General features: G+C 49.4%; 2 protein-coding genes and 1 pseudogene across 8 annotated transcripts; all 3 read left to right on the top strand.

The window, feature by feature from the left end:
* Positions 1-68,054: 68,054 nt before the first annotated feature.
* Positions 68,055-211,564, top strand: Dlgap4 (DLG associated protein 4). Of its 6 annotated transcripts, none has more exons than XM_045155899.1 (12): positions 68,055-68,196; positions 120,851-121,925; positions 124,537-124,781; positions 126,598-126,712; positions 129,298-129,348; positions 134,145-134,385; positions 183,223-183,584; positions 186,161-186,249; positions 186,780-187,192; positions 207,424-207,515; positions 208,748-208,974; positions 209,723-209,859. In XM_045155899.1, the coding sequence occupies exons 2-11, from the start codon at positions 120,924-120,926 to the stop codon at positions 208,958-208,960; spliced, it is 2,823 nt and encodes a 940-aa protein (XP_045011834.1). In that variant the 5' UTR covers positions 68,055-68,196; positions 120,851-120,923; the 3' UTR covers positions 208,961-208,974; positions 209,723-209,859. The 6 variants fall into 6 exon arrangements, with proteins under 6 accessions (XP_045011834.1, XP_004666716.2, XP_045011833.1 ...); XM_004666659.2 differs by lacking the exon at positions 186,161-186,249 and adding an exon at positions 185,851-185,930 and having other exon boundaries at positions 68,056-68,196; positions 208,748-208,903; positions 209,723-211,564; XM_045155898.1 differs by having other exon boundaries at positions 68,058-68,192; positions 208,748-208,903; positions 209,723-211,564.
* A 9,773-nt stretch (positions 211,565-221,337) lies between these two features.
* Positions 221,338-231,100, top strand: Myl9 (myosin light chain 9). Of its 2 annotated transcripts, none has more exons than XM_045156573.1 (4): positions 221,338-221,433; positions 224,944-225,153; positions 229,460-229,621; positions 230,355-231,100. In XM_045156573.1, exons 2-4 carry the CDS (start codon positions 224,970-224,972, stop codon positions 230,525-230,527), a joined length of 519 nt encoding a protein of 172 aa, XP_045012508.1. In that variant the 5' UTR covers positions 221,338-221,433; positions 224,944-224,969; the 3' UTR covers positions 230,528-231,100. The 2 variants fall into 2 exon arrangements, with proteins under 2 accessions (XP_045012508.1, XP_045012507.1); XM_045156572.1 differs by having other exon boundaries at positions 221,338-221,429.
* A 7,775-nt stretch (positions 231,101-238,875) lies between these two features.
* On the top strand, positions 238,876-239,459 carry LOC101597822 (annotated as a pseudogene).
* Positions 239,460-270,614: the final 31,155 nt, after the last annotated feature.

Consider the following 270,614-nt stretch of genomic DNA (forward strand, 5'->3'; position numbering starts at 1 on the left):
CAGAAATTCACTATGTAGTCTCAGCGTGGCCTCGAACTCACGGTGATCTTCCTACCTCTGCCTCCCAAGTGCTGGGATTAAGGGGTGCACCACCACACCCAGCTTCAGACTGCCATTTTTATGTGAGAGTGAGTGAGAAAGAGGGAGAGAGAGAGAGAGAGAGAGAGAGAGAGAGATATTGAGGGAGAGAGGGAGGAAGAGAATTGACACACCAGGGTCTCAGCCACTGCAATCCAATTCCAGATGAGTAAGCCTCCTTGTGCACACGTGTGACCTTGCACGCTTGTGTCACAGTGCATCTGGCTTACATGGGACCTGGGGAGTCAAACATGAGTCCTTAGGCTTCTCAGGCAAGCGCCTTAACTGCTTAGCCATACCTCCAGCCCTGTCTTAGTCATTTTTGTCAGTCACTGGGTGACAGGGGCATCTGGGCATGGTCTTGGTTTCTGGTTCCCTGACAACTGACAAGGCCAGGCACATTCTGTCCTCCCAGAAGCACCTTTCCCCTGCCTACCCCATGACACTTCCTCCAGGAAGCCCTTCCCGACACTGCTCTGCAGCCTCACAGACAGGAAACCTCGGTGCCAGTGCGCCTGCAGTCCATCTCTTAGAGGACTGACCTCACTGAGGACATCGCAGACCCGTGTGTCTTGGCCCCACAGAGGTAAAAGGATGGTATGTTTTGGGAAAGATTTTACGTTTTTTAAATATTTTAAATTTTGGGCTGGAGGGATGACTTAGCAGCTAAGGCGCTTGCTTGCAAAGCCAAGGACCCAGGTTTGGATCCCCAGGACCCATGTAAGCCAGATGCAGAAAGGGGTACACACCTCTGGAGTTCATTTGCAGTGGCTGGAGGTCCTGGCATGCCCATTCTCTCTCTACCTGCCTATTTCTATATCTTTCTCTCCCTCTCAAATAAATAAATAAAAATATTTTTAAATTTTCATTTATTTATTTATTTTTTGAGTACAGGGAGGAGAAGGAGAATGGGTGTGCCAGGACCTCCAGCCACTGCAAACGAACTCCAGACATACACACCACTTTGTGCAACTGGCTTTACGTGGTACCGGGGAATCAAACTCGAGTCATTGGGCTTTGCAGGCAAGTGCCTTAACCAGTGAGCGTTCTCTCCAGCCTAGATTTTACACTTTTTTCTTTTATTAACAACTTCCATGATTATAAAAAATATCCTATGGTAATGCCCTCCCTCCCTTTTCCCCTTTGAAACTCCATTCTCCATCATATTCCCTCCCCCTCTCAATCAGTCTCTCATTTTTTTTTTTTTTGATGTCATCATCTTTTCCTCCTATTATGATGGTCTTATGCAGGTAGTGTCAGGCACTGTGAGGTCATGGATATCCAGGCCATTTTGTGTCCAGAGAAGCACATTGTAAGGAGTCCTACCCTTCCTTTGGCTCTTACATTCTTTCTGCCACCTCTTCTGCAATAGACCCTGAGCCTTGGAAGGTGTGATAAAGATATTACAGTACTGAGCACTTCTTTCCAGCATAGATTTTACATTTTTAAATGCCTCTATTAGCTGGACATGGTGACACATGCCTTTAACCCCAGCACTTGGGAGGCCAAGGTAGGAGGATTGCTGTGAGTTTGAGGCCACCCTGAGACTACAGAGTGAATTCCAGGTCAGCCTGGGCTACAGCGAGCTTGAAAAACCAAACAAAACAAAAAGTCTGAATTTAGTCCCAGCATTTGGGAGGCTGAGGTAGAAGGATCCCTGTGAATTTGAGGCCAGCTTGGGCTACAGAGTGAGTTCAGGTTAGCCTGGGCTAAAGTGAGACCCTACCACAAAAAGAACAACAAAAGAGTCTGAATTGATGGATAGAGTAAATGTGGTCTATATACCCAATGGGGTTCTATTTAATGAAATTGTGTCCTCTGCAGGAAGATGGATCATGGAAATGAAAATAAGCTAGGCAAATATTTCATGTTTTCTATCATAAGCAGAATGTAGATTAAATGCATACATATATATGAGAATGAAAGAAGATGATTATTTGGAGGAAGGAAAGGGGCCAGAGAGGAGGAATGGGGTGAGGGAGAGCAGTGGGAGGGTGAACATGACCAGGTACAATGATATGTGCAAATCAAAAATGTCATAATGAGCTGGGCATGGTGACACACACCTTTTATCCCAGCACTCAGGAGGTTGAGGTAGGAGGATTGCTGTGAGTTTGAGGTCACCCTGAGACTACATAGTGAATTCCAGGTCAGCCTAGGCTAGAGCAAGACCCTACCTCAAAAAAAATGTCATAATGAGGTCTGGAGAGATGGCTTAGCAGTAAGGCACTTGCAGGCACAGCCAAAAGTCCCAAGTTTGATTCCCCTGTACCCACATAAAGCCAGATATACAAGGTGGTGTATATGTCTGGAGTTCGTTTGCAGTGGCAGGAGGTCCTGGCACACCTATTGTCTCTCTCTCTCTCTCAAATAAATAAATAAAATATTTTTGATGTCATAATAAAACCCATTGTTTGGATTTATCTTTTTCTTCACTCTAGCCCAGGCTGGCCTCGAACTCACTCTGTAGTCCAGGCTTGTCTCAAACTCAAGCCAATCCTCCTACCTCAGCCTCCTTAGTGCTGAGGTTAAAGGTGTGTACCACCATGCTCAGCTTGAAATCCATTATTTGGCATACTTAACAAAAATTTTAATTAAAAATTAATATGAAAGTCTGAATTGCCATTTTCTCTTGAATAAAATAAGCTATGGCCTTATTGGTCCTTTTCTCTATACTGAGAGTCAGCTGGCCAGTGTTGATCAGCACAATTCCCACTTATGCCCTGTCCAGGTCCTGTGGGCAGTAAGGTTTGTGACCCTTACCTAAGCATGCCCATGTCTTCTTTTTTTTTTTTTTTTTCGAGATAGGGTCTCACTCTGGTCCAGGCTGACCTGGAATTAACTCTGTAGTCTCAGGGTGGCCTTGAACTCACGGCGATCCTCCTACCTCTGCCTCCCGGGTGCTGGGATTAAAGGTGTGCGCCACCAACGCCCGGCATGTTTTCTTTTCCTCTCAATCTCTCCCTTCCTCCTTTCCTCCTCGTAACCCTGTCCTTGCTTCCACTCAAGCCTTCCCATCTCTTCCCACACTGTCCCACCAGCCTCCCTCACCCTTCCTGCCTCTTCCAGCCACTGATCGTGTTACACCTCTACCTTGCTAGGCAGTACTTGCCTTTTTAAAAGAAGTATCATTAAAATATAAATAGTCCCTAGTTACAAAAGTTTAGACAAACCCCTCTGCATCCACTCACCAGCTGAAGAATGAACCACTTCAAGTGCATTTGAAGCCCCTGCCACACTCCCTATCCTCTGTCCCTCAGGTCACTGCTCTCCTGAATTTGCTGGTTTGTCACTCCTGTACTTTTACACTCGTATTACATAATTACATATGTATGTGTCCCCAAATAATACAGAGCATTGTGTGCATGCCTTCATTCCTATGTGCACTAGCGAGCAGAGGCTATTTGGAAAGAAGGGGGTCAGTGAAAGGGGGATGACGAGGGTAGGGGAACAAGAGGAAGCAATGGGAGGGTGCTGTGATCAAAATACAGTATAAACATGTATGAAAATTGTCAATAAAATGTTTGAAAGTTTTGTATGGTTATTTTTGAGCAAGAGAGAATTGGCGTGTCAGGACTTCCAGCCACTGCAATCGAACTCCAGATGCATGCACCACCTTGTGTGCATGTCCATTCTTGTATCTTGTGTATCTGGTTTACATGGGATCTGGGAAATCAAACATGGGTCCTTAGGCTTTGTAGCCAAGTGCCTTAACCGCTAAGCCATCTCCTCAGCCCAATTTTTTTTTATTATTTTTAAAATTGCATTGAATTCAAAGTACACAAAATCGGGGCTGGAAAAATAGCTCAGCAATTAAGGCACTTGCCTGCAACGCCTAGTGACCTGGGTTCGATTTCCCCAGTGCCCATGTAAAGTCTGATGCAGACAGTGGCTCACGCATCTGGAGTTCATTTGCAACAGCTAGAGGTCCTGATGCTCCCATGTTGTCTCCTCTTCCTTCCCTCCCTCCCCCTCCACCCCCTCTCTTTGCACATATTAAAATAAAAAACATCCAAAGTACACAAATCGCAAGTGTAAAGCTGAGTTTTCATAAATGGAATCGACATGTGATTTTTCTATTAATCTTCATGGGTGCGTGTGGCTGATGTTCACCTGAGGAGTGGGAATGGTTTTCCCTGGTCTGAATTCATCGTTGTTTTCCCAGGCTCCAGATGACAGACCTTTAGGCTATGTCTAGCTTTTCACTTACAAGGGGAGCTGCTGAGTATGTCTCTGGGAGCCCCATTCCTGGGGGGACACCTGCTCACTACGCAGTGCCAGGCCACTGCCCAGCCTCTGGCTCCCCAGGCTCCCAGATCCATGCAGAAGGTCTTCCCAGCTGCCCCAGGGGCCCCTGCTTCTCTGTACTCACACCTGCCTGAACCCACAGCCAGCTTTTCACCTTCTTCCTCCAGGATCCAAATACAACCTGTTTCTTCTTTCAGGCCGTGCTGAAGTCCACCTCTGCCAGGAAGCCCTCCTGAGCATCATTGGTCACGGTTTGTCTCCTGAGCCAGAGGAGCCCAGGTAGCCAGAGACAAAGCCAGCGGAAAGCTTGGAAAGGGGGACAGGGTGTGTTCTGGAGAAGGGAGGTACTAGTGAACCCGTAGTGTGTGAGGCTGGGACACGACTCCTCTGTGTCTGAAGGGATGAGTGGGAGTTTGTCAGGTAGAGAAAGTGGGAGGGCTCTGCCGGGTCAGGGAACGCGGAGGCTAGTTTGGGGAGGTGAGCAGGGTGGGCTGCCAGGGGAGGAGACTAGAAAGACTTAGCGTTCTCCAGAGATGGCTATGTGTGGGAGCCAAGGAAGGTGGTGCATCCATTTGACACCTACTGAGCGCCAGGCTCCAGCAAGGAGAGCTTACCTACACCCATCACCTCCAGGGTTTATTTTTTAAGGAGACAGATACTGTCTTGTCACCACTGTGCCGGTGGGAAAACGGGGGCTCACCAAGATGCTCTCTGGTCTGAGATCACAGAGTCCCAGAAGAGGTAGGAGAGATACCCAGGTCCACGAACTGCACACTTTTTTGTAACCTAGTGCTGCCCAAGACAAGACAGCACCTGGGGAGAGGGTTCTGCCGGAAGCAGGTCACCAGGAGGGGGCACCCGCTCCCAGAGGCTGGAGCGCAGGGGGTGGGGTGGGGGGGGAGAAGTGAGGGATCCGAACTCCTGCGATGTGATCCAGGCCAGACCCATCCTTTCCGAGAGCTTCAGCTTCCCCTCCTCCCCACGGGCGCGGCGACTCGGGTCCACGCCGGTTCCCCGCTGGCCCGCTCCCCGGCCAGGGTTGGCAAGTTCCCGCGCCCCCCGCGGCCCGCGCTGTGTGACCTTGCCCCGGGAGCCGGCCCTCTCTGGACTCGCGGCCGCAGACTTCCAAGCGCCGCCGACAGCCACGGAGACCGTCCTCCACCCCGCGGCTGGGGGTGGGGCCGCCCCGCTTTGCCCCCCCCCAAACCCCGCAGCCCCGGGCCCCCGGCCGGATCCGCGCCTGGTTTTGGGCGCAGCCGCGCGGCCCCCTCCCCCGCGCGCGTCTCCCCGCCCCCCGCCCCCTCCCCGCCGCTCTCGGGGAGCCGGGGCCGCGCGGCTCCTCCTCCCGCAGCCGCATCTGGGGCGCCGCGCCGGCCGGAGGAGAGGCATGGGGCGCCCGCGGGCCGGGATCGGGACCGGGGCCGGGGCCTAGGCGGACGGACGTGCGAGCGGAGCCGGGCGGCGGCGACGGCGGCGGCGGCGGAGGCGCAACGCAGAGGCCGAGCGGGCCGGAGGCGACGGGCGCAGGTGAGCGCGGGGGTGGCGCGCGGCGGCCGCGACCCCCCGGATCCGGTCTCCCCCGGACTGATCCCTCCCCCGGAGCCGGCGAGCGGCGCTGGCGCAGAACAGCCCTCCGCTGCCGGCTCGCGCTCGAGCCCCGGAGAGCGGTGGCCGTGGCCGGGATGTCGCCCCGGGGCCAGGTCTCCTCCGACCCTCGCTCGCAATGGGGGGCGGCGGCAGGGCCTGGAGTCCCGTCCCGGACCCCCTCCCGGTTCGTGCCGCGACTCCTCTGCAACCGAGCGGAGGACCGCGTCCCCCCCCCCGCCCCCGCCACCATCCCCGGGTTCTCCATCCGCGGGCGGCCGAGGGTCGGGCCGCCCCCCCTTCCCCTGCTCGCGGTTCCGCCGGCCGGCCCGGGCTCGCTGTCTTCAGCTCGCCGCCTCGGTGCCCCGCGGGGCCCCCTGCCCAGGCTCTTCCCGGGACCTGGCATCTGGGCAGGGGGCGGGGGCGGCCCCCAGAGCCGCGTCGCCCCCTCCCTGTCCGCGTGCCCGGGAGCGGCCGGGCTGACCCGGGCACCTGAGCTGGGGGCGGTGGTGGGGGCGCTCACATGGCTATGGGAGGCCCCCACGTGCGGCGCCCCGCGGTAGAAGGGGTTCGCATTCTGAGCGGCTGGAGGCTGGACCAGGTGGCTGCGGAGACCAGCTGGGTCCAGATGTGCTGGGCCTGCTGGGAGGGGACATGTGCTACCTGGACAAGTGATGGATCCCGGGGCCTCTTTGGGCTGAACCTGCCGTCTCGAATCCCTCTCCATCCCTTCATCCCTCCATCCATCCATCATCTCCTTTCTCGCGTTTCTTCCACGCTGCCCGTGTTGCGGAGAGGGGGTTGCCAGACACTGTTGATGTTGGGGGAAAAAAGCGAAATGGGGGAGGGGCGGTGGGTTGGCGAAGGCCAGTTGTTGGGGTGGGGGAAGGTGCTCCGAGGATGGGAAGACCCAAGCTCTTGGAGGGCAGAGCTGGGGCGGGGTGGGGGGAGGGAGGGTTCCCAGCACTGGCACCTGCCTGGAAGTAGAAATGACGGAGGGCAAGGGGGCTGCAGCCCTCAACCCTAAGGGACGTTGGATTACCCCCGCCTCTACCCATTACACCTTATGCGGGGGTGGGGGGGAGGAGCCCGGTTCCTCTGTCTCTGCCTTCACTTGCGGTGGGGGGGGGGGCACCGTTTTCTATCAGGCTGGAGGTGCTAGCAAGAAGCTCTACAGGACCGTGTCAGAATGCCTGTTGGAGGAGTCAGTGGAATTCTGTCCCTCCTCAGGTGGCCACTTCTCCCTTCCCTTTAGGGAACTGTGGGCTGCCTGGTCCTAGTGTAGCATGCAGGGCTAGGCCACACTACCTCGGAAAGCAGGACTGGGTGGGGCCGCGGAGCGAGTGCTCTGGCCGATTGATTGGTGGATGGAGTGTTGGGAGCCACTGCCAGGCCTCAGTGCTGGCCTTCGTGGGTCACTCAGCAGCAGATGAAGTGTTCCCAATGGCTGCTGAAATACAGTCTGTGCACGTGGGGCGTGTGTGTGTGTGTGTGTGTGTGTGTGTGTGTGTGTATGTGTGTTGGGGCAGGAGTGGGCCAAGGCTTCTGGGTCCTCCTGGAGCTAGGGAATGGCTGGTGTAGCTATATGTGGTGACTGTGGTGCCCTCTCTCATCCAGTCAGAGCCCAGGTGGACTGAGCTGGGCACTGGAGAGGTGGGTAGGACTCAGACTAAAGAGAAAGTGTGAGGTAGATGGGACCTGATGGCTGAGTTACCCGGGACCCAGGAAGCATCTGGCAGGTGTCAGCCAGGGAGGTGCCGCAGGTTTGAGGGCTGTGCCCCAGGCAGGTGGTGTTTTGAAGGAAGGCTGCGCAGCACGGGGAGCTGAGGATGGCATGTGTACTCTGGAGCTTCCAGAGGACTCAGTGACGTATCTAGCGTGTCAGGGGCACCCACTGGCAGCTCATTAGGGTTTCGTGCAGTTTGTCGGCTGTTGGCTTCCAGAGATGCCAGTGCTGCTACAAACTGAGGGATGGTGCCCAGGGTACTTCGTGTGGCAGAGAGCAGTGGTCCCTACCCTCCCATATAGCTGATAGAGAGTTATTCATTCATTCATTCAAAACATGAAAAAAAAAACAGCATTTTCTGAGTCCAGTGCACCTAAGTGTTTCTTATTTAAATGTTCTGAAATACAAATTAATAAAATCTGAATTCAGATTTTCTTTCTTTTAAAGCACCTAGTTGGTACCCAGTAAATGCCCACGGTTTCCTAGAATAAAGTCCAGCCTCCTGGGAACTGCCTCTCAAGCTGTGTCCTGCTCCCCATCCCCTCTGACTCTCCCTGGCCCTGAGTTCAGTTCCTGAACAGGCTTCCTAGAGCCATCCTCTCTAGCCTCAGGGCCTTTGAACATGCTGGCTCCCCTGCCTCACACCCTTACCTCCCCTTCCTATTTAACTACTACTGCTCAGTGACCCAGCACCAGCCCAAGTATCACTTCTAGAAGTGAGCCTCCCTCCATGTCCAGGCCACCCTGTCACCTTCTCCACAGCCCCAAGGCCATCTTTATTAACCCTAGCCTCTGTTCCATATCACAATGGACTTGCTGTGATTGATGTGGGAGGGTCAGGACGGTGCCTTCATGCCTGCCTCTTGGTGCTGAGGGCTGGTGTTGGCTTGTGGCAGGATTGTGCCTTCATGCCTGTCTCTCCATGCTGAGGCCCGGTCTTGGCTTCTGGTTGTGAGCACTCAGTCCGTTCCTTTGTCTAGCATGAGCAGGGGAATGTTGAAGTGGGCCGTTCTGAGTGGAGGGGTGGGTGATAGCATGGGCGATGGGCATGGCCGAGGCTTAGCCAGGCCTTCACCTACACGAATGCCCCTGTGGGTTCCTGCCTCCAGCTGGCTGTGCATACCCAGAGGCATTTGGCAGATCTGTGGGAGTTATACCTTTGTGGCCTCTAAAATCCCAGTATGTCCGTGGGAGCCCAGAGGCTCTGCCAGAGGGCGGGGCCACACCTGGGTAGACCTTGCATATCCTGAATAGCGTTCGTGAGACTGCTGCTTGTCCCTTCATTTATTCATCTTCATGTCTTTGGGCCGCTAGCGCAGTTCTTTTACCAGCCTTCTGAAGTGCTGGGGCCCAGTGCTGCCCAGTGCTTAAAAGCGCATCGCAGGCATCACGTACTTGGGCACTTGTTCTGGGTTTGGAGGCCTTGGGGATGGGGGTGGAGAGGGGTGAAGGGGCAGGACCTCACTGGGCATTAGAAAGTTCAGCAAGGCACCTAGCTGAGCTTGGGGGTCTGTGTCCTGTGAGCTTGGGGGTCAGGTTGCCCTCCTGAGTGGACGTTGGTTTTGACAGTGAGCAGTGTGTGGTCTTGGGGCTGGGCACATGGTGCCAGGACCTTGTTGCTGATTTGCCTCACACCCTTGTACAGCCTTGGGCTTGGCGATCTCATGGACCTGATGTCTTCTACCATGTGGAGTCTGTGACCCTGCCGCCCCACAAGGGAGGCACAAAGTGCCCACTTCTGTGGGCACTTGGGGGCTGTCACAGGATGGGGCTTGCTTTGCTCGAATGGCTTTGGGGGCCCTGGGACGTAAGGACCCAGAGCTGCTGTCCCTAGAGCGATGGGGCTCAGCAGTTTCTTCTAACAGATAAATGGCCCTGGCCACTTAGTAGGGAGGTGAAGGGGCTTAGGCAGAGCACCCTGGTATACAGACTCTTCCTGGGCACCTTTTGGGAAAGGCTGTCACTGAGGAGGGACCTCTTGTGTGCAATCTCTCTTCATCAGACTCGTGGGTGGACCTTGAGAATCACATGACTACCTTTCTTTTGTTATGACCTATGGCGGGGGTTGGGGGGGGAGTGCTGCATGTTCCGTTCCTACATCCCCTTGGCAGTCTCTTGGCAATGACCCCAGGCCAAGATTGAAGCCTTGAGGGTGTGTTCGGCACTCCACGGGTTGCAGAGCACATGAAAAGCTCACATTTTCTAGCCATCCCCTGGAGTAGGAATGAAAAGGTTGGATCCACTTGACAGATGAGGAAACTGAGGTGCAGGGGTCACTCAGAGGCTGGACGGTGGTTCAGGAGCCCCAATCACTAGGTCCTGGGGGGTAGCCGTGGTGCCAGGGTCTCCGTCTTGCTGAAGGCACATTACTTCCTGAGCCGAGGAGCGGGGCCCGGATCCTTCTGTGCTGGGTTTCGCAATGCCGCCTCCTCCCCGCCGAGAGCTGTCTGACGTGGCCTTTTCAAAAACCCAAAATGAATGGAAGCACATTTTGTTTGGAGAATTTTGCTACACCCCTCACCAGGGCTGGTTGCAAAACCAGGCTTGGGGATTCCTGATGGTGGTGGTGGTGGTGGTGGTGATGATGATGATGATAACAGCCGTATTGATGGCTAGTAGTCTTTTAAATCCATTCGCTCAACACAGCATTATTGACCATCTCCCGGGACTAGGTCCAGTGCTGGACCCCCTGTTTACTGAGCACTGTGCTTAGCCTCTGCTTCAGTCCGTACCTTACTCTATTAATATTAATCCTGTTTTATAGATGGGAAACTGGGGCACAGAGAGCTTTGGTAGGTGGTACACAGCCTAGGCCAGGCTTTGGATCTCAGTCCATGAGTTTTGGAAATCTTGTCTTGGCTCCGTGTTCTGGGGATCCTGAAGGTCCCATTTGTTAACTAGCAAGTGATTGTGGGGGGGCACGTGAGGCCCATGGGAAATAACTTATGGTAGGCCCAGTTCCTTGCTTCCGGGATCCTGGGCATATATACACCGGAGGCAGGACCTGACCTGGTGTGATCAAGCCATCTTAAGCCACCCCTGTCATTCAGGGGCCACTGTCGGCAGCCAGACCTCCCCACACCAGAGGTCCCCTTCTCAGCTCTGGGGGCCAGGCTCCTCACAGCAAGGAGGTTAGTAGGGGAGAGCTGTGGCTTGTCTTCTAGCTTGGCTCCTGGGCAGACAGTTCTGGTAAGTGGTCCTAGAAGAGTGGGGAGGTGACAGGCTGTGATAAGAAGTGACAACTATCAGCCCACTGGAGAGAGGAAACAAGATGTTCAATTCCTGGGACCTTTCAGTGAAGGGCGGACCCCTTTCCTCTGGCACACAATGCAGCAGGCTCCCCAGGAACAATCAAAGGGTACAGAGGGAGACCCCCATCTCTGGGCGCTTGCTTCACACATGGTCAGAGGGCCATTTGGTGTTCTAAGGGGTCTTCTTGAGAAAGCCCCCTTTCTCAAGGATGAGATCAGATTCTGTCCAACGATGTATACATGGGGCAGGCACCTGGCTATGCATGGAGTAACAGACAGACTGAAATACAAATCGAGTGTCTACCGTGGACCTGGCACTGCGCAGACAGGGCTTGGAAGCCCCCTGGCTCTGGAGCTGGGGGATGAGCACTTGGCCTGTGGCCTCAGGAATTTTTCTTTCTGCAATGACATAAGCCCAAGATGACAGACCCTTGGGTGGCAGAGGGCTTTTCTTGGCAGCTGTCAAGAGTGGGTGCTGGGCATTTGAAGGCTTGTAGTAAGATAAGAATAATAGTGAGTTGCCCCCTGGTGTGTTTCTGACCGAATGCCTGCACCTCTCTGGGCCTCCATGCTCTCCGTCTCTTTGGGGGTGGGGGGACAGAGGTGGCCTACCAGGGTCTGCCAGCTCAGCCCTCTGGAGCTGCAGGGATGAACCAATCTGGGCTTCTTTCTGGGAGGTGGCAAGAGCCCTTGCTGTGGTCCCTTACCCTGACAACTGCCTGGCTTCCCTCTGTCATGTCTGCCCCCCCCCCCACCCCCCATCTCCTCCTGGAGGGAAGAAGCCTTTTCTTCCGCCCACTGCGGGCTGACTGGGCGCGGTGATGGTGACGTGGCCACTGAGGACTGTGGAACACTGCTTAGAAACGGGGATCAGGTTTGCTAAAGATGGGGGAAAAGATTCTTCCCACCACCACCCCAGCACCCCAGCTGCCTGCCTTCCTCCCCCGGCGGCCGCCAAGCCCAGCATTGGCTCGGCTCTGCCAGACTCGCCCGGGGCCTGGAGCTCGCTAGAGGCTCAGAGTGCCAGGGCTTTGGTGGTCCCCAGGCTCGGGTGCCCTCCTTTCCTGAGCAGCACGTGCTGCGTGTGACGAGCTGGTGCCCTGGCTTCTGCAGCTTTGCAGTGACCACTCGGGGGAGTCACCTGGCCAAATGCAGCCTGATTAGGCCCTTTGCCACCAGTGTTTTCTACACTGTGCAGCCTACAGTGAGGGATCGGGGGCCGTGCTCATCCATGTTTCACGGCTGAGGGAACCAAGGCTGCGTGGTGGGTGGCTGGTCAAGTAGGGTTTGAGCCCAAGTAGTCCAGGCAGTAAAGTGAGGGCCCAGCTAGTGGCTAGCTAGTGACTGTGGGCATCTCTCTCCTCTGCGGTCAGTTTCCTCTCTGTGTCTCTGGAATTGGGTTGGTTCTGACCATATAAAGGCCACACTTGGCACTGTTGGGATTTTCGGAGCTTCTCCGCAGACCTTCCTCTAGCTATCTTCAGAGCTGAGGTGTGGTAGCAGGCAAGGAGGTGTCAGCATCTTGTGCCTTCTTGAGGACCTGCCAGCTCTAGGGCGTGAGAGATTCCTGGAGGACTGGGCGCTTGTGAAGCCTTCCAGGGACAGCGTGGGAGTGGCAGAGGCAGGGTGATTCTGGGTGGCCTGGGGAGTCTTGCCCAGTCCTGGGCCAGGCCTACCTCTATCTGTGAGTGGCTTTCACCCTCCTACAGCTGGCTTGCTAGCAACTCTGGGAGAATGCAATGTGGAGAGGGAGATAGGGCCTCCCTGGCTCCTTCCTACCTCCTGCGTGTGTGGGCATATGTCCTGTGTGATGTGCATGTGCATGAGTGTGTGAGTGGTCATGTGTAGCGTGCGGCACCGCGTGGGCGGCGTGTGGAGAAGTGGATATATCTGTGGTATAGGTGGGGATATGTGTGGTGTATGAGGGTGTATGTTTGAGTAGGTGTGTGTGGATAGTGTTGTGGTGTGTCTGGTGGGTATGTGTGTGGGGAGGTGTGTGTGTGGTATATGTGATGCATATGTGTATGGTACATGGTGTGTGGGGGTGTGGATGGTATGCATGGTGTGTGTGGCATGTGGGGGGTGTGTATGTGTGACATGTGGAGGGGAGTGTGGGCATATGGGACATGCATGTGGGTCAGATGTGTAATATAAGAAACATTGCTTCCACTTGGGCCAGGTTTTTTTTGTTGTTGTTTTTTTTTTGTAAATTGTCCAGTCCTTTCAACACTGGAACATGGATGAGGTAGATGGACATTGTCATCCTTGGGCTAATCTTCTCTACCTCCCTTTCCTATTCCAAGTATTCATTCAGCAAACGCATGTCACATGTCAAATGCCTGCTCTGGGCCCTAGCGGCTGCTGGTGCACATGGTGACCAAGCGGCCGGTCCCTGCCCCGCCGAGCTCATGATCCCCTGGGGAGGCCTGCAGTCGTTACATAACCTCCCAGATGAATGGACACGCATGGCAGTCACAGGTGCTGCTACCACACAGAACGACAGGGAGGCCTTAGCTAGTGTTGGGGGTCAGGGAGGGCTGTCCCAGGAAGTGACCTGAGGGTAGAAAAGGTCTGAAGTGAAGAGCTATGGTGACAGCCTGGAGAGTTCCTCATGAGGCCGAGTTAGTGAAGGACCATGTAGGGTTGTTGGCCACAGGGCAGACTGCTGATACATGAGGAAACTGAGGCTGAGAGGAGAAGCAGCCTGCCCAGGTAGGACTGGAAATATTGCAGGGCATGGGTAGAGTCCCTGAGTATTGCACCATCTGCCTGGCTGTCGTTAGTGGGGTCCTTGGATGCTGCTGAGTCCATGCTGGGACATTTGAGCAGCTCTAGCAAGGTCCTGCAGAAAGTTGAGGTGGAGCCGGACCTCCTCCTCCAGCTTCAGCCTCCCCTGCATGAACGCTTTACATTGAAAGAAACTAGGGAGCCGCGGACAGCTCCAGAGCAGGGCAGGCCGGCGGGCCTCTCCTGGTGGCCACTTCAAGGCTTCGTAGCACTGACAAGGAGCGTTGGCCGCTTGCCTGCCTGCCTGCTGAGACTTAAGGCCAGAACAGACCGACCCCTGCTGACGCCAGCCAGGGTGGGGGCAAGGGCAGTGGGCAGCCTGGGAGAGGGCAATGTGGACAGGGTTCACCCTGACCCACCAAAGTTTCCAGGAAGCATTTGCCAGACTGGGTTTGACAAATGACAATACCATTCCCGGAGACCACTGGGGAGGCAGCCTTCTCCTGTCTGGAGCCTATGGTGTGGGCTTAGGGGTTCTGTAACAAAGCGGTCTCCTCCCATATCATCCCTTCTCTGGTCAGAATGCCTCATAGCCTCACACCAAGCCTCCTGCACACGTACACCCCCAGTGTCCTTGAGCCATACCCAACTGGCTAGGTCCACAGCCCTCAACAACTCAGTGGTCTCCATCACCTGCCTCTGTGCAGTCACTGGTGCCTCCCTCCTTCAGCTGCATAGAAGGACCTGGGTGTTCCAGAACATTCCATGTCCTCGGACCTCCCGCCCATGCCTTTGCTGTCCCTTCAGCCTGAGAAGGCCCTTCCACAGAGTCTTTGCTCCTATATACTCTCTGAGGCTGGGCTCAGACCTCCCTTTCTGCCCTACCCTCTGCCCATGTGGATTCCCTCGCCCTCAGCAGGCTGGACTGTGGGGGTCTCTCAGAAGGTGCTAGAGGGCACTTCATGACATCCCTGCCTGGCCTGAGCCTAGCTGTAACCACTGTGAGCCTAGCATGCCATGCAGGGTGCAGCAACAGAGAGCAGGGGAGAGGGAGTTGTCTCAGTGTGCTCCTAAGCCCGCTGAGTCCATCGCAGATGTCACACAGCTATCCAGGCCATCATGTCCCCTGGTAGGCCCCTGTCTTCTCCACCCTTCTCTGGAGGCCACCACTGTGGTGCCTGAGGCTGGTAGGCTGTTCTCTGTTGAGCTGGCCCAGGGCTCTTTCCAACCTGGGAAACACTCAGGAGTTTTTATTTATTTGTTTGTTTATTATTTACAAGGAGGTAAGAGGAGAAAGAGAGACAATGAATCTGAGCATGCCAGGGCATCCAGCTACTGCACATGAACTCCAAATGAACGTGCCATGTTGTGCACCTGGCTTTGCGTGGGAACTGGGGAATCGAACTGAGGCTGTTAGACTTTGTAGGCAAGCACCTTAATAGCTGAGCCATCTCTCCAGCCCCAAGGAATTCAGTTCTTCTTTCTGTCCCTTCTTGATAGAGTCCATACTGGCCTTGAACTTGCTATGTAACTCAGGCTGTCTTGGAACTCTAGTTTCTCCTTTGTGCTCCCAGTGCTGGGATTACAAGAGCGCACCACCACGCTGAGTTGTATTGCTTGGTTTTGTCCTTTAAACCCTAGAATTGTTTGGGATCTGTTCATTCTACAGTCTGGTGCACACTTACTGATGCAAGCACTCGCCGGGGGTTATTTCAGGCCTGGTGAGCATTCATCTTCAGCCCTGAAGGGTGACCATGGGCACTGTCTCAAGATGGGCAGGGGCCACCTGCAGCTTGGTGCTGGTGCAGAGTGAACTCAAGGGTCAGATATGTCCATAATCACAAGTAGCAGCTACCCAGGGGCGGCGAGCTTAGTAGGCATCCTCTTGTGGCAGAGGAGCAGTCAGAGAGGAAGGACATGTCCCCACCTATGTGCCCACTGCCCCCTTAGGAAGCTGATACCCTCAGGCTCCTCACTGCCCCCCGCACACTTCCCTGTCCATTAGCTCTGTTGCAGTGGAAGTTGGTGGCTGAAAGCAGTACTGCACAGTTGTTCCCTCTTCCATACAGGACAGACACCTCCAGGAACCACAGTGAAGGAGGCAGTGGAGACCCACCACTGGCCAGGCTAGGTCATGGCATGACTGGTTCCAGGGGGCAGCTGGGTCAGAGCTTGGCGTCAGTTGTTTCTCCAGAATGTCCAAATAACCCTGGGTAGGGAGGACCCAGGAATGTCCAGACAGGAAGGGAAACAAGGTCAAGAGGAGAAGGGTGACAATCCTGAGGTCACCAAGCTACAGCTGGTGGAGTCAACATTTGAACCTCAGAGCCCAGAAACTGCCCTGCCCAGGCTGAGTGTGGGTGAGGGTGGAGGCCAGTGAGGCTGCAGGCTTTTTCTAAAGCAATGTGCTAGCAGCAGGACATTCCTGTCCAACTGTTTTAATGAACAAATCTTTTTCTGCTGTTAAAAAAAATATTTATTTTTGCCTGGCATGGTGGCGCACGCCTTTAATCTCAGCAGTCGGGAGGCAGAGGTAGGAGGATTGCTATGAGTTCAAGGCCACCCTGAGACTACATAGTGAATTCCAGGTCAGCCTGGGCTAGAGCAAGATCCTACCTTGAAAAATATTTATGTTTATTTATTTGAGAGAGAGAGAGTGGGCTAGAGAGATTGCTTAGCGGAAAAGGCACTTGCCTGCAAAGTCAAAGGGCTTCAATTTGATTCTCCAGGACCCATGTAAGTCAGCTGCACAAGGTGGCACCTGCGTCTGGAGTTCTTTTACAGTGGCTGTCGGCCCCGGCATGCTCATTCTCCCTCTCTCTGTCTCTCTCTCTCTCTCTCAAATAAGTAAATGAATAAAAATATTTGAGAGAGAGGATGAATATTGGCACGCCAGAACCTCCAGCCACTGTGAACGAACTCCAGACACGTGCACCACCTTGTACTTTACGTGGGTCCTGGGGAATTGAACCTGGGTCCTTTGGCTTTGCAGACAAGCATCTTAGCCACTGAACCATCTCTCCATCCTGCTTTTTTTTTTTTTAATTGAAGGAGCAAGACTAAACATAAAGGGGACATGGGTCTCAGTCTTAAGGGTCCTGGGCAAACACAAGCGAGGCCTCCCTGGGGTGGCCACCAGGAAGCTTGTCCACCTTTGGGATGTGAGCTGAATAAATTAGGGGCTAGGGTGACCTCAGGGTCCAGCTATCCTTGACCTTGAGCAGATCACAGAAACATCTTAGCCTCAGTTTGTCTTCAGTACCTCAAGGTCAGTCAGTGTCACTGCTTGTCTTGGATGCCTGATGCGTGCTCAGGCGTCTAGGACAGGGCCTGGCACTTAAACAATGGCTAATGGTGTACTTTTGTGTCCCTCCTCAGCCGCTAGCTTGAGGAAGGTGGCCTGGGCCTCCCTGAGAGACCAGCTTGGTAAAGCAGCCCAAGGTGTGAACGTTCTGTATGCAGAGTGCTGGTATACAGGGGGAGACAAAAGGGGAAGATGAGGCAGGGCTGAGATGGCTCAGAACCACAGCTTCTTGATGCTGAATCCAGCGTTCTTTCCACCGTCCCTCGGTGTAGGTGGGGGTCCCTGGGAGAGCTTGACAAGACCGAAGAGGATTTATTGAAGCCATGGTGGTTCCTTGGCTTGGGAGCCAAGTGGCGCGTGTACCTTGGCTAAACGGGTCTCTCTGGGACCCGACTGGAATCGTTTCCCTTTTTGTGCCTCACCTCTGGCCCCTCCCTCCTTGGCTGGCCTGATTTGCACATGGCCCACATTTCAGGCAGCAGCTTTTGGGTGGGAGGGCAGGCTCTGGGACTCTGCCTCGAGGGTCCTTGCCAGACCCAGCCCTGACCCTCAGCGGTGGTCAGCTCCCTCCACTGGGGAAGGCTGTGGGCAGGTGGTCTGGTTCTCCCAGTGCTCAGGCATGCTCTGAGCCCCCCCACTCCCTCGCTGCACATCCTGCTTTGGGGAGTAGATATATTTAGACCAAGTGCTCTGTTCTGTACAGATTCCACATCAACTGTACTTGTCAGGGCGGGGGAGGCGGGCTGTAAGCAGCCACACCTGGTACCTGGAGTCCCAGCCTCCCTGAGCCAGAAGCCAGGCTGCTTGGGGGTCTCCAGGGCTACTGGCTGTGTGAGGGGACACCATGGAATATGCACAAGTGAGGGTAGTTCTCTGCTGACACTGGGTAGACCTCCTCAACATTCTCCTTGTCCTGAGGACCCTATTTCTCTGACGCGTTACCTCCAAGTCATAGCCGTACCCAACCATTTGCTCCTTGTCTGCAACCCACTTTCTCTGAAGCTCCCCAGTCCTCCACTGTCCAGAAGAAAACTTGCACACCTCTGTCATGCCCTCAGGATACCTACTGTGATAACAGGAAGCCCTAGGACAAGGGGTCACCAGGCTGGGGTGGTGATCGCGGCTGGTTTCTTGGCACGATGGTGCATGCTGAGACCAGTGAGTTAAGCTGGAGCGAGCCAACACATGCAGATGGCACGCGTCGTGGTTGAGATCACAGCAGGTACAAAGGCTCAGGGTAGAAGGAGGACCAGGCTTCACTCGGGAAAAGTGGAGAACCAGAGACCGGGTCATCCACAGCCTTGAATGGCAGGCCGAAGGCCTTGGCAGTAGCTCCTGGCTCTTGAGAACTGTAGGTGAGTTCTCAGCGGGAACATGGCCAAGTCAGGTGCAGGCATGGCTGGGTGGGGGGGGGGGGGCGGCGGTCACTGGTTTTACCCACCGCTTGCCAGGCTGCACAGGCCCCCACGGCAGATGCGCTGCGCTGCGCCGGGCCGGCCGGCTGGGAATCAGAAATAGCTTGCACGTGCTCAGTGCCCAATGAAGCGCTCCCCCTCCTCAGTGGGTTTCAGCGGTGCCCGCCCCAGTCAAGGACGGCTCGGCACTTGCGAGCTGGTGACCTTCTCTCTCCGGTTTATTAATACACCACCCTCTGGGGCTCAGGTAGAGCAGGGAAAGTGTGTGCAGGGAGGGGACAGAATGACAAGGGAGACACAGAAGCTCAGAAAATGCTACCTGCCCACAAGAACCATACTCAGCCCGAGGATGGAAATGGTATACAACAGCCCCTACGTCCGCCTCTCTAGTGACCACATATGGATGACAGCCTTCTAGATGTTTTTCCATCAGCCTACCTGGCAGATGCATTCGTTTGCTCAACAGATGCTTCATGAGTGTCCTCCCCAGGTCCTATGGTGGGTAGAGGGAAGAGGGACACAAACTGGCCCTCGGAGAACTCAAAAACATAAAACAAAGCCGGGTGTGGTGGCGCACGCCTTTAATCTCAGCACTCAGGAGGCAGAAGTAGGCGAATCGTCATGAGTTCAAGGCCACCCTGAGACTACATAGTGAATTCCAGGTCAGCCTGGGCTAGAGTGAGACTCTACCTCAAAAACCAACCAAACAAACAAACAACACCATGAAACAGTGATGAGGCTCATGGGGCAGGAGAGAGCAGCAGAAACTACAGTCGTAAGCTGGAGAGCATAGAGGCTTAGTGCAGCAGGTGACCCTCGGGCTGAGGCCTAAAGGACTGGGAGGCACCCCCATCGGCACAGGAAGAGCACTTCTGCCGAGGGGCCAAAGATGTGCAGTTGAGAGCCAAGGAGTCTGCGTTTTCAGGGCAGCAGAATGGAGATGGCAAGGAGGTGGCAAGGTGTCTAAGGTGGCATGTAGCCTCATGGACTGTCATCAGGGCTTTGAAATTTACATAAGGGCCAGAGGGCAGTATTCAGATCCCACTGTTGGACTCAGTAGCTGGCTGACTGCCTCAGTCTCTTCATCTGTGAAGTGGGTCAGCAGTGGTCCCTACTTATGAGGGTGGAAGGATATGAGGAGGTGTCTAGGCTATCCCTGAGCTTCTAGCAAGTTCCACGAATGGTGGTGCGGATGGTCTGAGGTCAGCTGTGGATGAGGTGCAAATGATTTTGCATAAATGGGGTCATATTAGTTCAGCTTGTCTGCAGCTCCCTGTGCCCCGATGCTGGTCGCATTTCCGAGCCAGTGGCTCCAGAGACTGTTTTACTTGAACTTGTGAATTGAGGCATTGCGTGTGTGTCGTGGCCAGTGATCCTAAGTGAGTTGTCCACGTTGATGTGCCTCCCCAACTCTCATCTAGCTCTCTGAGCAGGCTCCCTCTGGCCTCTTGCGGCTATCACCCAGCCCCAGGGCCAACTAAGATTCTGACTTCTGTAGTCAAAGCTGAGTCTTCTCTGTTCTGGACCCTCCTAGGCATGGAATCCTGCAGAACGGCGCTTTCTGGGTCTGTTTCTTTTCCTCAGCCTTTCGTCAGGAAGCTTCACCACCGTGGCGTGGGTTGGTCATGACTTCCCTGACATCACTGTTGGTATTGCACTCAATGGATATTTCAGCCTCACACTCACGTCTGTCGACAGGACATTGGCTGATTTCCAGCACTATGGCCGGACCCTCAGCCAGGTCCTGAACGGTGGACGTAGAGTTAGTTGCTCCCAACATTTTCACAATTATTTTTAAAAATTTTGGTGGACAGGGAACTTGCCAATGAACTCTGAGAGGCCACAGGTGGGCAAGACACAGCCGTCAAGCTATAAGTCGACACATTAGCAAGCTTGGACATCCTCAAAGGAGTGACCTTACCTGTCTGTAGTCTCTGTCCATTTTCACAATTTTAAAAACTAAGAACTTGGGCTGGAGAGAGGGATTAGCAGTTAAAGCGCTTGTCTGCGAAGCCTAAGGACCCAGGTTCGATTCCCCAGGACCCATCTAAGACAGACACACAAGGTGGCTCATGTGTCTCGAGTTTGTTTGTGGTGGCTGGAGGCCTGGTGAGCACATTCTCTCTGTCTCTTTCTCTCTCTCTCCAATAAATAAATAAGTAAATGAAATATTAAAACTTTTTTAAAGCCATGTGTGGTGCACACCTTTAGTCCCAGCACTTAGGAGGCAGAGGTAGGAGAATCACCATGAGTTCAAGGCCACCCTGAGACTACACAGTGAATTCCAGGTCAGCCTTAGCTAGAACGAGACTCTACCTTGAAAAAACAACAACAACAACAAAAACCTTTTTTTAAAATTAGAAAATGAAGAAATAACCCAAAAAATAAACATTTAAAAATAAAACAATAATACCAGGCATGGTGGCACACACCTTTGATTCCAGAACTCAGGTTGCAGAGGTAGGAGGATCACTGTGAGTTCAAGGCTAGCCTGGGACTACAGAGTGAGTGCCAGGTCAGCCTGGGCTACATTGAGACCTTATCTTGAAAAAGTTTAAAAAAAAAAAGATAAAACAATGACAGTAACCAGGATACCTCTCAATAGGTGAATGGATAAGCAATCTGTGGTGTATCGACACAATGGAATATTGTTTGATAATGAAAAAGGTAAGTTACCAAAAGACATGGAGAAGCCCTTTAACACAGTTACTAAGTGAAAGACATCCAACTACCCGCCTGCAACATACTAGAAAAGGCAAAGCTTTAATGGCAATAAAAAGGTTAGTGGTTGCCAGAGGTGGAGAGGTGGGAGGGAAGGTGTCTAGGTGAAGCCCAGCAGTTTTTTTTAGGGCAGTGAAGCTATTCTGTATGATACCATAGTGATGGATACATGCCGTCACTCCTTTGTCAAAACCCTCAGGGCGCTCAGCACAGAGGAAGACCACTGATGGGAAGTGCAGACTCCGGCTAATGGGCTGTAACAATTGCTATGCCGATGTAAGCTGTTCAGAACAGCGGCTCCTGTAAGGGGAGGTGAGATACGTGAGAACACTGGGATTTCTGCTCAGCTTCCCTTCTCTTTTATCCTTTTAAAAATATTCATTTGAGAGAGCATGAGTGTGCCAGGTCTTGCCACTGCAAATGACCTCCAGATGTGTGTGTCACCTTGTGCGTCTGGTTTTACATGGGTATTGAGGAATCAAACCCAGGCCATCAGGCTTTGTAAACAAGCACCTTTAACCATGGAGCCATCTCTCCAGCCCCAATCAGTTTTTCTATAAACTCAGAATTGCTCTGAAGTTGTCTTATCATTTAAGGATAAATTTTTAAAAATAAATGTTGAAACATGAAAAACTAAGGCTGGGGAGATGGCTCAGTCAGTCAAGGGCTTGCCACATAGGCACGTAGACCTGAGTTCAGATCCCCGGCACCCACGTAAAAGCTGGCTGGTGGCGCACATCTGTAATCCCAGCACTAGAGAGGTGAAAACAGGAGAATCCCTGGGAGATTACTAGTCAGCTAGTGTAGCTAAATCTGAGCTCCAGGTTCAATGAGAGACATCATCTCAAAAAAAAAAAACAAAAAACAGTAAGGTAAAGAGCTGGAGAGATGGCTTAGTGGTTAAGGCACTTGCCTGCAGAGCCTAAGAACCCATGTTTGACTCTCCAGATCCCATGTTAGCCAGATGCGCAAAGGTGAGGCGAGCGCAAGGTCGCACATGCCCACTAGGTGGCGCAAGAGTCTGGAGTTCAATTGTACTGGCTGAGGCCCTGCTGCACCAATTCTCTCTCTAACTTCCTTCCTCCCTCTCTCCCTAAAATAAAATTAAAAAATAAGGTGAAGAGTGATTGGGCAGGACACCCAATGTCAACCTCCGGCCTCCGCATGAGTGCACACACATCCGTGAATACACACACATACAAACAACACTCATGCCCACGCACTACAACATACATGCAAAAAAGATTAAAAAGGAAAAAGACCAAACCAGAAATCACTAGACGTGCTTGCTGTAACTTGGGAGATACTTCCTGTGGGTTGCTCTCTGTGGCAATTTCTTTTTTCTTTTTCTTTTTTTGTGGGTGGTGGTACTCTGGGAGCACGGTGTCCCCTCCCTCCCTCCCTGCCGTGTTTTAGGGTAGAAGCATGTCCCTCTTACTGAATAATCCTGTTGAGTGGCTCCCTCGAGGGGGGAGGTGATTCCGTTCTGATGATGGACAGGGAGTTGTTGTTTGGGAACCAGCCTGGAGGTTGATAAAATGATGGAGTGGAGGGAGCTCAGATCTGGGCGGTACATTGAAGCCGAAATGATTTAAAATCATCTTATGTGGTGCAAATGCATCTCAGCATCCTGGTGTAGTTATCTCCAAATGACAGCGTGAGGTGTGCCACATTCTGGAAATAAATGCTTATGGATCTGTGAACAGATGAGTCTTAAAATTTCAAGGCAATTTTAGAACCTAAGTTAAAAGAGCTAGTGAAGGCATGCCAGTTTAATTTTTTTTTCCCCTCCTAGTATAACCTTGATTTATTTGCCTTTTTAAAGCACGGTTTTATTGAAGTATAATTGATGTATAATCAATCACGTATATTTGAAGTATTCAAATCGTTAAGTTTTGACAAATGTGCTTACCCACAAAACCCTCACCACCAACAACATAAAGAGCACAACAACCCTCCTGGAAGTTTCCTAACGGCCTTTGCTTATCTTTTCCTCCCCCTCTTCCTCCCTTACGCCCCTTCTGCCACTCCATGACCCCAGGATTCATTTGTATTTCCTATGATTCTGTAGAAATGGGGTCATAAGCTATTATGCTTCTTTTGTCTGGCTTCTTTTACACAACGTTATTAGTTGGAAATTCCTCCATGTTGGAGTGTCTACAATGGTTTATTTTTTGTGTGTGCCTGAGTTATAGTCCATCATGTGGACATATTACAACTTTATTTATTTATGAGAGAGGCAGATAGAGAGAATGGGCATGCCAGGGCCTCCAGCCACTGCAAATGAACTCCAGATGCATGCGCCATCTTGTACATCTGGCTTACGTGGGTCCTGGGGAATTGAACCTGGGTCCTTAGGTTTCACAGGCAAGCGCCTTAACCACTAAGCCATCTCTCTAGCCCTGTTACTATGTCATTACCCAACATATTTGCTGATGAACATTTGGTTTTTTTTCCAGTTTGGGGGTTGTGATGACTAAAGCTTCTATGAGCATATTTGGACAATTCTTTGTATCAATACATGTTTCATTTCTTTGGAGTAAATACGGAACAGAGTGGCTGGACCGTGCGGCAGGTCACATTGAACTTTCTAAGAAATTACTGAACTTTCCCAGAGCGGCTATACCATTTGTTTCTCATCTCTATGTGTGAAGGTTCCAGTTTGGCAACGTCTTCCCCAATACTTGATATGGTCAGCCTTTCTGGGTGAAACACTCTTGTGGGTGCAGTACCTCCCTGTAGTGTTAACTTTGAATTCCTTAAAGACTATTGATAGTGAACCTCTTTGTGACCTTGTTCATCCTCTCTGCATCTGCTTGGGCAAAATATCTGTTCCAATCAGAACACACATGAAAAGCCACGACAGTTTATCGGGTGTGTGGATTTCACTGGATTTTCTCTCAAGAAGAACATGTCGCCTAGAAACCTCCTTCTTTCTCATCCGGATGCCTGTTTGTTCATTTTATTACTTTTTAATATTTATTTATTTATTAGAGACAGAGGGAGAGAAAGAGAGAGAGAGAGAATGGGCACACCAGGGCCTCTAGACATTGCAAGTGAACTCCAGATGTATGTGCCATCATGTGCATCTGGCTTACATGGGACCTGGAGAATCGAACCTGGGTCCTTAGGCTTTGCAGGCAAGTACCTTAACCGCTGAGCCATCCTTCCAGCCTCTTGTTCGCTTTCTTGTTTGACTGCTCTGTCCAGAACCTCCGAGGCAGTGCTGAACACAAGAACTGAGAGTGGTCATCGTTGCGCTGTGGTTTGACCGAGGGGAGCACCCACTCTTCGCCACTGACTAGGGTGGTGGCCGAGCTTCATGGTGCTGTTTGTAAAGGCTTCCTGTTTGTTTTTGTTTTTGTGGGACAGAGTCTCATTCTGTAGCTCTAGCTGGCCTGGAATGCGTGTTGATCCTCACGCCTCAGCCTCCCCCAGTGCTGGTGCTAAAGGACTGGGCTAACACACCTAACTTTATGTGCTCTTCATTGGCTAAGGAAGTTCCCTTCTCTACTGACTTGCTGGGTGTAGACAATTTTTTGTATTTTTTTGCACACACACACGTGCGTGTGTGCATGCATGTAGGTGTGTCAGGCCCTCTTGCTGTTAAAAATGAATACTGGACACTTGAGCCACTTTTTTTTTTGTTTATTTTATGTTTATATGTTTTTTGTTTTTTTTTTGAGGTAGGGTTTCACTCTAGTCCAGGCTGACCTGGAATTCACTTTGTATTCTCAGGGTGGCCTTGAACTCACAACGATCCTCCTACCTCTGCCTCCCGAGAGATGGAATTAAAGGTGTGCGCCACCACACCTGTTAAGCCATTTTACGCATCTGGCTTATGTGGGTACTGAGGAATTGAACCCCAGCCAGCAGACTCTGCAAGCAAGCACTTTTAATAACTCAACCATCCCCCCAGGCCCATGGATCTGTTTGTTTGTTTGTTGAGGTAGGGTCCCACTCTAGCCCAGGCTGACCTGGAATTCACTATGTAGTCTCAGGGTGGCCTCAAACTCATGGTGATCCTCCTACCTTTGCCTCTCAAGGCTGGGATTAAAGGTTTGTGCATCTGACTTTTGTGGGTTCTGGGGAGTCGAACCTGAGTCCTTAGGCTTTGTAGGCAAGCACTTTAACCGCTAAGCCATCTCTCCAGCCCAATTTAAAAAAAAAATTATTTATTCATTTATTTATATATTTGAGGGGGGAAGACACAGATACATACATACATAGAAGAATGAGCACATCAGGGCCTCCAGCCACTGCAAACGAACTCTAGACGCATGCACTACCTTGTGCATCTGGCTTATGTGGGTCCTGGGAAATCAAACCAGGCTCCTTAGTCTTGGTAGGGAAGAACCTTAACTGCTAAGCCATCTCTCCAGCCCCCGATTTTTTTTTTTAAGTCCTGAATTGCACTGGGTTTTGTCTAATACATTTTGTGTGTCTATTCAGATATCATGTGACTTTTCTTTTTAAGTCTGAAATACAATCAATTTTATTGATTGTTTCTCAAATGTGAAACTAACCCTGCTTTCTTAGCATGAATCCCATCTGATTGTGATATATTATTCTTTTAATAACTTGTTGAGTTAAATTTGCTAAAAGTTTGTTTAGAACTTTTGCATCTATGTTCATTAGGGATATTGATTTTAGTTTCCACTTATTGTATTGGTTTTGTTTGGTTTTGGTATCGGGGCTTTGTAAAATAAGGTGGGAAGGATTTCTTCTCTTTAATCTTTATGTATAATTAATATTACTTCTTCACAATTGGTGGGATCAAATGAGCTATGAGTTCTCTTTGTGGGAAAGTTTTTTCTTCAGTTTTCATTTGTATGTTACTTTAAAATGTTGGGGGGGGGGGCTGGAGAGATGGCTTAAGGAGCTTTCCAGCAAGGCAAAGGTCTCAGGTTCAATTCCCCAGTACCCATGTAAAGCCAGATGCACAAGGTGGAGCATGCATCTGGAGTTCGTTTGCAATGGCTAGAGGCCCTGGCACACCCATTCTGTTTATAAGTATATCTATCTGAGTCTTTTCTCTCTCTCTGAAATAAATAGGTAGATGAATAACTAACTAAATAAAATATTTTTTTTTGCCAGGCGTAGTGGTGCATACCTTTTATCCTAGCACTTGGGAGGCAGAGGTAGGAGGATTGCTGTGAATTTGAGGCTAGTCTGAGATTACATAGTGAATTCAAGGTCAGCCTGATCTAGAGAAAGGCTCTATTTTTTAAAAAAAATTATTTATTTATTTATTTACAAACAGTAAAAAAGAGTGAGAAGGAAAAAGGGAATTGGGCACACTAGGGCCTCTTGCCACTGCAAACAAACTCCAGATGCATGCACTACTTTGTGCATCTGGCTTTATGTGGATTCTGGGGAATTGAACTCAGGCTATAAGGCTTTGTAAGCAAGTGCTTTTAGCTGCTAAGCCATCATTGGGTATCATCTGTTTGTTTATTTTTCCTGACATTAATGATTCTTGTTTTTTAATTAAAATATTTTAATTTGTACATAAAATGTGCATATTAATGGAGTACAATGTGATATTTCAATGCATTTGCTATGTTCAAATCAAAGGAAACAGCTCTTTTTATAAGTATGTCCTTTATTTTACATCTGATAAATAAGACATTACTATAATGAAATGTCAGAATATACTAATTATTGTTATTAAAATTTTAAATTTATTTTAAAATACTTCATTTATTTATTTTGCAAACAGAGAGAGATAGAGAGAAGAGAGACAGAGAGAATAGGAGCACCAGGGCTTCTAGCTACTGCAAACGAACTCCAGATGCATCCTCCACTTTGTGCATTTGGCTTTACGTGGATACTGGGGGAATTGAACCATGGTCATTAGGCTTAGCAGGTAAGCGCCTTAACTGCTAAGCCATCTCTCCAGTCCTATTTATTACTTTTTTTAAACTGAGAACTTTATTGTATTGTGTGCACATATTGCCTAATGCGCTTATTCCCATTGGGTTATACTCTTATGTTCCCTCTCTCCTGTCCCTTTCCACTGAGGGCCTTCCTCAAGGTTATTGGCAATCCCTGTGGAGTGTGCTTGGGGCTCTGGGTTCAATAATCAGTGCTGGAGGTAGGGAGGGAACTTTGGTCATTATAAATTTGAACTATTTTTCCTTTTTATTATTGAGTGACATCTTGGTTCCTTTAGGCTGGTAAAAGAAAATACCTTAGACTGTGTGACTTACAGACAATAGAAATGTATTGCTTACAGTTCTGATGGCTGGAAAGTCCAAGGTCAAGGCGCCAATAAAGTCAGATCTGCTGAGGGCTCAGTCTCTGCTTGCAAGGTGATGACTTCTTGTGGTGTCCTCACATGGTAGAAGGGGGAAGCAGAATGCCTTTTAAAAATTTTATTTTAGTGAGAGAGAGACACACACATACACACACACACACACACACACACACACACACACACACACACACAAAGGGAGAGATAGAATTGGCGTGCCAGGACCTCTGCCATTGACATTGAACTCCAGATGCTTGTGCCATCTAATGGGCATGTGCAAGCTTGTGCTTGCTTCACTTTTGTGTGTCTGGCTTATGTGGGATCTGGACAGTAGAACATGGGTCCTTGGGCTTCGCAGGCCTTAACCGCTAAGTCATCTCTCCAGCCACCCATGCCTCTTTTATTTTAATTACAAAGCTCAAATGAATTACTCATTTGAGCTGAACCTCTATTTTATTTATTTATTTACTTATTTATTTGAGACACAAAGAGGGAGGGAGACAGAGAATGGGCACAGGGCATCCAGCTACTACAAACGAACTCCAGAGGCATGTGCCATGTGTATCTGGCTTACATGGGTCCTGGGGAATTGAACCTGGGCCCTTTAGCTTTGCAGGCAAGTGCCTTAACCATTAAGCCACCTCTCCAGCCCCTCGTGCCCTTTTTTTTTTTTTTTTAACAAGGGCATTAATCCCACTCATGAAGGTAGAGCACTCATGGCCTAATCACCTGCCAGCCCCCTCCCCCACATCCTCCTGCCTCAGCCTCTTGAGTGCTGAGATTATAGGCATGTTCCACCATGCCCAAAGACCCAACTTTAATTTTTTTTTTTTTGTTTTTATTTATTTGAGAATGACAGAGAGAGAGAGAGAGAGAATGGGCACATCAGGGCTTCCGGCCACTGCAAACAAACTCCAGACATGTGTCCCCCCTTGTGCATCTGGCTAACGTGGATCCTGGGGAATCGAGCCTTGAACCAGGGTCCTTAGGCTTCACAGGCAAGCGCTTAACCGCTAAGCCATCTCTCTAGCCCAAAGGACCAACTTTTTTTTTTTTTTTTGGTTTTTCGAGGTAGATAGTGTCTCACTCTGGTCCAGGCTGACCTGGAATTAACTCTGTCATTTCAGGGTGGCCTTGAACTCATGGAAATCCTCCTACTTCTGCCTTCCGAGTGCTGGGTTTAAAGGCGTGCGCCACCATGCCCGGCTAAGACCAACTTTTTAATACCAACACCTGGAGGATTGGATTTCAGTTTTGGGAGCTCACTAGTATCTCGGCCATAGCAGGTTGCAAAAGTTCTTTATGTAACTTGGATGCACATCCCATACCAGATAGGTGATTTGCAAATACTATCATGTGGCTCTCTCTTCACTTTACGGTACTGTTCTTTATAGCTCACAAGTTTTAAGTTCTGCCAAGGTCCAGTTTGTGTGTTTGGCTTGTACATATGCATGTGTGTGATCTGTGTGGGGTTTGTGTGTACATGTTCACACGTGTGAGTGTGAACGCTGTGCCACAGTGCACTTGCGGAGGTCAGAGGACAACCTTCACGTTTCAGTCCTAGCTTTCTGCCTCACCTGAGGCTGGGTCTCTCGTTCACTGCTCCATTGGCCGGGCTGGCTGGTCCCCAGCATCTGAGAAATTCTAATGTCTCTGCTTTCCATCTCACCCTTGGCATGCTGGGGTTAAAGAAATTTGCCACGGCTTCCAGCTTTTACGTGGGGCCTGGGGGATCCGAAATTAACAAGCGCTTTGTTCACCTGAGCCATCTCCCCAGCCCCCGAGTGTCCTATTTAAGAGATGGTTGTCTAACTCAAGGTCATGAAGACTTGTGCCTGTATTTTCTAACGAGAGCTCTTGCATGTAGCTCTTGGCGCCAACTTTTCTGCATGGAGTGAAGTCGGAATCCAATCGCATTGTTCCGTATGTGCATAATAAACTGTGCTGCCCTCGTTGGTTGGGAAACTTCTCTCCCCCATGGACTGGCCTTGGCACCTTCTTGGAAAAAATTAATTGACCATGAGTGTGAGGTTTGTTGTTTTTCCTAGACTCTCGGTTGTGTTCATCCATCTGTCCTCATGATAAGTGCAAGCTGACTTGCTCACTATAGTTCTGCAGTGAGTTCTAAACTCTATTATCCGCTTAATATCTGTAGATTTTGTAGGATGTCACCTGTTTCATTTCTCATATTGGTAATTTGTCTTTAATCTCTCTTTCTCATTTTTAATTTTTTTCCATCAGTCTGGCCATGTATTAATAAATTTTATTGATCTTCTCAAGGAACCATCTTTTGATGTCACTGACTTTTCACTATTGCTTTTTTATTTTATCTTTTATTGATTTTTATTCTGATGTTATTTCTTTTACTTAGTACAGGTTTAATTTGTTCTTCTTTTTCTATTATTTTAAGGTGAAAGCTGAAGTCATTGATTTCAAACCTTTTATTGTCACTAATGCTGGCATTTTGTGCTCTGAAGTACTGCTTGAGCACCCTACAAATTTAGACATGCTGGCTTTTTATTCAGCCCAAATCTCTCTAATTTCTTTTTTGGTCTCCTGGTTGGTTCATGGAGTTACTTAGAAATGTGTTAATTCCTAAATATTTCAGCATTTTCTAGGAATCTTTCTGTTACTATTTTTAATTTAATCCCATTATGATTATGTGATATTCTATATGACTTGGATCTGTAAAAAATATACTAAGAATTGTTTAATGGCCAGAATATGGTCTGTTTTTGCAAATGTTCCATGAAAGGAAGCTGCATTCTGCTGGTGGTGGGTAGAATGTTCTGGAGATGTCACTTAGGCCAAGTTGGTTGATGTGTTGTTCAAAGCTTCTGGGTCCTCAATTTCTGTCCACTTGTTCTATCAGTTATTGAAAACAAGGTTAGAACTTTCTGGTTGTAAATGGATTTGTCTCTTTTTCCTTACATTCCAGTCACTTTGGCTTTGTGGGGTTTTGTTGTTGTTGTTATTTGTTTGTTTGTTTGTTTTTTGTGTGTATTTGTGTTGGGGGGCCGTGTTTTTTTGAGTCAAAGTCTCATGCATTCCAGGCTGGCCTGGAACTCCAAGGATGACCTTGAACTTCTGGTCCTCCTGCCTCTCTTTGAGCACGGAGATTACAGCCACGTGTCCCTGCGTCCAGTTTATGAGGTGCTAGCCATCAAACCTAGGGCTTCGTACATGCTGAGCCAGCACCAACTGATCTACATCCCTGGGCCTTTATTTTTAACTGCATGACTATCTAGGATTATTACTGCTGTCCATAAATTGACTTGTTTGTCATTATGAAGAAACTTTTTTTTGAGGCAAGTCCAAAAGACTGGCTTTTTTTTTTTTTTTTAATGAGAGAGAGCATTTAAAAAAGTGGAAAAAACAGTGAGAAAAAGAATTGGGGGCTGGAGAGATGGCTTAGCAGTTAAGCGCTTGCCTGTGAAGCCTAAGGACCCCGGTTCGAGGCTCGGTTCCCCAGGTCCCACGTTAGCCAGATGCACAAGGGGGCGCACGCGTCTGGAGTTCGTTTGCAGAGGCTGGAAGCCTTGGCGTGCCCATTCTCTCTCTCTCCCTCTATCTGTCTTTCTCCCTGTGTCTGTCGCTCTCAAATAAATAAATAAATAAAAATTAAAAAAAAAAAAAAAGAATTGGCATGTCAGAACCTCCAGCCACTGTTGTCAAATTTCAGGCACATGCACCCTCTGTACGCACATGTGACCTTGCGTGCTTGTGTCACTTGGTGGGTCTGGCTTACGTGAGACTCGGAGTGTGGACCATGGCTCCTTAGGTGTCTCAGGCAAGCACCTTACCGCTAAACCACCTCTCCAGCCCTGAAATAACTTATTTACCCTTGAAATATACTTTTCCTGACTTTAATGTAGCTCTCAGGTTTTCTTTGGATTATGTTAACATGTGGTCTATGTTATTCTATCTTTTTACTTTTAACCTGTTTGTGTTTTAGTATTTAAAGTGTTTCTGTCTTTCTTTCTTTTTTGGAGATGGGATCTTATTTACTACATAGTCCAAGTTGGCCTAGAACTCTTTTTTTTTTTTTTTTTTCTTTTTGGGTTTTTGAGGTAGGGTTTCTCTCTAGCCCAGGCGGACCTGGAATTCACTATGTAGTCTCAGGGTGGCCTCGAACTCACAGCAATCCTTCTACCCCTGCCTCCCACATGCTGGGATTAAAGGCATGCACCACCACACTCAGCATAGAACTCTTTATTTAAACTTTTGTTTATTGACAACTTCCATAATTATAGATAATAACCATGATAATTCTCTCCCCTCCCTCACTTTCCCCTTCACAAATCCTCTCTGCATCATATCCCCTCCCCCTCTCAATTAGTCTCTCTCTTTTGGGGGGGGGCTGTTGATGGGTCTCACTGTAGTGCAGGCTAACCTGGAATTCACTGTATAGTCTCAGGGTGGCCTTGAACTCATGGCAATCCTCCTACCTCTGCCTCCCAAGTGCTGAGATTAAAAGCGTGTGCCACCACGCTCAGCTAGCTAGACTCTCTTTTATTTTGATGTCATCATCATCTTTTTCTCCTATTGTGAGGGTCTTGTGTTGGTAGTACTAGGTGCTGTGAGGTCATGAATATCCAGGCCATTTTGTGTCTGGAAGAGTGCATTGTAAGGAGTCCTACCCTTCCTTTGGCTCTTACATTCTTTCTGCCACCACTTCTGCAATATACCCTGAGCCTTGGATGGTGTGATAGAGACGTTTCAGTTCTGAACACTTCACTGTCACTTCTTCTCAGCACTATGGTGACTTTTGAGTCATCCCAGAGGTTACTGCCATCTGAAAAGAGAAGCTTCTCTAACCAAAAGTGAGAGTAGCATTAATATATAGGTATGAACGTTAAGAAAAGTGCTTACAGGGCAGTTTGGTGAGATAATATATGCATTTAGCTAGACACCAGCAGGTGTTACACCCCTAGGGCTCATGACCTCTCTTGTCATAGACTTTTGACTAGGTTTTCAGTACCAAACATGTATTCCCTCCCATGGAGCAGTCCTGCAGTCCAGTTAGAGAACAGTTGGTTTCCCCCAGAACAGACGTGCCACTATTGCATCCCATTGGTTCATTTGGCCTGGCTGGCCAGACTTAAGGCTTGCAGTGTCCACTATTATTTATCTCCACTGATAACTTCTCTCTTTCATAGGGCTCCATGATGCATAGCTTTTTAAAAAAATCTTTTTTGTTCATTTTTATTTATATAGTTGAGAGTGACAGATAAAGAGGCAGATAGAGAGAGAGAGAATGGGTGCACCAGGGCCTCCAGCCATTGCAAATGTACTCCAGACACATGCACCCCTTTGTGCATCTGCCTAATGTGGGTCCTGGGGAATCGAGCCTTGAACCAGGGTCCTTAGGCTTCACAGGCAAGTGCTTAACCATTAAGCCATCTCTCCAGTGTGACACATAGCTTTTTTCAGCTTTCTGTCAGCTGGTCCATAGGAAGGAGGTTTTCAACTTGGCTTCAGCTTGATTTCTCAGTGACCTTGCAGCCCAAGCATGTGGAGTCTTCAGCAACAGGGTCTTACCATCTATTCCTAGTAGCAAACCAAGAGCCTTGGCAATGGCATGTCATGTTTTGGGGGCATCAGAGACCTCCATGGCCAACAACTCACTGGAAGATATCCCATCCCTGGCACTGAAATTTTTCTAGCAACAGTCTATGGCTTCTGAGTGTTCCATTGTCCAAAAAAGTAGGTTTCCATATGTCTTCTTCATACCCTCTTAGATTTTGATTAGCCCTCCCCCACCCTTCCTTTACTCACTCTCTTCCTCTGACCTCACTTACGGCCTAGAACTCTTGATCCTTCTATTTCAGTCTCCTAAGTGCTGAGATGCCATCACACCCAGCTAAAATACCTGTCTTGTAATGGCATATAGTGGTAGTGTTTTGTTTTGTTTTGTTTTTGTTTTATTTCATTTTGTTTATCTGTTTTAATCCATTCTGAAAACCTTTCCCTTTTCATTGGGATATTTGAACTATTTACATTTCATGTGACTGTAGCTAGGCTTACGTCTTTTGTCTCGCTGTTTTCATTTTCTCCATCCGTCATGCCCCCTTTCCTATTTCTCCACCATCTTTAGAATGAATTAAATGTTTTTAGCATTCAATTTTTGTATCGTTTTTGTTGCTAGCTATAAGTCTTTTATTTTAGTAGTTGCTGTATAATTCATAGTAAACGTTTTAACTTACTATAGTCTATTCAAGTGGCATCACTTTTATACACTATGAGAATGTTAAAACAGTAAACTTCAACTTCTCTCTTGATCTTGTGCTATTTTTAGAGTTTTTAAAACATTTTTATGTGTTTATGACAGAGAGACAAAGAGAAAAATGCCAAGGGAAAGAGAGAATGAGTGAATGGTTGGGGCATACCAGGGCCTCCCTCCGCTGCAAGCGAACTCCAGACATAGGTTGGCTTGGGACTCCAGATCTTTCTGCCTCAGCCCCTGAGTGCTGGGGTTATAGGTGTGTGCCACCATGTTTGGCTGTTGCTATTATTTTTACATAAATGAACACATATCTTTTAAATAGGTTTAAATAAGAAAATAATCCTATATTTACCCATGTAGTTACTGTTTCTCTTTTTACTTTTTTATTTGCAAGCTGAGAATTAAAGAATGAAAGAGAGGGGAGTGGGTGTGCCAGGACCTCTTGCTACTATAAGTGAATTCCAGATGCTTGCACCACTTTGTACATCTGGCTTTACATGGGTATAGGGAAATTGAACCCAGGCCAGCAGGTTTTGCAAGCAAGTACCATAACCACTGAGCAATCGCTCAAGACCATGCAGTTACTATTTGTAATGCTTCACTCCTTTTCATAGATTCATATTTATTTCCGGTATCATATTCCTTCCGCCTGGAGGATACACTGTGGATCTGCTGATGAAGTCTCAATTTTTCTGTCTGGAAAAGCCACTATACTTTAAAAGAAATTTCATTTAATTTGTTTGAGTAAAAGAGATTACAGGTACACCAAGTCCTCTTCCAACTGTGAACAAACTCCAGACACATGCCACTTTGTACATCTGGTTTTATGTGGGTACTAGGGAACTGAACCCAGTCTAGCAGGCTTATAAGCAAGCACCTTCAATGGCTAAGCCATCTCCTTATCCCTGAAAACACACTATGTTTTTTTTCTTTGTTTATTTGTCTTTTTTTTTTTGTGGTAGGGTCTCATTCTAGCTCAGGCTGACCTGGAATTCACTATGTAGTCTCAGGGTGGCCTTGAACTCACGGCAATCCTCCTACCTCTGCCTCCCAAGTGCTGGGATTAAAGGTGTGTGCCACTATACCCGGCTTTCTGTGGGGTTTTTTTTTTTGGGAGGGGGGATTTTCAAGGTAGGGTCTTGGTTTAGCACAGGCTGACCTGGAATTCACTATGTAGTCTCGGGCTGAACTTGAACTCACAATGAGCCCTTTACCTCAGCCTCAGTGCTGGGATTAAAGGTGTGACCACCATGCCCAGTTTTTCTTTGTTTTTTAAGGTTATTTTTAATGCTCATAGAATTTTAACTGACAGTTTTTTTTCTCTCAGTACTTTCAAGATGTCATTCCACCATCATCTCACTTGCCTTATGTTTGACAAGAAAAATGCTGTTTTGTAGGGTTTTTTTCAAGGCAAGTTCTCTAGTCCAGGCTGACCTGGAACTCACTTTATAGTTCCAGGCTGGCCTTCAACTCACAGCAGTTCTCCTACCTTAACCTCCTGAGTGCTGGGATTAAAGGTATGCTCCACCACACTTGGCCTGGGTATGTAACATGTCTTTTTTCTGACTGCTAAGAAGTTTTTCTCTTGACCCCTGAACTTAAAGGATTATGATTTTACCTTGGTATAGTTTTTTCATGTTCTTTTTTTTGTATGAATCTGAAAGTTTAAAAAATATTCTTATTTATTTGAGGCAGAGCAAGATACATATGGGCCTTGGCAGTTAAAGGTGCCGGCTTGCAAAGCCTGACTGCCTGAGTTCAGTGCCTCAGTACCCGTGTAAAGTCAGATGCACATGGTGGTGCATGCATCTGGAATTCATTTGCAGTGGCAGGAGGCCCTGGTGTGCCCATTGATTCTCATCCCCCACCCCCACCCCCACCGCAAATAAATTAAAAAAATTGTGAGTCAGGTACAGAGAGGAAGTGTCAAGGCCAAAAGCCTGGTGAAGGTCCCTCCTGACTCAGTTTCTCCATCTACCAGAGAGAGCATTCTGTGTCCAGGGAAGACTTGTTTCAAAGGTCAGAGTGTACAGTAGCAGAGTGGCCAAGGTGTCAGGTGGCTAGGTGGGTCATTTAACTTGGTCACTCGGATTCTAGGTACCTCCTGTGCTGAGACACGGGGCAGCAGAGCCTCCAGCTGGCAGGAAATCAGACCCTGACAAATTGGGCCACAGATTCACACAGAGGGGAAAACACAGGGAAAAGAGAGAAATGCCATTGAAACAGCATTTGCAGTCTTGTTGGCATCCAGAATGCATGGGGCTTTTAATACAGCAAAGTCCAGCCTCGGTGAGTATGTGGGGAAATAGAGTTTCCTGATCCTGTTGGCAGGAGTGTGAATTGAGACCCACATCTACTTTGTGTGTGTGATCTGTGTGTATGCATGTGTGTGCAGATGCATGTGCCCCATTCCCATGTGTGCAGAGGCCAGAGGAAGAAGTTAGTTCTCTTCTGTCTTCCTTCCCTGAGAAAGAGTCGGTCACTGAACCTGGAGTTCCCTGGTTTTTGGTTAGACTGGCTGACCAGGAAGCCACGGAGATCTTTCTTCCTGTCTGTGCCCCACTCATTGCTGGGGTTACAGACATGTGCCAGGGGTCAAATTCAGGTCCTGGTGCTTGCACAGCAGGTGCTTTTACCCACTGAGCCATCTCCCCAGGTGCACTTTAAAATTTTTTTCAGTACTTAAGCCCAGTGTGGTGGCACATGCCTTTTAATCCCAGCGCTTGGGAGGCAAAGGTAGAAGAATTGCCATGAGTTCGAGGCCACCCTGAGACTACATAGTGAATTCCAGGTCAGCCTGGGCTAGAGTGAGACCCTACCTCAAAAAAAACAAAAAAAAAAAGGGGGGGAGAATTTTCAGTACTTAGAACTTTGCTGGATTGAGCTGGCAACTACAGTCCTAGGACCTTAGAAGAAAAATGTGATTACTGGGTCCAAACAGTTGTAACTTTTTCTTTAAATTTATTTATTTTATCTGAGAAAGAGAGAATGGGCACACTAGGTCCTTCAGCCATTGCAGATGAACTCCAGACTCATGTACCACCTTGTGCTTCTGTCTTAGGTGGGTTTTGGGGAGTCGAACCTGGGTCCTTTGGCTTTGCAGGCAAGCACCTTAACCACTAAGCCATCCCTCCAGCACCAGTTGTGAGTTTTAACTTAGCCAGGTCCTTCTCAGCAGAGTGACCCTGCAGTAGTTACTTTATCTCCCTGAAGCTGTTTTCTGTATGTGAGCTAGGAATGTTCATGTGTATTATCTGGTTGTAGCAAGGGTTCAGTGTGAGGCCATGTGTGAGACTCAGCCCAGGCCAGACACCCAGCAATGTACAGAAGCAGAAGTCATGTTGATGATTTGGGTCCAAAACAAAAAGGCTGAGAGAAGGGCTGGAGAAATGGTTCATTCATTAAGGTGCTTTCCTGCAAAGCCTAATGACCTGGGTTTGATTCCTCAGTACCTATAAAAGCAGGTGCATGTACCTGGAGTTTGTTTTTTTTCCAGTGACTGAAGATCTGGATGCGCCCATTGTCTTTTTATGTCTCTTCTCTCTATCTCTGCTTGAAAATGAATTAAAACAATATTTTTTTAAAAGGTTAAAAGGCTAGCCTCAAAAAAAGGGAGGGCTGGAAGAATGTATGTTATAATATCAAAAGTGCTCACCCCTGAGAGAACTATTTTATTTTTCAAGCACCTTTTGGTTTTCTTCCAGTTTTTACTGTGAATATATATTGCTTTTGCAATGAGAGGGTGTGTGTGGGGGGGCAGACAATGATAATTAAAGATGGGCCAGGAAAGGGGGTTTCGCTGCCAGCAGAGTCCCCCATGTGAACTAAACATGGCTGCAGGCATAGAAGCCCTGGCCCCTGCTCCCCTGCTCACCCATGGGCGTTCACCAAATGCCTACTGTGCGCCGCAGAGCCAGGCACGGTCCCTGTCTGCACACTAAGCGGGCAAATGAGGAAACTGCACAGTGAAGCCGTTGCTTCGAGGATAATTGCTGGGCAGAGAGGGAGAGAGCTGTCTGGGAGGCCCTGGAGCATCACAGGAGGGGTGTGGGGAGATGCTCAGCGGTTACAGGCACGTACTTGCAAAGCTTCCTGGCCTCCGTTCCATCCTCCAGCACCCTGCATGCACAGCCACTCATGGGCCAGGTTTTCAGTGACAGAGTGTCTCAAACAAGGGGAAGTACAGGCAACTCCTCGGACCCCTCTCTACATGTTTGTTCACGCACACATGTACACGTGCGCACGCACACACAGAGACACTAAAACTTAAAAAAAATTATAAAGAAACCAGCCCTTGACGACTTGGTGGAAAGTCCAGGCGGAGCAGCAGGGACAGCAGCTCTGAGGTGAGGTGGACCAGACTGCCTGGCAGACTCAGCAGTGGGAAGAGAGATGGGCCAGGAAGGGGTCTCGAGGGAGGACTTGAAGCCGGGCGCGGGGGCGCACGCCTTTAATCCCAACACCCGGGAGGCAGAAGTAGGAGGATCACTGTGAGTTCGAGGCCAGCCTGAGACTACATAGTGAATTCTAGGTCAGCTAGGACTAGAGTGAGATCCTGCCTTGAAAAACCAAAAAAAAAAAGGAGGACTTGGGCCCTGAGGCAATGTAATCACATTTGCTCTCCTGACACCCACATGGACCAGGCAGATGTCCTCGAGGGTCTGGCCCATCATCCCAGCACAGGTGACAAGGTATTGAGGACTGAGGCTGACTCGGTGGGACATCAGATCCTTCCAGGGAGACGGTCTCAGCCTTTGAGCCTTCACCACTGCCGAGGCCCTCTCACTGCCCAGTCACTCCATCTCCCCCATTCCACCCACTCAACTCAGGCTGTGTTCTTGTTCTTTCTTTCTCGTGGTGCTGAGGATGGAACCGACGGCCTTGATGTGCCACACAAGCATACTCCTGCTGGACTGCACCCCCAGCTCGGTCCACCCACTCGGGGCTCAGCTGCCACAAGGGCCATTCTCACCCTCGCCGCTCTCATGATTTGTACGCAGAAGTCCTCCTGTTTTGCGCATGGGGAAAGAGAAGCAGGGCGCATAGAAACCAGTGGCAGACAGGACAGAGACTTGCCAAACCCAGCTTTCCATACTATGTGAGTCCAGGGGTCCCCCTCACTGCCCCACTGCCCCTGAGGGTCTGTAAAATCCGCAGCAGCACGCATTGAGTACCCGCTGTGTATCCGGTGTTGGATGGCACTTTTGCATCATCTGTCTCTGATAGCCCCAGGTGAGAGTGTCCCCATTGTACAGGTGAGAAAGTGGAGGTCAGGAGGAGAAAGGGGGCATTGGGGTCGGAGTTCAGCTGGCCTGGACCTGGTCTCTCCAGAGATTGCTTCCCCAGCCAAGGTTCCCATAGCCAGTGACCCCAATTTCTCCAGGTGAGACAGCTTGTTAGCATCTCAAAGCTGTCTGCCCGACGCTATGTATATTCATGGGGCTTCAAAGAGAAGCTGCAGACAGGAACTTTCTTTGCTCAAGGAGCAAATCCTCACCCTCTCATAGGCAGGAAATGGAATCCAACTGGAAAAAGACTTTCCCTCCTCTCTCTTTCTCTCTCCTTCTCTCCCTTCTTCCCCTCCTCTCATTAGGAAAAGAGTGATGCCCTGGCTGGTGGTGGGGAGGAGGTGTGGGGACTCTAGAGGCCCTCTGGTCCATTTGGGGTCCCACCGCAGACAAGGGTGGCATGCCAGGGGTACCGGGGCATCAGAGCAGCCTGCTCACCTGGCTCGCAGTGCGCTCCACCCCTGCCCTGTGCATGCCTGGACTGTTCGTGCTGAGCAGTTAATGAAGGGCTTGGGGGGGGGGGGGGTTGTGCAGTGTGGAGCTGGAATGCCGGACCTCACACATGTCAGACAAGCCCTCTGTTGCTGAGCCACATCCCAGGCTAAAGGAATTTTTAAAAACCCCGAAAACAAAAGCCCATCCACAAGCTGGCATCTCGTCTACAAGCGGGGCTCAGGTGGTGAGTGCCCTCTGCTCCCCTGTCCCCCCCCTCAGACTCTGGCCCGCCATGCCGCCTCACGGCCCCTGCGCGCTGTGCTCCAGCGTGGTGTCCTGGCTGGGGAAGTCACGCTTTGCCCTTGTCCCGCTTCTCTCACCAGCAACGCCAGCCCTGCGCCCACTGTGCAACCAGGTCTGCCCGTGGGGGAAGGGCTTCCCGTTGTGTGTTCGAGGCCGGGTCCTCTCACTGTTCATGAGGAAGCTAAGGTTGGCAAAGGTGGAAGCGCTCGGCCCCGGTCACCCAGCAGGCGAGCGTTAGAGCGAAGACTTGGGTTCATGGGTGGCTCATGTCATTTACTCCCTAAACCGCTCTTCTCCTGATCATCCCGTTACAAATTCCTGCCTGGGTCTCCACTGCTGGCCCAGAAGCCCCCCCCACCGAGGATAGGGGGGGGTTCCTGTGGGTCTGGATCCTGTCTACTGATGTCAGAGCCGAGGAAGCGGGGGCAGATGTTTGCCAAATGGCTGAGGACGTAGGTATGAAATCTTAACTACTGTCTTGCCCGGTTCCCGTAAGAGTGCAGGTGAGGCTCGGAAGAGTTCATGGGACTTGCCTTTAGGGACCTACCTTTAAAGATGTGAACAGCAGACCCAGGAGGTTAGAATGCCACTGCCACACCCGCTACTACAGGGCCAGCGGTTGCGCCACACGTGACTAGACGCGTTGGGGGGTGGTGACTACAGGAGTAGGTGGCAAGGAGGTCCTTTAGCTTGGTTGCTCGACAAGCATTGATTAAGTTCTTAGTGTGCGCCAGGCACTGAGGCTGCAGTGGAGCACAAGCCAAGCGGGGTCTTACAGGCTTTCTGATGAGGGATGGGGGCCTGACAAAAATACTACAGCGTGGAAAAGAGCAGTTTTGGGGGGGGCTGAGAGATGGCTTAGCGGTTAAGGCACTTGCCTGCAAAGCCCAAGGACCCAGGTTTGACTCCCCAGGACCCACATAAGCCAGATACCCAAGGGGGCACACACATCTGGAGTTCAATTGCAGTGGCCCAAGCGTGCACATTCTCTCTCTCTCTCTACGTGCCTATTTCTGTATCTCTCTCTCAAATAAATAAATAAAAATAAAATATTTTTTAAAAAGAGCAGTTGGGGGTTGGGGAGTTCTCTGAGACTTTTGGGGAGGTGTTAGTGAGGCTGAGCAAGGGAAGCGTAGGCTGCAGGTCTTTTGCACTTTGCTGTGCAAAGGCCCTGAGGCAGGAAGGGCTTTGCTTACTCAGGCAACTAAAGGGAGAGTAGTGGGAGCTAGAGGAGGGGGCCGTGCTGGAGGTGGTGAAGAGCCGTTGGTGGGATCTTGTGGTAGCATGGGTACAGTGGGCAGCTACAGGGACCCAGGTGGACGTGGAGACCCCTACCAGGCAGATAACAGTGACCTAAATTAGAATCCCGATGAGGATGTGGGAGCCGGGCTGGGTGAAGGCACAGGAAGGAGGTCCTTGATCCTTGGTGAGTGTGTGTGCGGGGGGGGGGGGGAGGGTTGCGGGTTAATGAGATGAGGAGGGAGCTAGACACTTAGCAGTCACAGTTGTCCACCAGCCAAGGATCCTTCGAAACTCCCAAGCTGGGGACAGGGCAGTCCCTCCCATCTCCCCCAGCTCGCCGCTCCCAGCAGTGTCTGAGACTGACAAGTCTACTGGAGGTAAAAATCATGCCTCCCTCAGAGCCAATCGCCCCCTGGGGGCGGCAGAACACCAGGTGCCCATTTTAATTCTCCTGCAGTCTACTGCGTTATTATTCCTATTTGGGGTTTTATTATTATTGCCGCTAATGGTTTGAAAGGGCCTTTTAATTAAAGCTGCAGGTTGGAGCTGGCGCCTGAGCCCCCAGGGTGGGTGGGAGGAAGTCTTGCCAAGTCTGCCTCACCCCTGACAAAGCTGGAGGCTTCTAAGCCAAGGCCTGTGGCTTCTTCCTAGGGGAGACTGAGGCAGGGGTTCCCCCTACCATGGAGTCTGGGCTTCCACCCTTCTCCCTGGGTAACTGGATATTTCAGGGGCACAGTACTTTGTTTCCTGCCCAAAACCCTTCCCCTCTGCCTCCTGGGTGCACTGTCCTGTTGATACGTGATGGGGTTGGGGTGCAGGGGTGAACTTGAGTGCTCGGACGGCATAACTGGGCCCCAGTCTTGCTTCTGACACTCACTGCCTACAGGACTTCAGGCAGTTTTCTCACCTGCAAAATGGGAGCGCTGAGTTCCTGCCTCGTGGGGCTGTTACGAGGAATAAAGAGATGACCCAAGCTCCTGGTCCAGGCTGAGCACCCCGTGAATGCCTGTTATATGACTGCCATCAGCAAGCCACGCTGTGTATTTTAATCCAGCAGATGGAAAGTGCTCTGTAACCGTTAGCTGCTTATCACCAATGCCGTCACTGGCTCCTCCTCCCCCTCCTCCCTCTTCTCCTAGCCCCCAACCTTTGCAGTGCTGCACCCCCATCCGAGAAACTCCTCTTCACCTCTAACACCTGGACAGCCTCCCAGACCCAGGTTGCAGCTGCCTGTGCATCCCACTGAGGTGCCAGATCTGCTTTGCATGACCGCCTCACTATGGAACTGGGGGAGGGGCAATAACCTAGGCCTTTGGGACCTGACAGGGGAGGTCAGAAGGGTGGGTGGAGAAGAGGACAGGAGCCCATTTGCAAGGTTCTTCTGATGTTCTGCCCCTGCCCTGTGGCCGGCACCCTCCCCCCTCCATCCCCTTACAGAGCTTAGGGATCCCATCATCCATCTTTATAGACCAGAGCACTTCCACTACCTCCTTCCCTCTCTGCCCTTGTGTATCTGTGGTATCTTTCCGGAGCCAAGACTCTGGAGCTGAGATCTGTGACCTCCAGGGTCACCCAGCTGACAGCTGTTGGCACCCTATCCTGGGGGGGCACTTCCTTTCACCTGAACTGGCAACTTGGTCAACATCAGGTGTCTACCCCAGAACACTTCATTCCCTATTCCCCGTGCCTTGGACTGTCTGCCCTCCCTGTCGGGCAGGATCCTCTCACCCCACACAGGCCTGAGTGCCACAGTCCCCATCTCGTCCTTTTTTTTTTTTTAATTTTTTTTTGTTCATTTTTATTTATTTATTTGAGAGTGACACACAGAGAGAGAGAGGCAGAGAGAGAATGGGCACACCAGGGCCTCCAGCCACTGCAGACAAACTCCAGACACGTGCGCCCCCTTGTGCATCTGGCTAACGTGGGTCCTGGGGAATCGAGCCTCGAACCGGGGTCCTCAGGCTTCACAGAGGAGCGCTTAAACCGCTAAGCCATCTCTCCAGCCCGACCCCATCTCGTCTTTTATCCAGTGAGCCCATCGTACGTATCGCCCTCAGTTAGAGCAGAAGCACGCGTGTTTTGCTCCCATCTCATCTCCAGTGCCTAGAAGGGTGGCTGGCATGTAGGTGTTTGGGGACAAGGAATCCTGGCACGTGACTGGGACTGAGGGGTACAAGGCAACATCACTCTCGCAGTGGCAGGGGAACCAGGACCCCTGCCCTGCTTTAAGGAAGACCCCTCCGCCATGCTGCCCTGCTCCCCTGGCTTCTGTGACTCATGGGCTGTGCCCCGAGTTGAGCAAGGCTCTGTGACCACCCAGAGTGGACTTTCAGCCCATTTGCCCTTCCCTGCTGCAGAGACACCCTCTTCCTCCTGGGGCCCCGGAGTATGGTCACCTCACAGGCTGCCTGCCACTGGCCTCCCATGTCTTGTGTTCTCACACCCCTGCCTCCTTCCAGCAGCTCCGACAGCGACCGGGGGGGGGGGCGCTTTTGAACTTCGGGGTACGAAAGGAGGAGGAATCCGGGGGATGGATGAGGCTCAGCACAGCAACTTTCCCCCATGCTGGACAGGATCCCTAAGCCATTTCACACACTGGAAGGCAGTTCTCAATGTCGTGATGTCACTGCAAAGGGCAAAGCCCAGACTGAGCCCCCGCCTGGCCCACGTGCCCCCTGGAGGCGTGGCCGGATCCAGCACCCAGGCAGAGCTAGTACCGTCCGAGGTTCCCAACAGGGCGCACACATGGAAGAATTCCTTCAAATGGTCTGTCTGCCCCGGCACCACAGTGGTGGGTGTAAGACCACCTCTAGCCAGTGGGGGGGGTAAGGGGGAATGGACCACTCGGGCAGAGAAGTCAGACAGACTTACCCATGTAGTGGGGAAGGAGAAAAGGGTGGTCCCGGTAAAGAGGGAGGCCAGGGCTGGGGAGATGGCTCACGGGTTAAAGGCGCTTGCTTGTAAAGCCTGCTGCTCCTGGTTTGATTCCCCAGTACCCTCATAAAGGCAGAGGAACAAAGCGGGGCATGCATCTGAAGGTGAGGGGTCGGCAGCCTTAGATGTGGGGAGGGCGCAGCTCCACTGCAGGGCTACGTGATGCTGCCTGTGGCCCTCAGGGCAGCAGGCAGCCTGATCCCAACTCCAGGCCCACGCTGCATGTTGCCTGGTTCCTGGGCTGGGGGGAAGCCATGACTCCATTCCATGGATTCCAGCCAACAGGCCCGCCCCCATCTCCCTTCATCCTTATTACTATGCCAAGAGGGCATGAGGCTTGGCCTACCCAAGGAGGAGGATGCTGAGGCCCTTACAGGGGAGATGGGTTGAGAAGTGGACTGGGCTCTGGGTGTCCACAAGGTATGTGGGTCAGCAGCTTATGTCCCTGAGCCTCATGGTCCCTGGCTGCCCAGAAAGCTGGGAGAGTGGGAGCAGGGAGGGAAGCTCCTTAAGCGTGTGTGGCACACTGATGCTGGACATGTGTGGGGAGCGTTGTTTGCTGAGAGCTGGGTGCTGGCGGGGACCCAGCCACGAGTCCAAGGGGGCGGCAGGAAGGCCCATCTGGAAGCTGCTAGAACTATAGTAAAAGCCGCGAGTCATTCATTTAAGTAAACATCTATTGAGCACCACCTGTGTGCAGGGACCTGGGTAGGCTAGCTTCTGCACTCTGAGAAAGACCCCCCCAGTCCAGTGGGGGAGTTATCAAATGACCGCAAACATAATAAATGCCACCAGGCATTGAAGTGGATGGTCCCTCCGCCCCAGTCAAGGGTTGGGAGGACATCCTTGGGAAGAGTTACTTGAGCCAAACTCTGAAGAAAAGTGACAGCTGTCCAGGTGAAGAGAAACGAAGGCCATTCCGGGCAGGGCGGTAGGATGGCAAAGGCACTGAGGCAGAGGGACAGCCATGTGTGGCGACGGGAGTGCACTGGGCACCAGGGAAAGCCCATACCCGAGAGCGGTGGGTATACATCATGATGTGCTCTGGCTGGCTGCTGGGCTACGCGTGGTGGCAGTTAATATGTTGGGCACAAATTCCAGATGGGGCATCTGTAAGGACCACATGAAGTGCTTGAGGTGGGCTGCAAAGAGGCATGGCTGAGGAGCTGTGGGGCCCAGGGATGGTTTTTTTCACAGCGTCCACGGCACTGGCAAAGGTGCCATTCAGATGTCAGGACGGGAATGTCCTAGAGGCCCCAGAGTGTCAGGCCACAGGAAGATGTGGATTCTAGTAGAAGAAGCAAGTCAGTGACCAGAGCTGGACCGAAGGGGAACCTGGAGTAGTCAAAGGTGTCCAATTAGCATATTCATGAATGGCAGTTTGTCATGAATATGCTAATCGATTCTGCCCGTTCCTTCTCACACCCGAAGTAAGCTCCTGGAAACAAAACCTCTAGTAGACGTGGGGTCAGTATTCCCAATGTCAGCTTTGCCCTCTTAGCTACATACTTTCCCTGCCTTAGGAAATCCAGCCTGTTCTGGAAGTGAGAGTGGAACTGAAAGGGGGTGTCCCTGGACACCCACGCACACACTAAGGATTAGACCAGGGCTGCCCAGCCCTGTCCTGTGATTCACCTGCACACGGCTGTTCCCAGGGAACAGAAGTGCCGTGCCTGCGTGCCTGGCTGGGCTCGGTGACTCACCCTCACCGTGGCACATGGTAGTGGGAGTAAGGCAGCTACGGGGCTCAGGGGGAAGCCACCAAAGGTTCCGTACAATCACAGCCATGCTCTGTGTCACTGCACCTGGTCCCTGTGACCAAAGAAATAAATGGTCACATCAGATCAGTGGTTGGTGTGAGTCCCTGGATAGAGGACTGCTTCCCAAACAGGGTCGCCCTCCAGCCTCCCAGCAGAGACCCCAGTGGTCCCCCAGCAATGTCAGAAGGTTGACGTAGTGAGGGGGCTTGAGTGTGAGCCCGAGTTTTGTTACAGGTGCTGCAATTGGGAGTGGATGGGGGGGCGCTGCATAGGTAGCTGTCACTGGCGTGGTGAGTCAGGCACCACTGGTAGCTTTGAGTCAGCCCCAGGGGATAAAGGAGAAGGGGTCATGGCCAAGGTCGCATGCCGGTCGGTTAGGCCAGGTCTCCCTGAGTACCTCCCACCCTTCCCCAGAACCCCTGCAGTAAACAGGGCCTGCTCTACCCGGCAGTAGCTTGAAAGAGAGTGGGCCGCTCCTTTGCCCTGGCTCTGAGAGGGAAACCGAGGCCCAGCTCACTGCTTTCAGGCTGCCAGACTCTTAAAATCCTTGGATACTTATCAAGATACCCCCCCCCGCAACAACGCAGGGCCTTTGCCCATCAAGAGTCTCACCCGTGTCCTTTTTAGAGGGGTCTTGTGGGGCCTTATCCCAGTATTATCCTTCGGCCAGCTTTGTCTCCCCTGTGTCAGGAGCTCAGACCCACATGTCTGGCTGATCGCCCTTACCCCTGGTCCCCAGCAGAGAGCCTGGCATGTGACTGCAACCACAGCAACACCCAGCACCTGTCAGTTGCCTGCTGTGGGCCAGGCACCACGCCACCACCCGCATAAGCCTTTTTGATCTACAGCCACCCTGATTCCAGGTCACACAGCTCCCGCGGGAGGAGGACATAGGTGTGATCTCAGGCAACCCACCTCACAGCCCACGTTGGCGTCAGCTGTCCCCAGTCCTTTTACTCCGGTGCGTCAGGAAGGTGCTTGATAAGTGCTGAGTAGGCGAAGATGGGAGAACAGCTTTCTTTCAGAGCCACCCAAACGATGGAGGAAGAGCTGGCCTGTCCTCCCTGTTTCCACCTTCTAGAACTTCCCCCGCATTGCCAGTGCATCGTCCTGGTCACCTCGCGGGCTCCAGGTGGCCTCTGCCATACTGCAGGTTCAGCTCCCCATGGTCACCTCACTGGATCTTCCTTGATCAGACTGGAGAGTGGGCACAGAGGCAGGCAGTTGGGTCAGGGCATCTGGCCAGAGGGTTATTCTCCAGGAGCTCTGGCTGGGGGCAGGGGGCGATCCTGGGTTTGGACAGTTTCCCCACACCCTCTTCCTGGGTCAGGGTCTCCCGAGAGAAAAGGCAAAGATCGGGAATCCCCACGTACTTGCCAGGTGGCCTTGGGCAAGTCATTTCTCCTCCTCTGTGCTTCAGACTTCTCTTTAACAAGGGGGAATGCAAGAGGGAGAGAAGCTGTGGGAGGGCCTCCACTGGGAGGAATGGGCTCATTTGTTCACCGAACTGAAGGGAAATGGATAGATGGGGTGGACAGCGGAGGGTGTCTGGCTAGGGAGGGACCTCTTGGGCAACAGTGCCTTGTTGGGGGCTGGAGGTCTTAACTTAACTTGGCAGCTTCCCAAGCCGTGAGGGCCAGGCCCAGCTCCTGCCAAAAGCCCAGTGACATCCTCAGCCCCACCAATACTGATTAATGACCATGGAGTGCATAGGCACCAGCAGCCATTCCTCTGAGTGGAAACAGCTGAGATTTATGGGATTGGGTCCCACAGGGAGCTGTCTGAACTCAGAGAAGCCTCCAAAAGTGAGTCAGCGCAGGGCGGAGCCTCGATGGAAGAGGCAATGGGAAGGGCAAGGTCCGGACTCTGTGCTGGTCCCGTTTGCCCTGGTGGGAGGAGCCGAGGCTCCCTGAAGCCAGGTGGCATGCCCAGGGCCACGGTGCTGTCACCGTGTCACACACGCCTCTCCCCGACTGGCAACCGAGGCCTAAGCCAGAGCTGGTTGTGGTGCTGGGTGCTGCCTTCAACTCAGGGTGTCCAGGGACGGTTTCTCGGGGCAAGTGACAGGATGAGAAGGAGCCAGGGGAGAGTGAGCCGGGGGTGGCACCAATGAGGGCAGGCGTGAGCCTGGAAGTGGGAGCAAGGAAATGGTTCTGGGAAGAGGGCAGAATGGCAAAGGGCCCTGAGGGGTGTTTGGGGGACTGCAGCCAGAAATTCGAGCCTTGTGCAAGAGGAAGCTTCTTGGGGGCAGTGGCCAGTTTGCACAAGCTCCTTGACCTTCACGTGAGAGAATTGGAGGAGCACTTAGGAAAACAACTTGGGAAGGCGGGTGACACCCTGACATGTGGCAGCTGTGGCCGGGGTGCAGGGTAGAAGAGGAGGACCCCTAGGACCTTCTGTTAAGCCGTTCATCCTCCTCTGTTCGGTGACCGATTCAACTGGCTCACGCCCACGCTCCCTCAATGCCCATGCCAGGGTCCAGGAGCCACATTTTGTAAAGGTGACTGAATGAGATGAACTTTCTGACCCAGTCAAGGTCACCCAGCTGGGGAGGAGCCATTTCTGGTTTCACCCCTTTCTAATAGCTCCCCGGGGCCTCGAGGCTGCATCTCGTCAGGGGGAGAACTGGGTTCTCCCAGGCTGCCGGGAATCACACCCCCATCAGTCAGATTTGAACTGTATTTGTGTATGCGTGCATGAGAGCGCACACTCCAATCTGACAGGAAATTGGGGATAGAAGCAGTCTGGGTGCATGCCTGCACCTTCTTGCTGGGAATCCAGGCCAGAGCTGGAGGGGCCCAGCCTCTCTGGATGCTCAGATGCCTGCTGGCAAGGGCACTGGCAGGCCCTGTGTGGCCTCCAACCTGTGCCACAGCTGATACACGCTCTCTGGGCCTTGACAGAAAACCCTCCAGCAAGGCCGAGAGACTCGTCCTGGAGGGGAGATGCTGGCCTGTAGCTCTGGCAGCATGGGTGGGAACCGCTGCTCACGGTGCTGGGAAAGCCTGGCTCAGAGCAGCTTGGAGAGCTCTGCTGTGCTGGGAGATGCCATCTTGAGCTTTCTGGGTGAATCATGGTAAGTCGGGCCCACTCTGGCCCTGGCCCTCAGTACTATCTGGACAGTGGAGGGCATAGACTTGGTAGTTTTGAAGGCCAGTGTCCAAATTTCTGTTCCCCACTTCACTAGCTGTGACATGTGGGGCAGCTTACTTCATCTCTGTGAACACCTGTGTTCTTATCACCTTTTTTCTCTTTCTTTTTCTTCCTGCCTTCCTCCCTCCCTCCCTCCCTCCCTGGCACTCACTCTTGAGTCCCAGGGTGGCCTTGAACTCACAGTGATCCTCCTACCTCTGTCTCCCAAGTGCTGGGATTAAAAGTCTGTGCCACTACACCTGACTTACCCACATTTTTCTATAAATATTTAGTGATTTACAAGAGAGAGACAGAGAATGAGAATGGGCACGCCAGGGCCTCTAGCCTCTGCAAATGAACTCCAGGTGCTTGTGACATCTTGTGCATCTGGCTTTACTTAGGTACTGGGGAATCAAGCCCAGATCCTTAGGCTTTGCAGGCAAGCACCTTAACCCCTGAGCCATCTCTCCAGCCCCTTATCGCCATTTTAATCCTTCACAGGACTGTTGGGAGTAGAAGCAGGTAAAACCCATGGAAGGCCAAGCACAAGAGCCAGCATCCCAAAGCAGCCTCCCAAGGTGATGTGCCCCCAACTCACAGTAAGAGCTGACATCCATTGGGGCCCCATCTAGCATGCATTGCCTCTGTCCTCATTTAATATATTTTATTTTTTAGTTAATTTATGTATTTATTTATTTGAGAGTGACAGACAGAGAGAGAAAGAGGCAGATAGAGAGAGAGGGAGAATGGGCATGCCAGGGCCTCCAGCCACTGCAAACAAACTCCAGACTCATGTGCCTCCTTGTGCATCTGGCTAATTTGGGTCCTGGGGAATCGAGCCTCGAACAGGGGTCCTTAGTCATAGGCAAGTGCTTAACCGCTAAGCCAACTCTCCAGCCTAATATATTTTATTTTTATTCATTTATTTATGGGAGACAGAGAAAGAGAGAAAATGGGCATACTATGTCCTCTTGCCACCGCAGACAAACTCCAGACCCATGTGCCACTTTGTGCATCTGGCTTTATGTAGGAACAGGGGAATCAAACCCAGTGCATCAGACTTTGCAAGCGTCTTTAACCACTGAAACGTCTCTCCACCCTTCTGTCCCCATTTTGAAGGAACTGAGACCCAGAGAAGAGCAGAGCTAGCCCTAAATTATACTGCTGGCTCCCTACATGTCCCTCAGCACCAATCTTCCTAATCCTAGCTCCCAGCTGTTTGGGGCAGAGCCTGCAATTGGGCTGGTCTTGGGTCCCCGACCCCATGGAGTTTCAGCACCGTGGACAGCAGCTGGTCCAGGCTGACCGGAGGGAAATGGGCCTTTCCTCCCTGCCATGTAAGGCTGCAGACTCTGGGAGACTTCCTGAAGCCAAGGGGGTCACTTTGCCTAGCACAGAGTCCACTGGACACAGAGGGCCTTCTTCCTGGGAGCAGAGCAGCCAGCATGCTACCTCCTGGGCCCCAGCACTCCCTAGCTAGGCCTTAGAATCACCACGGAAATGAGTGGCGGATGGACTCCCAAAGACCCAGCTTCAGGACGCCTGGGCCAGCATGGCCTTGGAATGCCTTGGTGGGGGTATCAGCTCTGCTTGCCCCGAAGCCTAAATAGGGAAATTGAGGCCCACTGTGGAAGGAGAAGAGTAAACTAGATTCCTGGGATGTCTCACCCATGATGCAAGGCTCCCAGGTATCAGTTGGCCTAACTGTTCCATTATGGAGATAGGAATTCTGAGACAAAGGGGCCATCCTCTGGAAAATGCACAAGTTGCTCCCCTAAACTGGTTTCTGAACAAATGGCTTCTCTCCCTTCTGTACTTTCGCCATCACTTTACCAGATGTGTGGGGTTTGTGTCAAGTTCCGCTCCCCGCCCTGAATGGTGGGCACACTCTGGAGCCTGCACAGGGAATGGGGTTCGCTGCTGTTGTACATCCTGCAGTGGGTAAGCATATGGACCAAGCTGGCCTGGGTTCAGATTCAGCCATGCCACTCTCGAGCTGTGAGATTTGGCATGTCACTTTCGCCCAAGCCTCAAGTGATTATCTGTGAAATGGGAGAAGACAGGGTTGCTCTGACAACCGACTCAGACAGACAGGCTTGTGCTCTGCCATGGGGAGCATGCACCATGTCAGCTGTGGTTAGTGACCACTTGGTAAGCGTGTGAGTGAACCAGCAGAATCCCCCGCCAGCCTGCCATAGGAGCTTTCCCCTGGCCCTCAGCATGAACTGATCCAGTTACATTTAAAAAAAAAAAAAAGTATTTTAGTTTTATTTATTTATTTGAGAGAGAGGGAGAGAAAGAGGCAGGTAGAGAGAAAGAATGGGCACTGTGGGGCCTTCAGCCACGGCAAACAAACTCCAGGTATGTGCGCCGCCTTGTGCATCTGGCTTACGTGGGTCCTGGGGAATCAAACCTGGGTTCTTTGACTTTGCAGGCAAGCGCCTTAACTGCTAAGCCATCTCTCCAGCCCCCAGTTTCATTTTTAATTCTGAAGATACTTGCTCCCCACATGTCTGGCTGGAGGTTCTTGGAGTTTAGCATGCATTGGAATCTCTGGAGGAGGTAGGTGGCGTTGGGATCTAGAGCTTCAGAAGAGCTCAGGGTATTGTGCAGGGCTAGCCCCTCGCTGGCCAGTACCAGGAGCCCAGAGAGAGAGGGCACAGGTTGAGACATCCGGCCCTGGGGCTGGCAAGGTGATGAGGCCACCCTGTATGGAACCTCAGTGGAGCCTGGTCCGGAGCAGAGCTGTAAGGAGCCTCCCAGAGGCTAGGAGATCCCACAGGGGTCTTGCCGAGTGGGACGGACGTTCATGGTTGAGATTGGCAGATGGCACTGTGGATGGGGGAGCAGAACCCACGACGTGGTACAGGCAGGAGAAACAGGTTGTGCCTGGTGTATGGAGTGGGCTGAGGAGCTGCCGATCTGGGCAGAGGAGGTGGCTCATCTGCATGGAGAGGCCTGGAGTGCTGCGTCTCACAGAAGCCCTCCCCTTTGTTCCCTTGCTGGCTTTTCCACCCTTGCCTTTGAGGTTTCAGACCCATTTATCCCACTCAGGCCTCAACTCCTGCCCTCCCTGCCCCAGACCTTTCCCACTCACCTTTCTACTCCAGAAACTGAGTCATAATCTGACCTTGACGTCTATAATCCGACCTTGACGCCTGTTCTGATAAAATGAGTCTGTGTTGAAGTCACGGACAAAAGTGAGTTGTGGAAGGCATGGTGAGAGAAAGGGGGCTCCTCCTAACAAGGCTTGGGGGTGCCAGAGACTCCAGGGCAGTAGCCAGCAGCAGCCAGTGGGGAAGTTCACGAGGACATCCCTGTCCCAAAGCCCTGAAGTCTGGTACCTGCACCCCAGCTTTTCCTTCATCAGGCCCTGCCTGGGTGGGTGCATGAGTGGCCTTGTCCTACCCCCACAAGGCTCTGTACTCACAGTACTCACAGATATCGGGCAGGAGCTTGGGAAGAACAAGGGGCCAGGGGGCAGCGAGCATGGTGTCTGCACCCGCTGACTGTGATGATTGGCTGGGGCGCTGGGGGAGGAGGAGAGATGGAGTCTGCAGAGGGGCTGTGAGAGGAGAGGGGCAGGTGAGTCAGATGGGGGCGGCACTGGGCATGACCAGGAAGATCTGCACTTTTCAGCTTGTTGGTCATTCATTCAGTAGGTATTTAGTGAGTAACTACCCCGTGCTGGCCCTAGGGAGCTGTGGGCAGTGAGACGGACAGAGGCCTGATGGTCAGAGCTTTAATCTTGGTACTTCTATGGAAAAGTTGTGGGTCTTTCTGTCTCTAGGTGACAAAAAAAAAAAAAAACCCACAAAATTAGGATAGCTTAAGCAGGATGGAATTGTATTTCTCTCCTACATACAAGCTTGGGTTCAGGGCCAGGATGGCTCTGTGATCACCAGGAACCTAGACCTCTTCTGTCCTGACCCTTTGTCTTCCATATAATGGGACTTGACCTCTGTGATTCATGATGGCTACTTGAGCTCCAGCCATCACATCCACTTCCCACTCAGCAGAAATCATACACATGACCTCCAACGTTGACATTCCTAGAAATTGCACATAGGACTTCTGTTGATATCATTTTACCAACAGTGTGGTCATATGGCCACACCTGGCTGCAGAGGAGGCAGCAAAACGTTGGCTGTACTCTGGATGGCCAAGTGCCCGTCCGACGTTGAGGAGTGCGGATACGGAAGAAGAGAGGTGAGCTGCTGAGGGTCCGCTAGCAGCGCCTGCTGTACTGTCTCCATCTGACTGGCCAGCCGTCCACTCATCCGTCTGACACGTATTTATTACGATCATTCTGCCCAGCTGGCTCACAGTTTCTCCAGAAAATCCCTCATGATCCAGGTGGGCACTAGAATGAATACCTACTCTGTGCCAGGATGAATGCCACATTCTTTTTTTTTGGGGGGGGGAGAAGATTTATTTTGGCTTACAGATTCGAGGAGAAGCTCCATGATGGCAGGGAAAACAATGGCTTGAGCAGAGGGTGGACATCACCCTGTGGATAACATAAGGTGGACAATAGCAACAGGAGTGTGTGCCGAACACTGGCAAGGGTGCACTTGCTATAACACCCATAAGCCGGCCCCCAACAGTACACTGCCTCCAGGAGGCATTAATTCCCAAATCCCCATCAGCTGGGAACCTAGCATTCAGAAGGTCCATGGGGGACACCTGACTCAAACCACCACATTCTGCTCCTTGCCTTTATAAACTGATAACCATCCATGATATAAAACTCAGTAATGCCACATTCTTGATATCCATATCTGCCTTTTGTCCTCTCAGTGACACATCACGGAACACCAGAGCCATGCTTGCCTTGTTCCTGTTCCTCCATCATGCCACAGACGTGTCTTTTTTAAGTAGCCCAGGCTGGCCTTGAACTAGAGATTCCTCCTGCCTCTGACTCCCAAGAGCTAGGATGATAGGTGTGCCACCATACTAGGCTTTTCTCTCTCTTTTTAAAAAATATTTTATTTATTTATTTATGTTAGAGACAGACAGAGAGAGAATGGGCATGCCAGGGCCTCTAGCCACTGCAAATGAACTCCAGATGCATGTGCCACCTTGTGCCTCTGGCTTACATAGGACCTGAAGAATTGAGCCTGAGTCCTTAGGCTTCTCAGGCAAGTGCCTTAATCGCTAATCCATCTCTCCAGCCCCAGGCATTTCTCCTTTTTGTTTCTCTTTTCTTTTTTTCTTTCTTCTTTAAAAAAAACTCACTCACTTATTTCAGAGACTGAAAGAGAGAAGCAGAGAGAGAGAATGGGCATGCTATGGCCTCCAGTCACTGCAAACAAATTCGACACATGCTCCACCTTGTGCATCTGACTTATGTGAATTCTGGGGAATCGAACCTGGGTCCTTAAGCTTCGCAGGCAAGCACCTTAACCACTGAGCCATCTCTCAGCTCCAGGGACATTTCTGCCTCAGGACCTTTGTATGCACTGCGCATTGGCTTCCAGCTTGCTTTTTACTAATGTCTTGCCCCTTATTTTGGTCAGGTCTCTGCTCAAACATGCTCTTCGCTGAAACAGAACATCATTACCTGGCATAACTTTCCAAGTCTTTTCCTTCTTGAAGGAGGTGCCATGACAGCTAGGACTTTGCCCATTTTGTCCCATAGCTGGTTCAGTATACAGAAGGGTGACCCCAGTGCATATTAAATGCATCATCCTTTGAAGGAGGCCCTGGTGGTATCTCTTGTGGAAAGTTTTGTGAAAGTACAGTGTACATGCCATAGAGTTTTCTTAGCATTCACTTCATGCCAAGTGCTCGTTCTGATGAGTTCTTGGGGATGTATGCAGTGCAGGACCAGCGCCACTGCCCGTTCGCTTTGTCCGTTTGCAGCCAGTTCCCACTTCCCACTCCAGGTCCCAGGCAGCCATTGATTTGCTTTCTTTTGTTGTTGTTATTTTGTTTTTCCAGGTAGAGTCTCACTCTGGTCCAGGCTGACCTGGAATTCACTATGTACTCTCAGGGTGGCCTCGAATTCACGGCGATCCTCCTACCTCTGCCTCCCCAGTGCTGGGATTAAAGGCGTGTGCCACCACGCCCGGCTCTTTCTGTCTCCCTAGTTTTTTCCTTTCTAGAAAGGCCATGTAAATATAAGCATGCATTAATATGTAGTCTTTGTGTCTCATGTTGTTGACAATCATCTACATTTATATATATTTTGAGGTAGGGTTTCACTCTAGCGCAGGCTGACCTGGAATTCACCATGTAGTGTCAGGGTGGTCTTGAACTCAAGGCAATCCTCCTACCTGTGCCTCCCAAGTACTGGGATTGAAGGCACGTGCCACCATGCCCAACCTATTTTTATCTTTTTTTTACATTTTTTGTTTATTTTTATTTATTTATTTATTTAAGAATGACCGAGAGAGAAAGAGGCAGAGAAAGAGAGAGAGAGTGGGCACACCAGGGCCTCCAGCCACTGCAAATGAACTCCAGACACGTGCATCCCCTTGTGCATCTGGCTAATGTGGTTCCTGGGGAATCGAGCCTTGAACAGGGGTCCTTAGGCTTCACAGGCAAGTGCTTAACTGCTAAGCCATCTCTCCAGCCCTATTTTTATTTATTTGTTTCAGAGAGAGAAAGAGCCAGGTAAAAAGAGAATGGGCATGCCAGGGCCTCTAGGAGCTGCAAACAAAACTCCAGATGCATGTAGCACCTCGTGCATCTGGCTTACATGGGTCATGGGGAGTTGAACTTGGGTCCTTTGGCTTTGTAGGCAAGCACCTTAACTGCTAAACCATCTCTCCAGCCCCATTTATATATATATTTGACATTGCTCCTTTAAGTGCTGAGTATCAGTCCACCTTGTAGATGCACCCCACTTTGGTGATCTGTACACTGGTTGGTACATTTAGATTGTGTCAGTTTAGGGCTTTTATGAGCAATGCTGCTATGAACATTTGCATGCCAAGCTTGTGAGGACATGTGTTTTCAGTTCTCTTGTATAACCCTTTTCCATACCCCCAGACTTTGATTTTGTTGGGGAGCTATGTGATTCTGTGAAAACAGATCCTGTCCCTCCCTCAGATAGAACTCACAGCCAGGCCGAGCCTATTGAAACATAGAACTCAAGCTGGGTGTGGCGATGCACACCTTTAATCCCAGCACTCGGGAGGCAGAAGGAAGGATATCACTGTGAGTTCAAGGCCAACCAGAGAGAACATAGTGAATTCCAGGTCAGCCTGAGCTAGAGTGAGACCCTACCTCGAGAAAACAAAAATAAGCAAAAAAGAAAGAAAGAAAGCTAGAACTCATGACCCAGGTTACTCTAATCCAGTGCGTGGCATCTCCCAATCACAATGACTGGTTCCCAGGTAGATATGCTGGGCATACCAGTCGTGACTGTCAGGGTTTGGGCTGGGATAGCTGGCCTTGTTCCTGCTATTGACCATGTGCTTTGGGTGGACATCCCTTCGAGAGCACAAGAGAAGTCTGCTGTGGGTACAACAGACACGGAGGAGCACAGGACTGAGAAGATAGATTCCACCGGACCTGAAGTTCACTACAACTCAGGCTTTTTCAAGTGTATAAATCAGTAATTTGACCACCCAAGCCAGTTTAAGATTACTTTTGCCATTGTTTGTAGTTCAGGAGTCAGCAAACTATAGCCCAATGGTAGCCTGTCTTGTTGGAACATGCTAGTTCATTTAAATTTGTGTGGCTACCTTGGAGGGCCACATGGCCTGCAAGCTTGATACATGTGCCATAAAGAAAAGTTTGCTGCTCTGGAGAGATAGCTCAGTGGTTAAGGTACTTGCCTGTGAAGCCTGTGAAGCCTAAGGACCCAGGTTTGATTCTTCAGTACTCACATAAGCCAGGTGCACATGGTAGCCCATGCATCTGGAGTTTGTTTGCAGAGGCTAGAGGCCCAGTGCATTTTCTCTCTCTCTCTGATAAATAAATAAATAGGGCTGGAGAGATGGCTTAGCGGTTAAGCGCTTGCCTGTGAAGTCCGAGGACTCCAGTTCAAGGCTTGATTCCCCAGGACCCACGTTAGCCAGATGCACGAGGGGACACACGCGTCTGGAGTTCGTTTGCAGTGGCTGAAAGCCCTGGCGCACCCATTCTCTCTCTCTCTCTCTCTCTCTCTCTCTCTCTCTCTCTCTCTCTCTCTTTCCCTCTTTCTCTGTCACTCTCAAGTAAATAAATAAAAGTAACAAGAAATTAAAAAATAAATAAATAAAAATAAAATATAAGCCAGGCATGGTGGTACATGCCTTTAATCCCACCACTTGGGAGGCAGAGGTAGGAAAATTGCCATGAGTTCAAGGCCACTGTGAGACTACATAGTAAATAGTAAATTCCAGGTCAGCCTGAGCTAGAGCAAGACCCTACCTTGAAAAAATATAGGTAGGTAGGTAGGTAGGTAGGTAGGTAGATAGATAGATAGATAGATAGATAGATAGATAGATAGATAGATGATAGATAATAGATAATAGCAACAGTCAGGACTTAGTACCTCACTCCCCTGTCATTGGAACAGAGAGCTGTCCCTATCTCCTCTCTATCTCTTGGGCCCACATCCATATAGCCTACCTCTGGTTGGCTTCTATGCCTATAGCCCAAGATGGCCTTGAACTTGCTATCTAGCCACAGGTGACTTTGAACCTCTGATCCTACTTCTACCTCCAAGGGCTGGGATTACTATAGTGTGCGCACCACGCCCAGCTCAGGCGGCCGTGGGGATTGTGCATGCTAGGCAAGTGCCGTCCAGATGAAACACAACCTTAGCCCACTGATTAGCTTACATAGGCCGGCATCCCCAGACTCATGCCCTGTTTCAGGTAGACCACAGTTAACTTCTGGGCCACACTGCCACCTCAAAACTGCCCCCACTGAACCGCAGGGTAGCCATTCTCCCTCGTGAAATTGACAAAGCTGTTGTGCTTTCCACTGCTCCCAAGTAAAAGGCCATCATCCCTGGACTGATAGGACAAGACGTGTTCTCAGGCCTCTCTGCCCCTCCCCCTCCCTGCTCCCTTCTTGCTTGGAGCGCACAGGTCTGGTCCCCCTTCTGCAAAATCCCTCAAGTTCCCCAAACATGGCAGCCGTTGTCTCTCCTCCTGGGTTTTGTGCTGATAGTTCCTTCCTCACCTTGCCTACCTGGTGGCTCCCCGGGCTCCCCTCCTCCCCAGCCCAGCCAGAACCCCTCTTCCTCATGTCCAAAACCACCCTCACCCTCAGACCGGCTGAGGAATGCCGCAGCCCTGGGCTTCTGCTGTCACTGTGGACGATGCTGTTTACGTATCTGCCACCCCCATTAGGTTGGGTGTTCTAGGGACACTGACTGACTCATCTCCTTGTCCTCGCGGTGGCCCAGTTTGGGGCCATATACAGAGTAGGAGCTCAAGTGCTTTTTTTTTTTTTTTTTTTTCTTAACAGGGCAGTGTGTTCTCTGCGTTTGCTCCAGAGCCCTGAGGAATTGGAGGAGGTTTTTGCAGGAGGTGGAGGGGGTGGCTGTGGGTTCCCAGGCTCAGAGTTAGAGAGGGCCTGAACACTACTCCAGCTCCAGATACCCAGTGGATGAGAACACTCTCAGGAAGTGCCCCCGGACACACAGAATGAAGCCACCCCATACCCTGAGCTGAGGGGGGGGGGGCGGGCAAAAGGGAAGTAAGGAGACAGACACAGAGAGGAGATTACAGGGACTGCCGTTAGCTTTTCTGGGGTCTCCAGGTATCGTCAGAGGCCAGCTGGTCAAAAGTGAGCACACGCTCATAAAGGAGCCCTGGGTTCATGAGAGCATCCAGGGGGCTAATGAAGGGCTCTACTGGCCCCCTGGAGGATGCACACAAGGGCCAATGGTCAGGCTCCTGCTGAGGGAAATTTGGCACCAGGTGCCTGAGTCCTGAGTGAACCTTCCCAGCAGAGGATCTTCAGAGGAGCCCTGGACTGGGAATCTGGGCTGCCTCAGCCCTGTCTGGCTGTGAGGTCTGGGGCCTCCATCTGTCTGGAAGTCTGTGCTTATGGGGGCCCCTGTGCACAGAACAGAGGCCAGAACAGGTGTCACCTACCCACAGGATGAGCAGGGACAGGAATGAGACAGGGTGGGGAGGTGCCACCAGCAGCTTTCCTTAGGGCTCACTGCTACCACTGTATTCTTTGAGAACAGGGACAAACAGGTCTGGCTCCTGCCCACAGCTGGACCAGAGCAGGAGCTTGCCAGCTGTTTCTTGAGTGACCTTGGGCTGTCGACAGTGGAGGGTCCCAGCAGTCTTGGATTTGAAACTGACACGCCAGAGTCCCACGGTACAGCTTTCTAACGAAGTGGCTGTACATTCCGTGAGCCGCGAGCACCCTGCAAATGGAACATGGTGCCAAAAGCCACCAAGTCCCAAGCTGTCAGAAAGGCGGCCACAAGCCACATGCCTCTGTCAGGCCTTAAAATTTTGGTTCTTTCCAGCACTTGAGAGGCAGAGATAGGAGGATCACCATGAGTTCAAGACCAGTGTGAAACTACAGAGTGAATTCCAGGTCAGCCTGGGCTAGAAAGAGAGCCTACCTCAAAAACAAACAAACAAAAAAAATTGTCTCTGTACTGGTCACATTTCCAGCACTCAATAGCCACATGCAACCAGTGGGTAAGAGCATTTCTATCCCATATCAAGTCCCCATGAAATGGTCATCTGTGACATGTCCTGAGAGTCTAATCATGGAAGAGGGGCACTTCGTGACTCGGGGTGGGGGTGCTCCAGCCATGTCCTGAGTTTATGTTCCTGTCCAGCTATTTGCTTGTTGTGCAGCCTGAGGCAGTAGTTCCTTTCAGAGGGTCAGCGTCCTTATCTGTAGTATGGGTGGCCAGGTGACCTGCCTGCCCATTGCTGAGAGGGTGGAGGAGGAAGCCAGGGCCTCTCGGATGGTGCTGTGTGGCAGGACCTGGCTGTGACTACTGACAGAACCTTGTTGTGGATTAGAGGCTGTCCAAGGGGAGCCTCCCTGCCGGGCCTCCATCTCCCAGACTGCCTGTTTCTTTAGACTTCAGTGCAGCTGGGAGCTCATGGACACCAAGGCTGGTCTAGAGCCGAGGTCAGTGGGTGAGACTGGCTCACAGCAGGAAGTAGATAAGGTCAAGGCCCAAGCAGGGGAGGCTAGGGGCTGGGGCTGGCCCAAGCCCGAGACTAGGCAGAGGGGATGGCTCACTGAGTCCCGTGCAGGAACAATGAAGCCCTTCCAACTGCCAGCCACAGAGCAGGGGTGTGGCAGCCAAAGCTAGATGGTACCTCCCCATGGCTCCACTGCCTGCCAGCTGACTGGAGGGGGTTGGTACTGCATGGTCAACCCAGCACAATAAGCGTGAGCCCTTTCCACAGATGCAGCCCCCCCCCCCTTCCCACAGCCTCACTTTCAGTAATTTCACTGGCCTGCCGTGAGAGGTAGGATGGTCTGAAAATGTTTAGTGGAAAATTTCTGAAATAAGAATTTATGTTTCGAGGCCAAGTGTGATGGCGCATGCCCTTAATCCCAGAACTCAGGAGGCAGAGGTAGGAGGATCATTGTAAATTTGAGGTCAGCCTGGGACTATAGAGTGAGTTCTAGGTCAGCCTGGGCTAGAGTGAGACCATACCTTGAAAAATCAAATCAAAACAAAACAAAACAAAAAACCTTGAATTTATGTTTTGGTGGGCTGGAGAGCTAGCTGAATAGTTAAAGGTGCTGGTTTGTAAAGCCTGCCAGCTTGGGTTCAAATCCCCAGTACCCATGTAAAGCCAGATGCATAAAGTGGTACATGCATCTGTAGTTCATTTGCCTTGGCAAGAGGCCCTGGTATGCCTATTCTGTCTCTCTCAAATAAATAAAATATATATATTTTTAAAGTGAAGTGAGGGCTGGAGAGATAGCTTATAAGGCGCTTTCCTGCAAAGTCAAAGGGCTCAGGTTCCATTCCTCAGGACCCACATAAGCCAGATGCACAAGGTAGTGCATGCCTCTCAAGTTCGTTTGCAGCAGCTAGAGGCCCTGGCATACCCATTCTTTCTCTCTCTATCTGCCCGTTTCTCTCTCTCTCTTTCTAGCTCTTTCAAATGAATAAAAGTTAAATTTTATTTTAATTTTTAATCAAATTTATGTTTTATGAGCTGGCAAGATGGCTCAGCAGTTAAGGGTACCTGCTTGGGAAGCCTGACAGCCTGGGTTCAATTCCCAAGCCATCTACGTAAGCCATGTACAAAATGTGCAATCCAGGCATGGTGGTACACGCCTTTAATCCCAGCACTCAGCAGAGGCAGAGGTAGGAGGATCGCTGTGAGTTCGAGGCCACCCTGAGACTACATAGTTAACTCTAGGTCAGCCTGGACCAGAGTGAGACCCTACCTCAAAAAAAAAAAAAAAAGTGGTTCAAATGTCTGGTGAATAGCAAGAGGCCCTAGCACACCCATACACATATTAAATAAATAAATTTTAGAAGAATGTACTTGTAGCCTCACTATCATAAAAAAATGTTTTATGCTTTCAAAGCTAGGGAGATGGCTTAGTGTAAAGCACTTGTACCAGCCTGAGTTCAGGTCCCCAGAACCCACTTAAATGTCAGGTGTGGTGGTGCATGCCTCTGATCCCAGGGCTGAGGAGTGAGAAATGGGGAATCCCTGGGGTTTATAGGTTAGCCATTCTACTCAAATTGGTGAGCATCAAGTTCAGTGAAAGATCCCACCCTAAAGAATAAGGTGGGGCCTGGAGAGATGGCTCAGTGGTTAAAGGGCTTGCCTGTAATACCTAATGACTTGGGTTCTATTCCCCAGGTCCCACGTAAAGCCAGATGCACAAAGTGGTACGTGTATCTGGAGTTAATTTGCAGTAGCTAGGGCCCTGGCATCCCCACCATGCAAATAAATAATTATTTTTTTACAAAAAGAATAAGGTGGACCTCTGGGCTCTATGCGCATGCACACAGGTGCACATGAGCCCCACATACAAGAACACGGACACCATAACATGCACATGCAAAAGAAGCATGTATGTTTTCAATCGCTTGCTGCTCCAAGTAGCATTCATGAACCTTGCGCTGTCCCGTCTTATCCCCCAAGGCGATGTCCTCCCTTTGCCCAACAGGTCTCCCCTGCACTTGCTGCCCACACGTTTGTCACTGTAGCCAGCTCAGGTATTAGACCGGCTGTGTCACAGGGCTCGTGTTCCAGTCACCCTCATCTAACTGTTCAGGAGCACAAAGAGCGGCCGTGCTGACAGTTTGGATTCACCACAGCTGGGAAGCCCTTCTTCGAGGCAAGAAGAACAGCTGTATGCTGAGGCTGCTAAGATCAGCAGCACAATAAGATATTTTGAGAGAGAGGGAACAACTACATTTGCATACCTTTCATAACAGCATATTGTTGTAATTTTGTTTTATTCTGTCATTGTTAGTAATCTCTGCTCCACCCACTCCGTAACTCAACCTTTTCACAGGTGTATGTGAACAGGACAAAGCTTGGTACGCATAGGATTCTTTGCTAGCTGAGATTGTAGGGGTGCACTGGGGACCTTGGGACATCTCCCCCAAAAAGGAAGGAGTAAAAGGAGCAGGCAGTACATTGAGGGGTAAACGGATGCCCCTTGACTTCCGTAACTCCTCACATCAACCCTGTAACAGGCGCTCTGTATTATTGTTCCCATCTCACGGGCACGGATCACTGAGGTCATCCAGCCACCAAGTGTGGCGCTGACATACACACACAGGCTGTGTGGCTCCAGGGTCCATGCCTGAGGTAGCCTCAACGCCCCCCTGGTCCTACAGGCCCCACCACAGCGGGTCTCTCCACTTTGGTCAAGCTCCCAGGGTTTCCTGCGTATGTTATGCCCGTGCCCTTGTGCCCTTGTCCCCCGCCCTCAGCAGCACCTTTCCTTCCCCTGCTCCTGTCATGACCCAGCTTTGAGGTAACCATCGTGAAGCCAGAGGGAGAATCTCTGTTATTTATCATGCCACGATGCCCAGCATGCGGCCAGAAGCACTGATAGACTTCGGGTGGCACCCTGGCAGGTGGATGGTGGGTGGCTGGGGGTGGGGGCATGGAGTTGAGGACTGGTAGGTCTTCTTTAAATATGTTGTTTTCCTTTTCCTTTTAAATATTTTTATTTTTGTTTATTTTTAGTTTTTTAATCTTTGGGTTTATTTTTTATTTACTTGTTTGAGAGTAACAGAGAGAGAGAATGGGTGTGCCAGGGCCTCCAGCCACTGTAAACAAACTCCAGACACGCACGCCCCCTTGTGCGTCTGGCTAACATGGGTCCTGGAGAATTGAGCCTTGAACAAGGATCCTTAGGCTTCACAGGCAAGCCATCTCTCCAGCCCTATTTTTGTTCATTTATTTGACAGAGAAAGAGGGAGTGAGAGAAAGAGAGAATGGGTGTGCCAGGGCCTCCAGCCACTGCAGATGAACTCCAGGCGTATGTGCCCCTTGTGCATCTGGCTAACATGGGTCCTGGGGAATTGAACCTGGGTCCTTTGGCTTTGCAGGTAAACACCTTAACTGCCAAGCCATCCCTGCAGCCCAGATCTTTTTTTTTTAATATGTTTTATTTATTTATTTATTTATTTCTTAAAGAGAGAGGTAGAGAGAATGAGAGAGAGAAAGAGAGAATGGGCACGCCAGGCCTCTAGCCACTGCAAAGATTTCCAGACGCATGCACCTCCTTGTGCATCTGGCTTACGTGGGTCCTGGGGAATTGAACCAGGGTCCTTTAGCTTTGCAGGTAAACATCTTAACCACTAAGCCATCTTCTCTAACCCTCTTTGTTTTTACTTAAAATTTTATTTGCTGGGCATGGTGGTGCACTTGGGAGGCAGAGGTAGGCAGATCACCATAAGTTCAAGGTCACCCTGAGACTACGTAGTGAATTCCAGGTCAGCCTGGGATAGAGAAATATCCTACCCTGAAAAAACAAATATATATATAATTTGAGAGAAACAGAAAAAGAGGCAGATATATGCATATACATCACATATATATATATATATATATATATATATATATATATATATACACATTATACACACACACACACACACAGAGAGAGAGAGAGAGAGAGAGAGAGAGAAAGAATGGGTGCACCAAGGCCTCTAGCCACTGCTAATGAACTCCAGATGTATGCTGTGCCTTGTGCATCTGGCTTATGTGGGTACTGGGGAATCGAACCTGGGTCCTTTGGCTTTGCTGGCAGTTACCTTAATCAGTAACTCATCTCTCCAGCCCAGGACTGATAGATCAATGGTAGAGGATGAGGAGAGTGGTGGATGGCCACTGGCCAGGTGGCTTGAGTTCCGGTGTGAATAGGAAAAGCTAAGTTTGAGAGACATTTGGGGCAGAAGGGGCAGTCTTGAGGAAGGAACTGAGCAAGGAGGGGTTTGGATGGCACCTGTGTCTCTGTCTCGGACTCCAGTGGATGGCGGTGGCATTGGAAAGAGTGACTGAAAAGAGTCCCTGCCAGACACAGGGTGCAGCCCCAAGGCAAGGAGGACCCTTGGGTCATTGCTTTGGGGGCATTGGGTAAAAGAGACTGGGGCCAGAAGAAGCCTCTTGGGGTGACAGAACAAGCTGGCAGAGGCAGGGAGGCCTCCAGGGGTCAAAGCCTGTGGAGACTCGGGACAGGAGAAAACTGTCAATGCTGTTTTTAGAAACTGCTTTTCCATATTAATTTGAGTCTACAAATATTTATTGAGCTAAAGGCTCCCGTGTAAATCCTTTTTTATAAATTGAAGTATTTTTTGTTTTGTTTCGTTTTATTTTGTTTTTTGAGGTAGGGTCTCCCTATAGCCTGGGCTGACCTGGAATTCACTTTATAGTCTCAGGGTGGCCTCTAATTCACAGTAATCCTCCTTCCTCTGCCTCCCAAGTTCTGGCATTAAAGGTGTGCGTCACCACACCTGGCTCCTAAATTAAAGTTTTGGATAAGCAACCATTTGAACTGGGCCTGGGTGGCAAGGACCTGGGAGTGGGGCAATGATGGTTTTGCAGGAACCCTGGGCAGAGTGCTTTGGGGTGGTCCCATTCCCTGTGATTTGGAATCACTGAGGCTTTGACTTTCTAGCATATGGAGTGAGCCTCTCTTTTGTTTAGCTCATGCCTGGGAAAGACCTTTGTAGCCACTGCAGAGGTAGGTGCACGGTGCCAGCAGGAGCTGTGGGAGATAGAGCGGGCATTGCTGGGAGACAGTGGTGTCCTGCCAGGGTGGTTCTGTGGGTAAGGGGATTTTTGAGAGACGCGTCTTAAAAACTAGGACAGACAGTGACCTTGGGATGACTCTGAAGGCATCATGGAGCAGGGAAGAAGTGACAGAGGAGTACTCAGCACTGAAATATCACTGTCACACCTTCCAAGGCTCAGGGTCCATTGTGGAAGAGGTGGCGGAAAGAATGTAAGAGCCAAAGGAAGGGTAGGACTCCTTACAACGTGCTCCTCCAGACACAAAATGGCCTGGACATCCATGACCTCACAGTGCCTGACACTACCTACACAAGACCATCATAAGAGGAGGAAAAGATCTTGACATCAAAATAAAAGAGACAGATTGAGAGGAGGGGATATGATGGAGAATGCAGTTTCAAAAGGGAAAGTGGAGGGAGGGAATTACCATGGGATATTATTGTTTATAATCATGGAAGTTGCTAATAAAAAAATTATATTAAAAAAAAATAAGGTCAGGGCTGGAGAGATGGCTTAGCGGTTAAGTGCTTGCCTGTGAAGCCCAAGGACCCCGGCTTCAGACTCGATTCCCCAAGACCCACGTTAGCCAGATGCACAAGGATGTGCACACCTCTGGAGTTCATTTGCAGTGGCTGGAGGCCGTGGCGTGCCCATTCTCTCTCTCTCTCTCTCTTCTTCTTTCTCTGTCTGTCGCTTTCAAATAAATAAATAAATATAAACAAAATATTAATAAAAGGTCATAGAAGCCTCCTGGCTGCTTGGTGGTCCAAAAGGACGACCAGATTAGAGAAGGGCATGAGAGGTCAGGGTCTCCAAGGAAGGTCACGCCCAGGGCCTGGCATGCACAGGGTGTGTGGTGAGCACAGGGCCAGTGAAGCCACTGGTAGGAACGTGGAGCTCTGGAGCAAGCTGAGCTGGACAGAGTATGAAATGGAAGCAGGGAAGAGCTGGAACTCCTAACAATAAGTTGATAGCTACTCACTCAGCACTGGAAGTATTTGCTGAGCATCTGAGTCCCTACTGTGCCACGTGGTACCAACCAGACAGAGTACTCTGCCACAAGGCCAGCCAGCGCATGGGATGCCCTGTCAGTGGTCAGCCGGTCTCTAGAGGCTCAGGTCCTGTGAGTGTTCAGTGAGTTGCCGGGAGTCACAGCACCTTGTGTTCATCGGAGCCTCTCATGCGCCCAGTGAAGCTGTCACTGGGAGCCAAATTCACCCGATGCCATGGCTGAAAGGAGAGATGGCAGCCGAGGGAAGCATCCTGAGTGTGGTAGAACTAGGGGCCAGATCCTGACCTGGGGCAGGGACGGGGTCCTAACCCTCTTTGGAGTCCCTACAGTTGCCTACTGAGGGACGGCAGCATGAGGCCCCAGTGTCCCGGTTGCCTTTTCCAGGATGGATGGATGGATGGATGGATGGATGGATGGACGGGGCAAGCCCACAGGCTTTTCAGCCCCTGCAGGCTATGATGCTTCTCAAAATTCTGCAACTCCTGGGCTGGAGTTATGACTTAGCAGTTAGGGCACTTGCCTGCAAAGCCTAAGGACCCAGGTTTGATTTCCCAGGACTCACGTAAGCCAGATGCACAAGGTGGCACAGGCATCTGGAGTTTGTAGTGGCTACAGGCCCTGGCGTGCCCATTCTTTCTCTCTTTTATTCATAAATAAATAAATAAATAAATAATATTTTTTAAATTCTGCCACTCTTGACGTGGGTTACCTCTGCATACAGTGCTAAGTGAAAGCAGTCAGGGAGTAAAGATGATGCCACATACATGAAATGCCCAGAACAGTTGTGTAGAAGCAGAGCTGTGGCTGCCAGGGGTTGTTTGTGGTGGGGACCAGAGCTGAGGGACAGAGGTCTTGAGGGAAGGACAGAGGTCTTGTCTGGCAATGGGAACGCTCTCAAGTGGATGGTGGTGAGCGACATGACACACTGCCCTGCTGCCCGCAAGCTGAAAGCCATTTAACTGGACATTCGCAGTGAGCAAACTGTGTGGGACATGGGTTACAGCTCAGTAAATCTGTTAACACATCCCAGTCAAAACTTTATCTATGATAAAGAGAGAGAGGAGCGAGACAGGCACATAGAGAGAGAGTGGGTATGCCAGGGCCTCTAGTTGCTGCAAACAAACTCCAGATGCATGTGCCATTTAAAAAATATATTAGAACAAATTTGGCAACTTCCCCATGGGTAGCCCTGTGGCCCACTTGGGGTTCTGCAAACTTTCTCCCTTAAAAAGCTCTTTTCACATTGAGACCCCCTCTGTCTCAGAGGTCTTTGTGCTTCACACTAGTTTCTTCCAGGATGCCCTGCTGACCCCCAGCTGGGCCGAACGCCACCCCTGTGGGTTATGGTTTCCAGCATTGTGGATGACATGGCGTAGAACCGGGGACACCCCTGCGAATCCAGCGAGGCTGTTGACTAAGTGTTGAGCCGGAATTCCAAACTGTAGCACGCACACTTGTCAATGACGGGTGCTTCCGGCTGCACAGCTGAGCATCCCTGGGCTCATTTCTTAACTGTCCTCTGTGACTGTGAGTCTTCCCAGCTCTGGATTTCCCACACTATTGATTTTCATGCCCCGTGGTGTGTCTGGAGACCTTTCATTGCATCTTTAAGAGTGTGTGTCATCTAGCTAAGAAAGCTCTAGAGTTTGGTGTTTTATTTTTCTGCTGCAGAAACCCCCGGACAGTTCTGTCTCTTTTTCTCGGCTGGGGATGTTTTTCCTAGGAGAGGTGAGCAGCGTTGTCTTAAGAGGTATTAAATATACCTCTAAAAACAACACCGGGGCCCCCACGAGCAGGGATACCAGGGTGCTCTACAACTCGGAACACCGATTCCAGCCCCTTTCCTAACTTCTCTTATGCAGTGAAAATTGGGGAGGAGCAAGCTGAGGAAGGATTTGGGTCTTGCAACGGCAGCTTCCAGTCTGCTGCAAGGATTCTGTGGGTGGTGGGAAAGGCATCGTAAATATGTATGACATGCAAATATACTTCTAAAAACAACATGGGGGCCTCCATAAGCAGGGATACCAGGGTGCTCTACAAAATGTAGTGTTGCACAAACACTTGGGTTTCTATGACAACTGTGCCAGGTAGGATCTCTCCCAAGGCCTGGCCCAAGAGTCTCAGGGTGCAGGACTTACGTGAACCCCTCCTAATTAGTATTCCTCCCGTGTTCCTGCAGGCACTGGTGCCTCCCTCTGCTGGGAGCTTGGTGGTCCCCTGTGTGACCAGGACCTGGCAGGGCCCCTGTCCCGCACCACTTCTTGCCAGTGCCTCTGATGGAGTGCCGGAGGGATGTGTGTGTCAGTCCTCAGTCCCGCACCTGCTCCTGAGGTGCCACCTGCTGCGTCCTGGCTGGCTCCCGTTGGCCCTGTCCATATCCTAGCTCCCAGGTTGGTAAGTAAACGTGGCCACAGCTCTGGGCTCCTCACCCACCGTTGCGCTTGCCACAGTCGGGAAATGCCCAGCCTTCCCACCCGCCAGCGCCTACATGCTGGCAGAGGGACCTGCGCAAGAGCTTTCCTGTCTGGGCAAACTTGTAGTTTAACCAGCTGGCAGGATCCTGTCCTCCTGACAACCCAGGAGGTGGGCACGATGAGCATGGCCATTTTCCAGGAAACCACCTCAGAGGGGGAAAACTCCTGCCTGGGAATGCACAGCAAACCCAGCTCTGTCTTCCTCAAAGCCAGCTCTCGCCGTACCCGAGGCTGTGGCAGGTGCTGAGCATAGGTGCCAGGGAGGAAGAGGAGCGAGGCACTGTCCTTGAGGCTGTGGCCTGACAAGACCCCAAGAGGGCAGTCTTCCTCTTGGAGCTCCCGCCTTCCCGGAATCCACACAGAGGAGGGGCTGAGCTTGGCCCCACCTCTGACCATCCATCTGAGGCTGTCAAAGCCTGTTCCCACCCACACTGTCTCCACTGAAGCCTGGTCCCCTCTGTCATTCTTCGCCGCCCCCCCCCCCAGGCCCTGCTAGTTCACAAATGAGGAAACCTGAGTCTCGCAAGGGCTCCCAGTCACCTCCAGCCTATGTGGGAGCCTCGCCTAAAGATTCACCTCCTAGCATGGCTTCAACTCCCCAGGGTCTTCTCCCTCTGATAGCTGCTATAGCTGGTCCTGGGCCTGGGACTCAGGAGTGTCCCCAGTGAGAGCTGTGGAAGGGAAGGAGGGAGGGAGGCAGTAAGCCCAGTGGGCCCCCACCTGGCCTTTAGGACCAACAAAGGACCCAGTCAGCCTTTGGGGTCCCAGAGAGCCGCTGTAGTGGCTTGGGCCCTCAACAAGGTGACTAGCCCCTCTCTGCTTCCCACTCTCTCATCTGTCAACAGCTGCCTGGCCTTCCCTCATGGGATGGTGATGAGAAGGAAAAAAAAAAAAACTTGTAAATATGCATAATATGCAAATATTGAGGCTAATATAAAAACCCATGAAGTTCATTGTGGATTATGTCTGTGCGAGCGCATCTTTGAGAACCAGAAGCTGCACATCCGTGCGGTGCCAGCCTTACTGTTAATAAGCATGAAAAGGTCCCCGTTAATTAGTGCCCCCCCCAAGCCCAGCTCCCCCCAGCCTGGCCTAGTCTGCTGTCACAAGCAAGGACAGCTGTTGCATTTGGCTGACAGTAAGCTGTCACAGCAGAAGCAACGAGGACACTGCGGTCTGAGAGCTGGGAGTGTCTGTGGGGTTCAAACATTGGCAAACACACCAGGTTTGCCCAAGGCAGGCCCGGGCCTCCCTGAGGACAGCGTGTGTCGTAGCAGGGCCAGGCTGCGTGACAGCCTGCGTTTCTCGGATAGTTACTGCGTGCCTGCCGTTGCGCTGAGCACTCCCGGCGCGTTCATCATCTCGGTTACAAACTCCCCGCGGCCCTGAGGGAGGTTGAGGCACCGAGCGGGAGAGCTCAGCCTTGCCTGCAGACCGAGGGCCGCTCGGGGCGGGCTTCGGAGGCACAGCTGAGCTGGCTGCCCCCGCGTGTGTGGCCCAGTGACAGTGAAGGGATTCCTTGGCACAAGCCGGGAGCATCCTTCGGTGTCACGTGGAAAGATGGAGGCCGGGCACGGCGCGAAGGAGGTGTTACTGCTGCAGTTTTGCTAACAACGCTGGTTACTTAAGGAACTGCCAAGCTGGGAAGCCACTGGGGGAGTCTTCTGTACCCAGGACAGGGAGTGGGGAGGGGGCTCCCAGGGAAGGGAGGTCAGGCAGAGCGGACTGATTGGGTTTTGGCCACTTATTAACGATAGTAACAGAACCAGAGAAGTCTAGAAAAAGATTCGCTTTGTGGGACAAAAAGTATTAAAAAAAAAAAAAAAGCAAACAAACAAAAACTTCAGCAGAAGGGAGGCTTCAGGGGCTGGCGGGGGTGTGGCAGTATCACTCCTTAGGCTTGGGGGTGGGCCCAGCCTTCTCTTTGTTTTGTTTTTTGTTTTTGGCTTTTCAAGGTAGAGTCCCTTGTAGTCCAGGCTGACCTGGAATTCACTATGCAGTCTCAGGGTGGCCTCGAACTCACAGTGATCCTCCCACCTCTGCCTCCTGAGTGCTGGGATTAAAGGGGTGCGCCACCACGCCCGGCTTCTCTTCTTGATGAGGTGTCACACTCAACATTGTTGTTTTGTGGGCTCCACCCTCTGCAGTGTGGCTCACATGGAAACATGACTCTCACAATAATAGCTAGTGTTTAGTGAGCACTTACTCAATGCTAAGCTCCTTGATAAGCATTTTCCCTCTTGTAGTTTGTTTTCCTGTGCCGGGGATGGAACCCAGGAGCTTACGTGTCAGGAAAGTGCCTCACTACCAAGCCGGACGCCGGCTCAGGACTCTACTTTTCATCTCATCAAATCTCCACGTGTTTTAAATTTTATTTTTATTTATTTATTTTGCAAGCAGACAGAGATAGAGAGAAGAGAGAAAGAGAGAGAATGGGCACGCCAGGGCATCCAGCCACGGCAGTCGAACTCCAGACATGTGGACCACTTGTGCATCTGGCTTTACGTAGGTCCTGAGGAATCAAATCCAGGTTGTTAGGCTTTGCAGGCAAGCGCCTTAACTACTGAGCCATCTCTCCAGCTCCTCCACATATTTTTTTTTTATTGTAACTATTTTAGAGAAGAAAAGTAAGGCTTATAGGGTAAAGCTATTTGGCATGTGGTCAAAGAATTGGGGGAGGGGCAAGAAGCCAGAGAGGTGACTCAAGTGTCAGCTATAAGAAGCTCCCCTGGAGATTACGGACCCCCCTGTTTGTCCCTCTGGTGTGCTTGGGCCTCTTTCACACGAAAGGCGCATGTTTCTGGTCACAGGTGGCTGACGGGCTAAGACAATGGGTCGAAGCTGGGTATGTAGCCATTTCAACAAGTGTTCAGGATAGGAACAGAACGTCCCGGGGAGGGGCCAAGGCAGACTCAGGCTTATTCAAGGTGAAAATAGGCCATAGGGGTGGGGGGGCAGACTCAGGCTCAAGCCCAACATCTGAGCTCACTGCATGTGAAGACAAAGCGCCGTTTCCTGCAGGCCTACTATGTGCTAAGCTCACCTGTTACCTTCTGTCACGTTCAGAACAACCCAGCGAGATGCCCCGCCGTGCAGATGAGGGGGGATGTCGTCAGTGGGGGAGCGACTGGCCTGAGGCTCCAGGGTCTCTGAGTGGTGGAGTGTGTGCCGCCAGGAGGCCCAGCGCCAAAGGTTCGGGCACGCTGGCTTCAGGACACCGGTTCAAGCTGCCGGTGGCTGGAATCGTGCTAGAGGGCTGGGCTCTAGGTTCCTGAACTGGGCCGGGGACAGAGCGAAAAGGGTGTCAGAGGTTCTTTAAGCTCTGAAATCGGGTAGCCTGCTCCACTCTCAAGGTACCAGCCCTGGAGGCATCCGTACATTCCAAGGACATTTATTGAGAACAGTGCCCACTCGTCAACACCTCTCCCAGAGGACACAGCCCTGGGGAGGGACAGATATTACACAATCGCCCACATAAATAAACAGTGAAAAGAAGCCGGAGCTGTGCAGCGAAGGAAATTAGCACAGTGATGTTATGAAGCTGAGCAGCTCACTGCGTGATGTAGGACTGCCCAAGGACACCTCCCTAAGGTGGTGGCCTTGGACCTGAGGCCTGAACGGTGACACGGAGCGGCCATGCTGGGAGCCCTCATGGGAGCCTCGCTTGCATTGGCAGGAACAATCCACTTGTCTATCACCAGGGGACCAGTTAACTCGGCCTCTATTCAACAGTACAGTGGCGTCTGCTGAAGCCATTAGAAATGGGGCCGTGGCTCTAAATTTACTGTTGCAGAAAGAACTTTGTAGTATGTTGTGGAGGGTTGTGTTTTTTTTTTTTTTTGTCTTTTTTTTAAAAAAGAGGTTATAAACCAGCATGGATAGCATGATACCATGTTTGTCAGAACTATGTGTGTTTCTGGAAACAGCTCCTCGTGCTCCCCTGGAGGTGGGGGTGCAGACGTGGAGTCTTTCCTGAGTGTCAGGACTTGCAGGGAAAGGACAGATGCAGAGGTTAGGGCTCCCACAGTACATTGCCTGAGGCAGGCCTGCTATCCTCCTGCTGACCCCAGTAAAAGGGGACAAGAAGTGGCCTTTGGGCTGGTCACTTGCTCTCTCTGAGGCTGTGTGGTTGTTTTCTGCAGAGCAAAGGTGAGCGCGCTAGGAGAGGGTGGTTGGTCGTAGGACGGCGGGGGGGAGGCAAGACAAGCTAGCGCACCTCAAGAGCGGCGTCACAAGTGGCTACAGCTGTGACCGCCGGGCGCCCGTCCTGTCCTGCCAGTCTGCCCCAGTTCTCCCCTCCCCTCAGTCACTGAGTCAGAAGTGATCTGAGAGACCAGGCCCAGGGAGGAGGACCGGGTAGCTGTGTGCACATGAACTGAATCCCAGATCGGTAGCAACTCCCCTCCAAAAGCCCCCTTCCCTGACACATTGCCTCACCTGTGAGCACCATCCCCAGACATGCTGTGGTGGGAAAGCCACTGAACCCAACTGCAGACACAGACGGTGCCTTACAGACACTCCGAACCTTAAATCTGAGGCAGAGAAACTTAAGCTCAGGAAGTCAAGACTCGCGGAGTCGCGGAATCTTTGTCGTGAATAACCCTCCAAGTGCAGACATCCACATTTATTTCACAAGTAGGTTGGTTGCGCCTCTCTTGATGACGGTGATAAATTAGAAACGACCCAATTATCTATCTGTGAGAGATGGTTAAATAAATTCCATCCAGCAGCCGATGGTGTTCTCCTCGTGGTGGAGACAGCGCTGTAGATTGGTCCTTGTTGACATGGAAACGTGCCCTGGGTGCAGTTGTTGAGGGGAAAACAGGAGGTTGAAAATGGCTCAAGTTGCAGGAGACCTGGATTTGGAGTTTCTTCTGAGGGCTTGGGCTTGAGGAGAGGAACAAGGTGGCTACTGAAATAGCCGCTGATTTATTTTTATCTGTTGTGTGTACATGGCGTGTACATTTTTTGTATTACATACGCATATGTGTGTGTGCATATGTACAAGCTGGGATTGACACCACATGTCTTTCCCAATTGATCTCCCACTATTAATTGAGACAGGCTGTCTTCCTTGAACCCAGAATTTAGTGGTTATCCCAGCCTATCCCAGGGATCCTGTCTCCGCCTCTAGAGCACTGGGGATGACAGGTGCCATGCTTGCCTGGCGTGTATGTGGCTGTGGAGATCTGAATTCAGGTCTTCATGCTTGCACAGCAAGGACTTTACCTACTCATCCATCACCCCAGCCCTGTGTTGTGTTTTTTTTTTCATTTTACATATAGAACTATATTGATGTTCCTGCCCAGGGCAATGCTCGGAAGAACAGTGATTAAGCCATTCATAGTGACTTCCTCTGGATGGGAAGACATGGGCAGGCTTTTATTTCATTTTATTTTATTTGTTTATTTATTTGCTCATACCATCCAGAATTTTTTAAACTACAAGCAGTAGAAAACCCATTTCAAACTGTCTTAAAAACCCTTGGAAGCCAGGCGTGGTGGTACACGCCCTTAATCCCAACACTCGGGATGCAGAGGTAGGAGGATCACAGTGAATTCGAGGCCATCCTGAGACTACATAGTGAATTCCAGGTCAGCCTGAGCTAGAGTGAGACCCTACCTCTAAATAAATTGGATTTGATTATAAAGTTCAGGCTCAAACAGTGTCAACAGGGCCGAATTTCTCAATTGTGCTTCATCTATGTGGTTCCCAGATCTCAGTGAGCTCTCCTGCATAGGCAATGAGATGTCCATCCAGAAGAGTAAGCAAGACTTCTTCCCAGGTAGCTCAAACCCATGTCCTAGAACCAAATCTTGGCTTTGATTGGTCAACTTGTGGAATGTGCCCGCATTTCAGCCACTTGCTGCTGCTAAGTGGAGGTCAGTGCTCTGACTGGCAACCTGGGCCTATGCACACCCCACCCCACAGAATAAGGCTGGCTCTCTCAAGTCAGTGGTAGGCTGTGACCTAAGGTAGCCAGATGTGGCCAGTGCCAGCAAGTCCTTCCTCTTGGAGCATCTCACTCTCCCCCCACGATATGTGATTTTGTCAGTGGCAGAATGGTTTTTTTGAGATAACGCTGATCTCAAACTCATCATCCTCTTGCCTCAGCCTCCCACATGCCAGGATACCACACACCCGGTCTGATGTATGAGGTTTTATTCTTTTATTTAGGAGAAAAAGAGAGAGAATTGGCATGCTGGGGCCTCTAGCCACCGCAGTCAAACTCCAGACATGTGCACGATCTTGTGCACATGTGTGACCTTGTGTGCATGTGTCACCTTGTGCATCTGGCTTACGTGGGTTCTGGGGAGCTGAACTTGGGTCTCTGGGCTTTGTAGGCAAGTGCCTTAACTGCTAAGCTGTCCCTCCAGCTCATGAGTTTTGTAATAATCAGAAACAGCATTGTCACCGCTAACACGCGTTCCCGGCCAGCCCTCACCGTCAGCGCCTGGAGAAGACCTTCAGCTCTCGGAATCAGAATGTGGGACCCCTTGAGGGACCACGGTGGCTCAGGAGATGCCAGTCCTGGGTCCTAGGAGGAAGCAGTTCTGCCCGTCTAGGGTCCGCAGTCTTTGGGAGTGAGAAGGGAACACACAGAAGACTCACCTAGATTGGGAGACTAAGAGGGAGTCATAAAAAGCTCCAGGAATGCAAAAGCCATCCCAGGAGCAAAGAAGGCTTCCTGGAAAAGGTGATGACGCCTGGGCTGGGGAGCCAAGCTAAGCAGTCAGGTCCTTGGACATAACATCTGTTGCTTCAGTTGTTTCTTCAAATTCTCTGCACTGCACAAGCAAGGACACAGAATCTCAGAGAGGCCAAACCACAGACCAAGTGAGAATCGGAGTTGGCACATGACCCAGCCTCTCCCACCCCTGGCCTGTCCATAGCTGTCCCCCCACTCACCCCCAGCCCTTCAGGCATTGGGGGTCTGGCCACTTCCTCCACTTACATGTAAACTCCAACAGTTCCAGACCATCTCTTGAAATCCCCATTAATCTGATGTTTTGATGGAAGAATTTGTTGTTTCTGATCAAAGCTGTGATACGGAAAACCATGTGTTTCAGGTCCTCTGTCATCTTCACTGTGCCCTGCAGCCTTTGCTGAGTCACCTACCCTCACATGCCACGTTGATCAGTGCCCACCACATGCCAGGCTGTGCGCCAGACACCAGGTACAAAGACGCACAGGAATGGCCGTGTCCTGGGGGAGTCCTCGCTCACCCAAGGAGAGTGGTGTCCCCCTCCACCACTGTTGACAGGAGACGAGAGAGATCCGAGGAAGGAGCCAGTTGCTCCGGGATCTCCACGGCCAGGGCAATTGATCAGGGCTCAGCCAGGCAGAGCCAGGCTCTGCAGAAAGCTCACCAATGTCCCACTGAGCAGTTGCTTAGAGGGTGGGAGGGAGACATGGCCTGAAGAACCAGGCTGAAAGTGGCCCTTTGGCCCTGGGGACTGGAGTCACTCTGGTTACCGTGGTAGAGGCAGGGGTCAGCCAGGGAGCTCACTGCCCCCTAGACACCCGGCTCCCAGTGAGGAGAGTGGGGAGCACAGAGGAGGGGCGACAAGAGGCCTCTAGGGACCTTGCCACCTGTCAGAGGGTCTGGTCTGACCCTGACATAAAAAGCTCCCGAGGAGGCTTCAGCTCTGCGAATGGGCTAGGGTAGAGTGGTAGTGAGACCCCTGTCCCTGGGAATATTGTTTTTAATTTTTTATTCACATTTATTTATTTTATATATATGGGGGAGCACAGAATCAGAATGGATGCACCAGGGCATCCAGCCACTGCAAGTGGATTCCAGATGCATGCGCCACCTTGTGTATCTGGTTTGTATGGATCCTAGGGAATCAAACCTGGGTCCTTATGCTTCATAAGCGAGTACCTCAACTGCTAAGCCATCTCCCCAGCTCCCCCACCCCACCCCCAGGAATATTTTAAGCAGCTGCTGCACGTCCACTTGGCAGAGAGTCTGGAAGGGCCTTTCCAAATCTGGAATGCCTCTGATTTTGTGTTCTTACTCCAGGCCTCAATTTCACTGTCTGTGATATGGGGAGAGGAGGAGTCCCCCTGAGTTGGTTGCAAAGTTTAGGTGCAATCTTCTAGGTTAAGTGTGCAAGCCAGAGCTCAGTGCTCAGTGAATGGTGGCAGTCAGTGCCATGGCTGTCAGGAGAATGTCGCTGCCCTCCTCCAGGAGCCTCCAGTTCTACCTGTGGGTGCTTCCCCACCTCCCTTCAGGATGGACCACTTTGTGCCTTGCTTGCTGCTGCTGTCTTGGTCTCTGGCTCTCCCTCCCAAAGCTGTGGTAGGGATTCCAGACCCTTCTGGGCCCCTTTTAGCTCCCACTTGAGCAAGAGTTGGCAGGTTGGGGTGTCGGGCGCCATCCGCCTCCCATATGCTTCCTGCTATTTAGGGGAAAACTCTCCTTGCGTTCCTCCAACCACACGGGCTGACATTTCCAGACAGACGCTGGAACCAGCTCTTCGGGGGATTGGCAGATAAATTTGGCCCAGACTGTTGGGAAAATCTTCAGCCTTGCCGGGGAAGCAGAGCCTGGGCTCGCCGACTTCCGTTCACCCAGTGACTCCCAAGCCTGGCCCTTTTTTTTTTGGCGGGGCGGGGGCTGCCGATGAGGGTAAGTGTACCCAGCCCAGCTTCTTCCAGGAGACTTCCTGGTGTGCCAGGAGGTAATGACTCCCTGGCCTTTCCTCTGAGGCAGCAGAAGGGCAGAGAAGAAGGCTTCTCTCTCTCCCGCCGAGCCACCAGGGTGTGGTCCAGCTCAGCCTGGCAGACAGGTGGGTTTAGGATTAGAGACCCGAGCTCCAGATACTTTCCGTCCACGCTGTCTCCCGGGGGTGGTTCCATCTCTCTGATCCTCTTTTAATTTCATCTGTAAAATGGGGTAACGATAGGTCCGTTTGAAAAAGCTCTGGGCTGGTGCTTGGCACAGAGTAGAGTGTTCCTTAAACACCACTCGTCGTCACCACTGTGACATGCCAGTGACTGACTCGGTAGAGACCAACGCCTTTCCTTCCTCCCTACAACTGTGACTGCCTGGGTCAACCTGGGGAGGGGGCTTACACTTAGATGGGGACACGGTGACAGCAATGCGGGAATAAGGACAAGTAGAGGTGCCACATCTAGGGCGGAGTGTGGATGATCATTCACCTTCAGGTATAAGACACAGGGAGACCCACACAGTGAAAGAGAGAGAGAGAGAGAGAGAGCGCTCGCTGATCTTCAGCCCAGGGTCTCGTTTACTCTGAAACTCCGTCATCCCCTGGCTCTGTTGCCTGTAAGGGAAGGGGAAGGCCAAGCCAGACCTAACGAGGCCCATGCAGGGAGACCAAGTGACAGCCAAGTAGGAGGCCTCGGGAAAGCGTGAGTAGTGATGTCTGGCTGGAGTAGAAGGTGGGTGATGGGAAGGTGTGGGCAACACATCCAAGAGCTTCATTCAGTGCCTCCCAGTGCAGCCTGACTCTGGGCCTTGTGCCAGGTGCTGCGGAGCTGATGGGAAGATGGGCAGGCCTCCTGCCCTCAGGAAGCTCCACGAGCCAGCAGTAAATCACACCGTCCCAGGCTGCTGCAATAGGCCAGAGACTGGCAGGGGTGACAGAGTCATGGCCGTGCACACCCACTGGAGTTAAAGTTATCAGAGAGCCTCTCCATGGCCTATGTTGAAGAACATGTGTTGAAGTTTGGTTAGGGACAAGGGGCAGAGGCTGAGATAGCAGGAGCTGCGAGAGTGAACACCAGAGAGAGGCGGCAGCCAGATCCAGTGGCATTGAATGCTAGCCCTGGCAAGTCACTCTGGTGGCAGGTGAGAGCAGCCAGGGAGCTGTCTTCAGGGAGGGCAGAGGATTGCTGTAATGCTGTTGCAGCAGCCAGTGGGACACCAGAGAGAGGGCATGACAAAGAGAAGGGGATGACACTGCCTGGATCGCGACCTGAGCAGCTGCGTTGGGCCAGGAGGATCTTCCTGCATGTGGCTAGGCAGAAGTCAGGTAAGCACGGAGCCGGAATTCATAGGGATCAGGATGACCCAGAGGAAAGCCAGCGGCTGGGTATGGGAGGAGCACCCAGGACCACAGGTGGCGATGGCATCAAGTTCGGACATGAGCAGTACAGTCTTCAGCATAGAGCTAGTGGCCAGTTTCAAGTTTTTTCAGTTGCTGTGTAACTTTGGGGAAGTCATTTCACCTCTCTAAACCTGGCCTGAATCCGTTGGAATTCCATTTGGTTGCATGTAGTGGCAGAAAATAAATATAATTCATATGTAAGCACCCAGGAGGTTATTCTCCTGTAACAAGAATCCAGATAAAGCCAGACATGGTGGCACATGCTTGTGATCCCAACACTTGGGAGGTGGAAACAGGAGGATTTTGAATTCAAGGGCATCCTGGGCTACATAAACAGTAAGTTCAAGGCCAGTTTAAACTACATAGGGAGACCCTGCCTTGAAACAAGCAACAGCAAAACGCATAAGGACTAAAGTGTAGCTCAGTGATAGAGCACTTGCCTAGCATGGCCAACGTCCTAGACACCCAGCACAAGGAAGTAGGGAGGAGGATGGAAGGGAGGAGGTAGACAAGCTGTGGGTGGTCTGTGCTGGGCCACTCGGTGGCAGAAGTGGTCATTGTGGTTGTCATAGGTATCCTGGAGGGAGAGCAGCCTGGAATTCAGTACTTGCTTGGTTTTGTGACCTTCTGCAACTTTCCTCGCCCATCTGAACCTTGGCTTTTTAAATTTCCTTCCCTCTTCCTTTTCTTTTGCTTATTTGAGAGAGAGAGAGAGAGAGAGAAAGAGGCATATAGAGAGACACACAGAGAGAGGGAGGGAGGGAGAGAATGGGCGCACCAGGGCCTCCAGCCAATGCAAATGAACTCCAGACACATGTGCCACCATGTGCATCTGGGTCCTGGGGAATCGAACCTGGGTCCTTGGGCTTCACAGGTAAGTGCCTTAACTGCTAAGCCCTCTCTGAGCCAACAAAATGACTGTCATAGCTCCACTCCCTTCCCCTTAGAGACCAGGTGGCGGCACAGTACATACGTTTAATCCTAGCACTCAGAAGGCTGAGGCAAGGAAGTCACAAGCTCCAGGCTAGTAAGAGCTTGCCTGTGATGTCAGCGGTCAGGGCAATAGGTAGCTCTAACCCTCGTCAAATGAGTGAGATCAGAGACAACCTTGGCAGTGCGTGCTAGATTGGCAGGCTAGGGGATCAGAAGTGCTCTCCTCCGCATTCAGTGTCTGAGGAACAGGGCAAGAAGCTCAATCCTTGAGTGTTGCAGGCCTGTTCCCTGCCGCTGTGGTACTCAGTCTGGGGCCAGCACTACGTGTGCCTGAGATGAGGCTGGAAGTTAAGAAAAGAAGCTTGGTGGGGCCTCTTCACCTAAGGAGGTGAGCCCACGAGCCATGTACCCCAGGAGCCTTCCTGAGCTCCCTCATCTAAGACTTAACTGGGCAAGAAAGACAAAAGATTTGTGTCTGGGAGTAGGGTATGTTGGTACACGCCTGGAATCCCAGCACAGGAGAGGTAGAGGCAGACGTTTCAGAATTTCAAGGTCATCCTTGGTCACTTAGTAAGAGTTCCAGGCCTGTCTCAAAAAAAAAAAAAAAATGAACAAATGCCTGGAGTGGTGGCACACACTTTTTAATCCCAGCACTCGGGAGACAGAGGTAGGAGGATCACTGAGAGTTCGAGGCCACCTTGAGACTACAGAGTGAATTCCAGGTCAGCCTGGGCTAGAGTGATGAGACTCTCCCCGTCCCCCCAAAAACAAAACAAAACAAAACAAAAATGGCCAGAGAGATACAAAATGTCAAGAGAACTGATAACAAAGCCCTTTGAGGTCTTCTGAACTGTAAGGCAAAGGGAACAGTGGTTCTCTGTGTCCCTTAGAAGGCTGCTTTGACTCTGTGACCTCAGCTTTCAGCTGTTTGGCCTTTTCGCTCCTGTCCATGGTGCTGACATGGCGGACGTTGTCCATGGTGCTGAAGCAGAGGGTCTGGCGCACCTGCCCTGGCATGGGGATGCTGTCTGTGGTTCTATCTTCAGGTTGCTATAATGAATCATTTCCAGAACTGTGGTTCCCTGGGGGCCAAGACATGACTCCAGACATAGTGCTGAACACCTTTAATCCCAGTACTCAGGAGGCAGAGGTAGGAGGATTGCTATGGGTTTGAGGCCACCCTGAGACTACATAGTGAATTCCAGGTCAGCCTGGGCTGGAGTGAGACCCTACCTCAAAAAAAAAAAAAAAAAAAAAAGACATGAGGTCACAATCTTTGACCTGGCATTGAGAAAATCTGAGAAATACCTTGAGTCGGATGAGATTACCCTTACCATTGACAAATGCCCTTTTAAAAATTGTTTTGTTTATTTTTATTTATTTATTTAAGAGTGGCAGGCAGAGAGAGAAAGAGGCAGAGAGAGAGAATGGGTGCTCCAGGGCCTCCAGCCACTGCAAACGAACTCCAGACGCATGTGCCCCCTTATGCATCTGGCTAACATGGGTCCTGGGGAATCGAGCCTTGAACCAGGGTCCTTAGGCTCCACAGGCAAGCGCTTAACCACTAAGCCATCTCTCTAGCCCCACAAATGCCCTGTTGTTTATTTTTTAAATACTTATTTATTTGAGGCAGAGAGGAAGAAAGAATGGATGGACCTGCCAAGGCTTTATGCCACTGAAAATGAACTGTAGACACGTGCCACTTTGTGCATCTGTCTTTACATGGGTCCTAGGGAATCGATCCTGGGCCATCAGGCCTTGCAAGCAAGTGCCTTGAACTCCTGAGCCATCTCCCTAGCTCCACAAATATACTCTGTCATTTGCTTCTGTCAGCCTGATTTTTTTCATTTTGAAAAAAATATTTTATTTTTATTTATTTATGTGAGAGAGAGAGATTGAGAAAGAAGCAGGTAGACAATGGGTGCACCAAGGCCTCCAGCCACTACAAACTCCAGAGGCATGCACCACCTAGTGCATCTGGCTTACCTGGATACTAGAGAAATGAATCTGGGTCCTTTGGCTTTGCAGGCAAGTGCCTTAACTGCTAAGCCATCTCTCCAACCCTGAGTTTTATATTTTTAATATTTATTTACCCTATTAAGGCTTTATGCAAATTATCTTTGTAAATTCTCACAATTTTTATTGACAACTTCTATAATTGTAAACAATATCCCATGGCAATTCTCCCCCACTTTCTCCTTTGAAACTCCACTCTCCATCATATCCCCTCCCCCCCTCAATCAGTCTCTCTTTTATTTTGATGTCATGATCTTTTCCTCCTATTATGATGGTCTTGTGTAGGTAGTGTAGGGCACTGTCAGGTCATGGATATCCATGTCAGCCTGATATTTAATCCCATTTCTGAGATGAGAGGACTGAAGCTTAGCAAACTAAAGGAACCCAAGGATTGTATCTCTGCTCAGTTTCCTCATCCATATCAGGAAAGTGGCTTGGGAGAACCCCACAAAGTAAGGACAGGGCAGAGCTTTGCACAGAGATGCCCGGGCATTGGGCACTGGAACACAGAGATGTTCTGGAAGAGTCATGGGATTCCCTGGAAAGTGTGAAATTTGGGCCCAATCTGAAGGCAGGTGTTAGGCTCAGGGGTTGTCTGGGAAAGATGGAAATGCCTGTGCCTCAGCATTTCCTTGTGGCAGACCCTGCACCAGATGCTTGACAACTCTGGACCCTCCACTCCACAAGCACCCAGGGGACACGTGACCGGTCTCCTCTCTCAGAGGTGAGAGGCTTCCCAAAGTTACTGTTGCATTCAGGTTTGCATTGCTGGTAGAAATCACCCACCAAGAGTGGCTTATGGGAAAAAAGAGGTTTATTTTAGCTAACAGACTCAAGGGGAAGCTCCACGATGGCAGAGGAAAATGACAACATGAGCAGAGGGTGGGATATCACGCCCTGGGCAACATAAGGTGGACCACAGCAACTGGAGAGTGTGCCAGACACTGGCATGGGGAAACTGGCTATCACACCCATAAGCCCATCCCCAACAATACACTCCCTCCAGGAGGCATTAATTCCCACATCTCCATCAGCTGGGAGTCCAGCATTCAGAACACCTATGTTTATGGGGGACGCCTGAATCAAACCACCACAGTTTTTACTTAGCTAGAAAAACTGTTAGTTGAGAAAGACCTTGAGACTAGAAGCCACAGGCATGAACATCAAGCAGAAAGGACACTGGGTGTCACCTGGTCCAGCCCAGAGGAGGAGTGTGACCTGCTGTGGTCACTGGACTCAGCTGCTGCCCTTGAGCTCCTTGAGCATCTTGCCCAGGACTTCTGGTCTCTACTCCCTCCCGCGTGGTCTATGCACCATGGAGATGAGAAAGTAATATTGATACCAAGCAGGCATCAATGAGCCTGTGATTCGAGTCCTGGATCTGTCTCGGCTTTGTGGCCTCAGACAAATCACTGTGTCCTCACCCTCAGCAGAACAGAAGAGTGGTCATCTCTGTCCCGCAGATGATTTAAGGTTCAGAAGAAGGCTGGAGAGATGGCTTAAGGCATTTTACGGCAAAGCCAAAGGACCTCGGTTCAAGTCACCATGACCTATGTAAGCCAGATGCACAAGGTGTAGTGCATGACTTTGGAGTTTGTATGTAGTGGCTGGAAGCACTGGCATGCCCATTCTCTCTCTCTCATAAATAAATAAAAAATAAACAGGGATCAGAAGAGACAACAAGTTGAAAAGGTCTGACAGGTTGGCCTCATTTGCGGTAATAAGGTCCAAGGAAGGGAGCGTCCCAGGTGGGAAAGTGAGTTTGAGAAGCATCAAAGGGCCCAGGACTACCTCTTTTGAGCCGTTGTTTCTCCTTCCCAGCACCAGCTGACAGGCATTGCTTTGGGCAGGCTGCCTTGAGCTGCGTAGACAATTGTTCCTGTGGGGGCTGGTAACCTAGCCAGCTCTGGCTGCCCCCACTCCAGTCCCCCTAATGGCTCCAAGCATAATATGCCTTGTGGGCTGTTGTCATGCCTAATTAGGCTGTCCTTGACCATCCTGTCTCCAGGGCCCAGTTGTGGCCATCTGAGGCCTTGAACGTGACCGTGACAGCTGCCCTTGGCAGTCATCTGACTTTCGCATGGAGGTGGCTGCCTGCTGTTATGATCCCCCTTAGCACAGGGGGACCCACTCAAGGTATGACTGCCCCTTGCCCCATGTCCCACCCTGACCCCAAGGCCTGGCAGTAAAGCAAAGGGAAAAAAGAAAGGAGAAAAGGAGGTAGAGTGACAGAGAACTAGAGGGGCAGGAAGGCAGGGACTTAACTAGCAGCCTTCTCCATGGGGTCAGGGTCACTTATGACACCAAGTCACCTTGTCCGCTCTCCTGTGGGACCAGGTGACACCCAGGGTCCTTTCCAATCTTGATTTCAAGTTTGTGTCTTCCAGTCCCAGTCTTTCTCGACTAATACTTTTTCCTGGCTAAGTAACCTCGGGAAGCCCCTCCCTTCTGATTTGGATCTGTGAGAGCCACCAATGGCTGTGTACCCAGCAGGACAGAGTCCAGAGAAGGGAGGTGGTACGTGGTTCAAGGGAGGGCTCAATGTGGGGCTGAGGCTGGAGGTGTTCTGGGGCCAGATTCATGGTGAAGGACTGTCTAGAGAAGGGAGATAGAGCTTGGGGCCTTGATTGCGTCTCCAGGACCCATCAGCACAGACCAGGGGGAGAAAGGGAGGAGGGGAGAGAGGAAGAAGAGAGGTAGAGAGGGGGGAGGAAGATGAAAAATACATGGGAACTTCCCTGAGCCCATGCTTGGTGGACTTTTATATATCTGTTGATCACAGTTAATTTATTCACTTTGCATTTTGCTGCATCGCCTTTACTGCTACGATCTACCCAAGTCTGTTCATTCCTCCTGCTAATTAGCACTCCCCTGCCTGGGTGCACACTCTACCTTTCCTGCTAGTGGACCATCAGCAGTCCAGACTGTCCACCATGGGCAGAGTCGCCATGGGCACCCTTGGGGCCATGCTCTGGGCTTTGTGTGCATGGGAAGTTTTCTGTTAACAAACACTACCAAATTTCCCTACAAGGTAATTACACCACTTTGCACTCGTGTGAGTGATAATACCCGAGTTCCCACATTCTCGGCTCCTCACCAGCAGTTGATATAACACTCCTTCATTTTGCCAGTCTGCTGGGAGAACATCTCTCCCTTTCATTAGTGTCACCGACTATCAGGGAAGCCGAGAGTCTCCTTAGGTGTTGAATGGGCTTCAGAAATCCCACTTCTGCGATATGACCACTTGTACACTTTGCTCAGTTCTTCTGTGGGTCATTTAGCTTCACACTATTAATTTGTAAGAGGTTCGTATGTGCACACGTGAACCCTTGTTATCTTGGTCGCTGGTATTTCCTCCTGTCGCAGTTGCTCCTTTTTGTATTGGCTTTATTCCGAATTCAAAAACAGAACTTTCACCTTTATTCACTTTTACTTCTCTGTAACTTGCTTTTGTTTGGTTGGTTGGTTGGTTTGGTTTGGCTTATCTAGGTCAAGTCCTGCTCTGGTCTAGGCTGACCTGGAATTCACTCTATAGTCTCAGGGTGGCCTTGAACTCACAGTGATCCTCCTATTTCTGCCTCACCGAGTGCTGGGGTTAAAGGTGTGCACCACCATGCCCAGCCTCTGCAACTTAAGAAGTCCTTCCCGGGGCTAAAGAGATGGCTGTCTGGTTAAGGCACTTGCTGGCAAGGCCAAATGACCCAGGTTCGATTCCCCAGTGCCCACAGAAAGCCTGATGCACAAGGTGGCACATGTGTCTGGAGTTCATTTGCAGTGGTTAGAGACCCTGGCATGCCCATTCTCTCTCTCTCATAAATAAATAAATATATAAAATTAAAAAAAGTCCTTCCCCCAGGCTAGGGAGAAGGCTCAATGGATGAGAGCACTGTGCATACACTAGGACCTGACTCACTCTGTGTTCAGTTCCTCAACACCCACAGAAGCAGCTGGGTGTGGCCACACATGCCTCTGACCCAGACTGGAGAATCACTGGGGCTCAGTGGTCAGCCAGACTGATGGAAAATGGTAGCTCCAGGCTCAGTAAGAGACTCAGTCTTAAGAAAATGTGTGGATAAGCAATATTGGAAGACTTCTTGTTCTCCTCTGGCCTCTATGCGCACGTACATGAGGCACATGCATCTACCAATGTGCATACCTCACGCACACACCACACATACACACATACACACACATTCACACGTGTGCACAAAAAAAAAAAAAAAAAAAAGGAGGCACCAGGTTCCAGAGCTAGTTAGCTTAGTTCCCATTTAGAACCTACAGAAGATCCCAGTCTGGGTCTCTAGGTGGGCTCTGTTCCACTCAGGCCTCCTCATGGGCAGGAGGTCTCTGTACTCTCTCCTCTTTCCTTCTCTTAAGTGCTTTAAATTCTATCTATAATCTAATAAAATCTCTCAAGTGTTAAAAAAAAAAAAGAAGACCTTCCCCCATCCGAGGTCCCAAGAATACTCTTGCTCCTTTCTGATAACTCCAAGCTTTGATTTTCCTCTTAGGTTTTATGTTAGTATTTTCAAGTTAATTAATCAATTAATTAATTGTGTGTATCTGTGTGTGTATATTGGCATGCATGCCACAGCACGTGTGGGGGGGGCGGGGGTGTCAAATTAGCTGACCCGTGAGCTTGAGGCTCTCCTGGCTATCCTCATGTCGCAATTAAGTGCAATGGGATTGCAGGTACATGTGCCACTTTGCAGCTGGCTTTATGTGGGTGCTTAGAAATTGCACATGGGCCAGCAGGCTTTTGTGAGCAAGCATCTTCAACTGTTGAGCCATCTCCCCAGCCCCCATATTTAGATCTTTGATCCAGGCCAGGCCCTTTGTGTTTGTATGTGGTGTGAAGAGAGACCTGTGGCTTCATTTTCCCTGGGCTCACTTGTGGTCCCAGCAGCGTTAAGTGAATGCTCTGCCCTCCTCCCACTCGTTGATATGCTAGCGCTTTTGTATGCTCAAGTGCCCGTGTCCTTAGGGACCAACCCTACCCTGTGTCTCTTGTTAAGCTCCTCCATCTATCCCTCTGCCTATTTCAGTCCAGCACTAATTACTAAATCTCATTGTTTCTGCAATGGGGACACATTGTCATGTGATAGAACAATTCTACCTGCTCATTACAGGTTCTTTCTTTGTGTGTGTGTGTGTGTGTGTGTGTGTGTGTGTGTGTGTGTGTGCACATGTGCACAAGTGTGTGGGAGCACGTGTATGTGGAGGCCAGAGGTTAATGTCAGGGTCTTCCTTAGTCAGTCTCCACCTGATTCTTTGAGACAGGGCTAGAGCTCATGGATTCAGCTAGATGAGCTGACAAATAAGCCCCAGGGTTTCCATCTCTGCCTCCCCAGTGCTGGGATTAAAGGCACACGTAGCCGTGCCAGGCATTTTAGGTGGGTGCTGGGTGTCTGAACTCAGATCCTTGTACTTTCATGATGAACATTTTATCAACTGAGCCCATTCGCCTACCCTTCCCTTACCCTGTCCTGGGCACTCTTGCTTCCACAGATGCCAAGGGGTAGCCTGCCGTTGGTGAAGACCACCACAGTGCCGTCCAGTGCAGGTTGGTGTCTGCTGATCTGACCTTCCCTCCTGGCTTTCCTGTCCCGGGTTCTTTCTGTCCATGCCAGTGCTTAGCCTAGACACGGTCCATAGCTTGGTGCTGTCAGGCAGCTGAGGAGGTCTGGTGGGTAGTAAGTCCTCCCCACACTGAGCCGACGCCAGCCTCCCTATGTCCCCCTTGCTCCCCTGAACACCGTTTCCTTCTCCTTGTCCCTCTCTCCGTGACCTCAGGAGCAGACACTCCCCCTCCACCTCTGCTCCACAGACTCCCAAATTTCATAACCCAGGTCCCTCTGATGTTTGCTAAGGCCTTTGCATTGATGGAAGGAGCATGGCCCGATGGAACAAGAGCTGGTCACAGTGGGTTCAAGTTCTTGCTCTCCTACTTTTTAGCTGTGTGACTCTGGGAAAGTCAGATAATCTTCCCGTGCCTTCTTCATTCCGCGGGTATACCAGGGAACAATGCCAGGTCAGGCTCAGCTAATGCGTATCACATTACTAAGTACTCTGTATATGAACTCTGGTGGATATCAGTTTAGCTGTGAGTGATTCATTCCTGAGTTCCTTTTCTTCCTCCTCTTTTGTAAAATTTCCTTACATAAGTTAGAAAAATAAACAAGAGATCAGGCAACGAGAAGATGGTGACAGAAATGAGATGATCCAAGGTTGTTTGCTGAAGGTAAGCAATAGATGTGAGGCCGAGCTTCACAGGAGACAAAGGAAAAGGCAAGCCCAAGAAATAGCATGGTTCCCCGTGCGCTCCAGAGGAAGAGAGGATGATCCATTGTTTATGTTGTAAGTCTGTGACCTCAGTAGCAACACTGACTGTGGAGGCTGCTATAGCTTTAGTCCTCAACAAGCCTGAGATTCCAAGTGGCCGTGATTCTAGGGCGCTGGAGGCCGTGATAATGAGGGGTGGGTGACGAAGCCTCCAGCTCTGATGGGGAAGACCATTGGGACCACGCCCACCCTGCTGTGTGGCCAAGTGAGCTCCAGGATGAAATGAGGGCTTAAGAGTGCAGGTCGAGGGCTGGAGAGATGGCTCAGCAGTTAAGGCGTTTGCTTGCAATGCCCAACAACCCTAGGTTTGGTTCCCCAGTACCCATATATAGCCAGACACACAAAGTGGTACATGCATCTGGAGTTCATTTGCAGTGGTTAAAGACCCTGGCGCACCCATACTCTCTCTCTCTCTCTCTCTCTCTCTCTCTCTCTCTCTCTCTCTCTCTCTCTTTGCAAATGCAGAAATCATTTTAAAATTTTTATTTATTTATTGGTTTTTCAAGGTAGTGTCTCACTCTAGCCCAGGCTGACCTGGAATTCACTATGTAGTCTCAGGGTGAGCTTGAACTCTTGACAATCCTCCTACCACTGGTATTTATTTATTTTTATTTGAGAAAGAGAGAAACAGAGAAAGAATGAATTGGCGTGCCAGGGCCTCAGCCACTGCAATCAATCTCCAGAGACTTGTGCCACCAAGTGGGCATGTGTGATCTTGCACTTGCTTCACCTTTTTGTGTGTCTGACTTATGTGGGATCTGGAGAGTCGAACACAGGTCTTTAGGCTTTGCAGGCAAGCATCTTAACCGCTAAGCCATCTCTCCAGCCCTATTTTTTTTTTTTTTTTTTTTTTGGTTTTTCAAGGCAGGGTCTCACTCTAGCCCAAGCTGACCTGGAATTCACCATGTAGTCTCACAGTGGCCTCAAATTCACAGCAATCCTCCTACCTCTGCCTCCCAAGTGCTGGGATTAAAGGCATGCACCACCACTCCCAGCTTAAATATTTTTAATATTTTATGTTTTATTTATTTGTGTGTGTGTGATTGAGAAAGAGGCAGGTAGAGAGAGAAATGGGCACACCAGGGCAATGAACTATAGATGCATGCGCCACCATGTGCATCTGGCTTTACATGGATATTGGAGAATTGAACCTGGGTCCTTTGGCAAATGCCTTAACTGCTAAGCCATCTCTTCAGCCCCAATAAAATATTTTCACTAAAAGTGCAGATGGTTACAAGAGCCCAGGCTGAACTTCAGCCAAGAGAGGAGAGGCAGCACAGGAGAAGGTCCTTGTCCTGGGCCTCAAGGATGGACATTAACAAACCCCGAGGATGCCGATGGAGGTCGTGACTCCCCGTCAGGCTGTGCATGGGATAGAAGCATCTGCCCATGGCCTTTTGGAGACGTAGGAGCTTTGAGACTTGCATCCAGCTGCATGCCCCAGACAGGCCAGTTGAGGCCCAGAGAAGGTGCAGATGAGCCTGAAGTCGCTGAGGGGCAGGAGCCGCGCAGGCTCAAGACCAAGCCTCTCTCACCCAAACTGCCTCTCTCCCTGCAGGCCCCCCAGCCTCATGCTCCTGCTCTGGGCTCTGACTTGCCTCCTGCAGGGTCATTAACCACCTACAGCATGCCACGTGGTGTCCCCCTATATTTAACTCCCACACTGTGACTTACAGGGACCCAGAATAGCAGCCCCGGGTGGGGGCAAGCCTTGATGCCCTCCCCTGTAGTCTCCTTGAAGTGGCACTCACAGCTTCCTTCCCATAGAGAACAGATCACAAGAGGGGTGCCGGCTCATCCCAAAGAAAGGCCTTCAACACACTTGAGACTAGACTGACCACAGACAAACCCCGACCTTGGCTCCACACTGAGCCCTGAGCTTTCTCCAGATAGAGCACTGAGCCTGTCCCAAACTGATTCCCTCTTGGGGTTGAGTCCTGACCCTGGGCCCAGACTGAGCCCTAGTCTTTTCTCTGGGTTGAACTCTGAGCCTAGCTCCAGCCTCAATTCTGGACTCTGTCCAGATGTTTGCAGTAAGGACATAAACAGTGAGGGTCAGCCCTTCTACCCATAACTGCTAGAAACTCAGCTCTCTGAACCCCTACCTGTGGGCAACTGGCTCCTGCCTCAGATTATACTCAAAGGGTCTGCCTGAAACAGGACACCCCCCCCCATCTATACCTACACATGCGCCCGCGTACGCGCACACACACGGTGGCCATGAGTTTCGCGAAACAGAGCCATTCCGTTCCGCCTGCCCTGACCGTGAACTCTTCTGCACCCCCACCGTCTGCCAGCACAGCCGAGCCCTGCCCCGCTCCTAATTGGCCTCCTATCTAATTCCCCAGGCCACGTGGTCCATGGTGAGGGCTGCGATATTTATAAAAATCTGTGTCCTTCGTGATAAAGCCAACCCTGGGGACCAGGTTCAGAACTGCTGTTCATCCTCTGAACCCAAAAACTTCAAACCACATCCGCCCCAGAGGGCCCCTCGGCACAGTGCACCTGTCCCCAATTGAAGTCACCGCTCTTGTACATGGACACTGCCCCCACTCTTATGCCCTATCAGACTCGGAAAGCTGTTCCCAGCAGCCAGGACCCCAGCTGAGTGGCAGGGGCAACCTGGGTGTCAGCGAGTGAGTCACTGCCACCTCTGAGCTCAGGCTGCTCTGTTCTGCGTGTGGAGCTGAGCGCACCCCCAATCCACAGCCCAGGGAGTGGAATACAGTGGGTGGCAGAGAGGGCTATTCCGAGGTACACTGTCCCCAGCATACCCAGTATCGATTAAGCAAGTGCTGGTCCCACTTGCATTATCTGGAAACCTCAGTTAAAATACGGGTCACTCTGGGGCTGGAGAGATGGCTTAGCGGTTAAGCACTGGCCTGTGAAGCCTAAGGACCCCTGTTCGAGGCTTGATTCTCCAGGACCCACATTAGCCAGATGCACAAGGGGCCGCACGCATCTGGAGTTCGTTTGCAGTGGCTGGAGGCCCTGGCGCACCCATTCTCTCTCTCTCTCTATCTGCCTGTTTCTCTCTCTGTCACTCTCAAATAAATAAATTTTTAAAAAAATACAGGTCATTCTGGGTGAAGGCCACTTATGGCTGCCATTTTGAAGAAGTCGCCAAGACTCTTGGGAGTGCCCTTAAACTCCCTGGTTTCATGCAGTGGCCTCAAGGTCTAGGTGATGTATGGCCATCCCCTTGGGCTGGTGGACAGCAGAGTGGAGACCTCAGTGGCTTTCTGAGATGACCCGTCCCCGAGTAGAGCCCCTCCTTACATTCCACCAACACCTCTGTGCCATTGTGCACATTCAAATTCACCCTCTCCCGGACAGTTCCTTGCACCCTTGGAGTTAGCTCTAGAGCATGCCAAAATCTTTCTCCCTGTAATTCTGCCTTGCCATCAAAGCCCTTCGGCTAAGAACCCTTACGGCCAAGTCCAGCCCTTATGTATTAGGTTCTCACGACCCATAAGGAAAAGTCCACCGTGGCCCCTGCTATCAGAGGCTCTTGAGCCATGATTTTAGCATAGGCTGGACCTGGATTTGAATCTTGAGTCCCCTGATTTCTTACTTTCTGTGACTTTGAACGGGTCAACCAAACTTTGTGTCTTTCTTACCCACTGTAAGGGTGGCCGTAGGGAGGCCATGTGGTCAAGCCCAGGTTGGGCTCCAAGGACTGGCTCAGACTTAGGATCTCTGTTTAGTTAACAGATGCAGGCTGAGGGTAATGGCCTGGGCTGGAAGAGCCACCTACATGGAGAAGGAGGATGCCCCCCCTTCATCAGACACACCCCTGGGAAGGTGACACCACACGGGGGGGGGGGTCAGCGAGGCAGACACAGGGAAGACCCTCCTGCAGTGGGGACGGCTATGGAGTCCCAGGGCAGGACACTCGCAGTGCAGGGGAGGCTGCAGGAACCTCCTGAGTCCTGTCACAGGGCACCTGTGGTCAGCTTAGAAGGCTGGCGTGGGAGGCATGGCCAAATGGAATGGCCAAGAAAGGGCCGGTGGACTCCTCCTGGCAAGTAACGGTGGCCAGGCTGCAGGGATAGAAAATCAGAGCTAGGCCAGCCAGCCTGGCCAATGGGCCGGAGGAGGTCAGGCACCTCTGAGTCCAGCTCCGCTGCTAGAGGCGACCACTGAGATGGGGACAAGAGCGGAGGTGAGTCCACCAGAGAGGGTCTGGGAAACCCTGGGGAAGCACTGCCGTCACCTGGCTACTTGTCAGACACCTTACGTGTCACCCAGGACACGGCAACAGGCTCCTTTCACAAGACTCAGTCTGGAGGGAAAGACAGACAGTGAGCAAAGTAAGTGAACAACGGACAGCCCTGAAGAAGGCAGAGCCGGGGCGTGGGAGCCCATAAGGGTCCTCTACCCAGATTCCGAGGGGGTCAGGGAGGCGTTTATGAAGAGGTGGCATTTGGAATGAGCCCTGATGGAAGCAGGGGTGCAGCCACATGAGGGTCCCTGGTTCAGCATTCCTGATAGAGGGAGCAGCAAATTCCCTGAGGCAGAAGAGAGCTCAACCTGTCTCGGGAAGGAAAGGGAGGCCATGGGGCTGACGGTTGTGAAGGCATGTTGAGGATGGTCAGGTGGGTCGTGTACCCTCTGTGGAGGGTGTGGTTTGGGTGAAAAGCACAGGAACAAGGTTGGGATGGGACTACGGAACTAGGAGCTGTCCGGGCAGAATGAATGCTTAAGTCTGCAGGGCATAAGATGCACCATGATTGATTGGAGATTGCAGGCCTGGTTAAGTCCCCAAAAAGGCCTTAGGAGGGCCTGGCTCAAACCCTGACAATACTCCCCAACATAATGGGGCCCGGGTGTGGTAATTAGCATGTCTTCAATCCTAGAACTTGGGAGGCTGAGGTAGCAGGATTGCTGTGAGTTCAAGGCCAGCCTGAGACTACATAGTAAATTCCAGGTCAGCCTGGGCTAGAACAAGATCCTGCCTTGAAAAACAAACAAAGAAACAAACAAACAAAATCAGGGAATGGACACTTTGGAGGAAAGGGCAGAGAATAGGCTTGCCGTGTTCCTGGTACTTGGGAGGCATTCTGCAGTGCTGGAGTCCAGCCCTCCTGGGGAGGAAAAGGCAAGGCTGGCCTGGATTCTGCCCTTGTTTCCCCTGAAGTCTCCAAGTGGAGCCCTGGGGAGCTCTGGGCAGGGAGCCAGCTGGGATGTGATAGTGGGGCGAGATTGCGTAGCCTGGTTGCTAAAGGGACTTCTGTGTGGCACAGGCTAGAACGTGCTCCAAACCTAGTCTAGAACATGAGACCACAACCTCCCCCTTAAAGCGTAGGCAACCAAGCTGAGAAACTGAGGCAGAAGCCTGCACATAACAGAAGGAAGCAGGAGGCTCCGGGCACCCCACAGCTGCCATGTGTCTGCACTCTTCAAAGGCAGCACTCACTACATGCTGTGTTGACATTGCCTTGGGCTCCCATGGACCAGGGGAGGAAAGGGGGCTCTGGGCGGAGATGGGCTGCTCAGAGTTGCCCAGTGACTGCGTGCCCTTCAGTCTGCTTCAGACAACCGTGCAGCAGCAGGGAGGGAGCCCGGGGTCTCATCCCCTCTCCAGCTATAACCTCTGCCATGCCCCCTCCCATCCCCACCAGGGTGGCTGACTCAGTAGGCTCCACCTTCCTCCTCCAGGCCAAACCGACCTTCTGTCGATGCATCTCTGAACCTGTGAATCTTTTTTCCAACCATAGGGCCTTTGCACACACTGTGCCCTCTACCTGGACCTTCCCTCCCTGCCAATTCCTGCTCATCCTTCAGACCCGGGATCAAAACTCACTTTCTGCAGAACGCTTTGTGTGACTTTCTACCCATCCAGCAGCCTCCTGACCCATCCAGTCCTCTCCAGGGCTCTGGCTCTGCTATCATTCTTAACCATTTGTATGGCTGAGTTTATGATATCTTTGTTTCCCCAAGAGACTGGTCCCCACAGAGTCAAGCAGGGTCTGGGGAGTTGTTGGAAGCTGGTGACTAGGGTGTTACTCTGTGCCCTGGTGGGACTGCAAGGCTCCAGCCCGATGGGGCTCCTGGATGTGTGCCCCTGCCTCCTAAAGTGGACCTCGTGTCCCCATCCCTGCCGGGGCATGACGTCAATCCTTAAGTGGCTTCTGGGCTGCTCGAGGCTTGCGTGGGTTCTGGACGCGTGTGTGCACATGGCCCTGGGCGCACGCACGTGTGCACACGGGCCTCTGTGAGTAATTCCAGTGGTGCTTGCAAACGCTGTCTCCATGGAGAGGCCGCCCCCACCCACCCAGCCCCAGGTGGCTGCCTCTGCCGCCCTTCCGGCTCCCTACCCACTTCTCCATGACCCAGATTCGACCTGGCTCACCACCCACATCTGTGGGCCTCTGACTTCTGCAAGCTCGGCGTTTGGGGGCCTCTCCCAAGACACACCTCCCATTCAGGATCGACTCTAGGTTCCAGCGATGTTTGTTGAGGCCGCGTGGAAAGAGAGTGGGAGCCGGCAGGTGCCTGGCTCAGAAAGCCTCTTCTGGGCCCTGAGGATATAGTAATGCTTCTCTGGGGGATGGGAAGTTTTGCTGTAGCCCTGAGAGCACCCCAGGAGCTGCACGTCCCCTCACATCCTCTCCTTTGCTCCCTCAGCTCCTCCACACGCACCTCCACCCAGCACACGCACGCACAGGTGGGTATGCACCTGCTGCACGTTTCTGCTCTGGCACCTCTACCTGGGACTCCCTTTACCTTGCAAGCCCCACCCACCCCTCACTTCTGTCCAGAAACACTTCCAGAAAGTCTTTCCTCATTTTCCCCTTCACTTGCTCCAATTTGCTCCCAAGGTGTTGCCTGGCATAATACTGGTTCTCTGTCTGCCTGTAGTGGAGTAGGATGGTGGCTCTGGGAAGCCCGGGGCTGAGTCTTCTAGGCTGCTGTGTTCCAAGCTTTGGAGATCTGGCAGGTATATGCCCAGCAAATCTCTGCTCCGTGAACACTGAGCAGGCGTAAGGCCAGAGCTGAGCCTGGCCCACAGGCCAGTCTGGTTGTGACCGCCATTCTGCCATGGTGGGATGAGCTTTGATCAGTTTGCTCTGGGCTGGAGAGTTCCGCACAGCAGTCAGGGCTGAGAGCAAGGTACAAGCCAGTGCTATATGCCTGTCCTCTTCTGGGGAACAGACTTCCAGAGGTGCAATGTCCCAGTCTCCAGGCCCAGCACCCACCTGCTAATGCAGCAATCTCAGGAGCCCCACTGAGGTGGCCTCGTGTCTGTGAGGATCCAAGCCTCTGAGGAAGGTGGCAGCTCTGTGCACAGGATGGAGGCAGGAGGGGACTTCAACCTGGATGACCTCAGGCTCCCCTCTGTCTCCTCTGCTCCTGAGCAGTGAGTTGAGTTACTCAGCCAGCTCCAGACCTCTTCCTAGGCTGTTTCCCTGGGCCTCAGAGCATGCCTGGACCCTGTCCCAGCGCCTGCACCTCACAGCTGGACCCCAGAGAAGCAAGGAGGAATTCTGCCCTACTCTGGTGAGTCCCAAGGGTTTTCCGAAGACTTGCCAGCCCACGGCAGCCTTCACCCTCAGTTTCTTTCTGTCAGACAGAAGCATAGCCAGTTATATTAGTTCCTTTCTTAGTATCGTGAGCAAATACCAGACTGGAAGCAATGGAAGAAAGGAATTTGTTTCGAGTTACTTTTTCGAGGGGGTTCATCAGCGCCAGGCAAGCGTGACGGCAGGAGCAAGAAGCTGGCTCTTCACATTGCATTCCAGGTCAGGAAGTAGAGAGCAAACAGGAGTGGAGCCAGACTGTAAAACCTTAAGACCCGCCCCAGTGACCCGCTTCCCCCAGCAGGAAACCCCCTCCCTAAAAGTTCCACAACCTTCCCAAACAGTGCCACCAGCTGGGTACCAAGTGTTCAAAAGCAGGTGCCTATGGGGGACATCTCACATTCAAACCACACCAGCCAGGCTGCGCCTGCACACAGCTGCATTGACGTGGCTCAGAAGAGGGGCTGGGTGGTCTGTGCTCCTCGAGAAAGTACCAAGCCCCACGACAGGAAGTCCAGGAAGCAGGTGCCCAACTGAGAGACGACACCTGGAGGCCCAGAGGAAATGGCCATCCTTATTCCCATATTAAAAGCAAGTAAAAAGCCGGGCGTAGTGGTGCACACCTTTACGAAAGAGGACCGCCACAAGTTCAAGGCCACCCTGAGACTACATAGTGAATTCCAGGGGTCAGCCTGGCCTAGAGTGAGACCGTACCTCAAAAAGAAAAATAAAAGGCAAGTAAATCTAGGCCTGAATTAGGACATTACTTCTTCAAAGTGCTTTGGAGTTAGTTCTAGAAGCATCAGTGGGGAGGAAGTACTCTAAGGAGGAGGTGGCTTCCCTTGACGGGCACGCCTGACCTCGTATCCCTATGGTAGTCTGTGGTCCTCACCATGGGCTTCAAGGTCAGTCCACATAACCGAAGAGCTTTCTAGAAAGCAGCATTTGTGGTCTCACTCTTTTTAGGTGTAGGGGGCCCAGGTGACCTGATTCCTGTGGTCTGAGCCCTCAGTCTGAGGAATATTGGCAAATAATAGAGACTAGGGAAAAAGTAGTCCCCCTTCCCCCCCACCCCGCACGCTTGCCTCTGGGACATGTGACAAGCAGTCCAGCTAATCCAGCTCTGAGCCCTGGGCTCCCCTGCTCTGGGGACCCAGCGATGCCCCCAGTGCATTGGAGGCACAGACATAGGCGTTGGCAAATCCTTGCTTCCTCTGCCTTCTTCCTTTGCATTGTCTGGTGTTCCGTTCTAGTTAGTTTTTGTTTTTTGAGGTTGGGTTTCACCCTAGGCCAGGCTGGCCTGGAATTCACTATGTAGTCTCAGGCTGGCCTCGAATGCACAGTGATCCCCGTACCTCTGCCTCCCCAGTGCTGGAGTTAAAGGCGTTAGTCACCACACGCAGCCCTTTCTGGTTTTTGAAGTTAGATGTTTATGATGGTACTTTTCAAACTTTTTCTCCCAGTATAAGCGCTTACAGCTCCAAATAGCTCTCTAGGTACTGCCTTAGCCACATCCCACAGGTTCTGATATCTTCTATTTTCATTATCATTCAGTTCTAAATATCTCCTTGTTCTCATTTCCTATTTGGCTTCTTCAACTGTGAGTTATTTTTAAGTTGTTAAGTGTATGAGTGAGTTTTGGTTATTTAGTTGCTAGCAGGCTATTCATTGTTTCTTTACCTCTTAAAACATTTATTTGTAGGCTGGAGAGATGGCTTAGTGGTTAAGGCACTTGCCTGCAAAGCCTGAAGACCCAGGTTTGACTCTCCAGTACCCATGTAGAGCTAAACGCACAAGATAGCACATGCATCTGGAGTTTGTTTGCAGCAGCTGTAGGCCCTGGTGCACCCATCCTCTCTCTCTCTCTTTCTCTCTCTCTCTCTGTCTCTCTGCCTCTGTCTCTTTCTCTCATTCATAAAATAAATAAATAAGATTATTTGTGCCGTAGGATGGAAAGCACCAGGACCTCTTGCTACTGCAAACACTAGACACTTCAGCCACGTTTTTGTGTCCAGTTTCCATGGGTGACTTGGAAATTGAACTGGGGCCAGCAGGCTTTGCAAGCAAGTGTTTTTAACCACTGAGCCATCTTCCTAGTCATTTTCTTTTGACACAAGCCCAAGGTGGCCTCAAACTGGAGTTTCCTATATAGCTGAGGGTGACCTTGAATTCCTGGTCCTTCTGTTTTCACCACCCACACTCAGCTCAAGTTATTTTGCTATTTATTGAGACTTGCTTTGTAGCTCAGAACATGGCCATTTTTTTTTTCCCAGTAAATGTCACGTAGGTATTTGAAAAGAACATGTATTTGAAAAGCCAAGGACTGTGGAAGCCAAGGGGAGACTCTTGGTCAGTTGGTGTGTCCTATGGAAGGCTGACTGCAGGACGTAATTCTTAAAAATGGAGACATTAGTCTAGAAGGAACCGTGGGAAGGAAGGCCATTCCCAGAGGGAACATGGGCCAAGGCATGAAGGTAGAGAGCAACCCTCTGCCAAACAGAAGCGCTGACAGAACTTCATAGAGACCCAGGGAAGGTAATTGTAATCTGGTGACTGGATCAAAGAAGTGATGTTTATTAGAGATCCCTAACGGCCACAGAAAAGGGCATGACAGGTGTCAGGAGCTGTGAGTGTCACAACACCGATGCCAGCTAAATCTACTGAGCCACTTGCTCAGCCCCATGCCACCCGCTCTCGTGATGGACTGATCCTGTCCCATCAGCAGATCTATTATAATAGATACCGTTATCATCTGCAGTTTGTAGGCAAGGGAATACAAGCCAGAGAGGGTCGAGTAATTTACCACAGGCCACGCGGCTCCACGCGGTGGAGCCAGCCAGAGGCAGTCTGAATTCTTAGCCATTGCTTTGCTGTTCGGGGTAGGATAGGGGGTTCTGGGGGGATAACCCGTAGCCCCTATGTCTGAAGCTTTGGTTTTCAGAAACAGGGCAAGGCACAGGCTAGACAAGATGTGGGCATTACACACAAGAAAACTAGGTTCTCGTGCCTACTGCTAACGAGCTCGAAAGCCTTGGGCAAGTCCATGTGAACAGCCGTCTGTCAAATGAAACTGGTCCTTTCCACCTGCCCGCCCTCCTGTGTGAGGATCAGGTCACCTCAGGTTACTTTGCAGTCTCTGATGGGCTCTGTTTAGGCCTGTTGTCACTGCGCCAACTCAGGGAGAGCTCAGAATGCCAGGCCAGGGAGCAGGGCTGCATTTGCCCAGCCCTGGTGGAACCATGGGAGGTCCTTGAGCTGGAGAGGGGCAGGGAAGCATGGAGCCTTTGAAATCAAAGCTCAAAGAACCTCACAGATCTTTCACTGAGCCCCCCTGCAAAAGAAACCTGCCGACTCGGAGCCAAGTTTCAGCTCAGGACCCAATTCCAACAGGTTGCACAGAGTGCAGATTCAAGAATTCGGGACCTTATCCCATCAGTGAGGAAGTCAGGTTTCCACTAGCCGTGCCTGCCTTGAGTGCTGGAATCTCGGGTGGTATATGTGCATCTGCTATTCAGGCTGTAGCGGGAAGACATCGCCCCCTAGGGGCCATTCCGTGTTACCTCAGTAACTAGGTTGGTCCTATTAGCCTGCAGAGCTGTGGCAGAGAACTAACTGGTAATGCCTGGGGCAGCCCCTCACATTGAAGACTCATCCCGCCTGCTCCCTGCGACGCTCAGTTGCCCAGCAAGCCCCTCCTGAAGACAACGAGACCTGTTTATGATTCCGTGAGCCCCAAGCATGGTGGGGAGGGTGTCCTGCCGGGTCCTGATACCCCCAGACGTACCTCCCACACGGACCCAGGAAAAGGTGCGGTGTGCCTATTGCTTGGGAACTTTGCCCAGAGTCCATTGCCACTTCAGGCAGGTCCCTCCCTCCCCCCCCCCTCGCCGTGCAGCTTGCATTTGTTGAGCTGATTCATCTTCGTCTGCGTTTGTGGTTGACACGGATTCTGCATGACGGTGCCCACACCTCATTCCCTCATCACGCCCGTGGGAGGGAGGAGGGGTGGTGGCCCAGCTCCCATGCCGTATGCGCGTCATTCTACAAATGGCTTTCCTCCATGCCTCCAGGGTGTCGTTATTCTAATGTGTGTAGGTGGTACAGGGAATGGGTCTGTGTGTCTCATTTCAGGAGAGTAAAGGGGACATTGCAGAGAGTCTCCTACCGAGATGTCACGGGGAGATCGAGAACCGCCCTGGCCCATCTGTACTCTTCGGATGGGGCAACGGAGGCTCGCCTTTGTGCAGTTGAAAAATAGGAGGCTGAGCTTGACGCTCGCACGGTCGGAAGGTTGTTTTACTTTGGGGTGAGTGGCGGGGGGTCATGGGGCAGTAGAAAGAGCAGAGGATAAGGACTATAGAAGTGGAGTGGGAAGGGGGTGCTGGCAGCTGCCATGGGTGGCCTGGGAAGGGAGGGAGCAATTAGGAGTACACACACACACACACACACACCCTTGCTGGGAACCTCAGAGAAAGTCAGGCCACCTCCCAGAGAAGCCAGACTGACTCCCGTCAGCACCCAGAGGTCCAGCTGGGTGGCCTGGCTCATCCGAGACCCAGTCAGCTCCCATCCAGCCCTGGGTTACAGAGGTGGCTGCTCCTTAAGAAAATGATGAGTCTGTTCCAAGGAACCAAATGCCCTACAATGGATCCAATTAGATTTCATAGGCACATGCAAACGCCATCCATCTTAAATGTGCTCTGCAAGCCTCCAGCCACAGATAAATATTTCATTCCCTCTCAGTGTCCCTAGGCTGAATTACAAGCAGCAGCCAGCGCCTCCCTGGGGGTGGCATTGATGTTCCTGTGCAGTGGGGGTTTGAGCCCAGCCTGTGACCTGACCCATGTGCCACTTAGCCCTAGTGTGACATCTGGAGGGGTGCTTTGTCCTTCATGAGCCTACGTGGCCTTGCTTAAAGTGGATTTGCCATAGATTCCGTTCTGTTCTGTGTCCCCTTCCTGCCTCCCAGTGCTGAGCATGGAGCATAGACATTCATGTTCACAGAGTCACTGAGTGGCTCTGGGCGCCAGCCTGAGGACACAGCCTTGAACAAGAGAAAAATTGAAGAGCCGGGTATGGTAGCACATGCCTTTAATCCCAGTACTTGGAAGGCAGAAGTGGGAGGATCGCTGTGAGTTCAGTGCCACCCTGAGACTACCTAGTGAATTCCAGGTCAGCCTGGGCTAGAGGGAGACCCTACCTCAAAAAAGAGAGGGGGGTGCTGGAGAAATGACTTAGCGGTTAAGCACTTGCCTGTGAAACCTAAGGACCCCGGTTTGAGGCTCAATTCCCCAGGACCCACTTTAGCCATATGCACAATGGGGCACACGCATCTGGAGTTCACTTGCAGCAGCCGGAGGCCCTGGCATGCCTATTCTCTCTATCTGCCTCTTTCTCTCTCTCTCTCTGCCTCTTTCTCTCTCTGTCCATCACTTTTAAATAAATAAATCAAAATAAACAAAAAATCTAAAAAGGAGAGAGGCGGAGGGCTGGATATATGGCTTAGCAGTTAAGGCACTTGCCTGTGAAGCCCAAGGACCCAGGTTCAACTTCCCAGTACCCACGTAAATCAAATGCACCAGTGGCACATGGAAATGAATCTGGAGTTCGTTTGCAGAGGCTTGAGGCCCTGGTTCACCCATTCTGTCTATATATTTGCCTCTCTCTCTCTTAAATAAATAAAATTATTTAAAAAGAGAGAGAGCAAGCAATTGAAGGGTACTTGCAGAGCTCAGACTTGGGGGGGGGTGGAAATAAACATGGAAATAAAGACTACTTTAGACATTGAGTTTTTCAAGGAACATGCATTCAGACTGCCGTGTGAGAGAAAAACAGAGGATGCCTCTGCAGTGTCAAGTCTCCCCAAGGATGGGATGTTTCTACCAAGCTCCGAATTAGAAAAAGTATTCCAGGAAACTGGCTCAGCATGTGCAAAGGTCCTGAGGTAGTCAAGTGCTTGTGAGTTTGACAATCAGAGTGAGTAGAGTGAACTACTAGAGAGAGATGGAAGGGGGTGTCCAAGAAGCCTCTTCACAAGTGCTGGAGACCGTGGGCAGAGACAGTGATCGGTACCAGTGGGGCTCTTGAATGGGGTTGGAGCCTTGGTCTCAGACAGGAAGTTGCTGTCAGAAGCTGGGACACCCCCCCCCCCATGAACTCTCAGCTCTGTGCTACCCATTCAGTGAAAAGTTCATCTTTGAGGTCACATTGGATGAGTCACTGTGGCTCTGCAAGACACCAATACCCTGCTTATCTCAGTCACAAGCCTCAAAGGTGACCCCACCTTGTGAGGGGGCCTGCCGCTTCTCAGCTCCCTCTAAGTGGGAGAGCAGCTCTTAGCAGCAGAGTATGGTTCTAAAATCCTGGAGCTTTGTGCTTTCCAAGTCCTGTATGGGAGCCCACTTCCTATCTCTGAGAAATAAGGGGACAGGCCCAAGTCCCTTTTGCCTACAACAGACCCCAGAATCTCTAGGAGCTGTGAGAGACCTGGAAGGGTTTGTTTTGTTTTTTTTTCATCCACCCAACCCACGTCATACAAATATATAGAAACTGAGACCCGAAGATTGGCAGGGGCTAGCCTGAGATCACATAACAGTTTAGGGTTTCAGCCAGGACCATCAGCAGCCTGCCCTTCTTTTCCCAAAGTGAGAATGAGAGAATAGAAGGAGGCCTGCTGGAGCCGACAAAGCCAGGTTCAAATCCTAGCTCTGCTACTTAGCAAATGGCTTCCTCGCCTCTGAGATAATAACACCTCCATCTCCGAGGTGTCAGGAGGTCAGGTGACATCCTGTACTAAAGGGTTTGTGCAGCACTGGAGACCTTCAGTGAGTGGTGACACACACCTTCAGTCCCAGCACTTCGGGCGGCAGAGGTAGGAGGATCTTTGTGAGTTCAAGGCCAGCCTGAGACTATGTAGTGAATTCCAGGTCAGCCTGGGCTAGAGTGAGACCCTACCTTAAAAACAAACAACAACAACAAAACAAAACAAAAAGTGAATCCAGATGTTTGTTCACACCTCCTATGTTGTTTCATTTGTTCATTCACCAGACTTTCATGAATCCCCTAATATAGACCAGGCTCTGACCTGCCACAGGCGTGACTCAGGAGTGACATTGTCCTCCAGGGGCTCACGGTGTAGGAGAGAAAATTCTAGAGCTACTGAGTGACTGAAGCACCATGGCCCTCTGAGAGTTGGGAAAATGCTGGCAGAGGTGGCATCTGAGCTGGGTCACTGGGATGCAACCAGGGAAGGGAGAACTTTCCAGACAGAGGAAATGGCACATGGGAATCTAGAACATAAGGTCGTGTTAGGGGCGGAGGAGTTAGTGTATATAGGGCCCCAGGTGGAAGGCTGAGGAGAAGGAAGCCTTCAGGAAGATTACCAGGGGGGCTAGCCTTCCCTGGGCGTCCTGATGTAAGGCCTATAAGAAATTCTTTTGGGAGGCACTCCCCAAACATGGACAGGGGAGTGGCAAAGAGACAGTCAGAAAAGGAGGGTGAGGGCTGGAGAGACGGCTTAGCGGTTAAGGCACTTGCCTACAAAGCTGAAGGACCTAGGTTCAATTCCCCAGGACCCACGTAAGCCAGATACACAAGGTGGTACACGCATCTGGAGTCTGCAGTGGCTGAAGGCCTTGGTGTGCCCATTCTCCCTCTATCTGCCTGTCTCTGTTCTGCTTCTTTCTCCCTCTCTCAAATAAATAAAATATTACAGAAGAAAAGGAGGGTGGCTCCACTTCCCCAGGGGAGCACGGAGGCTGCCCGTCTTTGGTTGAGGGCAGCTTCTGAAACCTGGGCTCCCCCAGCAGGCCTGTTCCCCGTGCACAGCCGAGCCCGCTTCGGGAAAAGAACCCCAGGTGTGGGCAAGAGGCTGCCTTTTAGCAGGAGTACCGGAGCACCATGGGGCATTGGTGGGGCACCCATAGCCTCTCTTGCCTGTTTCATCCTTCCACTGCCTTTTAGAGACGAGGAAGCAGCAAACTCCTGTGCAAGGGAGCCCTGGAGGTCTAGGATCCCGTGTGCTCCCTAGTCAGGCTACCAGCCCTGCGCTGCAGCGTCTGCCAGGTCTCCTGGATTGGGTCAGACCTGCTTGGGTGACTCCCAGAGCCACTAACTAGTGCACACTTTTCTCAAGTACATTTTTGCAATAAGCAATATACCGTCACAGATAGAAATTCTAAAGACTGAATACAATGTGGTATCCCGGATTGGATCCTGAATCAGAAAAAGGACTTTAATGAATCTGGTGAAATCCAAATAAAGTCTGGAATTGGGTTCATAGTAATGTAACCAACGTTAATTTCTTCCTTTCTGCAAAGGGTCCCATTGTTATGTAAAATGGTCACAGCAGGGGAAATACACTGAGGCTCCTACAGGAACTTTCTATAGTCTTTGTAACCAGAATAATCTAAAAGGATTCCAAAACAAAAGGCTAATTTTTTTTTTAATTCTAAAGAAATACAGGTTTTATTTAAAAAAAAAAAGTTCACCTCTCTTGCTCATTATTTCATACATCTGGTTCTAGCTTCTCAGACTCTCATCCACAGAGAAGCAGATAGCATCCTTTTGCCCCTTGTGTTGACCAGTGCATCATACCGTAGGGCACACTTGGTGCCAGGCTCACTGTTCTGCTCTGTGCCCCCTGCTTCCTTCTAGAACCTTCTTACCCCTCCAGCTCAGTGCTTTCTCTTAGCCTACATGGAGACAGGGAAGCGCTGGGGGTCACTTCCCCAGGAAGGAATGAGGAGATAAACACACACTGCCACCCTAACTCAAGATTCCGCTTCTGCTGGGTGGACCACGCACCCGGGAGCGGCACTGAGCCTTGGTGGCCGGGCTTGGGTGAAGCAGTCTCCCTTGTTTCTCCCTGTGCCCAGTAGACTCAAATTCTATTCCAAGGGCCTGGTCTGTTTTTTGGAGAACTTAGGCCAAGATTGTAACCCTATCCGTGGTCTGTCCCAACAGCTGATCGTGGAGACCTTGACATTTGGTGCTCAGCACTGTCTTTTTTTTTTTTTTTTTTTTCTTTTTCTTTTTCCCTAGAGCTGCATAGCGTTCCATAATGGGCAGAATTGCACTTTATTTGTTTGGGAGCTTGACGGAAAGACACTTTGGTCATTTTCAGGCTTCTGCCGTTACAAGCAGAGTTTTAAGGAAAAAAACTGCATTGTAGCCTGTCATTTCTTTCCTTTCCTCCTCTTTTTTTTTTTTTTTTTTTTTTTTTTTAAGAGAGAAAGTGTGTTAAGCAAGGCTACTAAGTGGAATTGCTGGTGTCATGGGCCACTGGGGTCCTGCTTATTTTGACAGCCTATAGTTTAAATGAACGCGCCACAAAGGGGGAAGTAAAGGTCCTGGAAGATCTGGCCCAAGTGTTTGTCCTCATCAAAGCCTACCCTCTCCACAGGGACGACCTGCTGTCCCTCAGCATTCCCTGCATTTCACGTCTTACAGGACAGATGTGGCCGCTCTATGATCCCAGTGTTCAGCAAGCTGGGGTAGGAGGACAGCAACTTCCAGGCCAACCTAGACTGCATAGTGAGAGCCTGCCTAAAAAAAGATAAAAGCTGGCTACCCAGTGCTCAGGAGCCTGAGGCAGACAGATTGTCACAAACTCGGGGCTGGGATAGCCTGGACTACAGATTGAGACCCTGTCTTCGAAAATAAAAAATGAAGATGGGGGTTGAGGAAATTGCTCAGTGAATAAAGCGCCTGCAGCTCAAGCATACGGACCTGAGGTCAGATCCCCAGCACCCTAGCACGCACCTGTAATCCACGTGCTGGGGAGGCTGACGCAGGAGGATTCCCTAGGACTTGTTGACTGGCCAGTCGAGCCAAATTGCTGAGCTGTAGGTTCAGATCAAGATCCTAAAAGAAAGCAAAGCCGAGAGCAGTTGAGGAAGACTCCCCGTGTCACGCTTAGGCCTCCATTGCTCGTGCTTGCACCGCACACACACCCTCCTGCGTGCACATGTGCGTGCACACCACACTTGCACACGCAGAAGAAGGAACGAAAGAAAAGGCAGCTCTTGGGCCGAAGCGAGAGGTCAGTGGTCAAAGGCATTTGCTCAAGAAGCCTTTTGGCTCAGGTTTGATTCTTTAGTGCTCACATAAAGCCAGATACACTAAGTGGCGCATGTGTCTGGAGTTTCTTTTCAGTGAGTGGCCAGAGGCCCTGGCATGCCCATTCAGACTCTCTGTTTCTCTGTTTCTCTCTCTCTCTCTCTCTCTCTCTACATACATACATACATACATACATACATACATACATACATACATACATATATATATATATATATATCCTTGCAAATAATTTTTTTTAAAAAAAGAAAGACAGATGGAAAGGAAGGAAGGGAGGGAAGGATAAAGGGAAGGAAGTAAGGAGAGGAAGGAAGGAAAAAGCAAAGGTAGCTCTTGGGGCTGGAGAGATGGCTTAGCAGTTAAGATGTTTGTCTGCAAAGCCAAAGGACCTAGGTTCAATTCCCCAGGACCCGTGTAAGTCAGATACACAAGGTGGCGCATGTGTCTAGAGTTCATTTGCAGTGCCTAGAGGCCCTGGTGCACCATTCTCTCTTTCTCTCAAATAACTAAATGAAAATAATTTTAAAAGAGCTGGGCATGGTGGCACACGTTTAATCCCAGCACTCGGGAGGCAGAGGTAGGAGGATCGCTGTGAGTTCGAGGCCACCCTGAGACTACAGAGTGAATTCCAGGTCAGCCTGGGCCAGAGTGAGACCCTACCTCAAAACAAACAAACAAACAAATTTAAAAATAAAAGAAAGAGAAAAAAAAAAGAAAGAAAAGGCACCTCCTCTGTGTCCCCATGTGTGTGAAATCATTCTTGCCCTCAGAGCTCTGGCTGACATGCACCCCTCTGGGGAGCCCTCCTCATGCCTGGTGAGCATTAACCTCTCCCCTCATCGGGCTGTGGCCCTGCCTTTGACACTTCCTGGGATTTATTTTTATGTGCTGCCTAATTGCCATGTGTGTCTCTGCCTCCTGTGCTGGGCCACAGGCTTGGCGGGCTGAGACCGTGTGAGTCACTGAGCAGGCCCCATAAAGGCTGAAGGAATTGAATTAAATGTGCTGGCAATTGCTGCATTCTGGCCGGCCTGTGCTGCCGTTTGTCGGGTTGACCTTCCAGGATGGTCTCCCAGCGAGGGCTGGGATGGAACTAGCTGGGGCAGGTGGCCTCCAAGATCCCCCCCAACCCCGCCTCCAGCCCAAGCTCTAGACCGGAAGGCAAGCCAGTGTGTCTCCTGCGCCTCCCGCCCTCCTAGCCTCTGGCCAGCCCGTGGAAGGCCCTGCAGATCAGGCAGTTAGAGGTGGTGCCTCTGAGCATGGCCCAAACCAGAGGCTTGGTGAGGTGGCCAATTGCCCAAACACTGAGCCGGTCATCTGCATGGACTCTGGGGCCAAAGTGCTTGCTTGTTCAAACCCCAGTCCTGCCCTGCATAACTTCATACAGATCATTTCTCTGGCTAGAGGCAGACCTCAAAGACCCCTCAGAGAGCTGCTTTGAGGGTCAACAGGACAATCCCCACCAAGTGAGATGGCCACACAGGAGACATGGGTGCCGAAGCTTCAGAGGTGCCAGGCGTGGCCTTCCTCTAGACATCCCAGCTCACTTTTATGAGGCTATCTGCACACACAATCTTCCTCAAGCTCGCAAGGAGAGAGAACCTTTAAAAAAACACTTATTTGAGATAGGAAGAGTGAGTATGGGTGTGCCAGGGTCTCTTGCCACTGCAAACAAATGACAGAAGCATGTGCCACTTTGTGCACCTGGCTTTACATGGGTACTGGGGAATCCAACCTGTGCCGTCAGGCTTTGCAAGCGAGCATCTCTAACTGCTGGGCCATCTCTCCAGCCCAGAACTATCGAACTTTTTCATGTGTGTGTATAGTGCTGGGGATTGAACCCAGGCCCTCACACATGTTAGGCAAGTGCTTTCTCATGAGCCATGTACTCAGCTCTATTTTTACTTTTTTATATGGAGACAAGGTCTCACTAAGTTACCCAGATAGGTCCTGAAATCACTCTGTAGCCCAGGTAGACTTTGCACTTGTAATCTTCCTGCCTCAGCCTCCTGAGTAGATGAGATTATAGGCATGGGCGGCCAGGCGGGGCTAGTCATTTTAACATTGAAATGGGGCAGCTTGGAGCATATTCCCAGTGCTGTTCAGCCATCAGCAGCCTCTATTCTAGAACTTACCACCAGCCCAGCAGAGACCTCACACCAATTAAAGAGTCACTCCCCCGGCCCCTTCCTGCAGCTCTAGGCAGCTCCTTCCTTTGGCTCCCGAGTTTGTCGGTTCTGATCATCTCATATGTACAGGATCACATTATGTGGCCACTGCATCTGGCTGCTTTCTCCTGTCAGGACTTTTTATGTTCCAGCATGTAGCATGAATCCATGCTTCACAGAGGAGGACACCATGGTCAAAGAGACACTGCCGCAGAAAGCCACATTGCTGGGAGGGGCAATGAGGTCTGTGTTCAAAACCTGTTCTTATCCACCTTTAATCTCACTGATCGACAAGTGTCTCCTGGTCCAGAGTTCCTCTTGCCTCTCATAGGGCCCATTTAGTTGGAGTCACTTCCATTCTCAGTTTTATTCTAATTTTTTTACATGTATTCCTATATGTAGTGGGGGGTTACTTGTGTGTGTGTGTGTGTGTGTGTGTGTGTGTGTGTGTGTGTGTGCGCGCGCGCGCGCATATGGAAGCCAAAGGTCGACATTTAGGTGTCTTTTAAAAAATATATTTTTAATTTTTATTTATTTATTTGAGAGATAAATAGAGAATAAGAGGCTGACAGAGAGAGAAAGAATGGGCACACCAGTTCCTCTAGCCTCTGCAAATGAACTCCAGATGCACGTGCCACCTTGTACATACAACTTTACATAGGTACTGGGGAACAGAACCTGGGTCCTTTGGCTTTGTAGGCAAATACCTTAATCACTAAGCCATCTCTCCAGCACAACATTGTGTATCTTCTTAGTCACTCAAGGTACTTTTTGAAACAGGGTCTCTTTAAAAAAAATTATTTAGGGCTGGAGAGATAGCTTAGCGGTTAAGGCACTTGCCTGCAAAGCCAAAGGACCCAGGTTTGATTCTCCAGTACCCACATTAGCCAGATGCACAAGGGGGCACACACATCTGGAGTTTGTTTGCAGTGGCTTGAGGCCCTGGCCCCAATCTCTCTCTCTCTCTATCTCTCTGTCTCTCTACTTGCCTATTTCTGCATCTCTCTCTCAAATGAATAAATATATTTTTAAAAAATTATTTATTTGGGGGCTGGAGAGATGGCTTAGTGGTTAAGCGCTTGCCTGTGAAGCCTAAGGACCCCAATTCGAGGCTCGGTTCCCCAGATCCGACGTTAGCCAGATGCACAAGGGGGCGCACGCGTCTGGAGTTCATTTGCAGAGGCTGGAAGCCCTGGCGCGCCCATTTTCTCTCTCTCCCTCTATCTTTCTCTGTGTCTGTTGCTCTCAAATAAATAAATAAATAACTTTTTTTTTAATTGTTTATTTGGAAAGAGAGAGAGAAAGTATATCTAGGCATACCAGGACTCCCTGCCATTGAAAATGAACTCCAGATGTGTCACTTTGTGCATGTGGCTTTTACCTGGACACCAAGGAATTGAATTCAGGCTGGCAGGCCTTGCAAGCAAGTGCCTTTAACTGCTGAGCCATCTCTGCATTCTCCTGCTGAACCTCAAGTGCACGAGCCGTCTAGACTCTGCAAGCAGTGAGCCCCAGGGATCCGCCTGTGTCCACCTCTCCAGTACTAGGGCTGTGGGTGAATGCTGCTACCCTCGGCTTTTTGGTGGGTTTTCAGGGTCTGAACTCAAGTTCTTAGGCTTGTGCAGCAGCCGCTACACCTTGCTGGGCCATCTCGCAGCTCCATCACTTTTACTCTCAAACTGAACAAAGTGAGATGAGGAGACGCCCTGCCTGAGGTCACAGCGAGTCAGCCTACACCAGTGTCCCAGCCTCCACTAGCATAACAAATACCTCATTACTGTCACAGCTGAGAGGTGACAGGCCAAGCCCTATTGACAAAGGAAGAAAATGAATCCCTGTCCAGCCCCCACAGCTGTCCCCACAGTGACCCTCAAGCTAATCACCCCACCAGCAGCAGCAGCCCTTCTGAAAGGCCTAGAAACATCCACCCCAGTGTGGGTTTTTAGCCTTTTCAGCACATAGTCATCTCTGTTGAGGAGCACGTCCGTGGCATGTGGCTGACTGCTGACTCCCCATGCTGAGAGCCACCCCGGCCTTCTGCAGCCTCCACCCGCTGTTGTGTGACCTTGGTTAGTTCCAGCCCCTGCCTGGGCTAATTTATAACATGAGAAATGATCGGTTTTGTGCTGAAGGCTTTAGAAGGCTTCTGCTGGGACCTCAGAGGACAGGAATCCCATCCCTGTCCCTTCCAGTTCCACGTGGACTTCATGGGAAACATGGATGCACGGTGACCAGTACTACCTGTGTCTGGGCTGGGTCTAACAATGGCCATTGAGCACATAAGGTGTGGCTGTTGGGATCGAGTTTAAATGTCTAACACAGGTCTCGAAACATTTGGGCCCTGGAAACAGGAAAGAACTCAGGGTGCCCAGAAGCTACAGCATAGCACACATCCACCTTGACTTAAGAGACCTCCAGAGGAAGCTGCAGCTGGCTCATCTAGGAAAGTGCTTGCCATGCAAGAATGAGGACCTGAGTTCAGATCCCCGGCACCCACACAAACACGCTGAGCATGGTGGCACACAGCTGGAATCCAGAATGGAAGAGGTGGAGGTGGGAGGATCCTTGAGGCTCACTGGCCAGCTAGTCCAGCCAAACTGATGAACTCCAAGATCAGTGAGAGACTGTCTCAGAAAAGTAAAATGGGGCTGGAGAGATGGTATAGTGGTTAAGGAGCTTGCACATGAAGTCAGAGCACCCAGGTTCAATTCCCCAGTACCCACGTAAGCCAGCTGCACAAAGTGGCACAGGCGTCTAGAGTTCATTTGCAGTGGTTAGAGGCCCTAGTGCACCCATTCTTTCTATCTACCTCTTTCTCTCTCTCTCTCTCAAATAAATTAATAAAATATAAAAAATAAAGTGAAGGGCAATTGAGGAAGACACCCACCATCTACCTATGGCCATTACATGCACAAACACACGCACACATTCTCACATGAAGACCTCTGAAGAGTCTTAGGAGTCCAGATAGCCACATCCCTGTCACCACCAGACTGGGCCAAATCCCATTCCCTTTCTGAACATCTTAGTGGCTAAAGAGACAGTACCCAGCCCTGTCCAACTCCAGAGCTCATTGTATACTGGCATTGTGCCAAGCTGTCTGGGTTAGCTTTTATTTCTCTCTCCCAGTGATCATTTGCAGACACTGAAGCTTGTGTCCTGTGTCTCCACGGTCCTTCAAATGTCCATTGTGAACACACAATCCATTGTCTATGCCACGCCCCTTTTGAGAGTGTGACCATGGGGGACATGCAGACCACAGTCGAATTGGGGTATACTGGTCACTGTTCATGTCTCTCTGACTAGTACCTGACAAAAGCAACTGGAGGTCAGCTTTATTTTGGCTCACAGTTTGGGGATGCAGTCCATCACGGCAGGGAAGGCGTGGCGGCAGGAGCTTGGGGCTGCCAGTCACGTTGTATCTGCGGTCAGGAAGCAGAGATGAATGCTGATGCTCAGCTCTTCACTCTTTGGGTCCAGTCTTAGACCCCAGCCCATGGAGTGGGGCCACCCACATTACGATGGGTCTTCCCTGCTCTGTTAAGCCTTTCTGGAAACACTCTCACAGGCGTGCTCGGAGGTGTGTTTCCATGGTGATCCCAAATCCAGTCAGACTAAATGAAGACTGAGCATCACTCAAGCAAGCATCTTTGGCAATGGACTTACAAAGCGCCCGCTCCGCGCAACGCCCTTGTTTCTGGTTTGGGGGACACTTGGGGCTGCCTGAGACTCCTTGGAGTGGTAGCCACCTTATGGGGAGCCCAGAGGAGATCTTGCTCCCACATCAATGCTGGGGAAGGCTTCTCGGGAGAGGGCTGTTTCCTCTGAACTTCAGGACTGTCAATCAATCAGAGAGGAGGCTCAGTGGAGACAGGTGGTTCTGGAAGGTTCTGGGGGACAAATGTCAGCACAACCCATCGGGACCCAGACAGGGAGGAGGGGTGGAGGAGCCACCATCAGTCCTTCCAGCAATGTCCCAGCCCCTCCTTTGAGGCTCTGTCTGTCTGACATCCTCTTGTACTTGACGGCTTTTCATTGTATACCTGCTATGTGCTTCGTACAAGGACACAAGGAAAAATGACACGGATGTGGCCCCACCCCCCTTAGAGCCTACAGAGCACAGGAGATAGTAAGTAAGCATGCAAGCTCCCAAGAGGATGCCAAGAGCTTCTTAGGGGTACTGTGAAGGAAATCAGTAGGGTATGGAGAAGAAATGGGGTAGAATGGAGGATCCTTCCTAGCCGTGGGTCCAGGAAGGTCTCTGAGGAGCTGACATCTGATCAGAAACTTGAATTGAGGGCTGGAAAGATGGCTTAGCGGTTGAGGCACTTGACTTTGAAGCCTAAGGACCCAGGTTTGATTCTCCAGAACCCACATAAGCCAGATGCATCGTAGTGCAGGTGTCTGGAGTTCGTTTGCAGTGGCTAGAGACCCTGGCATGCCCATTCTTCTCTGTCTCTCTCTCTCTCTCATCATTGAATAAGATTATTATATATTTTTTTTAATAGATACAAGTGACCAAATATGATAAAAGCTGGGGTAAAAATGGTGAGGCTGAAAGAATAGCATTGGGCAAAAGTTCCAAGGCACAAAGGGAACCCTGGAAAAATAACCAGTGAAAAGATAGCAGTGGCTAGGTCCCTGTGGGGAAGCCGGGATTAGGCCTGAGGATGAGGAAAGACCTGGAAGTGAGTTAGAGGCGCTAGACAAAGCAGTTCTGTCCAGGTCTCTTGAAGGATAACTGGTCCTGCCTGTTTGTCTTTGTTCAGTATGTCTAGAAGCTCACAGTGCTTGCTGCTGTTTCCTCCATTGTTATTGTTATTGTTAGTATTGTTGTTGTTGTTATTATTATTATTACTATTTTCACATGTGGGGGGTTGAGTTGCCAGGGCCTCTCGCCACTACAAACACTAGACTTTTGCACCACTTTTTGCATCCAGATTACATGGTGCCATGGGAACTGAACCTGGACGAGTAGGCTTTGCAAGCAAGTCCCTTTAACTGCTAAGCCATCTTTCCAACCTGTCCTATTTTTTTTTTAATTTTAGAGAGTGAGCAAGAGAAACAGAGAGGGAAAATTAGCAGGGCCTCAGCCACTGCAATCGTATTCCATACACTTGTACCACCTAGAGGGCGTGTGCGACCTTGTGCCTCACCTTTGTGCGTCTGGCTTACGTGGGATCGGGAGAATCAAACCCAGGTCCTTTGGCTTTTCAGGCACGTGCCTTAACTGCTAAGCCATCTCTGCAGCACCCTATTATGTACCACACAGAGATGGAGGCTGATCATGGCTCTATGACCTTCTACATCTTACTTGAGGCCAGATAGGGCTGAGCAGGATATGGTCACGCCAGGGTCCTGTCCTCACTGAGCCCCTCACTCATATGCACATGATGGGCCCTGTGCACAAAGTTTGCCCTCATGAAATCCTGAGGCTCCCTCTGTGAGTGGCTGTCTCAGAGTGACAAGGGCCTGCTTTAGAGCCAAAGTATGCCACCTGTCCTAGAAGCCCCTTACCAACAGTCTTGTCGACCAAACAACCAGTTGATTGAATGTCACACTTCTCAAACAGTTCCTATGGACAAGAACTCAGGCTAGAAACAAGTAGACCTGGCACTTGGCTGGCCAGGATCACAGAGCTGTCAGAGGGTACCCCAGCCTGGTGAGCAGGCCATGAATGCAAATGCAGAGTCACCCCCGGTTCGCTGACTCCGTGGACATCAGCGCCATCTCCTGCTTTCAACACCGTGCATTCATGTCGGTGTGACAGGCCACCCCAGAATTGGCAGTACAGCAACCAAAAACTATTTCATGCAGATTCTGAGGGTCAGGGTCCCTCAGGAAACTGCATCACGATGGCAGCAAGGCAGACCAGGTGGCCTAGGCCACTTCCAAAACGACCTCCTCAGGGCCACTTGAGCACATATAGCCCAGTGGCTGACTTGCCCAAGAGGACAAAATGGAAGCTGCCCTGCCTTTCCCAGCCTGACAAGTCACAAGTGGTCACTGCCACAATATCCTGTTGATGACACAGGCCGCTCTGGGCCTGGGTGCTCACAAGGAATGCAAGGAGGTGTGGTCATGGGGAGGCGAGTGATGAGGGCACACCATGGGAAGCAGGGTGGCGGGGACTAAATGAGGTTCTGTGAACACATCAGGTAGACAGGAGGTGCTCAGTCAAGGTCACTGTGAGTAGCTTCAGTGAAAGCCGATCCATGCCTGCCTTGTTTCCTGGCCTCCCAAGACAACACCGCTCTTTGCTTTAACAGCCTTCCATGGGCATTTGTGGTCTCAGGCCCTGTACAGTAGGCTAGTGACAAAGCAGTGATAAGGAAGACACACCCAGTCCCCGCTGTTCCAGGATGGGAACAGTGCGTCCAGCGGCACTGCAAAGAAAGATTCAGAATGATGTCATCAGGGATGGCTCCCTATGGAGGTACCCTGGGGACCACAGATTGCATGAAGACGCGTCGTTTGACAGATCGTGGTCCTAGCATTCCAGGCAGGGCAAGGGAAGGAACAGATGATCTGTATCCTGGACCAGAATGAAGACGTTGTAGGAAGGCAAAAATGAGCCCAAAAGACTGGGTAAGAAGGCTGGCTTTCCGTCCAGTGGCCATGGGAATCTTGGAAAGGATTTGAAGCCAGGCACAGGGGCTCACACTTATGATCCCAGCACTCAGGAGGCTGAGGCAGGAGAATTGCTGCAAGTTTGAGGCCAGCCCGGGCTAAATAGTAAGAAAAAGATTTCAATCACTATGCTGTCTGTCTGGTGGTGAGCTGGGTTGAGCAGGGCTATGGTAGAGAGACTGAAACCACGTTGGGGACCTGTTGCAGACAGAGCTGTTGGAAGCATTTGCATCCGGGCTTCTGATCTGGGCTGGAGAGAGAAGCAGGTGAGGTGGGCAGGGTCCCAGGTTCCATAGACATCTGTGGCGAGAGGCCAGGGTGAACCTGGGGCCTGAGGGCCGCATCATGTGGAGGATGTGAGTGGAGGAGTGGTCAGACATAAGTGGTGCTGGAGCCGGGCTTGGTGGCGCATGCCTTTAATCCCAGCACGCGGGAGGTGGAGGTAGGAGGATCTCCATGAGTTTGAGACACCCTGAGACTCCATAGTGAATTCCAGGTCACCCTGCACTAGAGTGAGACCCAACCTCCAAAAAAAAAAAAAAAAAAGCATTAGGCTATCCAACTCCACCTACTCCGAGCACTCACCTCCTTCAGCACTCCTGTGCTCCACTCAACTTGTGTCTCTCTCTCTTCCTGCCAGGACTTGGCACTGAGTAGGTCTGTTCCCCCTCTTTGTCTGGATTCTCTGTCTCTGGTCTTGCAACCTTAGAAACAGTCGTTCTGTGGCTGCGGAGATGGCTCAATTAGTGAGGCACTTGCCACGCAAGCGTGAGGACCTGAGATGGGACCCCTCACATAAATGCCCAGCATGATGGTGTGCTCCTGTAACCCCAGCACTTAAGAGGCAGAGACAGGCAGAACGTTGGGGCTAGCTGGCGAGACTGGCCGGATCAGCGAGCTCTGGATTCACTGAGAGAATCTCTCTCAATAAACTGAGGGAGATGCTTAACATTGGCTTCTGGCCTCCACAAGCCCACATGTGTGCACACACCGCCCACACACATGCCCCACGCACATGTGAACACATTGATGAACACACACATGCACACTCAAAAAGAAAAACGGGGCTGGAGAGATTTCTTAGTGGTTAATGTATTTGCCTGCAAAGCCCAAGGACCCATGTTCAATTCTCCAGGTCCCACATCAGCCTGACACACAAAGGTCACACATGTGCATAAGGTGGGGCACAAGTCTGGAGTTCAATTCAGTGGCTGTAGGTCCTGGTGCACCAATTCTCTCTCCCTCTCTCTCCCCCATCTGTCTCTCTCTCATTAAAACAACAACAAAAAAAAAACAGCCAAATTTTTAGGAGCTGCAGATATAAAAGATACGTGGGGAATGGGGAGGAGCGTGGGATGAGTAAGGGAAGAGCTTATAAGGAAGAGAAACAGAGTGAGGGACATCTAAAAATGGTCTGGGGTTAGTCTGCGTTGGTGCTGTTTGCCATGCCAGAGCTTGGGCTGTGGAGGGAAGCAGGATCCACAGAAGGTTCTAGATTAGGGTAGCACTGTAGTCGAGTGAGTTTTGCTTCCGGAGGAGCCAGTTTAGGTTCTGTTCCTGGCCTTATCCCTAATTACAGCTCCAAGATGCAGCTGGGCAGAGAGGTGTCCCCCCCCCCCCTTCTATGGCTGGTAGTGGGGAGCAGGTTGCGGTTGCAGACACAGAGGCACCTCAGAGTCAGAAGGCCCCCCGGGGCAGCAGCAGCTCTTTCCTCTGCATTTCCGTGCATGCAATGAGGCTTAGATTAATGAGAGGCAATTATGGGCACCCGGATGGGCCTAAGTATAGCTCATTGAGAAAGACAGCCCACGGCAGCAGCTGCCTCCCCTGCAAAGCCCTTGGCTGCCTATTTTAATACTTTCTAAAAGGTGAGGCTCCTGCCACCCGTGGGTGCTGGGTCACTGATGGGCTGGCACACAGCGAGCCAGAAGACCTGTCCAAGGAAGTCACTTTGACCAGACACTCAGACCATCCTCCCTCAAACCTCCTCTGCCCAGAGGAAGAAATTGAGGCCCAGAGTGGAGAAAGGACCAGCCCAGGGTCACAGCGACTAAACAGGGAGGGCAGCAGCTGCATGTAGCTCTATAGCTATACTGTGCACACTCCTGGACCAGGAGGCCCTGAGACTGTCAGAGAGCACAGTGGAGGGAGGGGAGAAGGGTGGTGTGACGTCACAGCTAGTCCCTCATGGTAATCTTACGAAGTAAGAGCTCTGCACCTGGACCGTGCAGGAGGAAGCCGAGGCTACCTTGCAGCAAAGTGGCATTCCTTAGGAACAAAGTGACTCAGGCCTTAGTACTGTGCATAGAACTTTCCTAGGAAATCTCTGGGGGAAGGCCTGCTGGAGGCCAGTTCAGACTTGGGTGGAGAGAGGGAGGGAGGTGTTGGATCCCCAGGGAGCTCTGAGTAGGACCCTGTAAGTGTATCTGGCACTGGGTCTCAAGCACCTCCCATTGTTGGATGCAGCTCTAGGAAAGATGTGGAGCCTTGTAAGGTTGTCTGCCCGAGAGCAGTTCCTCTCAGGAACTTGACTGTGAACCATGAGCAGCAGGTGATCTTGGCAGCTGGAGCCAGATAGCATCTGTTGTGGGGGAACCTGGAGTCCACTACCACTGCTCCCACACTTGCCCCGCCCCCACGCTCCTAGTGGGACAGGTATTCGCCTGCAAAGACAAAGGATCCTAATTCAATTCCCCAGGACCCACGTAAGCCAGATGTACAAGGGGGCGCATGCATCTGGAGTTTGTTTGCAGTGGCTAGAGGCCCTGGCACACCCATTCTCTCTCTTTTACAAATAAATAAATAAAAAAATTTTAAACAGAGTAAATGAACTAGCACATTCCTGCTCAGAATATGAACAAGGGCAGGTGTGGTGGCACGTGCCTGTGATCCCAGCACTTGTGAGGTGGAGGCAGGAGGGCAGGAGGATCATGAGTTTGAGACCATCCTCAGTTACCCCAGATCAGTCTGGGCCACATGAAACCCTATCTCAAAAAACAAAAACAAAGTCAAAGTCGAAAGGGGGATGAGGATGACTCTCATTTACTACGTGCTTGTCTTGTATGCACAAAGCTTGGGGTTGATCACCAGCACCACAGAAAGCAGATAGGGTGGCTGGTGCCAGTAATCCCAGCACACAGGAGGTGCAAGCAGGAGGATCAGGAGTTCAAGGCCAGCATCAGCTACATAACAAGTTTGAGACCAACCTTAGCTACATGTGACTTGGTCTCACTAAATGAAAAACAAAACAAGGTCTGGAGAGATGGCTTAGCGGTTGAGGCATTTGGCTGCAAAGCCAAAGGACCCAGGTTCGATTCCCCAGGACACATGTTATCCAGCTGCACAAGGTGGCACATGTGTCTGGAGTTTGTTTGCAGTGGCTGGAGACCCTAGCACATGCATTCTCTCTTTCTCTCTCACACTCTCCGTTTTTCTCTCTGTCAAATAAACAAACAAAATTAGAAAATTAATTTAAAAAAGAAAAACAAAACAAAAGAAATGTAAAGAAAGGTATTAGGGGTTGAAGAGATGGCTTAGTGGTTAAAGCGCTTGCCTGTGAAGCCTATGGACTCATGTTCAACTCTCCAGGTCCCATGTAAGCCAGATGCACAAGGTGACACAAGCACGCAAGGTCACACATGCACACAAGATGGCACACAAGTCTGGAGTTTCATTGCAGTGGCTGTAGGCCCTAGTGTGCCAATTCATTCTCCCTCTCTCTCTCCCTCCCTCTCTCTCTCTCTTTCTCTCTCTCACATAAAAAAAAGGTGGGCTGGAGAGATGGCTTAGTGGTTAAGGCATTTGCCTGCAAAGTCAAAGGATCCAGTTCAATTCTCCAGGACCCACATGAGCCAGATGCTTAAGGGGACGCATGCATCTGGAGTTCATTGGCAATGGCTGGAGTGACCATTCTCTCCCTCTCCCTCCCTTCTACCCACCCACCCCCCCCTCTCTTTCTCTCTCTCTCTCAAATAAATAAATAAGATACATTTTTTTAAAAGAAAAAATTAGGGGCTAGAGAGATGGCTTAGTGGTTAAGTGCTTGCCTGTGAAGTCTAAGGACCCTGGTTCAAGGCTATATTCCCCAGGACCCACGTTAGCCAGACGCACAAGAGGGCACACGTGTCTGGAGTTCGTTTGCAGTGGCTGAAAGTCCTGGTGCACCCATTCTCTCTTTCTCTCTCTCCCTCTCCCTCCCTCTCTCTCTCTCTCTCTGTGTGTGTGTGTGTGTGTGTGTGTCGCTCTCAAACAAATAAACAAAAAAAATTTTTTAAAGAAAAAATTAAATTTAAAAAGGTGCTGGAAAAGAAAAAGAGATGTTAGGAATGCTGGGCATGGCAGAGCTCACACCTTTAATCCCAACACTCAGGAGGCAGAGTTAGGAGGATCGCTGTGAGTTCGAGGCCAGCCTGGGACTACAGAGTGAGTTCCAGGTCAGTGAGCTCCTACCTGGCATGAGGGGGTAGGGGTTGTTAGGAGCCGTAGACTGTCCTGAACCCAGACTTGGCAGGGGTATTTCCCAGGAAGCAGTCAGAGTCTCTAGAACTGGACTATCCCATGATACACCGTATCAGCTCAGAAGGAAGAACGTGAGCCCTTCCAAGAGAGACCTACAGAGAAACCCCAGCAGGGCAGTGAGCTTGGTGGGCAGACAGTGAACACGAGAAGGTGTTGCCGTCGGGCTCGCAGTGCTGGCGGAGATCACCCAACCAAGAGCAGCTTGTGGGAAAGAAGGGTTTATTTTGGCTTACAGGCTCCATGCTGGCAGGGAAAAATGATGGCCAACATAAGGTACATAACAGTAACAGGAGAGTGTACCAAACACTGGCATGGGAACACTGGCTATGACACCCATAAGCCCGCCCCCAACAATACACTGCCTCCAGGAAGTGTTGATTTCCAAATCTCCATCAGCTGGGAACCTAGCATTCAGAACACCTAAATGGGGGACACCTGAATCAAACCACCACCAAAGGCTAGAGAACTGCCAAGAAACTAGATCATACTGGGCTTTATGCATATCCATTCAGCTAAGGCATCTCCTTATGCCCTCAAGCCCTGCCCACCCCATGGCTGGGGGACACAGCCCTAACACTGCCCCTTTCCTTTGCAGACCATCTAGGGGGATCAGGAGACCTGGGTTTCAGGCACGTGTGGCCATGTGCCGTCAGTTCCCTGGGCTGGTGCAACCTTACAGGAGGCCATGTGAACTGGATCCTCATGCAGGTCCAGTGGTAGAAAGTCTACAGTGGGTCACAGAACCTTCTAGAAGCTCAACAGGAGAACCCCGCTCCTGCTTCTTCCGGCTTCTAAAGGCTGTCTGCATTGCCTGGCCCATGCCCCAGCCTCACAGTTTCTCGGTTTCTTCATTGTTGTATCTCTGATCATTCATGGTTAGGTCCTGCCACTCAGAGAACTCATACAATCTCCCTATTGTGGGTCCTTAACTTCACCACATCTGTAGAGTGCCTTTGGACAGAGACGAACATGTTTAGGAACCCACCACCCATGGGTTCACACAGCCTGCTTGTTGCCCCAGCTCGCCAAGCAGAGGTGAGATCAAGCCTTGGGGCTTCTCTGAGCAGAGTTGGTGGAGCCCAGAACCAAAAAAAAAAAAAAAAAAATCACTAACTTATGTGGTACAGATGTGAAGAAGCCCAGAAAAGAAGGACTTGGCTCAGTTTGGGACTGGTGTTTAGGGCAAGCCTTGCTGGAAGAAGATCCTGAGAATCAGAGAGTCTAACTGTCCCATTTTATAGATGGAGAAAATGAGTCACAGACTCCACCTGAAGGCTACCCCCTTCTGAGGCTTTACCTTGTCCCCCTTCACCCCAGGGATGGGCCTCGCCAAACTCTGAGAACTCTGTCCCAGGCCATCATTGCTTAATTTGACAATGATGGACTTGTGACGTCAGTGACCTAGACACCCAGCCCAGAGGTAGCAGTCATTAGATGTCATTAGACATTTGGTGAGGAACACATTAGGAGTTTACAGAGGGCTTATAGAGACATAAGGTTTCTTTGGCTAAAATAAAGAGCTGGACCGCACTGCCCCGGTCACAGGTAAGATAAGACCCTTCCTGGCCCTGCTCCTTGGAGGCCTCTGCGGACCCAAAGTGTTCTAAGACAAAGGGTGCTCAGAGAACGAAGGGACAGGTCCAGCTTCCCCCTTGGCTACACCCTGGATACCGGGGATCCTGTGATTCCCTGGCTAGAGCAACCATACCTGCTTCCAGGACAGCCCAGACTCTCAGACCTAGATCCAAGGAGTAGCTGTTTGGGGACATGTGGTCTGAGAGTCTGGGCTGTGTGTGTGTGCATGTGGTGCCCGCGATGAGGTGGCATCAGAGATGGGAGAACATAGGCATGGGCAGCTCCCCTGCCTACATTCCACTCTGGAAGTGGAAGGCCAGGTTTTCGGAGTCCAAACCTGGCTTTCCAGGTTTCTGTGAGCAGCTGTCCCTCCTAGCGAGTGAGGAGAGTGTGCTTTGCTTAACACATGGCTGGCTTCAGTTGTTAACTTTCACCGCGTGTCCAGGAACAGTGGACAGCGAGGTGATGCTCTACTGTCCTCAGCGAGATGGACACCAAGTATGAAGGGCCAGCCAGGGCTAGCGCGCTCACAGCAGCGGGCACTTGAAGGCCACGTATGACAAGGCCAGCAAGCAGAAGACATGGCCTCCATCTCTGTTCTCGTCCTTGGCCCCATGACAACAGACTCCTTGCCTTCAGCCTTCCTGCCAACCCTGTGGCCTGACCTATCCTGGCTCCCGACCACCTAACCTCTGTCTGTCTTTTCTCTCCAGGACAGCTGCTGCCCGGGACAGGTGACCTGGGCGCCCTGCTAGGGCAACAGCTCCTGCCCCACGGGCCGGGATCATGAAAGGCCTTGGTGACAGTCGCCCCCGCCACCTCTCCGACAGCCTGGACCCACCACACGAGCCCCTGTTTGCAGGGCCTGACCGGAACCCCTACCTGCTGTCGCCCACGGAGGCCTTTGCCCGGGAGGCCCGCTTTCCTGGGCAGAACACACTGCCGGGGGATGGGCTCTTTCCACTCAACAACCAGCTGCCCCCGCCGAGCAGCACGTTCCCCCGCATCCATTACAACTCCCACTTCGAGGTGCCCGAGGAGAGTCCCTTTCCCAGCCATGCCCAAGCCACCAAGATCAACCGGCTGCCCGCCAACCTCTTGGACCAGTTTGAGAAGCAGCTGCCAATCCACCGGGATGGCTTCAGCACCCTCCAGTTCCCCCGGGGCGAGGCCAAGGCCCGGGGCGAGAGCCCTGGCCGCATCCGCCATCTGGTCCATTCTGTCCAGAGGCTCTTCTTCACTAAGGCCCCCTCACTGGAGGCCACCACCGCAGGCAAGGTCGGTGGCAATGGCAACAAGAAAGGTGGCCTGGAGGACGGCAAGGGCCGGAGGGCCAAAAGCAAGGATCGGGCCAAGGCTGGCGAGCCCAAACGGCGCAGCCGCTCCAATATCTCAGGCTGGTGGAGTTCTGACGACAATTTGGATGGCGAGGGCGGTGCCTTCCGCAGCACGGGCCCGGCCTCTGGGCTGATGACGCTGGGACGCCAGCAGGAGCGCAGCCAGCCCCGCTACTTCATGCACGCCTATAACACCATCAGCGGGCACATGCTCAAAGCCACCAAGAACACCACCACTGAGCTGACTGCCCCACCGCCCCCTCCTGCGCCCCCTGCCACCTGCCCCAGCCTGGGAGTGGGCACTGACACCAACTATGTCAAACGCGGCTCCTGGTCCACGCTGACCCTCAGCCATGCCCACGAGGTCTGCCAGAAAACCTCAGCCACCTTGGATAAGAGCCTGCTGACATCCAAGTCCTGTCACCAGGGTCTGGCCTACCACTACCTGCAGGTGCGTATGTGCCGGGGCCGGCGAGACGGTGGTGGGGGCAGGGCGGCGGCCACTCGGCAGCCCAGCCGGAGTATCGCTTCGCCGGGGAGGTCACTCCATGCTGAGCCTCACCTTGCCTGGCTGCAGGCGGAGAGGGGGCCTGTTGGCAATAAGAGGATCCCTTCCTCGGATCCTGATCCCGGCAGGAGCAGCGACGAGGCCCTTTGGGGTCCAGCTCTGATAAGGGACCAAGACATGCCCCTTCCTGCTAGAAGACAGATCTGGAAGCTGCCGCACCCTTGCCCCTCACGGGACCAGCACGTGGCATTCTAATGGCCAGCATGCTGGCTGCCACTCCCATGAGACTGGGTTCTCCTTAAGGACAGGCACTCCATCCGACGCAGCTGTGTGGACCCAAGGTCCAGGCCAGGGTCTAGCATGGATGTGGTCAGGAAAGAGGGAGGGGTCGACGGACAAGTGGGTGATGTAATGAACAGAGTTAGAAATAAGTTAAGGACCAGGGTGCCGAGAGAGAAGATTCAGGAATAGGTTGTCAGTGTGGGCAAGGGGCAGCCCAGGGATCCAGTATGCTTGAGGGAGTAATCTTCGTTCACATGCTCTGCTCGGGCTGAGTGAGGCCCCAAGGCCACGCAGCTTGAGCATTAGCAGAAGGCTTCGCGACGTCGCTGCACTGCTGCCTATGAATGGAGACTGTCTAGGCCAGAGCTAGCTAGCCACTGTGAATAAGGTGGCCTGGTGGGGAGACAGCCAGGTAGGTGGAAGTGACTGGAGCAGATTGTGTGTGGAAGGGACTGCTTCTGCAAACGGTGAGCGCCTCGCTCCAGGGTTGCAAGCGCAGCTCTAGTCCACCTGAAGAAGCCACGTCAGATGCGGCTCAAGGAGATGACTCCAGGGCGGGACGCAGTCCACGTTCTTGTCGTCCTGCACAAAATTCCGGGGACAGTGAGATTATAGCAGTGGGGAGAGCTGTGGCTTTGCAATAGGAGGAAGTTGAGACCTAGGAAGTCTTCTGTGGCTCTCCGTCTGCTTTCCTAGTGGTGATATTAAGGGAGTGTGTGTGACCCATGGGGAATGCCTCCAAGATGCCAAGGCAGGACCCCGATGTCCTCTCTTGGCATGTGGCCGTCTTACCCAGGCAAACCCTCTGTGGCTTGTGCAAGTCTGCTGGGTGACAGGTTGTGAGCAGGGGTGCCCAAGGCCCCATTCCATGGGGAAACTGAGATAGAGAGAGCAGAGGGGTCTGCTTGGATGAGGCAGCCATACTGCCAAGCTGGAAAGGGGGCTCGGTGGGTGGAAGGGATGGGCTAGCTAATGGCTGGGGAGGCAGAATTTGCAAGCCCTGGTGACTGGCCAGCTAGACAGTTATTGGAAGGCTGAGGGAGCTTCTGGGAGGGGGTTCCTCCTTACAAGGTGGCCACTGGTGTTGAGGGCATGAGACAGGTGTGGGATCTGTACAGGTATGCCAGTCAGGGAGTGTGTATTTGTGTCTGTGATGAAAAGTGGGTCTGCTGTGTGCTGCAATATGTGGCCCCGGTGCCCATGTCCATGTCCGTGGGGCAGCGTGTAGCCTTGGGGGTGTCTACTCTGCATGTCACAGCAGGTGCATCGACATGTGTGTGTCCAGGCACAGTAGCTGGCGATGGGAGTGTGAGGCGTACTTGCTCAGGGTGTGGGAGGTGAGTCTTCTCTGCGTAGACAACCTCTGTTGGAGGTTGTCTGCAGTGAGGTCGTCGCTGACGTGCATCCTTGTGTGGTGTGCTGTGGGTACTTGCTGAGGAGCATGGGGGACAGAGAGGTGTACCTGCTCTGTGTATCAACATCTATGTGTAAGCAACAAGACCCCAGGTTATGAACCATGTACGTGCAAAGATGTGGACATTAGTTCCTCCTGAAGTGACCGGAGCCCAACAGTGCGAGTCAAGTGACTGACTGGAGAGTGTGCACTGCCCCAGAGCAGTGTTGTGGAGGACAGCAGAAGCCCCCTCAGGTGGTTACTGCGGTCAGAACCACTGGCGATTAGGGTGACCCGGGCTGTCCTCACAACTGGGGCTGCACGTGCCTCTATTGAAGCCCTGTTCTGTGCATGGGATCCCTAAGGCTTACATGGGGAAACAGTCTTTTTTTCCAGCTTGTCATATGGCTGTCTCATCCAGGCAAAACCCTATGCTTGCTGTACCTCAGTTTCCCCAGATGGGAACAGGAATGTTCATTGGACTCTGAGATGTCACTCACTCACTTCCATCTGAGGTGCCAGGGATCTCTGACTCCTACCCAGGGACTTGTGACCCCCCACCTCTAGGATCAAGCCAGATCTGGTTCCAGGTCTGTGGTCTGCTCTGTGCAGGTGACATCCCTCCGTCAGGCCTGATGTCCTCGCCTGGGCAGAGAACTCATAAGGATTCCCTGAAAGGCACAAGTAAAGTGATAGGGCATTGTGGTCACAAGGCCTGGGACAGTTTTGCTGGGGCTCATTCAGCTGTGACCCCTAGAGCTATCTGAGGTTGAAGGGGAGCATGGAGTTGCTGCTCTTGACCGGGTGCTGGGAGATCCCAGGCCTCCATAGATACTGGTCCGTTGGGATACATCTAAGCCCTGCCTTGGACATCCTCAGGTGCCTGGAGGCGGTGGAGAGTGGAGTACGGCGTTGCTGTCTCCCCGCGAAGCTGATGCCACGGCGGAGGGCCCCATCCCTTGCCGGCGCATGCGCAGTGGCAGCTACATCAAGGCCATGGGTGACGAGGACAGCGACGAATCCGGAGGTGGCAGCCCCAAGCCCTCGCCCAAGACCGCTGCACGGCGCCAGAGCTACCTGAGGGCCACGCAGCAGTCCCTGGGAGAGCAGAGCAACCCCCGCAGGTGAGATGCATCCCCACCCTACTGCCCGAGAGCTGCTCCCTTTCACGGGAGTCACCCCCTCTTTAAGTTTTTTTGTTGTTGTTCGTTTTTATTTATTTATTTGAGAGTGACACAGAGAGAGAGAGAGAGAGAGAGAGAGGAGAGAGAGACAGAATGGGCGCGCCAGGGCCTCTAGCCACTGCAAACGAACTACAGACACGTGCGCCCCCTTGTGAATCTGGCTAACGTGGGTCCTGGGGAATCGAGCCTCGAACCGGGGTCCTTAGGCTTCTCAGACAAGCGCTTAACCACTAAGCCATCTCTCCAGCCCCACCCACCCCCCTCTTGTGAGACCTGGCACTTGTAAACTCAGCTCCCAGGCCAGCCTTGCCCCTTAGGCAAGCTTCCCACAGGTACACACCTCCCCTGTGGCCTTTGGCTACCCTTCCCCACCCCACCCCAGGAGAGAATCCAGCCTCAGATTCAGGTGAATCCAAGAATCTCAATGCTTAGGCCGGCCCTGCATGCTAACGGACTTGTCTTGGAAGAGCCACACCATGAACTGTCCGTGGGTCCCACCCGCAGTTAAGTCCTGAGCCTAGGTGACCTTCTTCCTTTGGGTTAGCCCTGCCCAGAATGAGAATCTCCTTTGGGCGAGTGGTCCGATTCCACAAGAGCCACATCCCCGGGTAAATTCACTCCCACAGAGGGGCCGCCACAGGGGACCCCTCCTTCCTGTGGGGGCACCCCACCCTTACTGAGCCCGTTGCCTGGAGAAGGCCAGTGTCCCTTTGTTCTTGCCCCTGAAACTGACCCCTGTGACAGAACGGACCCAGAAGTCACCGAGTCAGCCACCATTGTCCACCTGAGCCAGCAGCCTGCCTGGCATTCCTCCCCGGGCAGGAGCTCTGTGCTGCTGCAGGGAGAACCCGAAGAGATAAGATTCAGACCCGCTGCGTGAAGCCAGGCTTCTCAGAGGAGGTGGCCTGGGGAGGCTGAGACAGAGGGAGGGAGGACAGGCCAGGCCAGAAGCATGGCCCGGAGGCAGGAGCTGGCCATGTGCCCAACGCAGCCAGGAACCCAGTGGGCTGAGGCAGAGGGATCGGCCATGGAAACGGCTGCTGGCTGTTGGTCCTTGTCTTGCCGGCAGCACTGCCCTGGTACATTTGGGTACCCCTTGCTCCAGCCCCTGCAGACCCAGCACCACCCCTGTTCTGTGTGCCAGGGCTGACACTGGAGCGGGCAAGCGCTCACCAGGGGCTGAAGCACAGGCCAGGCCCTCTCTCCTGTCTGTCAGTAGCCTGAACTCTTGAATGCTTGGATGCCCCATTTCCAGCATAAGGGGCAGGGGAGGCTCAGGGTGAGATGTGAGAAAGATGGGTTAAGTGGTGAGTTGGCCTGGACAGCATAGCCGAACAGAAGCCCTTGGGGTCTCCACCGGCAAAGATTAAGGCTGTGGACCCCCATCCCGCCTGTTTCATGTCCCTGGAACTGCCCCAGATTTTCAGGGAGGAAGTACATCGGGGGAGTCAGGGGCAATAATCACCGCAGAACTGGGCTGGAGGAGGAAACAGTCAAATGCGGGTGTGTACTGCCACCTAGAGGCCACAGTGGACATGACAGGCGAGGTTGGCCTGATTGTTCTGGGTGGAGGCGGCCTCCCAAAGCTGGGAGCGCTCCCCTTGCTCAGTGGCCCCCACCCTGCCCAGGCTGGCGGTGGCTTCCATTTTCCCTCTGCTACCGGAGGACCTTGGACAGCTTTCTTCCCTCTGGACCTCAGTCTCCCGGGATGAACAATGGATGGACTGAGCCCTTTGTGCTCTCCACCCGCTTCTAGGAGTCTGGACCGTCTGGATTCGGTGGACATGCTGCTGCCTTCCAAGTGTCCCAGCTGGGAGGAGGACTACAACCCCATCAGCGACAGCCTCAATGACTCCAGCTGCATCAGCCAGGTACCGGTGGCCTGCAGGTCAGAGGGCTTGGGAGAGCCTCCACTCCCGCCTAGGGGAGGGCAGACATGCAGTGGTCTCCAGATGTCTGCACTGCGCTTCTCTTTGGGCTTTGTTCGCGAAGCCACCTGTGAACATCTGCTCTGCCAGCTGTCTTGTGACTAAGGAGCATCGTCATAGGGTCTGACACACATAGCCTTCGGAGCTGAGGACCTGAGGGAAGGGGGCCCACCCCTGTTGTAGGCACAGGCTGCCAGCAGAGGTTCTGGGCCTCGTCACTCCGTGTTGGGTTTAGAGTGCAAGGGCTGGGAACCGGATTCAAATCCCAGTCTTGTCACTGACAGTAGGATCCCAAGTCAATCCACCTCCCCCGCCTGACCTAGCAAACCTCCGTTCCCTGAGTTAGCACAGGAGAGCCACAGTTCCTACTTCAGAGTACCTCGGGAACAAAGATCGTGGACTTGATGTGTTCCACAAAAGGTTATAATGATCGTGTTGTGTGACTTTGAGCAAGTTACATCTCTGCTCTGGGTCCCTGTTTAGTGGGAAAATGAGCTTCCAGGGCTCCCAGCCGGCTCTGCCACAAACAGGGATGCGCTGTGTTCCCTGGCAGCCCTCTCAACCACCAGCTCCTTGAACCCTGGCAGCCAGCTCCACAGAGGGCCCCATTGTCCCTAGCCCTGTCTCTTAGATGAGAGACTGAAGCTCAGAGAGGTGACGGTTCAAGGCACGTGCAGGGAATGCAGGGGTCAGGGACGGGTCATCTCCGGCCCCTGCCATGTGTACAGTTTCTTAGGGTTTGCTGAGGGAGGAAAGCCAGGGCCTGGGGCCTCTACTCCCCAGGGTGTGGGTGGGGAGGAGATGAGACACAGAGGAGAGGGACACCCATGCGGGAAGGGCCCAGCAGGCTCTGTGTGCAGGCTCATGAGTAAGGCCGGGGATCTGCACAGAAGGCTTGGCGTGTGACTTGGTGGTAGAGTGTTTGCCCAGCATGCACGAGGCTTGCAGCCTGGCTCCCCACTGCTCCGTTAGTCCTGGTCTGGACAGATCTTTCAACCAGCTCTGGAGACACCCAGAAGTCTCACCTCATGCGTGAGGAGTGGTGCAGCCCCCCGGCCCATGGGACCCTCTGTCCCTGCCGTGGTCACCCAGGTTCCAGCAAGAGCCCCTGAGCAGCTGCTCTGGCTTGTAAGTCAGGCCTGCAAGCCTGTACGTTGTGTCCTGCTACGTGGGCTCCCGTCTCACCCCAAGGGAAGCTGGGGTCCTTACTTGGATTTAAGTGTCCCTGTCCCTGTAAGCTCAGGCCATGCTTCCTCCTGCACCCCCTGCTCCAGCTGCAAGGCTTCTTCCTGCTCCTTACAAACCTAGGCGACTTCCCGATCCAGGCGCCTCTGCTGCTCCCCAGCCCTGGAGGGCTCTGCTCTCAAATCTTTGCACACTGCTTCCTCGCAGTATTCCTGGCGAGACTCAGATGTCCCTTCCTCAGAAAGGCCTTTCCTGGCCACCCTTCCTGCAGAAGTCCCCTACCTCCTTGCCCCTTCCAACTGTCCTCAGACCCTGATGAACCTGTTGCTACCCAGAATTATGTTACTTTGTCAGTTTACATTTTGTCATTTTCCCTCCTGAGACTGGAGTCTCCCTGCAGGCAGAGGCCCTGTCGTCTTTTTTTCAAAAAAATATTTTATACTTATTTATGTATGTGAGTGAAAGACAGAAAGAGGCAGAGAGAGAGAAAGAATGGGTGCGCCAGGGCTCCCAGCGTCTGCACAGTGTGCCACCTTGTACATCTGTCTTATGTGGGTCCTAGGGAATCGAGCCTGGGTCCTTAGGCTTTGCAGGCAGGTGCCTTAACTGCTAAGCCATCTCTCCAGCTCTAGACCTCTCATCTTATTCCCAGTAGTGTCCCCAGCACTTGGTCCAGGGCAGACGTACAGTGAGCATGTGCTGCCCTGCCTCTCCCATCCCACTGTTTTGTTTTCCTCTGTCTTCCTATATCTGTCCCCATTTTTCTCTCGCTGCCTTTTCTCCCTCCTTTACATTTTTCTCTGGTTCTCTTATGTGTCTCTCACACATCCCACCTTCATTCCCACCTGAACCTGGCACCTGGAATACCTCTGCCCTTTGGTTACACAGAAGGCTCATGTAATCAGCCAGGCTGGGGATCCCCACAGATCTGAACCCCCACTCCCTGCCTACTCCCAGCTCACTCCTTCTTTGGGCTCTTCTGACTGTCCCCCGAGTCTCACCCCAAGAAGGTTAAGCTACTTAAGATGCACAGGTGGTCCCAAAGCCACACATGTCTAGGCCTGGGAAAGAGAAGACTCTGGGTGCTATCCCTGACCTGTATTCCCAGGTGGGCTTTCTGTCCAGGTGAGAGACAGCAGACAACATTGGTGGTCCCAGGGGCTAGATGAGCAAGCAGTAGATGACATGTCTTCGGTAATGCCCAGATCCGGGAACGAGTCTCCTATCCTCAAGGAAGACAAATGAGATGTCTTAGCAGCAGGACCCAGCCAGTCTGGGGAGGAGGCCTGAGGAGCCCCACCATGCTGGCCCTCTGCATAACCCCGGTCTTCTCTTTCCTGCAGGTTTTTGGACAGGCCTCCTTGATTCCTCAGTTGTTTGGCCATGACCAGCAGGTCAGTATATTTGCCATTCTCATGCACCCCAGAGCCCAGGCTGGGTCTAGTCCTGCAGCCGAGTGGTCCTGGCACCCAGCCCAGGCAGGCACGGCACGAACACAGCCACCCCCAGGAAAGCCACGACCATGAGGACGGAGGGGAGGCTCACTGTGCCTCAGTTTCTTCTGAAAACTGGAAAATCATAAGATAGATTCTTTTTTTTAATTTTTATTCATTTATTTGAGAGATAGAGAAAGGCAGATAAAGAGAATGGAAGCACCAGGGCCTCCAGCCACTGCAAATAAACTCCAGACACACGCACCACATTGTGCATATGGCTTCCATAGGTCTTGGGGAATCAAACCTAGGTCCTTTGGCTTTGTAGGCAAGTGCCTTAACTGCTGAGTCATCTCTCCAGCCTCTCGTAAACTAGATTCTATGGGTAAAGCAAGAAAGTACTGTAGGACAATGAGGTGTTCCCCTAAAGCCTCTTGCCTCTCTCCTTTAGTCTGAATCAGACAGAGGATGTGCAGATACTCCTGAGCTAGTGGGTGAGGAGGTAGCTAGTTAGTGCTGCACTGTCTCTCTGAGGTTCTCCCTCTGTCTCCTCGCAAAGACTACTTTGTTTCCATAGGTTAGGCACCGAGGATTGGTGGTATTAGCTGCCGGGTCCCAGTCCCCAAATTCTAAGGATTTGGAGACACTGAAGGGAATGTGGAGACTTTTCCTCTTTACAGGGGTTGGCAGAGGCAGTAAGTACCAGGCCAGGTGTAGCTCTGTTTGGCTGCCTGAAGGACACCTGCTCCCAAACATTCCCATCCTGCCCCTGGAAGGCAGCCATCCTCTCCCAGTCTCCAGACTAGAAAGTGAGGCAGGAAGGTACTCAGATCTCAACCCCTTATTGTAGTTAGGAGTGGCCAAGGGACTGCCCATAGACACACATGACACAGTTGTAAAGCTAGGACCGGGTGTCTCCCGATTCCAGCCACAGGTGCCTTTATGTGTCACTCTCCCTGAACCACAGGAACGATGTGTTCCTCCTTTAAGGAGCCCACTGTGACTTTCATGGGTGGCCAGTGAGCATCTCATATGTTAACATGTAAAGCCCCAGGGCTGGGTCCAGCATACACGGAGACCCATGAAGCACTAATGACCCACCTGCTTGGGAACATCCACACAAACATTGTGCAGGTGACCAGGCCCTCTTTGCCAGACTGTATTCTGAGCACATGAATTATCTCAACTAATCAGTTTTTATTTATTTATTTATTTAGGTTTTCCAAGGTAGAATTTCACTCTAGCCCAGGCTGACCTATAATTCACTATGTAGTCTCAGGGTGGCCTTGAACTCGTGGTGATCCTCCTACCTCTGCCTCCTGATTGCTGGGATTAAAAGGCATGCGCCACAGTGCCCAGCTCTTTTATTTTATTGGTTTTTGAGACAGGATCTTATGTAGCCCAGGCTGGCCTTGAAATCCTGGTCTTCCTGCATCTACCTCCCAAGTGCTGAGACTACAGGAGCCAGCAACCTTGCCCAATGCTCATTTAGGCTGGACAGTACTATGGAACTGAGATGGTAATCAGCACTGTTTTATAGATGGTAAACTGAGGCACCGAGCAAGTGAAGTGACTCAGCCACATTTATTTTGCAAAGAAATGATGGACCTAGGACTGAGATCCTGGAGGTCTGTTTCCAAAGCTCTGCTGTCAGGAAGCTGTCCCAAAGCAAGAATTCATTGCCCTGAGCAGCCAAAAAAGGGACTCTCAGGCTGGAGAAATGGCTTAGTGGTTAAGCACTTGCCTGTGAAGCCTAAGGACCTCGCTTCAAGGCTCGATTCTCCAGGACCCACGTTAGCCAGATGCACAAGGGGGCACATGCTTCTGGAGTTCATTTGCAGTGTCTGGAGGCCCTGGCGTGCCCATTCCCACCCCCACCCCCCCTTTCTGCATTTTTCTCTATCACTCTAAAATAAATAAATAAAAATAAACAAAAAAAATAAAAAAGAGAAAGGGACTCTCAAAATACTTAATTTTGCAACTTTGGAGGTTAAACACCAATTACTTTAACGTCTCCTCCGAGTGAATTTTGAGTATGCACGTGGCCGATATTTTAACTTATCAACACTATCCAATAGAACTTCTGCAATGAGGACATGGTGGCGCACGCCTTTAATCCCAGCACTCGGGAGGCAGAGGTAGGAGGACTGCCATGGGTTTGAGGCCGCCCTGAGACTACACAGTTAATTCCAGGTTGAAAACAACAACAACAAAAAAGAATTTCTGCGATGAATGCTGGGAAGTGTTCTGGAATTCATGCTTTCTTGTTCAAGGTAGCCGCTCATCACCAGTCACTTGTGTTTTTTAAGCAAATGAAGTGTGACTACCAAATAGCATAGCCACACGTGGCAAGTGGCTAACTACCATCTCAGCAGGGATTCAGAGCTTTCCAAGCACACTCCACAATGGGTGAGGATCCACCTACTCATCTGACCTGATGCATTTACAGATTCCCAGCGGTCTGTTCATGAAGATGAGACACGGCAGAGCCAGAGAGTCCAGGGCTGCCCGATGTCCCACAGCTGGTTCGGAGCTGGCCTCAGGCTCAGATCCATCTTCCTTCCACATGATGTGCAGTGCACTTGTGCCTGCCCTTCCTCTAGCTGAGCACCCCATCCCCAGACCTCTACCTAGTGTCCCTCTCTAGTCAGCTGACTCTTCAGCACGTGCTGCATGGTCCCAGGCTGCCGTCATAGCCGGAGGCTTCCAGAACCCTCAGAAGGTGTTATGTATGGTGTGGCCCCTTTGCACTCACACCATCAGCTTCCAGTTTGTAGGATCCTGGATGGTCATCTCTGAAAGGACACTTAGGAGCCATGTAAATGAAGTTGATCTAAATGTGAGATGGCAAATATACCAACCACCATTCTCTATACCACCCTGGCAGATATCACTAATTAATCCTCCCTCCTGCTATTCTCATTTCAGCCTTATCTTTTCTAACCAGGCTATTATGTCAGCCTCATCTCTAGTCTCTGCCTTGTTTTTTTTCTGGGGGGGGGGGTGTTGTCAAGGTAGGGTCTCACTGCAGCTCAGGCTGACCTGGAAATCACTATGTAATTTCCGGGTGGCCTCAAACTCACGGCGACCCTCTTACCTCTGCCTCCCGAGTACTGGGATTAAAGGCGTGCACCACCAAGCCCAGCTTCGTCTCTGCCTCTTCTCCCAACCCTTTCTCCATCCCCCAGCATCTATTCTGTGAACCAAGGCTCCATTACTCTAACTTAAATGTATATTTGGCATGTTGGTTCTTCCTCACCTGGGTATCCCTAACAAATATCTTCCCCTTACTGGCCTCTGGGGGAGTGTGGGATTTGCTTATAAAATGAAGGAATTGAGCCGGGCATGATGGCACATGCCTTTAATCCCAGCACTTGGGAGGCTGAGGTAGGAGCATCACTGTGAGTTCAAGGCCAGCCTAGGATTACATAGTGAATTCCAGGTCAGCCCAGACTACAGTGAGACACCACCTCCAAAAAAAAAAAAAAAAGAGGGCTGGAGAGATGGCTTAGCGGTTAAGGCACATGCCTGTGAAGCCTAAGGAACCAGGTTCAATTCTCCAGGTCCCACATAAGCCAGATGCACATGGTGGCACATGCTTCTGGAGTTTGTTTGCAGTGGCTAGAGGCCGTAGTAATCCATTCTTCCTCTCTCTTCATCTGTAATAAATAAATAAAAACAAAAATCTTTTCAAAAAATGAAAGGATTGGGGCTGGAGAGATGGCTTAGCAGTTAAGCGCCTGCCTGTGAATCCTAAGGACCCCAGTTCGAGGCTCGGTTCCCCAGGTCCCACGTTAGCCAGATGCACAAGGGGGCGCATGCATCTGGAGTTCGTTTGCAGAGGCTGGAAGCCCTGGCGCGCCCATTCTCTCTCTTTCCCTCTATCTGTCTTTCTCTCTGTGTCTGTCGCTCTCAAATAAATAAATAAATAATTTTTAAAAAAATGAAAGGATTGATGGACATGGTGGCACACACTTTTAATCACAGCACTTGGGAGGCAGAAGTAGGGGGATCGCTGTGAATTAGAGGCCACCCTGGGATTACAAAGTGAGTTCCAAATCAGCCTGGGCTAGAGTGAGACCCTGCCTTGAAATATACACACACACAATGAAGGGATTGGCCTATATTGCAAATATCCAGCACATATGCTGAAGCCCCCATTCTTAAATTTCAGGGCAAGCAATACTAATTGATCACAGACTTCTTTTCATGCTGAATTCACATGTGAACTCAAAATGTGTCAGTCAGTTCATGTGGACAACAAGATACAAGCTTGTTAATATTCCAGTTTTTTTTCTCATTGTAGAGATGGAGTGAGAGTTAAGAAGGGCTGTTTACTACTTTTTTTAAATTTAATTAATTTATTTATTTGCAAGCAGAGGGAGACAGAAGAGATTCAGAGAGGCGGGGGAGAGAATGAGTACAGTAGCGCCTCTAACTGTTGCAAACGAACCCCAGATGTATGTGCCACATTGCGCATCGGGCTTTACGTGGGTACTGGGGAATCGAACCACGGTGGTTAGGCTTTGTAGGCAAGTAAGTGCCTTAACCGCTGAGCCATCTCTCCAGTCAGCTGTTAACTTCTTAAGCCTGTATCTGCCCATCTGTGCCCCGAGGGAGATGCAAGGAGAGGTGAGTGAGGGTCAGTCATGCAGTCTCCCATTCCCCCACCCACTCCATAGCTGAGCAGACCACCACAGCGCCCCTTCCCCTGGGGCTGGAAAGCTGGCCTCTGATACCTGCCTCTGCCTGGACAGGTTCGGGAGGCAGATCTGAGTGACCAGTACGAGGCAGCCTGTGAGTCGGCCTGCAGCGAAGCCGAGTCCACGGCGGCGGAGGCGCTTGACTTGCCCCTGCCCAGCTACTTCCGCTCCCGCAGCCATAGCTACCTGCGCGCCATCCAGGCAGGCTGTTCGCAAGAGGAGGACAGTGTCTCCCTGCAGTCCCTCTCCCCGCCGCCCAGCACTGGCAGCCTCAGCAACAGCCGCACACTTCCAAGTAAGTAACCTAATGGGGGAGAGCTGGTGGTGTGTTGTGCTGTGTTCGCAAAGAGACCCCAGGAACTGTGCCTGGTGGGCTATTGGGATGTAGTCTAGTGTGCTGGCCACCACTGGAAGGACAATAGGAAGCAAAGGCAGGTAGCCTTGGGGCTAGATTTCCTACCAAACTGGAGACCAAACCAGGAGATGGTCCAGTGGGCAGGTGATGCAGAGGAAAGGACTGGAGCCCACAGGATCGTTGTTAAGATTTCTGGCATAGAGCAGCCTCCTGCTGGTAGGTGAGGCTTACTACAAGGGATGGGCTTTGGGGGGTTCGTTTTGTAAACAAACCTGTAGAAAGACTGTGAACCTTCAGGGAGGGCGGAGTGGCAATGAGTGGGTACCATCTGCCCGACAGCCTTCTTCCCAAAGGGATGAGTTTGCTGGTATGGCCCAGACTTCCTGCTGTAGGCTCTGACCCTTCTGAAGAAGAATGGGGGAGGAGGGCAAAGTGAGCAAGCTGTCAGAGCCAAGGAAGCGCATGCCATAAGTTCTGGTTTGGTCAAGACAGCCTTGACTTGACTCTAACTAGCTCCTTCCTGAGCCTCAGTTCTCCCATCTGTAAAGCCAGACTCCAGAGAGCTCCTGGGGAGCTGAAGACTGTGCAGGAAGCTCACCCACCACATTCTCACCATGCACGGACCCTGTATGGTAAGGCAGTGACAATTAGTAGCTGTGATCACTTATCTCGGTCCTGAGTGAGCTACTCACAAGGGCAAAAGGGGGTGCTGGATGGTTGTAGGAAGAAATAACTGCTTTAAGCGTGCGACTGGTGTATGATGTCACTAAATGAACCTGAGTCCCACAGATACTCCACACACAGGTAACCAGTGTGCTGACTAAATGAGCCGGTCTCTGGAGGCAGAGCAGAAACTGCAGTCCCACTTCCACCTAGCACACTGTCTCTGGTCTTCCTGTCCCACCCCTGGGGGATATGTGGAACCAGATCCCTAGACCTCTCTAGCCACTTTTGTAATTGAAGGAGCAGTCTGAGTTTTAGATACTAAATAGAGTCCAGCCCAAGCCAGGCGTGGTGGTGCACGCCTTTAATCCCAGCACTTGGGAGGCAGAGGTTAGGAGGATCACTGTGAGTTCGAGGCTACCCTCAGACCACATAGTGAATTCCAGGTCAGCCTGGAGTGGAGTGAAACCCTACCTTGAAGAAAAAAAAAAAATAGGTCCAGCCCAGCCTAATTTCAAATTCGCCCACTTCAAATTTTTCCCATCAGCTAGGGCCTGCCAAGGCTATGAAGCCCCCACTGAGACACAGGGTGTGGTGGGCAATGTCTTTTCTAGGTCTTGTTCACCAGTTGCTATTTCTGGTTCCTCTATTTCTGGTGTTGGGACAGTGAATGGATGACACTATCTGCTGGCTGGCTGTCCCACCCTGAAGGGCTTTCCCGGTGACTTCTCTCCTGACATAAGCAAAGCGCCTTCACCCCACTGCTACTTATCCCCCCTCAGCTTCTCCACATAGTGAACCCCTCACTCCCACTCAGCCTTTCTGCTACAAAGAGACACCTGGAGCAGGGGCAGGGTCCTCTGACGACAACTCCAACCCTACTTTCTCCCTTGGTAACAACCTGTTTGTAAAGTGTCATTGCCTTATGGAATATTGAAAGTATGGCCGGGCGTGGTGGCGCACGCCTTTCATACCAGCACTAGGGAGGCAGAGGTAGGAGGATCGCCGTGAGTTCAAGGCTACCCTGAGACTACATAGTGAATTCCAGGTCAACCTGGACCAGAGTGAGACCCTACCTTGAAAAACCAAAAAAAAAAAAAGAAAAGAAAAGAAAAGGAAGTATGGACTGGTTTTCAGTAGCTTTCATCCTATTGTGCAGGCGGCCAGCCTTTCCACTTTAGAAGTCTCCGGGCTGCAGTGCAGGCTGCCATTCTATAGCCTCCAATGCAGCGGGGCCCTGCCAGGCTGTCCCAGCACAGGGCTGCGGTCTCATGGGAGCTCTGGGTAAAGATGACATTCACATTCTCACGCCCCTGAAAAGTTCAGAAAGGATGAGGTAGGCCTAGAAAGACAGACAGCATCCTCAGAAATTCACTGCCAAATTAGACCCTTATTCGCCAGTGCCCTCCAGCTGCCATTACCCGTGAATGAACTGCCGGCGCATAAAGGCCGCAGTGCCCCAGAAGCAGGCGGGCGGCCCCTCTGTCCTCCAGCCATTCCTCCAGTGACTGCGTGACGTGAAATGAACACTCGCTTCCTGGCCCCAAGTTTGTCAATCTCTCAGCTCCTCCTGGGACCAAGGGCCCGCGTGGGATCAGTGGTCTAGTCAGAGTGTGTTTGCCTCACGGGGAGGGCGGAAGGTAAGTGAGAGAGCCTAATCAGCTGCATTCAAAGTCCACCATGTTTAGACACCTGCTTCCATCTCTTTGGCTAAAGCAGGTGGTGTGACTAGCTCAAAGTCAAGGGTGAATGCCCTCTCATTTTTGCATCAGAAACTGTTCATATGGGAAAAGACATGAACACAGAGAGGGATGACAGTCAGGGACAGTAATTCAGTCTGCTGTAGTCCACTCCTCCATTCATGTCTCTCCCACATAGTAGAAAACACTGTCCATAAGATCCCCCAAAATTTTGTTTAGTCACACATCTTTTTTAAAAAAAATTTATTTGCCAGGCATGGTGACGCATGCCTTTAATCCCAGCACTCAGCAGGCAGAGGTAGGTGGATCACCATGAATTCGAGGCCACCCTGAGACTACATACTGAATTCCAGGTCAGCCTGAGCTAGAGTGAAGCCCTACCTTGAAAAACAAAATAAATAAATAATTAATTAAATAATTAAATAAATAATTAAATAAGCATATATATATATATACATATATATATGCATATTTATGTATTTATTTCAAAGAGATAGAGAAAGGATGTGTGAGGGCCTCTAGCCACTGCAAACAAATTGAAGACACATGTGCCACCATGTGTATCTGGCTTACATGAGTACTGGGGAATCAAACCTGGGCCCTTAGGCTTCACAAGCAACACCTTAACTGCTAAGCCATCTCTCCAGCCCCAGTCACATCAATATCTTAGGGTATATATTAGGTCTAATTATAGTTCCTCTTTTTTGTTGATTTTTTCAAGGTAGGGTCTTACTTTAGCCCAGGCTGACCTAGAATTCACTATGTAGTCTCAGGCTGGCCTCAAACTCATAGTAATCCTCCTACCTCTCTGCCTCCCAAGTGCTGGGATTAAAGGCATGTGCCACCACACTGGGCTACAGTTCCTCTTCATCAGTCAGCCTATGACCTAAAAACCCGAATCACCCACCCTGTAGCTCAACTCCCCACCTCAGCATACTTTGGTAAAATAGGGATAGGTTAACTGTCATTTAAGAAAGGGGATTCAGAGACTTACTGACCTATGGAAATTATAAAGTCATTCTTGGCAAATTGTTGGGCAAATTATTCTGTGATAGGGAATATTCTTAGACTTTTTCTTCCATTGAGAATGGCTAGCTAAAGTCCACTCCTTAGCCTGTTCCTCACTGAGAAAGTTAGGAAAACAGATACGATTCATCTTGAATGATCTCTCTTTAGCCTCAGCTGATCAGTGTTTCCCATGTGTTCCTCAAATGCTTCGTGTTTCTGTGTATTTGATTTTGTGTCACTCCATGTGTCAAAGCCACACCCATAGCTACTTTTTAAAATATTTTATTTGTTTTATTTGAGAGAGATATATATAAATAAGCCGGTAGAGAGAGAGAATGGACACGCCAGGGCCTCCAGGCACTGCAGACAAACTCCAGACGCATGCGCCCCCTGTATAGTTGGCTTATGTGGGTCCTGGGGAGTTGAACCTGGGTCCTTTGGCTTTGCAGGCAAGCACCTTAACCACTAAGCCATCTCTCCAGCCCCCACCGCTACTTTGAGTCATGCCTCTTGACTTCATTATACCTACTTTGGGCAAATCGGGCTTCTGTGGGACCATGTAGTTAGGTTTTCTGACAGCCCCTTTGACCACCCAAGACCTTCATCAGATAGCCTTTAGAGCATCAATGAAAAGTCATAACCATACCTTTGATCTGATCTGGTTCCTGTGTGGTATCTTAATGGGCAATGACCTTGGTTTGATCTTTACCTCCAGGCTATATCTTAATTTGAGAATGATCTACTTGCTGGATAAATAGGAGTTGACAGATTTATTTTAACAGTTTAGCAACTGAATTCTATTTCCCCTAAATACTCCTGACATATTGTCTATTTGTTTTGTGAATTCCAGTCTTTAAGTTTTTATCAAAAGGAGCCAGTTCTTACCCAAATCCACCAGCACTGTCCAAGTTACTGTAGGTGATGGTTTTCCCTAGAGTTCTGACCTACACATAATCCCAGGCTTCTATAATGGTTCACTCATCATTTCTGCACCACTTGGTCCTACAGCCAATGTGACATTTTCAGTTATTACTGCTGTCACACTCCACTTTTGATACCAATATGTCAACTATTATGACATTACTACTGTGCAACAAGTGGCAAATAATAATAAGCATGTATTCTAATTGATGAGTTTTCAGGTCAACTGGTTCTGTTACATGTGTCCTACATCCTGAAACTAGAGGGTGCTGAGAAGTCAGTCAGTGGTCGAGGGCATGTTCTCCCCATGATCCTTGCAGAAGGATGAGGACAGCCTCATTTAGTAATACATTTCAAGTCCCTTGTTTCACATCTGCTAATAACCAAGTGACCAAAGCAAATCACAGTTCCTAAGTTGATGTCCAGAAAAATGTAATAGTGAAGGGCATGAATACAAAGAGAGGTTAGAACTGAGGTCAGTATTATCTCTCTCTTTTTCTCTACTTAAATCTATTGTTAAAACCTTGGTTTGCCGTGTGTGTTTGTGAGATATGATATGTCGGGGGAGGGTATATGCAGGCGCATGTACGCTTGTGGTGCCCCCATGTGTTCATCTGCAAGGGGTCCCTTGCCTGAGGTGGCTGATGGCTTGGCTGGAGTGAACACCAAGTGTCCTGTTCCTTCGCTCTGCCATATGGTCTTGTTTGGGGGCTGAAGTCTCTTTTTACTGTTCCCAGGGTTTGCAGGACTCTCTGCTCCCCTGTGGGACTGGGGTTACTGGCACATGTGCCCGCACCCAGCTGTTTATGTAGGATCTGGAAATTTGAACCCCGAGAGTCTCAGGCCCCCTCAGGCCCTCCTGCTTGCTCAAGAAGAGCACCTAATTTGGCTGAAGAAGATGGCTTAGTGGTTAAGGCATTTTCCTGCAAAGCCAAAGGACCCCAGTTCAATTCCCCAGGTCCCACGTAAGCCAGCAGCTACACAAGGTAGCACATGTGTCTGGAGTTCGTTTGCAGTGGCTGGAGGCCCTGGTGTGCTCGCTCTCGCTCTCTCTCTCTCTCTCTCTCTATCTCTATCTCTCTCTCTCTCTGTAATAAATAAATAAAATGTATAAAAAAAGAAGAACACCTAACTTCTGAGCCATCTCTCTAGCCTAAAACCTTTTTAAAAATAAGCTCCAACTTTGCTTCATAAAAAAGAATAGAGTATAAGCCAGATGGGGTAGCACATACCTATAATCCCAGCACTCAAGAGGCAGAAGTAGGAAGATCACTGTGAGTTCAAGGCCAGCCTGAGACTACATAGTGAATTCCAAATCAGCCTGGGCTAGAGCAAGACTCTACCTCAAAAAAAACAAATACAAGCCAGGCATGGTGGTGCATGCCTTTAATCCCAGCACTCAGGAGGCAGAGGTAGGAGGCTTGCCATGAGTTCAAGGCCACCCTGAGACTCCATAGCAAATTCCAGGTCAGCCTGGGCTGGAGTGAGACCCTACCTCGAAAAACAAAAAAATAAAATAAATGTTGCTGAGCGTGGTGGCACACGCCTTTAATCCCAGCACTTGGGAGGAAGAATTAGGAGGATCACCATGAGTTCGAGGCCACCCTGAGAATACAGAGTGAATTCCAGGTCAGCCTGGGCTAGAGTGAGAACCTACCTCTAAAAACAAACAAACAAAAATGTCATAATAAGGGCTGGAGGATGGCTTAGCATTAAGGTACTTGCAGGCAAAGCCAAAGGACTCAGGTTTGATTCCCCAGTACCCACATAAAGCCAGATATACAAGGTGGCACATGTGTCTGGAATTTGTTTGCTGTGGCTGGAGGCCCTGGCATACCTATTCTCTCTCCCTCTCTCTCTCAGAAAGAAAGAAAGAATTCAATCAGCCACAACACCTCCCTACACAGGGAGTTGGGACTCCATTATTCTATTTGGGGTCTTTTGCCCAAACAAAGATAGTCAAGAAAGGATTTCATGGCTGGAGAGATGGGTTAGTGGTTAAGGTACTTGTCTGTAAAGCCAAAGGACCCAGGTTTGATTCCTCAGTATCCACATAAAGCCAGATGCACAAGGTGATGCATTCACTTGGAGTTGGTTTGCAGTGGCTACAGGCCCCGGTATGCCCATTCTCTCTACCTGCCTCTGTCTCTCTCAAATAAATTATAGCTTTAAAAAATATTTTTTTAAAAAAAGAATTTCATAGTAACATCTCATGCATGCCTAGACACGTACTCACCTAGAAAACATACAGGAGGTCCTGAGCCCCTAGACCTTGTATAGTATGAAAACATAACATATTAATACTCTCCGATGTACACATATACATCTAATATGAACATACACCCACACATATGTATCTGTGCGACTCCCTCAAGGTCATGCCCCCCACACCTCGGAGAAAAGCATGCCTTAGTAGATTCCCTGTCCCCTCCACTTTCCCCATCGACCCTGGCTGTGGTCTCCACAGGGACCACCACATACCCGCTCTTCTTCCTCCCCCCACCCCCATGCGCAGCAGGCAAACTCACCTGTCTCCCAGGAACACCAAAGCCACCAGATTTTTCACATCTGTGACCAGAGCTGGAGCTTGTCCATATGACAGTTTTGTGCTAAATTATGAAAGGGTTCTGCTCCTTTAAACACTTCCCTGCTGTCTGCTAAAGGTCATCATGATGTGTAGTTTCTATTAGAATACGTTCCTTCTATCTGCCAGAAATTTGTCATAGTAATGATGTAATTTGATTATGTCTCTGTTGTGAATGGCACCCCTACACACACACACACACACACACACACACACACACACACACACACACACACAGCATCCTTTATCAGTATAAAACTTGTACAACCATACATAGTATTCCTACCTGTAATCACTTCCCTCAACACAGACACACACCAGCCCACACACAGTCGGCCACCACCTCCCGGCAGGCGTCATCCCACTCAGAAGAGCCCCCTCCTCAATATCTGTCTCCAGGAAGTGAGCATCCTGTCCCCCAGGGCTTTTTTTTTTTAATTTATTTATTTGAGAGCGACAGACACAGAGAGAAAGACAGATAGAGGAGAGAGAGAGAGAATGGGCGCGCCAGGGCTTCCAGCCTCTGCAAACGAACTCCAGATGCGTGCGCCCCCTTGTGCATCTGGCTAACGTGGGACCTGGGGAACCGAGCCTCGAACCGGGGTCCTTAGGCTTCACAGGCAAGCGCTTAACCGCTAAGCCATCTCTCCAGCCCCCCCAGGGCTTTTTTGAGCCCCTGCGTTGCTGAGGGGCATGGGAGGTCTTTGTCTCTCCGCCCTGGGTCCATGTGCTTGCAGAGCAGATGTAGGCAGTGGGAAGAGGAAGGTGAAGGGTGCATAGTGAGGCAGTGGGAGCCTGGCAGTGCAGACAGCTCCAGCATGGCTATGACAGGGTGTGTAGCTACCCACCAGCCACTCAGAAGAACTGGCAGCTTCCCAGCTCCATGCCTGCCACTGCCATCCTCCCTCCCCCTTTCTGACCCAGATTCCACATTCCAGAAATAACTCCAGCAGGTGACTGGCAGGGTCAGTTCCAGCTGGGACACTGGAGGAGCCACAGCTCAGCTGCTGAACGAACACATCCCTCCCCGGCCATAGGACACCTGGGAGGAAACATGGGTGCCCTGACCCTTCAGTCTGCCTCTGAAAGAGAGAGGGACAAGCCTCCCTCCAGCTTCCTTCCTCCCCCCCCCTTCCCGCAGCACCCCCATCTTTGCCTTCTGTTCTTTCTCAGCCCTCCGTTCCTCCTCTCTTCCCTCCCTCTCAGTTCCCAGCCCTCCCCTCCTCCCTGCTGTGTCTTTGCCACTCTCTCTGAGTCACACAGGAGGCTGGGACATTACGCTGGGGGCCTCGGGAAGCATTGGCATGGGGGGATGAGGGGAGGGCTGGGTGGTACCCTGGCTCCTGTCAACTACATTTCCTGTACTTGAGTATATGGACACGTTATTCTGTGGCTATATTGGAGGCTTCAGGCTGGGCTGGATGTGTTCTAGCCCAGAAAATACCCTTGTTCCTTCCTCAAGGAACCCCAGTTCTCATTTCTGCTTTGCTGTGTCTAGATTTTTGAGGCTCGGGTGTCACACACTGCCCTCTTTTCTTTGTCCTTTCTCTCATACTTCGGAACCCTTCTGGTTTTGCTCTGATTCACCTCTTCCCCTACCCATGTACGCAGGAAGGGAGGTAGACAAAATCCCTGCAGTCAGCCGTGGTCCCGAAGATAAGCCCGTCCCCACCTCTGGTTATTACACTGTAGGTTTGCCAGCTCAGCTCATACAGTCCCCAGAGTTTCAGGGCTAAGAGGAATCTCAAAGATCAAAGATTACAGATAGCTTTCAACTCATGTGTCATCTCTGATCCCTGGTGCTCAGGACCAAGATTTAGTTAAGCAGATTAAGTGTGCCACCATTGATTAGTAATGTCTGCCGTGGCCAGATTTACACATATCTGCCATTCCTGTACACACACACACACACACACACACACACACACACACACACTTCACAAAGAATCTGTAGCCTACAGGAGGTGGCATACACCCAGCAAGTAGGTAAATGAACTGTTCCCATCTGAGTCTACCTGACTTCAAAGTCTTGAGTTTTTCATTGTCCTGTGTGTGTGTGTGTGTGTGTGTGTGTGTGTGTGTGTATGGGGGGAGGGGATGTGCAGGACTTAAGAAGTGGCAAAGAATGGGAGAATATCTGGCAGCATGGGCAGGATAGATTAGAGGCTGCTACAGAGGTCCAGGTAAGGCCTGGCAAGGGACATAGTTTCTGAGAGTGACAAAAGAATTTAGGCATCTCTTCACAGACAGCATTAGACACAAGGCAAACTTACTTCCTGGACTCCATCAAGCCCTTGGGCCAGTTTGTGCCCTACTATGTGCTGAATGCATAAGGTTTAATATTTTTTACATGTATGTGTGGGGTGTGTACACATGTGCATGTGTATGTATGCATAGATCCACATGTGCATGGAGGCCAGAGGTTGATGTCAAGTGTCTTCCTTAACCACACTCCTTATTTTTTTTTTGTTTATTTTTATTTATTTATTTGAGATCGACAGACAGAAAAAGGGGCAGAGAGAATGAGCGCACCAGGGCCTCCAGCCACTGCAAAGGAACTCCAGATGCGTGCACCCCCTTGTGCATCTGGCTAGTGTGGGTTCTGGGGAATCAAGCCTCGAACCGGGGTCCTTAGGCTTCACAGGCAAGCACTTAACCGCTAAGCCGTCTCTCCAGCCCCCTCACCTTATTTTTTGAGACAGAGTCTTTCGCTGAACCTGGAGTTCACCAATCTGGCTAGACTAGCTGGTTGGCAAACCCTTGGGATCCTCCTATTTCTACCTTCCCAGCTCTGGGATTACGGGAACACATGTCTGGCTTTTTACATGTGTGTTTGGGGATCTGAACATAGATCCTCATGCTTGCATGGCAAACACTCTATTGACTGAGCTATTTCCCTAGTTCCCATTCTTTTTTCTTTTTTTAAGAGAGAAAGAGAGAATTGGTATGCCAGGGCCTCAGTCACTGAAATTGAATTCCAGACACTTGCACCACCTAGTGGGCATGTGAGACCTTGCACTTGCCTCACCTTTGTGCATCTGGCTTACATGGGATCTGGACAGTAGAACAGGGGTCCTTAGGCTTCACAGGCAAGCACTTAACCACTAAGCTATCTCTCCAGTCCCCCGTTCTTCTAATTTTTTTTTTTAATTTTGCTTTCTGACCTGTCCTAATCAAAGCTTATCTCTGCTTTGCTGGAGGCCTGTCCATCTGCCCACTGCTTCATTCCCTGAAGCTACCCCAGGCCTTGGTCTCCATTCTATTAGATCTTTTCTAGGCCTCTCCTCCTCTATTGACTACTTTTCTTTCTTTTTTAATATTTTATTTATTTGAGAGAATGATAAAGAGGCAGGTGGGGGGGGGAGAGAACGGGCATACCAGGGCCTCCAGCCACTGCAAACAAACTCTAGACCTAGCATGTGCCACCTTGTGTATCTGCCTCATGTGGGTTCTGGGGAATTGAACCTGGGTCCTTTGACTTTGCAGGCAAGTGCATTAACCACTAAGCCATCTCTCCAGTCCCCCATTCTTCTAATTTTTAAACAATTTGGAGAAACAGTGATCAGGACAAGTGGACTGGTAGGCAGGCATCCAAAACAAGCATGCCTGGCATCCTCAAGAGGTAGAACAGTCAGCCGAAAGAGACATAAAGGAGCTTAAATAGAAATTGGGGTCCAGCACATGATGAGGAGCAACGTAAGCCTTGCAGCCAGGGATCCCTTTCACATATAGATGTTTATTGGTCAATTACTATGGAACAGACTGGGCAGCACTCGGGAGGCAGAGGTAGGAGGATTGCCATGAGTTCAAGGCCACCCTGAGACTCCATAGTGAATTCCAGGTCAGCCTGGACAAGAGTGAGACCCTACCTCGAGAAAAAAAAAAAAAAAAAAAAAAAAAAAGGGAGGGGAGGACTTGGGCCTAGCCACAGGCATAGCAAAGATTGGCTGTGGCTCCGAGTAATATGGAGAAATAGTTAAGTAATACTCTGGCTGCAGTGTTAAGCCTTGATTGAGAGGCAAGAAGTGGGTAATACAGTAATGTTGGGCAAGGGTGAGGACTTCTTCACGGAAGCAGTGAAGGTCACGGATGGATTCTGAAAGCCCAGGCAAGATTCCTGGCTGGGTTGGACCCAGAGTATAAGGGGCTGACAGCCAGAAGGGGGATAAGAAGGGAGTGTGGGAGACCCTTCGCTTTCCTAGCTACCAGTTCTAGCCAATTGGAATAGGATGGTTACTCTGAAAAGAGAGGTAAGACTTACGAGTCTCTACATCTCCCCTCAGGAAGGAATTCCAAGCCTACACTGGAGATTGCAATACAAGAGGGCCTGAGTCCTGCCAGCCCCCCTTGTCAGGCAGGGGTCCAGATAATTCAGCTTTGCAGGGAGTCAGCTCCCCATTGGAGGCTCTGGGGTCAGGACCGAATACACAAGTATCTCCCATAAATATCTTCTAGGACCCTAAAACCTCATCACCATCATCATAAGAGCACTGAGATTGCCCCAGCCCAGGGTCTCAAACTTGGCAAAGTGCAAACTGAGCCAGCCTGTTTCAATCTAGTGAGCTGGATGGAGGGAGGGGATAGGCAATCAAGGACCCGTGAAGTGAAATCCTGCTTCTGTCCAGTTTCTCCCCAGGGAACATGGGGAGAAGGACGGAGAGGGGAGGGAGTTGGCAAGTCCCAAAGAAAGGAGACTTGCCCAAGGTCACACGAGGGACTGTGTTATTGAATTGAGAGGGTGGAGGTGCTGGGCTGAGGTGTCATGACCCATGCTAAATTTACCTTGCCTTTTCCTAAGCAATCCAGTTTAAACAGTAAGTGGATAGGTGCCCGCCAAAGGAATGAAGCAGACTACTAGTACGAAAGTGCTTAGCACAGAGCCTGGCAACCAAGGAGGTCTATAGCCCTCCATCTCTTTATTGTACCTTTGTGCAAAAATAACAACTGCTTACTGGAAACACTGGAGGGGGGGAGGTTGGCGGGAACCGGTTTGGTCGGGCACTTTGTCCTCTCCGACACCACAGGTGTGCTTTCTGTCTCGTTTTACCCAGGATAGGAAGGCGTGGAGCGGTAGAGCATCTCCTCCAAGGTCACCCACGGGTGCTGTTAGAACCCATCTCTAGAACCCCCCGGGGGATGGGCTGGAGGGGACCACGGGGAGGCTGAGGGCTAATCTGTCAGGGGCGAGAAGGCCACCAGGGGCTGCTTGCTCAGTCTCCCGCTTCCAGGGTTTTGGGGAGGTGGTGCGGCCGGAGCAACCTACCCAATTCCAGCCTCGCGCACAGAGCATGCGTTGCGTTCCAGCTGGAACCGGTTTGGCTGGGCGTCCCGGGGAGGCGGAGTCTCCTGGCCCGGGCACGCGCGTGCCATCGTGGGCGCGCGCTCCGCTTCGGAGCCGGCTGGGCCAGGGCGTGGGCCGCGCCGCGCGCCTGCGCGCCTGCGCGCCGGGGCCACGTGCCGAGCCGGCTGCGCGCGCCCCCGCCCTCCGCCCGGCGGGGCTGGGAGTCCCGGGAGGCGCGCACGCGCGTGCGCGCGCGGCTGACGCGCGGGGGGCGGGGCGGGGGCGGGGCCGGCGCGGGGCTTTAACCCAGAGGCCACGCCCCTCGGGCGTACAAAACCGGAGCCTCGGGCCGGGCCGCGTGAGGGAGGAGGGTGAGTGCCCGCCGCTGGCCGCAGCTGCCGCCAGTCCGTCCGTCACTCCGTCCGTCTGTCCGATCCACATCGTCGCCGCCGCCGCCGCCGCCGCCACCGCCTCCTCAGCCCGGACGCCCGGGGCCCGCCCAGCGCCGCCCGGAGCAGCCGCGGCCCTGCGAGGAGACGGGCGCCGCCCCCGCCCGGCCCTGCCCTGCCCTGGTCCTCCTCCCGTCTGTCCGTCCGTCCGTCCGACCGCCCGCCCGCCGCTCGCCTGCGCTTCCGTCCTTCTGTCCGGCCGCCAGCCCCTGTGGCCCGTGTCCCCGTGGCGCCTGCTTTGTCTCTCCCTGGCTCGCTGTCTCTTTGTCTCTGCCCTCGCGCTCCCGGCCCCTCCCTCGCTCCGGGATCTTGGGTGTCCCCCCACCCCCATCAAAGCGCTCCTGTCCTCCCCCAGAGCCACCGGGGTTCTGACGCTCCCGTTCTTCTGGACTGCCCGTTCAGAGCCACCCCAGATCTTTCGGGGGGTTCACCTTCCGAACACTCTCCGGTCCCCCGAAGCTTCCCGCACATCCACGGGTTGGGGGGGGGCTCCTCCCTGATCCCTGTGGGTTTTGCCTCTACCCAATCCCTATTCCCCCAGGGGGTTCCCTCTTTTGGGTGACCCCCCCATCTCTCTCGAGATCCCTTACATCCCTGAGGAGGTCTCCTTCAACCCTCAGTCATCTTTCCAGCTCCCTAACTTCAGAGTCCCTCTCTGCCTTCCCCGGGTTCGTCCGCTGTCGCTGTCTCTCCTTGTCCTCCGAGCACCCCGGCCTCGCTGGACCCGCCCCCCCACCCTTGCTGTCCCTGTCTGTGCCGCGCATCTATGTCGGTGGTCTCACCAACTCTGGCGCTGAACGCCTTCCTTTGAGCCTGCTCCTCCTCTGCCCAGGGCTCGTGCTTCTCCACCCCGGCTCCCTGTCGCCCCTTCTCTTCTTTTCCTTGTCTCTCCCTCTCCCTTTTTTCTTTCTCTGCCGGGTCTCTGGGTCTCTGACCCCCCCCCCATCCGGCCCTCATGGCTTTGTGTCTGGAGCTCTTGAAGCAATGTGAGTGGTGGGGTGTCCGGGTCGGGCCGGGCGGAGTCGACCCGCAGGCTGGCCGCGGCCGAGGCTCCATGGGGTTGGCGCTGGGGCAGGGGCTGGCGCTGGGGCATGGAGGCTGTGGGGCCTCCGGGCCAAGGGGGGGAACAGGGAGGGAGGGGCCAGGCTGTCTGGCAGAGGAGGGACAGAGTTGGGGGCGCCTTCCTGCTCCGAGGCTTCTGCTTTAGTTGCTTGAGTGTGTGGTGGGCACCCCGGGCTGGGCATTCCTGCCGGTTTGGCCCTGCATGGCCTGGCACTTTGTGATCGCTTGTGGGCAGGCCTGGGCTATTTTGGAGCCCACAGCAGGATGTGATATCACTTGGGCGTTTATTTAGACTCGGCTGGGAGTGGGGGCTGCGTTCTTGCCAACTTGAGTAATGAAATTTTGTAGGGGGGTGCGGCCTCTTAGGCAGCTGTGAGGTTTGTGGCCAGAAGTTTGCAGGCCACCAGAGTGGGCAGGGTGGTCAGTGAAACTTGGTCTTGCTGAGACTCATTCAAGTTAAGTCAGGAGAGGAATTGATCTCACTGTGACCACCTTTGATTATTGGGTTTGGTGGCCTTGGAACTCTGGAGCCTTGGTTCTGCCAATTTCAAAGGGGTATGACCTTGTGTGAGAATCTTGACCTCTCTAAACCTCAATTTTCCTGGATCTGTAATAAATCATTGTGTTTGGCGGGGCTCGAGCTTGTCGTGAAGATCCGTTGAAACCTCTATAGGCATGCTTTGTTAACTGTCAACCTCCCTTTAAACATACTAGAGAGGGAGAATAGCTTTCCTGAGAGGGGTCACAGCTTAGTTTCTGCAGAGCTGGGAGAGAGAACGAGACCCAGGAGTCTACTTCCCTCTCAGCTGTTGTTCAGAAGTACACTTCCATGAAACCAGACATGGCTGTCCATTATAGTCCCTGGTTCTGGGTTGCTCTTCAGTTCTCTTTGAAGATAAGTGTGTGCCCAGCTAGGTGTCTGCTCGGTGGGAGTTGGGTTCTCTCTGTTAATCCTGTGTTGTTTAAGGGTGGCTCCTGATGCTTAGACAGTGGCACTTGGGAACAAAGTCAGTCAGTTTGTAGTTGTGAGCCAGTTTTTCCATAGAGTGAGAGACAAAGGCCCCGATTGAGAAAGGCTCTCCAGAGAGCTAGGGTCTGCTGTCCAGGACCCTAGGACGTCCTTAACTTTGGAACGGAATGAGACTAGCTATTATAGTGCCTTACTCTTTTTTCTTTTCTTTCTTTCTTTTTTTTTTTTTTTTAAATGAAAGAGAGAGCAAGAGTGAGCGAGCAAAGAGAATTGGTGTGCCAGGGCCTCTAGCCACTGCACTGGAACTCCAGACACATGCACCACCTTGTGTGCATGTGTCCACCTTGTGCTTCTGGCTTAAGTGGGTTCTGAGGAGTCAGACCTGGGTCCTTAGGCTTTGCAGACAAGCACCTTAACTGCTAAGCCATCCCTCCAGCCCCCTGCAGTCCCTTACTCTTACACATGAGAAGATAAAGCTTGGAAGAGCCAAGGATCCACAGAGGTCTGGGCCAGGTTCCGCTCCGAGGCCCTACTTCTAAAACATTTTTTTTTAATTTTTATTTATTTATTTGAGAGCAACAGACACAGAGAGAAAGACAGATAGAGGGAGAGAGAGAGAATGGGCGCACCAGGGCTTCCAGCCTCTGCAAATGAACTCCAGACGCACGAACTCCAGACGCGTGCACCCCCTTGTGCATTTGGCTAACGTGAGACCTGGGGAACTGAGCCTCAAACCAGAGTCCTTAGGCTTCATAGGCAAGCACTTAACCGCTAAGCCATCTCTCCAGCCCAAGGCCCTGCTTCAAAAGAAGCCACTTGCCATGGTCTCACCTTCCCCCGGTGCTCAGCAACAGTCTCTACCAGCCGTGGGTCTTTTCTCTGTATGCTCAGTGCTGGGCACATTACACAGGTTACTTACAGTTGGGAGGAAGAAAGGCTTGGTTCATGGCCTGCAAGTAAAGGTTCTGAATTGAAATCTCCACCTTTCAACCATTAAGGGTGATCAACTCTCCTTGGAGTCAGTCTCCTAGTCTATGAAATGCAAGTAACAAGCTTTGGCCTAGGACTGCTTCTGACACTACAGAATCCTTACATTGTGAGGCAGAGTGGCAACGTTCTCTTCCCAGTTCTGAAGCTATAATACTGTGTGATTCCAGACAGTTCTTTTAACATTGGATCTCCTCTTTTTGTTGTTGTTTGTTTGTTTCTATAGAATGAGGGAGCTGATCGGCATGCTGTCTTAGGTCTGTCCAGCTCTGACATTCGAGGATCCTTGGGTAACTCAAAGGGACACCCTAGTGCCTTAACTTTGACAAGTGTCCCTGATCACAGAGTGAGGCAGGAGAATGTGTGGAGTACTGCCAGCTGTGTGCTAATGACAGCTGTGAGGCTTCATAGGCGAGGTCTTGTGTGGGCAAAGAGATGAGAACGGCTTCTAGGAGGAGGTAATGTAGCAGCCGAGTCTCTATACTAGGGATAGTCAGCCTTGTAATGTCCCAGGGTGGAAGCAGTATGGGTCTTAAAACCAGAGACACTTGGTTTTGATCCGTTTCCATCATTTGCTGACTGTAATCCTGGGCAGGCTTCTTTCTTTGAGCTTCTGTTTTCTCATCTGGACTTAAAAGAGTCAATGAAATTTCATACATATATTGATACACATAAATTTTAAAAGTTAGTATACAGTAGGTACTTAATAAATGTGTCCTTAGGCTGGGAATAGAGCTCAGTTGGTGGAGTGTTTGCCTAGCTTGCACAGAACCCTGCGTTCCATCTCCAGCACTACATAAAGGAGCTGTGTTGGTACATACCTGTAATCTCAGCACTCGGGAGGTAGAGACCGGAGAATCAGAAGTTCAAAGTCATCCTTGACTACAAATTGAGTTTTAGGCCAGCCTGGGTTACATAAGACCTAGTCTATATAGGTGATAGGTGGGTGGATAGATGGATGGATGTGAGCTTTTCTGGTCTTCCTATCGTTGTTTGTTTGTGCAGGCTGACCTGGAATTCACTGTATAGTCTCAGGCTGGCCTTGAACACAACAGCAATCCTCCTACCTCCGTCTCCCAAGTGCTGGAATTAAAGGTGTGCGCCACCACGCCTGGCGGATGTGGGTTTCTCTCTCAAAGGAAATGGGTCACATTTTTTCTGTGGGAACAAGACAGAGACTGGTAGGTGGGGGGTTTAGGTAACAAGGAAAGTACCTCTGAAGTCCCAGTAGTAATAGAGGCGACCCTCTCGTTTCCAGGGCTTTGGGGGGCATTGTATCCATCCAGTGGCTCTTTCCTGACCATTGTTCCTCACAACAATCCCGGGAGGTGTTCAGAAGCCTGCCTGGCTGCTCTCCCGGTTTCACAAGTGAATGAAGAGTAGCAGATCCAGAGAGGGATGCTGACCTGTCAAGGGACCAGCAGCTCTGCAGTGCCTTGACCAGCCGGGAGCCTAGGCCTCCTCACTGTCTTTCCGCAGCCCAAGGCCTTGCTTCAGATTCGCTGCTTCCCCCCGTGGCCCGTCCCTTCAGCCAGCCGCCTGCCCTGACACCTGTTCTGCTAGAAGGGTTGGCTTGACATTTCCCCAGTCTCTGAGCTCATCGCACATTTAAAGGAGGCTAGCTTGAGGCAGGACAGGGTCTGAGTCATTATCCCCTGGCTTGTCATCCTGAGCAGTAGCCACACACACCCTGAGGGACACTGTCCAGTGTAGGTGCCACATACCCACAGCTTTCCTCCCAGAGCCTCAGTGAGCTTGGGAAGGTGTCTCCCTGTCTCTTGGGTAAGGCTGTTGTGGTGGTTCTCTATATATGTATATATGTAGTTCTGCATATGTGTATATGTACTTCTGACAGTCTTCTATGTAGTTCTTTACCCCCCAAGGTTCTGTACGCTGCGCTAGAAGGTACTGACTGGCTGAACCTTGGCTTGTGACATGCCCTCCCCTTAGGCGCCTCTTTTCTCTTAGAGGCCCACACTGGCAAATGCAACTCTTCAAGGAAGTCCTATCTGGCCACAGGGTCCCAACTATTAACTCATACACTTTCATAAAGTGTGATGTGTAGCAGATGGCTTCATCCCTCTGTGCCTCAGTTTCCTCATATGTAATTTTTTAGTTGTTTTTTTTTTTAATAGATTTTATGTTCCTGAGCTCTGTCCATAGAGATCTTCATTTGGCAGGTGTGGGGCAGGAGTTCTTTGGGGTTCTGATGTGAAAAGCCTGTCAGCAGCACCCAGAAGAAAAGCTGAACTTGAGTATCCAGGGCCTGTATGGTAGCCAGCTTGTTCCTGCTGTCTGACCTCGGAGTGATCAGTTTTCTGGGCATTGGTTTTATTCTGGGAGATTAGGGTGCTGTGAGGTTGGAGCTGGTGTAGTAGTTACCACCACGCTGCTTCATTTTAGTCAGGACTGGTTGGTTGTAGCAGCAAGTCACCCTTCCCGGCTGAGCCCTCCTGGCAGCAGATGCTGTCAGAGCTGGCCGGGGTGAGGACTGTGGAATGGAATACCCGGACAGCAATGAAATCCAGTTATCATCAGCAGTTTAATGAGGCCGATGAGGTGTATGTGTGTGAATGCCACTCAGGTTCCCAGGTTTCCCACTGCTGACTGTGGCTACTTTTCCTGACTCAGCCTGAACTGGAATCTGCTGCTTTCTTCCCCAAGCTGTTCTGGAAACTGAAGCTGCTTTAAAGACAATAAACTCTGATTCTAGAGCTGAAGATGAATGTTTCTTGATTCATAGTAAGGAAGAAAGCCTGACTAGGGGGTAGGGATGAACCTAGGATCCCAGAACAAGACCATGCAGGGCCGGTCTAGGTCTAGTGGACCAGAAAAGTTCCAGAGGGTTAGAGCGAGGACAAGCTCAGCTAACTGGAGCTTGGGAAAGCCACTCTTACCAGGGGTCTGCCCTTGCGTCCTAGGCGGGCCTTCTCAGAGAGAAAGGGGAAGAACAGACAAACCAAGCCTCTGCCCCTGGGAACTTATGGTCTGATGAGGGAGACAAGGCCTACAATTATGAGAGACTGTGTGACAGTCTGTAATTAAGTGTCTGCTGAGGAAAGGCATTGTTGAGAAGGAAGAAGTGAGCGTGAGCCAGAGGAACAAGAGCCCTTTGAGGGGGTTGGATTGGCAGAGGCAGAGGGTGGGGCTGGCACTCTCAAGAATAGCTTGTTCAAGGCAGAGGGGAGGGGTTGTAAGGTAAGTGTGTGTTTGGAGAGCTGGAGTATGCTTGCTAGTTTTGCTGATGCCTCAAGGCTCTGGCTGGAAAGTCTAGGGACCAAGGAGTTGTAGACAGCACTGAACATCAGCAGAATAGCAAAGCCTTTGAGGAGTCATGGAAGGTGTTGCAATCAGGTTCAGCATGGCTGGTAGAAATCACCCAACCAAGAGCAGCTTGTGGGGAAAAGGAGGTTTATTTTGGCTAACAGGCTCAAGGGGGAAGCTCCATGATGGCAGGGAAAACGATGGCATGAGCACCCCCTGGCCAACATAAGGTGGACAACAGGAACAGGATAGTGTGCCAAACACTGGCATGGGGAAACTGGCTATAACACCCATAAACCTGCCCCCAATAATACACTCCCTCCAGGAGGCAATAATTCCCAAATCTCCATTAGGTGGGAACCTAGCATTCAGAACACCTAAGTTTATGGGGGACACCTGAATCAAACCACCACATTCTGCCCCTGGCCCCCAATAACTGATAACCATACATGATGTAAAATGCAAGGCATTCATCTAACTTTAAAAGTCCCCATAGTTTTTTATCAATTCCAATGATGTTCATACATCCCCATAGTCCAAGATCTTTTAAATGAGCCATAATACCAAAAAAAAAAAAAAAAAAAACAAACAAACCTTCAAAAACCTCCATAATGAAGCCAGGCAAGGTGGCGCATGCCTTTAATCCCAGCACTCCAGAGGCAGAGGTAGGAGGACACCATGAGTTCAGGGCCACCCTGAGACTACATAGTGAATTCCAGGTTAGCCTGGACTAGAGTGAGACCCTACCTCAAAAACAAAAAACAAAAAAAAAAAACCTCCATAATGGCATAGAATAAACATTCACATTGCAAAAGATGGCATTGGGCATAACAAAGAAACATTCAACCAATACAAGACTTAAAACAACCAGGGCAAATATCAAATTCTGTACCTTCAAGTCTAACAACTCTAGGCAGTGACAAATTTCCAAGTCTGATAATTCTAACCAGCAACAAGTCTCTGGTATTCCAATTCCACCCTCCAGCTAGGCTATTCACAGTCCTAGAAAACTTCATCGGGGTTGGCAGCTTTCCTTAGCAGCCATGTTGTGGCCCCAGCATCTCCACTGGGTCTCCACTGAAATCCACATTTCATCCTCATGGCCCCATTGGGTCTCCACGCAGGCACTCAGCAAATCTGCTTCACACTGCCTATAGTCATTTCCAAAACACAAGACCGTGTTGCAAACTCAATGACCCTCTCTTTCCTGCATTTCTTATACTCCACAATACTAGATAGGGTACCAGTTTGTTAATCCAGAGGGGGAATAAAGCAGACTTTAAAGAACAGGACACTCCTTGAGCACTCAGGCCCCTTCAAAAGACTCTACATTCTTCCTGTTGCCCCACTGCAAATCAGCTGGCCCAATCTCAAAGGTTATAACCTCTCAATTGCAGCTGAATTGGCAGCAGTTCACCCAAAGATTTTTCTTTCTGTGCCATATCCCTGTGCTCACACCAGTTCATTTTTACACAAAGCAACCCTGCACAACTTCTCAGTACAGGGGCATAACAGCAAGCCTCACACAAACTGCTAGCCCACTTTAAGCAAGGCTCTTTCTCACCCTCATAAGCCAAACCTCACAGTCCATAGTTCTCACTGCATTCAGGCCTTTCAACTCTGACCAGAGTAGTCCATCAAGCTGTACTTACAGCACTGCAAGACATCTCTTAGACCAAGGTTTCAAATCCTTCCACATTCCTCTTGAAAATCAGCTCCAACAGGCCAAAGCCACACAGTTGTCTAGCAGCAATCCCACTCCTCAGTACCACTTTACTGTTGCAGTCAGGCTCAGCATTGCCGGTGGAAATCACCCAACCAAGAGCAGCTTGTGAGGAAAAGAGGTTTATTTTGGTTTACAGGCTCGAGGGGACAATTCCATGATGACAGGGAAAATGACGTCATGAGCAGAGGGTGGACATCACCCCCTGGCCAACATAAGGTGGACCAGAGCAACAGGAGAATGTACCAAACACTGGCCTGGGGAAACTGGCTATAACACCTATAAGCCCGCCTCCAACAGTACGCTCCCTCCAGGAGATGTTAATTCCCAAATCTCCATCAGCTGGGAACCTAGCATTCAGAACACCTAAGTTTATGGGGACACCTGAATCAAACCACCACAAAAGGTTTTACGGTTTTGTTTTTTCCAAGGTAGGGTCTTGCTTTAGCCCAGGCTGACGTGGAGTTCACTATGTAGTCTCAAGCTGGCCTCAAACTCACAGCCATCCTACAACCTCTGCCACCTGACTACTGGGATTAAAGATGTGCACCACCATGCCCAGCTCAAGGAAGGTCTTAGAGCTGGTTTAACACAACTGTAGGACTTCTTTTCAAGAATATGAGTCAAGGGCTGGCGAGATGGCCTAGTGGTTAAGGCAGTTGCCAGCGAAGCCTAAGAACATGTTTGGATCTCCAGGTCCCATGTATGCCAGATGCACAGCGACGCAAGCATGCAATGTCACACATGCGCACAAGGGGGTGTATGCATCTGGAGCTCATTCACAGCAGCTGAAGGCCTTGGCGTGCCCATTCTCATGCTCTCGCAAAATAAAAAAGTATTAAATAAAGAATATGAATCAGGCCCCATATTAAAAATGACAATAGAGAAGAGGCTCTGTGAGTGCCAACATGAGACAAGAGGATGGTGTACGGGTGGGACAGCCAGCTGGAGAGCAGAGGATGTACTCGCAGGGCCTGGGCAGTGGCGGGGGGGGGGGGCGGTCAAGTGCTACTGGTTTTGAGAAGGAAATGGTAGTCTGAGCACATTCCTTGTGCACCTGCTCTGTGCCAGGCTCTGTGCCAGGGCTTCCACAGGCAACCTCATGAAATTTATGCAACAAGCCAGAGGCAGGTGGACTTATCCCTGTTTTACAGATAAGGAAATATGGCTCAGACCCAAGGTTGGCTGTCTCCAAATCCTGGCTTTTCCCACAGTTTAGCCCTTCTGGTTGGAAAGAAATCCTCTACTGTCAGGGACTCAGTGACCTGAACAGGAGGGATATAGATACATCCTGAAGGTCAGGGATGGGCACTTAGAATTTCTTCAAGGTGAAAGAATTAAAGGTGCTGGGCTCTTCCTACCCCAGAAGCTGCCAGAGCTCTGCCACGTTGAAACGGCCAGCCAGTCCCCGTCAGAGGGTGTTCCCTGGCCTAGCCAGAGGAATCAGTCACCCTACAAGGCAGGAAGAGACTTGTCACAAGGTACTTAGCACAAAAGAACCAGGTGATGGGACCCAGGTCTGATTTTCCAGCAGAGGGAAGTTCCAGGGGACTGGTACTTAGCAAGTAGCCACTGTGGGGAAACTACCAATGGTTGATCCCATTGTACCCGCACTGGCTTGATAGCTTGGTGAAGACCTCCCAGCCAGTTGTTTTCTTCTTGGTGTCAGTGCACAATTTTACCATCCCCCTCCCCCGACATGAACTTAATTGTGGGGAAGAGCAGCCACAGGCAGACACAGACTCCCCGATTCCTACATTGTCCAGGAGACCCTCACCATCCATGTGCCGGCCTGTCTTTGCAAATATTCTCTGGGCTCAGCTGTATGCAGGGTATGATTATGACTGTAACCATTTTTTTTTTATACCAAAATCTTAACAAAGGTTCTTGAAGAGGGACTTTTGTGTTCCTATGGAACAGAGACACCCTGAAAAGTATCCTTTGGACATTGGAAAAGTGGACAAGAGTGACCTGTACTGTCCCTTTCAGTTGTAGCACTTCATTAGATTACCACTTGCCAGGTGCTTTCTCGTACATTCTCTCGTTCATTCTTTTTGTTGTCAGCACATTGGTTCTTGATCTTTAGTATTTCTCTAGCCTATTTTGCTTTGCAAAGCACTTTTATCCATATTATCTGAGTAAACCCGTATTTAACCCAGGAAGCTCACTACAGTTGTATCTTTGTATTCCAGAAGAGGAAACTGAGGCCTGAGCATAGAAATGGACTTGACCAATGTCACTTTGTGAGCTGCTCATTTGTTCAGATGCCACAGTGTGACGGGCAATAAGCCAGCCCCAGGGGTATTCTGGTAGGCAGAAGACCCTTGAGACTTGGTTTCTGACCTCCACAGTGCAATATTATAGAGGTGTACCCAGGATCTACCCTAGGGCTCCTGCCTTCCACCTTAGGTTATTCCCTCTGCAGACCCCTCTGGTTGAACTGGGAGAAATCTAGACTTGCAACCCTGAACCCTCAGCCTAGAACATCATAGTAAAGCAAACCAAGATACAGGTTACTTCAAACATGACAAAAGAAAGCCATGTGTGGTGGCACACACCTTTAATCCCAGCACTTGGGAAACAGAGGTAGGAGGATCACCATGAGTTCGAGGCCACCCTGAGACTACATAGTTAACTCCAGGTCAGCCTGGGCTAGAGTGAGACCCTACCTTGGGGAAAAAAAAAAACAAAAAAAACCCAAAGACAACAATAAAAGTAACAAGAGTTTTTCAGTAGTGCCTGAATTATTAATAAGAAGGTGTGAGGCAGGACATCTCAACAGAAGGCCATCTGCTGTTTCTCAAGGGGGCAGTTGCCCAAGGACTGCTCTGCCTAAGATCCTGGCCTGATTTCTGTAGCCTCCAAATATTTGATTACAGTCTGCACAGGTGTGGAGCCCTGTGGCCATGTGTGGAGCTAGGGACCCTCCCTACCTCCTTTAATATTAAATGAGATGAAATAAAGGCAGGTCCTAGGGTAGCAAGTCTGGAAAGGACTGTGGCCCAGGCCCCTCAGTTCCCATGAATGGAAACCAAACCTAGGAGGGAAGGAGCTTACCAGGATCTCATAGTGAAAGTTTCCTTCGACTCTTTGACCAGCCTGATCACATTTCTCTAGTCCCTTTTGGTAGGGACCCTCTTCATCCAGTCTGTATGCTCACACTCAAAGCCAAGTTTGTCCTTGGAGTCTGCCTTGACGCACATCCCTACTGCGCCCATCTTTCCCCACCAGAGCCCTACAGTGTTCAGGCTGCCTCAGTCTACTCCCAGGAGACTTCAGGATCTGGGTACTGGGGTCCTTTCCCCTGGAAAATAATGCCTGAGATCTTTGGGGAGGCATCTTGGGGTACATTTCACTGGAGTTAATTTTGTAGCTTAAAAAATTATTTAAGAACCAAAAACAAAAAAAAAAAAATCATTTAAGGGATGGGGAGATAGCATAGTGACTGAGGCGCTTGCATGTGAAGCCTAAGGACCCAGGTTCAATTCCCCAGTGCCTACATAAGCCAGATGCACAAGGTGGCTCATGAATCTGGAGTCAGTTTACAGTGCCTGGAGTCCCTGGCATGCCCATTCTCTCCCTCAAATAAATAAATAATAGATAAAATATTTTTAAACTATTTATAAAAATATTATTTAAGCTGGAAGTGTGCTTTTAATTCCAGCACTTGGGAGGCTGAGACAAGAGGACTGCTATGAGTTTGAGGCCAGCCTGAGACTATATGGTGAATTCCAGGTCAGCCTTGGGCTAGAACAAAACCGTACTTTGAAAAATAAAACAGCAGCAGGGGGCTGGAGAGATGGCTTAGCGGTTAAGCGCTTGCCTGTGAAGCCTAAGGACCCCGGTTCGAGGCTCGATTCCCCAGGACCCACATTAGCCAGATGCACAAGGGGGCGCATGCGTCTGGAATTCGTCTAGAGTGGCTGGAAGCCCTGGCGCGCCCATTCTCCCTCCCTCCCTCCCCCCCCCCGTCTCTTTCTCTGTTGCTCTCAAATAAATAAATAAAAATAAGCCAAAAAAAATTTAAAAAAAAAAACAAAACAGCAGCAGGGAAAAGAAAAAAAAAAAAAGGAACTGGAGAGATGGCTCACCAGTTAAGGCATTTGCCCACAGAGCCTAGTGACCTGAGTTCTATTCCTCATTACCCACGTAGAGCTAGATGCACAAAGGGGCATATGCATCTGGAATCCATTTGCAGTGCCTGGCACAGCCATTCTGTTTATCTCTCTTCTATGTCTCTCTGCTTGCAAATAAATAAAAATATCTCTAACAATTATTTTAAAAAGCCATGTGTGGTGACACATGCCTTTAATCCCAGCACTCAGGAGGCAGAGCTAGGAGGCTCGCTGTGAGTTTGAGGCCAGCCTGAGACTACATAATGAATTCCAGGTCAGCCTGGGCTAGAGTGAGACCCAACCCAAAAAAAAAACAAAAAAAATTATTTTAAAAGCAATACATGTATGCAGCTTTATGTTTTTGTTTTGGTTTGTTTTGGGGTTTTGGCTTTTGGGGGGGTTGTTTTGGGTTTTTTTTTTTCCTAAGGTAGGGTCTCTCACTCTAGCCCAGGCTGACCTGAAATTCACTATGTAGTCTCTCAGACTGCCCTCGAACTCACGGCAATCCTCTTACCTCTGCCTCTCGAGTGATGGGATTAAAGATGTGTGCCCCTATACCTGACTTGTATGCAGCTTTAAAAACTCAAACTTTAGGGCTGGAGAGGTGGCTTAGTGGTTAAGCGCTTGCCTGTGAAGCCTGAAGACCCTGGTTTGAGGCTCAATCCCCCAGGACCCACATTAACCAGATGCATAAGGGGGCGCATGCATCTGTAGTTCATTTGCAGTGGCTGGAGGCCCTGGCGTGCCCATTCTCTCTCTATCTGCCTCTTTCTCTCTCTTGTCTGTCACTCTCAAATAAATAAATAAAAATAAACAAAAAGTTTTTAAAAACTCAAACTTTAGAGACTGGAGAGATAGCTCAGCACTTAGGTGCTTGCCTGTAAAGCCTAATGAACTAAGTTTAGTACCCTAGTGCCCAGGTAAAGCCAGGTGCACAAAGTGGCACATGCATCTGGAATTCATTGCAGCAGCTAGAGGCCCTGGTGTGACCATTCTCCTCTCTCTAATCCCACCACCAGCACCACCCAGGCGTGGTGGCACGTGCCTTTAATACCAGCACTCAGGAGGCTGAAGTAGGAGGATCACTGTGTATGCAAGGCCAGCCTAGGCTACAGTGAGACGCTCTTGAAAAACCAAACCAAACCAACAAACAAAAACCTTCAAACTTTAAAAAGGATACGCTCAATGAAAAAATTAGTGTGTCTCCCACTTAGATGTTGAGATAACCACCGTGACTGGACTTGATATTTCCTTCCAGAAATTCTCTGCGTATATCAGCAGCCATGTCAGTAACATGTCCCTTTCTTACACAAGTAGGTCCTGACCTCTGCCTGCTGCTCTGACCTCTGTCTTTCCCCATCGGGTCTTTTTTTTTTTTTTTTTTTTTTTTTTTTGAGGTAGGGTCTTGCTCTAGTCCAGGCTGACCTGTAATTCACTATGTAACCTCAGCCTCCCTAGTGCTGGGATTAAAAATGTGTGCCACCACACCCGGCTTGGGTCTGTCTTTGTTATAGCTGTTCTCTGTGGACACGCACACACAGGACCATGGCCTTTTTTTTTTTTTCATGATCATGTGGCTTTCCACTGATGATAGACCACCACTTGTTTGTCATGCCCTTTACTTGGGGTGTTGAGGATGTCCCAGTGTTACTGCTATAAGCAGCACTGCTTCCCACCCACCTGCTTGCACCTCGCTGCAGGGTGTATGCCTGAAAGTGGAACCGTGTTCCTGAGAGTCTGTGCGCCTAAAATCTTGTCAGATATTTTCAAACTGCTTTCCTTTCTGAACACACGCACAGTGTTTCTGTTTTGTTTTGGAGATACAGTCTTGTTACATGTAGCCCAGGCTGGCCTTGAACTCTTGATCCGCCTGCCTTAGCCTCTCAGGTTCTGGGATTCCATCACTGGGTACTGGTCCACCTGCTGCAGCTTCTTCTCAGGACCCAGGCAGCCTGAAAGCCCTTCCACCCGAGTCCCCGTTGTTGTCAGGGACTTGAAGATGGAGGAACAGGAACTTTGGCTTCTTATTGTTTCTAAGTCTCAAGTTAAAACACTTGCCAGCTAGAAGTGTGTGTACTTGGAAGAGTGCTCCACTTCTGAGTTACATTTATCTCTTTGGTTAAGACACCACTCGCTCTAGATAGGTGGCTCAGTGGTTAAGGCTCTTGTTTGCAAAGCTTAAGAACCCAGGTTCATTTCCCTGGTACCCACATAAAGCTGGGTGTACAAAGGGGTACGTGTGCCAGGCATGGTGGTGCACACCCACTCAGCACTCCAGAGCCAGACGCAGGAGGATCACCATGAGTTTGAGGCCACCCTGATACTATGTAGTGAATTCCAAGTCAGCCTGGGTTAGAGTGAGGCCTTACCTCCTCTTTGCAATAGATGGAGGCCCTGGCATGCCCATTCTCTCCCTCTCTGCTTGCAAATAAATAAATAAAAATAATACATATTTTTTAAAAAGACACCACCCTTGTAATCCAGCCCCCTAGTTTTACAGGTAGAACAAGACCCAGTGTTACTCAGAAGTCCTCAGCCAAGGAGCTGCCTGCCTCTCCTTCCTGAGGTGCAGGTGGGAGGAAGTGAGCAGTGAAGAAAGGGGGCGGGAGCTATGGCAGGGGTCAAGACCAGATTGGTGGTGGAGGGACTCTTGTCATGGGTGCCTTATGGCCTATTTGGGACTTGGGCCCCAGAGAGAAGCCTTTCTCCTTCCCACTGGAAGTCCTTGTGAATCTCTGTGTGTGCAGGGCCGGTGAGCTCCTTGAAATGTTTACTGAGCTCCTGATCCTCGTGGAGACTCAGCCATGGTGTCCCTGCCCCTCTCTGAGCCTTGGCATCCAAATGGGAGGCTCACTGCAGCGTTTCTCATGGCCCTGGGCTATTAGATTTGGTAAGCCAGCTAGTTGGAAATGCCATAGAACAGATTACTACCCAGTGGGTAGTAACTGGGTGCGCACACTGGGTTAGCAGAGGGTCTGAAGTTGGGGCCAGTTCTGGGTGGGCTGGTCAGTAATTTCAGATCAGCCCTTGGTGGGGGTCTCCTCTCTGGGTGGAGACGGGGTCAGGATTATGCTTAACAGCTTCCCAACTGTGTTCTGCCACAGGTTGCTGGGACCTCCAGGGCCCACACAGGATAAAGGAGCTCAGGTGGCAGATGGGGGGAGGTAGTCATGGAGACCACAAGTGTGTTTACACTGGAGCCAGAGTTGTGCCTCCTGCTAAAGGCCAGCACAGTGGCGATGGTGGGGGACAGTGGCGACAGAGATAAGGAAGAGGAAGTTCCCCCACTGCTATGTTGTCTGCAAACAGGCCTGAGAGGGTGAGGCCTCCTCCCCAGCGTCCCAGTGAGCCTGCATCCTTACCTAGAGTCAGAAGCCAGGGCTCAGCAGTGCCAGTCCTTGGCGTTCCCCGTCTTTCCCGCCTCCTCGCAGCCTTCAGATGCACTTCGGGGTTAAAAACAAAGTGAAAGAAAGCGGCAAAGCAGGAAGCGGCTGCCCAGGCTAGGAGGGACTTTGGGGGAACCCACACAGAGCAGGCCTCATCCCCGTCCACTCCCACTCTTGTTCCTGACGCCTGACCGGCTGGGTGGGGCCCCGTGGGGAGAGGCACCAGGCTCAGACAGGCGGTGGCACCCTGGCCTGGCAACCTGGGAGCAGGCCAGTAGGACGGGTTCCCTGGTGAAGTCAGCTCCCCGGGGTGTGGTCCCAGCCCTGGGCCTCCCTGGTGTGGAGCTACTGCCTTTTAAAGCCCCGTTCTTCCGGGGCAGGGCTGAGCTGAGCTGGACCTGTGTTGTCTGGCAAAGAAATGCTGGTCTCTGAATCCAGCTTCCACAGAGCCATTCACTATCCCTGAAGGTAAGAGTGTGTGCCCGTCCACCCTTCAGACCCCGACTTTCCATCACCGTGGGCACTGCTCCACCTGCTGCAGTTTCTTCTCAGCACCCAGCGGACTAAAGCGCTTTTGCCTGGGTCCCAGTCCATCTCAGGGACTGAAGACAGAGGAGCAGAAACCTTGGCTTCTTACTACTTGAAGTCTCAGGTTGGTGGGTGGCCTCAGACTGGATGGTCCCTGCTCAGGGCTGGGCGCACATTTGTTTCTTGGCAGAGGTGATTCCTTCCAGCTTTGCTCTTCAGTGAAATCATTTGTCTTAAGGCTAATTGATGAGGTGAATGGAGGGTACCTGCTGCATAACCAGTAGGTTTCAGGAAACCCATTGTTGAGGGGCTACACTGACAGTCCACTCAACTATGCTGCACTTCTGGAATGCAGAAAGCTGGCACGCTTAGGAGCCCACACCCCAAAAGTCATGCAGACCTGGAGTTCAGAGCATAACTCTAAGATCATGCTGGAGGTCTGTTACCCACAGCCATAAGAAGGAAGCCCACTGCCTGGCACAGAGGCTCTGCTGACTCCCAGAGGGGAAGGACAGACTACTCAGACTCCATGCCCCATGCTGGAGAGCTGGATGTGGACAGATGGTCTATTTGAGAGCCTCCATTGGCAGTCTGTTTGCCACTGCTGGGTGCTAATGGGAGATCTGAGAGACTTAGCTGATAAGCTTAAATAGAATCTTTGAGGGCCACAAGGGCAAGGCTGTCCTGGGGTTAGGACAGCCCATGGCAGGAGTATGCCCAACACCCAGAACAGGGCCTTGTCTTTGCACAGCATCCACTCATCCTGGGAGTTTGCTGTGATCTGTGGCCAGGAGCCTATTACTGAGTGTACTGTGAGCAGATTCAGTAGTTCCAAACTCTCTTGGAACTTTCTGCCACTCAAGCGTCCCACGCTTCATGACGTGGCTGTCACCCTGTACAGGGGTGTGGTTGAAGTCAGGAGGTGCCTGTAGCCTATGCTCATGTGGATAGGGCTTGCCTGACAGTACCCAATAGAAGCCAGACTCTACCGCTGCTGTGTCCTAGCCCTTTACTACAAGAGCACAGTGCACATGGCATTGTGTGGGAGCAGCCCAGGGAGAGGACTTGGTTACTCAGCCAGTCGCTCCCTCCACCCTACCCCACCTCGACTTCATTTTCCAAACAGTGGGCCAGGTACTGAGCAGGGAGGCAGGGAGAACACAGGGAACCTGGCTGACTTCCCATCCAGCTTAGAGTCCCTGTCCAAGCAGGTAACAGATACACAAGATACCATCTAATTGTGATAAGAGCCTGATAGGGAACAAATGAGTGCTTGCCGAGGACTTGCTTAGAGAGGCTGGGAAGGGCATCACAAGGAACAGGGAAGATAGAAAACAGGCACCAGGCCTACGAGAAGCAGCCAAGTCCATTCCCTGGGGCAGAAGTGTTTCTTATGCTCTGGGAACCAGGAGAGGGGCTGCTCGCATCTGATGGGTCCATATCAGAACTTCCAACCCAGGTATGGGGGTGCACACCTGTTATCCCAGCACCCAGGAGGCAGAGATAAAGGATCATTGCAAGTTCCCAAGCTGGCCAGGGCTATGTAGCAAGACGCTATCTTAGGGAAGAGAGGAGAGAGGGACCAGAGAGAGAACCTTCCAAATACTACTGTGTTTGTTTATTTATTTTATTTTATTTTTATTTATTCATTTAAGAGAAAGAGGCAGAAAGAGAGAGAATGGGTGTACCAGGGCTTCTAGCCACTGCAAATGAATTCCAGACATACGTGCCACCTTTTGTGTCTGGCTTACGTGGGTCCTGGGGAATCAAACCGAGGTCCTTTGGCTTTGCAGGCAAACGCCTTAACTGCTAAGCCATCTCTCTAGCCCCCAACTACTGGTTTTCATAAGTCATTAAGAAAATATTTTAGCACTCTTTATTTATTGCTGGTTTCCTTTCCCACACACACAGCCTAAAGGTAGCCAGGTAGTAATGTGACTTACCCAAAATCACACAGCTAGTCAAGATTTGAGGTCTTGGTTCACTGCTCTTTTCTGTTTAACCATACTGTCTTCTGTTTAACCATGATATCAGGGCTGGTTAGCTCAGCCCTCATTCAGAACCTTTAAATAACCCCTATTTGGATCTCTATGTGGGCTTTACCCCCTCTTGCCTTTTCATGGGCAGGAGCTCTTTGTAGCCTGGGTACTGGGGAGTCAATCCTAGGTCCTTAGACTTCACAGGCAAGCACCTTATCTGCTAAACCAGCCCCTTCTCTTAAATTATGTCTATAATGTAATATAATCTCTCTAATCCTTAAGAAAAGAAAAGCAGGGCTGATGAAATGGCTTAGTGGTTAAGGCATTTGCCTATGAAGCCTAAGGACCCCGGTTTGATTTCTCCAGGACCCATGTAAGCCAGATGCACAAGGGGGAGCATGCATGTGGAATTCACTTACAGTGGCTAAAGGCCCTGGTGCAGCCATTCTGTCTTTCTATCTGCCACTTTCTCTCAAATAAATAAATAAATAAAATATTTTTTTTAAAAAAGAGAGAGAAAGCAGAAGCAGAATTTTCTGTTTCTTTTTATTTAGCAAAGTTGCTATTTCAAAATGATTGTAGTTAAGTTTAGGTATAAGAATAATTATGTTATAGGGATGGGATTAAAATACTTTTCCTATTAAGTATGTATTAAGTAAGTATCTTTTAACTGCTAAGCCATCTCTCTAGCTCATTTTTATTTTTAAAATCAATCAATTTATTTATTTACAAGGGGAGAGAGAGAGAATGGGCACACCAGAGCCTCAGCATAGCAAACAAACTTCGGACACATGTGTTTGGCTTTACATTGGTACTGGGGAATTGAACCCAGGCATCAAGCTTTACAAGCAAGTGCCTTTAACCACTGAGCCATCTCTCCAGCTCCTTTTTTGTTTTGGTTTGGTTTTGAGATAGTTTCATCTGTAGCCCAAGCTGTCCTGAACTCACTGTGTAGCCCAGACCAGTGTAGAGCATGGCAGTTTGTCTATCTCAACCTCCTGAGTGCCGGGATTACAAGCATGAGCTACCACACCCAGCCTTGAAATATATTGTTTTAAATCTCCACACATTTTTTATATCTAGCTTCTTTTCGTGCTTCTATCACACTAATGCATTTCTGCCCTTGTACACCTCAGATCTTTTTTTTTTTTTCCCCAAGGTAGGATCTCGCTCTAGTCCAAACCAACCTGGAATTCACTATGTAGTCTTAAGGTGGCCTTGAACTCAAGGCAATTCTCCTAACCTCTGCCTCTAATCCCTGTGGTGGAATTAAAGGCATGTGCCACCACATCCAGCTACACCTCTGATCTTTATATTCTATTGGAATTTTTTTGTTTTCTAAATTTCAGGAAGGCAGTAATAGGCAGATTATAGATCAGCTCCTGCTTATAAGTACATTTCACTCAAATTAGAGTTGGGTGTGATAGTGTACAACTGTTATCTGAGCATTTGGGAGAATGTAGATTGAGAGTTCAAGGCTAGCCTGAGTGTAAAGCAAAAATGAAGAAAACAAAGTGACAAATCAGAAATCCATCCTTAAAGTTGTTTTTTTTTTGTTTGTTTGTTTTGTTTGTTTGTTTTTCTTTGTTCACTGTAGCTCAGGCTGACCTGGAATTCACTATGTAGTCTCAGGGTGGCCTTGACTCACAGTGATCCTCCTACCTCTGCCTCCTGAGTGCTGGGATTAAAGGCGTGTACCACCATGCCCAAGTTTTAAATATTTCATTTTGAGGCTTTTGGATTTCAGTTAAGAAAAATCAGTTTAATAACTGGTAGGCTCATTGTACAAAATCCTTTGGCAGACTGCTTACTAGTCTGCTCTTTAAAATTTATATGGGGGCTGGAGAGATGGCTTAGTGGTTAAGGTGCTTGCCTATGAAGCCTAGGACCCAGGTTCAATTCTCCAGTACCCACATAAGCCAGATACACAAGGTGGCGTTCACAAGGTGGCGCTTGCGTCTGGAGCATGTTTGCAGTAGCTGAAAGCTCTGGCGCACCCATTCTCTCTATATATGCCTCTTCTTCATTCTTTCTCCCTCCCTCCTCTCAAATAAATAAATAATATTTTTAAATGTATATGAAATACACATACTATTTGCTGCTTTCATTGTAACAGTCTAGAGGCATTAAGTGTGTTCTCATCGTTTTGCAACCACCACCACCCATCCATCTCCAGAGCTCTTCATCATCCCTGAGTGAAGCTGCACACACTGAACCCTGACCCCCTGCCTCCTCAGACCACCACCCTCTTGTCTGGCTCTTGAGAATTTGACCAGTCTGCAAGCCTCATTCAGGAGCTCATTTTAAGGAGGAATATTTGAAAAGTGTGAGATTGTCTCTCGTCAAGTAACTCTCCTGATGGTGATTAATTCTCGAGTCAGAGCTTCCTGCCAAGCTATTTGTATGTGGCTGGGCTCCTGAGAAGGAGTGCATCCTCTCCAGGGACAGCCTTGCTTCCCAAGCCTGTGGGGAGTCTGGCCATGCCCCTTATGGAAGCTGGACCGTGGGTTGGGGAGGGCCCTGCATTAAATCATGGGACTCAAGCATAATTCCTCCATTAGTCACTTGCTGTAGGATTTGGGGCACGTCTGTCTCTCCTTTAGCCACAACTTTCTGGGACATGTGATAAAACTTCCCAGAAGCAATGACACAGATAATGGACTTCTTTTGTATCATTGATGATCCTAGCTCAGCGTTCAGATGTGTTAATGCAATGGAACCAGAGTTCTGGTTCCTATTTTATAAAAGTGGTGGAGACTCAAAGTGACTCCAAGTCATACAACACATAACTCCCATCTGGGATTCCTTGTTGGCCAGTCTTTTGAAGGACTGGAGTAGGAAACAGGAGGCTGTTTTTTCGTCTTGGAGTCAGATGCATCATGAGGCTCTAGGTGTGAGATGTTGCCTAGGAGCTCCTGGTTTGATGGTTCTAAAGAAGAGGAAGGGTGTACTTGTGTACAGAGGTTCCAGTAGGGAATCAGGGATGGTGACTGTGTCGTAAGAATAGCATCTTAAAGTAGTCCTGTGGTGATCATCTTGCCCAGGGACTGCAGTTGGCAGTTACTCTTCTTACTGGACCCATGGCAGACAGCATCATCAACCTCAGCACACCCACTGAGCAGGGCTGCAACTTGAGGAGCCTTCTCAGTACAGGCAGGCAGTACCAGTCCATCAGGAGTAGGATGCCCAGCACGACCTGCCAGCCTCTACTTTTCTAGGTAGGTAGCAGCCCTGGGAGGGGAAGGGACTGTGCAGGGAGCAAGTGATGTCACAGGTCTCTTTGTGAGAGTACTAAAGAGCCTCGCAGGACACCTGAAAGCCTGGGGCGTGTGTAAGGGCTGAACACATCTTAAAGGGGTAGAAGCTGTCCAGGTAAAGTCGGCCTTCTTCAGGTGACCGTGGGGTTGCTGGCTTAGATTTGAGGTCTTCATGAAAGCACACTGTAGCCATTTCACTGCGGGCAGGGGTACCTTCCTGCTGTTTTTCTAGGCTTTATACAAATGTGTCTGTTTTGCTGACAGGAGCTGGTTGGTTTACTGCTTGTGAGGCCGCATGCCGTGAAGGTTGGGTTCTGAAGGACAAGCCTTGTGGGGTTTGCATTCAACTAGCAGATAGAACCTGACTTGTGCGTGATGCGGAGCAAATCCCTTCTGTCTCTGGGCCAACATTTTCCTTAGCACAGGGGCGGCCAAGAATCAAATACCAGGTGTAGTTTAAAGACCTAACACAATGACCTTCTGTCACCATGCTTGCTGAGGTGGACGGGAGGCAAGCAAGAAGGGGCATGCATGACAGGGAAGCGTGGGGTCACAACCTCCCATGCCTCTGGCTCCTGAATGCCAAGTCGTCTCTCACAAAACACTACTTGCCACATCCTCAGACCTCCAGGGCCACGTCAGAGATGGAGTCCTTCCTCTTAGGTTGACAGCAGGCTTTGAGCTCTTCTCCACCAGGAAAGGTGTCAGAGGGATGCAAGAGGTCTAAAGGCAGAAGTAAGCAATGAACCAGGATGATGATGGCGGCGAGGGCCTCGGGAGGCTGCAGGAGAGCTCTGGGGGGGGGCCGTGCTGGAGCGGCTCAGGGTGTTACCGGCAGGGTTGGCGCACAGAAAGAGTGCTATGGGAGAGGCGTAGGGGTGCTGGGCCTGAAGTCTGGGGGCAGGGCGGCACACAGGGTGGAGGGTGAGCAGCTGTGGGAGCTTTGGCAGGACACTGAACCCTCCTTCACGAGGCCTCTTAGAGAATGTGACCCCTTACCTCTGCCCCAGGCCAAACTTCTCTGGCCTGTAGCCAGCAGAGTGCCTGCAGGGCTTGAGCAGCAGGAGCCATCACCATGACAGTTCCTCATTGTCACGCCCTCCCCTGCTGCCTTCTCTGGAGGTTGTCCCAGCAGTCCTAGGACCGGGAGGCCAGTATTACTCTCATTCTCTTGATGAGGAACTTAGGCCCAAGGAGCCTGAAGCACACAGTGAGCCTGCGGTAGTCCAGGAATGCCCGACCACCAGGCAGTTTCTAGAACTTACACCCGGGTGTGGGAGGCAAGATCAGCTGATCTTGTTCTGCGAGGGGTGGCCATCTCAGGCAGAGGATGTCTCAGCCCTCAGGACGAAGGGTTTAGCGCCCTGACTTGGCCATCTGCAGCTCTGGTGCTCGTCCTTGGGCCCTTCCAGTGTAGTATGACCAGGCAAGCCTCCTGCCACTCTTCTGCCACTGACAGTGGCACTCTGAGAGCATAAAAACGTTTGAACTGTCACATCCAGAAGTAAACATGAAGTGCGAGAGCAAAGAAGGAATATCCCAGGCCTGGGAGGAATCTTGAAGGTCGCACCTAGTGGGTGCCTGAGTCCCATGCCTGTGTCTAGCCTGACGGGGCATGGCCCGGGCACCTTCCATCATCAGCCAGCTCTGAGGAGCCTGCTCTTGCTTCCCCTTGACACGCACCTCTCCCCCACCATCCGCACTGGGCCACGTGTAAGGACAGTTTCTAGTCGAATGAGCAGCAGCTGTGATTTTCTGAATTGTCTCTTCTCCAGACATCCATCCCAGCTTCTCCAACCCCCCCCCCCATAGAGTAGATACAGCTTCACTGTGCGCGTGTGTCACACCACTTGTGACGTCTGTCACAGGCCTTGCTCATTACTCTTGTTGAGTCAGTTCTAGGCCTTCTTGAATAGTCTCCATATGGCTGCCATGGTGCCCAGTCAGAAGAGGAGGCATGACATTGTTTCACTTTAGTGTGATGTGACTTTCTTTATCTTGGTCTGTTTCTTTCTTTTATTTTATTTTATTTATTTATTTATTTATTTTGGTTTTTCGAGGTAGGGGTTCCCTGGCTGACCTGGAATTCATTATGTACTCTCAGGGTGGTCTCAAACTCACGGTGATCCTACCTCTGCCTCATTAGTGCTGGGATTAAAGGTGTACACCACCACACTCAGCCTTTATGTATGTATGTATATATGTATTTATTTATTTATTTGAGAGAATGGGTGCAGTAGGGCCCCGGGCCACTGAAAACAAACTTCAGACGCATGTGCCACCTTGTGCATCTGGCTTATATGGGTACCGGGGAATTGAACTTGGGTCATTAGGCTTTACAGGCAAGTGCCTTAACCACTAAGCCATGTCTCCAGCCCACTTGCTTTTCAAAAAAAATTTATTTGAGAGAGAGAGGCAAATAGAGTGGGTGCGCCAGAGTCTCCAGCCAAACAAACTCCAATCTGGTTTACATGGGTCCTGGGGAATTGAACCTGGGCCCTTTGGCTTTGCAGGCAAGTAAGCCATCTCTCCAGTCCTGTTTGTTTCTGTCTTGAAACAGGGTCTCATACTGCAGCCTTAGTTGGTCTGAAACTCATTGCATCACTCAGGCTAGCTCTGAACTCTTGTGATCCTCCTGCTTCGCCCTCATAAATGCTGGGATTGCAGATGTGAGCCACCATGCCTGGCTAGTGTGACTATCTTTTTGCTTGTTTGTTTGTTTGTTTGTTTTTGTTTTGTTTTGTTTTGTTTCAAGGTAGGGTCTCACTCTAGCCCAGGCTAACCTGGAATTCACTATAGAGTCTCAGGGTGGCCTCGAATTCACAGCAGTACTCCTACCTCTGCCTCCCGAGTGCTGGGATTAAAGGTGTGCGCCACCAAGCCCGGCTTAGTGTGACTATATTAAGGATAAGGACTACAGCTCTTAGTCCTAGTGCCAGCCCCCGGCGTGATGCACGGTAAATAAGAAATTGCTAGAACAGGATGAGTTGAGACTTGTCTGTGTGCAAATCACCTCATCGGGCTCTAGCATGATCACATTTGTTGCTCTAGGGATGTCTGTAGCATTGTGGTGTTGCCCATGGTTTGATGGGATAGCCCCTCCCCCGCCTGGGCCTTCCTCTAGCAGTGCAGCTGAACATCTGTGGTCAACCGGAGTCATTGAGGGATTTTCCACACATGCTGCTTTTGTTGTGTAATTGTCTCACTTAGCCTTCTTTTTTTGTGTGTGTGAGAAAGAGAATTGGCACGCCAGGGCCTTCAGCTACTACAGTCGAACTCTAGCTGAGTGTGCCACCTTCTGTGCACGTGCAACCTTGTGTGCTTGCATCACCTTGTTCATCTGCCTTATGTGGGTTCTGGAGAGTCAAACATGGGTCCTTAGGCTTTGCAGACAAATGCCCTAACCACTAAGCCATCTCTCCACTCCTCACCTGGGCTTCTAAACCCAGGTTCTCACTGCAAGTTCTGAGAAGGCCCTCTGTGGAGCTTCCTATGTCTCTATCCCCTGGGCCTGGCTAGTGCAGAAAGCAAGAGTATTGTCTCTGCTGACCTGAACTGAACTCCTGATTTTCCCTATTTGTTCCTTTCATCCCGTCTCTCAGCTGCCCAAGGTTCTTGGCTCCTGCTTCTGTTACCCAATATACCACCTGTCACTCCAGGCACAGTGAATGAGCCTAACACCATCTTTCTATTCTGGGATGCGCTTGGTCATTCAGAATGATGGAGGAGGCCAGCAATTGAGGTGTACAGGGTTTGGCAGTGTCTGGCTTTGCACACTAGACATGAGGCCTATGACAGCTTATGAAAAGCCAGGTCCTCACAACCTGTCTCTAGGGTTTGACATCAGTCTTTCACAAGTGAAAGTTTACTTATGCATATGTGCACACACGCATTGGTGCACCAAGGTCTCTTGTTGCTGCAAGCAAACCCCCGATATTTGTGTCACTTCTAGTGCCTGGCTTTACGTGAGTGCTAAGGAATTGAACACAGGCCAGTGGGCTTTGCCAGTAAGCGACTTTAATCAAGGAGCCATCTTCCCAGCCCCTGAAATAGTTTTTGAATCTCCTTCCAAATATTACTTTGCAGGCAGGGCTTCTGGGACTTTAGGACTTTGGAAATGTAGCAGCAAGGTTGATATACTAGAGCCAGTATTTAAAGAGCCAGCTTTTTTTGTCCTGCCCCACCCCCCAGTCCCTCACCAGGCCAGACGGGCTGTGCATGCCCACATTTGGCACTATGGTTGCATCTTGGCAGCTCTGTAGCTGGCCATCTAGTCTCATCGTTTGGTACTCCTGATTCGATTCAGAGCATAGCCCGAGCATCATGGTTAATACCTGCATCTTGGGAGCTGGACCGCTTGCTTCAGAGGTTGGACTGCTGAGAGTGACGGTGATAACGGATGCTATGAGGTAGAGCAGACACCGCAGGTAGATCTCTGAGGTTAACTAGGTGGCATTCGCAGCAGATGGACACGGCAGGCAAAGAGTTGGGCTGTTTATCAATCTAGTGGTAGTAATGGTTTTTGTTGTTGTTTTAAAAATACTTATTTACTTTTAATTTTATTTATTTAGGTGAGTAAAAGAGGCAGAGAGAGAGAGAGATTGGGCACTTCAGGACCTCTAGCCACTGCAAATGAACTCCAGACACATGTGCCACCTTGTGCATCTGGCTTATGTGGGTACTGGAGAGTTGAACCTGGGTTCTTAGGCTTCATAGGCAAGCACCTTAACTGCTAAGCCATCTCTCCAGCCATTTATTTATTTATTTATTTATTTATGCAAAAGAGTTAGAGAGAGAGAGGGAATAGGTGCGCCAGGGCCTGTAGCCACTGCAACCAAACTCCAGACTCTTGCACCCCCTTGTGCATCTGGCTTATGTGAATCCTGGGAAATCAAAACTGAGTCCTTTGGCTTTGCAGGCCAGCACCTTAACTCCTAAGCCATCTCTCCAGCCCCTGTGGTGGTAATAGTTTTTGGAAAATAACTTGTTATTTGAGGGCTCCTGATCAGGGGCCGGGGGTGGATGTAGGGCTCAGCTAAAGGTGAGTGGGTCCCTTCCTGACGACCTGAGCCAGCAGTGTCTGAGCTCATGGCTTTTCTCTTCTGAGTCTGGAGGTACCAGGGAAAACAGCCATACTCAGAACCCCACACAGGCCCGTGTTGCTCTGCTCAGTCCCTAGCGAGTGTACTGGTCTTTCTGATCCTAGGTCTTTGTGTGTTCTGTGAAAAGTTGAATGAATCTAGGGGACCTCAGAATATCACATGGGCTTTATGTGGTCAGTGTTTCTTCACAGATGAACCTGGAAAGTGGGGGGGGGGAGAACACAGACCCTTCCCCAGACTTCCTGGAGAATCCTTGAACTCAGTTTAGAAACCACTGGAATTCCTCTGTAGAGCCCCTCCAGACTTGGAATTCCAAGGCTCCATGCCCTTTTTGCAGCCGCAGCCCCCAACAAGCCAGCTGTGTGACCTAGAACAAGTGGTCCTGCCTCTCGGGGCCTTCTTTCATAGGCTGCAATGAGACTCAGCCAAGCTGGGGAAGTCTTAGGTCTGTTATCAGGAGTCCCAATGTTCCTGGAAAGGTGATCGCGAGTGTCTAGAATCATATATTCCAGATTGCAGGCCCTGAGAAGGGTGGTGGGCAGCAGTGGTCACAAGCCAGCCAGTACCTTTCTTAGCCATATGCTGGGGCTCTGCTTCAGGGTGTATCATACTCTTGTCCTCATGGAAACAGAGCTACAGGCTGTCACCCTCACAACCTTCTCAGAAGTAGTCAGACCCTGCTGCAAGTCTGTCAGAATCAGGCCCCATGTATGCCTTAGCTGGCCAACATCTCATCCAGGCCTTGGAAGGACACACCAACTCCAAGCCTGGGCAGCATGGCTAAGCAGTAAAGGACTGACTGGTCTACTCAGAAAGCCTGGCTTGTGACCCCAGTGCTCACTCTGACTGGCAGCATGAGCCCCGGTGGTTCACTTTGCCAAGCCTCAGTTTTTCCCTCTGAAATGGCAAAGCTAGGTCTGCTGCCAGGGCCGACACACTGGGAACATGTCCTGCTAGGCTGGTTTGTCTCCAGCCCTGGGGCAATAGAGGAGGCCCCAGAGCTTCAGGATCCTCCCAGCCAAGCAGTTCCCCTCCTCTGGGCATCAGTAGCTTGAACTGGGGTCCACCTGGAGGGCATTGCTTGGCCTCCTTCCTGACCCCCCTCTGCCCTGAGGATGGAAGGAAGCCCCTCACATCCTTGACCCCAGCTGGGGTGTGAAAAGCTCTAAGAAGCAGCTGGGGCTAGGGGCCACACTGCCCTGAAAGTGAACATGTCCCTCGCCAGCAGCTGCTCCGGTCCTGTGAAAGGAGGTGGCCATCTGCGCTCCAAAGAGGCCTCTCCTGCCACCATACCAGGAACCTGAAATTAGGCCAGGCTTTCTCTGCTTCCCCCAGCTGGAAGTGAAACTTCACCAGAAGGGCTCCTGCACCTCCATTGCAAGGCCCCACGAGACCATCGCCTTTCCAAGGGGAGGAAGGTTTAATGGCCGGCTTCTTAGGGAGCAGGGGTGGGGCTGGAGCTCCAGAGGAACTGAGAGGCTGAAGGCAGCTGCTCCCAGGGACATGAGCTTGTGCACCACAGGCTGTGTTGGCTGGCAGACCCGCCACTATGAACTGTGAACGAATTCCTTTTGAATTTTCAGAAGGTTTCATATATTTTTAAACTTCTATTTCTTCTTCAAAAGTATTTTTACTAATGTGTTTGTAAGCAGAGAGATAGTATAATTTGCAACTGTTTTTGGAAGAAAACTGCTTCAGGGCTCAAAGAAAGAGAACTATGCCACAGAGGAGGGAGAGAAGTGGACCTCGGTAAGATAGGCTTCACTGACAGAGGTCCAAGACTGCTGGTGGGACGAGTGAGAATTCCTAGGCTTCTGGAGGTGAGGGCAGGAAGGAGTCGCCTCCTATTCTGGACTCTTCCATCTGAGACAGCCTTGGTCTTCCCTGCAGAGCTGCCACGGGCCATTGAAATAGAGGCACCGTCCCTTCTGCTGCCAGGGCCTGTATGGTAAAATCTCTGACTGCAGGAAGAAGGTATCAGTATTTATGGACTCTGTAGGTGTGAATTCCTCAACTCATTTAAATTTACTTGTAACCACAAACCCAGGGGCTTTAAACTTACTATGAAGCTCATGCTCAGGCCTGACCCAAATCGGGAAGGTCAGGTTTATCCTCAGACTCATTCCTGCTGTGCATGCAGTCCCAGGAAGCAGAGAACCCAGTGTCTGTCCCCTGGTACCTTGAGCTGTCCTGACTCTTTACCAGTGACGACGGTCATCCATTTAGATCCATTCAACCTTCATGTCTTCCACAAAGGCCCAGGCTGACTCCCAGGAAGTGGTCACACACTCCTTCATCCAAAACTCCCGTGACATGTCTGTCATTTTCCGGTTCCTCCTGAAAGCACAATGATTATCATACCCCTTTTGTGGGTAGTGGGAGCTGCTGCCTCACCAACTTAGTGAGGGTTAAGGTGGTGTTCAGCCTTCAGGTAGCCTAGGTGTGAGGCTCGGCCCTGCACTGTCTCGCTCTGCCCCACTGTAAAATGAAGCAGTGACAGAGCCACCCTCACATGCTGGCTTTGAGGACTCAGTGCAGCTGTCATTTAGCAGAAGTCAGTTCTCGTTATTCACAGTAATTAATGCTCCCAAAGTCATAGGATACCAAGTCATTGCTGTCGTGGGAAATACAGGTCCTTGCAAGCCTCTGGTCACAGTTTCTCCAGCCAGTCAATACATCACCTTATTTTGTGTATTTCCACTTAGATTTTTGTTGTTGTTGTTTTTGTTTTTCAAGGTAGGGTCTCACTATAGCTCAGGCTATCCTGGAATTCATTATGTAGTCTCAGGGTATCCTCAAACTCTCAGAGATCCTCTCCTCCCTCTGGCTCCCAAGTGCTGGGATTAAAGGCATGTGCCACCGTGCCTGGCTTTTTTTGTTTTTTTGAGATAGGGTTTCACTGTGGTCCAGACTAACCTGGAATTCACTATGTAGTCTCAGGGTGGCGTTGAACTCATGGCGATCCTCCTACCTCTACCTCCCAAGTGTTAGGATTAAAGGCATGCACTACCACACCCAGCCAAAATTTTTATTTAATATAATATTAATTGATTAGCATTGAACTCGTGGCCAGAAGCTGAATGGCCCATGCCTGACTGCAGCATATCTAACACTTGTATTTCTTCCATGAAAACCTGCCCTTTTTGCCCTTAGACGTTGGATAGAACTTCAGCAGTATACTTGTGAGGGCATTTGCCAAAGATTGCCCACAGCACCACAAAAATGGGAAGAGCATAGCAATACAGAAAGCGTGAAAAGGAGACTTGTTTACACGATGAGAACTGATTTCAGAAGGCAGAGTCACCTTGTTTCTCCTCCACACATCTGTCTGTGATTGATTGTGAAAGCCCCTGGGTTTTATGGTTACAAGTAAATGTAAATGAGTTGGAGTAATTCACACCTACAGCGTCCATAAATACTGAGAATAGGCTGCACTATGGAGTTAGCGCTCAGGCCTGGCCATAGTTGGTCGGGAAGTCGGTTCACTCTCAGACTCATTACCATCATGACTGTAGCTGGCTTCTGAGCCAGGCTGTGAGGACAGGGACAGGGCCAGCTTGTGGAGCTTTGTTTTACCAGGGTGACGCCTTTGTCATGTATTGGCTTCTGTGGACAGTGGGTCCCAATCAGTTACAGATTCTGAATGCCCCATTGGTGTGTCAGATTCCTCAAAGAGTCAAGGTAGTGGGGGCGTAAGAAAGGCAAGAATCAGCACTGTGGGCCTCAGGGAGAAGGCAAGTCTGGGAAAGGAAGTTGGGGAGTGCCTTTCTGTGGAAGCAGCTTCTGAGGCCACCTCACCTATGACTGCAGGTCACCTAATGTCCTGCCCTTGGCTCTTCCCCAGAACACTTGGGGATGTCACACTTGGGACTTAGGAAGGTGCTGGCATGAAAGGCATCACCAATCCAATGTTGCTGATTCTTGAGGCACCTTAAGGGAGATTGTAATGCAACAAAGTAGCTGGTGACGGGCTCCGAAGGGCATCAGTCCCCACTCCTGGCCTGGCTGTTTGGAATGCTTCTTATCTTCCCCACTTTAGGGACAGAAACAGAGAGAGCGAGAAATCTGGGGCTGAGTGGAGTTGAGTTGCTTTTGCTGTAGCACAAAGGAGTTGCTTGGTTTGGCATCGTGGTAGACAGGCTTGATGTTTGGTAGGAGAAGTGATGGATGGGACCTTGCAGGCCCTTCCTCAATCCTGGCAGAGCCAGCAGAGTGAGGTAAGGGAGCCTGGCTCTGTCAGAGGCCAGCCCTGCCCACTCGAGTCTGGAGCTCGTACCTGCCCTTCTGTAAGGCCTATTGTCATGCTTCCTCATTTTGGGGGCCATGGTATCCATGGGGTGTCCTGGGCCTTTCTTCTCTAGTTCCCAGCAGGCCTGAGGGCAGCACTGGCCTTGGGATCAGCCAGCCTGACATTTGGAGGGGCCAGCTTCTTGGGGGATTGTGACCCCTCAGCAGATGGAGTCACAGGCACTCATAAGCATCTGAGGCTGTGAAAGCCCGAGTTCAGTTCCCAGACCACCTACGAAAAGCCAGTGCGGAGGTGTGCGCTTCCAACCCTGGCACTGAGGTGGCAGAGGTGGAATCCCTGTGGCTCTGTGACTGCTATTCTAGCCTGCTTGGTGAGTTCCAGGGCAATGAGAGACTCTGTATCAGAAAAGGTGGAGGAAGGCACAGGGCGACAACTCAGCAGCTCAAGGCACTCACCTGCAAAGCCTACTGGCCTGGGCTCAATTCCCAACACCCACATAAAGCTGGCTGGCAAAAGTGGAGCAAGCAAGAGATCCTGCTGTGTATGCACACACAAGTAATCTTTGTTGTCAAAAGCAGGTGGATGGTGTTTTTGAGGAACAATACTCAAGGTTGTTTTCTGGCTTACACGTGTGTGTACACATGGGTACACACATGTATAGCCATACACACACAACAGAATTTGGGAACATTTCATTCTGACCTGATAGTTTGGTGGGTAAAATCTTGTTTTGTTTGATTGGTTGTGTATTCGTTTCGTGTTTTGTTTTGTTTTGCTTTTTAGACAAATATTGTAGCCCCGGCTGACCTTGAACTTACCATGTAGCAGAGGTCAGCATTGAACTTCTGATCCTCCTCCCTCCCAAGTGCTGGGATCATAAGCAGTGAGCCACTATACTCAGCCTGGTGGATGAAAATCTTGAAGCAGAAAGTAAAAAGTGAGAAAAGGGAACGTCTAGTTGAGAGAAGCAAGGACGTGCACCCTGGGGCCAGGGAAGCTAGGCTACTTGTCTAGGGCCAGTGCAAGGCTGCGCTGAGGCTCTCCTGCACAGCTGGCTCCTGTCTGAGCCTTAGCATGAGAGTCCTGCGTGGTGAGTGGAGGGATGGGCTAGCCTGTGGCCCAGGGGCGCTGGTGGCTCATCGTGTTGTGGCTTAGCAGGTTCTTCACTCAGGTTTTTGAAAATAAGCCCAAGGGCCAGCTGGAGCAGACAGGCGCACTCGGGCTCCCCAGTCAAAGCTAGATGGTTTTAGGAGTGAACCAAGAGTTGGACCCACATGTGGTGTTAGAAACTGGCACATAGAATGTCCCAGAACAGGGAAACAGCAGTCATTCCTGGAGAATGCAGGGATGTACAGTTCCAAGAGGCCAAGTCTCTGGGCTGCTTGATTCCCTAGTTGGCAGATGATGGCTGAGTGCCCTCTAGGCCAGGCAATGAGCCACCAACTCACAGGGGCCACACTCAGACAAGGGACATGAGCCCAGCTCCAACTTGGGCACAAAGGTGGGTTCTGACCAGAAGGCAAGAAGCGTAAGGGTGGGGAAAGAGCCAGCTGGAGCAGAGCAGGGATGTGTCTAAAGGTGCATGCAGGTGTGGTGCATCTGAGGAGAACTTGCTGCAAGGTGGGGGCAGTAAGAAACAAGGCTAAAGGTCTGGGACCAAAAAAGGGCTCTGAGACAGGGAGCTGTCTAGAACCTTGGATACTGAAGTGTTGGGAGCCTTTATTATGGTCATATATTTTTAAATTAATTTTAAAAGTTTTATTAGGAGGGGGGACACTACGTAGCTCTGCCTGGCATGAAATTTACTATGTGTAGACCAGACTGGTTTTACTTCTGCCTCCTGAGTACTAGGATAATAGACATCCATCCCACACCCAGAAAAATCTTGATCTGTGGCAGCTGAGGGGTTTTGGGTAGCAGTACTAAGGGACCACCCTAGGGCCCAGGATAAAAATGCCTGCTCATTGGGAACTCAAGGCCCCCAATCCTCTCTGCTAGTCACAGCCCTTATTCAGCAGTGACCTACATTATAGAAGACAAAGAATGCAAGATAAGTTCACTTTTCCTCTTATCAAGTTCAGCCCTTCCAGGCCTCGGTATGCTTCATCAGGACCCTGACCCTCCGCAGTACTGAAAGGGAGACGAGAACCCTTTGTCCTCTGCCCAGGCCCCCTGGCTGGGTAGCCCCATTGCCTGCTGGGAGAAGCATCATTCTGGTGGCTACCATGTATACATGGTCCTGTCAGCCCCGCTCCACAGATAGGGACAAGTGCTATAACTGGGTTTAATTTACATAGCTTCAGTCACTCTGAGCTGCCCCCTCCCCCAAGGGGAATATCCCCCTTAAACGTTGTGAGCAAATTTGGGCTGGCTTCACTATTCTGATCTAGGGAAGAACCACCCATTGGGACTTTTAGACCTTGAAAGGCCAGGATGTCAGTCCTGTCTTCTGGGCTCATAGGGTTTAGCTTCCACAGCTGCTCTAAATGCCCACCCTGTTCTTAGGGTGACGGCACCTGGGCTGGTCACAGAAACAGTATCTGGGGAGTTCAGAATTCTGGCCCAGTTCCCTCTTTCCTAGACCCAGCCAGGCAGCCCATGTCATCACTCCCTTTCCACAGGAGGACAGGACCACACAGCTGGTAAATGAGAGAGCCAGAGTTTGAACTCAGGCTTGTCTGGTTCACGCTGCCCCTGGTTTCAAAATGCTTACCAGACTGGCAAAACCTGAGGCGAGTAGAAGGGATTCAGAGCAGGGGTCTTAAGTCTTAGTGATGGACCTGTCTTTGGATGATTCCTATTACAACACAGGAAGATCCGAGTTTGCCAAGCGCTCTGTGCTGTCACTGGTCAGAATCACTGTTGGACAGATGAGGGCACTGGAAAAGCTAGTGATCTAGCAGCCAGGTCTCTGCCTTTAGTCAAGGCTCTCCCTACCACAATACTTAGATCTGAGTTTGGAGTGGGCCCCTGTCTCTGGCTCCAAGGTATAGCTAAGGAAGGTCACAAGGCCTGGAAGCAGTGAAATGGGCTGTGCAGTCCAGCAGATGTCGTTGCTACTGACCACTGGCAACTTGAGACGTTATTCGTAGCCTTTCTGAGCCTCGTGCTCCATCTGTAAAGTGGGTATAATGGATACCCCCATCTTACAGAACCTCAGAGCTGCTGAGCACAGCTTAGTAAATGAGCCTGCCTTGGGCTATCAGCCTATGTGACAGAGCCCAGCCCTTCTCATACCAGAGGGCTGTTGTTACAACCTGAGCCCTCTCACCTCGCCTAAGCCTTTCTTTTAGCCTCAAGATATGGCTGCCCTCTCCCCCCCCACCCCACCCCACCCCATGTCCCTCATGTTCTGCACTTAATTCAGTGTTCAGATCTGCAGATGTGTCTCTCTGGGGGAGCGGAGGTTCCACAAAGCCCTAACAGGACTAGGAGATGTTAGAATGAGAAGTAAGTGCTTCTGGCCTCAGACTACCCATCACACATCACCTCCTCCACTGGGCACGAGCCTAGTTGCAACCCCCAGACCTTTTTGCTGTGGCCATTGGTACTTTAGAACCAGTCTTCTCTCAGCTGCTCGTGTTTACAAAGGCTCCCAACTTTCTTGGCCTTTTGACAAAGAACCTGGCTTCATGGGTGTCTCCTGGGTGAATGGACAGATGAATGTGTTTTTAAAAATTTTAACTTTTAGGTAACTGTAGGTTTACATATAGTGTATGAGACAATATAAAAGGATCCTTTTTTGTTTGTTTCTTGAGGCAGTCTTTCACTCTAGCCCAAGCTTACCTAGAACTCACTCTGTGACCCAGGCTAACTTTGAACCCCTATAATCCTCCTACCTCAGCCTCCCAAGTGCTAGGATGATAGGCATAAGACACCACACCTGGCTAAAAGGATCCATTTGTATTACCTTTTACCTAGGTTCCAAAAACCTTGCAATTATACCCAGGATGCTGACATCAACACAACCTACCCATCGCATTCATATTTCCCTGTGTCCTGTGCACTCAACTTCTGCATGTGTTTCCTTGTATGCAGCTTTATCTCACACAAAGTTTTATATGTCATTTCGCGATACTGAGATATTTCATCATCCGCATGTTAGTCCCTCTTGTTGCCCTTTTGTATCCACACTGGCTTCCCTCCTGTCCTCTCCTTTGCCCTCTTCCTGAGAGTCCCCTCAGCCCTAGAAAAAAAACCAACCTGTTTTCCATCTCTAAAGTTATATCATTTCAAGACGGTTATAAAAGTAGAATCATGTCATGTGGGACTTTTGGGGCTTGCTTTTTCCACGGTTCACTTGACTCACTCAGGTGCTGGTGAATATCAGTAGTCCGTCCGTACTCCACAGTGTGGATGTGCCACACTTCTTTAATCGCCCCTTATTTTCTGTTTCTGGCTATTGCAAACACTCATGTTATCACTTCTGTGGACGCGTGCCTGAGGGCTGCCGCTGGGCTGCATGATAAGCGTGTGTTCAATCTTACACGGAATGGCAATCCTTTTTCCAGGCTAGTTGTATGGGTCACTCACTTCCTCCGTATTCTTTTTGTTATTTTTTTATCTTTTTGGTTTTTCGAGGTAGGGTTTTCACTCTAGCTCAGGCTGACCTGGAATTCACTATGTAGTTTCAGGCTACCCTCAAACTCACAGAGATCTTCCTACCTCTGCCTCCTGAGTGCTGGATTAAAGGCGTGCGCCACCATGCCTGGCTCTCAGTAGATAGTGCTGTCTCAAACTGGCGGATAGAGAGCTTCTACTATCCCTTGTCTAGTCCCTGTGGCAGTAGGCTTTGTTTTTGTGCTCACCTGCCTTGCATTCCCCAGAGCCAGGCAGGGGCTTGCTTGGGTCTTCTGGGGGGGAGCACCACGGGCTCAGGGCTGGGGAAGGCGCTGGTCAGGCGCAGCACCACTGGGAGAATGCCTGCCGCCGACAGCACGGCGTCTGGAAGCAAGTCGCTGGCCTGTGCGGTGGGGGAGGGGGGGCATGCCGTTCCAGGTGATGCAGACCTCCACCCATGGAAGCTGTTGGTTTCCTTAGCAAAGAGCAGGGATTGGGCACAGTGGAGTCTTGGAGGAGCAGGCTGGCATATGGGGTTTGCGAGGAAGGAAGAGTAGATAGGGTGAGGATGGCAGGGTGGGTGGGTTTGGCCCAATGGGAAGGGGTCTCCGCACAGAGGGAGTGGGGAGGGAAGGCTACAAACGCCAGAGGACTAGGAAGGCCTCTGAGTGACCTTTTGGAGGGTAAGCTTAACCATTCCTTGGCTTTCCTGAGCTCTTTCCTGTTGTCTCCGCCTCCTGGCCTAGGTCAGGCTCTGATACAGCCTTGCGAGGGAGTCTGGTTAGCAGTGCCTCTCCACTAGACTTGGCCTTGCATGAGCATGGGCAGGACCTGTGTGCCTGTCTTGGTCATTGCTGTTTGTGACTCTTACTCCCCTGCTTCACAGTCCTTGACTCGGGCCAGAGCTCGGCCTGTGTGGGTTGGAGGCTCCTCCTCACGCTGTCCTCCTCTCACTCACTCTATTCTGCCCTCCTCTCACCCGTCTGCAGGCTCATCATGTCTAGTGGCATATAAGAAGACCCCACCACCAGTCCCTCCACGCACCACGTCAAAGCCGTTCATCTCCGTCACGGTCCAGAGCAGTACTGAGTCCGCCCAGGACACCTACCTGGACAGCCAAGACCACAAGAGTGAGGTGACGAGCCAGTCGGGCCTGAGCAACTCCTCAGACAGCCTGGACAGCAGTACCCGACCGCCCAGCGTGACACGGGGCAGCGTTGTCCCAGCCCAGGAAGCCCCAGAGCCACCCCCAAAACATGCAGCACTGAAGAGTGAACAAGGGACGCTGACCAGCTCTGAATCTCATCCTGAAGCCATCCCCAAAAGAAAACTGTCATCAATAGGAATACAAGTAGGGGCCCCTTTTGCACTGTGTCCTCGGTCCACTCCGTGCACCTGCCTGTGTGTAATTACATCTGGAGGAGGTCCACTAGGTCTCCCGGGAAGAGGTGGTTTGTCTTTCTGTTCTGAGGGGTCCACCCCCAAGTGGCCAAACCAAATTCTGCCTGTACCCACACCTCGTGTCCAGGTGCCCGTGCTGCAGGCTCTGCAGCTGTGGCCCTGGGTTTCTGCTCCTCCAGTGGGTTGTCCCAGTGAATGTAGTTACACTCAGCCAGCCATCTCCTGTCCACTGTTTGCTGTCCACTGTCTGTCTGTCCACTCCACCCTTTGCCCTGCCAGCCAACCCATGGGAGGCAGGACTGGCCTAACGGTTCTCTAATCCAAGGTCAGCTCTGGTGCGGAAGCCATAGCCCCGCTTGGCAGCGGGAGCATCGTGGAACATAGACGCCGATGGGCTGGGGGCCCGGGACCAGGGCCCTTGAGCCATGGGGGTTGCTCAAAGGGAACTTTGCCCAGAGCCCTTTCGGGCCTTGGGGTCAGGTAGGTCACTGGAGGCACCAAGCCCATGGCAAATCGAAAAGTACGGTGGTGGTTTCTGTGCCTCCCTCCATGAGAAAGGTTCTAGGCAGGTGGCTCCCCAGGGCCATATGGCCCAGGCCAGAAGACCCATGCAGAAACCAAACCCACTGCATGCTCATATCAGTGGTATTCAGCTTCTCCCTGCTGTGTACACCCAGCATCAGGAGACTATCTTCTGTTAGCTGAATGGGACAGATTGGGCCAGACTTGTATGTTCTAAGAGTCTAAGCTTGGCATGAGAGGCCTCTGTCTGCCACCTGGTACTCCAGACTACAATTTAGTAGAAAGTAGAACTCCAGAGCAAAGCAGGGCCTGCAGCAGGGGGCACGGGTGAGGACAAGGGTGAAGGGAAGCAGAGCCCACCCAAACCCAGTGGGAGGGCCAAGGAAAACAAGATGGTATGCATTGGGGCTTAGAGCTGCAGGGATCTCCATTTACCCAGCTTCCTCTGAGCAAGTGACTGTAGGAGCATGGGACACCAAGCAGACACTGAATGGAGCAGAGAAGATTCATGAGGCAGTTTCTTACACTTGCCTAGATTTCCTGAGAGTCAGTTCTGGGCCTTTGTACAAAAAGGAAGTTGGCCAAAGACTTCTGTTTTCTTTTCTTTTTTTTTTTTTTTTTCTTTTTTTTTTTTGAGGTAGGGTCTCACTCTGGCCCAGGCTGACCTAGAATTCACTATGTAGTCTCAGGGTGGCCTCAAACTCTCAGTGATCCTCCTACCTCTGCCTCCTAAAGGCATGTGCCACCATGCCCAGCCTGAGACTTCTATTTTCTGATATCCTCTGGCTTTGTCACCTGGGCTTCATAAGGGCCCAGTGCCCATGCCCTATAGCCTCTCTAGGTGGGATTCTTAGGAACACGGGGAATAGCCTGGTCTCTGGCCCTTGGTCCTGACCATCCTGGTCTTTGAGTAGTAGCCCATCTCCTTGTTGGCCAACAGGTGCTCTTAGCATCCCAGGAAGCCTAAGAGGTAGTTAGGGCCAGCCTTGAGTCCCTTACCCAGAACATGACACTGGGTGAGGACTCCTGGTACACCTTACTCAGAGTCCCTTTTCTCTGGCTTCACCCCATTCAACGCTCTTGTTGCAGCTCCTTGGAGATCCAAGGATGCTATGCTTCCCATTGCCTCTTGCCAAGGGGAAGTGTGACTGAACTCCTATCCCAGAAAGCCTCTCTTGCCCAGCTCCTGGAATCCCAGTTTCAGAGGCTACCCTGAGCCCTCCTCGCTGTACAACTAGGCTTTCCCATGTTCTTGAGCTGTGATGGGACAGTTGACTTGGCTGCTCCCTGACCAGGCACATTTGTCCCAGAAAAGATGGGTGGGCCCAGGAAATGGCTGTTGCCATGTTTCTCCCCCATTACAGAGCAAGTGTTAGCTTTGCAATTTGCCCTGGCCCTCTCCCCCCACCCCAGAGCCAAGTGTGGTTGAGGTCCTGGGATGGCATCCCAGTTTCCCGGGACTTGAGTGGCTCTGCATTCTGGGTTTGAGGACAGCTGTCCGTGGCTTGCACTTAGTCTGGGCTTGCCAGCTCCCCTTCCAGGCTGCAGCCGCAGGGTTGGGGGAGTGATCTTTGCCTCAAGACAGCCCCCAGCCTCTACTACACCAGATAACGGCTGTGGCTTTGTGTGTGTGTGTGTGTGTTCTCTCTCTCTCTTCCGTCGTCCTTTTCTTCTTCTCTCTGATGCGTGTAAAGGAGAGGACTAGAAGGAGCGGTTCCCACCTCTCGGAGGACGTCGGACCCAAAGCGATCGATGTGATGGCGCCCTCCTCAGAGTAGGGAAAGCCAGTCATCTCTGCCCCCTCCCGCCTCCGCGCGAATGAGCAGTGCCCGGCTTAACCCGGCCCACCTCGGGCCCACGTGCAGTGTCTGCATGCCTCGTGTCTGTCTGTCTACACGTCTGTTTGCGTCGTCCCACTAATGTGAATTTCAGCAGCAAGTGTGGTGTTTGTTTTTTATTTTTGTCTTTGTCTCCGTGCCGTTGCTGTCGTTGTCCTTCAATAAGGTTGACTGCATTCAGCCAGTGCCAAAAGAGGAGCCCAGTCCCGCTACCAAATTCCAGTCCATCGGGGTTCAGGTAGAGGACGACTGGCGGTAAGTCGGACAGAGTTGGTGGCTGCTACTCCCCTCTCCTCTTCCTCCCCTCCGCCCTCACCTCTCCTGCTCTCCCTCACCCACTATTCCTTGCTGGATTTCTAATAACCAAGCTGGGTTTGGGGTGCGGGCGGCGGCTTAGGTGTGGGAGGTGGGGCAGGGCAGGTGGGCGGACACATGAGCCCTGGCTCTGTGAGACCAGTCAGCCCGTAGGGGCGAGGCTGGGCTGGGATGTGGCCCCCAGCTCCCCTGGTGTTGGGGGTCTTCCTGGCCCCACTGCAGTAAACAGACAACCTTATGACCTTGTCCTGTGTGTGTGTGTGTGTGGGTGTGGGCGGGTGGGCACGGGCGGAATGGGGCAAGGGCTGAGCCGAGAATGAGACGGGGGCTGTGGGACCCGCTTCAGGCGCATGGTGAGCAGATGATGCATCTGTTTCTCTGTCTCCCGTGTGTCCGGGTCAGGTGGCCTCTGGTTTCTGGCCCTCCTGGTGACTCATTCCCTCCCTCTTGTCCCCACCCTCCACCCACAGAAGCAGCGCCCCCTCTCACAGCATGTCCTCCCGACGGGACACTGACTCCGATACCCAAGATGCCAATGATTCAAGCTGTAAGTCATCTGAAAGGAGCCTTCCAGACTGTACCCCACACCCCAACTCCATCAGCATTGATGCCGGCCCCCGGCAGGCCCCCAAGATTGCCCAGATCAAGCGCAACCTCTCCTATGGAGATAACAGCGACCCTGCCCTCGAGGCGTCCTCGCTGCCCCCACCTGACCCCTGGCTCGAGACCTCCTCCAGCTCCCCAGCAGAGCCAGTGCAGCCTGGGGCCTGCCGCAGAGATGGCTACTGGTTCCTGAAGCTACTTCAGGCCGAAACAGAGCGGCTGGAAGGCTGGTGCTGCCAGATGGACAAGGAGACCAAAGAGAACAACCTCTCTGAAGAAGGTGGGTGTGGTAGAGGTGACCTCCTCCAGACAAGGGGTACACAGCTGCTCCCTAGCTCTTGGCCAGCCAGCCTTAGAGCCTCAGTGGGGAGGGTTCTAGGTTGTGTTCTAGGCTCGTTTTGTGAGCTAGCCTCTTTTTTAATTTATTTGTGAGAGAAAGAGAATGGGCACACCAGGGCCTCCAGCCACTGCAAACGAACTCCAGACGCATGCGCCACCACGTGCATCTGGCTTACATGGGACCTGGAAAGTCAAACCTGGGTCTAGGCTTCACAGACAAGTGCCTTAACCACTGAGCCATCTCTCCAGCCCGAGCTTGCCTCTTAATGTTCATTCTTTCCTCTCTACCATCCACCTACCTAACTAAACATCTTTCCACCCAGGTTTTATGGCAATAGCTGCCTGTTGTGCAGGCTGTCGGCCCAACCACACAGAATCCTAGCTCTTTCCTTCCTGGTGATTTGTCCTTGATTACTTCTATTTTGAATCTTTGTCTCTAACTACATGAACACCTTGTTAGGATTGCCTGTGATAATCAGTGTTAAGGTTCAGAGGAAGCTGGTGTCCTGACTGTTGCCTTCCCCAACTCTTTATTGAGTCCTTGCTGCATTCCAAGTGCAGGATCTGAACAAGGCAGAAGTTTCTATTCCACTTAGGTTTTGTCTATGCTAGACTTATTTTTTAAAACCTAAGAAATGGGGCTGGAGAGATGGTTTCACAATTAAGGTGCTTGCCTACAAAGCCTAACAACCAAGGTTCAGTTACCCAGTATCCACGTAAAGCCAGATGCAAAAGTGGTGCATGCATCTGAAGTTCATTTGCAGTGGCATGCCCATACTCACTCTCTGTGTGTCTCTCTCTCTCTCTCTCTCTCTCTCTCTCCTTTTTGCTTAAAAATGATTGTTTTTAGCTGGGTGTGGTGGGCACCTTTAATCCTAGCACTTGGGAGACAGCAGTAGAAGGATCATCGCAGTGAGTTCAAGGCCACCCTGAGACTATATAGTGAATGCTGGGTCAGCCTGGGCTAGAGTGAGACCCTACCTCAGAAAAAAACAAAACAAAAAAAAAACTACTTCAGAAAATAACTCAGTGGCAGTACGTATGCATACCTGAGGCCCTGGGTTCAATCCCCAGCACTATCAAAACAAAGAAAGGGAAGGAGAGGAAGAGAAAGGGGAAGAACTGCTGTGCACCTTGGACTGACCTGGTTCAGCAAAGCCCTGCTGCGCAGCTGGCTTCTCCGCCCCCGAGTGTCCAGGTAGGACAGACCCGCGTCCCACTTACCTCTGATGGCATGGCCAATGAGGGTATCCTTTGATGATTCAAAGGCACTTCAAGAGCCCTTGTTTTCACTGTCCTGGACCTGTTCCCAGCTTTGATGTCACACCCACTATTAAACAGGAAACTGTAGTGAGGTGTGTGCCTAATACCTCTTTACGTTAATGTGTTTTTAAAAGAAATCAAACCAGTGGCCGAAAGTTCAGAAAGCACCAGCGGTGTCTGACAGAAGCCACACGGCCAGCCCTGTGTGGCGGTCTTTGCCACGGCCAGCCCTGATCAGCTGTGTGCTCTGATGTTTGCCTTCATATTTCTTCTGGGCAGTGTGAATGCTTTGTTTCTTTCTACTGTTGTCTTTCTGTACTGATTTCTCATGATTTCGTAGTTTTTCCGGTTCCCTTGTTCTGCTCCGGCCTGGCTGCGGTGTTTCCAGGCCCACAGTCCTTCCATTTGAGTCACCAGGGACTTCCCTGCCTTGTCCAGGATGGACAGTTTTTGTTTATTTGTTTGTTTTGTTTTCCAATATGGGTTCTCACTCTAGCCCAGGCTGACCCAGCATTCACTGTGTAGTCTCAGAGTGGCCTTGAACTCACGACGATCCTCCTACCTCTGCCTCCCTCCCGCATGCTGGGATTAAAAGCGTGCGCCACCACGACCGACCCTGGCACCCTGCTTTTTATACCACATGGTCTTTTGCCTCTTGGTTCTCATCCATTGTTTGTGGAATACACCTTCAGTTTTAGAGAAATTTTGGGAAACTTTTATTTCAAACCTCACAGAGTTTGGATGAGTAACAAATATAAATGACATCTAAACATGTAAATACCTAAACTTACATATATGTAAATAATTTGATATAAATATAACTATTATAAGTAACATGTCAAAAATAATTTTCCCTCAGAATCTTAACAGCTGTATTATATAGAGCTTATATTACTTCTGCTGCAAAGTTTGGAGCCATGCTGATTCTCTGTCCACTGTATTTTATCTCTGGAAGTTTTGGGGGATTGTCATTCTGCCTGTTTTATGACATTTCTCAGCACTATGGTATGGAATAGGTCTTTTTAATTTATTGTGTCAGTAATTAATTGAGCATTTCTACCTGGAGACATGGCCTTTGGTTTTGTAGAACTAGTTTTATGTGAATAAATGGAATGATATTTTAAAAATAATTTTCAAAAGCCAGATGTAAAGCCACATATCTGTAATACCAGCACTGGGGGATAGAGGCAGGAGAATCACTTTTCCTTTTGGGATCTCACTGTGTACCCCAGTCTGGCCTCAAACTTGAGATTCTCATGTCTAACTCTGCCAAGTGCTGGGACTATAGGCATCATGTATCATGATACTCTGACCAGTCTGTTTTGTTTTGTTTTGTTTTGAGAAAGAGAGAGAGAGAGAGAAAAAAAGGATGCACCAGGGCCTTCAGCCACTGCTAACAAACTGTGGACATGTGCAGCCCCTTGTGGGACATGTGCAGCGTTGCATGCTTGCAGTACTGTGCGTCTGACTGCGTGGGACCTGGAAATTCAAACATGGGTTCTTAGGCTATGCAGGCAAGCGCCTTAACCACTAAGCCATCTCTCAGCCCCCAGTCTGTTTTTATTATGTCTTCATCATTTCTGAAGGCTTTTCTTTTTCCTTCATTTTTTAACAGCTTTATTTTTATTTAATTAGTTAGTTAGTATTGCTAGGGCAAGCACTGTACCACCAAACTATAACAGTTTTATTGAGATACAATTCATATAATATAAAATTCATCCTTTTGATTTAATTGGTAGGGTGCTTGCCTGGCATGCAGGAAGCCCTGAGTTTGAGCCCCAGCACTTCATAAACCTGGCATGCCTAAAATCTCAGCACATGGGAGATAAAGGCACAAGGATCAGAAGCTTAAGGCCACCCTCAGCTACATCAAGTTCGAGGCCAGCCTGGGATACATAAGACCATGTCTCAAAAACAAAAACAAGCCGGGCGTGGTGGCGCACGCCTTTAATCCCAGCACTTGGGAGGCAGAAGTAGGAGGATTGCCATGAGTTCAAGGCCACCCTGTGACTACAGAGTGAATTCCAGGTCAGCCTGGACCAGAGTGAGACCCTACCTCTTAAAAAAAAAAAAATCAGAGCTGGAGAGATGGCTTAGCAGTTAAGATGCTTGCCTACAAAGCTTTAGGGTCCAGGTTGGAACTTTCTCCAGATCCCACATTAAGCCAGACACACAAAGGTGAAGCAAGCGCAAGGTTGCACATACACACTAGGTGGCACAACTGTCTGTAGTTTGAATATAGTGGCTAAGATCCTGGTGTGCCAATTCATTCTCTCTCTCTCTCGCTCTCGCTCTTGCTTTTGTTCTTGCTGTCTCTCTAAGAAATAAAAATAAATCAGCCAGGCATGGTGGGTGCATGCTTTTAGTCCTGGCACTCAGGAGGCAGAGGCAGGAGGATCACTGTGAGTTCGAGGCTACCGTGAGAGTACATAGTGAATTCCAGGTCAGTCTGGACTAGAGTGAAACTTATCTCGGGAAAAAAAAAAAATTCAGGACTGGAGAGATGACTTATCAGTTAAGTACACTTCATTTGCAAGCATAAGGACCTGAGATGGCCAGAGTTGGAATCTCCAGCTACTCTGTAATCAGCTGGGCATGGCCATGCATGCCGTAACCCCAGCTGCACAGGGGATGAGAGGCCCAAGAATCTTCAGAGCACACAGCTCCTAATTAGTAAAGGGACTCTAGCAGAAGAATGATGGAACTTGGCACCTTTGGTAAGTGCCCCTGCCACAGGCAAGCATATGGGCATCACATTAAACATACCCTACGCCACTCACACCATTTACACACACGCATGCACACACACACACACACACATAACACAAAGTCATCAATTTCATTGTACAACTCAGTAATATTTAGCTCATTCACAGAGTTGTACAGCTATCACTTCTAATGCCAGAACATTTCTATCACCCCTAAAATAACCCCTTCTTAGGCCACCCCAAAGGGTTACTTTTGTTGTAACATTTGTCCATACTTTATTCCTTTTAGTTGTCAAATGATATCCTATTTATATAATTTATCTCTTGTAGTTTTTCAAGGTAGTGTCTCACTGTGGCCCAGGCTGACCTGGAACTCATTCTGTAGTCTCAGGGTGGCCTGAGCTCACAGTGATCCTCCTCCCTCCGCCTCCTGAGTGCTAGCATTAAAGGCGTACAGCTTATCTGCTGGTGGACATGTGGATCATTTCTTCTTGTTAGCTAGTATGAAGAATGCTACAGTGAGCATTCATGTTCAGGTTTTAGTATGGGCGTGCGTTCATTTCTTTTGCGCACACTGCATAAATACACAAAGGGGGGGCCTGGGAGACGGCCGAGTGAGGTAAAGTGCTCGCCACACAAGCTGGAACACCCGAGCTCAGATCCCCAACACCCCTGTAACTTTGGACTAAGTAGCAAGTGTCTGTAATCGCAGCTATAACAAGATGGGAGGCAGAAATAGTGGAATCCCCCAGTGGCTCCCAGGTCAGCTAGACTAGCCCATGCAGTGGCGGAGGCTGAGGACCAACACCCGAGGTTGTCCTCGGCCTGCTAAGACGCGTGCCACAGCACGGACGCCCCGCCAAGTTGTTCTGTCACGGGGCCTTGCTTAATCAAGGACCTTTCTCTTTCCGATCTGCTTTTCAACACTCAATCATGTTTTCAATTATTATACACAGAGTATGGTGAGGTGTAGGTTGTGGAGTGTTCATACGAAATGCCATAGAAGAGTGGTCATCCTGCCAAAGCCAGCTGCACTTTAGAGTTACACATAGAGTGGCAGTCTGTCTCATGGACATGAGGTGGAAGGGCAATAGCCAAGGGCACCGTATCCTCATCTGGCCTCTGCATGTGTGCACACAGGACACGTGCATCTGCTTACATGCAAGCATTCACTGTGCACACACACCAAGGTTTTTAACAAAAACCTTCTTTTTTTTTTTCTTTTGTCTCAGGGTGGCCTTGAACTCACGGTTATCCTCCTTCCTCTGCCTCCCAAGTGCTGGGATTAAAGGCATGTGCCGCCACGCCCAGCTTTTTAAAATATTTTTGTTTACTTATGTATGAAAGATAGTCAGAAAGAGGCAGATAAAGAGTGAATATGCACGCGCCCGGGCCACCTGCCACTGCAAATGAACTCCAGATACATACATGCACCATTTTGTGCATCTGGCTTTATGTGGGTACTAGGGAATTGAGCCCAAATTGTCAGGCTTTGCAAGCTAGCACCTTTAACCATTGAGCCATCTCTCTAGCCCAACATATCAAGTCTTATCTCATCTTGCCTTTGGTAGGCTCTCACTCTGGCCCAGGCTTCTGGCACCTTTTTTATTCTAACCATCCTAGTGGGAATAAGTGATATCTCATTGTGATTTGCACTGCATTTCCATGGTCACTAGTACGGTTGGGCACCTGTGTTTGTGCCTGTTGGCTCTTTGTATGTCTTTGTTGGAGAAATCAATAGAAACTGGAAGGTTTCTGTGGCTTTGTCTTTCGATTGTTCATCGGATACTGACATGGCCAAGCAGTTTCCTCTGTTCACTTTTTCCATTAATTTTTGCCCTTGTTTGGGGGTGGGAATTAGGTGTCCTCCACAAACTCATGTGCTTTGAGTGCATGGTCCTCAGCTGATGACAGTTTTAGAGGTGGAGTCTTGTTAGAGGAGATGTGTCATTGGGGCTGGCTTAGGGATGCTATAGCCAGCTCACCCTAGCCAGAGTTCAGCTCACTCACTTGCTTCTGTTTCCATGTTTTCCCTTGCCATCACAGAGCTTCCCCTCAAGTCTGTAAGCAAAATAAATCCTTTCAGGGCTGGGGAGATGGTACTGGGGATTTGAAATTGTGCTGGCGGGCTTTGCAAGCAAAGCACATTTAAACATTGAGCCGTCTCCCCAGCTCAAGGACTAGTTTTTTTGTTTCTGTTTTTTCCCTCAGCCCATTTTTTACATTTTAAAAGAAAGATTACGGGTGGGAAGATGAGTTAGCAGTTAAGGCACTTGCCTACAAAGCCAAAGGACCCAGGTTTGATTCCCCAGGACCCACATCAGCTGGATGCACAAGGTGGCACATGAATCTAGAGGCCCTGGAACACCCATTCTCTATCTGTCTCTCTCTCTTAAGATATAAACAAAAATTTTTTAATATTTTAAATAAAGATGATATCACGAGGCGGGGTAATACCTTTAATACCAGTACTCAGGAGGCAGAGGTAGAAGGATCTCTGTGAGCTGAAGGCCAGCCTGAGACTACATAGTGAATTCCAGGTTAGCCTGGGCTAGAACAAGATCCTACCTTGCAAGCAAAAAAAAAAAAAAAAAAAAAAAAGATTATATCATGATTGTGAAAGAAACTGTTAAACTAATATGCAGTTATCAAAGCTGGACATGGTAAAACATGCCTATAATCACAGAAAACTGAGGCTAACACAGGAAGATCTCAGGTTGAAGGCCAGCCTGGGTTACATTATACACTATCTCAAAAAAAGGGGGGGCTGGACATGGTGGTGCACACCTAGCACTTGGGAGGCAGAGGTAGGAGGATCACCATGTGTTCGAGGCCACCCAGAGACTACATAGTGAATTCCAGGTCAGCCTGAGCTAGCGTGAGACCCTACTTCAAAAAACAAACAAAACAAAAAATAAGTAGCTGGGGGTGGTGGTACACACCTTTAATCCCAGCACTTGGGAGACAAGAGGTAGGAGGATCGTCGTGAATTCAAGGCCCTCCTGAGACTAATTCCAGGTCAACCGGGGCTAGAGTGGGGCCCTGTCTTGAAAAACCAAAAAAAAAAAAGTTGTCAAAGTATTAATTGACGGGCTGGAGAGATGGCTCAACATTTAAGGCACATGCCTATAAAACCTAACAACCCAGGTTCATTTCTTCAGTATCCACATAAAGCCAGATACACAAAGTGGCACATGCATATGGAGTTTATTTGCAGTAGCCTGAGGCCCTGGTATGCCAATTTTCTCTCTTTCTCTCTGTCCCCCCCCTTGTAAATAAACTAAAAAAAATCAAAAGTATTAAGTTTATGATAGAATAGTATGCATTTCTTTAATACATAAAGTAATAAGCTCTTTGGGCTTAGGAGATGGCTCAGTTGGTAAATGCTTGCCATGTAAGCATGAAGCCATGTGAAAAAAACAGACACGGTGGCCTACACTTGTTAATTCCCGTGACGTGAAACAGAATGGATAGCCAGAAAGCCTCAGGGATCTGCCTCAGAATGTCATTCCTGAGAAATGCTGGCCACCATTTTTTTTTTTTGGAGACAGGGTCTCTCATTGTCCTCTAACCTCTATTCACCCACACCTGCACACACTTGGGCATTCACTCATACAAAGTAGCAAGATCTGTCAGTAAGTCTAGTTACCATTTTGAAGTAGTGATTGGTCATAAACAGTGTCACAGTATAATGAGACTGTAGTGTGATATAAAATTATCTGTGCTTCCTGTTGATAACAAAGTTACCAATACTATTTACATGAGACCTTGAAGAGCTTTTTTTGAAATTTCCTCTTATCAGAGAGCAAGAGAGAGAGAATTGGCATGCCAGGGCCTCCAGCCACTGAAAACGAACTCCAGACATGTGCGCCACATAGAGGGCATGTGTGACCTTGAAGGCTTGCATCACCTTGTGCATCTGGCTTATGTAGGACCTGGAGAGTTGAGCTTGGGTCCTTAGGCTTCGCAGGCAAGCGCCTTAACCGCTAAGCCATCTCTCCACCCCTTAAAGGGTCTTTCTGCTGAAAAGGTGATGTTAGGGAGCATGGGTAGGGACAGAGGCCGGCAGCCTGATTGGAGAGTCACAGAAGATAAGAGGAGTGTAATCAGAGACTGCCAAGACTGATGAATGTTCCTATGCAAGGGGTCAGAGGCATAGACGAGGTCAGAGGAGAGGTAGGTGGTGGTCTTGAGGCAGAGCACAATGAGCATGTGGATTTTCTGTTCAGAATGCCCTTGCTAGAGAAGGGGACTCTATTATGCAGGAGGGGACATCAGTGTGCTAAAGTCAGCCTTGTCCGATGGAGAACACACAGCTCTCTGCAGGGCAGGACACAGGCACTGTCTAAGAGAGGTGGAAGATGAGAGTGGGGCCGTCATCTCCAGTAAGGGGTGAGTGGGAGAGACCTTTGGAAGAAGCAGCCATCAAGGGGAAAGCAAAGTCTGGCATGTCCAACAGCTGCTGAGGGATGGAAACTTGACCAGGTTGGGCCCTGTTAATCCAAAAGAGTAGCTCCTGGGCTGGAGAGATGGCTTAGCGGTTAAGGCGTTTGCCTACAAAGCCAAAGGACCCAGGTTTGATTCCCCAGGACCCACGTTAGCCAGATGCACAAGGAGGTGCACACGTCTAGAGTTCATTTGCAGTGGCTGGAGGCCCCAGTGTGCCCATTCTCTCTTTCTGTCAAAAAATTAAATAAAAATTTTTAAAAAGAGCAGCTCCTTTATCATCTATAGTTGCATCATAGTTTAGGAATGAGTATCACACTGCCTTCTATAGAATTCTTTCCTTAAAATCCTGTTGACTTTTGCTTTATTCCCTTAGTTTTGTTTTTCATTTTGTTTCTTTTTTTTTTTTTTTCAGTACTGGGGCTTGAACCCAGGGCCACATGGATAGATGCTAAGAAGGTGCTGTGTAGGTAGTGGCAGCCACTGTGAGGTCATGTATGCCATGACCATCTGGTGTCTGGAAGACAGTATTGCAAAGCACGGCTCTCCTTCATTTGGCTCTTACATTTTTTCTACCACCTCTTCTGCAGTGGTCTCTGAGTCTTGGAAGATATGATATGTCTCACTTCATGCTTCACTCTGTTCTCACTTCTCCTCAGTTATTTTAGAGAGAAAGAGAGAATGGGCACACCAGGGCCTCCAGCCACTGCAAATGAACTCCAGACATATGTGCCACCTTGTGCATCTGGCTTACATGGGTCCTGGAGAATTGAACCAAGGTCCTTTGGCTTTGCAGGCAAGCATCTTAACCAAAGCCATCTCTCCAGCCCTTTGATGAGTTTTGAGTATCCCCAGTGAGAATAGCTTAACATATATGCATAAATATAGGTATTTACAGAATTGGTGGGTTTATACACTTTTGCTTTTGTTTTCTGAGGTAGGGTCTTGCTCTAGCTCAGGCTGACTTGAAATTCACTATGTATTCTCAGGGTGACCTCAAACTCATGGCAATCTTCCTACCTCTGCCTCCCAAGTGCTGGGATTAAAGGCGTGTGCCACCATACCTGACTATACTTTTGTTGTTGTTGTTGCGAGAGAGAAAGAGAGAGAGGAAGAGAGAGAATGGGCATGCCCAGGGCCTCCAGCCATTGCAGACAAACTCCAGATGTGTGTGCCACCTTGTATATCTGGCTTACGTGTGTGCTGGGGAATCAAATCACAGTCCTTTGGCTTTGCAGGCACATGCCTTAACCACTAAGCCATCTCTCCAGCCCTTTTGTACTTTTTTTTTTTAATGAGAGAGAGAGAGAGAATTGACATGCTAGGAGCTCCAGCCAATGCTGTTAAACTCTAGATGCATGTGTGCACACCTTGTACGCATGTGTGACCTTGAGCACTTGTGTCCCCTTGTGCATCGGGCTTACGTGGGATCTAGAGAGTAGAACATGGCTCCTTAGGCTTTGTAGACAAGCACCTTAACCACTAACCCTTTATCTTGCCTGAGAATTATTTTTGAAGCAGGATCTTAGTATGTCATTCAGGCTCAGGTTGAATTTGAAACCAGGAGGCCTTGGCCTCTTGAGTACTAGGATTACAGTTGTGTATTACCATACACAGCTAGTGTGTGTACAAAAAAATTACTTTTTTTGCATATGTGTACAGTATGTGTCTGATGTGCTGGGTGGTATATGCATGTGTGTGTGTGGATGTATGTGCCCCATATACATGCATGTGAGGTCAGAAAAGAACACTGGATGCCCTTCTCTTCTTCATTTATGTATTTCTTTGCGATGGTGTCTATCCCTTGTCTGGGGCTATTGTCCATCAGTGAACCCCATTGATTCACCCGTTTCTGCCCCACCACCATAACTGGGGTTATGGGCATACATGGCCACACCCAGATTTTTATGTAGGTTCTGGAGAGCCAAACTTGGTGGTCTCTGGCCTGAGGCCCTCATACTTTAGCAGCAAGATCTCTTAACCACTGAGAAATCTCTCAGCCCAGATTTTATTTTTTTTTTAAGTTCATATATTTGAGAGAAAAAGAGAGACAGAATACAGGTAACACCAGACACATGCACCACTTTGTGCATCTGACTTGACATGGGTCCTGGGGAATCAAACCTGAGCCATCAGGCTTTGCAAGCAGGTGCCTTAACCACTTAGCCATCTCCCCAGCCCACAGACCTTTTTTTTTAATGTTTTTATTTATTTGAGAGAGAGAGGAAGGAGAGTGAGAGAGGCAGATAGAGAAAGAATGGGGACCCCAGGGCCTCTAGCCACTGCAAACAAACTGCAGATGCATGCACCTCCTTGTTCATCTGGCTTACATGGGTCCTGGGGAATTGAATCTGGGTCCTCAAGCTTCACAGGCAAAACGCTTTAACTGCTAAGCCATCTCTCCAGCCCACGGACTTTTTTTTATTATTATTCAATATGGATTATGATTGAGCTGGGCCATAGCATATGCCTATAATCCCAAAACTTTTGAGGTGGAGGTAGGAGGATAAGGAATTCAAGGCAATGTTCTACTACATAGCAGATTTAAGACTAGCCTGGGCTACATGAGATCCAGACTCCAAACCATAAAACACATTTTAAAAATTATTTTTATTGACAATTTCCATAATTATTGACTCCCTTCCTCCACTTTCCCTTTTGCAACTCCACTCTGCATCATATCCCTTCCCCTTCTCAGTCTCTCTTTTATTTTGATGTCATCATCTTTTCCTCCTATTATGATGGTCTTGTGCAGGTAGTGTCAGGCAGTGCAGGGTCATGGATATCCAGGCCATTTTGTGTCTGGAGAAGCATGTTATAAGGAGTCCTACCCTTCTTTTGACTCTCATATTCATTCCACCACCTCTTCCACATTGGACCCTGAGCCTTGGAAGGTGTGATAGAGATATTTCAGTGCTGAGCGCTCCTCTGTCACTTCTTCTCAGCTCCATGGTGCCTTCTGAGTCATCCTAAGGTCACCACCATCTGAAAAGAGAAGCTTCTCTAACCAAAAGTGAGAGTAGCATTAATATATGGGTATAAACATTAAGAGAAGTGCTTATTGGGCAGTTTGGTGAGCATAGTGTATACATTTAACCAGACACCAGCAGACATTACACCCGTAGGGCTCATGGCTACCCCTGTTGTAAGTTTTCAGTATCAGAGATGTCTTCCCTCCCATGGAGTGAGCCTCCAGTCCAATTAGAGAACAGTTGGTTTCCCCCATAAGAGACGTGCCACTATTGCACCTATTGGCTCATTTGGCCTAACTGGCCAAATTTAAGGCTTGCAGTGTCCACTGCTGAGTATCTCCACTGGTGATTTCTCTCTTTCCCAATGAACTGCATGCAGATTGGCTTTTTCCAGCTTTCTGTCAGCTGGTCTACATGGAGAAGGTTTTCAGCTCAGCTCCAGGAGGAGTTCTTAGTGACCTTGTAGCCCAAAAATGTGGAGTCTTCAGCAATAGGGTCTTACCATCTATTCCTGGTACATTGCTTTGTTGCTTTTTTTTAAGTATATTTATTTATTTATTATTTGAAAGAGAGAAGCAGAAAGAGAGTGAAAATGGGTGCAGCAGGGCCTCTAGCCCCTACAACAAACTCCAGATGCATGTGCCACCTTGTGTATCTGGCTTTTATGTGGGTACTGGGGAATCAAACCTGGATCCTTAGCCTTTGCAGGAAAGCACCTTAACCACTGAGCCATCTCTCCAGCCCAAAACACATTGTTTTTGATATGCGGCCATGTTGTGTTAACACCTGTAGTTCATTCTTCTCATGGATATGAACTATTCTATTCTATGTATACACCATTCTTTTTTTTTAATTTTTTGTTCATTTTTTATTTTTTTTATTTGAGAGCGACAGACACAGAGAGAAAGACAGATAGAGGGAGAGAGAGAGAATGGGCGCGCCAGGGCTTCCAGCCTCTGCAAACAAACTCCAGACGTGTGCGCTCCCTTGTGCATCTGGCTAACGTGGGACCTGGGGAACCGAGCCTCAAACCGGGGTCCTTAGGCTTCACAAGCAAGCGCTTAACTGCTAAGCCATCTCTCCAGCCCTACACCATTCTTTATCCATACCACTGGTGATCAGTAGGGTTGTTTCTAGTTCTCCATTCTGAGCATTTTTATAGTGACATTGTTGAGATCTAATTGGGGGATTGCTGCTCATTGAACCCAAGACTTGTGCATATTAAGCACTCACTACCCTTTAGCTACAGCCCTAGCTCTGAAATGTCATGTATATACTATATAAAATTCATCCCTTTAGGGGCTGGAGAGATGGCTTAGCAGTTAAAGCATTTGCCTATGAAGCCTAAGGACCCCAGGTTTTACTCCCTAGTACCTGTATAAGCCAGATGCACAAGGTGGCATATGTGTCTGGAGTTCATTTGCAGTGATTGGAAGTCCTGGTGCCATCTATTTCCGCCCCGCCCCCCCACACACACCTTTTTCTCTCTACCTCTTTTTTTTCTCTCTTTTTCTCAAATAGATAAATAAAAATAAAAAATCTAAAGTTCACCCCTTTACAGCCAGGCATGGTGGCACATGCCTTTAATCCTAGCACTCAGGAGACAGAGGTAGGAGGATTTCCATGAGTTCAAGGCCACCCTGAGACCACATAGTGAATTCCAGGTCAGCCTGGACTAGAGGGAGGCACTACCTTGAAAAAAAAAAATCGATCCCTTTGTGTACAATGCCTTGAATCTTAGCATACTCACAGAGCTGTCTAGCCATCATTTCTACCTGGTTATAGAACATTTCCGTCAGCTCAGAAGGGAACAGCCAGCACTCTATCTCTTCTGCCATGACCCCTGCCCCAGGACAGCACTGTCCTACGTTATTCTCTGCAGAATGGTGTATCTGGACATTGCAGTTCATGAAGTCATACGAAGTGTGATCTCTCTTTATCTCCTTGCACTTGGTATATGTGTGTGTGTGTGTGTGTGAATATGGGCACATGTGTGCTACGCAAACATGTGGAGCTCAAAGAACAACCTCAGGGTGTTGATCCTTACCTTCCACCTTGTTTGAGACAGAGCTCGTCGTCTGTGAACACCAAACTAGCTGGCTGTGACCTTCAAGGTTCGCCTGATTTCACCTCCCACTGCTGTAGGTGGGTTGGGATTACAGACACTTGTGCTAGGTGTATCTGGCCTTACATGTGTTCTGAGGATTTGATTTCTGGTCATCAGGCTTGTGCAGCAAGCACTTTTATCCGCTGAGTCATCCCCCAAGCCCTTGCATGGGGGGCTCTCCGTGTGGTGTAGTGTGTATCAGAACTGGGCTCCGCTGTATTGCTCAACAGCCTGCCATTGTGTGGCTGGGTCACCGTTTCCTCATCCATTCATCAGTCCATGGACAATTACATTGTTTAACTTTTTGAATATTGATGACTTACCTGCTTATCTATGACCAAACTATATTTACTTTGATGCTTAAGACTGACCCTAGGGCATCACTACGGAGCTACACCCCATCCATAAATTTTTAGTTCTAATGAAATCCAATTTATTGATATTTTTCTTTTGCCGTTTCTTCTTTTGATCTCAAGTCTAATGAGACCAGAGAAATGACTCAGCAGTTAAGGCGCTGGCCTGCAAAGCCTAACGTCCAGGGTTCAGTTCCCCAATACCCATGTGAAGTAAAACGTACAAAGTAGTGCATGTGTCTGGAGTTCGTCTACAGCAGCTAGAGGTCTTGGTACACCCATTCTCTCTCCCTCTGTCTCTCTTCTTTCTTTCTCTGCTTGAAAATAAATAGATAAAACTATTTGGGGGGGGGGGGGTGCTGGAGAGATGGCTTAGTAGTTAAGGCACTTACCTGCAAAGTCTTAAGGACTCAGGTTTGATTCCCCAGTACCCATATAAAGCCAGATGCACAAGGTGGCACTTGTATCTGGAGTTCATTTGCAATGGCTAGCGGCCCTGACATGTCCATTCTTATTCTTTCTCTCAAATAAATAAAGCATTTTTAAAGAACTTTATGGGCTGAAGAAATGGCCTAGTGGCTAAGGCACTTGCCTGCAAAGCCTAAGGACCCAAGTTCAATTCCCCAGTACACACATAAGCTAGATGCACAAGGAGGCACATGCATCTGGGGTTTTGCAGGCAAGCACCTTAGCCACTGAGCAATCTCTCCAGCCCCAACTCTTGTCATTTTTAAAGAATTTTTTAATATTTATTTATTTATGTATCTAGTTATTTATTTGCAAGGAAACAGAGAGGTTAAGAGAGAGAGAGAGGGAGAATGGGCACACCAGGGCCTCCAGCCACTGCAAACAGACTCCAGATACGTGCAGCACTTTGTCCATATGGCTCCACCTGGGCATTGGGGACTTGAACTCAGGTACGTAGGCTCTGAAGGAAAGTGCCTTAACTACTGAGCAATCTCTCCAGCCCAAGAATTAAGGTTTGTTTTTTTTTTCAAGGTAGGGTCTCAGTCTAGCCCAGGCTGACCTAGAATTTTCTATGTAGTCTCACAGTGACCTCAAACTCAGAGCAATCCTCCTACCTCTGCCTCCTGACTGCTGGGATTAAAGGCATGTGCCAACACGCCCGGCTACTCTGGCATTTTTATGTGGGTTCCAGGGATCTGAATTCAAGTACTTTACCAACTGAGCCATCACCCCAGCGCCCCCCCGACAATTCTTTCATTAAACTACTTGAGATTATTGAGAGAAAACCACCCACAGTCATCAAGCTCTATAATCTTTATATTACAACAGAGACAAGGACAAAACAGGGTGAGTATAGACCAGAGATAAAATTAGTAAATCAAATGATAAACACACCATCGCAAAATCAGGGCACTGGTATTCTTGTTTTAGTATTTGCTGATATACCTACCTTTCTTTTTTTTGTAACCTTTCTGTGTCCTTAAGTTTTAGGTATATCTCTAGTTAACAAAATATGCCATACATATCTTGCCACAAATCCTGCCCAGCTTCGTAGCCACCACTTTCTGCTTCACTTTCGTAGAGACAAGGCCTCCTAAACAGCAGCCGCACCTCCTGACTCCCCAGTGCAAAGTGCTACAAGGCCAGCCTTGCTGGAGTAGACGCACCTAGAGCCCCTGCGCAAGGCCCATCTCCACTCTCCTTCTCTGTGGTTGATGGCCTTTTTGCTTCTTCTTTGTACTCTTTGATACATAAAAGTTTTCGATTTTAAGCCAGACACACAAGGTGACACAACCAAAAGCCACACATGCACACAAGGTAGCACATGCATCTAGAGTTCAATTACTGGCTGGAGACCCTGATATGCCAATTCCATCTCTCTGTCTCTCAAAAAAAAAAAAAAAAAGCCAGGTATGGTGGCGCACGCCTTTAATCCTAGCACTCAAGAGGCAGAGGTAGGAGGATCGCTGTGAGTTTGAGGCTACCCTGAGTATACATAGTGGATTCCAGGTTAGCCTGAGCTAGAATGAGACCCTGCCTCAGAAAAAAAAAAAAATTACCGGACATGGTAGTACACACCTTTAATCCCAGCACTCAGAAGGCAAAGGTAGAAGGATTGCCACGAGTTCGAGGCTACTTTGAGACTACATAGTGAGTTCCAGGTCAGCCTGGGCTAGAGCAAGACCCTACCTTGAAAAAAAAAAATTTTTTTTTAAATTTATTTGCAAGCAGGGAGAGAATAGGCACAACAGGGCCTCTAGCTGCTGCAAACAAACTCCAAATTCATGTACCACTTTGTGCATCCAGCTTTACATGGGTACTGGGAAATCAAACCCTGGTTGTTAGGTTTTATAGGAAAACACCTTAACTGCTGAGCCATCTTTTCAGCCCTAAAGTTTTCAATTTAATTATTTTTTAATTTAATTTACTTATTTGCAAGCAGAGAGAGAGGAGAGAGAGATAGAGTGAGAATGGGCATGCCAGGGCCTCTAGCCACTACAAACAGACTCCAGATGCATGTGCCCCCTGTGCATTGGCTTACATTAGTCCTAGGGAATAGAACCTGGGTCCTTTGGCTTAGCAGGCAAGCAAAACGCCTTAACCGCTAAGCCATTTCTACAGCCCTAAAGTTTTCAATTGTAATGAATCAATTCATCTTTCTTTTTTTCTTGTATTTTTGGTGTCTTTCAAAGAAATCATTGTCTTATCCAGAGTCATGAAGATTCAATTGCTTTCATCTAAGAGTTCATAGATGTTCATAAGTTCATAGTCTGCTCTCAGTCAGTTTTAAGTACAGTATAGGTTAAGGGGTCCAACGACTTTGGTATCTCGATGTCTGGTTTTCCTACTGTTTGTCTAAGAAACTATCCTTTCTCCTGAATATTTCCTCCGTGCTTTGTACTTTTTTTTTTCTTCTCTCTCTTTTTTTTTAAACCACTTTCACCCATTGTTGGGGCTGTTTGCTGTTTCTTCATTCCTCTGGCAGTGATCTTTCCCTTAAGCTGCTTTTAAGAGCTCCTGTCTTTGCTTTTACTGTAAATAAGTGTGGATTCTGCTTAGAATTCTTTTTTGCTTACTGACTGTTATTAGCTGCTTCTGGAAGATTCTTAATCATGATTGTTCAGAATAAACATGTCTCTCTCTCTCTTGAGACAGAGTCTCAGTATGTAGTATGTATGTAGTATGTATGGCCTGCCTCAGCTTCCCCAGGGCCAGGGCAGTAACCAGCCCTGCCTCTCACAGTCTTACTAATAAGGGTTTTCAGAAACTTTCCCTTCACTCACACTCCAAGGTAGACAAGCCAGGCAGATCCCCACTAGCTACCCTAGGGGTTCATTTAACACCCTTCCCCCCCCCCCACCCCAGTTTAGCCAATCATTTAAGATGGTTTTTTGTTTGGTTGGTTGGTTGGTTTTGATTTTTCAAGACAGGGTCTCACTGTGGCTCAGGCTGACCTGGAATTCACTATGTAGTCTCAGGAAGGCCTGGAACCCACAGAGATCCTCCTACCTCTGCCTCCAAAGTTCTGGAATTAAATGCATGCGTCACCAAGCCCAGCTCATTTAAGATGTTTTGTTAAGCACCATTAGCAGTTGGTTCCCAGAGCTCTTCCTACCCCTTTCTCCCTGTCCTTCCTCTGCAGTTTTCTGCAGGGTGAATCTTCACACAGCTCCCAGTGTGCCCTGCTTTCCACTGGGTCTCAGGCTTCTGCTTTATCTCCTTCCGTTGTTTTACCAGCCTTTTCTCTCCATCAGCCTCTTTTACCTGCTCCTGGCTAAATGTCACAATTGCCATCAATTCTCTTACAGCCTCCTAAGTGGGTTGGGATTACAGGAAGGAGCCACCATGCCCAATGTTAGGCTTAGATTTCTCAGCAGTACTTTTCACTTTGCCTTCTTGCTCGCTATGCATTGTATTGCACTTATTCCTGGGAAGGCATAACATTGTCTTCAAGGACTGTAAAACTAGAAGTCACACTAAAAGCTCATCCTCACACTCCCAGGCTAATCACTTCATTGTGAAAATAGCTGCTCTTGAAACTTCTCGATTTGGTTCTATCGGCTTCTTTTACTAAAGGTTTTCATATTATGTCAATAGCAAAAGTGTTCTGCTCTTGGCCGTGTAAATCTGCTGGCAAGGTTCCTGAAATGAGTTGTATCATTTTTCATGTTTAATCTCTGGAACAGTCTGAAAGTAACAGGGGCTGTCTGTTCCTTCAAGGCTCTGTAAGAATGTCACTCCTCTCTCCCCCAAATAATTAAATAAATAAAATATTTTTAGAAGGGAGCCAGAGCCGGGTGTGGTGGCACACGCCTTTAATCCCAGCACTTGGGAAGCAGAGGTAGGAGGAGCATTATGAGTTCATGGCTACCCTGAGACAACATAGTGAATTCCAGGTCAGCGTGGGCTAGAGCAAAGCCCTATCTTGGAAAGAACAAGTGGGGGAGGGGCTGGAGAGATGGCTTAGTGGTTCTGGTGCTTGCCTGCAAAGCCAAGGGATGTAGATTCGATTCCCCAGTACCCATGCAAAGCCTGATATACAAGGTGGCACATGCGTCTGGAGCTCATTTGTAGTGGCTAGAGGCCCTGGTCTACCCATTCTGTCTTTTGCTATCTCCCCATCCCTAAATAATGGAATAAACTATTTTTAAAAAAAATCACTCAAGGCTAGAGGCCCTTGCATGCCTATTCTCTGTCTCTCCATCTCTCTGCTCACAAATTAATTAATTGATTAATTAATTTAAAAAATTGTTTGCTCCTTGTACAGCCACTGTGAAAATCAGCATGTTGGTTCTTGACACAGCTTGAAACAGATTGACCATATGTCCTAGTGTGGTGGTTTGATTCAGGTGTCCCCCATAAACTTCGGTATTCTGAACGCTAGTCTGCCCAGCTGATAGCAATTGGAAATTAAAGCCTCCTGGAGGCAGTGTATTGTTGGGGGCAGGCTTATGAGTATTATAGCCAGTTTCCCCATGCCAGTGTTTGACATACTCTCCTGTTCCTATTGTCCACCTAATGTTGGCCAGGGGGTGATGCCCACCCTCTACCCATATGCCATCATTTTTCCCTGCCATCATGGAGCTTCCCCCTTGAGCGTATAAGCCAAAATGAATCTCTTTTTTCCCACCAAAAAAAAAAAAAAAAAATCACTCAATGTCCCTTCTCCCAACAGTCCCCAACATGGGCTGCCCAAGTGGCATCTGATTTCACCCACTCACAAAGGCAGGCCAGGTGCCTTTGCTGGGAAGATTTGAAAATCTGTTTCTTTCTTTCATTTGTCCATTTTTTTTTCCATTTATTTTGAGACAAGTATTCCTATATATCCCAGGCTGGCTTCCTGCTTTTGAGGCTCCACAATCCTCCAGCCTTGCTTCACCTCAGGCATCCCAGGTGCGGGGATAACAGACTATGCCTCCATGTCCAGCTTCAGTTTCTTTTTTCTTTCTTTCTTTCTTTCTTTCTTTCTTACTTTCTTTCTTTCTTTCTTTCTTCTTTTTGGTTTTTCAAGATAGGGTCTTTCTCTAGCCCTTGCTGACCTGAAATTCACTATGTAGTCTCGGGATGGCCTCAAACTCACGGCAATCAATTGATCATCTTACCTCTGCCTGAGTGTTGGGATTAAAAATCTAAGCCACCATGCCCAGCTTTTATTTTTACTTATTTTCAAGGAGAGAGAGAGAGAATATGGGCACACCAGGGCCTCTAGCAACTGCAAATGAATTCCAGATTTTAAAGTGGTTCTGGAGAATCAAACCTGAGTCGTTAGACTTTAGAGGCAAGCACTTTAACCACCGAACCATCTCTCCAGCCCCCTCGTTATTTTCTTTTTTCATCGACAATTTCCATGCTTATAGACAATAAGTCATAATTCCCTCTTTTCCCTTCACAAATCCACTCCATCATATCCCTTCCCCCTCTCCATTAGTCTCTCTTTTATTTTGCTGTCATCATCTTTTCCTCCTGTTATGAGGGTCTTCTGTAGGTATTGCTAGGCACTGAGAGGTCATGGATATTGAGGCCAATTGTTGTCTGAATAATTTCATTGTAAGCAGTTCTACTCTTCCTTTGGCTTCATTGTTATTTTTACTTACTTACTTAGGTTTTGAGGTAGGGTCTTACCTAGGCCAGGTCTACCTTACCTTGAACTCCCCTTGATTCTCCTGCTTCCACCTCCCGAGCGCTGCAGCTGCCCACATGCACCACCACGCCTGACTTGTTTGCATTTTTCTCAACCTGAATGCATGAATGTGAAAAATAAGATGAGGACTTGCCATGCGTGTACATGGCATGTGTATGTATGGCCCAAAGCCCCATCTTCTCTGCTAAGCCAGTCTTTTTCCTTTTTCTCTCAGTCTTAGGGAAAGTTCTCAGTGCTGTGGGCAGTGCCCAGCTCCTGATGTCCCAAAAATTCCAGCAGTTCCGGGGCCTCTGTGAGCAGAACTTGGTGAGTATGACTATTCCTCCTCCCTGCAAGGCTTCCAGTCTGTGGATACCTGCCACAGCCCAGCCTGCCTCCTACAGCCCGTGTGACCCACCGTAACGTGGGGAAGCTGCTGCTCCTTCGCGGTACTAGAAAGATAGTGGTAGTATACACCAGCGCTTGACACAGGAAGGGCCAGGGTGGCCTTCCAGAAATAGAATATTGAACTTGGTATAAAACAGCTAAGCCCGACGTGGTGGTGCACACCTTTAATCCCAGCACTCGGGAGGCCCAGGTAGGAGGATCACTGTGAGTTCAAGGCCACCCTGAGACTGCATAGTGAATTCCAGGTCAGCCTGGACTAGAGCAAGATCCTACCTTGAAAGAAAGAAAGAGAGAGAGAGAGAGAGAGAGGCAGAAAGAAAGAAAGAAAGAAAGAAAGAAAGAAAGAAAGAAAGAAAGAAAGAAAGAAAGAAAGAAAGAAGAAAAGAAAAGAAAGAAGAAAAAAAAAGAAAGAAAGAAAGAAAGAAAGAGGGAAAAAAAAAGCCAAGTTAGTGGGCTCAGCTGATTTATACATAACGCATTCTGTATCCAAGAGGACACTCAAGGTAAGAACTGAGGAAACGCCATCACCAGTCTTAGTGAGTCTCCTTCCCCCTGGCCTGCCGCCTTCCCTGCTTGTGCCAAGAGCCAAGAGTCTGGAAAGCATGTCCTGGGGGGTGGTCCTGTCCAACCAGCCAAGGCAGGTGAGCCTCCAGGGTAGGAGACAACAGAGAGTGCATCCTTAGGGCAACCGAGGGAACAGGAGAATGGAAAGAAAACAACATGGATTCTATGATCGAACCCACCTGGGAGTGCATCTGCCTTTTCCTGCCTCGCTGGGAAACACTAGCCATGATGGGTTTCATCCCTGTAAGATGACAACCAAGGCCTGCTGTGGCTGGCATATGCATGGGCCTATGTCTTCCTTACCACGGCGCTATGGTGGTAGTCTTGGTGACGGCCACAGTTCACATGTATATGCAAATCCCACTCTGGTGATAAGACTTTCCTGGAATCCCTGCCCTTGGCACTGGCACTGCCCAGAGCTGACCTCATGCACTTAAATCCTGACCTGCACACTGACAACCATCAAGCAGGACTTGGCCTCAGAGGTCCCTACCCAGTGCCAGTGGGCCAGGGTATCATGCATGGTGGAGGGGTGGGTAGGACAGACTTCTGCCTTGCTGGTCCACTGACCCCTGTCTGCCCCACAGAACCCTGACGCCAACCCCCGTCCAACAGCCCAGGACCTAGCCGGGTTCTGGGACCTGCTGCAGCTGTCCATCGAGGACATCAGCATGAAGTTTGATGAGCTCTACCACCTCAAGGCCAACAGCTGGCAGCTGGTGGAGACCCCCGAGAAGAGGAAGGTGAGCATGGAGCAGTGCGGAGGGGAAGTCCAGGGACAAATTCCTGGTCGGCAATAACGCTGCCCACATCGGTCAGTGCTGCTTGGCTCCCTTCTCCGTGTGTCGTCTTGAGCTGGGGCTCACGTCCATCACTGCGCGGGGTCCATGCCTGGCACCTGTCCAGCATGCTGCTCGCTGTGTAGAGGCTGCCTGTGAAGCATGCCATCCTGCCCTGCATGTCTAGAAAAGGGGTCCTGGGAAAGAAAAGACTCACCCATGGTCACAAACACTAGTAAAGTGGCCCTTTTGCTGGGGCCCTACTGCCAAGGGACACTGGGGCCTGGTCTCAGTGCCACCTCCTCATGGCAGCCACACTTCCCTGAGGCCCAGGTGGCCTCCCGTCCAGCAGTGGGACCTAGTGGCCTGTCATGGTCGAGTGTGGCCCTGGTGAGTTCTCTCAGCCTAGGACAGCATGTGAAATGTGACCAGTGAGTTGAAAGCCATAAGTTTAAGTCACTGCTCTCACTGGGCAACTCAGGCTAGACTCTGCCTGAGTCTCGGGTTCCCGATGGCTCAAAACCGGGGTGGGAACAAGTGATCTATCCATCCTCTTCTGCTAGAACATTCTAGGATGCTAAGCTTGCTTTTTGCTCCTATGCCTTGTGCTAAACCCACGATCATCGCTTCTGTGGCTTCCTGGATCCAGTGTGTATTGCTTGTGCCTAGTGCAGGGTGGCAGGGAGGGGTGGCACCAGCTGCCAGCATATAGTGGAAGGTAGTGCCGCACAAGGCGTGGCACCTTTATTTTATTTTTGTTCCCTCCTCACTGTCTCACTAAAGGAAGAGAAGAAACCACCCCCTCCGGTCCCGAAGAAGCCAGCCAAATCCAAGGCGGCGGTGAGCCGCGACAAGGCCTCAGACGCGGGGGACAAGCAGCGTCAGGAGGCCAGAAAGAGACTCCTGGCAGCCAAGCGGGCAGCGTCTGTGCGGCAGAACTCAGCCACAGAGAGCGCAGACAGCATCGAGATCTACGTTCCTGAGGCCCAGACCCGGCTCTGAGGCCATCAAGGAGGAAGCAAGATATTTTAAATCATTAAAAACCACAAATGAAAAGAAAAAAAAAAAAAACTTAATGCGAATGGAACGACATTCTCTCAACCTTTAGTATGGTTCTCTCTAGAGACCCTGAGCCAACTTTCAAATTGACGCATTCAAGGGCTCACAATTTGGCTTTTTTTGGGTCCCTCCAAGCTTTAGGTTATGAAGACTTCTCACACACACACACAAACACACAAAAAAAAAAGTCAACAGAAACCACAAAGCTAGAACCTTTTTTTCCCTTGGGCTGGCCGTGGCGGACAGACAGCTGGACTTCGGCAGCCCTCGGCCCAGCTCCAGATGCAGTCTTTTTACTTGTTCTGTCTGATGAGAACTTAAACTAGCTTGTTTACAAGACGACGACAGTCCAAGGGCAGCCTTGGGCTCCTGCCATGTCCCTCCTTTCCCGGCTACCCACTCTGACCTTGGAGTTTCATTCTCATGTTTTTCTTTTCCCTCCAGAGCTCACACAGGGGTCACCATCATGGCCAGAGGCTTTCTGGTTCACAGCCCTTTCGGGTTGAGGGCTCAGAGAACAGAGAGATGGACATATGCATCCTTCCCTCCCCTAACCCTCCCCACCAAGTGCTCACACAGGGTCACCCGCGCACACAGGTGAGGCGCCCTCCCTCCATTGCCAGCCTAGGCAGTGTGAGGCCAGGCTCGCCTCGGAGCAGATGAGGAAGGTGCTGGTCCTTGGGGGAAGTGAGAAGAAGCTATGGTTACCAAGCTGCAGACTCCAGCCCTTTTCTTCTCGCCAGCCCCTTCTTCCTTCTCAAAAGAAAATTTAGGACTCAGAGTGGCTTCCAAGGGGTTGTCTGTCCTCAGCCGCACCTTGGTCCAGTGCCCAGGGGCAGGTGGCGGTGTCTGTACGTATGTGTACATATGCACATAGACCTTAGAGTGTATATTTAACAAACGCCCATCTGCTCACCCATGCCCACCAGTGCCAGTGCCACCAGCTCGCGGGGCACCTGGCAGGAGGCGGGTGTGTGAATAGCATATATTTTTACATGTACTATATCTAGGTGTGTGTATAAGTGTGTGTAAAAATATATACCTTGTGTGTAAGCAGCCCCCTCCCCCCCCCCCCGTTTTTTCTTTTTTGTTGCCCTCCCATCCCCTTCGGCCCAGCCTCTTGAGTTTTAAAATTCTGTTGTAATTTTTATCCAATTTTCCTCTCTCTCCTAACCCCCTACTTCCAATCCCAGGGTGTCCTGAGCCCTGAGCTGCAAAGGCCCGGGTCTGTAGAGCGAGGTGGGGAGGGTAAGAAAGGGGCAGGCCACCTGGCAGGGGCAGGACCCAGCAGACAGTTCATCATACCAGGGGCTGTTCGATACTGTGCATACGACTTTAGGGCATTGGGGACATCCTCTTGTCTGGCGCATGCTGCAGGGGTCCCCCCCCTCCTGGTGAAGCAAAGGCCTGCTGTGGGGCTCCATTTCAGCTTGGCTGCCCCGTCTGTGACCTTGGGCAAGTCACTTGACCTCTGTGTGCCTCAACTTCCTCCTCTGTAAAATGGGGACAGTCCCTGCCCCTCCCTACCTCACAGGCATGTTGTGAGAATAAATGAGGTAACGTGTATCAAGGGCTCATGGCGTTATTGCAGTACAACTGGGCCAGGCTGGGGTAGGGAGGGTGGCAGTGGACGTGACCAGGAAACCCGGGAGACGAGCATTGGTTCACTGCAGCCCTACCCAGCACCAGCTCTGTGATTCTGCGCCAGAACTTGTCGTCAGGGAAACCAGTGCGCAGCATGTAGCCCACACTGCCTTTCAGAAATGGAGTTGCCATCACAGGAGCCAGGATGGGCAGCTAACTCACAGACCTGGATTCTTTCTGCAAGTCTTCCAGGAAGAGGGGCCCCAGTGACCCCCAGCAACTGCTGGCCGTGTTAAAGTCTTGACCATGTTTTGCACTTGGGGGTCCTTGCCCTGCTGTGCCAGGGGTGAGACCACACAGGTTGCCTGTAAAAAGACAGACAGTTAAGACGGATGAATCCAAGTCCACGATGGGGCAGAGAACACCCAATGAGGTGGCGGGAACCAGGGTTGCACCACCCGGCCCAGTCTGGCCGGGAAGGAACCTTTTGCTCGGGATGGGAAGGATGCATGGATATTGACCAGCTTGGGGAGTGGGGAAAGGAACACTGCAGGCAAGAGGCCCAGCAGATGCCACCCCCAGGAGGTAGAAAATGCTGTTGTGAAGGTTCTTGGGCCAGGCTCTGGAACTACATACACACCCAAGATACCTGTGACCTCAGGCCCAGCAACACACAGATCCCACCTTCCTCAGCTGGATCCCAACATCCCTTTGTTACGGTGACAACATCAGTGATCATGGGTGGCTCTTGTTAGCTTACTGCCCTTCCTGAACCTGCTGGAGGTAACTTGAAGGGTGAGTGAGTAGTTTCCTGGTATGTTGGCCCAAGGTCACATTTCTGCATCCAGCATTGAGTCAGCTGTGCAAAGGTACAAGGAAGAGGCTGAGCTGGACGTCAGGGCCACAGGCCAGCCAGCAGCCCTGCTGTACTCTGATAGGTCTTGACCGGAGGTTGGACTCAGCCCTTCATATCCTGTGCTTAGCTGATAGGCCTTGAGGGTGGGGGTGGGCCCCCGAGCCCTTCAGAGAGCCTCAGGGTTTAGCTGCGGCATGGGTGGGCCTTGAGTGTTAGATATGGCCTTGAGGAAGGTTGCAGCTCTTAGTATCAGAAGTAAAAGGGACCTGGAGAGATGGCTCAGTGGTTAAGGTGCTTCCCTGCAAAGCCTAAGGACCCAGTTCGATTTCCCAGTACCCACGTAAAGCCAGGTACACAAAGTGGCGCATGCAGCTGGAATTCATCTGCAGCAACTGAAGGTCCCTAGTGTACCCATTCTGTCTTTCTGTCTGTCTCCTCTCTACTTATAAATAAATACATTTTTAAAAAAAGAAAGAAAGAAAGAAGAGGGCTAGAGAGACGGCTTAGCAGTTAAGCGCTTGTCTAAGGACCCCAGTTCAAGGCTCGATTCCCCAGGACCCATGTTAGCCAGATGCACAAAGGGATGCACATGTCTGGAGTTCATTTGCAGTGGCTGGAAGCCCTGGCGCACCCATATTCTCTCTCTCTCTCTCTCTCTCTCTCTCTTTCTCTCTCTGCATCTTTCTCTCTGTCACTCTCAAATAAATTAAAAAAATTAAAAAGTAGAAAGGGCTGGAAAAACAGCTGCACTGTTAAGGCACTTGCCTACAAAACCTAACCACCCGGGCTCGATTCCCTAGTACCCACATAAAGCCAGATGCACAAAGTGATGACACATGCACCTAGAGTTAGTTTAAGTAGAGCCAGGCCTGGAGGCATAGGCCTTTAATCCCAGCACCCAAGAGGCAGAGGTAGGAGGATCACTGTGAGTTTGAGGCCACACTGAGACTATATAATGAATTCCAGGTCAGCCTGGACTAGACTGAGACCCTACCTCGAAGAAAGAAAAAAAAAGGTGAAAGAATTGGATCTGCCCACCATCTTGGTATCTCTGGCCCAACTCCACCCCTGCTCAGGAGGTGTGGAAGGTTCTGCCTTGGCCGCTATGGAAAGAACCATAGGAAGGACACTGAATGCCCTGTAAGCTGGAGATGGGTGTCAGTTGAGGATGGATCTGTGGACTTCACCTGGCAAGAGTGGCAGGACCTGGGTGCTGTTTGGAGCATCTTCTACTAGGATGTAAGGCTAGAGAACAGCCTAATGTTCTTTTGTTTTGTTTGGTTGGTTTTTGGTTTTTGTTCTGGTTTTTGGTTTTTCGAGGTAGAGTCTCACTCCAGCCTCAAACTCACAGCGATCCTCCTACCTCTGCCTTCCAAGAGCTGGGGTTAAAGGCATGCGCCACCATGCCTGGCTCAACCTGGTGTTCTTGAGGGACTGCTTAACCAAACTTGAGTTGATCTTTAAGTTGCATCATGAATTTGAGCCTTGGCACATAACAGAAGACTCGGTCTGGAGCATCCCAAGTGCTCATGGAGTAGTACCCTGCCCTGACTAAGACCAGCTGGTCAACAGAGACACTTGTGATAAGTGGGAGTCACCAACAGCAGTACATCAAATAAAGAGGTTTTTTTTGAGTCAAGTCCAAATGACTGGCTTTTTTTTTTTTTTTTATGGCAGAGAGATTTGGCATGCCAGGGCCTCCAGCCAGTGCAATTGAACTCCAGATGTGTGTGCCACTTTCTGTGCATATGCGACCTTGTGTACTTGAGTCACTTTTTCCATCTGGCTTATGTGGGACCTGAAGAGCCGAACATGAGTCCTTAGACTTTGCAGGCAAGTGCCTTAACCGCTAAGCCATCTCTCCATCCCCCACTTTTTTTTTTTTCGAGGTAGAGTCTCGCTCTAGCCCAGCCTGACCTAGAATTCACTATGTAGTCTCAGGGTGGCCTTGAACAGCAATCTTCCTACCTCTGCCTCCTGAGCACTGGGATTAAAGGCATTTAGCACAACGCCCAGTTTAAATGAAGAGATTTTGTTGTTGTTGTCATTTTGTTTTGTTTTTTGTTTTTCGAGGTAGGGTCTCACTCTAGCCCAAGCTGACCTGGAATTCACTGTGGAGTCTCAGGGTGGCCTCGAACTCACAGCGATCCTCCTACCTCTGCCTCCCAGTGCTGGGATTAAAGGTGTACGCCACCACACCTGGCCGAATGAAGAGATTTTTTTAAGTTGGTGAAACATTTCATATGAGCACAAACCATATTTTATTTTGTTTTGTTTTGTTTTTTTTCTCTTTTCAAGGTAGAGTTTCACTCTAGTCCAGAAAGACTATGTAGTCTCAGGCTGGCCTCGAACTCATGGTGATCCTCGTGCCTCTGCCGTCCGCGTGCTGGGATTAAAGACATGCGCCCACAAACCATATCTTAGATCAGAATATAAATGGTGAAAGCTACTCAGGAGGGCTTCCTCAGCACACCCCCCACGGCAGAATGTGCTACTTGTCCATAGTGATCCTGACAGGATGCTGCCTGGAGCACCTGACAGTATCAGTGGAACTGAGGAGGCCCTCTCGCAGCCTGAGCAACTTAATCTCCATGAAACGACACAGAGTTGATGATTTTGTATTTTATTTTCCTTTTTTCGAAGTAGTGTCTCACTCTATCCCAGGCTGACGTGGAATTTACTATGTAGTCTCAGGGTGGCCTTGAACTCACAGTAGTCCTCCTACCTCTGCCTCCCAAGTGCTGGGATTAAAGGAGCCATGATGCCTGGTTTGCTTATTCATTTATTTATTTATTTATTTAGAGAGAAAGAAAGAGGCAGATAGAGAGAAAGAGAATGGGCATGCCAGGGCTTCCAGTCACTGCAAACAAACTCCAGATGCATGTGCCACCATGTGTATCTGGTTTATGTGGACACTGAGAAATTGAACCAGGGTCCTTGGGCTTTGCAGGCCAGTGCCTTAACCACAGAGACATCTCTCTAGCCCTCAGAGTTGATGGTTTTGGATCAATATCTTAAACCAGCAAAATACCCATGTACACAAAGGCAATATTGCTGACACAGAAAGAAGTTTCATATGCTTAAATAATTTAACTCAGTGAGTCTCACACACACACGTGACATGAAAATAAAGAAGGAAAGGGATTATTAAGGAAGACAAAGACTTATTGGGATTGAGAAGAAAATAAGAGAAAACAATTGAGGAGTAAATATGATAGATGAAATTATGAAAAATAAAATAAGGGGCCTGGAGAGATTACTCCGTGGTTAAGGCACTTACCTGTAAAGCCAAATGACCAGTGTTTGATTCCCCAGTACCCCACATAAAGCCAGATGCACAAAGTGGCACGTGTCTGGTGTCTGTTTGCAGGGCTGGAAGCCCTGGGCACACCCATTCTTTCCCGCTCTTGCTCACTCTCTCTCTCTCTCCCTATCTATCTATCTATCTATCTATCTATCTATCTATCTATCTCTCTCCTGGATGTGGCGGTACATGCTTTTAATCCCAGCATTTGGGAGGCTGAGGTAAGAGGAACACTGTGAGTTCAAGGCCAGCCTGAGACTCCATAGTGAATTCCAGGCAAGCCTGGGCTAGAAAGAGACCCTACCTTGAAAAACCAAAAAATAAAATAAGGGTGGCTGGGGAGATGGCTCCGCAGTTAAAGGCATTTTCTTACAAAGCCTGTGACCTAAGTTCGAATCCTTGGTTCCCACATAAAGCCAGGTGCAAAAGGTGGTTCAAGATTTTGGCATTCCTTTGCAGAGGGAAGCAAGAGGCCCTGGCACAGGCATGTGTGAGAGGGAAATTACCCCACATGTTCGCCCTCCTATCTGCAGCGGATGCTGCAGAGCTGGAATTACTCAGGTGTGTGTGTTCAAGTCCCGCCTCTTCTGGAGGCTGCACTCAGGTATGATGACTTCTTCCAGATTCAGCCCCAGACCCAAAATAAAGAGCTTGGCTGTTCACGAGGCTTTTGGTGGGCTTTTTCCTCTTTTCCAGCTCCTAGGCTGTTCATCTCTCAGCAGCTGAGGTTTTTGCCTTCCCGTCCCAGCAGCTGGCATCTGCTAAGCAGCTGGGGTGGGAAAGGATACACATGGGCCCTTGGACCATGTGGACGTCCCCACTCCTCACCCTTTGGTTCTCAGAGTACCCTCCCCTGCCATTCCCCCTTCTTTGGTCCAAGGGCTCTCCCTCACCCCTCCTGACTTCTGAATAAATAAAACAATTCACAAAAATAATACTTTTGGGGGCTGGAGAGATGGCTTAGTGGTTGAGGCACTTGCTTATGAAGCTTAAGTGCCCAGGTTCAATTCCCCAGTACCCACATAAACCAGATGCACATGGTGATGCATGCATCTGGAATTCGTTTGTAGTGGCTCCTCTCACTCTGTCTGTTTCTCTCTCATAAATAACTAAAAATTAAAAAAAAAATAATACTCCTTCTCAGCCTGTTTTATTTCAATTCTTTAAGCAGATGCCAGCTTGGTTTTGGGGTTTGCATTTAAACCCTCAAAATGAGTCCCATCTCATGTGTGTACACACATGTGCAAATAAAAATAAAATAGCAGGGTGTGGTGGTGCATTGCTTTAATACCAGCACTCTGGAGGCAGACGTAGGAGGATTGCTGTGAGTTTGAGGCCACCCTGAGACTTCATAGTGAATTCCACGTCAGCATGGACTAGAATGAGACCCTACCTCGGAAAAAAAAAGGAGGGGGCTGGAGGAATGGCTTAGGGGTTAAGACATTTGCCTACAAAGCCAAAGGACCCAGGTTCAATTTCTCAGGACCCACATTAGCCAGGTGCACAAGGGGTACATGCGTCTGGAGTTTGTTTGCAGTGGCTGGAGGCTCATTCTTTCTCTCTATCCCTCTTTCTCTGTCAAATAAATAAATAAAAATAAAATATTAAAAAACAAAAAACAACAGGGACTGGAGAGATGGCTTAGCGGTTAAGGCATTTGCCTGCAAAGCCAAAGGATCCCGGTTTGAGTCTCCAGGACCCACATAAACCACAAAGGGGCGCATGCATCTGAATTTCATTTGCAGTGGCTGGAGGCCCTGGTGTGCCCAATCTCTCCCTCTCTCTGTCTCTTTCTTGCTCTCTCAAATACCTAAGTAAAGTCTGGGGGAAGGGAGGGAATTACCATGGGATTTTTTTATAATCATGGAAAATGCTAATAAAATTTTTTAAAAAAAGAAGTAAATGAAATGGAGATCTGTTGCACACCAGAAAATAAATAAATAAATAATAAAGTTTAACAAAAAAGGGCAGAAGAGATGGCTCTGTGGTTAGGTTAAGGTACTTGCCAGCAAAGCCTAACGACACAGGTCCAATTCCTCAGTACCCACATAAAGCCAGATGCACATAGTGGCGCATGCACCTAGAGTTCGTCTGTAGTGATTAGAGTTCATCTGTAGTGGTTAGAGGCCATGGTGTGCCCATTCTCTCTGACTATCTTCTACCTCTCTCTCCTTGCAAATAAGTAAATAAAAATATTTTTAGAAGGCCAGGTGTGGTGATGTATGCCTTTAATCCCAGCACTTGGAAGGCAGAGGTAGGAGGATTGCCATGAGTTCAAGGCCACCCTGAGACTACATGGTGAATTCCAAATTCCAAGTCAGCCTGAGCTACAGTGAGACCCTACTTCAAACCGTCCCCCCAAAATAGAGACACACACACACATATATGAGAGAGCAAGAGAGAGACAAAGGGAGAGAGAGAATGGGCACGCCAGGGCCTCCAGCCACTGCAAATGAAATTCAGATGCATGTGCCCCTTTGTGGTTTATGTGGGTCCTGGAGAGTCAAACCAGGATCCTTTGGCTTTGCAAGCAAATATATATATATATATGTAGGCATTTTTAGCATTCTGGAAGTCAAGGCTGTGAGTGAAGGACACCACAAGATTACATAATGAATTCCAGGTCAGCCTGGGCTACAGCGAGACCCTACCTTGAAAAACAAACAAAATATTTTTTTAAAAAATACAAGGCTGGAGAGATGGCTTAGCGGTTAAATGCTTGCCTGTGAAGCCTAAGGACCCAGTTTGAGGCTCAATTCCCCAGGACCCACGTAAACCAGATGTACAAGGGGATGCACGCGTCTGGAGTTCGTTTGCAGTAGGTGGAGGCCCTGGTGAGCCTATTCTCTCCCTCCCTCTCTCCCTCTCTCTCTCTCTCTCTCTCTCTCTCTCTCTCTCTCTCTCAAATAAATAGATAAAATGTTTTAAAATAAAACAATATTAGCCAGCCACTTACTTCTTTTTCTTTTGCACTGCTGGCCCCCATGCATGCTAAGAAGGTGTTCTACCTCTAAGCTCTACCCTTAGCTCTAGCAGCATTACTCACAATAGACAAACAGTGAAGGCAACTTAAGTATCCTCCCAAAGGCAAATATGCAAAATATGGCATGTGCATATAATAAAATATTGCTCAGCCTTAAAAAGGAAGAAAATGGCTGGGTGTGGAAAACCCAGCACTCAGAAAGCTGAGGTAGAAGGATCATCACCAGGAGTTGAAGGCCAGCCAGGGCTAGAGAATGAGTTCCAGGTCACTGTGGGCTAGAGTGGGGCCCACCTCAAAAAAAGGGGGAGGGGATATGATGAAGAATAGAGTTTCAAAGGGGGAAGTGGGGGAAGGGAGGGCATTACATTGGGATATTTTTATAATCATGGAAATTGTTAATTAAAAAAAATGTTTTAAAGAAAAAAGGAAGAAAATGGGGGCTGGAGATGTATTAGTGGCACAGCACTTGTCTAAAATATTTTTTGTGGGGGCTGGAGAGATGGCTTAGCAGTTAAGGCATTTGCCTGCAAAGCCAAAGGACCCAGGTTCGATTCCCTAGGACCCACAATAGCCAGATGCACAAGGGGATGCACACGTCTAGAGTTTGTTTGCAGTGGCTGGAGGCCCTGACAGGCCCATTGTCTCTCTTCCTCTTCCTCTGTCAAATAAATAAATAAAATATTTTGTGAAAAAAAATATTTTTTGTGAGCCAGGCCCTGAATCCAGCCCTAAGGATAAATAAATGAGTAAATAAGCTGGTGGTGGCACATGCCTTTAATCCCAACACTTGGGAGGCAGAGATAAAAAGATTGCTATAGAGGCTAGAGAGAAGGTTAGGGGTTAAGGTGTTTGCCTGCAAAGTCAAAGGATCCCGGTTCAATTCTCCAGGACCCATGTAAGTCAGATGCACAAGAGGGCAAATGCATCTGGAGTTCATTTGCAGTAGCTGGAGGCCCTGGCGTGCCCATTTTTTTTCTCTCTCTCTCTATCTTCCTCTTTCAAATAAATAAATAAGAAGACTGCTATGATTCTGAGACTACAGAGTGAGTTCCAGGTCAGCCTGGGCTACAATGAGACCCTACCTTGCAAAATAAAAACAAAAACAACTAAAGATAAATAAAAATAATTCATTTATTTAAAGACAAGATCTCGGGCTAAGGAGATGGCTTTAGTGGTTAAGGCACTTGCCTGCAAAGCTAAAGGACCCAGGTTCGATTCCCTAGGACCCAAGTAAACCAAATACACTAGGTGGCGCGTGTGTCTGGAGTAAGTTTGCAGTGGCTAGAGGACCTGGTGCGCCTGTTCTCTCTATCTGCCTCTTTCTGTCTCTCACAAATAAAAATAAATAAATAAAACTTTTAAAAAAGACAAGATCTCACTGTAGCTCAGTGGCCAGAAAGTGGCTTGAAAGTCACTCTAGCCCAAGCTGGCCTTGAACTCACTGCTATCCTCCTACCTCAGCCTCCTGAGTGCTGGGATTAAAGGCATGAGCCACCATGCTCAGCCTGGAAGGTTACTTGTAAAATTGATCTTTGGGCTGGAGAGATGGCTTAGTGGTTAACGCGCTTGCCTGTGAAGCCTAAGAACTCATGTTGGAAGTTTCAGGTCCCACCTAAGCCAGATGCACAGTGATGCAAGGGCCCAATGTTGCACATGCGCCCAAGGGGGCCCACGTGGGTCTGGAGTTTGTTCACAGCAGCTGAAGGCCCTGGTGCGCCCGTTCATATTCTCTCTCTCTCTCTCCTTCCCTCCCTCCCTCCCTCTTTTTCTCTAGAAAATGAAAAAATAAAATTGATCTTTAAGCTGGGCATGGTGGTGGCCTTTAATCCCGGCACTTGAGGGAGGCAGAGGTAGGAGGATCCCGGTGAGTTCGAGGCCACTCCGAGACTATATAGTGAATTCCAGGTCAGTCTGGACTAGAGTGAAACCCTACCTCGGAAAAAAAAAAAAAATTATATATATATATCGACCTTTAATAGTTGCATCCAATGTAAAGCATTAAAAACATAATAATAAAGTAGCCAAGACTCTATGAAGCTATTGCTCCAACTTCAGGAAACGTCTCCCTTTACTGCTTTCTTTCCGTAGGCATGTAGGAAAGGTCCCTGCCTGTCATCACGTTTTGTAGCCTCTCTTTGGACTCTTCTGTAAGTGAGAGGCAAACTGAGCTACTCTTAGCAGCTCCTCGCTGGTCCCCAGCTTCGCGCAGACAGCAGTCGGGTCATTCTCAACGACTGCGCCCCGAACTGTCCAGGGTCAGGTGGTCGAATCCAGGGCAGGGAAGTCTCCGAGGGCGCGTCCGGGCCGTCCGTGGATGCGCACGGAACCAGGACCGGCTGTTGGAGCCAGGGTGAGAGATGAGGAATAAAGGTGCGCGCTCTCTCGCTTTCTCTCTCTTTGGGGACACCCCGCAGGGCTCTGCGGCGGTGACCGGGACAGGGGGATGGGGGCACTCGCCCGGGGCCACCCCGGCTTCCCAATCCGCAAGGGTGGGTGGCCAAATAAGGCCGGGCGAGCTGCCGGGCCCCGCCTCCGCCCCGCCGCGCGCATTCTTCTGCCTTGTAAGGCCGCGCACCGACCGCCCGGCTGCCCGGCCCCGCCCCGGCCCTGGCGCCCGAGCCCGAGCGCAGACGGACGGACGGACTGATCGACGCACGGACGGCTCCACGCGCGCACGCGAGCGCCTTCTCCCCGGGTGTCCACAGTAGGTCGGCGGGGGGCCGTCGTGGGGTGCTGGGGGGGCTGCGGACCGGCAGGTCGAGGGTCTTGCACGCGTGGATAGCGGTGTGGTCTGGGGCTGTTGGCTGGGTCTCATGGGGCCTCTGGCCTGGGGCAGCTGACTTTTTTTAAAAAAGAATTTATTTTCATTCTTATTTACTTATTAGAGACAGAGAGAGGGAGAGAGAGAGGGAGAATGGGCACGCCAGATCTGTAGTCACTGCAAACGAACTCCAGATGCATGTGCCACCATGTGCATCTGGCTTATTTGGGTACTGGAGAATCGAACCTGGGTCCTTAGGCATGTGCCTTAACCGCTAAGCAATCTCTCCAGCCCCAGCTGACTTTCTTTTCCAGGCTCGGGAAAACTAGTCCTTGGACCAGGGAATATGTCTGGGTTTTGTTTGTTTTTGTTTTGTTTTGTTTTGTTTTGTTTTGTTTTGGGGGTTTTAAGGTAGAGTCTCACTTAGCCCAGGCTGACCTGGAACTCACTTCTACTTCTTCCAGGCTGTCAGTGAACTCATGGTGAAACCCCGACCCCTGCCTCCTGAGTGCTGGGGGGGGGGGTGCTGCAGAGGCGCTGGGATCCAAAAAGCCCCTTGTATGTTGGAGGAGAAAACTGAGCCCTGCCAAGCTCCACTTACCTCCAAAGCATAAGCCTCCCTTTCCCCATCTCCACACCCTGAGACAAGAGAGAGGGATGGCAACCAGGTGAAGCCCTGTCGCCTCCTCCACCAAGTGCTGTGTGTCATGGACCCCAAGCTACCTTCTCTAGACCATCTGCCCAGGGCCTTCTCAGACCCTTCTAGGCACCACCCCCCCAACCCCCCCCCCCCCTGCCCAGGACTCAGAGATGGGGAGATCTTGGTCCCTGCCCGCCAGCAGCTCTGGCTGCTCTCAGGGATGTGGGGTAAGATGAATTGGCTTATTAGCAGACCATCTGGTGTATCCAGTGATGGAGACTAGTCTGGTCTGACTTCTAACCAGGTGTCAGCTGTTAAGGTGGGACTCAGACCCCAGTAGGAAGGAGATATCTAGTAACAGCCAGGCCAAGTTCCAGCTGACTGATCCTTGGTGTCTAGGAGCTCCAGGAGGAGGAGGAGGAAGTGGAGGAAGAAGGCTCCGGGGCTAAGGGCCCATCTGGCTTGTCCCTGACCCTGGTCACTCACCCATACCTGGCCCCAGCCTTTGATTCCCTCAACCAGCTAGCACAGGTGTTTCCTTTGTTCAGGTCTCAAGAACACTGAGCCAAGTCACCTGCCCACTGACCCCAACCTGGCCAGGTGTGTCCAGCTTCCAACGGGCCTCTAACCTTCCCAGGGACAGACATGCATGTACGTCCCTTCTTGGGCCCGCTTTCCTCACTGTGCTATTGGGCCACTGCTGCCCACGATTGTTGGGATGGACAGGGCAATCTTGCAGCAAGAGAGGAGGGTTATGCCAAGCATCGTGGCACACACCCTTAATCCCAGCACTCAGGAGGCAGAGGTAGGAGGATTGGCATGAGTTCAAGGCCACCCTGAGACTACATAGTAAGTTCCAGGACAGCCTGGGCTACAGCAAGACCTTACCTCAAAAAAAACAAGCAACAAAAGAGAGAGAGAGAGAGGAGGGTGTGAGCATGGGGCCTTGGCTGGAGAGCCCGGAAGGAACACTGGGGACCCTGTCCATGTGTACCCTAAAACTTGGCAGAAAGGAGGGGCTGGAGACTGTGATGGCTGCTACCACCTCAGCTGGGCGCAGGGAACTGCTCTGCATTGGAGGAGTCCATATTCCCATAGAACCCTGGGCTGGAAGAGGACTGGGCTCCTCTAAGCTGTGGGTGAGAAGAGCTTCTGTCAACCCAGCCGGCACCGTGCAAGATGCTAGCTGTGGAGAGTGGTGTGGTAGCCCGGTGGGCTATATATGGCCCTGGAAACATGCTGGGATTGGCCAGGATCCCAGCTCAGGTCTGATTCGAACAGGGTCATGGGACAGAAGCCTGGAAGCAGCTCACAGGGCGAGAAGCATGGTAGAAGGCAGGTGGCAGGTGCAGAGGTGTCCCAGAGGCCTTGGACCACATTGCTCAGGACAGAGGAAAGAGGCGGCAGACATCCTGGGGCAGCTGAGGAGAACAAGACACGAGTTCTTGACATGTATTCACAAGCTATGGCACGGCAGGGGCTCAGGGAAAGAACTCTTCTTTTTTGTAATATTTTTATTGATTTGTAAGAGAATATGGGCATGCCAGGGCCTCTTACCACTACAAACTCCGGGTGAATGTGCCACATTGTGGACACGGCTTTACATGGGTACTTTACATGGGAACCGATCCCATGACAGCAGCTTTGCAAGCAAGGAGGACGGGTATGGGCTTGCTTTGAAGTGGAAAGTGAATAGGAAAAGAGAGAATGGCTAGAGGCCAAGAGGCCAGGTGTGGGTGGACTTGGGTCTCAGTCTGGGGAGGATCACTCACAGCACAGGACGTGAAGAAGGGCCTAGAATGGGCTGTCACCCACTCGGGACTGGTCAGGCTCTGAGGAGGGCAGCCAGAGTTCACAGCCCAGAGTGATCCCCTCTTCCAGTGGGCAGTGCAAGAGGGATGGATGGCTTGGGCTAGGGGAGGACGAGGAATGTCAAGAATGCAGGTCTGCTGGTCAGCCGCCCCCAGCCTCCCACAATGCTGCCCCAACCTTACCACTCAGAGACATGGGCCAACTTGCTTGCTATCTGGGAACGAAAGAGATGAAGCAAGTTAATGGTTGGCACCAAGCCAACCCTAATGTTTTTCCCCAGTCACAACAAAAGTAGCTCACACCATGCCCAGCACCACTCCAGGGGCTCTCCAGACACTGAGCTAATTCAATCCCCCTACAGGGTTCCCAAGTTGAGAGGTACAAGTCACTCAGAGCAAGGGCGTGGTGGTACACGCCTTTGCTCCCAGCACTCTGGAGAGTTCGAGGCCACCCTGAGACTACATAGTGAATTCCAGGTCAGATCAGGCTAGAGAGAGACCCTACCTCAAAAAAACAAAAAAGAAGAAAGGAAGAAAGAAAGAAAGAAAGAAAGAAAGAAAGAAAGAAAGAAGGAAGGAAGGAAGGAAGGAAGGAAGGAAGGAAGGAAGGAAGGAAAGAAGAAAGAAAGAAGGAAAGAAAGAAAGAAAGAAGGAAAGAAAGAAAGAAGGAAAGAAAGAAAGAAAAGGAAAGAAAGAAAGGGAAAGAAAGAAGGAAAGAAAGAAAGAAGGAAAGAAAGAAAGAAAGGGAAAGAAAGAGGGAAAGAAAGAAAGGAAGGAAGGAAGAAAGAAGGAAAGAAAGAAAGAAAGGGAAAGAAAGAAAGAAGGAAAGAAAGAAAAAGAAGTAGTTACTCAGGATCGCAGCACCCACAGGCTACTCTAGTGAAGAACTGGGTTGTGGGTGGCTGGAGCCCGCGGGAGGCCTTAAATGCCAGGCCTAGAGTGAAAGTGGTCCAGGGAGGCCGGACCATTCCAGGCCCGAATCATCGCTCCACACTCCTTCCTGCAGGGAATCCCTACCCAGCTGAAGCCAAGATGTCTAGCAAGCGGGCCAAGGCTAAGACCACCAAAAAGCGGCCCCAGCGGGCCACATCCAATGTCTTCGCCATGTTTGACCAGTCCCAGATCCAGGAGTTTAAGGAGGCCTTCAACATGATCGATCAGAACCGCGATGGCTTCATCGACAAGGAGGACCTCCACGACATGCTTGCCTCTCTGGGTGAGTGGGACACGGTGGGCCGCACGCGGGGCAGGGCCCAGGCTGCTGGGCACTTACAGAGCACTTCCTATGAAATAAGACCTGTGGCACCTTCCTAGACAGTAGCTGCTCTGACTTTGCACGTTTTATTTATTTGTTTATTTGGCTTTTCAAACTCACAGCAATCCTCCTACCTCTGTCTCCGAGTACTGTGATTAAAGGCACGTGCTACCACACCCAGCCTACATTTAATTTTTTTTTTATCTTTTTTTATTTGTTTGTTTGTTTGAGGTAGGGTCTCACTCTAGCCCAGGCTGAACTGAAATTCATTATGTAGTCTCAGGGTGGCCTCGAACTCACTTCAATCCTCATACCTCTGCCTCCCGAGTGCTGGGATTAAAAAGATGCGCCACCACACCCAGCCTGGCCTTTTTTTTTTTTTTAACTTAATTTATTTATTTTATTTTTTTTTTGAGAGAGAGAGAAAATGGGCGCACCAGGGCCTCTAGCCACTGCAAATGACCTCCAGACACATAATGCACCTTGTGCATCTGGCTTATGTGGGTTCTGGGGAATCAAACTTGGGTCTGTAGGATTTGCAGGCAAGTGCCTTAACCACTAAGCCATTTCTCCAGCTCATGGCTTCACATATTTAATAGAGAACAGCATGGAGGCACGGAGCAGGACAGGGATTTGTCTGGGGTCCAGTACAGGATTAGAACCTAGATAGGATGATCCCTCTTTGGGCAGAGCCATGCATCAGGCGGCCTGGTAATATTTCTCTTATAAAGCAGTGGGTCTGGAGAGTTGACTCTCAGTTGATAGAGTGCTTTGTCAAGCACGAGGGCCTGCTTTTAATCCCCAGTGCCACATGAGCAAGGCATGGTGGTGTACACTTGTAATGCCATCACTTGAGAGGTAGAAGCAGGAGGATCATGTATTCAAGCATCCTCAACTACAAATAAGTTCAGAGGCAGCCTGGGGGCTGAGGAGATGGTTAAGCCATTAAAGGTGCTTGCTTGAAAGCCTCACAGCCTGGGTTCAATTCCCCAGTACCCACATAAAGCCAGATGTACAAAGTGATGCCTGTATCTGGAGAAACAGGCCCTGGTATGCCCTTTTTCTCTCTCTCTCTCCTTACAAATTAAGAATAATAAAGTATGTTGTTAAAAGCCAGCCTGGGCTACATAAGACTCTTAAGAGAGAGGAGGAGGATGGGGGAGGGAGGGAGGGAGAGAGAGAGAAAGAGAGAGAGAGAGAGGGAAGAGGGAGAGAAAAAAGAGAGAAAGAGAACAATAACATCCCAGGACCTTAGAGCTAAAAGGTGTCAAGAATCAAGTCCAAATTGCCACTGCTCAGATGATGAAATTGAGGCCCAGAAGGAAGGTCTCCAGCGTCCATTACGTCCTATGTGCTGGCCATAGATAGCCACCCTCAGCCCATTCCTGGCACAGCCTTCACTGGTACAAGAGCATCAGGACCAGACAGGAAGGAAGTCTGGCATCAGAGGGCATCCACGTGAGGGCTGAGCCACACGACTGGGCCAGACAGCCCAGTCAGTCCCTGGCACTACCCTGTGCTCACTGTCCTAACTGTAATGGGCACCATGCCCTCATGGGTACCTGCATGTCCGCTGGGAGAGCAGCCCAGAATTGGAGGAAGGATGCCCGTGCTGTCTGGCTACAAGCCCAGCCTGTGGCGGCCTATCAGCCTCACAGAAGCAGAGGACAGTGGCTAGGGGAGGGCTGGCCCTACGTGCCTGGCTGGCATCACAAGGGGATCATAGCTCCTCTGAGGCCTTAGCTTCTCTGGCCGTTCTACGGGGAGATGCTGGTGGCAGTTTGAGGAGGGGAGGCTCAGGAAGGACTGGGATATGAAAGCTTCTCCTATTTGTAAGGCAGGAGCACCCTGCACTCAGGACCCCAAATCCTGAGGCTTGATAGTGGCCCTAAACTAACACAGCTCTCCAGAAAAACACATGCTTCAGTATGGTTCATGTTGGTGGTACCACAGCTCAGATATGACCTTCTGGTTAAAGAACATAGTCCTGCCTGGACTGGTGGCTCACAACTATAATCCCAACATTCGGGAGGCTGAGGTGGGAAGATCATCGTGGGCTCTAAGGCAGCCTGAGCTGCATGCAGTCTGAGTTCCAGGTCCTCTTGGGCTAGAGTGAGATCCTGCCTCAAAAAGAACAAAACAAAAAGAATATTGTCCTCAAGTTTAAAAAGAAAGGGCAGGGCTCTGGAGAGATGGCTCAGTGCTCGTTTGCAAAGCCTGACAGCCAGGTCCAATTGTCCAGTATCCACATAAGGTTAGATGCACAAAGTGGCACATACCCCTGGAGTTCATTGGCAGCGGCAGGAGGTCCTGGCATGCCCATACTCTCTGTCTCTACTTCTTGCAAATAAATAACTTTTTTTTTATTTTTCAAGATAGGGTCTTGCTCTTGCCCAGGCTGACCTAGAATTCACTATGTAGTATCAGCGTGCCCTCAAACTTAAGCTAGAGTGAGACCCTACCTCAAAAACCAAAAAAATGGGCTGGAAAGATGGCTTAGCCATTAAGGCATTTGCCTGCAAAGCCAGAGGATCCTTGTTCAATTCTCTAGGACCCACATAAGCCAGATGCACAAGGGGGCACATGCATCTGGAGTTCATTTGCAGTGGCTGGAGGTTCTGGCACTCTCTCACTTTCTCTTTCCCTTCCTCCCTCCCTCCCCCTCTCTCTTCCCCTCTCCCTCTCCCTCTCTCTCTCTCTCTCTCTCTCTCTTAAATAAATAAATAAATTATTTTTCTAAAAAAAGGCCAGTCGTACTCCTTTAATCCCAGCCCTTAGGAGGCAGAGGTAGGAGGATCGCCATGAGTTTGAGGCCACCCTGAGACTACACAGTGAATTCCAGGTCAGCCTGGGCCAGAGTGAGACCCTAACTTAAAAACCAAAAAAAAAAAAGAGAGAGAGAGAGAGAGGAAACTGAGGCTCAAAGAAGTCAAATAATTTGCTCACGATCTACAGCAGCTAAGTGGTAGAATTGGGGTCTTAACCCATCAGTTGATTATAGAGTCCAAGGGATGTGCCAGTCATTGTTATGAGAATTTTTTTTTTGTCATAACCATTGTCTTAACCTCAAAATGTATGTATGTAAGTATTTATTTATTTCATTTTTATTTTTGGTTTTTCAAGGTAGGGTCTCACTCTAGCCCAGGCTGACCTGGAATTCACTATGGAATCTCAGGGTGGCCTCAAACTCACGGCGATCCTCCTACCTCTGCCTCCTCCCGAGTGCTGGGATTAAAGACATGCGCCACCATGCTCAGTTTATCCTCAAAATTCTAAGAAACACAAGAAACTGAGGCACAAAGCTGGGATTTAAATCAGGCCTGTGTGACGCCAGCGCTCACAGAGTTAACAACTTTGTGCGTGCGCACACGTGTCTGCGGGTGAGTACGCATGGGCCCGTAGAGTTCTCTGTGAGGACAGCCGTGGGTGTGGTCCTCGCCTTCCACCTGGTCCGAGGAAGGGTCTCCTACTGTTCAACACCCCTTGGCAAGCTTCTGGGACTTTTGCCATCTCCACCTCCCATCCCATCTTACCCTGGGTGCGCTGGGACCACAGATGCTGGCGCAGCCTCGTCCAGCTTTCCGTGGCTCCTGAGGAGCTGAACTCATACATACCCGCACTTGCCCAGCAAGCACTTTACCCACTGAGCCTAATCTTAGAATTCTTTCTTAGAATTTTGAGGATAAACTGGGCGTGGCGGCGCACGCCTTTAATCCCAGCGCTCGGGAGGTAGAGGTAGGAGGATCGCCATGAGTTCGAGGCCACCCTGAGACTCCATAGTGATCTAATGCTTCTGAAGCTGGAATTTGGAGACGGACTACTTGGGTTCAGTTGCTGACCTACTCCATCTTTGGTGTTGGCCTTGGATAAGCTGCCTTGCCTCTCTGTGCCCTGGTCCCTCACCTGTGATAGAGGGTGAGAAGAGTCTTCACTGCCTGCTGAGAGTGAAATGCAGCGAGGCACATGGTACGCTGGGCAGGGCCACCATCAGCAGATGGCTTCTCTTCCACTGTAGTGAGCAGGACTGATGGCTGACCTTCAGCCTGCAGGTGGCATGCTAGAGGCAGGTAGGGACTTGTGCCATCCATTGCGTGCCCCCGAGCAGGCAGGACCTGAAGGTGGATGTTCGAAGAAGCGGGCAAGACCTCGGCTGTCTGGCACCTGCTTCTCAGTTTACGAGGCTCACCTGGGGAGGGTGCTGAGAATGAGTTAGCCCGGGCTGGAGTCAGACGCCTGGTGACAGCAGGCACAATGCCATCCACCACAGGGAAGAACCCCACGGATGAGTACCTGGAGGGCATGATGAGTGAGGCGCCCGGGCCCATCAATTTCACCATGTTCCTCACCATGTTCGGAGAGAAGCTCAATGGCACGGACCCCGAAGACGTGATCCGCAACGCCTTCGCCTGCTTCGACGAGGAGGCCTCAGGTCAGCGCTGCACTGGGCTCCGTACAGGGGCACTCAGTGCCTGCGGGGGAGGGGCAGAGGGCAGGCCAAGGGCATAGTGGTGGGTCTGGCCACCCTAGTCATCAGTGCCCTGCCCCTCAAAGGCTGGACCACATGTCCTTGTCTCCTGGTCCGTCTGATGCCAAACACTCACATCTGCAAGGCCAGCACACATTCCCTTTCTATAAATCAAATCATGTCATGCCTTTCTTGTCATAAGGTACAGAAGCCTGTCCCATCCTTGGCTTCTGTCATACAGCTAGAATTCCCCCTCACATGGTCCTGGAGAGATGGCTTAGTGATGAAGGTGCTTGCCTGCAAAGCCAAAGGACCCAGGTTTGATTCTCCAGGACCTAGGTAAACCAGATGAACAATAGAGTTCATTTGTAGTGGCTGGAGACCCTAGCACACCCAATCTTGCTCGCTCGCCCTCCCTCCCTCCCCCCCCCCCCGCTCTCGCTCTCTCAAATAAATTAATAAAAATAAGATTTAAAAAAAAAAAAAAAGGATGCCCCTCACACCACCACAGCCCCTATGGAGTCATTGCAGATAGCGGCTCTATAGAACGCTTCCATCTGGGATCTTCCCAGAAGTCCTCCCCCCTCTCCATGACCCCAAGACTAGGGCGGGCTCTTCCTGGCCCCTCTCCAATCGTCAGGCCTTAGTGCGGCTCCGGCGGAAAGCCTGCCTCCATGGAGCCCCGTCTTGTCCCCAGGCTACATCCACGAGGACCACCTGCGGGAGCTACTTACCACCATGGGCGACCGCTTTACGGATGAGGAGGTGGACGAGATGTGCCGTGAGGCGCCCATTGATAAGAAAGGCAACTTCGACTACGTGGAGTTCACCCGCATCCTCAAACACGGCGCCAAGGACAAGGACGACTAGGCCAGCCTGGCCCCCCTGACACCTGGGGCCCTGTCCTGGTCCCTCCACACCACACTCACACTCAACTGTACCAGCTGCGCTGCCACGTCCCAAAAAACCCTCTCAGGTTCCCTCCCCACAAGGGGCTTAGAATGGGGGCTCTCGGGGCAAGAAACGGGCCGCTGGCTGAGGCCGGGGTACATAGAGGCTGGCAGCAACAACTCCACCATGGCTGAACACACTCATGCAAGGAAGACCATGCTCTGGGAGGTGAGCCAAGGGCGGGACCAAGAGGCACCAAGGAGAGACCCCTGAAGACAGATGGCCAGCCTGCTGTGGCTACTATTCCTGGGCTGCTCCCCAGGAGGAAGGTGTCCATGTCCAGATGCCAGACACCACTTCCCAGCACACGCGCACACACACACACACAGATCCACGCTCACCACATACCTTGAAAGGACAGTAGACCTTCCCTCTATGTCCGTCCAGCCACCAGAATGCACCCAGTCCATCTGGGGGTGCTCAGGAAGGTACACCATACAGGGGTGATTGTCCCAGGGGACATGGAGTCTCCAATACAAGGCTGAGCACTAACTCAGGTCTCTGTGTCAGTGACTTGGGTGGGGGGGAGGGAATAAGGGACTTTGGGGACGTCCACACGTCCCTCTGCCCGCTTGTCAGTGGCTGCTCTGATGCCTCTCTCCAACCAGGGGAAAAACTGGGGGTTGCCGGGCGTGGTGGCGCTCACCTTTAATCCCAGCACTCGGGAGGCAGAGGTAGGAGGATCTCCGTGAGTTCAAGGCCACCCTGAGACTACATGGTGAATTCCAGGTCAGCCTGGGCTTGAGTGAGACACTACCTTGAAACCAGCCCCCCCCACACACACACACTAAAAGAACTGGGGATTCACAGTCAAATGGTCCCCTAAACCTGAAGGATTAGAGTCAGCAAGGGGGCTCCCTACTCAGCTGAGATGAGATCAGCAAGGGGAAAGAAACCGATCTGGGAGCAGAGCATAGGTGAGGAGTGCCGACACGCTTCACCACAGTCTATAGGGTAGAGGAGTCTGGGCCTCAGGGTCAGCAGTCAAGGCCATATAGTCCTCAAGACTGAAAGCTGACCTCCACTTCACTGCTCTGGGGAAGCCGGTTGGTCCTGGAAGAAACGTAGACTGGGAACAGTGAAGGCGTCATTAGGCCCAGTGGCCTCACACCACCTTGTCCAGCCCCAGGCGGCAACAGGGTATGTTCATGAAGAAACTCAGCAGTGGGAAGGGTAGGGCAGCCCTGGGACCAGCAGACCACCTCTTGGCCCATCCCTCTACACACAGGCAGGCATGGCTGCACCCCTGCCATGTCCCGACTGAATAAGAGGGACACTGACAACCCACCTTGGGGTGGAGACATTGGATGGCAGAGAAGGGGCTTATACGGTGTTCTACCAGCAAAGTGGGCTTCACCTGTCCCCGCAGAGGGGTGGGGTGGGGTGGGGTGGGGGGCAGGCGCTGGATCCAGCATGATCTTGCTGCCTTCTCCAGGGGTCACCGTGCGGGCCTCCCGTAGCACACAGCAGAGGTCTGTCACTAGGGCCGAAGGTGGGCACAGCAGTGAGGAAACAGCCTTCCGCTGCCCCTCAGCCTACCTCGGCGAGCCCCCGTGGGCTTGAGCGGCGCTCCTCCTGTTTTGGAGTTTTTGTTTTTCGAGGTAGGGTCTTGCTCTAGCTCAGGCTGACCTGAAACTCACTGTGTAGTCTCAAGGTAGTCTCGAACTCACAGCAATCTTCCTACCTCTGCCTCCCAAGTGCTGGGATTAAAGGCGTGCGCCACCATACCAGGCAATTCTTTTGGGGGGTTTAGTTGGTTTGGGGGGTTTTCATTGTTTTTAAACTTTTATTTACTTGTTTATTTTATTTACTTATTTATTTTTGGGTTTTCGAGATAGGGTTTCACTCTAGCCCAGGCTGACCTGGAATTCACTCTGTAGTCTCAGGTTGGCCTTGAACTCACAGCGATCCTCCTACCTCTGCCTCCCATGAGCTGGGATTAAAGGCATGCTCCACAACACCCAGTTTAAAAATTTTTTTTTAATTTAATTTTTATTAACATTTTCCATGATTATAAAATATATCCCATGGTAATTCCCTCCCTCCCCACCCCCACACTTTCCCATTTGAAATTCCATTCTCCATCATATTACCTCCCCATTACAATCATTGTAATTACATATATACAATATCAACCTATTAAGTATCCTCCCCTCTTCCTTTTAAATTTTTTTTTATTTATATATATTTGAGAGAGAGAGAGGCAGATAGAGAGAATGGGCATGCCAGGGCCTCTAGCCACTGCAAACAGACTCCGGATGCATGCGCCATAGTGTACATCTGTCTTATGTAGGTACGGAGGAATCGAACCTGGATCCTTGGGCTTCCCAGGCCAGCACCTTAAATGCTAAGCCATCTCTCCAGCCCCCTTTTCAGTTTTTTGAGATAGGCTCTCACTCTAGCCCAGGCTAACCTGCACTCTGTAGTGTAGTTTTTGTCTTTTTATTTTGTTGTGTTTTATTTTGCTTTTTTATGTGAGAGAGAATTGGCACACCAGGGTCTCGAACTCCATGTGCTCCACTTTATGCACACGCATCACCTTGGGCATCTGTCTTACGTGGAATCTGGGGAATTGAACATGGGCCCTTAGGCTTTGCAGGCAAGTGACTTAGGATGGTATCGAACTCACAGTGATCCTCTTACCTCAGCCTCCCAAGTTTGGGATTAAAGGCATGCAACATGCCCGGCTCTCTTGATCTCTCTTTTTTATTTTTATTTTTTCCAAATTATGGTCTCTAATTCATTCACTGCTATCTCAGGATGGCCTCAAACTCACGGTGATCCTCCTACCTCTGCCTCCCAAATGCTGGGATTAAAGGCATGTGCCACCATGCTGGGCTTCTCTCTGTTTTAAGCAGACCACAAGTCCTTGGCTTTAACTCTAGATGGGACCAGCCCCAACTAGGTCTGAACCAGGCCCAAGTACTGTCTAGACTCAGTCCTAACCACCTACCAAACTGGGCCTCCAGTTCCATGTGTATCATCCAGGCAACCCTCAGCCAGTTCTAAGGGAGAAGCTGGACACGAGATGGGCTCTGGTGGTCCCTGGGGCTTCCACAATCCTAGCCACACCCTCTTGCTAACCATTGAGACACCAGTGGCCTAGTTTTGGTGGCCTTTGATGTCAAGAAGGCAAGGTAGGGCTGGAGAGATGGCTTAGTGGTTAAGGCGCTTCCCTGCAAAGCCAAAGGACCCAGGTTCAATTCCCCAGGACCCATGTAAGCCAGATACATAAGGTGGCACATGCATCTGGAGCTCATTTCCAGTGGCTGGAGGCCCTGGAGCACCCATTTTCTCTCTCACTCATTCTGCCTCTTTCCCTCTCTCAAATAAATAAATAAAAATAAAAATATTAAAATTAAAAAAGGAGGAGGCAGGTGTGGTGGTTCACTGCTGTCATGCCAGCACTGGGGAGGCTAAAGCAGGAGGATCACAAGTTCATGGCCAGCCTGGGTTACAGAGTGAGAACTTGTCTAAAGAGAGAGAGAGGGAAAGAGGAAGAAGAAAGGAGGGAGGGAAGAAAGGGGGTTCACGTGGACAGTTTAGGAAGAAACTTTCCTGTGATTCCAATTCTGCCCTACACACAAGGGCTCACGGATGAAATACCCTCATATCCCATGGACAGAAGACAGGACCCACTGGTTTCACACTGGCTGGGTGTTGCAGTCAGGTTCGCATAGCTGGCAGAAATCACCCAACCAAGAGCAGCTTATGGGATAAAAATGTTTAGTTTGGCTTACAGGCTTGAGGGGGACATCACCCCCTGGCCGACATAAGGTGGACAATAACAACAGGAGAGTGTGCCAAACACTGGCTATAACACCCATAAGCCCACCCCCAACAATACACTGCCTCCAAGGGGCGTTAATTCCAAAATCTCCATCAGCTGGGAATTTAGCATTCAGAACATCTATGTTTATGGGGGACACCTGAATTAAACCACCACACTGGGTACTGAAGGGATGTAGGAAAAAGGAAACTAATTCTGCAGAGGGTAGTGTAGGATCCTTAAGGATGGAAAGGCAGGTACCTAGGAAGGAATAAAGGAGGAAGAAAGGGAGGGAAAGTGGTAAAAGCAGCAAGAAGCTAATGGGAGCCAAGCATAGTGGAGCATGCCTATAATCCCAGCACTCAGGAGACTGAGGCAGGGGATGGCCAGAAGTTTGAGGCCAGCATAGTGAGTTCTAGACCAGCCGGGTTATAAAGTGAGATCCTGTCAGTAAAATAATACAAACCACAGTGTAAATAAATAGATGCTAATGGGATTTTAATCTCCCAGGCAGCATTTAGAGCTAACAGTGAGATGCTTCCAGAACTAGAACTTTCCAAGTGTAACACAAACCACAGAAGCCACAAAGGAAAAAACTGATGGAGACTGGAGGGAGGGCTCAGCAGTTAAGATGCCTGCCCACAAAACCTGATGACCCACGTTCACTTCCCTGGTACCCACATACAGCCAGATGCACAAAGTGGCGCATGTGTCTGCAGTTTGTTTGCAGTGGCTGGAAACCCTAGTGTACCTGTTCTCTCTCTCCTTGCAAATAAATAAATAAAAATATTTTAAAAGACCGATGGGGGAGCCAGGCGTACTGGCGCATACCTTTAATCCCAGCACTTGGGAGGCAGAGGTAGGAGGAGGATTGCCCTGATTTCGAGGCCAACCTGAGACTACATAATGAATTCCAGGTCAGCCTGGGCTAGAACAAAACCCTACCTTGGAAAAAAAAAAAAAACTGATGGAGGCTGGAGAGATGGCTTAGCAGTAAAGGCACTTGCCTGTGAAGCCTAAGGACCCATGTTCGATTCTTCAGAACCCAATAAGGCAGACACACAAAGGTAAGGCAAACACAAGGTCGCACATGCCCACTAGGTGCCACAAGCACCTGGAGTTCAATTGCAGTGCCTAGTATGCCAATTATGATATATCTCTTTCTCTGTCTCTCTCTTGATTGCTCTGTCTAAAATAATAATAATAATAATTAATTTTTTAAAAAGTCAGATGTGGTGGTGCACGCCTTTAACTCTGGGAGGCAGAGTTAGGAGGATCACTGAGTTCGAGGCCACCCTGAGACTATGTAGTGAATTCCAGGTCAGCCTGAGCTAGAGTGAGACCCTACCTTAAAAAAAAAATAAAAGACTGATGGGAGCTGGAGAGATCGCTCAGCGGTTAAGGCACTTGCTTACAAAGCCAAAGGACCTTAGTTCAATTCCCCAGGACCCATGTAAGCCAGATGCAGAAGGTGGTGCATGCGTCTGGAGTCCGTTTGCAGTAACTGGAGGCCCTGGCATGCCCATTCTCTCTCTCCTTCTCCCTGTGTCTTTCTCTCAAATAAATTAAAAATAAAATATATTTCTTAAAAAAAAGACTGATGGATTTCAGTGCAGGAAGATAAAAGCCATAAATAAAGTGAACAGCTGAACACAGGCCGGGAAAGTTGAGTGCACTCACCGACAGAGAACTGGATTCTAGTTTTGTATTGACAGGACATTTGGCAGCGCTCACAACCTTTTGTTCCTTGTGAATAAATTCACTGAAATGGAATACACTTTGCCAAAATTTAAACACATGTCATGGTTCTTTTCCAGGCTCACTGTAGTCAATATAAACTAAGGCATAAAGAATTATTTTTGCGGGCTGGAGAGATGGCTTAGCGGTTAAGCGCTTGCCTGTGAAGCCTAAGGACCCCGGTTCGAGGCTCGGTTCCCCAGGTCCCACGTTAGCCAGATGCACAAGGGGGCGCACGCGTCTGGAGTTCGTTTGCAGAGGCTGGAGGCCCTGGCGTGCCCATTCTCTCTCTCTCTGCCTCTTTCTCTCTCCGTCTGTCGCTCTCAAATAAATAAATATAAACAAAAAAAAAAGTTAAAAAAAAAAAGAATTATTTTTGCAAACATTTTCCAACTTTCACAATGCTCATTCATTCCACATCAACCAAATGCTTTACTCCAAAACCAGTTACTGAAAGCAAACCCAATAAGTCACCATTTTTACCTTTAATTTTCTTTTTGGGAGGGGGAGATTCAAAAATAGTTTTATAAATGTATTATTTATTTATTTATTTGAGAGAGGCAGATAGATACATAGAGAGCAAATGGGCATGCCAGGGCCTCCAGCCACTGCAGATGAACTCCAGATGCATGCACCTCCTTGTGTATCTGCCTTACATGGGTCCTGGGGAATTAAACCATGGTCCTTAGGCTTCACAGACAAACGCCTTAATCACTAAGCCATTTCTCCAGCCCCCAAAATATTTATTTGCGATCAGAGAGACAGAAAGAATTGGTACATCAGAGCCTCCAGCTTCTGCAAAACAACTCCAGATGCATGTGCCACTTTGTGCATCTGGGTTTACATGGGTACTGGGGAATCAAACCTGAGTTATTAATCAGTAAATAATATATTTTTAAGAGAGAATAGGTGCACCAGGGCCTCAGCCAATACAATTGAACTCCAGATGCTTGCGCCTCCTAGTGAGCATGTGTGACCTTGCACTTGCCTCACCTTTGTGCATGTGGCTATCATGAGATCTGGAGAGGCAAACATGGGTCCTTAGGCTTCACAGGCAAGTGCCTTAACTACTAAACCATCTCTCCAACCCAACAAAAATATTTTTTTTTCTTTTTGGTTTTTTGAGGTAGGTTCTCACTCTAGCCCAGGCTGACCTGGGATTCACTATGGAGTCTCAGGGTGGCCTCGAACTCACGGTGAGCCTCCTACCTCTGCCTCCTGAGTGCTGGGATTAAAAGTGTGCACCATCACGCCCAGCAAAAATATTTTTAACTGGGCATGATAATGCACACATTTACTCCCAGTACTTGGGAAGCAGAATTAGGAGGATCTTTTGTTCAAGGCCACCCTGAGACTACATAGTCAATTCCAGGTGAGCCTGGGCCAAAGCAAGACCCTACCTTGAAAAACCAAATATATATATAAGGTTTTGTTTTTTTTTAATAATTGGCTAAGCATGGTGGTGCATGCCTTTAATCCCAACACCCAGGAGGCAGGTAGGAGGATCATTGTGAGTTTGAGGCCAGCCTGAGACTACATAGTGGGTTCCAGGTCAGCCTCGACTAGAGTGAGGCCCTATTTAAGAAAAAAAAATATATGCATATACTGGCAAAAGAATAAGAAAAAAAGAAGTCAGTGTGAAACAAGAGAGATGGCTTAGTGGTTAAAAGTGCTTGCTTGCAAAGCCTGATGGCTTGGGTTCAATTCCCCAGTGCTCACATAAAAACCAGCTGCACAAAGTGGCACATGCATCTAGAGTTCCTTTGCAGTGCAAGAGGCCCTGATGGGCCCATACTCTCTGTCTGCTTCTTTCTGTCTCTCAAATAAATAAAAATAATTATTTTTATTTTGGAGGTAGAGTCTTACTCTAGTCCCAGCTGGCCTGGAATTCACTATGTAATCTCAAGTTAGCATCAAACAGCAATCCTCCTACCTCTCCCTCCCCAGGGCTGGGAGACTCTACCTTGAAAAATCACACACACACACACACACACACACACACGCGCGCGCGCGCGCACAAAAAATAGTGTTAGCACACTTTACCACTAGGGGACACCAGAGGTCATTGAGTAAACAAGGTCCTGGGTCTTAGCCTAGCCGGTAACACCAGCTACCCCTTTAGGACCTATAGTCATTTTAGCTCTAAAAGTCGAGTATGCCATTCCAAGACACTTGAGATCCTGGACCTAAGGGGCCTTCAAGAGCCCTAATAAAGGAAGTTTTCAACCTGGGGTTCCAAGGGTACCTCCTTTTCTATCCACAATAGGGAATATGAGAAGATAATAATGAAACTAGAGAATATATTTATGCAATTATGGTGTGCATGCATAAGCACATGCATATGTGTGTGTGTGAGCATGCGTGTGGGGAGAGCAATCACTCTCCACCTTATTCCCTGAAGTAGGGTCTTCTTTAATTTAATTTTTATTTATTTGTTTGAAAGAGAGTGGGCATGCCAGGGCATCTAGTCACTGCAAACGAACTCCAAATGCATGTGCCACTTTGTGCATTTAGCTTACATGAATCGAACCTGGATCCTTTAGCTTTGCAGGCAGGCATCCTAACCACTAGACCATCTCTCCAGCCCGAAGTAGGGTGTTTTTAAAAATATTTAAGAGTGGAGCATTGCGCTTGTGTGCAGCGGCAGCGGCGGCGGTGGCCAGCAAGGGTGAAGGTGTGCAGCCGCCTTTTGTCTGGAACCCACGGCTGCTAACGCACCGTTTCCTGCTTGTGGATCGTGTGTACCTGTGGTCTTCCAGAAAGCTCCAGGAGCTGGACAGTGCGCGTCAGATCTCCCATCAGCAGGTAACTTTAGCCTGCGCATTCAAGCGGTAGCTCTTGGCAAAGAATCACAGCTGCCATCAGAAAGGAGCCTTCTGCTCTAAACCCATTGTTTGCTCTTGCCACCATGCCAAAGAATAAAGCCGAAGGAGGCAAAAACAGGTGCAGGGGTAAAAATGAAAATGAAGCTGAAAAAAGAGAGCTGGTGTTTAAAGAGGATGGGCAGGACTATGCGCAGGTAGTCAAGATGCTGGGGAATGGACGCTTAGAAGCCATGTGCTTTGGTGGTGTGAGGCGGTTGTGCCATATCAGAGGAAATTAAGGAAGAAAGCTTGGATAAACACTTCAGACATCATATTGATTGGTCTACGACACTATCAAGATAACAAAGCTGATGTAATTTTAAACTATAATGCAGATGAAGCTAGAAGTCTGAAGGCATATGGAGAACTTCCAGAGCATGCCAAGAATAATGAAACGGATGCATTTGGTCCAGGAGATGATGATGAAATCCAGTTTGATAATATTGGAGATGACAATGACGACATTGACGATGATATCTAGACTGAAGTTAGTGTGTTACAGTTCATGTTTTCTGAAGTTAGGATCTTAGCCTTCAACTGTTAAGAATAAAACTCCATTTAGCATGGGAATGGCTTGTTATAGCAGATTGATATGTTTTCTAAAAATTATTTGTTAAGACCTCTTTGAAAAGTGAAGATGCTGATATATCTGAAATGACATGTTAACACTGCTCTTTAGATGTAATGGAACTTAGCAAGAAACACACGAAATACACTGTTAAAAGAAAGAAAAAATGCCATTCATTTGTGGCTACTTCATTTCTAGCAAATGAATGTGTTGCATTAATTGCCTGGTTATTATCATGGTTTGCAGTATGCCATAGTTGTAACATATCTGTCTAGATTCTTTATCTTCTAATTTTCTGCATGTTCTTTTGAATCTTCTTCCAACTTAAGAATAACATAAGGGCTGGAGAGATGGCTTAGTGGTTAAGCGCTTGCCTGTGAAGCCTAAGGATCCCGGTTCAAGGCTCGATTCCCCAGGTTCCACATCAGCCAGATGCAAAAGGGGGCACACGCATCTAGAGTTCGTTTGCAGTGGCTGGAGGCCCTGGCGCACCCATTTTCTCTCTCTCTCTCTCTCTCTCCTCCTTTCTCTGTCTGTCTTCTGCTCTCAAATAAATAAAGAAAAAAATTCTGGCATATTGTAGACACCCCCTTCATCCAATGTTGTAATCTGTTCCTTTAAAAAAAAAAAAGAATAACATAAATCTGCATCTGGAGTCAGAAAAAACAGGGCTATTTTCCTACGTTGTAATACGTATTTTCATACTAACACTCATAGACGTTTTATGCTTCATGTTACCACCATCCAAAATAAGCAGTTTCAAAGTATAGTGCCTAACAATAGATAGCAGTTTTGAGTTTGTAAAATTAATCATTGCAGAGATTGAACACTTGGTAATAACAATTATCTTGACATTAGAAATATCAATATAATGTTGACAGTTTTTTTTAATTTTTGCTTTCTTAAGGTATATCCAAAAATAGAAAATGGGAGAAATAAATGTTGTTCTAGTATTTACATTGAAAAAATTTCAAACAAAATAAGTTTTTAATGGTGCATAAAATATATTTTGATTTGCAAAGTAGGTATGTAAAAAATGTGTAATTTTATTTTCATTGTAACCCACAGTTTTGGACTCTATAAATAACTCAATTACAAAGTGTAAATGAAAAGTTAATTTTGAGCTGGGCGTGGTGGCACACACCTTTAATCCCAGCACTAGGGAGGCAGAGGTAGGAAGATCGCTGTGAGTTCGAGACTACCCTGAGACTCCTTAGTGAATTCCAGGTCAGGCTGGGCTAGAGTGAGACCCTACCTCAAAAAAAAAAAAAAAAAAAAAAAAAAAGAAAAGTTAATTTTTTAATTCTATAAGCCTTTCTTTTTTAGAAATTTTTATTAACAACTTCCATAATTATAAAAAATATCCCATGGAAATACCCTCCCTCCCCCAACTTTCCCCTTTGAAACTCCATTTTCCATCATATCCCCTCCCCATCTCAATCAGTCTCTCTTTTATTTTGATGTCATCATCTTTTCCTCCTCTTATGATGGTCTTGTGTAGGTAGTGTCAGGCACTGTGAGGTCATGGATATCCAGGTCATTTTGTGTCTGGGGGGAGCACGTTGTAAGGAGTCCTACCCTTCCTTTGGCTCTTACATTCTTTCCGCCATCTCTTCCTCAATAGACCCTGAGCCTTGAAAGGTGTGATACTATAAGCCTTTCTTTTTCTTTTTCTTTTTTTTTAAGGTAGGGTCCTGCTCTAGCTCAGGCTGACCTAGAATTCACTATGTAGTCTCAGGCTGGCCTTGAACTCACAGTGATCCCTCTATCTATGCCTCCCCAGTGCTGGGATTAAAGGCGTGCGCCACCACACCTGGCAATAAGCCTTTCTTAAATGAAGCTTAGGTTAAGGGAAAAGGAGCCACAAGTTAAAGAAAGAGTCACTTTTGTTTTCTAAGTGGAAAATTCACAGAAATAGAAATAAACAAACAAACATATGTTGGCATAAGATATTGTTTTATCTTTAATAATACTCATGTTGTAACAGAATTATTCCTTCAATAAATGAGTGGATAATTTCAAAAAAAATATTTGAGGACTGGAGGGATGGCTTAGTGGTTAAGGCATTTGTCTGCAAAGCCAAAGGACCCAGGTTTGATTCCCCAGGACCCACATTAGCCAGATGCACAAGGGGGCGCACGTGTCTGGAGTTCGTTTGCAGTGGCTGGAGGTCCTGGCACGCCCATATTCTCCTCTCTCTCTCCCCCCCTCCTTTCTCTGTCTATTTGACAGAGAAAACAAATAAAAATAAAATATTTTAAAAAATATATTTGAGCCAGGCATGGTGGCACACATATTTAATCCCAGCACTCAGGAGGCAGAGGTAAAAGGATTGCCATGAATTCGAAGCTACCCTGAGACTACATAGTGAATTCCAGGTCAGCCTGGACTAGAGTGAGACCCTACCTCAAAAAAACAAAACCAAATAAATATATGTATATATGGGCTTGAGGGATGGCTTAATGGTTAAGGCACTTACCTGCAAAGACAAAGGACCCAGCTTCAATTCCCCAGGACCTACATAAGCCAGATACGCAAGGTGGCACATGCGTCTGGAGTTTCTTTGCAGCGGCTGAAGTCCCAGGCACGCCCATTCTCTCTCTCTCTCTCATGAATAAAAAAAATAAATAATTTTTTTTAATTAAGACTTTAAGCTGGGCGCGGTGACGCACGCCTTTAATCCCAGCACTGGGGAGGCAGAGGTAGAAGGATCGCTGTGAGTTCAAGGCCAGCCTGGGACTACATAGTGAATTTCAGGTCAGCCTGGGCTAGGGTGAGACCCTGCCTTGAAAAAAAAAAAAATTGAGACTTTACAGGCAAAAACATTAAACTCAAAGGGGCACAGCAACCTGTCCAGAACTATGGAGCACAGCACTGGCCACTTGGCCACAGTGCCAGGCCTTGGAGGTCTGGGAGAGGACAGCTTTGCGGAGGACTAGGAAAGCAGTGGAGCTTCTCCATGAGGCTCTTGGGCCTCATCCCCATGTCTCCACCAGGCCAGGATGCTCGAGAACGGGTGTGAGCATTCTGCTCGGCCCTCTTCCCAACCTGGACTCCCAGCGCTTCATTCAGCAAGCGCTTCTGAGCCTCAGAGCTTCTCCCCTCCCTCACTCATCACTTCCTGCCTGGGATCAACAACTACAGACTGAAACCTGCAGGATCATGCGCATGAATAAATTTGTTCCTCCTTGAATTGTTTGTGTCAGGTATTCCGGCCCAGTGACACAAAGTCTAACACAGAAAATTAGCTCTGAGAAGTGGAGACATTGCAGAAACCACCTCACAAGGTGGTTCAGTAGCCTTTAGAACTGACTTATGGTAAGAGTTTGGGAAAGTTGGGACCTGAAGGCTTGAGAAATTCGAGAATATAGTAAGCACAGCTTAATGGGCATTTTTTTCCCCTCCGAGGTACGGTCTTGCTCTAGCTCAGGCTGATCTGGAATTCACTATGTAGTCTCAGGCTGGCCTCAAATGCATGATGATCCTCCTACCTCTGTCTCCCAAGTGCTGGGACTATGCACAGATTTAATGGGCAATTTTGGTGGGAGGTCAAAAGACCAGCATGCCCTACCACCAAAAAAAAAAAAAAAAAAAAAACCTTGTCTGTATTTTGCTCATGTTCAGCAATTTTGTAGGAGGCTAACTTTAAAGGTGAAGGACTAATTAGTACAACAGAGGAAATTTCGAGGGAACCCATGATTCAGGCTGTGGCATGGCTATTGATGGCAGCTACTATCCAGGTTGACAGAATCTCATGAGTGGGAAGACTTGAAAAACTCGTTTGATCAGAAAAGTCCGAGTAAAGTTGGAGCTAAAAAGTCAGATGTGGATATGATGAAGCATTAAAGAGGCCAAGAGCCAGGTGTAGTGGTGCATACCTTTAATCCCAGCAGAGGTAAGAGGATTCTTGTGAGTTTGAGGCCATCCTGGGACTACAGAGTGAGTTCCAGGTCAGCATGGGCTAGAGTGAGACCCTACTTTGTGGGGGAGGGGAACCAAAGGCCAAGTAATCTATCAAAATAACAGAAAAGGGGCTGGGGAAATGGCTTAGGGTTAAGGCATTTGCCTGCGAAGCCTAAGGACCCTGGTTCAATTCCCCAGGACCCACGTAAGCTGGATGCACAAGGTGGCGCATGCGTCTGGAGTTTGTTTGCAGCAGCTGGAGGCCCTGGCGCCCCCAATCTCTCTCTCCCTCTATGCCTCTTTCTATCAGATAAATAAAATATTTAAAATATAATAACAGAAAAGCTGCCTTGAGGGGATCTCAGGAACTAGCCAGACCCACCCATGCAAGGCTGGAAAGGGTAAACCCACGTGAAGACTCCCTTGAGAAGAGAGCACTGTGCCCTCAGGAGCACCCTGCTTACACAGGACACCCCAAAAAGATTTTTCCCAGCATTCATTTCACCATGCTCGGCTACCCAGGCATTCAGAGTCTAATGTGGAGGTCTGGCTACTGTGTATGGTTACTACGGCCCCAGTTCATAGCAGACCTTGGAACTGTCCACGTGATGTTAGTTTTGTAGATGCGAAGAAAAGAATGCATGACTTAAGGTGTCATGGGAGCTTTCACCCAAAGTTTAAAAGGGACACCTAGGGCTAGAGAGATGACTTAGCAGGTAGAAGTGCTTGCCTGCAAAGCCAGAGGACCCCATGTTCAATTCTTCGGTTCTCCAGGACCCACGTAAGCCAGATAAGATGCACAAGGTGGTACATGCATCTGGAGTTTGTTTGCAGCAACTGGAGGCCCTGGCATGCCCATTGTCTCTCTCTCTCTCTCTCATAAATAAATAAATAAATAAATAAATAAATAAATAAATAAATAAATAAATAAATAAAAGGAAGGCCTAGGAAGGACACCTTGCCAATAGCTCCTGAGAAGGCAAAGTGTGAGGCTGTGAGCGTGAAGCCGAAGATGTCATGGAGACCTCAGAAGCTAAAGTCACCAGGAATGAGCATCTGCCAAGGGAGCGGATGTAAATGCCAAAGCCATGGGGTGAAGCTGCTTCAGTTTACTGGGATGAGGAGAAGGAAAATTCATCAGTCAGTGAGCCAAGTGTGTGAGTTATTTGGGCACTATTTTTTTTTTTTTTTGAGGTAGGGTCTCACTCTAGCCCAGGCTGACCTGGAATTCACTATGTAGTCTCAGGCTGGCCTCGAACTCACAGAGATCCTCCTACCCCTGCCTCCTTAGTGCTGGGATTAAAGGCATGTGCCACCACACCTAGCCTGGATATTTTTTAAACAAGATAGTTTAACTTAACTGCACAGTGATATGAACGTTGGCACACATTCCTTTGTGCTTCTTTTTAGTCAAGCTCTTCAGTTCAGGAAACCACTGATGTCTACCTTAAGATTTCTTTGCTTTTTTTTTAAGATTTTATTTGGATGGGTCATATTATCTGCAACTGGCTTCTTTCACTTAGTGTTTCTTTGTTTTATTTTATTTCATTATTATTAACAATAATATTATTTTTTTGAGGTAGGGTCTCAGTCTAGCCCAGGCTGACCTAGAATTCACTATGTAGTCTCAGGGTGGCCTTGAACTCATGGCAATCCTTCTACCTCTGCCTCCCAAGTGCTGGGACCAAAGGCATTCAACACAATACCCGGTTCTGTGTGTGTGTTTTAAAATATTCTATTTATTTATTTGAGAGAGCAAGATCAAAAGAGAGAGAAAGAGAAAATGGGTGCGCCAGGGCCTCTAGCCACTGCAAACAAACTCCAGATGCATGTGGCCCTTTGTGCATCTGGCTTACGTGGGTCCTGGGGAATCGAACCGAGGTCCTTTGTAGGCAAGCGCCTTAACCACTAAGTCATCTCTCCAGTCCTAATGTGTGTGTTTTAATTTTTTAATTTTATTTTTAGAGAGAGAGACAGAGGGAGAGTGACTGAGAACTGGTGGCCTCAGCTACTGCAATGGAACGCTAGATGCTCGCTCTCGCCACCTAGTGTTCATGTGCGGCCTTGCACCCGCCTCACCTTTGTGCCTCTGGCTAAGGTAGGGTCTGGAGAGTTGAACCTGGATCCTTAGGCTTCACAGGCAAGTGCCTTAACTGCTAAACCACCTCTCCAGCCCTAGTGTGTGTGCGTTTTAAACTTTTTGTTGACAGCCTCCAACAAATAGACAATATATCGTATCATAACCTCCTCTCACAAGCCTCCCAAATACCCCCTCCAGTGAATCCCTTCTTTCCATCTAGGCTCTTTTCTATTTTTTTTAATTTATTTTTTTCTACTTTTATTTATTTATTTATTTACTTATTTATTTTTGAGGTAGGGACTCACTCTAGCTCTGGCTGACCTGGAATTCACTATGTAGTCTCAGGCTGGCTTCGAACTCACAGCAATCTTCCTACTTCTGCCTCCTGAGTGCTGGGATTAAAAGTGTGCGCCAACATGCCTGGCCTCTCTTCTATTCTGAGGTGCTCATTCACCCCCTCTTATTATGCAGGTCTTCTATAGGTAGCATCCACCACTGTGAGGTCACATATACCATAGCCACTTTGTGTCTGGAATACAGGATGGTAAGCTGTCCTCCCCTTCCTTTGGCTCCTACATTCTTTTATTTTGTTGGGGTTTTTTGTTTGTTTTTGCTTTCTGTTTTTTCGAGGTAGGGTCTCACTCTGGCCCAAGATAACATGGAATTCACTATGTAGTCTCAAGGTGGCTTTGAACTCACAGCGATCCTCCTATGTCTGCCTCCCAAATCCTGGGATTAAAGGCATGTACCACCACACCCTGCTGGTTCCTACATTCTTTTTACAAAAAAATGTTTAAACTGGGCTGGAGGGATGGCTTAGTGGTTAAGGCATTTGCCTGCAAAGCCAAAGGACCCAGGTTCCATTCCCTCAGGACCCACGTAAATCTGATGTACAAGGGGGCACATGTGTCTGGAGTTTGTTTGCAGTGGCTGGGGGTCCTGGTGCACCCATTCTCTCCCTCTCTCTCTCTCCCCATCTCTCTCTATCAAATAAATAAATAAAATATTAAAAAAAATTAAACCCTCTTTTTAAAAATCAGTTAGTTATTTATTTGTTACACGTTTTAGAGAGAGCGAGTCAGAGAGCTATGGAGAGAGAGGGAGAGAATAGGCATGCTAGGGTCTTCAGCCACTGCAAATGAACTCCAGACACATGTGCCACCTTATGCATCTGGCTTACATGGATGTGTCCTAGAGAATTGAACCTTGGTCCTTTGGCTTTGCAGGCAAGTGCCTTAACTGCTAAGCCATCTCTCCAGCCTTTATATTCTTTCTGCTGCCTCTTCCGCAATGGGCCCTGGGCTTTGAAGGGTGTGACAGTGATGTCTTACTTAGTGCTAAACACACTAAGTGGTCATTTCTTCTCAGTACTTTCAGTGAGTGTGGTAGTTTGAATGGATACCCCCCTCCATAGATTCATGAGGTTTTTTTTTTTTCCAATTGGCTATTCTTTTATTATATAATTATTATTGGCAACTTCCATAATTGTAGACAAAAACCCATGATAAAATTTCCTTCCTCCCCCTCACCCCCCACGACTTTCCCTTCACAATTCCATTCTCCATCATATACCCAGCCCCTTTCAATCAGTCTGTTTTATTTTGATGCCATCATCTTTTCCTCCAATTATGATGGTCTTCTGTAGGTAGTGCCAGGCACTGTGAAGTCATGGATATCCAGTCCATTTTGTGTTTGGAGGAGCATGGTGTAAGGAGTCCTAACCTTCCTTTGCCTCTTACATTCTTTCCGTCACCTCTTCCACAATGGACCCTGAGCCTTAGAAGGTGTGATAGAGATATTTCAGTGCTGAGCACTCCTCTGTCACTTCTCAGCACTATGGTGCCTTTTAAGTCATCCCAAGGTCCCACTATCTGAAAAGAGAAGCTTCTCTAACCAAAAGTGGCATTTGAACATTAAGAGAAGTGTTTACCAGGCAGTTTGGTGAGCATAATATATACCTTTAGCCAGACACCAAGATTCAGGAGGTTTTTTTGGGGGGGGCATTCACCCTAGCCCAGGCTGACCTGGAATTCACTATGTAGTCTCAGGGTGACCTCGAACTCACAGTGATCCTCCTACCTCTGTCTCCCAAGTGCTGGGATTAAAGGTGTGCACCACCATGCCCAGCAGATTCAGGAGGTTTGTTTTTTTCAAGGGTTGTATCTTGAATGTCCAGCCCCAAGGTGTGTTTGGGGCAGATCTGGAATATCTAGAGTAAGGTATGCAGAGAGCAGTCTAAATTCTGGCTGGTTCCCTGCTGTTTGACTGCTACTTTTTGCTTTTGCTTTTAGTGGTGTATCTTGTCTTTTTTGTCACTATGGAATTTCCCTTAGCCTGAAATATATCCTGTTCCTCCTATAAACTGTGTCTGGTACAGAGGTTTACACCAACAACATGAAGCTGACTATAACCTTTTTTTTTTTGAGGTAGGGTATCACTCTAGCCCAGGCTGGCTTTGAATTCCCTATGTAGTCTCAGGGTGGCCTTGAACTCACGCCGATCCTCCTACCTCTTCCTCCTGAGTGCTGGGATTAAAGGCATGTGCCACTGTGCCTTACTCTAGTGTGTATATCTGAGTCACCCATGGTTCTATACACATCTACACTGGTTTTTGTTCCTGCTGGGAAAAAGATTCTTCTGCACAGACAGAAAATACAATTTATTTATCTTTTTTTACCAGTAAATAACCACTTGGGCTACTTTGGGTTTGGCGGGTATTAATGAAAAGGCTGGAGCCTGGAGAAGAGCTTAGTGGTTAAGGTGCTTGCCTGCAAAACCAAAATACTCAGGTTTGATTCCCCAGTACCCATGTAAGCCATCTGCACAAGGTGACGCGTGCATCTGGAGTTCGTGTCCAGGGGCTGGAGGCTATAGTGTTCCCATTCTCTCCCTCTCTCTGCCTCTTTCAAATAAATAAATAAATAAAAATAAAGTTGTTGTTTTTTTTTTAAAGAAAAGGCTGTGATGCATATCCATGTACCAGTCCTTGTGTGGGCACATGCTTTGTTCTCTATCAAAAACAGGCAGATTTGAGGCTGGAGAGATGGCTTAGCAGTTAAGGTGCTTGCCTGTGAAGCCTACAAACCCAGGTTTGATTCCTCAGTACCCATGTAAAAGCAGATACACAAAGTAGCACATGAATCTGATGTTGGTTTGCACTGGCTAAATGTCCTGGTATGCCCATTTTCTCTCCCTCTCTCTCTTCTTGAAAAATAACTAAATAAAAATATTCCAGGTTAGCCTGGGCTAGAGCATGACCCTACCTTGAAAAACAAACAAAAGAGAGTTTTGCTAGAAGTATCTTTGGCAGTGGATAATGTGTCCAGAAGTTATAGATTGTTATTAGAAAAATTTCAGTGCAAGGGGTGGCCCCTGAGGCCTCTAAAACATTACAGGCCATTTCCAGGTGTGGTAGTTTGATTTAGGTGTCTCCCATAAAATTATGTGCTCTGAATGCTAGGTCCCCAGCTGGTAGCAATTTAGGAATTGGAGTCTCCTAGAGGTGATGTATTGTTGGCTTATGGGTGTTATACCAGCTTCCTCTTGCCAGTGTTTGGCACACTCTCCTGCTGTTGTTGTCCACCTGATGTTAGCCAGGAGGTGATGTCCACCCTCTGTTCATGCCCTGCCATCATGGAGCTTCCCCTCAAGTCTGTAAGGGTTGTTTTTGTTTGTTTGGTTGGTTGGTTTTGGTTTTTGCCAGCAATGTGAAGCTGACTGCAATAGTTAAATTTGGTACCCAGAAGTGGGGTTGTTACTGCTAGAAACCTGACTATGTGGCTTTTGACCTTTTGGAACTGATTTGCAAGAGGAAATTAGAAGGATTTGAAACCTTGGCCTAAGAGATCTTGCAGTGTTGTAAGTATAGCATGGTGGACTATTCTGGACAAGTTGAAAGACCTGAATGCAGTAAGAACTGTGGACTGTGAGGTTTGGTTTATGAGGGTGAGAAAGAGCTGTGCCTGGACTAAACCAGAAGCATTTTGTGTGAGAGACTTGCTGTTATGCCTGTGTCCTGAGAACTTGTGCAGGGCTGCATTGCATAGAAATGGACTGGTATGAGCAGAGGGATATGGCACAGAAAAAATGAGATCTTTGGGCCAAAACTGCTGCCCATTCAGCTGCAGTTGTTTGAGAGATTACAACTATTGAGATTGGGCCAGCTCACCTGTATTAGGACAATTATTGAAAAATGTAGAGCCTTTTGAAGGGATCTGAATGCTGAAGGAGTGTCTTGTTCTTCAAAATCTACTTTATTCTCCCTTAGATGAACTAATTGGTAGCCCACCTGGTACTATGAAAAGGGAGTCATTGAATTTGCAACACTTTTTTTGTTGTTTTTTGTTTCTTTTTTTTCTAGGTAGGGTCTCACTCAAGTCCAGGCTGACCTGGAATTCACTATGTAGTCTCAGGATGGCCTTGAACTCATGGCAATCCTCCTACTTCTGCCTCCTGAGTGCTGGGATTAAAGGCGTGCACCACTATGCCCGGCTCTTTTTTCATTTTTTGAGGTAGGGTCTAGCTCTAGCCCAGGCTTACTTGGAATTCACTATGTAGTCTCAGGTGACCTCGAACTCACAGTGATCCTACCTCTGCCTCTTAAGTGCTGGGATTAAAGGCATGTACCATCACTTCGGGCTACAACATGGTTTTGTATTTTGGAAATAGCCATGGACAAGTGTGAAGCAGGCTTGTTGGATTACCTGCGTGGAGGCCCAGTGGAGCCATAAGGATGAACCATGGGTGCAACAGAGACCCAATGGAGATGCCAGAATTATGGGATGGTTGCCAAGGAGAGCTGCCAGCACCAGATGAAATTTTCTGGGACTGTGAGTAGCCTAGCTGGTGGGGTGGAACTAGAACTCCAGAGACTTGTCACTGGTTAGAATCATTGGACTTGGAGCTACAGATTTTGATGTTTGCCCTGTTTTTTTTTTTTACTTATTTTTTGTTCATTTTTATTTATTTACTTGGAGTGACAGAGAGAGAGAAAAAGAGGCAGATAGAGAGAGAGAGAGATTGGGCACACTAGGGCTTCCAGCCAATGCAAACGAACTCCAGATGCATGCACCCCCTTGTGCATCTGGCTAACATGGGTCCTGGGGAATCAAGCCTCAAACTGGGGTTCTTAGGTTTCACAGGCAAGCGCTTGACCACTAAGCCATCTCTCCAGCCCTGGCCCTGTTTGTTTTAAATCTTATATTGGTTGAATATTTCTTTGCTATGCCCAATGTCATCTTTTGCAGTATGAATGTTTATTCTATGCCCTTTTGGCTGGTTTTTTTTTTTTTTTTTTTGGTATTACAGTTTAGTTATAAGACCTTGGACTATGAGGATGTTTGAACATCACTGGGATTGATAAAAACTATGAGGACTTTTGAAGTTGGACTGAATGATTACATTTTAAGAATTTTTTAAAATTTATTTATTTATTTATTTATTTGAGAGCGACAGACACAGAGAGAAAGACAGATAGAGGGAGAGAGAGAGAATGGGCGCGCCAGGGCTTCCAGCCTCTGCAAATGAACTCCAGACGCGTGCGCCCCCTTGTGCATCTAGCTAACATGGGACCTGGGGAAGCGAGCCTCGAACCGGGGTCCTTAGGCTTCACAGGCAAGCGCTTAACCGCTAAGCCATCTCTCCAGCCCTGAATGATAACATTTTACATCATGGGTGGTTAACAGTTTATGGGGGCTGAGGGCAGAATATGATGGTGTGATTCAGATGACCCCCATAAAGTTATGTGTTCTGAATGATAGGTCTGTAGCTGGTGGTAATTTAGGAATTGTTGGCTCCTGGAGGCAATATATTGCGGACTTATGGGTGTTATAGCCATCTTCCTCTTGCCAGTGTTTGGCACATCCTCCTGTTGCTGCTGTCCACATGAAGTTAGCCAGGAAGTGAGGTTCACCCTCTGCTCATGCCATCCTTTTCCCCTGCCATCTTAGTGTGCCCATTCTCTCGCTGTCTCTCTCTCTCTCTTTCTCATAAATAAGTAAAATGCTAAAAAGTTTGACAGATCAGAAGATTACTTCCACTAAAAGGGAGCTAGTAACTTATTTTTTAAAGCTTTTCTTTCTTTCTTTATTTTTATTTTATTTCATTTTATTTGTTTATTTATTTATTTATTGGTTTTTCATGGTAGGGTTTCACTCGAGCTCAGACTGACCTGGAATTTATTATGTAGTCTCAGGGTGGCCTTGAACTCATGGCAATCCTCCTACCTCCTACCTCTGCCTCCCAAGTGCTGGGATTAAAGGCATGTGCCACCATGCCCAGCCAAAAAAAAAAAAAGTTTTAAGGTCTGGAGAGATGGCTTAGCTGCTAAGGTGTTTGCCTGAGATTCAATTCCCCAGGACCCATGTAAGCCAGATGCACAATGTGGTGCATGCATCTGGAGTTCATTTGCAGCAGCTAGAGGCCTTGGTGTGCTCATTCTTTCTCTCTCTCTCTCTCTCTCTCTCTCTCTCTCTCCCTCCCTCCCTCCCTCCCTCTCTGCCTCTTCCTATTGGTTTTTTGAGATAGGGTCTCACTCTAGCTCAGGCTGACCTGGAATTCACTCTGTATTCTCAGGGTGGCCTCAAACTTATGGTGATCCTCTACCTCTGCCTCCCAAGTGCTAGGATTAAAGGCGTGTGCCACCACGCCCGGCTTCTGCCTCTTTCTTGCTCTCTCAATTAAATACTTAAAAAAAAAAAATTAAAACCTGGCAGGCTTCTTTCGCTGATGCTTACTGTAACTCTGTATGCAAAAGCTACTCTCAGCTGGGCTTGGTGGGGCATGCCTTTAATCCTAGCATTTGGGAGGCTGACACAGGAGGATTGCTGTGAGTTCAAGACCAGCCTGAGACTCCATAGTGAATTCCAGGCCAACCTGGGCTAGAGTGAGATCCTACAAAACAACAAACAAACAAAAGGCTACTCTCTCCTGCCAATGTGACATATTACGGAAGACAGTGTTTCCATATGAACACACACACACACACACACATCTATGAAGACATGAATGAGGTGATTACAGGAAGTCGTAAAATATGACTGGTAGAGATTTTTTTTTTTTTCCTGTAAGTTTCCCTCACTCTTTGCCAGACTTTCAGCAGAGCATGGCCTGAGTGTTCTATTTTTTTTTTTCTTCTTCTTCTTTCCTTTCTCTCTTCCCCTACCAGCAGTGCTGGTGATAGAAGCTTGTGTCTCTCACACCTGAGGCAAGTTCACACTATAGCCTTGGTAGGAAACAGTGCTGTTATTCTCATTTTCAGTTGATAAACCGGACTGGGAAGGAAGGGAATGACCCAAGGTGCACCACCATCAGGGTCCATCAGGGTCCAGGCACAACCCTGAGCAAGGGTCTGGAGGAACTTCTTCCTCACTAACTGGCTGAAGTCCTCCCTGGGATTATGTGTGTGTGAAGACTTACTCAGCATCATGGGTGTCTGAATTTCTTCTGACACGTCCTACGGTCAAATATTTTGCTTCCATGTATAATGTAAATATCAAGAAAATGTCTTTTTTTTTTCGAGGTTGGGTCTTGTTCTAGCTCAGGCTGACCTGTAATTCACTCTGTCATCTCAGGCTGGCCTCAAACACATGACGATCCTCCTATCTCTGCTTCCCGGGTGCTGGGATTAAAGGCATGTACCACCATGCTCAGCTAGAAAATGCCATTAGTTACAGCTGGGCATGGTGGCACACACCTTTAATCCCAGCACTCGGGAAGCAGAGGTAGGAGGATCGCTGTGAGTTCGAGGCCACCCTGAGACTACATAGTGAATTCCAGGTCAGCCTGGACTAGAGTGAGACCCTACCTCAAAAAAAAAACAAAACAAAACACCTTAAGGGCTTAAGCTGAAGGCTCTTACTTGCAAAAACAAAAGCCACTCCACATAGACAGTCAGGCATAACTTTTTCTTTTTCCACTGCTGGCCCCTCTATTACTCTGGGCTGACCCAAAAGGACACTAGAGCCTGACCCTCAAGGAACCCTCAAGGACCCAAGGAACACAGACAACAAAACCAGTTTATGAGCCAGGTTTGGTGGCGCATGCCTTTAACCCCAGAACTCCGGAGGCAGAGGTAGGAGGATCACTGTGAGTTCGAGGTCAACCTGAGACTACATAGTAAATTCCAGGTCAGCCTGGAGTAGAGAGAGAAACTACCTCAAAAAAACAAAAACCAACCAAACAACAACAACAACAACAAAAACCCTCAAAAACCAAAAACAAGCAACTAGCAAATGGCTCTGTAGGGAAGAGTACAAGAAGAGTCTGGTCCAGGCAAGCAAGACAAGGAGAAGAGGGAGAGCTGATGGGAGGGGAAAAGCCAGAGCAAAGGCAGGTGATGGCAAGTTAGACATGGTCTAGTCATGACAAGCAGACCAGCTGCTGGGGCACCAGGGATGCCTGACCTATGAAGGAAAGATGGAGAGAGACCACTTGGTTCCTACAAAGCATTTCCCTCACTCTCCTGTGGCCAGTGGTTTGCATTGCTTGTGTTAGCAAAGTCTAGTGAGGGTGGGGTTTTGGGGGAGAGTCTGCAGAAGTGCTGGGGACAAGCAGGCTCCAAAGCCCAGGATGACAGAGTGGGACGTTCTGGAAAGCTGCAGGCCTTCTGGGAAGGCTTTGGGGCTACCCGACAATAGAGAATTTCATTTCAGCAAGACCCAGGGAACCTGAGGGAGTGGAATCCATTAGAACTGAGAGTGTGTAGGCACTGGAAAAAGACATGAGAACATGCATCAGAGATAGGCAGGCCAGTCCGTGCAGTGAACAGGAGCTTGGGCCTAGAGGTCAGACTGTCTAAGTCCAGTAACATCCTACTAAAGAGGACATTTTAATGATTAAAGGGTCAATCAATCAGGAAGTGGTAAAAGTTTAGCACACGGGAGGCAGAGGTAGAAGTGAGTTTGAGGCCAGCCTGAGACTACAGAGTCAGCCCTGACAAGAGCAAGATTCTACCATGAAAAACAAAACAAAACAAAAATAATAATAATAAGCAAAAAAAAACAGGGCGGAAGGGATGGCGAAGCAATTAAAGGCCCTTGGCCCTTGCTTGCAATGCCTGATGGCCAGGATGTTTGATTCCCCAGTACCCACATAAACCAGATATACAAAGTGGTATATGTGTCTGGGGTTCATTTGTAGTGGCAGGAAGTCCTAGGACACTCATCTATCCTTGCTCTCTCAAATAAGTAAACTTGCCCCCCCCTCCAAGGTAGGGTCTCACTCTAGCCCAGGCTAACCTGGAATTCACTATGTAGTCTCAGGGTGGCCTCGAACTCATGGTGATCCTCCTACCTCTGCCTCCCAAGTGCTGTAATTAAAGGTATACGCCACCACACCCAGCTTCAAATATATAAAGTTTTAAAAATTACTCACAATTCCAGTGCATACTGATGGATGACAGGGTAAGTAAATCTGTCATATACATGCAATGGGCCATTATTTTTATTAATTTATTTTTTATAACAACTTCCATGATTATAAACAATATCCCATGGTAGTGCCCTCCCTCCCCCCACTTCTTCCCTTGAAACTCCATTCTCCATCATATCCCCTCCCCATCTCAATCAGTCTCTCTTTCATTTTGATGTCATGATCTTTTCCTCCTATTATAATGGTCTTGTGTAGGTAGTGTCAGGCACTGTGAGGTCATGGATATCCAGGCCATTTTGTGTCTGGAGAGGCATGTTGTAAGGAGTCCTACCCTTCCTTTGGCTCTTACATTCTTTCCTCCACCTCTTCTGCAATGGACCCTGAGTCTTGGAAGGTGTGATAGATATTGCTGTGCTGAGCACTCCTGTCACTTCTTCCCAGCACCATGATGCCTTCTGAGTCATCCCAAGGTCACTGCCATCTGAAAAGAGAAGGTTCTCTACCAAAAGTGAGAGTAGCATTAATATAAGGGTATGAACATTAAGAGAAGTGCTTACTATAAGCATAGTATATACATTTAGCCAGACAACAACAGATGTTACACCCTTAGGGCTCATGACTAACTTTGTTTTAGGTTTTCAGTATCAGGGATGTATTCCCTCCCATGGAGCTAGCCTCCAGTCCAATTAGAGGGCAGCTGGTTTCTACCATGACAGATGCACCACTGTTGCACCCGTTGGCTCATTTGGCCTGGCTGGCCAAATATAAGGTTTGCAGTGTCCACTGATGAGTATCTTCACTGGTGATTTCTCTCTCTCCCATTGAACTGCATACAGGATGTCTTCTTTCAGCTTTCTGTCAGCTGGTCTACATGAAGGAGGTTATCAGCTCAGTTCCAACAGGATTTCTCAGTGGCCTTGCAGCTCAAGGATGTGGAGTCTTCAGCAATAGGGCCTTACCATCTATTCCTGGTGGGAAACCAAGGGCCTCCGCAATGGCCTGTAATGTTTTGGGGGCATCAGGGACCTCCCTGGCCAATGACTCACTGGAAGGTATCCCATCCCTGGCACTGAAAATTTTCTAGTAACAATCTATGGCTCCTGAGTGTTCCATTGTCCAAAAAAGTAGGTTTCCATATGATTTATTTATATCTTCTTAGATTTTGATTAGCCCTCCCTCCACCTTTGCTTTACTCAATCTCTTCCCCTGACCTCTCTTGGGCCTTTTCACCCCCATTAATCTATTCTTCTACTTGCATATATACAATACCATCATATTAAGTACCCCCTGCCTTCCTTTCTCTTCCCTTTATCTCTTTTCTAGTTTACTGGCCTTTCCTACTTACACAGAAATACAGTCACATCTGTAGCTAGGATCCACATATGAGAGAGAACATGGGATGCTTGGCCTTCTGGGCCTGGGTTACCTCACTTAGTATAATCCTTTCCAGACCGATCCATTTTCCTGCAAATTTCATAACTGCATTTTTCTTTACCGCTGAGTAGAACTCCATTGTGTAAATGTGCCATATCTTCATTATCCACTCATCAGTTGAGGGACATCTAGGCTGGTTCCATTTCCCAGCTATTGTGAATGGAGCAGCAATAAACATGGTTGAGCAAGTATCTTAAGGTAATGAGATGAGTCCTTAGGATATATGCCTAGGAATGCTATAGCTAGGTCATATGGTAGATTTATTTTTAGCTGTCTTATGAACCTCCACACCGATTTCCACAATGGTTGGACCAGATTGCATTCCCACCAACAGTGTAGAAGGGTTCCTCTTTTTCCACATCCTTGCCAGCAGTTATGGTCATTTGTGTTCATGATGGTGGCCAATCTGACAGGAGTGAGACGGAATCTCAATGTAGTTTTAATCTGCATTTCCCTGATGACTAGGGATGTAAAACATTTTTTAAGATGCTTATATGCCATCCATATTTATTTCTTTTAGAACTCTCTATTTAGTTCCATAGCCTTTTTTTATTGGGCTGTTTGATTTATTATTTAATTTTTTGAGTTCTTTGTATATCCTAGATATTAATCCTCTATCAGATGTATAGCCGGCAAAGATTTTTTTCCCACTCTGTAGGTTGCCTCTTTTCTTTATTCACACTGTCTTTTGCCATACAAAATCTTTGTAATTTCATGAGGTCCCAGCAGTTAATCTGTGGTTTTATTGCCTGAGCAATTGGGGTTATATTCAGAAAGTATTTGCCAAAAGTAACATGTTGAAGGGTTTCCCCTACTTTTTCCTCTAGCAGTTTCAGAGTTTCAAGTCTGACATTAAGGTCTTTAATCCATTTGGATTTAATTCTTGTGCATGGAGAGAGAGAAGTATTTGTTTTCATACATATATATATATATATATATATGTGTATATATATATATATATATATATATATATATATATATATATATCCAGTTTTCCCAGTACCATTTGCTGAAGAGGCTATCTTTCATCCAATGGGTATTTTTGGCACTTTTGTCCAATATCAGGTAGCTATAACTACCAGATTTACATCTGGGTCCTCTATTCTGTTCCATTGAGCTACATGGTACATGCTAGTACCATGCTGTTTTTGTTAATATGGCTCTGTAGTATAGGTTAAAATCAGGTATAGTGATAACACCAGCCTTATTTTTGTTGCTCAATATTGTTTTAGATATTCGAGATTTTTTGTGCTTCCAGATGAATTTTTGGATTGTTTTTTCTATTTCCATGAAGAATGTCCTTGGTATTTTGATGGGGATTGCATTAAATCTAATGGTAATTACATTAAATGTAAAATGTAAGATTGCCATTTTCACAATATTGATTCTTCTGACCCAAGAACAAGGGACATCTTTCCATTTCCTAGTGTCTTCTGAATTTTCTCATTTGAGTGTTTTAAAGTTTTCATTGTAGAGATCCTTCAGTTTCTTAGTTAGGTTTATTCCAAGGTCATGTATGTGTATATATATATATATATATAAATATATATTTATTTATTTATTTATTATATATATGTGTAATATATATATTTATTATATATATATGTAATATATATATTTATGTATGTATGTATGTATTTTGGTGCAATTGTGAATAGGTGTGCTTCTCTGATTTCATCCTTTGTGTGTTTGTTGTTAGAATATAGGAAGGCTACTGATATCTGTAGGTTTATTTTGTAACCTGCTACATGGCTATAGGTGTTTATCAGCTCTAACAGTTTGCTGGTAGAGTCTTTAGGGTTCTTTTATAATTTTTTTTATTTTTTATTTAAATTTTTTTTTATTTACTTATTTGAGAGCAACAGACACAGAGAGAAAGACAGATAGAGGGAGAGAGAGAGAATGGGCGCGCCAGGGCTTCCAGCCTCTGCAAACGAACTCCAGACGTGTGCGCCCCCTTGTGCATCTGGCTAACGTGGGACTTGGAGAACCGAGCCTCGAACCGGGGTCCTTAGGCTTTACAGTCAAGCGCTTAACCGCTAAGCCATCTCTCCAGCCCGTCTTTAGGGTTCTTTATATATAGAATCATGTCATTTGTAAATAATGATAACTTGATCTCTTCCTTTCCAATTTGTATCCATTTTATGTGTGTCTCTTGCCTTATTGCTATGGCTAAGACTTCCAGTACTATATTAAATAAAATTAGGGACAGTGGACACTCTTGTCTTGTTCCTGATTTGAGTGGAAAAGCTTCCAGTTTTCCCCATTTAGTAATATGTTGGCTATGGCTCGTCATAAATAGCCTTTATTATGTTGAGGTATGTTCCTTCTATTCCCAGTCTCTATAGGATTTTTATCATGAAGGGATGTTGGATTTTATCAAATGCTTTTTCTGCATCTAATGATATGATCATGTGATTTTTGTCCTTCAGTCCATTTAAATATTTTTATTTTTATTTATTTAAGAGAGGGAAAGAGGGAGGGAGAGAGGGAGGAAGAGAGAGAGAGAGAGAGAGAGAAAGAGAGAATGGGCGCACCAGGGCTTCCAGCCACTACAAACGAACTCCAGACACATGTACCACCTTGTGCATCTGGCTTATGTGGATCCTGGGGAATTGAACTGAGGTCCTTTGGCTTTGCAGGCAAACACCTTAACTGCTAAGTCATCTCTCCAGCCCCTTCAGTCCATTTATACAATGTATTACATTTATCAATTTGCATATGTTGAACTATCCCTGCATCTCTTGGATAAAGCCTACTTGGTCAGGGTGACTGATCTTTCTGATCTATTCTTGTATTGTTTGCCAATATTTTGTTGAGAATTTTTGCATCTATGTTCATAAGGGAGATTGGTCTGTAATTTTCTTTTTTTGTTCTATCTTTACCTGGTTTTGGTGTCAGGGTGATGCTGGCTTCATAAGAGTTTGGTAGGATTCCTTCTTTTTCTATTCTATGGAAAAGTTTAAGAAGCATTGGTGTTAGTTCTTCCCTGAAGGTCTGGTAAAATTCAGCAGTGAATCCATTTAGGCCTGGACTTTTTTTAGCTGAGAGATTTTTGATAACTGCTTGGATCTCCATACTTGTTATAGGTATATTTAAGTGGTTAATCTCATCTTGATTTAATTTAGATAGGTCATATAAATCAAGGAAATTATCCATTTCTTTCAGATTTTCAAATTTAGTGGAGTATAGTATATCCCTATGATACTTTGAATTTCTCTGGTATCTGTTGTGGCACTTCCTTTTTCATCTCTAATTTTATTAATTTGTGTGTCTTCTCTCTTTTGGTCAGATTTGCTAAGGGTTTATCAATCTTGTTTATCCTTTCAAAGAATCAACTCTTTGTTTCATTGAATCTTTGGATTTTTTTTGGGGGGGGGAGGGTTTCTATTGCATTAATTTCTACCCTAATCTTTATTATTTCTTCCCATCTACTGATTTTTGGTTTGCCTTATTCTTCTTTTTCCAAGGCTTTAAGTGAAGCATTAAGTTGTTTATTTGAGACCTTTCTAATTTCTTAATATAGGCAATTAAAGCTATAAATTTCCCTCTTAGGACTGCCTTCATTGTGTCCCAAAGGTTTTGGCATGCTGTGTTCTCATTATCATTTGACTCTATGGATTTTTTTATTTCCTTCTTGATTTCTTCATTGACCCATTCATCATTTAGTAGTATATTGTTTAGTTTCCACAATTTTGTGTATGCTCTATAGCTTTTCTTGCTATTGATTTGTAGTTTGATTCCATTGTGATCAGATAGAATGCAACGAATTATTTCAATTTTCCTGTATTTGTTAAGATTTGCTTTGTGTCCTAATATATGGTCTCTTTTAGAGAATGTTCCATGTGCTGCTGAAAAGAATGTATATTCTGCAGCATTTGGATGAAATGTTCTGTAGATGTCTGTTAGGTCCATTTGTTCTATGAACTTATTTAATCCAGATGCCTCTCTGTTTATTTTTTGCTGGGATGACCTGTCAATTGATGATAGTGGGGTGTTGAAGTCACCCACTACAACTGTGTTTGGTGTTATCTGTGACCTTAGTTCTAATAGCATTTGTTTGATGAAGCTGGGAGCCCCCATGTTTGGTGCATATATGTTTAGGATTGTAATGTCCTCCTGTTGGAGTGTGCCTTTAATCAATATAAAGTGACCTTCCTTATCTTTCCTAACTAATGTTGCAAATCTACCTTGTCAGATATTAGGATAGCAACCCTTGCTTGTTTTCTAGGCCCATTTGCTTGAAACACTGTTTTCCAACCTTTCACCCTAAGATAGTGTCCATCCTTTGCAGAAAGGTGAGTTTCTTGGAGGCAACAAATTGAAGGATCCTGCTTTTTAGCCCAGTCTACATACCTATGTCTTTTTGGTTGGGGTACTGAGACCCTTGATATTAAGAGATATTATTGAAAGGCGTGTATTTCTTTTTGCCATTTTTTTTGTAGTTCTTCCAGTTTTACTTTTGCTTTCTTGCATTAACTAGTATTTAAGTATGGTTTATTTTTTTCCTGGTTCCTTATATGTGTGCTTTTCTTTCACTTCAGCATGGAGGATTCTTTCAAGTATTTTCTGCAGAGCTGGTTTTGTATTCAAATATTCCTTTAGCCTGCTTTTGTTGTGGAATGTCCTTATTTCTCTGTCTATTTGAATAGATAGCTTTGCAGGATAAAATAACTGTGGTTGACAGTTATCTTTGAGAACTTGGAATACATCACTCCAAGCCCTTCTGGCTTTTAAAGTTTATGTTGAGTAATCTGCTGTGATCCTGATGGGCTTGCCTTTGTAGGTAACTTGATTTTTCTCTCTAACTGCTTTCAATATTTTTTTCTTTGGTTTGTGTGTTTGGTAGTTTAATTATAATATGGTGAGGAGAGGTTCTTTCCAGGTTTTATCTAGTTGGTGTTCTAAAGAAATCTTGTATCTGCATCGGCATCTTTTTCCCAATTTGGGGGAAGTTTTCTTCCATGATTTTGTTGAAAATGCCTACTATGCCTTTGGAGTGAAATTCTCCTTCTACTATGCCCTAAATTCTTATGTTTGATCTTTTCATAGTGTCCCAAACACCTGGAAATTCTCATTCATGCTTTCCTATTACTTTGTCTTTCTCTTTGTTGGACTGTATTAGATCTGCCACCTGGTCTTCTAGTTTAGATATTCTGTCCTTTCCTTCATCCATTCTACTGGTGAGATTTGCCGGAGGTTTTTTTTTTTTTTAATTTCATTGACTGTATTCTTGATTGCTAGTAATTCTGCCTAGTTTTTCTTTATTATTTCTATTTCCTTATTTATGGCTTGTATTGACCTCTTTATTTCATTAAATTGGTTTCCTGTGTGTTCTTTGATTCCTTTAATTTCCTTTTTGACTTCTTGGGTTTTTTGTTTGTTTGTTTATTTTTATTTATTTATTTGAGAGCAATAGATAGGGAGAGAGAGAAGGGAGAGAAAGAGGAAGAGAGAGAAAGAGATGGGCACACCAGGGCCTCGAGCCACTGCAAATGAACTCCAGATGTGTGCACCCCCTTGTGCATCTGGCTAACGTGGGTCCTGGGGAATTAAGCCTTGAACTGGGGTCCTTAGGCTTCACAGGCATCTGGCTAACGTGGGTCCTGGGGAATTGAGCCTTGAACTGGGGTCCTTAGGCTTCACAGGCAAGTGCTTAACCGCTAAGCCATCTCTCCATCCCTCTTTGACTTCTTTGAGTATATTTTATAATCAGTCTTTTAAAATCTTTCTCATGAATTTCTTCTAACTCATTCTCACTGGAGGTCATTTCTGATGTATTATTACTTTTTTGGTGGATTTATATTGTCTTGATTTTTGGTGTTTCTTGTGTTATAATGTACATATTTTTGCATCTTGGATTAATTTAATGCTTGGATTTTCTAATTAGCTACAGTATTATTAGATGTATGTAGATCTGATGTTATATATCTTCAGGGTAGGATATTAAGGTGCTGAGTGTGGCTCCTAAGTCCCTCAGAGTGTCTATAGGAGTGACCCTAGGTGTTGGGTTTACCAGCAATGAGAGTACTCAAGTAGGCTGAGTGGAACAAACTATAGGCAGATTCTAAAATTTAACTAAACAATGTACACATTCAATGAAAAACAGCAGAGTATTTATGCAAGAGTAGGTATTATGACTACCAGATCCTCTAACAAAGTCACTGTCCCTTAGGGTGTGTGGTGCCCCACACCCTTAATCCTGTCAACCAGGAGGTTAAGATTTCTGGTCTGTTGAGGGTTCCAAGTCAGCTTGTGACCAAGTGAGACCCTTCCCTAATGTACAACAGAAGAGGAAACAAAGCCACTATAAATCAGGAAGCAACAAATGACAAACCCAAAATATAGCTTCTTTAAGAATGGCAAATCTCCAGTTCTTTTGAAGGGAGTTGACTGAAGGCAACGAACCCACTTTTCAAGGTCATGATTTATTTCTTCCCTAAATTAACAATATATGGCTGTGTTCTACAACCTGCTTTTTGATTCAAAAGCATGAAAAATGTGTGGAGTGGGTCATAAAGTGCAAGAGTTTATTAAAGCTTTAAATCTCCAGAAGAAAAAAAAAAAAGAATGGCAAATCTGACTATCCATCCAATTTAATATGTAATTTATCCTGACATGGAGGGTGCAATTAGCATTTCCAATCCAAGCCTATTTCCCAGGCTTGTTTGGCAGGTACTGACCTGGTGTAATCCCAGTTACCTTTTGGGATGGTTTTGGTCTCGGTATGTTGCACTCCTGTTTGGGTCCCTCTTTGCTGTGCTGTGGGTTCAGGTAGGCTGGCTGGGTCGCTGGATCGCTGCTCTGGTCATGGGTGCTGGGTCCTATGAGCTCCCTTCCCCAGTTCTCTGGTGCTTGCGCTGGCGGTAGGGGGAGGGGAAGCTGTGGATGGTGGCTCTAGGTCTCCCACTGGTCCACATGATCCTCTTCCTCAGCAGCTGCCCCTCCTTTGGTCACTGCGGTCCTCCCTTCATGTTTCTTGAGTTTGTGAGGCGGCCTGTGTGAGTGGAAAATCCCCTCACCTGGCTTTTCCTGCGGCTCAAACCGAGCCTGGCAGCTGTGGCCCCGCAGACCTGGTGTCGCTGCTGCTGGAGCTGCTTCCGTCTGCCTATGTGGGCTCTGGATGCTCCATCTCTCCTTCTCTCTACTGACCTGGAATCGACTGTGTAGTCTCAGGATGGCCTCGAACTCACAGTGATCCTCAGGTTATTTCTGCCTCCTGAATGCTGGGACTAAAGTTGCATACACCTAGCCTCTTTCTTTTCTTTTTTCTTTCTTTTTCTTTTTCTTTTTCTTTTTTTTTAGGTAAAGTCTTGTTCTAGCCCAGGCTGGCCTGGAATTCTGTTTTTCTTTCTTTCCTTTTTTTTTTTTAATATTTATTATTTGAGAGAGACAGAGACAGAGAGAGAGAATGGGTGTTCCAGGCCCTCTAGCCATTGCAAATGAACTCCAGGTGCATGCATGACCTTATACATCTGGCTTATGTGGGTTCTGGGGAGTCAAATCTGGGTCCTTGGGCTTCCCAGGTAAGTGCCTTAACTGCTAAACCATCCCTCCAGCCCCAGAATATATTTTTGTGAATTGTTACTTATTTATTTGCAAGCAGAGAGAGAGGGGAGAGACACACAGAGAGAACTGGCACACCAGGGCCTCCGGCTGCTGCAAATGAACCCCAGATGCATGTGTCACTGTACATCTGGCTTATGTGAGTACTGGGGAACTGAACAGGGTTCCTTTGGTTTTGCTGACAAGCACCTTAACAGCTAAGCTATCTCTCTAGTCACGTCTCTCTCTCTCTCTCTCTCTTTCTTTCTTTTAACATCTACTTACTTAATTGCAAGGAGAGAGAGAGAAAAAGAAAAGATAGGGGCTGGAGAAATGGCTTAGCGGTTAAGGTGCATGCCTGCAAAGCCTAAGAACCCTGATTCAATTCTCCAGGTCCCACGTAAGCCAGATGCACATGGTAGTACATGCATGTGGAGATCGTTTGCAGTGGCTAGAGGCCCTGGTGTACTCATTCTCTCTCTTTCTCGCTCGCCCCCTCTATCTATAATAAATAAAAATAAATACAATCTTCAAAAAAAAAAAGAGAGATAGGCCAGGCATGGTGGCACATGCCTTTAATCCCAGCACTCACTTGGAAGGCAGAGGCAGGAGGATCACTGTGAGTTGAAGGCCAGCCAGAGATTACATAGTGAATTCTAGTGAATTCCAGGTCAGCCTGGGCTAGAGTGAAACCCTACCTCGAAAAACCAAAAGAGAGAGAGAGAGAAAAAATGGGCTTCGAGCCACTGAAAACACTGTGCCACTTTGTATATCTGACTTTACAAGACAATTGAATCCAGGTCGTTAGACTTTGCTGACAAGTATCTTAATCACTGAACCATCTCTCCTACCACCTTAAAGTCTTATTTTAGCCTGGAATCTCAACAAAGGGGAAACTGAGGCAGGAGGATCAGGAGTTCAAGGTCATCGCTGACTACACATAAATTTGAGGCCAGCCTGGATTATAGGAGTCCATGTCTCAAAACCAAACAAATGTTAAAAAAAAAAAAATCTTAAAGTAGGCATAGTTGGTTTGTTCTTGTAACACCAGCACTTGGGAGGCACAGGGAAGAGAACTTGCCATAAGCATCCTTGGCTAGGCAGGGCTAAACACTTAGAGACTGTCTCAACAAAAAGCCACCAAAAAGATGGGTGTGGTGGCTCATACCTTTAATCCTGAGTGTTTGGGATTAAAAGTGTGCACTGCCATGCCCAGTTCATAAATCTTTTTCCTAGGGTTTTTTTTTTTCAAGGTAGGGTCTCACTGTAGCTCAGGCTGACCTGGAATTCACTGTGTAGTCTCAGGGTGTCCTCGAACTCATGGCCATTCTTCTATCTCTGACTTCCAAGTGCTGGGATTAAAGGCGTGCACCACTATGTCCGGCATTTTCCTAGATTTTTTGCTTGTTTGTTTTTGTTTTTTAAGGTAGGGTCTCATTCTCTAGTTCAGGCTGACCTGAGTAATCTCAGGGTGGCCTTGAACTCATGATGATTCTCCTACCTCTGCCTCCCAAGTGTTGGGATTAAAAGCATGTGCTATCACACTGGCTATTTTTTTTAAACAGGGTCTCAGCTGGGCATGGTGGTGCGTCTTTCTCTAATAAATAAATAAATAAGTGCCAAGCATAGTGGCGCACGCCTTTAATCCCAGTACTCAGGAGGCGGAGGTAGGAGGATCACCATAAATTCGAGGCAACCCTGAGAATACAGAGTGAATTCCAGGTCAGCCTAGGCTAGGGTGAGACCCTACCTTGAAAAACTAATAAACAAATTAAAAAAATATTAAAGCAAACACAACAAGGTCTCGCCCTAGCCTAGGCTGAGCAATCTATCCTTTGATCTAGCCTAGACTGAGTAGAACTCATTCTACAGCCTAGGCTGCCCTTGAACTCACAGCAATCCTCCTACCTCAGCCTCCCAAGTACTGGGATTAAAAAGATTTTACAGGGCTGGAGAGATGGCTTAGCGGTTAAGCGCTTGCCTGTGAAGCCTAAGGACCCTGGTTAGAGGCTCGGTTCCCCAGGTCCCACGTTAGCCAGATGCACAAGGGGGCACACGCGTCTGGAGTTCGTTTGCAGAGGCTGGAAGCCCTGGCGAACCCATTCTTTCTCTCTCCCTCTATCTGTCTTTCTCTGTGTGTCTGTCGCTCTCAAATAAATAAATAAATAAATAAACAGAAAAAAAAAAAGATTTTTCAATATTATGGCACATTGACAAAATAAAGATAAATCCATTCTTCTTCTAACATGTACACATATAATTGCATTATCAAGTATATTCATAGGGGAAGAAAGCTCTCCTTTTTAGTAAGCTTTGGTTAAGAGCTGACTCCTACACCAAATTCATGCCTTTAATCCCAGCACTGGAGAGGTGAAGAAAGGAAGACAGTATTAAGGCCGGCCATGGCTCTATGAAACCTTGTATCAAAAATGAAAACAGGGGCTGGAGAGATGGCTTAGCGGTTAAGCACTTGCCTGTGTAGCCTAAGGACCCTGGTTCGAGGCTCGATTCCCCAGGACCCACATTAGCCAGATGCACAATGGGGTGCACGCGTCTGGAGTTTGTTAGCAGTGGCTGGAAGCCCTGGCGCACCCACTCTCTCTCTCTCTCTCTGTCTCTTTCTGTGTCACACTCAAATAAATAAAAATGGACAAAAAAAAAAAAAAAACGAAAACAGGAAGCCATGCATGGTGGCTCATTCCTTTACTCCTAGCACTTGGGAGGCAGAAGGAGGACTGCTGTGAGTTTGAGACCACCCTGAGACTACATGGTAAATTCTAGGTCAACCTGGGCTCGAGTGAAACCCTGTCTCAAACAAACAAACAAACAAAATGTAGCCAGGCGTGGTGGTGCATGCCTTTAATCCCAGCACTAAGGAGGCAGAGGTAGGAGGATCACCGTGAGTTCAAGGCCACCTGAGACTACATAGTGAATTCCAGGTCAGCCTGGACCAGAGTGAGACCCTACCTCGAAAAACACCAAACACACACACACACACACACACACACACACACACACACACACACACACACGGAAGCCGTGCGTGGTGGCACACGCCTTTAATCTCAGCACTGGGGCGGGCGGTGCAGAGGTTGGAGGATACTTTTGAGTTCAAGGCCAGTCTGAGACTACATAGTGAAGTCCAGGTCAGCCTGGACTAGATTGAGACCCTACCTCAAAAAACAAAACAAAACAAAACAAAAAAGGCACACACACATACATGCATACACTTGATCTTTCAGAAACACATAAGCCTTAGATGGCAGAATGCCAAAGAAACTTCTATATTTATCACATACAGATTTTTTTTTTCAGATGAAGGTATAAATCCTGGATTCATAGCATGCGACCCAGCCCCCAGAGACAGAGACAATGTGATAATCTAACCATTTTACTAGAAGCACACAATATTAATCTCAAAGAGCTTTAATTTATTTTTATTCTTTGGCTTTTTGAGGTAGGGTTTCACTCTAGCCCAGGGTGATTTGGAATTCACTATGTAGTCTCAGGGTGGCCTTGAACTCATGGTGATCCTCCTACCTCTGCCTCCCAAGTGCTGAGATTAAAGGCATGCACCACCATGCCTGGCTCCAAAGAGCTTTTATTCTTATTTTTATTTATTTATTTAATTTTTTTTAAATATTTTTTGTTCATTTTTTATTTATTTATTTGAGAGTGACAGAGAGAAAGACAGATAGAGGGAGAGAGAGAGAATGGGCGAGCCAGGGCTTCCAGCCACTGCAAACGAACTCCAGATGCGTGCGCCCCCTTGTGCATCTGGCTAACGTGGGACCTGGGGAACCGAACCTTGAACCGGGGTCCTTAGGCTTCACAGGCAAGCGCTTAACCGCTAAGCCATCTCTCCAGTCCTTATTTTTTAATTTATTTGAGAGAAAAGGTACAGGTGCACCAGGCCCTCCTACTGTGCTGCCAATGAACTCCAGACAAATGCGACACATTGTGCATCTGGTTTTACATGAGTACTTAGGAATCGAACCCCGGGCCAGCAGGCTTTGCAAACAAGCACCTTTAGCTGCTGAACTCTCTCTCCAACCACCACAAAGAGCTTTCAGAGCTGGTAATTTCCTTGATTCTCTCACTAAAACCTGATTATTTTCACAGATTAGAACCCCAAGGGTCAAAGGGTTTGGCAGACTTGTTTAAATCATTTGCTGCCACCCCAACTCCCAGCACCACGTCCAGCACATGACACTGTTGCCAGGACCTTTGGGGAGGCCCAAGGAGTGTCTTCCCCAACCTTAAAGACACAGCCAAACAAGGCGGCCACTATAGTTAAAAGGGGACTGAGGTGCAGGCTCACTGGAACGCACCCCTTGAGGCCTCAGACTCCATCCTCAGCAGAAGGGGTTAGGGGTTAGGAGGGTGAGGGGAGTCAGAGAAATGGCCAAAGATGCGCAATGAAGGGAAAGCTGACTCACTGTGGGTGGCCAGCAAGATAACAGGAGACTTTAAAGAAGATGTTGGTAAGTGGAAATCCACATAAGATGAAAATCAGAAACTCACCCAAGCCACAAATCTGGATCTTGAAGGCAGACCTGCAGTAGCTCCACCTCCATCAGAGCCGCCTGAGCACCCCACTTCCAGTTGCTTCCAAGTGTTCTGAGCCTCTGACCAGAAGTGGATCAAGAGGCCCTGATACCCACGCTGCCAAATCCAGATTCTACCCTGGCCTTCAAGGCCTTGGCACCTAGTTGTTTCTTGAATCACTCACTTGCCCTTCCTTCTTCTTCTTCTTCTTTTTTTTTATATATTGTATTATTTATCTATTTGACAAAGAAAGAGAGAAAGAGAGAGAATGGGTATGCAAGGGCTTCCAAGCACTGTAAACGAACTCCAGACACGTGCACCCCCTTGTGCATCTGGCTTATGTGGGACCTGGAGAATCGAACCTGGGTCTTTAGGCTTCACAGGCAAGCGCCTTAACCACTAAGCCATCTCTCCAGCCCTATATTTTTTTTTTTTTTGAGGTAGGGTCTCACTCTAGCCCAGGCTGACCTGGAGCTCACTATGTAGTCTTAGGGTGGTCTCAAATTCATGGTGATCCTCCTACCTTTGCCTCCTGAGTGATAGGATTAAAGGTGTGTGCCACCATGCCCCACTCCTATTTTTATTTTTTATCTTATTTATTTGAAAGAGAGAAAGAGGCAGGTAGAGAGAAATGGGTGCACCAGGAGCTCTAGCCATTGCAAACAAACTCCAGATGCATGTGTCACCTTGTGCATTTTGCTTATGTGGATACCGGGGAATTGAACCTGGGTCATTAGCCATCTCTCAGCTAATTTTTTAAAAATTTTGTTCATTTTTATTTATTTAGTTGAGAGTGATAGAGAGAGAAAGAGTCAGAGAGAAAGAGGAAGAATGGGCACACCAGGGCCTCCAGCCACTGCAAATGGACTCCAGACACATGCACGCCCTTGTGCATCTGGCTAACGTGGGTCCTGGGGAATCGAGCCTGGAACTGGAGTTCTTAGGCTTCACAGGCAAGTGTTTAACCGCTAAGCCATCTCTCCAGCCCTCATTTTTTTTTTTTCAAGGTAGGGTCTCACTCTGGCCTAGACTGACCTAAAATTAATTTTATAGTCTCAGGGTAACCTTGTACTCATGGTGATTCTCCTACCTCTGCCTCCTGAGCGGTGGGATTAAAGGTGTGAGCCACCAAGCCCAATTCTTTTTCTTTTTTGGCTCTTCAAAAGGCTCAAATGGTACTTAATGTTTGTTTGTGTGTGTGTGTGTGTGTGTGTGTGTGTGCATTTTTTTTTTTTTTTTTGAGGTAGGGTCTCACTCTAGCCCAGGCTGACCTGGAATTCACAATGTAGTCTCAGAGTAGCCTCAAACTCATGGCCATCCTCCTACCTCTGCCTCCTCTGGGATTAAAGGCATGTGTCACCATGCCTGGCTCAAATTTTATATATTTGCAGAGAATGGGAGAGGGAGCAAGAGTGCCAGGGCCTTTTGCCACTGCAAACAAACTCCAGATGTATGTGCCACTTTGTGCATTTGGCTTTATATGGGTACTGGGGAGAATAGAACATAGCCAGCATACTTTGTAATAAAGTGCCTTTAACAGCCATCTCTTTAGCCTGTTTTAAATTGTTTTATGCAGCCGGGCATGGTTGCTTACACCTTTAATCCCAGCACTTGGGAGGCAAAGGTAGGACCTGGATCACCATGAGTTCGAGGCCACCCTGAGACTCATAGTGAATTCCTAGGTCAGCCTAGACAAGAGTGAGACCCTACTTTGAAAAACCAAAACAAAAATGTTTTATGCAAGTGGATTTATAGGGCATTTATTTGTACTTATGTGACCATCAAGTACACTGTAAACCATCATGTTAGACTCAGAGCCCCTAACCCAACAGTGTCTGTGATCTGTGGTTATCCAGTATGGAGCAAGGAGCAGAGAGGGATGACCTGGCTGCCACTTCCCCCTCTCTTCACTCCACGCCCTTCCCAGAGGTCAGTAGCCCCACTCAATACTTAGTAAGGCTCTTCTCTCAGGGATGCAGTTATTTTTCCTTTCTAATTTTCTTTCTTTTTTTCTTCAATTTTTTTTTTTTATTAACAATTTCCATGACTGTGAACAATATCCCGTGGTAATGCCCTTCCTCTCCCCACTTTCCCCTTTGAAACTCCATTCTCCATCATATCCCCTCTCTCCCTCAATCTCTCTCTTATTTTGATGTCATGATCTTTTCCTCCTATTATGATGGTCTTGT

The sequence above is a fragment of the Jaculus jaculus genome, chromosome 8, assembly GCF_020740685.1.
Source record: "Jaculus jaculus isolate mJacJac1 chromosome 8, mJacJac1.mat.Y.cur, whole genome shotgun sequence".
Lineage (NCBI taxonomy): Eukaryota > Metazoa > Chordata > Mammalia > Rodentia > Dipodidae > Jaculus > Jaculus jaculus.

Coding starts and splice junctions, on each gene's coding strand:
- Myl9 (XM_045156573.1), top strand. CDS start 224,970: ATGTCTAGCAAGCGGGCCAAGGCTAAGACCACCAAAAAGCGGCCCCAG. Junction 225,154..229,459: donor CGACATGCTTGCCTCTCTGG/GTGAGTGGGACA, acceptor CATCCACCACAG/GGAAGAACCCCACGGATGAG. Junction 229,622..230,354: donor CTTCGACGAGGAGGCCTCAG/GTCAGCGCTGCA, acceptor TCTTGTCCCCAG/GCTACATCCACGAGGACCAC.
- Dlgap4 (XM_045155898.1), top strand. CDS start 120,924: ATGAAAGGCCTTGGTGACAGTCGCCCCCGCCACCTCTCCGACAGCCTG. Junction 124,782..126,597: donor GAGCAGAGCAACCCCCGCAG/GTGAGATGCATC, acceptor ACCCGCTTCTAG/GAGTCTGGACCGTCTGGATT. Junction 186,250..186,779: donor CAGGTAGAGGACGACTGGCG/GTAAGTCGGACA, acceptor CTCCACCCACAG/AAGCAGCGCCCCCTCTCACA.